This window comes from Tyto alba, unplaced genomic scaffold (assembly GCF_018691265.1).
Source record: "Tyto alba isolate M040663 unplaced genomic scaffold, T.alba_DEE_v4.0 Super-Scaffold_9, whole genome shotgun sequence".
Taxonomy (NCBI): domain Eukaryota; kingdom Metazoa; phylum Chordata; class Aves; order Strigiformes; family Tytonidae; genus Tyto; species Tyto alba.
This window is the reverse complement of record NW_024881330.1, coordinates 37,010,662-37,264,222: the sequence shown is the minus strand read 5'-3', so window position 1 is coordinate 37,264,222 and position 253,561 is coordinate 37,010,662. Positions and strand designations below refer to the sequence as shown.

Here is a 253,561-nt window from a genome sequence, read left to right as displayed (position 1 = left end):
TGTATTTGAACAGTAATTTTCCAAGACAAATCTTAGCTTTAAAAACATAAAAAACTGCTCTACTTTATTTCAGAATGTTCACTATACCTTTCAATTTGATTTTATTACCTGATTTACAAAACGTCAGTCATTTGTTTTTCAAGCTGATTTATTAAGAAGGTTCCTCTTACCCACTGGAAATAATTTACTTCAATCTCCTGCCATCTAGTGTCAGAAATAACACATCTGCAACTCCCACAGCAGACACATGCTCTGGCAACTTTTAACTGTGCATGACGAAAACTATAAAATATCATGGACTTATTTTTTTGTCAGTGCTTAGCACCCCAGCATGATAAAAATAGGTGTATATATATAAATATTTGTATATATGACAAAATATCTTTTCCACATTTAACGATTCTGATGTGTGCACTAAAACCTTGCTTTCAGTCTTTCGCCTCTGTTTGACATTGAAACAAGGTGCAGGTTCATACCCGAGCATAGCACAGTTTAACAAAACCCTGCATGATCAATCAAGTAAGCATGCATATTTTCGTGTACATTTTTGGGGGTAATGTGAAATATATTAACCATTGGTCAGTAAATACTTTGCTAACTCCTTCACTGACTCTGGTGTCTTAAGGCAGCCTGTTGCAGCAGCCTGGGTGAAGGTTTTGGAAGGCTTCTGCATCAGCTCCTAGTAGACTGGCTTTCCCACTGAAAGATTGGGCTGCCATGAAGAAAGGGAGGCAGGTGGAACCTTCCTGAGGCACTTTGGAACAGCCAATGCTCCTTTCAGAGTGAAGTGAATCGTTTAGAATTTCCTATCTCTCAGTTTATTGACTCTATCTGCCCATTAGTCTCCAGATCTTCTAGTTATCTATGACTACATCTTCCTCTTTTTCTCCTTCCTCACTCTTTGCAGTGGTTTCTCTGCACATTCCTTTCAAGTTCCTCTTTCTTATATCCTAGGTGCCTTTTCCAATTGTCTCCTGAACTCTCACTGTCAGGTGATAACATTCCCTCAACACAGCAGTTTCTCCCTTTCTTTTCTCTCCCCTCCCATTTAATTCCCTCATATTCATAGAATCATAGAGTCATTTAGGTTGGAGAAGATCCTTAGGATCATTGAGTCCAACTGTTAACACTGACAAGTCCACCACTGAACCATGTGCTTAAGTGCTGCATCTACACATCTTTTAAATACCTCTAGGGATGGTGACTCAGCCACTTTTCTGGGCAGCCTGTTCCAACACTTGACAACCCTTTTTGTGAAGAGATTTTTCCTAATAGCCAATCTAACCCAACCTGCTGCTCAAAAGAGGTACGTATATGAGATCAGACTAGGGCTTTATCTAGTCAGATCTTGAAAACCTCTAAGAACAGAGGCTGTGCTTCCTCTCTGGGTATCCTCCTTCACTGTCACTGTAGTCATAGTAAAAAAATTCTTTTTCATATGTCATCTGAACTTCTGTTGCTTCAATGTGCCTGTTGTTGTGCTCCCGCCATGGACTGCTGTATTAGCCTGGCTCTGTCTTTTCAATGATCTCCTCATAGGTACTGGCAGGGGATTGCTCAGTTTCCCCCAAACCTGTCTCTTCTCCAGGCTGAAGGTCCAGATTTCTTAGCTTCTTCTCATAGGAGTGTTCTAGACCCTAAGCATCTTGGTGGCCCTTCGCTGGATGTGCGTTGGTTTAACTGATGTCTCTCCTGTATCAGGGCCCCCAAACTGATCACAGTATTCTAGATGACGTCTAACAAGTGCCAAGCAGAGGGGAGTAATCACTCCCCTCAATCTACTGGCTACATGGCTATTAACATAGCCCAGAATCCTCCTTCCTTTTGTACTTGCTAGTCTTTGGGTTGACAATCCTTCCAAGTTTGCTGCTATTGTTTCACTCTTATTTGATCTCAGAGGGTCCAAGGTCAAAACATGATATAATGTTGACCTGAAGAATATATTTTAATTTTGGTGCAAGGTGGCCTGGCGAACTGGTGAGACAGACTCCCAGAAACACAGTATTACTGCACTGGTGATCTCTTTTAACCCTGGATATTTGGCAAATTCTGTGTAATTTACTTCAGTTAAAAATTTATCTCCCCTTGATCGTTGCAGGTTTATACATACAAACTGATATGTATCTACATTGAAGACTACATTTTAACACTTATGCCAGTCAGTAAGACTCTTGTGATGAGTAGGCAGATGCCAGTGTGCTTTTGTGTCAAGGAAGCTGTGTGGGAAGGAAATTAGAGAATTAATACAGCCACAGATCTTCCCAACACTTGCGGTGGAAAGGATATATAGTAAGCAAAGATCACCCACAAATTATTTCTTCTGCTTTAGCAAGGGGAAGTTGGAAGAGGTTTGTGTCTATACTAAGCCACAGAGTCTTTTCCAGGCTGCTGTTGGAAAATTTATTTCCTGTTCATCTCCTTTCTCAAGACTGTCTAAAGACAGACTAGGAGAAGCACTATAAGAAAAACAAGATCACCACTTACTGATATTTCTAACCTGGGACTCTTTTAAGTGCTCTTTATTCTCTGTTTGCCACATAGCTATACTTTGAACTGAGTTGCAAATGGATAAACCCATGGACATTCAAATTCAACTTAAAAATCACAAATTCCATTGAAAATGGAAGTCAGATGAGCTCTTCCTTGGTACGTTTCCTCGGTCTAGCAGCAGGCAGACTGAACTCTGGTACCTTTTGCATGTTCTGCCCAACTTCTTTACTTAAACTAAAATTCACAGTGACCTACTAGTGATAGAGATAGTGTTTGGCATTCAGAAACAGGGTATGTCTCTTGGATAAATTCCATGGAAAATGCGTAGTGAGCTTTTGACAAGGCAACACTAAATCTTTTGGTTAATTTCCAAGCACCTGCAGATAAATCTATTTCTCTTAAATTAGGATGATGTCAAATGATAGTACTTAGCACCTAATTTAGCCTATGTATAATTAAGTTCCTGGTTAATTTTAAACAGAAGACTGGTTTCAGTTCTATATATGTATACATGCAATTTATTTGCTACATTCAGATTTTAGCATGTGATAAATGAGTTGGTAAAAAAAAAAAGTCTTCCTGGAATTGCAGTAATCCCTTCTAGATCTGGCAACCATTTTTTCTTGAACAGTGTTTAGTAGTCTTGTGAGACTGGAAAGAAAATCCTCAAAACCAAAGGAAACAAAATGCCAGAATTGCATTGGAGACCACATTGCCAGGTGCTGTAGGAACCTAAGATGATGTGCCGAGGAGGGAGCAGCAGCATGCTGCTTTTATACAACATGGATATCTGTCAAATTATTTTTTGCTAGTTTCTTAAAAGCTTTGCCAGAGAGTGGTGGTTTTAATCTTGGTGCCTTTGGTTTATCTTTTTGTGGGAAGCATCATTTAATATAACTATATAGGTTCTAAGCAGGGTATTTCAGTTACTTGAGTAGGACTTTTACAGGAACTGTGGACCTTGAAATTCTAACTTAAGAAATATCAGAGATGTTGGAACAGGACCTACCAGTTATTCGAAACAGCTGTTTTGCCACAGTGAAACACCACTGTGTTTCTTAGCACCAGTATACTCTGTGTAATTGGTTGCATACAATTCTTTTTCAGAAGAAATGTTACTACCACTGAAGTTAAGGGATTTGCAGAGATGTGAAATGCAATAGCAGAGAAAGGTAGGAATGAAAGAGATTTTTCAGAGGTCACTAATGTGTTGGCACCTTTGTAATCTTACCACCTTTGATGGAAAGTGATGGAGCAGGTTTCAGCTTTGAACACGATGAAAAATCAGTTTGCTAAGGTGTTTAATCAGTTCAGAGGATCTGAGAAAAAGAACAAGCTAACAAACAGCTAGATGTGATCACGTTCTGAATGCTTGTCAGAAAGAAAAAATTAAGCAATCAGTGTATAAGAGATTTTAGGAATCCACTTATTGCATGAGTAGGATAAGCAGGAACCCAGAAGAGGTGAATTTGTCAAAGGTATGCCATTTGCTTTAAATTTGGGTAGGGCTGTGGAGAACACTCCAATGGCATTACAAATTTCCATTCCACACTGCAATGGCATTACAAATTTCCATTCCCCTGTAGCTAGCTGGTTGTCTAGAAAGTTTAGATTAAATGCATGGAATATTATCAGATAGGATTATTAATTTGATCTGAAAGAAAGCTGTGTCTGAATGAACTTGTGGTGATTAAAATAACAGAAAAATCCTCTTTAGGCTGCTTCCAGTGAATTATAACCCAAATTATATTTGAAGGCCAAGATTACCTTTTTATAAGGAACCAATTAAACTTGTTTCTCACTCTGTAATGTATAATAAGCTATCATTCTATCTGCTCAGTGACTGCAGTATATCTTAACTCTGATATATTTGGGAAGAATTCTAAGCATCATGGAAATATTTTAAGACAATTCTCTGAATGTAACCATTCCTGTAAATACCTCTGCCATTATCACAAAATTGCTCAGAACAAATCTAAAAATTCTTACATTCCATGGAGGACTAATATATGATACACATCTTGTACTGCTTGCTTAGGTGCCTTAGGATGCGTGTGCATGGTTTGGTGCATCAGGATGTGCTAGCATACCATCCAGGCTTGTATGGGTCAGCTCCTGTGGATAATATGTGTGGGATCAGGATCCGGTCTACTGTCTTTTAACCAGTATTTAACCACATTATTATAAATATTTCCATCCAGTTTTGTCACTTATGTATCTGAAGTACTTGTGTTTCAAAATTGGTATATCCATTTTGTTTTCCATAAGCTGCTTAATTTCTTTACCTAAGCACTTGCACTAGAAAACTACAGTTTTCTAATATTAAAAAAAAAATATTGTAAGGCTTGGGAAATGCATCTCAGGTATTTACCATAACCACAACACTATGAATAATATATGTGTCTAATTATGAAATGGCCACTGACAGGTTTAATTAGCACATTTCACTTTAGTAGTGTAAAGCATTTTATTAATAAGCTGTTTATAGATCATGCAGTGTATTTACATGCATCTCAAACTGATAATTTCTAAATCTTTTTTTCCCCTAATATATATGGGAAATTCCATAATATAATAATGAATAAGTCTAAGAATATTAGTTCTATTGGTAGTATTTTGTTATACTATTTGAGTAAAAATACTTTAATGACTAAGCTATTGCAGCTTGGTAGGAGGTTTATTGCGAATAAGTGACAGAGTGGAATAGTGTAAACCAGTAAGCTGCTACAAAACAAAGATAGTTGGGTGTGAGTCTCTGCAATAGGGGATCCCAACAGTGCCTGCAGTATAACTGTGGAATTAGTGAATGCAGGCAGGTGGTCCTTTTCCCTTTGTTCCCCACCCAAGCCTTAAGTTTACCTAATTATGTACCTCATATGCCCATAACGAAACATCAGTTCTTTTTAATTTTTTAGTACAGTAATCGTGTCAATATAGGTGGTGTTCTCTAACTCTTGTTGCATTTCCCTGCAGATGTGTTGGGCTGTCAGACTGAAATGGCAGTAGTCAGGTGGGGTTGGAGAAATAACAAAATCACAGAAGAGGTCACAGGGACACCATACCCCAGGGTGCATCCAATAAAAAGTAATGTATTTCCCAACAAATTTCTCCTATAAGAAATTTGACAGTGTTCTTCACTGAGAATTAAAATTTCGTGGATCTGCAGAATTACGGAATGGTTTTGAGCAGTCAAAAATAATGTAAAAACCCCCCAAAATCCCACAAACCGCCTGTTGTTCTTACTGCAAAAAGTGCCTCTTAAAGGGTCTTTTATATCCTGTTAATTTAAGCCTCATAAAACTAATAATGCTAGGCTTCCACTGGGACTCTTCTAGGGGGAGGTTCAGGGTGACTGAAGTTGGTGTTGTGTTGAATTGTGCCCAAGAAAACTTCTCTTTCACTGCTGAACAACGTGGGAGCTTGGAGAAAATAGTCTTCGCAGGATAATTTTAGGTTTTAGGCAATCCCTTTGGATTTCTTCCTGCTGTTTGCAGAGTTTTAATGGCTTTATGGAATAATTTATCTACTAATATCAAAGCCTGAACATCTTGCTAGGAATAGCTCCCTGAGCTGTCTTTAAAAAGATACTAACATAGATGCAAATAATAGTCATTATGGACATAAAAACCAGTTAATAACACATTCCAGGTTGGATAGATAATGACCAACAATTAACATCTACTCTTTGGAGAACTATGTGAAATGTGCCGGTGATCTTGATTCAGTTGGCCATATCAACAGAGCTGTCAGCATTGTAAGCCTTGGTCACCACAGAAACTGCTGCCTAAATTGGGTTTAAATGAAGCTCACTGCTGGAAGAGGTCACTGGAGGCCAGGGCTGATGGATGTTGATAAGACAGTGTTGGGAGGTTGGTGCAGTTCTGCTCAAGCTGAACCTTTTTGTGAATTCACGAAGGAATATAGTCACCAGGGCTGTCATTCACACACTTTTCTGTTGCTCTGACTAAACATTAAGAGAAAGAAAAAACTCCAACTTTTCTGACAGAGCATCAATGCTCTTGTTTCATAACTATCTGGGAACAAGGTGACTTGTCACAAGGGAGTCCTCTGACAGTGTAGCTGAATCACTGACCTTGTAGATTTAAGTGCCTGGAGTATACAATATAAGCTGGGGTATGTACTAAACTGCCATGGTCCTTGTAAGAAAATCTTATTTATATGTTTTGGGCAAAGTTCTCTTTTTAATTCACACAGAGTGCTGAATCACTGATATATCTGGTTGCATAGGATCTGAATCCCCACCGAATATGTGCAAATGTACATCGTGCTGTTTTTTAATTTGAATTTATTTATCTCACTGGGTTCTGCTTGAGCACCCTGCTCCAAATGTTAAAAGAACATAAATATTAGATATTGAATTTTTTTCTCTCTCTCAAGTGAAGCCAAACTACAAAGTTACACTTTTATGTTGTTCCTTTGCTGTTTTTTTCCCCAATATTGCCAAGATTTATAGATGAAATATCAACACTAAGAAAAAATACACAATATTAGTTGTCTTGTACTCAGCAACTTCAACCATTCTGTGATTCTGTGATACGCATATGGGGTAGCTGCCATTTCCCCTAGTCCTTGTGGGGTGCAGACCAGCATGGCTGAGTTAGGTTTGGAGGGGTAACATGTAACATGGCTGGGCAGAGCTGGAGAGGAATGCTGCTCCACAGCAAAGCTGCAGCAGCAGTCAGGGAGATATGGGGCTGTCTTGGGCCAAGAGATCATGGAGGCGTGGGCCTGGGACTGGCATTGGGTCTCACTGCCCCCATACTCTGCTCTTGTGCTGGGACCTGGGGATGGGAGACAGAAAGGCAGCAGGGCCAGCGAGGCAGCAGCACTTCTCTGCCCGGGCATCAGTGAGGGGGAGTGAGCCAGGACCCTGTGCTACTGCTTTTGTGCTTTCTCCTCCCTTGGGAACCTCTGCCTAAAGCTAAACCTCTGATTTTGACATGGTACTTTTGAGTAGGATTCATGTCAGATGCACAAAAAAAAAGAACAGAGGAGCATGCAAAATTTGAGTGTGCATGGTTACACAACAGCCTTTAAATAATCTAGCATCTGTTTTTGCCTCCATGATCACTACTAAACATCCCAATTCAAATCACTCACATCTTTAGCTGATGAACTATGACTTAGGTCATGTTTAAATTTCTCCTATTGTATTTTAATGTATAAAACTTCACCTTCAGGTTAACCAAACTCATCTAAATATTCTATTCTTTAAAAACACAGCTGTTGAAAAATGGTGCCTCCTCAGACAACCTATGGTTATTTTCCTGCCTTCTGTCTGAAGACCTTGTGGAAATCCCAGAAGCCTCTCAGTTAATGGAAAGGAAAGGAAGAAAGAGGAGTAGCAGTTGGTGGAAGACAGGGAGCGTAGCAAAGGTATTCCTGGGAGAAACTGAAGATAAGCTGCAGAAAAGGCCCTTGAGGTTCTGGTGGACACCAAGTTGACCATGAGCCAGCAATGTGCCCCTGTGGCAGAGAAGGCTAATGGTGTCCTGGGCTGCATTAGGAGAGGTGTTGCCAGCAGGTGAAGGAGGTGATCCTGCTCCTCTCCTCAGAACTGGTGAGGCCACACCTGGAGTGCTGGTTCCAGTTCCGGGCTCAAGAGAAATAGAGAGACATGGGCATACTGCAGAGTCCAGCAAAGGGCCACAAAGATGATTAAGGGACTGGAGCACCTCTCCCCTGAGGAAAGGCTGAGAGAGCTGGGACTGTCCAGCCTGGAGAAGAGAAGGCTCAGGGGGATCTTGTCAATGTATATAAATACCTGAAGGGAGGGTGCAAAGAAGACAGAACCAGACTGGACTCTTTCCAGTGGCACCCAGTGCCAGGACCAGAGGCAATGGGCACTCACTGAAACACAGGAGGTTCCCTCTGATACTTTTTCACCGTGAGGGTGACTGAGCACTGGCACAGGTTGCCCAGCAAGGTTTTGGGTCTCTGTTCTTGGAGATACTCAAAAGCTGTATGGAAAAGGGCCTGGACAGCCAGCTCTAGGTAGCCCTGCTTGAGCAGGGGCAGGTTGGACCCGATGACCTCCAGAGGTCACCTCCAACCTCGACCATTCTGTGATTCTGTGAACCTGTCAGCAGTTTTCTTAGATGGTTTATCTGACTTTCAGAAGCCATCAGTATGAACCCTTTTTTTTACTGATTTGACAGTGCTGCTAAAGAACGTTCCAGGTAGCTCCTCAGAGCAGAGCAGAGCTGTCTATGACATGAAATAGAGGATCAGCAATGCAGAGAACCTCAGTAAATCTGTAGACCTCATTTCTCTGATGCTCTTGTTTGTTTCTCTTCGCAGAAAATAGCTTAGTCACTGGTTTCCATGTTTTGGTTGTCACTTTCCAAATTGCTTGGAGCTCTAATCTGTGCAAAGCACTGAAGATTTTTGTCACAGCCTGCTTTTCTCAAAACTCTTGGGATCATCACACGCTATTCTGATCACTATTCCATCACTTTCATGAAATATCTCCTTTGAATACACTTCACTTCTCAGATTATCATTTATAGATGCTGATTTACTGGCACTGGTGCAGTTGGTTTTGCCCTGCCATATTTTCACCTCAGCGGGACTTAGTATTTCCTTGCAAGGCTGCAGATCTGATTGCTCTGAGTAGTAGTACTGCCAGGCAAATATGTAGGGCTTGCTTACATTTACAACAGAGTATTGACAACTCTTTGAAAAGGGGAGCCCCATTAATTTTTATATGTCAGTAGGACATAATATGATATAATTCTTTTAATGAAATGAAGAATGTGTTAGATTGACATGATTACTGTGACTAATATAACCTCCCCTGAAGATGTTCCTGGATTTTCTTGTCAAAAAAAAAATATTAGTTCACTAGTACTAGTGACTATAGTGATTGAAAAGCAGCTTTCAAGCAGGAGAATTTTCTTAAAATTGGTGTGAGTGGTATTGATAAGTAGCATGTATTTGGAAAGAGGGATTGAAACTTTTCAGCTGTGTGACTGAAATGAAAAGATCTACTGTTTTCAACCATGGCACCTCACCTTGATGCCATGTTAAACTTAATAGAAGTTACTAAGTTGTCCTATGTAGCTCTCACACATCTCAAATAGTATGGCAGATGCTGGTTTTCTACTTGATAGCACTGTGTTCTGATGTTTACCTACAGTCTAAAGGTGGGTGCACCTTGCCAGTCCTACCTTTCCTTCAGAGGAAGAGCTTCCTGACTGTGAAGAAGGTGTTAGCTAGTCATTAACAGAATACTACTGGAGAAAGGATGAAGATGACATTGTCCATGTAGCAAAACAGAGTTAAAAGGCTCTTATTTGTTCAGTGCTCTACTAAAGCCGCAAACATTTTGGTGATTAAATGGTCTTTTCTATCTCTCTAATGCTGAGTGGCAGCTGTCTGAATTTCCTGAGATTTGTGTATGTACCGCTGTATTTAGCACCTGTGCTTGTTTAAATCCCACTTTCAGACCCCTCTGAGTCTCAGGATTCAAGTTTCTTCTTTTGCCCACAGTTAGGTCACCTCATAATCTCATACTCCTTTTGCACTTCCCTTTGCCTCTGGGTTTCCCCCCATTCTCAGATAGCTCCTTCAGAGTCCTCTCTGAGAGCATGTCTGGATGCTGTTATTGCTCTGTCTGTGTGTGTGTACACATGTGCGTTCCTTGTCTGCAGAAAATGATTCCAGGATGGGTGCTCCTGAAACCACACAGGCAATAGGCATCTCTGCCCTTGTGCACATACCTGAACTTAGATCAAACACAGCCCTCAGCAGCCAACCACTGCCTTTCTAAAAATGTTTTTGCTCAGATGGGGTTAAAACATGCTTGGGTACAGATGGGCTGGATGGGAAAATACACTGCTAGGAACTCAGCCTCTGCTCAGGATCTTCATACTCTAGTTCTTTGTCAACTTAAAACCTACACCAATTTGTGTGGATTCTTAAAAAACATGAAAAAGCCACATTCTTGATACAGTGGCTAGCAGTGACCCCTTCCCATCCTTGCTCACCTGAAATTCATGTCCCTGCTTCAAAGAAGAAATTGCTAGAACTTTTAACAGAACGAGATTACTATTTTTTTTTTTCCTAGCTTTTAACACAGGCAAACCCAGCCTCAGGCCTCAGCCAATTCTGATTACCCAGGTGAGCTACTTTTATTGAAATCTGTTCCTTTCCTTCTCTTGCCCCTTCTCCCCAGATTTCAAGCTGACATCATACCTGGCCCAGAAACAAAATCTAAGGGCAAACTACTGATACTTGGAAAAGCTATAAACAGCTAAACCGAAGATTTTAGGTGGAAAGTGGTGAACTCGATAACAGGTGCTGCTAGTGCCATCTACCATAGGAAGGAAGCAATGCACCATAGAAAGAAATTGAGTAAGTCTGATCTTTTCTGCTACTGCCATGGAAATCAGTGGAATCCACAAGTCTCTCAAGCTCTTTATGGACCCTTTCTTCTGCTGAATCATGATTTTGCTCTGATTTTACTACTGCAAGAGAGATCAAACAAAAACACCAGTATTTCTGAGCCTGGGACCTCTTGTGTAACAGAAGAGTAGAGAATAGGTGCAAACCAGAATATCACATCAAAGCCCGAGTCTGAGTCTCAAAGGGAAACAGAAAAACACTTTCTTTTCTAAAGCTGACCTACTCAGTCTGATTGGATGACTGGGGAGGGAAAATTTTCCTGTGCTCATTCTGTAGTGTTCTTAGTTGGCTCTAAAAGATGCCTGGATAAAAGAACCACAAGCTTAAAAAGACTTCTATTGAATTTGAAATTCCCTGAAGTGCATTCCTCTTCTGCCCATTCTAAAATCTATAGCTATTTACTTCTAGCTACTTCTGAAAGTTAGTTTCAGTGTCTGATGCTGATAAAAGATATAAAAGTATTCTTGTAAATTAGAAATACTAAAATCTGGCAGCTTGCTCCATAAAGAATTATATTGCACAGACATGCAAAATTGTCACCCTATCCATCTGTTCTCCAATGTGTTTTTAAAAATGGGCAATGCTACAAAAGCTAAATCCTGAATGAAGCAATCAAAAAGCACTGCAAATTCTGGTGCCTGGGAGTCAGAAGAAATGAGCACAGACTCAGCTGGGTAGCAGAAGGGCTCCGGTGGAGCCTCTTCCAACACTGTAGGAAGGATATGCTGCTGGAATGGGGCAATCTATATCCTAAATGTTGTCAGTGCACTCAGATTGTGGGCTGAATCTTCGGTTTCACTGTGGCATTGAACTCCGAACTGTGTTGTTATCCCTCATCATGTCTGGACAGTCATGAAACGTAACTGTTCATCTCCAATACAGGCTTGATTTTATTTCCTGTCAAAGTTGTTGGCTGAGATCCCTTGATATAAGTGTTAACAGAGTTGACTACATGGATTAAAATCCTAGACTATCAGGATTTGATTTTCCTGTCAAATGTCTATGTGCTTGTTGTGAGAGCATTGTGGGATGCAGGCTTTTTTGATAGGGGAGAAATAAAGAATAATTTATCCTGTTCTGAAGTCTTAATTTAAAACATGGTGGAAACAATATCTGCATTATGTTCCTTGATCAGTGGCAGGGCTTGTTTTGTTATACTACAGTAAACCATGCTAATTAGGAGCTTCTGATATTTTTTCTTATGACTTTCAGAATTAGTTGCAAATCAATTAATTGGGTAAGGAGGTAGAAGGGAATGTGTTTTTTTTGGACTGGGCTAAATGCAGTTATTGACACAGTTTCAGCCATACACTTCACAGACTGAAGCACCCTTCCTGTGGCATGCTTTTGAGTACATCTGATTTTGCCTTTAAAAAAAAAAAAATGCAGCCAACTACTAAACCTAGAATTCAGAGATAAATTAGTTACCTAGCTTCAATGATTAAAAAAAAACACCACAGGAATTTGTGAATTTCAGGAGCAGACTGAATTGTAGAGAAACTTGTATTTTCACATGGATTGAACAACAGTGTTGATGCTCAAAGGATTTTTTTTTTTGAGATTATTTGCAGATCTGTCTTGCTTAATGTGTCGGCTGTATTGAAGTGACTCTCTTTTCTGCAGCTGATATAAAATGTTCCTTCTGGTAGTCAACATTTGGATGTTTTATCAGTCTTGGCCTAGAAACATGTATATCATAAATTTGCATGAGTTCTAAATTATTTACATTACTTATAAATGTCTATTAAAAACCTCTGTAGACTTTGGTTTAATTTTAAAATACTTGGCTTGATTATGAAGTAGCTTAAGGCCTTCATTAATTAAAGTGTTTTTCAATTATAATAGATACAAAGAGAACAGTTTGTAGCTGAAATTATCAAGTTCCAATCTATGAGATATGCTGATGTAAAAAAAATGAATAGGTATTACCTGAAGACAGGAAGAGCTATGATTTGAATTTGGAGATTACACAATGCAAAGTGCTGTTAATATATTTATCCCGGCTTAATTAGAGCTCAATTCTGTAAATGCTTATGTACATGCCTAAGTGTGAATTCCTGTGGACCCACTCCTGCGACCGAATTCAAGCATGGATGGAGTTTTTACGTGGCTTGGAAAAACAATCTACTGCATGTAGATTCTTACTCTGTATTTCTTTTTGGGTTTGTTTTCTGACACGAATCCACGAGAGGGCAGTACACGGCAACAATAATTGCAGATGCATTTTACTGCAGGTTTCTTCAAACAGCACCCAGACAACCAGAAAGAATAAGGAGGTTGGTCCCCAGTATTGCTCACGGTATTAAAAAAAGCCTGTAAAAATTATGATATTTAGTGTAATTTTAGGTGAACTTTGTCTTCTGACATTGGAATCTGTTGCTATACTTGGTCCCTGTTTTCACAACTACAAGTTCTGTATATTTATTGAAAAGAGGAAGCAAGCTGGATTTAGAAAATAATCATGATACTAAAGGTGCTGTGGCCATGATGGAAAATACCCCATATATAGTGAAACAAAGCCGGTGAAAATTAGTGATAATGAATTATCACAACAAAACCAACAGCTGTTTCAGGGCTTGAAATAGAATTAGGCAATTGAAAGGTGCCTACAGTACATACAGTTTTGTACTTGGGCAATGGCATTTTTGACAGTCAGATTGTCTCAGCATATTAAAAAAACTATGAATTCAAAGATTGTTGCAGTAACTGGAACAACCGAACTATTTAAATCTGATTAGAATTTCTTATTTAGACCCAAAGGCTTGGTATGCTATGTTTCTAATTGCAGTGTTTCATTATTTATTCATTAAATCACCTGTGCTTGTGACAGTAGTACATTGGCTTTACCATGTGGTGGTGATGAAGAGGATGCACATGATGTATGATAAAAATGCAACATATCTTTGTGATTGAATTATTTTAGTTCTGAGTATTAATGGAGTGAAATTTGTCTTTCCTAACAGAAGTTGACTTTCTGAATATTACTTAGGTAATGAGCCAGTGAAACTAAACAAAGATTTAAGCTAACTTTAAGCATTTCGCAAACATAAGAGATATTTTTGTGTGCCCCTCTCACTTTTCTTTCCCTTGGTAGAAGATGCCATACCTTATTTGCCACACATCAGGCTTGAAGTTTACATTCAGAGAGAACAGGTACGGAAACGTTTCTATAGATACCTACCTGGGGTTCCTAACCTTAGCCTTTCTGACAGCTTCTTGTCCATGCACTGACCAAGACACGGCTGCCTCGTGCAGCGGCCAGTTTAACCAGGGTGCTGGTCTCCTGCCTGCAAATGCCACAATAGGCACCGCCACTGCTTTAAATGTTCAGTGTAGAGCAAGCTCCAACGGAGCCCCTGTTGTTTGTACGTGCTCTGCTTAGAGGTAAGCAGTGTTTATTCTCTACGGCTACTTCTGGTGCACCAGAATTTGGGTATTAGTACAGAAAACAGTGACTTGAACAGGGAGGACATCAGATTAATCCTCGCTGGGGGGCAGGGAATTCTGGATGCAGAATTTAGCTTTCCTTATTTTCAGACTTCGATTATGCTGTTAGAAGGTTTAATTTATCCTTGGATTTGAGCTTTGCTCAGCCATGAGAGCAGCAGTGATAAAGATCCTACATGTTGCTGTTTGCAGGTGGAGAAACAACTCTGTTTCTTTCGCTCCCTGTGGGTATGTGGTTTTGTGTCCCCCTGAGCTTGCTTGCATCCTCTGCTACTCCAGGAGTCAGCCGAATGCATGTGTGTATGGGTGTGTGCTTGTGGATAAATGCACACTAAAGCACACACGGACACATACACACACACACACATTCATACAATATCATATTCCCTCTCTGTATTTTGTCTTGCATATAGAAATGAAGAAGGGTGGGTGTTCAGACAGAGGGGCTGTGAGCACGTGAAGTGTGTGTGCATGCAAACCCCTGTTTCTGCACAGCTGGGATCAACAGAGGTAAATACAAGTAGAACTGGCTGATAGAAATAAGGAGCATGTTCTGTTTGAGAAAGGAGTGAATGGAAAGGCTAAAAATGAGTAAAAAGCCACAGGAAGTGTAAGTGCCAAGTGCATCTGAACAAGTAGGTGGGGAAAAAATTAGCTGTGTGTTTGTGCAATTAAACTGACTTAATGCTGATTTATGCATGATGTATTCAATGGTACAGTTACGCGAAAGGAGAAGGGAAATTGGAATCAGAATTTTTGGTTGTATGTGAGCTCCGTGAGGAGACCTGTGCTCTCGCTGCTGTAGGACAGCAGCTGTGAGAGAGGGAGACTTCAGGATGGGTAAGTTAAACTTTTGGGGAGAAATGTAAATGCCTCTCAGAATTATACTGTCTCTCTGTAAAAAATATAGCATCAGCCACGCAAGTGTTCTAGGGGAAAGAGAGTGAAGAGTGTGCGTAGTGATCCTGACCAGAAGACCACTGTACATGGAGGAGTTAGTGATCCACAAACCAGTCACCCTGAGCAGGCGCAGGGCTGGTTTGTGCTGTGCTGCACATGCAGCTTTGCCTTCAGGCCAGTGCTGTGCTGCCAAAGTCCCTTGGCTTTGAGATAGACTCAGCCAGCTCACCGTAAAAGGAGAGCCTGCAGGCAGCTCCCACCGCGTACCGGCAATTACACCACCAGTGTGGCCTTGCCTTTATCTAAAAGAGCAGCAAGAAGCTCTCATGCAAACATCCTTCCTGTTTGACAGTAGAAATGGTGAATAGAGGTTTCTTCTTGCAATAAAATCCTGATAGCTCAAATGGCCAAAATTCTACAGATGGGGTCTGCATGATATGCTACACGTGGATCAGAGGTTTATTTGATGCTATACCATTTGGACTTCCCAGCATCTAAAGAGATGTAAGATTACCTTTACTTTTCTCTCTTTATAGTGTTATCTCTAATAAATAGAATTTAAATGATACCTGATGGAGTTTGAGTGACTTTCTTGCTGGGGTTGAAACAGGCCAGCAACTCTTCGTGCAAAACAAGGTGTCAGGTGAGAAACTGGCTGTACATTATCCGGATTTTCTGAATGATAGCCTCAGCCTTACCAAAATGAGTGCCCAAACTTACTGAGAAAGGCATGATTGGACTCTTTGACAACTCTTTGGAGCTCTTATTACAGAATGATGTTGTTCCACAATACTAGACTATTTTTTTTCTTTTTTTCCCAGATGGTGGCAGAACTGAAGACATAAATATTACACCTCCTAGACATCATGAGCATAGAAGGAAACATTTAGACCCAGGTTGCCTTTTTTCATCATGAGAGGACTGCATAGGGCTTGAGGTCAGCATAAAACTGAATCAATCCTGTGAACTACTTCTGAATTTTTTCTCTTGAAATGATCTCCTTTAATAAGAACAAGATTCTCTGAAATCTTTGGCAGAATTTGGCTTTGAGTAACCTGCTGTAGTGGAAGGTGTCCTTGCCCATGGCAGGAGGGTTGGAACTAGATGATCTTTAAGGTCCCCTCCAACCCAAACCATTCCATGATTCTATATTAATTGAAATTGTGAAAAAATGAATGATGATATAAAAAAAGAAAATAAGTTTTCCTTTGATTTTTGGACCAAAAAGATAACAGTAGGCTTGTAGCTGAGAATTTGACTTCTATAACTTTGAAGGGGTTTATATTAATAATTCTTGGTAATTTTATATTTTCTTGATGTTCCAGTAATAGAATACAGTTTTAATTAATCTGTGTATGAATAATTGATCAGTAGCTTTTATATGGTGTCAGTCCAGTAGAACTACCCAATGTACCCAAGCCTTTTACATGAAAGATGAGCAGTTCTACCAACAGAAGATAATTAATCAAAAGAAATTGTAAATTATGTAAGACACACTTCTTTTTCCTTTTCCTCAATAACTATGCAAGTGACATTAAAAAAGTGTCATTTTTTTATCTTTAAAGGAGAAATAAGTTAATATGAGAAGTCCTGGTGAAAATCAGATAAAAAAAAGAAGTGAATGTAGATATTATATTGTTTGATGCATGTAGTTTAAGCTACAGACTGTTGATAGAAATCATTCTCCTAATCATTACTGGCAGCACAAGTATAACGGATGGAATATGTTCCAGAAGAAAAACACTTTTTTCTGAGTCATTCCTATTTGAAGTGAGTAAAGAAATTAGTATCTGAGGGTGAATGTGTTGATGTGGGAGTGTTGGTTTTATAATGGCTTCTGTATGTGGAAGAGATACATTGAGCAAGACAAAAGGACAGAAACATAATCAGAAGAAACCAAGGCAGATCCTGTGTTTGCAGAGTTGAGATCAAGGACAGGAGAGGAGCGAGAACGTAGCCTCATGATGCCATAGATGCCATACTCTTAATAATTGTTGCATCCATGACTATCAAGGCTGTCATGAAGCAATGATTGAAGAGAAAGAGAATATATTTGGTTAGACTAGCTGATACAGTTGGAAGAAGTAAATAATCTTTTTTTATTTAGGCGCACTAAGCTTTTTTTCAGCTGTCTTGTTCTGTGGTGAAAGGAAGGGCTTCTCTAGCTTAAAATGTAAAACCTTAATTACATCAGTGAACTATTAATTCACTTCTAGGTACAGAGTAATGTAGGTGAGGAATTCTACTTAGGGGCCCTTATACTAAATGGTCCACAGAAATTTTGTTTTGTTTTGTTTTGTTCTGAAGAAGGAAGATCCTTCCTTTCATATTTATAAGACACATCATTCCTACAGCAGTTATATATGAAAGGGTGATTTTTATCTCCTGGATGGAGCTGTCTTTCCAGCTATACAGCTATCTGTGTGTGCCTTTCTGGGCATCAGGAGTAGAGGTTTCGATTGCTAGCTCTGGAAGTGAATAGTGTTTTACAACTGCATGACAAACCAAAATCTGCCTGTTGTTTTTGTGGTTTGTGATGGAAATTTGAACCCTTTTCACTCGAGGTAAGAGATGTTGGATTGAAAGAAATACTGAAATCATAAATCTATGTAAAGACCTCAGGTGACACAGTTTAATATGGTTACAGATGCATGTAATGGCTATAAAGTAACTGAGTCTGCTAGTGTTTGTAGTCTGGAGCTTTATGTCATATTGGATTAGCTCAAATTATTTTGTTGGTGTAGCAGGCGAATGATATTATGGGATAAATGAGTCCTTGCCTCATAATAAAGATGTGAAGGTAAAAAAAGTTCTTAATGTCATTAGCAAAGAACTTGGTGAATAACTTTTGTTCCCTGTGTTTATAGATAGGCACAATACTTTGTTAGGTGAGTAGTATCCTTTCCCAAAAGCACAAAACCCCCTGAATTCTCCTTTTACTGTTAGTGGTTAGCAGTTTAGCACATGGAAAAATAGCCTACTTGGTCAGATGTGAATCTGCATTGTTTTATAATTTTCCAGGACTTAATTATTTCAGAATACTAAGAACAGTAGTTCAAGGGAAAAAATTGATAAAAACTTAGGATCAAACAGACAGTAGACTGTCATCCTTTGCCAGGAAATGTTAATTTTATTATTCTTTTAAACAATCTTAAGAGCGAGGAGACTAACTTAAAAGTATACAAAAAATGAACTAATCGGCCATGTTCTTTCTCTTTCCCTGGTGTATTTGAAATAATTAAAGGGTACATCTTGAAAAGGATGATTAAAATATTAAATATATCAAACACTTACAATTATTAAAGCTGAGTTTTGTTATAGGTTGTTTGGCCTTCCCTGTTTTCATTGGTTTCTCTTTCTTCTTTGGAGTTTTCTCTTTCTTTTTCTTGATGAGTTACTTTACCAAAAGTTTACTTTTAGAAAGCATAAATTTATAAAACTTACACTGCTATTTTCTCTTATTTTAAGTGAAAAATTAAAAAAAAACCCTAAAATTTTAAGTGGGAAAACCCAAACCTAACTAATCAAATGCTTATAAGATATAGCGTAATCAAAAATACTGGAGAATGATAGAATTTCCTCCTTTATTATTATGGAGAGTCCCATACTTGCCAGCCCTCCACCCCCAATCTTTTTAGACTTTCCACAAGAGAAATATTACCTTGATTTTTTTCATTGAGATGCTGTACTGGAAAGCTTATATTGAAATGTTTTTAAATGCTTTCAGAATTAGCAGTGTGACTTTGCTTTGCGTAAGAGCACAATTAGCTGGCTGAGCTACATTGTCAGGGAAATATCTTACTGTAAATTAATTGTTTTCAACATATCTCTTATTCTGTTACTAATTATTTATCTACTTAACTTTATTGATGTGAACAGTATTTTTAAAATCAGTGGTACTACTGTTTGAGGTAGAGAAAAAATTGTATGGATGCCCAAAGTGAGAGCATGAATCTCCAGGTGCTTTCTGAACCCAAAGCAGCACAGGGCAGTTTAAAACCATAGAAACAGAAGATAATTCTTCCAGCTCAGACTGAAAGCACATTTCAGAAGACAATGTCAATAGTCAAGAACTAGCAAGATGGCCTCTGCAAATTGAAGTGTTGGGAAAAACTTAATATTTAATTAAATCTCTGTGGTTTTTGAAACTTAAGAATGCCCTTGAACTGTATAAGTACAGTTTGGAATTTTTCCATCAGTGGATACACTGGACAATAAAAAATAAGTAAAATCAGATATTGTGAAGCTTGTGGTGGATTGACCCCAGTGGGCATGCAAGCCCTTCCCCCCCCCCCCCCAGTTCCTCACTGATGTTCCCCTCCAGCGGGCTGGGAGAGAAAGTCAGAATGGCAAAGACAAGAAGACGACTCATGTGTTGAGATAAAGACAGTTTAATAAGTGAAGGGGGGGAAAAAGAAGAAAAGAAAACAAGTGATGCAAAAGCAGTCACTTATCACACAGACTGATGCCCAGCCAGTCCCTAAGCAACAGCTACTTTGGAAAAACTTGCCCTCAGTTTTATTGCTGAGCATGATATTATCTGATAAGGAATATCTCTTTGCTCAGTTCTGGTCAGCTGTCCCCTCTGTGTCCCCTCCCAGCCTCTTGCCCACCCCCACCCTGCTTGCTGAGGGGCAGAGAGAGAAACTGAGAAAACCCTGATGCTGTTCAAGCACTGCTCAGCAATAGCTGAAACATCAGTTTGTTATCAACACCAGTTGAAAACACAGCACCATACAGGCTGCTATGTTCAAAATTAACTCCATCCCAGCCAGTACACCTGTAAAATCTGACAGAGCTGTCAACACTGCAGCTCCCATGCATTTCCATGATTAATAAAGACTCTATGGCCTAGCTATTTAAAAAGAAAATAAATGAGAAGATGTGAGCTCATGCTCTTATTTTGCATCTATGTTGAAAATACAGCTGTTATCTGTAGTGAGGAGTGTGGACTTGAGACTTATTTCAAGATCACAGATAAAAATCCATGCTCATTAGTGAATATGGAAGAATATGGCAAATGATATTTGGGCAGTTTTAATTTCTTATCTGCGTGTCTATTCTTACTTGCTCTTCAGCTGTTGGTGCTATCACTTCGTGTTCATACACAATTTGGAGAGGTTGATTTTTGTGAGAAAATGTCAAAAAATGCTTATTTGTTATTTAGGTATTTAAAATGTTTTACTCATCAGTTTGGAAATACAACCAAAACAAATACATTTTAAAAATAGATGGTTCATTTTCCAGACTAGACAGCGCTGGAAGATCTATAAATACACTGCATGTGTCTGCTCCTCTACTGGGAAATCAAATAATGTTAAAATATATTTTGAAGAGCTGTGATGACTGATATCTAAAATGTTGTGGGTTAAGTTCCTACACAGTGTAAATCAGTCTGGAAGCTATGAAAAATGTGATCAAACAGCATCTGATACATAGCTAATGACCAGAGAGAGGCACCATCACCACTTCACTGGTTCTTAGTACTTAAGATGCTCTTCAATGTTATTCTGTCCTAATTACAGTTGCTACGACAATATTACAATATTGGCAGTGGATTGACTACATTGAAGACATATTTTCCAGTGGCATATCAATGAGCTCTTGTTCCTTCAGTTGTGTTCCACAAAATGACTCAACTTGTTCTGTGATTTACTCAAATGTTCCTTATGAACATTTTTCATAGTTCTCATATATTTTTAGTTTTGTGAACTGTGCTGGTGATCATGACAACTGTTTCTGTTTCAGAGCTACTCTTCTGTCACTGTCTGGTGCCACTATAGAGCTTCCACTTTTTTCCAGACTTTTTTGTACACAAGGGAGTCATATTTAAATCTTTCAATAAGCATAAAAATAATTCCACTATCAGAAGTGCCATTTGCCAGTTAGCTGATAAATGACCAGTAAAAAAAAAAAAAAAAAAAAAAAAAAAAAAAAAGGCTGCATAGTAATGGAACAGTACTCAGAGAGAATAATTCTTCTGCTATCTACCATATGAAAACTTCCTTTATTGTGAGGGTAACTGAGCACTGGCACAGGTTGACCACAGAGGTTGTGGAATCTCCATCCTTGGAGATATTCAAAAGCCATCTGGACATGGTCCTCGGCAACCAGCTCTGGGTGGTCCTACTTGAGCAGGGGCAGGTGGACCAGATGAGGTCCCTTCCCACCTCAGCCATTCTGTGATTCTGTGAAATAAAATATTCCCCTTCACACACATCCCAAATCCAAACCAAACAAAAAGCTCCATCAAAATGAAAATGAGTGTATTCAGCATAACTCTGTGGTAATATAGACCACACTTTTTATAGCATTACAATATAGAACTATTTATGTAGTTTTAAATTATATAACACTGTTTAATATTGGAGTTGAATTTTGCTTCTCCCCTAGAAATATCCTCAGGATATGTAAATGTGAGTTACATATGTAAAATCTATGGCCAAATTTCTGAACCCTAAGACAACTGCAAAAAATTATCTTGATAATGCCTTAAAAAAACCCCAATTATTCATTCTAATAAATACTCTGTGGTTATGCTTGTACAAGGTATATATTGTGATTTGTTTGTCCTGAAGGCAGTGACTCTAAACACTTAGAGAAATGCTTAAAATTTAACTCCGGTGATGCTAACTATGCATTCACAGATATACTTAGTAATGTATTTAGGAAAGTAATTACACATATGGTGATGGTTGGATGAATGATACATATGTAACTGAAAGAACTCTTGTTGAGTTCACTGTGCTTGTTAATGTACATTAAAAACAAAAGGAGGGCTAAGGAGAATCTCTATCCTGTACTGGACATGGGGGGGAACATAGTGACAAAGGATGAGGTAAAAGGGCTGAGGTACTAAATGCCTTCTTTGCCTCAGTCTTTAATAGTAAGACCAGTTGTTCTTCAGGTACCCAGCCCCCTGAGCTGGAAGACAGAGATGGGGAGCAGAATGAAGCCCCCATAATCCAAGGGGAATTGGTTAGTGACTTGCTATACCATTGAGACACACACAGGTCTATGTGGCCAGATGGGATCCACACAAGGGTACTGAGGGAGCTGGCAGAAGTGCTCACCAAGCTACTTACAATCATTTGTCAGCAGTCCCAGCTAACTGGGGAGGTCCCAGTTGGCTGGAGGTTAGCAAATGTGACGCCCATCTACAAGGAGGGCCAGAAGGAGGATCTGAGGAACTAAAGGCCTGTCAGTCTGACCTTGGTGCCAGGGAAGGTCATGGAGCAGCTCATCCTGAGTGCCAGCACACGGCACGTACAGGACAACCAGGCGACCAGGCCCAGTCAGCATGGGTTTGTGAAAGACAGATCCTGCTTAACTAACATGATCTCCTTCTATGACAAGGTGACCCACTTCGTGGATGAGAGAAAGGCTGTGGATGTTGTCAACCTAGATTTTAGTAAAGCCTTTGACACCATTTCCCACAGCATTCTCCGAGAGAGACTGGCTACTCATGGCTTTGACAGGTGTACTCTTCACTGTGTAAAAAACTGGCCGGATGGCCGGGCCCAAACAGTTGTGGTGAATGGAGTTAAATCCAGTTGGCAACCGGTCACACGTGGTGTTCCCCAGGGCTCAGTATTGGCACCAATTATGTTTAATATCTTTATCAATCATCTGGAGGAGGGGATCAAGTGCACCCTCAGTAAGTTTGTAGATGACAACAAGTTGGGCAGGAGCGTTGATCTGCATCCGGACAGGCTGGATTGATGGGCTGAAGCCAATTGCATGAGATTCAACAAGACTAAGTACTGGGTCCTGCACTGGGGCCACAACAACCCCATGCAATGCTACAGCCCTGGGCAAGAGAGCCTGGAAAGCTGCCTGGTGGGAAAGGACCTGGGGGTGTTGGCTGACAGTCGGCTGAATGTGAGCCAGCAGTGTGCCCAGGTGGCCAAGAAGGCCAACAGCACCCTGGCTTGTGTCAGAAATAGTGTGGCCAGCAGGACCAGGGAAGTGATCGTCCCCCTGTACTCGGCACTGGTGAGGCTGCACCTCGAATGCCGTGTTCAGTTTTGGGCTCCTCAGCACAAGAAAGACACTGAGGTGCTGGAGGGTGTCCAGAGAAGGGCAACGAATCTGGTGAAGGGTCCAGAGCACAAGTCCTGTGAGGAGCAGCTGAGGGAACTGGGGTTGTTTAGCCTGGAGAGAAGGAGGCTGGGGGGAGACCTTGTCGCTCTCCAGAGCTACCTGAAAGGAGGTTGTGGCAAGATGGTTGTCAGTCTCTTCTCCCATATAACAAGTGATAGAACAAGAAAAAACAGCCTCCAGTTGTACCAGGGGAGGTTTAGATTGGATATTAGGAAAGATTTCTCCACCGAAAGGGTTGTCAAGCACTGGAACAGGCTGCCCAGGGAAGTGGTTGAGTCACCATTCCTGATGGTATTTAAAAGACATGTAGACGTGGTGCTTAAGGGCATGGTTCAGTGGTGGAATTGGCAGAGTTATGTTAACAGTTGGACTCGATTATTTTAAGGGTCTTTTCCAACCTAAATGATTTTACGATTCTATGATTCTAATGGTTGTGTGAATGGCTCCCTACTGACTTCAAAGAATCGTGGTTGGGTAGATTACACAAGTGTTGGTTTAGTTGTTTTACGTTTCTTTCTTTAGTATGATATGAGTTATTTATATCTTTTTTTGATTAACTATTTTAAATAAAAATTGATATCTGGAGGATGAGCTGCATCTGTATGAACTGATACACTAATTTCTTCCATTTTCTGTGCATGAGAACAACAGTAGTATGCAGTATGGCTGTAGTGCAGTGCTTAAGCAAAAAATCTTAATTTGACAACACATTTGTCTTTGTTTATAAATACAAGGTACAATTATATTTTTAGAGTGGGAAATTGTTGCCATTTTATAAGATATATGAGTAGCAGGGGAAGTAACAATTATGAAAAAAAAAAAAGTATTTTCTAGAAGATGAAACATGGTTAAGAGCAAAGTAGAGTCTTCACATAAAATTAGGCTGGGAGAAAGGTGATAAAGAAATTCTCACTCCAAAGCAAAAAAGCTCTGGGATATGAGCAGTCATATAATAAACCTTCCAGCTCAAGCAGTCTTTCCCATCTTGTTCATTACTTTAAGCTTCTAAATGGTTTCTACATTAATTGCTGTGATCTGGACTAGTGCTGTTAAGCACGCACAGATTACTTAGGGCAGAATGAAAAGAAATGATTGCTTTTTGAAGAGCATGGACCTGCACATGAAAAGCACACTGCAGTGGCAGCATCACTGATGTTTTGGTAACACAGGAAAAAAAATACAGAAGATGACAGAGGGAGAGAGAGGAGCCCAGTGGCTGCCGGGCAGGGCCACGGTGACGGGGCCAGGCCCGGACACTGGCTTGCAGCATGGAGTCAGGATCAGACCTGGTGAGGAGAAGAAGGGTCAGACATGGCTGGGCAGGGCCACGGCGATGGGGCCGGGCAGAGGCCAGGCTGGGACATCAGTGCACGGGTGGGCCCGGCTCAGCGGGGCCCATGGCTGGGCAGAGCAGGGCTGCGGGGAGCTGGAGACCGGCCCGGCTGCTGCATTGCTGGGGCAGGGGCTGGTGGCCCCAGGGGGCTGACATGGCGCCCTGGGGTGTGGGCAGGGTCAGGGGAGCCCTGGGGAACTGAAATGGCCTCCTGGGCTGTGGGCAGGGTTGGGGGAACCCCAGGGAAGCAGGGCAAGGCTGCTAAATCTGGTGAGTGACCTCAGAGTTCTGACAAAATGTGAATGTCTCTGTACTCATACTTGACAGAAGATGCATCTGTTTTAATACTCAACCTGAAGTTGCTGTCTGTTAATTTGTGAAGATTTAAATGGCAAAGTAGGGTCATCATTATGAGTTTATACAAAGGCAATCACACAGAATCACAGAACGGCTGAGGTGGGAATGGAGGTCCTTGGGTCCAGCCCTCATGCCTGGACAGGGCCACCCAGAGCCAGCTGCTCAGGACTGTGTCCGGATGTATAATCCCTGTCAGAGAATTCTATACGTCTTTTCTTACCTCCAACTAAGAAAGAAAGTTGGATGAGTTTTATCTTGCCTCAGGTATCCTGAACACACTAAAGTAACTAACTGGACTGTTTTCAAGCAACAAGACAGACCTTTTAAGACATTTCTTATTTCAGTCACTGTCTCCTATGTAGTCTCTAATTGATATAGATCAGATTATTGATTTCTTGCTGCATACATAATGATTATTTCTCTGTGGAATAGGTTATATCCCACATATATTTTTGTTCTTTAAATCCTCAACACAGCTGTTCTTATTGTGCACATGCAATTTTAGGGGAAGATACCAGACATTATACTTTATTTTAAAGGCCGATGATTGCTTTCATAGTAAAGTTGCTTCAGAAAATGTTTTTTTCCTCTGGTTTCTTTAGATTGGGGAATTGTTCAGTTAGGTAACATGCTGGTAAATCACACAGCAGCTGTGTTGTATTTAGTTTTAGAGACACTGTGCCAAAACCTGAGCAGAAGCTATAGCGTTTAGGTTGCAGAAGTGCTGCAGTTAACATGGTTAAATTCTAGGTGAAAATCAGAGCAAGTATAGTTAGGCTTTGGTGCATTGCTGATGTTGTCTTATTGATTCTGCTTTCTCTGGTGGATGATTGAGAAAACAGGAAGGATCAGGACAGTGAAGCAGATACAGTCTGGAGCAACAGCCCTGCTCCAGTTCTGCAGAGGTAAATGCAGGGTAGTCCACACCAGCTGACATGGCATCATGGGTGTGAAGCAAGACTGAGATATGAAAGCAACTTTTACACACTTGAATAACAACCTGAAGCTAAATTATGAAGTCACACACAATGACTTAACATGCAGAAAATATTTTCTGACTAGAGAGACTGGTGTACTTGGTTAGTGTTTGGTATCAGGGGCTCTGATGGTGGCATAGACTTGTGGTGGGTTTGTTAGTTGTTGGGACAGTGGTGCACTCTGGGTGCAGGTCAAGGGAAGACTTGAGGGTTTGTAGGAAACAGTGGGGTGAGATTCCTAAGACTCTGAGGGTAGGTGCTGCATGTGTATGTGGGGAGAAATGTCAAGGTGGGGCTTGAGGGGTAGTAAGGTATGACTGTGCAGGAGTCTAAGGGCTGTTATGGGCAAGAGAGACTCCAGTCGGAGAATTTATTGCCAATTGACATAAACATTTAATTACTGATTTGGGTATTGAGAGAGAAGACAAACATTGAAAGACTAGGGGAAAATGCCTTTCCTTCCCTTTTCTGAGGCTTCACTTCACTCCAGTCACCTCTCCTTCCATTTTCCTTGTCTTCACTCCCCCCTTGTTATTGCCACAGGTTACTCCCAGTCCCTTTTGTGAAGTGATGGGTGGCATAGGCAGCTGAGATCAGTGAGTAGCATTTTCCTTCTGCTGCCCCTTATTTATTTTCTTTTGATGCTTTTTACATTTTTCCTCTGCTCCGTGCTGGTCTTATCCACAGGGCTGCAGCACATTGTTGGCTCATTTCATCAGAACCAGAAGTTCTTCTCTGCAAAGCTGCTTTCTAGCTGGTCAGTTGCCAGTACATGCTGATGCATGGAGTTATTCTTCCCTGGTGCAGGACTTCACATTCCCTTTTGTTGAACTTCATGTGTCCCTCTCTGCCTTTTAGTCCAGACTGTTGAAGTCCCTCTGAATGTCAACACAATGACCTTGCATATCAATCACTCCTCCTGCTTTTATGTCATATGTGAACTTGCTGAGGGTGCACTCTGTCCCATTACCCAGATCATTAATGGAGTGGTTGAACAGTATTAGACCCAGTGTCAGCCCCTGGATATATCCCTATAACTTGACCAAAACTCTCTGAGCCTGGCAGTTCACTTAATCACAGAATGGCTGAGGTGGGAAGGGTCCTCTGGAGGGCACCCGGTCCAACTCCCTTGCTCAAGCAGGGCCATCTAGAGCTGGAAGCCCAGGACTGTGTCGAGGTGGCTTTTGAATATCTCCAAGGATGGAGACTCCAGAACCTCCTTGGGCAACCTGTGCCAGTGCTTGGTCACCCTCACAGTGAAAAAGTGTTTCCTGATGTTCAGAGGGAACCTCCTGTGGTTCAGTGTATGCCCATTGCCACTGGCTCTGGCACTGGGCACCACTAAAAAGAGTTTGGGCCCCTCTTCTTTACAGCCTCCCTTCAGGTATGTATATACACTGATGAGATCTGCCCCACCCTCTAATCTGAGCCTTCTCCAGCTACAGAGTCACAGTCTAGGCTAAACAGTCCCAGATACAGATACAGAATACTGCCCTTCACTGATACTTCCAGTTTACAACAGCAGTAGATTTGTGTTTCTTTTTGGTGGGAGATACTTTGTGGAAATATCACCAGGTATTTTTGACATGATGTGAGCAAGGCAGTGTAAGTTATGAAGGCCTGTGAAAACATAACAACTGCCAAAAAAAAAAAAAAGCCTATTATGATTTGAGGGCTGGTGGTAGTCAAGTGTGTAAATGGAGCTAATAGCTGGTAAAAACGCAGAGGTGCATGTAGTAGAATGACTTAATGGTGTTTACACAACAAATTACTGATAAACTCTAGATTCAATTCTTAGTTTACTGCTTCCTGGCCAGTGAACCATGTGTCTTCATCAGTATATTGAAACATTTTCTCAATTGTGATTTCATGTTGTTGACAGAACGTGTTTGTGTGCTGTTTACCAGCACAAACATTTCTGCAGTTCCTTCCAGCATTCGTGGAGCACCTGTACAGGAAACTTTCGAGATTCCAAACAATGTCATGGTGGCTGAGTGGGAATTCTTACTGTGGAAAATAAAAATGCTACTTCCACAGGAAATTCCCAATCATCCATTCCCATGGTTGCCTTACTGCACTTATTGCTACACAGCCTTTATAGATGGCCATAAATGGTTGCTGTTCCAACTCTAACTTTTATTCAAATTACTGATTTTTCATCACTCATAAATCAGTGTGCTGTGGCTGGCAGGCTCATTTATATCCTGTATCTAGTAAGCTTTTGTTTCAGAGTGGCATTATTCTGCTGCTGACCTTTAACACTTCTGTTAGCCATAGAATGATGCTAAACTTAGCTAATAACCAAGAAGAGATTAATATTGAGACACCACTTGGCTCTGTTTCAGGTTGCATTGCTTCTTGGCAGAACAAAAGTGTTTTAAAATCAGCATAGTCAGCAAGTCCTGCATTCTCTTTGTAAGGAGACGGATGTCGTACTGGGCTGAGTATATGAACAAGAGTGTAGCCAGCAGGTTGAGGGAAGTGATTCTTCCCCTGTGTCTGGCACTTCAGAGACTGCTGCTGGAGTACTGTACCCAGTTTTGGGCTCCCAAGCACCAGAGAGACATTGACATATTGGAACGAGTCCAGCAGAGAGCCAACAGGAAGCTTATAGGGCTGGACAACATGATGTGTGAGGACAGGCTGAGAGAACCGGCCCATTTTGTTCAACCATTAGAAAAGTAGACTAAGGGGGGAACCAACTGGGTCTGTTCAACCTTTGGAAGAGCAAGTGGTGGTGGTGCTGCTCTCTGTAACTCCCTAAACGGCAAAGTGTAAAGAGATGGATCAAGAATCTTCTCAGAGTTGTAGAATGGAAGGATATGTGGCAACAGGTACAAGTGAGAACATGGAAAATGCTGACTCTACAAGGGGAAAAACCCCCATAGGAGCAGTGAAACATTGGAGCAGGTTGCCCAGAGTAGTAGATATTAAAAACTCAGCTGTGTAGCCTGCTCTAAGTGTATGTACTTTGAGCAGGATATTTGATCTAGAAGTGCTCCAGAGGTCCCTTCCACCTATATAATTTTTTGATTATATGTTACTGTAACAGTTCTTGTACTTCCTTCCAAACCCCTGGTATAGGGACCAGGTAAAAAGGATTTAAGAGCTACAGATAAAATCACGCAGATTAGAGGAATCTTGTCTGATTTACTTGGCTGGATGCAGAACTGGTTATTATCTGGTCCGATGGTGCAGGGAAAAGAGACATAGCCTCAAAGTCTAGATTTACCTAGCCGAAGTATTTCCTAAACACTTGTGTTATTAGAAGTACATGTGAAAAAAATAAACTTTCTCATAGTTTCAAAGGGCTACAACTAACTTGCCCTAAAATTGGGAACTGTTGTTGTTTTACCCAGTTTCTACCCGAAGTGCAAGGAGTGTTGCTTTGACTGTCCTTCCTCCATTATGACTGATAAAGTCATATATGTTATTGTGATAGGTAGAAGCAAAAGGCAAGGTTAAAAAGAAAGCGATTCAGCAAATTATCATGTTTCATTTAAAGTATTCTACAAACATTCAATATTAATGTGTAACCCTTCTATGTTTTAAGAATTAAGTGTGTTTATGATGGAATCTGCATGTTGTTGTTTAGTTCATAGATTTTTTTGGTAGTGCTTTTCTATTTTGTTTTTAATGTTTCTGTCCTTCTCCTACCTTTCCAGAGAAGAAAAGTGTATTAGGAACATGCTGTAAAATAGTGACATTTTTGCCTCCAAATAACTACTGCAACTCCATGGGAGTGTTTGTTCTATTTCATGTATATAGCTAAAATAAATGGGTGATAGTTCAAGTAGTGTTAGACTGCTAGTCCAGATTTCATTTGAGTCTTTAATGGTCAGTGAAATTAATGTAATTATGGTGATTTATGTCAGCTGATGATCTAACCTTGTGTCATGTTGTTTCATGGTTAAAGCACATGGCTTGGACTGTGGAGCTTTGGCTTGTTCCCTCTTTGGACAGATGATCAGAGAACATCAAAACATACAAATCATAGTTTGCCTGTGAAATATCTTGCTATAAAATAGTAAGTTGTCACTGTGGTAAACTTATCATTCAGATTTTTTTTAAATCTTACTTTTACAAATGGAATGGTTTCAGTTCTTCATATAAAATTCATTCTAGCAAATGAATACTGTAATACTGTGCTGTACTTGTTCATGCTTTCTGGGCATGTCCAGCTTTATTCTGCTTTTCTTGTAATAACCTCTAATAGAAAAAGATTTTTAAAGGACTTATTTTGGCAGAAGCTTCATCTTCTGACAGTAACAATCCTACCCAGGGAAGAACACATTTAGATTTCTCTGTAGTAGTTATCATTCTTTCAGCTCCTTAATAAAGAAAATGTGTCAACCATAATAAAACTTAAATTAATTTTCCAGTTTAAAGTTTATCTTTTATTGATTGATAGGTCTTGCTAGAACCCCTAATTTGGAACAGTTTCAAAATATTATTGTCTTCAATCTTGTACTCTCTGAAGGGTTGGAAATACAAAATATCTGCTTTGGTTATCATCAGCATTAAATCTCTGGAGTATAATGCCAGTTTGTTCTGTACATTCAACTTCAACCAGTGAACTCAGTATCTCAGCTGTTTTTTATTATCTGTGCAAGTTGTTGTATGGCAAAAGAGAATAGTTAAAAAAAAAAAAAGCTTAGCTGCTATGTACCTTATAGCACATCATAACTTGAACAGTCTATTTACTCTTGCTTTGGCAGAGACAAAGAGATACAGTACAAGTATCTGTTACTGAAAACAAAATGGAAATCTTGAGACCAGTCTAATGCTGTTTGTTTTGTGCTGGTATTACCAGTGTGAGTTGTGTTCTGCTTACATGTATGTATAGCTTGCTTCTGGACATCTGCTTTATGTTACCTCTCCTTGCCTGCTCCCCAACCCTCTCTCAAACACACATTTGCGAGCATAAAAAGTAATTTCTGACAAAGTAGGGATTGAGGTGGTGTGGGATTTTTTGTGTTTTTTTTTTTTTTTTTTTTTTTTGCTTGGACTCTTGGACTTTCAATTGATTGATATTTGAGGTTTCTTTATCACTTCAGCAATTAAAGCAAGACAGAATTTTTTTTAACCTAATTAGTAGCCTTGCTTAAGTTAAGATTTTCAGCAAATCTTAACAGTACCTTACACTGCACATGCAATAGCTAGAGAGATTACTGATCAATTTTACACTTCAAAAAATGATGAAAAAAAATCGAAGTCATTGTACAGGAGTCAGAATATTAAAATACTTGAGAAAAATTCAGCTTTTTGAACAGCAAAACAAAGATTTCATTAAATAAAATATTTAATGTATTAGCCTCTGAATAACAGTACTGAGTATTTGCACTTCGAGGGACAGAAGTTCCTTACTTAGATGTGGTAAAATTGCCTCTTGTGTCAAAGGTCTTTCAAGCTGAATGAAAGAGTGCCTTCAAGTGGATCTACATATCATGTACTTGCCAAAGGATGCCTCTAAAAGTCAGATACAGATGTGTCTGTCTTATAGCTTGTACCACCTCATGAATCTAATGTTCTTTCCACCTTTGAAATACCATAGAATTGTTGGACATGTTTATTATATAATAGTACAACCACTAGTGCTGGAAGTTTATTGATGAATTACTGTCCCCTGATTAACCATAAACAAACAAGCATGCTATTGTCTTTGGAGAACTCACTGTACATCAGCTAACATTTCTCCTGAAAGCTCATAATTAGATTCTTATTATGAAAAGATATATTTTTCTTTATACCCTAAAATAAAAGAAATGGATATTCATTGAACTTTCCTTCATATTGAGCTTTGTTTTACTGTCTGTTATCCAAAAGTCAAAGAAGCAGTTGAGTTATTTTTCTGTCACTGTTTCCACATAAAGCCCTGCTCCTCAATCTCTGCTTGGTTGTTCTGCAGAGCTCCCATGAGCAGATCAGAAAAGGTATTTTAATTGATCAGTTATGGTTTCTTTCCCATGGAGAATCCAGAGTGATATAAATCTGGCTAGAAACATGAAAGAGATCGTATACTCTGAAGTCAAATTGTTTTATTTCTCACTAAGATGTGGGAGTATTTTTGAGATTACTTGTATAGATTGTATTCAATTTATTTCAGCTTGCATGGTTTATAATGAATTTTGTTTCAGTTTCCTATCACCTTTTAAAAACATTTCTAAATGTCTAGTATGAAGAAGCTGTAATCAGATGCCCTTTTGAAATTGAGGTGGGGTAACTGTCTCCTTAGATACTACATAGTGTCCGCTTAGATACTACATAAGGTGAGGTTATAGTTTACATAGCTTTCATACAGGTATTCTAAGCTGGTGTTGAACCTCGTGGAGACCATTTTTATTTTATCATGCTGGCTCCATGTAAGGTCAGTTTCCTTCTGAGCTAATTAGAGTTTCCTGAGGAGATCTTGCCATGCATTTGTGTTAGTTCATGCTCTTTTAATACCAATTTAAATTCAAAAGGTATGTGAACTAACTGTGCTCCTATCTTGAGGTTCTGGGGACGTGCTGGCTCATGTTAAATAGTCTTCTGAAGAAAAAACATCTGTACTGATCACTTGCCATTGTAAGACTGAGGTGGCTTCTTGCAGCAGGATTTCTTAAAGGTACCATTGATTCTTACAGAGAAAGTTAAATATACTCCTTTAAGTGAATTATAAAGCTCCTTTTTTTCCTAAGAATTATAACCTATACATATTCTTTTAGCTTTATTTTTGATAAATCATATTTGGATCATGCAGTAGTTCTTTACATGTTAAGTGAATCTGAATGTTAAGATTTTGTTTGCTACAGATATTTGCTGTGTCCCTTGTGCGGGTGGGAATAAAACGGCTGAAAGCTTTGCGGGTAGATATGCACCATTATTAGAGGCTTGTGGAAAAACTGTATGGCAAAGTCCAGTGCATTCGTACTTGGAAAGTAATATTGTAGCAATTTGGGGTAATAAAATCTGTTTATTTGTGGGGGACCAGCTGGTATTCAGAATACCTGCAGAAATATTTTGATTATATGAGCTCACTGTAAGCATTCTGTTGATGATTATGTTACACTGCCTCCACAAACTGGTGTTGCTTGAGGCCATTTAAATGTCTTTGTGGTTAAAGTACCTCCATGCAAAAATGCCATGAAGGAAAATTACAGAACTGATTATTTTTGTCCATTCTGTACAAATAATGACTTCTCTTTAAAACTGGTGGCTGCAAAGCTGGCTTGGTGTAAACTCAGTGGTGAATGAGCAGACAGCAATGTGTCAAAAGCAAGCCCCTCGATTTACGCACCCTCCAACACTTACTTCATAACAGTTTACAGCTACTCCTGTACATATTAACCTTTTCATTGCTCAGTACGGCATTAGAGCCACCTGTAAACAAACTGTTTTTACAGGTGAACTTTTTTAGTGTTGTTTGTTAATCACGTTTCTTGGATGGGTTTCTTAAGCATTCTTATGTATTTGTTGGGTTTTTTTGTTTGTTTGTTTTTTTGTTTATTTTTTAAAGTTCCGGTAAATTCTAGTAGTGAAGATTGCTATAGGAAAATGGCTAGTTTTAGCTTTGATAGCCATTTCTGTCTTGCATCGACCATTTAGGCAGGTTAGAGTGGGAGAAATTGCTGCATTATCAATATTACCAGGAGAAAAGGGGGACACACACACACCCCCACACACTTCCTGTTTTATACAAGGGGAGTAGAAAGGGTTTGTGTTAGTCTGTCCCTGTTTTTCATACTTCAGAAAAACTAACCAAGAAAGAAAAGTTTTCAGTGTTGGTGAGCAGCCTGCAAAGTAAGCTATCCCATCTATTGATACAGCTTCAGAAACTTATTTCAGCTTTCTCTGAAAATAAGAAAATTTTAAAATCACAGCTGGACTGGAGAGTCCTTTACTGTGCTGTGATACAAGATAATATGCCATGCAGAATGTTTGATTTCATTCACATGTGATACTGGAGCTGTCTTGCACTGATAGCCATCGTTCAGTAGCAACACAGAAATGAATCCATGTGGTTTTCCCATACACAAGTGTCATGGCAGACCGTTGAAGTTTAATTACTACCACCTGTCATGCATCAGGGTTTTAATATCTGGAAACTTGTTTCAGGTCATTAGAAAGGATCATGAAGATGATTAAGTGAATGGAGTATCTTACATATGAGGAGAGGCCAAGTGAGCTGGGATTGTTTAGCCTGGAGAGGAGAAGGTTCATGGGCAATCTTATCAATGTTCCTAAATGCTTGATGGGAGGGAAAGAAGAAGAGGGAGCCAGACTTTTCTCAGTAGTGCCTGCTGACAGGACAAGAGGCAATGGGCACACATTAAAAAACGTGAAATTCTGTCTGAACGCAAGAAAAGACTTTTTTTTTTTTTTTTTTACTGTAGAACACTGGTCAAACACTGGCACAGATTTCCTAGAGAGGCTGTGGCGTTGCCATCTGTGGAGTTACTCAAAACCTGGTTGGACAACCTGTCCTGTTGCCCTGGGCAGCCTGCCGTAGTTGACTCTGCTTGAACAGGGCGGGTAGACTAGATGATCTTGGGAGGTCCCATCCATCCTCAATTATGTGGTTTTGTGAATAGGCCAAAAGTTGTGTGGTACCATATTTTTTCAACAGGAGTCTAAATAGAGTTCCAGCTTGGGCCTCAAGTACCCTTGGACTGAAACAGTTCTTGCTGCATTCCAACATTATACTGTCCCATGGGAGTAATCTGATTTTTGCAGTTTCTCCAAATCCCTTTCCCCAAAGGGAGCAAGAATTAATGTCTTTCATATGCTAGCATAATCAATATGCTGTTTTAAATAATTTGTTTCTGTATTTAAGATAGATAGTGCTATCTACTAGTCAGGTTCCCTGATACATCACAGTGCAAAATCTGCTCTTTAGTTGCTTAAAAACATTTTGTTCAGGCTGAAGTTTTTCATCTTGTGTGTATGCTCTAGCCTTCTTTCATTTTACTCTTTTTTTTCCCCCCAATTTTGTTGTAGTGAAAACTACAGTTGGATCACTTCAGCTTTTTCCTGAAACTAGGGGAAAATAGTAATTTGCCATTGTCTTTAGTACTTCAAGCAGGTTGTCAGGAAAATTGGCTAAGCTTGTATGCACGTATGTTTCCATAGATTGTGTCTAATACTTAGAACTGCTTTTCCTATCATTGCACATCTGCTGTGGGTTTTGCTGGGTTCAGTGGCCTTAAGTGAGTCATAAAAATCTTTTCTGTATTGTCAGTAATGCTTTTGCTGGCTCAAATAGCTGGAGCTGCCTGCCTGAATGAAGGAGCAAGAACCAGTTGTATGGGGATGGCCAGAGTGTACACCGGGACAAGGATCACTTTGTCTTATGTCTCCTGGCAATGAGATGACAAACATGTGAAGGGAAGGGATTCTTACTGCTCCAGATGCTGGGGAAGAAAAAGACAGTAAGCTGCTGCTCCTGCCTCTTTTAGCCTTCACCTAGGTCTGTGACTGTGCATGTGGGTTGTGACAATGAACAGTCCATGGCTGAAGCCAACAGCAAAGGGGAATGTCTGAAATCAGAAACTGCAGTGGTCCCTTATTTCTGCTCTCCTGAAAGAGAGGGTGCTTGCCGACAGGAAATTTAACTAGTTTGAGGCACCTGGCTCTGACTGCCTGAGTAAGGGCACCCACAGGCGTTTAGGAGTGAGAAAGAAAGCGTGATGTTCTACTCCAGTGGTTTTGGATCCTTTTGCTGGTTATCATTTGAGAAAACTTTATAAGAGAGTTCAGTGTATCACTCTTTTTTTTTTTTTTTTTTTTTTTTTGTCTTTCCACCATAGCATCAGCCTTCTTGGTGCTAGTGCAAAGTGTGAAGCACTTAATCTTTTTCATAGGATCAGGGCAGATGCCACAGGGCTTTGGGACTTTCAGACACGTTGTCTATTTTAGACAGGTTTCCTAAGGAAATAAGCTTCGATGGTTGAACTGGTTTGGCTTTTCAGACAACTTTTGTCCCAGTCTGTTTTCAACTCATCAGTCCATTTGAACCAGATTTGGCAGGGGAGTGAGGTCCTTAAAAACATGAAGTTCTGATTTTCAGGAAACTCAGTGTCTGTTTTTGGAATGGACGACTGTCCCATTGAGGACTAATGTCCCACTGAGGAAAGAGCCACACTGAGGTCAGTAGGCAAGTTTGCAGGCTGGTATGCACGCACATAAATGACTGAGCAGGGTACACGTAGCAGGACCAATCCTGGCGACTGCTGCTACTTGCCTAGGTTTTACGTGTTTGGGAAGGGGAGGATGCAGAGAAGTAGGACACATTCAGAGAAACAGGCTTTTTAATTTCCGCTCTTTGAGAAACATTTTGTGGGAACTATATCTCCTATTCCCCAGTAAAAGTCTGAGGCAGACAGCTAGATGATGTCTAGTTATCAGAACACGAATGTCTTTGCTTATTCTCTCCCAGTAAAGACTCTCCTTGCTGCCTCAGCTTGTACGGTGGCTGTAGAAGAGTTTTACGCCCTGATTTTCATTTCATTCCTACCTTTTAGAATGCTGCAAGTTTTGAAAAACACTTTGGTACGGAATCTTGAAGTTGAATACCTGGATTTTCTTTCCAGTCACAGATCTAAGAGCTAGCCAGAGAAACCTTCAGCTTTCCACAGTGGTCTCAAAATTCACGTGGTGGTGCCCTGACATACTTCAGTTTTCAAGAAACCAGTTCCTCTTGTATAAAGTAGCTATATACTTTTTTCTAACTGTTTGAAAAGATTACTGCATTCTTTTTTTTTTTTTTTTTTTTTTTTTTTTTACTGTTTTAATGCATCGTGCAAATATGAACTTTCAGTGCAGATGGGAAAACTGATAGCCTGGGGATTTTATAGCACCACGTTTCAATAAACAAACAAAACCCCCTAAAACCCCCATCTTGGAAGAACTTTATCGTACCTGCTGTAGAATGTACTGTTTGTACCTGTGAATCCTGTGCATATGGTTAGCTGTGTTTGTTCAGGAGAACATCAAAGCACGTATTTGTAATATACATCAGTTGCGATACATATTGTAACGTATATCTCGTGGGAAGGTGTGGAAGGGAAGTTGGAATGGCTCTTTTGCTGACGATTAAACCAAAACAAAAACAACTGCTGATTCCCTGGCCAGCCAGCTTGCTGGGACATTTTTATAATTCTTGCGCTCTGTTGTTGGAGATCTCCAATTAGCCTCAAACTGGAGCTCGCAGCTTGTGTGTGAAACAGGCAGCTGCTGGCACGCAATCTTCCCTGAAGTTGTTTCCTTTCCTTTTTCCTGAGATTTAGCGAAGGGGGGGGGGGGGGGGGGGGGGGGGGGAAGGGGTTGGAGTCACATGGATACAAAGCTTTTGATTAATGTCCAAGTCTGCGCTGCTGCGGCGGCTTTCCAACCTCTCAGCGAACAGGGCGAGCTGGGAACCAGCGACCGCTCGTTTCCTCCGGGCTGTGTCCCCTTCCTGACGGGAAGGCAGGACGCACCGGGGGGGCTCCTGGCCCCCGCACCTCGGCCGGCCGCTGGAGCGGGGTGAGGAGGGGCTGAGGCTGCTCCTCGGCTGGGGGGCCCCGGCCCCGCTATGTAACTTGGCGGGGTCTTTTGTTGTTGTTCCTCGTCCGCAGCGCAGCGCTGCCTGGCCGCCGGGCAAGCCGCCGGGCTTGGGAGCGCCCGTTCCTCCGCGCTGCACCATGACAGAGGAAAGCAAAGGGGAAGGCAAGGGGGAGAGCGGCAAGGACCTGGAGAAGCAGCTTCGCTTGCGCGTCTGCGTCCTCAACGAGCTGCTCAAGACCGAGCGGGACTACGTGGGCACGCTGGAGTTCCTGGTGTCGGTGAGCGCGGAGGGGCGCGGAGGGGCGCGGAGCGGGGCTCGCAGCTCGGAGAAGGGTTTTCCGCCCCGGGCGGCCGATTTTGCTTCAAAAGGAGGGAGAGTAACAGGTTTGGAATTGGCTGGGGAGGGGTCTTGTGTTCCCCCCCCGGCCGCCCTCCTCGGGGAGCCTGAACTGGTGATCTCACTTTAGCACGGGTGATCTCCCTTCACCCGGCGTGGAAGCGAAGGGGGGTGATGTGTTTGGGTTCAGGTCTGCCTTGGGCGTGGGGGCTTGTGTTCGCTACAGGGCGCCGCAGTTCCATTACTCGCCGTAGTCCTTGAAACAGATCGGTGCAGGGGGGTAAGGGGGAGCGCGGGGGGGGGTGCGGGTGTGCAGCAGCTGCTTGGCGTTAAAGCCACATGTGGCGTTCACGCCTGTCTTGTGCAACAGGGTCGGCTGGGAAGGTAGCACGTTCTGGGGGGGGCTGCGTTGCGGCAGTTGTAGCCTCCTCCCTACATCGGACTGTCGCCGTTGATAAGATTATTTGTGCCAGGTAATGCCCTCGTCAGAAAGGCAGGAGTTTTCGCTCTCTCGAAAAGCCAAAGTGACAAATTACTACAGAACAGATGCGGGCAGTATTTCATGTGTCTCGTGGTAGCATCACTTTAGAACCCTGTTGAGATAGGTATGTCCAAATCAGCTGCTGAAGTTTGCAAAAGATTTCACAGTAGCCCCCCGATACTCTTCTGTCTTCCCCTGTCCCACTGAAGAGGGGAAATCCTTCAAACTGCAAACTTCCTGCTTTGTTGCCGTGAGATCGGTGAACTTTCTGCTTATTATCATGAAAGAGGAAATTCTCAACTTGGCTGTGACAGGGAGAATAAAAGCACAGACACTGGAGTGAAATAAGATCTACAGAGTAGCTTATTTTCTCCATATGTTTATCCTCAGCAGAACCATGAAAAATGGTAAATGGTCCAATATGTTTTCTATTTTTTAAAAAAAAGTTTAACATGTATGTTTGAGAAACTGGCTGTACATTTGTGTTTCACTGGCTTCCATTTAACAATCAGATTTTACCTGTTGTAAGAAGATATCTCTCCTAAGGGAATGTTCTTCAATATTTTATCTTAGTTCCCAAATTTGGTGTGTGTCAGAGTCTTAGATCATTTGTACTCTACAGTTTAAGACATAACAGATACTGGTGTACAAGGAGTAAGTACTCAGCTTCTTCTAAAGAGCAGACTCTGTACATATTTCAAGTTGTATCCAAATACTGAATTCAATAATAAGGTTTTTTTGCAGTTTGGATCAAGGTGATCTAAATAAATCATATGGAGAAAGGGAGGAGGACCAGAGTTAAATTCCTGGTTCTTCTATGTCAAGTTTTTCATATTCATTAATGGTTGTGAACAGGGTTCAAGTGACAGTTCAGAGATGTAAATCCTTCACAAGGAAATGTAATGCGTTTTAACTGTAACTTAACCTTGGTTTGAGGAAACAACTTCTGAGCTTTTCTTTGGCCTACCTGCTAGGACTGCTGTTCAGAGCAGCTGTGGTGGTAGGTTTATGAGGGCCACTGGACTAGGGCTAATATGGAGACCATCACACTTATTTTACATAAGCCATCAAAACCATCATTGGACTTGTTCCTATGGTTACTTTTTGATCTGGAGGCTAAATCCTGTCATTTAGGTGTCCTAGGCTTATGGTTTCTTTTTTTTTTTTTTTTTTTTTTTTTTTTTTTTTTTTCCCCCTTGCAACCATTATCAGTCTTAGAACTAGCTCTTCTGAGATACAAACACAATCCCAGTTTACTTTGTTTCACATCATGAGGTGGTCTTGGGGCACACAGCCTGGGTTCTTTTTGGAAGGAAGCGAACCGGCAGGTTTTCTGTAGGAGCACATCCGGCTGCTAATAATTGTGCAGCTCCCGGGACTAGACTAGAGCTAGTCTGAAGTGACCCCGCTGCCAATAGTGTGGGGTCCCAGCACTGACTATTTCTCTGCCCAAACCCTATCCTATTTTCTAGGATGTCTCGATAAAGTACAGGCAGCCAGAGCGGTTGGAGTTCCAAGAAAATGTAAGAGTTAGGCTTCCAGGTCGCCACAACACCATGGAGCTCATTGTGGTAGAAACCACGTTTCCTTTATGATTGAGAAGCTGAAGCCATTTATAGTCTTCCTAACAGTTTTCATCGAGTACCTGCGGTTTTTACTATAGTTAATAGGAACAGACTATTCACTTAGATAAATGAAAAAACCCTTGTGGTTTCAGGGTTAGAACCTATTTCTTCTGCCGGGTTACAGAATGTAATCTTTTATGATGTGCATGGTTCACATGGAAAAGTGCATTAGCACTTGTGTCATAGTGGTGGGCAAGAGAGGTAACTTTTCACCCGTTCGGACTGCAATTTCCATTTTGTATATGTGCCCTGTTAAATTAATGCACAGAAAAATTCAGTTTTCTTCAATTGATTGTTCGTGTAGGAAAAGGGCAGTATATAAGTGGGATCTGTGTGGAAGTGTAACATAAATCATACCACACCTGAGTACTTCATGAGATCTTGTGGAGTGAATTGATAACTTGCGCGACCCCTTTGGCTGAGACAAAATTACATTGTCGCAGTGGGCAGTATATCATAGTTCAGGAGTGGAAGTGAAGCTTGTAAGCCTGATTCATCTGAGTGGTGGGAGGAGGAGACCCCTGGTACTGGTGCAGTGTTGTTGGGGAAATGGGGCTTTGCCTGGTACAGCTTGTGGCTGGCTGCAGAATGGAGAGATTATAATGAGGAAGTGACTTCCTGGTGTGTGTCAATGTGGGAAATGCTCTGCTGGTTTCCCCACACTGGAAACATGTCTATTATATGTTAGATTTGTTTAGGTTCTTCCATTTATATTGCAATTAAAGAGTGTCTAACTGAGGACAAATTTCTGGTTGGTTATTTAAAGCATTTTTGTTCCCCTACTCCTCTGTGATTCTTCATCCACCAGTTATAATCAGTGTAGGGAGAAGCAGCTTGGTGTGTGTATTCTGTCAAAAGTCTACAGGATTATTAAGTGCAAAGCAGAAGATTTAACATATTCATTATTTTATTAGATAGATGTAGCTGAGTAGTCATTCCCATGTGAGTTTGTTCACCTCTTCTTTTTGGCTTTACACTATGTAAATACAGTACATTGTATTTAATTTGCACTCATCACAGATCAAATCTGAGTGGAAAGGTCTGGTTGTATTAATATTATTCTTTCGGATCTCCTGAATCTTCCAGTAATAAACTACAGTAGCACAGTATGTTGAGACATCAGTAATACTGAGCAATAACAATTTTGGGCCCTTTTGAGTGAGGTATGTAAACATACAGGAGGTGGATAAACTTCAGTCCATCAGCAGTTGCAGCAACGTCACAGGGAGGAGGCACACGCAGGAATTTTTGAGGAAAGGCTTACATTATGAAGAAGGGTTTACAGGACATTTAATTATAACATTTGGGGTATCATTGCAATATCAGAGGTTTTGTTCTTGTAAGCATTTAGCATTTCTTAAAAGAAATACATCTAGTGATGGAAGAATTTACCTAAGGTGCTAAGACGTCTTTGAAAACTGTATCTGCAGATGGAGTTTTTTATGATGGACAATATGAGGTTTCTGCTACAAACTATTGATACTTTACTGGCTAAATTAGCAATTGGGATTTTTCTCCTGCTGGGTGATCTCTCTGTGGTCATGTCATCTTTCTTTGGCAAAATCTTTGTTTTCTAACAAAAGAGAAGGTGCACTTGTAAAGATAGAGGAGAATATTTTTTTTACAAAAATGCACTTTCTGAAGGGGAGAGAAATCAACAGTTGGTGACTATTTACTTTGCCTAAAATAATTATGTGTCATCCAACTGTGTAACTGAATAATTAATATTACCTTGAGTGTTCATAGTAAAGATGCTTTTTGAAAAAATTTTGTGACTTTATCAACATGTACCTTATCTATTGAATTCTTTACAGCAAATGACGAAGTGTGTATATTTACTGTGCTCTGTGTAAACATAATGAAAATTTCCTATTTTGCACTATAAGTGTAGTTAGCTAACTAGAGTAAAACTACATAAACTTTTCCAAGATTCTCACTGGTCCATGATTTTATGGTGGGGGATATATTTGACTTTTTAACTAAAGCTTTAAAAAAATAGTTTTTTTTAAAAATTTTGCTTAATGTTTGAATATAAGGTTTCATTTACTGTATAAATCAGAGTGCTCACCTGAACCCTCAATGTAGCAGTAGTAAAGAGACCAGTAAAACTGTAAGAAATTAAAAAGTAGTAGTAAAGAGTTGCAAAAAATGTCTGCCTTGATTTGTCACTTTGTACCTTGGTGTAAGGCTTAGTTTCTATGATTATGCTTTACACTGACTGTTTGGACAGTAAAGGCAAACCAGGCCATGAAGAACTTTAGAATGCGGGTACATTACAGGAAATAGGTTAGATACAATAGTAGGTAAATACATATATATAGAAATATATAAATGTGTATATATATTTTTGGGAAAGAAATTTTATTTTGGAATAGAAATTGGAAATGTAATAGATCTGCTACACTTGGTACTTCAGGGGATATCCATGGAAGTAGAGTTTATTTTTCTATGACAGGGATTGTTTTTCTGGTGCAGTTTCGTGTTCTGACAAATTTGACATTGATGGGAATAGAAGCAGATGTTGGCACTTGTGTAAGCCTTCCAAAATCCCATGGCCTCAGCTGGGGTGACTAGTTAGATCTTGAAGCAGCTGGGGGAAAAACCAAGCTACTTTATTATGTAGACTATAGTATGGTTTACAGAGTTTCTTCTGTGAATGTATATATACATTTCTGCACTTAAATCTCAGTTTAATACCATTAGATTCTACTGTACTGTCTTCTCCCCTCTCTTTTTCTTGCACTAAAGTGAAAAAAGGTTTTGTTTTCTTTAAATGTGTGTCCTGTTATGGGAAGCCGAATCCTTGCGTTTCAGTGGCCATAAAGAGATTTTGTTTATTGCCCAGCCTTCACAGTGGCCCTGTGACTTCTCAGGATCTGTATTTCCCTGCCACATTGAGTCTTTCCTTTCTCTTGGCTCACTAGGTATTTCTCTGATTGTTGAGCAGACTAATCAGTTGGACAAAAGATTAATAGCAATTGGGACTCTAGGTAAACTTTAGTCAAATTCAGTGTCACTAACCCTGACCAGCAATAGAGGATTCGTGACCTGGATTGAAACTCCTCAAATGATTATGGTAGATGATGAAGTTAGCTGTTGGGCTTTTCACAAAAGAACCATTTTTAAATGATTTTTTATGGCTATGGTTTGATACAATAACAACGTGTATGTGTTGGTTTTATGTGCATGTGTATATATCATAGAAAATCTCAGGTTGGAAGTGACCCATAAGGTTCATTGAGTGCAACTCTCTAAATATGTTATATGTATATCTCAGTTACGGTAACGATTAGTGACTTCATAATGGTTTGCATGATTGCATTTATATTTTATAAAAGGGGTTTAAATGAATGGAAGGGAAGGGTTTTAGCTGGCTGCATTTTTTGATAAGGTTATGTGATTTCCTTTCTCTTCAGGAAAAGAAAAACAACATTCTATGGCTACTTCATCATAAAAAGCCAAAAGGAAGTGCAAACACAATTACCATAGAAAGTCAGTATCTTTTCCATTCACTTCCAATTTCTGCTGTTTTTAACTTGCTTAAGTGTTACAAAAAATGTGAATGTGGTATTCTATTCTTATTTGACTCTGCTTGGTTATATCAATAGCACCACCTGTGGTCTTTATCAGAGTAAGGATAATTGCTTAAAAGCTGTTTGTAACCCCCATCCCCAAGCTGAACACTTGCTTTATGGAGTGGATTATCAAGAAAGATTATTCGCATCTCTACTAGCTGAGCACAGAGTTCATGCAAGGTATGACAATGGCAAAAGGCAGAGGATTTTTGGAAGAATTTTCAAGCACATATCTTGTTTGGAATCGTAGGGGATTATACTGCACTACACTGCAGACAGATGTTTCATCCTTTTCAATGGAGTTCCCTTTACTGCTCTCAGATGTACTTAGTCCATATTGCAATAACGAGCAGTGAAAAGCAGCTCTTTAAGAAGAAAGGTCGTTTGTTTAGCTGAGAAATCTTTGTTTCATTGCATTTAAAAAACTTTTCTCTTCCTAAGACTTACTGTAGAGTAAGACGTATTGTGATGAAGACCATGATATGCTTAGGGGTGTTGTACGACTTCTTGATTTATCTGTATTTATAAATATCATATTTTCAGTGTTCCAGTTATTCCTTTCCTCTGCCTTATAGCTCAGTCCTAACTCTCCTGCCACATGCATTTCACAAGTTTGTAATGTGAGATGCTAATTTAGAAGAGTCTACTTGGAGGGGACCATCAATCAATGTGTCCAGACTTAAGTTACTCCATGCAGCCTACCACTGTTGAATAGTATGCTGTTTGCAGTGATTTCAAATATTTATGGAGACATATTTTTCAACCCTGTTCAGTAGTAATTTTTGTCACCATTTTAAAACAGCAAGTGCTTTGAAACTATGCATTCCAAGGTTGGTTTGTATTTTTTTGGTAGGGTTAGCATGAAGAACAATTTTGTCAAAGAAGATGAAGTCAAAGTTAGTAACAGTACTACACTATAGGAGGAACTGAGAAGTTCTTCACATTGGAAACCAAAAGGAACTGTCTTTTGGCCAAAATAAACAAATCCAAACTGGCTATAGTTGACCTAAGATACTGGTGGGGGCAACCTGCCAGTCTGTAGAAGGCTACAACCTTGTGTCTGTATGTTAAGTATATGTTGCTGTTTGGAAAGGAATTGGGCTACCCATGAATGAAATGTAGGCTTGAATAGGGTAATAATTTGGGTTGATAATTAGAATAATTTAGGCTCTATCTTTTTATACAAGTGTCTTGAATAACTTTCTATGCTTATATACCCTTGCACATTCTTCTTCAAGAATTTTGTTTAACTGTTTTTGCTTTAATTCTAAACTACATGCATTTTGGGTCAATTTTCTGTTTTGGACTTATTAGGATTATTACTGTCTTTGGTGAATTGGTGGTGTACATTTCTTGGGACTTGGGAGAGCGTAGGGATGTGCTACTCAGGAGGAATATAAAGACATGCAAGAATGGACATAGCAAAGTCAAACCTCAGCTGGCACTGAAGTTAGGGATGTGAAGGGCAACAGAAAGAACTTCCATAAATACACTGGTAGTAAAAGGAAGGCTAAGGAAAATGTGTGCCTATTGCTCAGTGGGACAGGGAGCCCTGTGGAAAGGGGACATAATAAAAACTGGGATATTCCATGCTTTTTCTTCTGGAGTTTTCACTGATAAGGGTTTCCCTTTGGCCTCTTGAAGATTACTTGCAGATTTTGTGAGAATGTGTCATTCTCTACAGTGGAAGAAAGCACAGTTACAGAGTACTGAAGGCAATTGGATATACACAAATCCGAGATCAGATGGGATGCATCTTGAGGAAGCTGGCTGATGTCAGTGTGAGGTCTGTCTATCATCTTTGAACAGTCATGGTGATTGTGGGAAGTTCCCGATGACTGGGAAAATGCAGATGTCAAACTGAGCTTCAGGAAGGTCAAGGAAGAGGATCTGGGGAAGTGCAAGTTCGTTAGCCTCACCTCAGTCCATGGAGAGATGATGCAGTGAATCATCTTCAAAACTTTTCTGTGCAGCTGATGGAAAAGAAAGTGATTTTAGGCAGCCTCTGGGAATTTATCAAGGGTGAATCATGCCTGATCAACCTGATTACCTTCTATGCAATGACTGGCTCAGTGAACTTGGTGAGAGCTATGGATATTATTTACCTTGATTTAACCAAAGTCTTTGGCATGGTCTCACATATTATCCTTATGTCCAGATCACATCAGTGTGGATTGGATAAATAGACAGTAAGGTGAGTGGGAAGCTGCTGGATCTGTTAGACTGAAGGGGCAGTTGTCAAGAGCACAAAGTACAAGTGGTGGCCAGTTATGAACAGTGTCCCTCAAGAACCAATACTCTATCATGTCTTCAGTAATGTTTTGGATGCTGCACTTTGAGCAGTCAGAGGGATCTCAGCAGGTTGGGGTACTGACAGTACTGATGGGAGCCTCGTGGAGTTCAGTGAAGGCAAATGCCGAGTCCTGCACCTGGGATGGAATAACCCTGTGCACCAGTACAAGCTGGGGGCTAGGAAGCAGCTTTACAGAGAGGGCTCTGGGATTGCTTGTGGACAAGAACCGGAACATGAGTTAGCACTGCACTCTTGAAGTGCAGAAAACAGACAACATGCTGGGCTGTTTTAGCAAAGGTGTTGCCAGTAGGTCAAGGGAAGTGATTCTTTATGCTCTACTCTACAGCTGTGAGACTGTTGTGACTCAAATTTTGGGCTCCCTAGTTCAAGAAATAAATTTACCTACTGGAGCAAGTCTAGTAAAGGGTGAGAAAGGTGAGGAGATACCTGGAGTATATTACTGCAAAGAGAGGCTGAGAGAGCAAGGTTTCTTCGACCTTAAGACGAGAAGGCTCAGTGGAATTTTTATTACTGTTTACCCTGATGGGTAGATGTTGAGAAGATGGAGCCACACTTCTCCCAGAGGTGCACAGTGGAAGAAGGAGAAACAATGGAAAGTGGGAAATTCCAACTCAGTGTGAGGGGAAGAATTATTGTTTATCATGAAGATGGTAAAAAACTGGATTAGGTTACTCAGAGGCCGTGAAATATCTTTATTTTGTTCAAAGCTCAAGTGGGCAAGACTGGGCAACATGTTTTAGTTGACACTGCTTTGCTCAAGCAGTTGGTCTAGATGACCCCTGGAGGTCCCTTCCAACCTACATGACTCAAAAATTTTGCAGTTTATTGGTATGATGGGGAAAAGGAAAGACTGTCTTGAAATTTCAACGCTTCTGGAGAGTAAATTTTTCAGGGTTGCATCTCTACTTTGTTTCTATTATCCTCTGCAACTGCAGTGCAAATGGCCAGGCTGTACTGTTCAGGAAACAAATGCTCAGAATCCAAGAGGAAACTCAGATGCGCAGATTTTTTTCCAACTGTATTATATTTTCTCAGGAAACAGATAACCTGGCACTTCTGTAATATTTTCTATTCAGAAGTCTCTCAGTGCATTGCTGTCATTAATAAATCAAATCTGAGTAGTTCTACAAATGGGAAACTTAGAGACAAATCTTGATTTTTGCGTCCCAGTGGAAGCTTGTGGCAGAGCCAGAAATACAATCTCATGTCTTGATTCCCAGTTGAGTACTCTGACAGCAAAGCAGCCCTTTCACTTTATATATAATTGATGCTAGAAGAATGGTTGTCTGTTTAAAATGTCTGAGAAACTGCAAGGGTAATTCTTCAAAGCCAGCTTCATTCTGTGCAAGATTTATTGCTCTTGTGATTCTCTCATAGACTCTTTACAGCTGAATTTATCCTGTTGTAGGGACAGAACTGAGATATAAGGAGTTGACACTTATTTTAGGTCCCATAAGACCTCCTGATTCTCCTTAGTGCTTTTGGCAGCCTGGCTGCCAAGTCATCTGCCATACCTCACGATCTTTCAAGTTCAAGGCTGAAGAACATGAATTTAGTGTAGGGGAATGAGTAGGAGAAGCAGCTAGAACTGAAGAATAATGAAAAGAACAGTAATATGATGTGGTAGGGTGGTTTTCTTTATTTCAGTGTCATTTATGTGATGCAGACCCCTGACAAATTGATAGTATTTTGCTGAATGGAGAAGAATAAATAATGTACTCCTTCAGCTTGCTAGGGAAGTTTTATATGCATTCTCACTTCTAAATGGAATTTGGCTGTAGCTGCTGATATTTGCTGATATTGATATGTTTGCTTTCTAAACACACCCTCACCTAAGTATAATCTGCAGGGCAACTGACCGGTATCACTTGACAGGTGAATTCACATTAAAGTTTTTTATAGTTTGCCCTGTGAAATGTCAATTTCTCATGCTGTTTAAATGGAGTCATCCCTAAAGTGAGGGAAGAATGTGTTCATACATGTTGATTTAACAATCCCAGCCTCCTTATGCCTAAATGAAACATGGTGTGACAGAGAAGCACCAGTGGAGACAGAACACTCTTAGACAAGTCTCAGAAAATATCTTGTTGCTCTACTGGGTATCCATGTTACTAATGTGTTACAGATGATGTCAACAGGAATGTGGTAATACATTGGAGAGCCGAATTGCTTGATGTGTGTAGATGGTGTCTTCTGTGATATTTAAAGATGAGGTGTTAAAAGCTCCATCAGGAATATAAATCAATTTGAATAACTTGTATTAGGCAAAAGCAATCAGCTGGTGCACTGAATAGAAAAGGAGAAATAGGCTGCAAACATGGAGAATATCTAGGCTAGGAGAAGTTATCCATGAGATTTATGCAGTTAATCCTCATTGTAGCTTGTTAAGTATGAGCTGTGAGATGGAAAATTGTCTGTAGTTGGGACTTTAGCCTCTTGATAGATAACAAGGATGTTTTTATTTGCATCACAAAAAGTAGTTGAGAAGACACAATTGGGTAGTGACTGGCCAGAGCTTAAAGGCTGGACAGGTCTGTCTGGCTGAGGGACAATAACTAGTGTCATGTACTCAGCACTCTGAGAAACAAATCTGGAGGTGACACTTGGGATATATGTGTGGCTGTGATCTCTGAGTCCCCAGGTGAGATGGCTGGGGCATATTTCAGGAACTGTAAGCCAGAAAGGCTAAACTACAAGAAAGTTTTCTCACGTGGGCTAGAACTGTGTTTGTACTTGTTGTAAATGCGAGTTTTTTGAAAAACCTAATTTCTTTGCCTTACTAAATTCATGACGTTCTGCTTACAGAAAGCCTTCAGTGACCTGTATTTTGGGGCTTATTTAGGAAGGGTTTGCTGGCAAGCAGTGAAGGGCGAGTTTGGTAGCCAAGTGTCTGTATTGGAAAGACTACCTTGTAATTGGAACAAACTAGTGAAGTAGATGAGACACTTTGAGACACGTCTAGTGGCAAACACTGAACCATCTATATTTGTGTCCTCACTGGCCCTTTTGCCCCCAAAAACACGACAGTTCAAAACATGGTGAATGTATATCTAAACCAAACCTAGTTTTATGTTAATACCCAGCTAAAAATTAGAGATTGAGGATTAAGTTAAATACCCATTACTAGGTAACAGCATGAAAGCAGAACAACCCCTGAAATAATTAATTAGTTTGTATTTCTTTAACAAAAGATACCATAAGAATCATCTACTTCCCATTTTATGTTCTTGAAATAAGCTAGAAAGTACCAGATGCAAAATGGAAGAATGGTAAGCAAGACTTCTCTTCCCTGGCCCTTAATACACTTTCAGGATGTTCTCAGGTTCTCCTGTAAACTTAATTGGCTGTGTTTTTTCTTCTTAATCCCTACTGTGACATTTTGAAAAAAATTGGGCACTAAAAACACAAAGCTATAAAATTGAAATGATGTACTGTATAACAAAGTGATTGATGCCAGGGATGCTGTGAATTTGTGTAACAAGACTGGAAAATCACTTCATTTTATTGCTTAGTATGTGCTAAGTTATCTTACCCAAGGAATTTAAGCATATGGTGTATCCAGATGCCTAGAAGAAACAGCATACGACAGGATGCTTTGTGACAACATCCTCAGATTCTGTAGTGTGAGTGTGGTAAAGGGATTTTGCTTTCTTTAAGAGTCACAGAGGCATTTGAGACTTAAACAGATGTGGAAGCAACTGAAACTCTGCACTGTATAATCACTGTTTTCATGAAAAAGATACCAAAGCCTTACAAGGTAGAGGGAAGGAAAAGCAGCACATACCTGTAGAGTTAGCGTTTTGTCACTTGTAATATGTTCATCACTGAATAGTTCCTATTTATCCTTTTATTGTCTTTGGGGGAGAATTATTTTGCAGAAGACATATAGAGCAGGAAGACAGTAAATATGTCCCAATTCATAGAATGCCTTTGTAAAAATGGCTGCCCTAGCTTTATGATGATAGCTGCTTCCTTCCTTCCAGTGTTTGCTGATTTTTGTTTCTGAAAACTTGTAAAATACCACTTAAAAATGAACTTGCAGTATCAGATAAAGACCTAAAATGAGAGGTGTTGGAAGGAACCTGTGAACTGCTGTAGTAGATTTAATAATAGGTCTATCACAGTAAATTTTTATAATGGTGGTTAGTGGCATTACTTAAGGAGGGTGTTCTTCAGACACTCGTGGTTTGGGGGCTGTCTGCCCTGGAGATTGTGGATGAATGGCCTGGATGCAAACTACATAATCCCCGAGTTTGCCTACTTTTTTGTACAGTTTGTATTTTTTTGGCATCAGTAACTCCTGAATGTGTTTCCCACAAAATAACTCCTTTTGCTCATTTTAAAATGTCCTGCCTGAAAAATTCACTATGTACTTGTGTCACTATTTTTCCTGTTAGAAGTCCAAGTCTAATTATTTCTATTATGAAATCCCTTTCATACTTCTAATCACCTTTCAAACTACTTTGGGATGAGTTCTTCTGGTGTCAGCATCATTGATCTTCACCCTGGTTTTGTTCTTAATCTTTTGCACAGCAGTTTTCAGAGGGTAAAAATTAAACTCCCCAAATATGTGTAATAGATATTTGAGGTACCGAATTAGGATTTTTCTTGTACTGAAAGATGTTTAAGAATTCTGCTCGTCCTTCTTTTGCAAAGTGTAGTTAGCACTTTACTTAGGCCCTGCTTTCCTCTCTTCATTTACCTTTGAATATCGGAAGTGCTGTTTTTAGAGATTGGGGAAGATGCTTGAAGTATGAGTTGCAGCTGCCATTTGCTCCATCTCACCATTCTGTTTTGCAGTGACACAGTGTATGAGGAAAAGGTGTGGAAAGAGGTCTCAGTGGAGAACAAAAGTAGCCAAACACAGGAATAAATATGAAGAATGAGACGTGTGAGACTACAGGAAAAACTCTGTGCTCTGGAAATAGGAGGGAGAGAACACTGGAAATGAAGGAAAAATGCATGAACAAGGTAGAAAAGGAAGAGAGAATCGTTACTGGTTCTTTTAAAAACCAAAAAGCACACCAGAACCCTTTTGAAACATGTCAAGTATGTGATGAAATTTCCTCGTATTGTAGTGTTTGTGTTAATAGGACAAGCATCATTGACTTTCGCAGTGTTAAATTAGGTGCCACTCATGGTCCCGGAAGTTAACTATGTTGTTGGATGCTTGAAGTGAGTGTGGCTAACAAAAAGGTAGAAATGCAGCTTATTAGACATCTTCAAATATTGTCAGTTTGAGGTATGACAATGTTATTATCTTTGCATTTAGTTCTTGTGGGCTTATTTTAATTTATTTTATGATAAAATATGAAGTTACAATAATTATAAAGAGATAACTGAGAATGTTGTAATTAAATAGAGCAAAACGTGAGCTGTCTTCAGCGGATCTCAAGCGTACCAGTAAAAGAGACCTCCAGGTTTTCAAGTTGATGTGACCAATCTAGCATTTTGAAAGTGACAAGCTGTAGATTGCTTCATAGTTTTGGAAATATTTTTGGCAGAGTTGAGATCTTGCTGTGGGTTAGAATTGCAGAGAGCTCCTAAATAGAAGGATCGTTTCTGCTATTTTCTCAAAGTAGAAATGTTTGCTTTCTAAAAAGATGTTGATTCTGTAGTTCAGTAACACAAAACAACATACAAATAGCATTAACATTAATATTGTAATTAATGAATGGAAATTACAAAATTAATTGTGTATGATTATCACATTTAAATATATTTTAATATACCTGGAAGCATTTTTTATGTGGGCAGGGGCAGGAGAGTGAAGCAATAACTTTTATTTTCATTAAGTTTACTCCACATTCATTTATCTCTTTGACACTGCATGAGATCCTGTTTATTAAGAATAATGCCTGGAAGTTGGCAGTTATATTCTGTATGAGTGTGTTAATTTCTTCCCATATGCTAAGAAGTTGTCCTCACAGGAAATAAAGGGACTTTTTCCCATGTTTAGTTATACTGAACTGTTACAATAATCAGACCAGACAGAAACAATGGGAAGGAAAGTTTCCTGTTTTCTGCAGATACCGGAGAGGTCTTTGGCCCCAAGGAAGGTAAAGCTTTCTTCAGTCTGAGTGTGAGTGCACAAGAACTGGTTTTCATTAGTGTATGAAGTTGCTGTGATCTCTCCTGAAAAGCAGTGGTTCACTCTCTTAAATGTTTTACAGGCAATTTATTGTCCGTCCTACCCATCTTGATTACATTTCAGTATTTGCATTTAGAGACAGTAGATTACAGCAGGGAAGGCTTAAAGTTCCCTCTTTATAAATGCTTAGATATGTTGTGCTGTGGCTAGAATGCTTTTGGATAGGTGATGAAACAAAATTGTATTAAATAATCCTCACGTCTATGTCCCTACTATGGGCCTGACTCTGACATCCTTAAAAGGGAAGCAGAGGAGCATATGAATATAGTAGCCTTGGAAGCTTTTCAGAATAATAAGGATTTGAACTGCAAAAAAGAATCGTGCTTTGCTTTTGTGTTTTTAGTCTACTGTGACAGGACAAAACTAAGGAAGGCTGGTAAATCAGTGTCTCAGAAAATACAGTGATAAAATTTTCACGTGAAGCTGGGGATAAATTAGACTGATACTGCTACAGTATAAGTTGTGGTTTTCAATAGGTAGGGAAAGACAAAGGTTCCGACCCTCCCAAAAATCCCACTGCAAAAACCTTTTAAGTCAAGATTCAGCCAGATGAGTTAATAAGAGATTACTCGTCTTTAAATTTCATACGCATATATTACAGAACACTCCTGTGAGTTGGTGGAGGTGATCTTCAGCCATGATTAAAGGTTATTCTAGTTGAACTACGCGAAGATAAAAGTTTAACAGGAGCTGTAGTACTGGTACAATTAATTCATCATTTCATTCAATAGACCAAGTGAAGAAACTTTTGCTAAGTTAAAAACTTTTTTAAAAAAGTAGAATTCTTTTTTTTTTTTTTTTTTCTATTTGCAGTAGTTCATCATCTGTTAGGCTACCAATCTGTAAGTAATTGACTAGTTACTACTCAGACTTGGTAAGTTCTTAACTTTGATTTTGTAATGCAGTTTTCAACATGTACAATCCAGTACAAAATAGGTTTTCCAAATTTGTTTGCAGGACACTTCTTCACTAAGAAATGTTTTTGGTAATGGGATCCTTTCAGACACTTTCTTGGGTGTGAGTCAAAATTTTCAGGTGAACTGGTAAACAGGAATTGCCTTTTATTTTCTGAAGCTTCTCCTATTTCTCTGACAAACCTATTTTGTATACCAATGCCTCTTTGCAACAGTTACGAATGACAGTGTTATATAAAATACTCAGTTCTGACATTTAAACTGGTTTTATGTAGGTTACCGTATGGTATGCATGAGCAAGTGTTGCTTTCTGCTGACCATTGCTGTATCATGAAATATGAAGTTAATTTGGCATCCTGTGAGAAACGTATGCTGGAAATACACTGGGTTAATTAGTTTTCATCTGTATTACATCAGCTTCCAGCACAGAAAGTAACAATTAATTTTTGCACTTGTAGCTTTTACTAATAAAAAAAATTAATAGCTAGATTTGGACCAAATGATATTAAAAAAAAATAATTACCACCACAGCTACTATTATGCATTTTCATATTATGCATCTTTGTACTGAAAAATTCCCCATACTTACTTGCCAAGTATAATTTGGCTTTTGACTGCAAGAACTGTTAGATGTAAAACAGCATTTTGGCAAAATGTTATTCTGTGTGTACACTGTTCGTTCTTTGTATGCTGTTGTCTGTCTTAATGTGCCATGGCAATAAAGGCTATAATGGCTATTCCATTCCTTTTCCTGTTATTTTTCAGCCACTGAACAGCTCTGGGACAATACAGTGCTCTGACTTTCTCATTTATTTCTAAATCTTTTAATTTCACATGGTAAATATTTCTCATATGCTAGCTAGTGGTAATGGAGCGAAGCATTCACTGTAGTTATCCCACAGACTTCCAAAAGGAATTTACCAGTATATCACAGCAATTCTGGTTACTGACCTTTTATTCTTCCATTTATTCCAATTTTTTTTATTTATTTTTGTCCTGCAGGAGATGATGGTGTTCTTGATAGATAATTGGACCTAAGACGTAAGTGCAGTATTCAGTGGCAGTAGGGCAGCTGTAGCTTTACTGAGCACTATGGATGGGAAGCAAATATTTGCATATTGAATATTCTTGTGATATGAAGTCTTGTACAGTGAAAGATTTGAGGATTTTTTCTGGTTAATGAAAAATGTAAATGAACTGCCGCCTTACCACATGCAACCAAATTTCTAACTCAGTTCACTTCTACTGTTTTGAGAGAAAATGAAGCATAACTGGTGCAGAAAGGATCTTAGAATAATATTTTTGGCTTTTAAAAAACTTCTGCTAATACAATAAACTCCAGGATTTTAGGAGACAACTGTTGTCCTGAATTTTCACAGTTAGGAAAAGTGGCTACCACAAGTGCTATCAAATTGTGAACTTCTATGTAAAGACTTTTGCTATCAGTTTATAAATTGGTTTCTACTTCAGTGGACTGCTGTATACAGATATATCTAGCCCACCATTCCTAGTATGGCTCCAATTCTAATTTACAGACATCCCAAAATATGATGTGGATTGTAAAGCCATGATGAGTCATGACCAGGCCTCACATATGAGTATAGTTTATCACACTGTAATTGTTATAGAAACATATTGCTAAAACAAATGTTAAACCTTTCACTTAACCTTTCATTTTCTCCCTTTATGTCTGTTAAATATTATATGCATATATTCTTCTATGTCTGTCTTTTTTCTTCCATTTTTTTTCTGGGTTTGTGTTGGCTTTTGTTTGTGTGTGTTTTTGTTGTGTTTAAAGTTTGGTCTGTGGAATTTAATAACATCTCACTGATACTTGAATTCAGGTCCTATATTTTGTATCCATGGGAAAAGTGTGCTATATTAATTTTTCTCTTTTTGATTAACAACGTGCAACAAAATTGTTCAAAAAAGCGCTATAGACCAATGGTGACTAATCTATTTGAGTGTGAGAGCTAAAGATAGCGCTTCAAACTACCTGAGGGCTATAGGCAATCCTGGAAGAGTATTATCTGATAAATAGTGTAAAGATATTTCAGAATCCTTGTGAAATCCCCAAGCGGTGGCTCCCTGCGAACGGGTGCGTCCACAGCAGGCACCGGCCTGTCCCTGCTGCCCCCCTGAGTTTCTGTAGCTGCACGTGCTCAGCCTGTGCGTGGGGTACAGAGAAGGGAAACTCAGCTGCCCACGGGAATCTGTGATGTCTAGGGGGTGATTAATATCCTGGTAAAAGTGGATAATTAACACGGATTATGATGTCGCCTGAGGCTGTGCCCAGGCTAAGACAAAGACCCGAGGAACCAGACTGCTGACTGCTGGTTAAATTTCAGAGTCTCCTCAGATCTCCAGCGTTTCGGGTGCGGACCAAAAGCAGTTTGTCTGCCAGCGGTTGTGCTACTCCCACCCATTCACACGGCGACAGGACTTGGGCAAGGCGCTTCAACTCAACCTCTGTGTGTACTTACGCTTGATAATTTTCTCTTTTTTTAGATGTTCTTCTAATGACTGCTGTTCAGGACTTTGCCACCTGGCCTTGAGGAATTAGATAGCACTGCTCTTGCCCCACAGAGGCTCTGATTTTTAATTAAGAGGTCTATGTCCAGTTTTTCCCTTAATGAGAAAGAATGACTTCAGTGCTAAATAATTTGATAACTCAAGAATGAAAATACATTTTGATTGCCTCTAATTTTCTGTAAACAAACTTTCGCACAATAAACTTCTTAATTTGTATGTTCATACTTAATGAATGTTCTGTTCATTGGAAACTACAGGAAAACAAACTTACCTTAGATTCTGGGGTGAGGTAGGGAATGGGCTGCTGGTACAGATCTGTCTAATACCAGTTTTATTTCCAGGTTCTTTTTAGATGGAGGCAGACAAAGCAATGCTAAATCAGAATAATAAATGAATTATGGTTGTGTAGTAAGTGTATATGCAGATATGGACGGGGGTCTGTCCTAACCTGAGACATCTACTAGAGATGCCTATTTTAGGAGTTGTTTATGTAGATAGTTAATGGGGGAAGAGAAGTTGCCTCAAGGGCTAATTCAGGGCACCTTGGTTTGGAGGCTTTCTGTCTCTCTTTTTTCACTCAGCTATCATATTAAGTTAAATACCCTTCCTAAATGTTGACTAATAGATTTTTCCTTTGTATGATCCATTTTTCTGTACTAGTGTTAATTCAGCAGCTGAGATTTCAATCAGATCTGTCTATAACTTTTCAGCTTTAGATTTCCCTTCAAAACTGTTCTTATGCTATAAAGAATTCCTTTATTCATATTCCATATTTTTACTTTCAGTCTTTTCTGTCTGTCTCTAGTCTGGATAAAAGATGACAGTTTTTGTCACCTCTCTTCGGTAACCACAAAAATGAATTAATAAGTGACTATGAATAAAATATTTTAAGTTTCCAGAAGTGTACGTAGTGTCTGTGTTTCTAAAGGCTTTTCCAGGAGCTACTGTACGTATTTGTAGCTCAAAAGAGCACTAAGAAGTTAACATTATCCTGGAACTCTAGAATCATAATGGAAGTGCTTTGTCTTCATTTAAATAAATATTTACTATGAAAGCCCAAATTTATATTAGCCAGAAAGACTGTTAATGTGTATTGTAGATTGTGTATTCTGATGATAGTGCTGGATAACACATAATGGATGTGTTCTCAAAATGCCACAGTTATTCTGAGATTTGCATGTTATTTATGGTACATTCAGGTTTTCATTATTTGGAACAACTGGAACTCAAACCATGCTGTTTCTGTCAGCGGTGCCACTTCTTGCTGTGGGTGGGTATTCCGATGACTGGCATCTGGAATTGTTGCTGAATGAAATACGGAGGAGGAGTAGGGGTAGGGACAAATGCTACAGCAACTGCTAGTCCTGCCAATAACAAATTGCAAAAGAGACTTGAGTGTCTGCAGTTTTATTTTCTTATCTCAAGCATTTTAATAATTATGGGTAACTTTAAGTTTGAACGTGTACCTGTGGATGCTGGAAGCTTTCTGTGAGTATCTTGGATTTGCGTAGGGAAATAGCATGAAGGGTAAATTTTGCTGACTCCTTGGGATGTGTCTGCAATACTGAACCTCTGGCCAATTCTGTCTAAGGTAGTTTGGCCTGCCATAGTGCAAGAAAACAGGATGTGAAAAGGTGATCTGTCATCTTGTTGAACAGGATCAGTGGTATGAGAGAGTAGATAGTGATACTGGGGGCAAGAGCAGCAGGCTTTGGGAACCTGGCTGAGATAGCTGTTTTGGAAACAGATGAAGGCAGGGCTGGTTAATTGGAAGGTATTGCAGGGAAAACAGCAATGGCATAAGAGAAAATATGGTGCTTCAGGTGTTAACAATAGTTTAAATACAAATTGGTGCCTTTTAGTGATACGTATGTGCTGTATGTTAGAAAGATAGCTAGATAGTGCTTTATTCATTTTAATTTCAAAATCTGCACTCATTAATTTTATAATATAAATAATAATTTTAAAGTATAGAGAAAATATGATGATGCTGACTTCGTACAGCACACTGAGTAGTAACTTAATTCTGCATGTATTTAAGCACTCAGCACAAATGAAAAGCTTATCTTTATTGTTTTATGGCCAAGTCAGTAAAGCACATACATTTGCTTTTAATAAACAGATAAGATGCAAGAATAGAGTTCTCTGTGTGTTTGGTCAGGAACCTGCCACCTTCATATTTCATAGAACTTTATTAAACATGAGGAAGATGGAGACAAAATGGAGGATGTGGTGGGTTATTTTTCTAATGTTGGAGAATTGGCTTTTACTCTTGTGTGTGAATCCAGTCAGTTCAACCAAGTGAAAGGCTCGGAAGCGCTCGGTGGCGGCTAATTAGAAGCCTCCACCACTGCTGCCCATAGAATCTCTTTGCACTCAGTGTTCTTGGCACCCTGCACACCGCTGCACTGATTTTGCTCTTCATCTGCCATCTCTCTGTAGCAGTTTAGCCTATTCCAATCCAGAGCCACTGGCCTGAGTGGGATTTTCTGAGCAGTAACTTCTCTGGTTGCCTGGACCCTTTTGGGACCAAACCTTAAAGCTGGGTTGGGAAAGGCTTTGTGCCTCTTATCCCACTAGATGAATGTGCTGATAAATACAGGATCAGGGAAAAGGAGCATAAAAGCAGAAATCAACAGAATTATGAGATGGGAGTGGATGATGGAAGTGGAAATGGTGAGCAAGGGAGGACAGGCAGGAAAAAACAGTGAATTGTAAGCAGAGATCAATACATAAGAACAGTTGGGGGAACTCTGCATAAAAAACTTGGACTGAAATCGTGGGTTCCTAGGTCTTCCTGTTTTTTCCTTGGCTATTCAGAAATAGTTGTGAAACACTAGGAAAGTGTGGCTTCTTGCTCTGATAAATTCTGAGGATTACTCAATCTATCATTATTACCAATTAGTCTACTGAAGTAGTAGAGATTTCTGCTCTGAATGTAAAGGCTCATGATTTATGCAGAGGTATCATTTTTCATATCAGAATGTATGTTTCTCATCTTAAAAAAAGAAAAATACTGAAATGATTATTAGAGTAGAATGTCAATGCTCATGTTAAGTGAGTTGGACAGAAAGAGGCAGGGCAAGATCAGTCTTTGTTGAAGTGCCAGTGGCTGGTGTCTGCTGAAGTTCTACTAACCCTGTTACTCCTCCTCTTGGTTGTTTTCACTGTCATCATATGAACAACTTTTTTTCCATATAGGGTCTACTTGGTGTTGTAGATAAGGACATAATTTGTGCAGCAGTGTTATGACACTGGAGACAACTAGGTCAGTCCTTGCTTTTTCAGTGAGCCAAAATATTAATCCTGACTCTGCTTCCTGACACGATCCTGTCTTTGCTTGACCAACCCTATGTTTTTGCAACAGCCAGGGAGAATGTTTAATTGAGGATCTGTCACATAACATGGAATGGGCATGATCACAGTAGAAGTCCATTGCTACCCCCTCGTGTGAAATCTTCCTCTGAAGATAGCTTTGAGTCCTGTCTCTCAACTTTTGACAGAGCACCTCACACTTCACCTGCAGTTTTGCTGTCTGATATATCTTTGATGGTGGAACAAAGAGATGCCATGTGTGTTGGATGAGGAGAGGGGATGAGGGAAGCCACCTCTGGAGTCATACTGGTTCTGTGCTTGGGAAAGCTTTCTTGCATGTGCTGGAGATCAGTAACCTTCCTTGCACTGGAAGCCAGAAGCTTCCTTGGCAGTTTGGAATTGATCTGTTGTGGTGTTTGTATATTACTGTAGGTTACTTGAGAGGAGCTAGAGGCACCCATTTTTAGTAAAATGGGATGCTTTTTTAAGTAGTTTAGCAAAGTGAAAGTGTTCATTAATGAAAAATGCAAAACCCCAATGGTTTAGTAATTTACTATTTGTATGGAAACATACCTGCATAAATTCTTTGAGTAGATATATAAGAAGAACTTTTCTCTTAGAACTGGAAAATATTTTATCAAGTAGTTTTTAAAAACTTAAGTGATAAACTTGAATTATGTGCCAGGAAGGTTAGTAAATTCATGTTTGAAATGAGAGAAAACTATTAATATAGCATTCTGTGGAAAACGGCAGTATTTTATAGTTCTACTGTTTTAAGTATATATTTTAAATTATTTTGAAAAGTGCATCAATGTAGTTATTCTTAGTATTTGAACACAGTTAAAGACTTCAGAAGAGCGCTAAACAAATACACATCTGAAACAGACACTGTGTTTGTTCTTTGAAATTTTTAATAGCTTTTTCTCCAAGTCTGACTCAGCTCTTAAGTTAATTAAATTAATTACTCGACAGCAGCTGGTCCTTTAACCAGATTCAGCAATATTTTATATTTAAAATTTAGCTTTTTATGAACTTCTTTGGTTAAGTAGGACATCTATCTCTAATTTTGAAACAAATGTGAAATTTCATTAGCTTAAATAGATTTTGTATTGTTTTGTATCTCCTGCAAACTCACTGGCTGTAGTGCTTTAATCAAAAACATGTGGTAGTACTTACGAGTGAATAGAAGAATAGTGACTTTGCTGTTAGAGTAATTGTATGGTAATAAAGTTTTTTTTTTGTTTGTTTGGTTTTTCTTTCTGATCAGTATGTCCTGATACAAAAACAAAGGCAAACCTGTACAGGCAGTGGAGTGCAGACTCTCTGGGGTCAGCAGTAACTTAGGAAAAGTATGCAGAGAGGTCAGAGATCAGTGTAGGGGCCAATTTATCAAGGGAATGAGTCAGGAGGGCTGCCTCGCCATTGGTTCACAAGTTGATTTAGAAACCAGGAGTGAAAGCTACAGGATGGAGAGCGCAGCTGAGATCTCTCAAGTGAGTGCATTGATGGCACTGAATGCCTTTCTGGGTCGTGGTCGTTTCACCAGCGAAAGATTGGTTCCCTGATCCCCCCAGCAAAGGGAAGGGCGAAGGCCCCAGTTTGTGGGGGGGAGGAGGAGGAGGAGGAGGAGGAGGAGGAGGAGGGCATGTGGCTCACGCCGTTTCATTCACAAGCACAGGGATGGCAGAGGGCCCAGACTCTTCATAGAAGTCCTTCACAGCAGCTTTCAGTCTAAATTCATGCCACTGATTAGATGCAAAGTTTCTTTTCATTTATAGCAGCCAATTCGTTCCAGCGAGTAGAGAAACATAACATAAAGTATAGAAAACACAGGGAGCGGTTGCCAGTTTCTAGGCAGATTAAAACCTTTTTTTCTGTAGCTGAAGTATGCTTATCATGTAGATTTCCCTCATCATGACTTGTTTTCAAAGTTAAACACAATAGCAGAGTGAGCTCTAGTAAGCGTTTGGTATGCTTTGAAACTCTGCTGCCTAGCTAATTAATGTGATTTCAGTTTGGAGGATGGGCGGTGATGCTGTTGTTTTTTTAAAGAAAAAAACTCTGTGGAGAATTTAGAATAAAGCTCTGACAATGGGTATGACTATCATCAGCTTTTTGTCAAGGCTCTTTTAATCTTGAAAACTATCCATACCTGTTTTCACATGTAGCGTTTTCATGTACGTCTCTAATTAGAACTGTGTAATTTTTAATTTGTGGGCTGGTTGCTCCCCCCCCACCCCTGAAGTTATGTTAATGAATGAAAACTGTTAATTGGAAGACAAAACTGTTTCCAGTAAGGACAAAGAATTCTGTGGGTAGCGGAAAAATTGCAAAAGGCATTCCCCCTTGCCAGATATTAATGTTCTAAAGATGAAAATAGTCTGTATGACTTAGAAAATGAATTTTCTTACCAGCTCTTGAGATATGTGGAGCAAATCATCTTCTCCTGTACTGTCTTAGCTTTGCTGGGTTTGAATAGGTCTGTAGAACTGGATATATAAGCAGATTTTTTCCCTGTTGCTACTTGCATGCCAGAGTAACAGTTGCTTTCAAAATGCTGTCTCTTTCTAGTTTTGTGTCGTTTTGCATGATCAGTGTGATGTATACAGTCAGGTTTTGGGTTAGTTTAGGTCTCAGATTTGTAAGATAAAATTAAAGACACAGATTAGGTTCATTTTTGTGTATGGAATGAGCCTAGACCATCCTACTGGCTGGTATGTAAAAGGTCCTAAAACTTTCAAACCCCACAGTCAGAGATATTCAAGTAGCGATACACTTACGGGTTCAGTGTGTGAGAAAAAAAAGATACTTAAAGGAATTAAAGATGATGAATAATCAGAATAAAATAATTTAGTGATCTAAATTCCTAGGATGAGCTAAGTACCGTCGTGCCCAATCATTACGAGGTTTGACCAGAATAAAAGGCTGTTTGTTTATTATTGCCATCTGAGGACATTCTTCCCCTCTGTTGCACTAAGCTGTCTGCAGATTCTTATGATGGTTAAAAATGGAAATAAGTCTTTGTAATTGAAATATTTGTTTTGTTTAGTCCTTAAACATACTCAACTATATTAAAGCACAGTTGAAAGATGGTATTTAAGTTATTTGCACCCAGTAGAAAAGATATTCAGGAAAAAGGACACCAAAAAGTGTATGAAAACAAAACAGTGGTTACGACAGTGCCCTGGATATGATGATGATTAGACTAGTATTTCTGCCTTATATTTTGAGTAGCAAGATGTGTTCTCATTGTTAGTGGGACCCAATCAAAAAGAATTATGTTCTGGCATTTTCTTTTCTATTACAATTTGGGCTGCAGTGGTTTTCAATTCTGTCCCTCGAAGTTTAGGATATAATTTGAATAGGAGTTTTGTTTGTTTGTTTGTTTTTGTTTTTTTTTTTTTTTTTTTTTTCAGGTACGATGCATTAAAGATGTCTTCAAGAATTTAATATATTTGAAATGCAGTGTGTTATACCTCACATTCCATGAGTCTTGACTTGAAAGTCAGGTATTTTAGCAACCATATACATTGACTTATGAAGCTCAGTGTGTTAGTAAGATTACTTGAATTCTTTATCCCTATGAAATCCAACAGACAGTTGCAGGATTTCATAATTTTTTGAATTTTCAAAAAATAAGGCTCCATAAACACAGAATTGTTTGAGGATTTTTTTTCCATTGTTTCATTACACTTGGAGAATTATTTTCTTTGCTTCATTTCTGTATAGTTTGACAGGTGTAAATGTGAAGTAAAAGAAAATGGATTCTGATGCAACTTTTTTTTTTTCCTAGTGATGCTTCAAAAAGATATAACTCGTTCTTCCAGCACTGCACAGATCATCTGCCTTCTTACCCATAGATTGGGGAACAAAATTGTCTATTTTCAATATTTGTAAAATTTTCAACCCTTGAAGTATTTATTCAGTGGAGCACACGAGAATTTGTGAAAGAAAATAATATATTGATTATTCTTGATGATGATAGTATATTTCTTGTTTTATACAAGGAATACTGTAATTCCCTATACTTAGTTTCATTGCTTCTGAATGAAGCCTGGGGTTTTTTGAAGATGGTCAAGAGAGTCCAAAGACTGTATCCCATTGAAATTCAATGTGAATTAGAGATAAGATCCATAAGGTGTCTGACGTTTTTAACAGGAAGACTTTCAGGCATACTTGTCTTATCTAAACAAAGTTGTTAACAAATGACTTGAGCTCAGAGGTCCTGTGCTCTGCAGTTGGTGTAATTAGGGGTGCAGTCTGTTCCTGATCTGCCTGCTCTTTGCAAGCACCAACCCTCAGTGGTCTAAGATACAGGGTTCATCGTAACGATATTTCCAGACAAGCCAAAACATCAAAACCCTCAGCTGCTTCTCTTTCATCTTGCTCCACAACACTGTAAACACCTTTGAGAATGGAGGAAAGGCTAAGAATACTATAATGCTTCAAAATGCTGAAATTTTACTTTGCTCCTACAAAGATTTATTAAAAAAGAATCAAATGGGAAGTTATATACTTCAAAAATTATACTTTAGACTAAAAAGTAATTAAATTATAGAAATCTTGGTTAAGATGTGATGATTATATGAAAATGCGCTTAAGTTTATCCTGTACTGTCCAGTACAAGGAGAGCTTGATCTCAAATAAGTATTGCATTCTCTGTGCTTTGAGATGATTTTAAACAACAAAAGTCTCTGATGTTTGTCTTAATATTATTACCAAAGTTTTGCAGTAATAGAGATGTGTTCATTGGGTTTATGTTGTTGTTGCACATGACTGTTTTTTGCATCAGATGACAGACCAGTCAGAGAGATAAAAACTGGGAAAAGCTTTGGATCTTCAGACTCTGAGGATTTAAAGTAGTGCACGCAGGCAAAAGTATTTCTGTAATGAAATACTCTAATCAGATCAGTTAACTGAAAAAGAACTCAAAGAAAGGAATTTATGTTTCTATTTCAAGGATCAGTTCATGCTACGGTAAATGAAGGAAGTCCAAATTTATGGTTAAACTTAATAATCTTTGGAATTTGGTCTGTAGGCAGAATATTAACATTCGTAAGTATTTATTTCCTGTCCTAATCTTTCTGTAACTTCTCTTACAGTTTTTTTGACTAAAAGTGCTCTTAAATATGTTGCTTAGTGGATAAATTCCTCCACGCAGTTCCTTAAATTGAGTGATTTGCCTACTGTTGTAGCCTGTTGCAGGCATGTGCGGCACATTTCTAACTCTGAAATTTCTGGCTTATATGTGCTTACTAATTAACAGTTAACTGTAGATACTACAAATGATGGTGATTTTAAACATTTCTGCATTATGCTCTTTAAAACATTTTAAATGTTTCTGCAAATGCTCTTTAAACAAATCTGCTGTTATAAATTCCTTCAGTTGTGAGGTGCTAATAATTTATAATGTTTAGTCTTCAGCTTGAAAAGCAATATGAAAATGATAGTTTAATAAGAAAAGAAGTAATTAAAACATCTCCTACTGTATTTATAAGAAAGTAACTAATATACCTTCAGCTCCTTCTTTTATTATACCAACACCCCCACTTGCTACCAAAAGATGTGGCAGGCAGTGGTTGTAGCCGCTTCACAAAGATGTCTTGGCAGCACTGTCTTCCCCTGTCAGCCAGTGGTCTCTCCTATGGAGCAGTATATGTGAGATGGTAATACCATATAGCAAAAGATCACGTTATTATCAAAAGGAAATGGGAACCATTAGTACTTGAGAATATGTTAATAAATGGTATAAAAAGTCAAAGATGGGTGCTGGCTGTCCTGTTCTTGAGAAAACCCAAGGCAGCTGATGTTAGCTTCAAATCTTAAATATCATTAGTGGTCAAGTAACCACCATTTTAGTAAATTCTTTAATCCCTGTTGAAGGGATTGGTTTATTTGGGTCAGAAATCTTACTTTTGCGAAGCAGATTGACAGAATTCTCAAATACTGACCCTTTATTATAGGTCAGATGATACTAGTAATCATTTGACATTGCTTTTAGAAGTACAACTTTGTGCAGGTTAAGAAGGCCATTGAAAGTAAGTCCTTACTTTTGAAGAAATGTTATTTGATTCATACTGATGTTTTGGGAGTGAAAGAAAAAAACATAAGAATCCACTGTAGAGTTCCACTGATTTTTATATAAAGGGTGATATTGACTTGATGCCTGCCTCCCTGGCTCCAATTGTAAGGTTGTTGTGAGTAGTTGGTGTTAGAGTTCAAGCCTAAACTATCTGCACTTTTATCTCAGGGCACTGAAGTTCTACACTGTGCAGAGAAGGCAAATGGTGAATCTTCCTGCTGCAAAGGCAGCTATTTCCCACACATTCTTACCTGGGGTGTTGTCTGTAGGGTGAACAGATGTACTTCATTTTTCTTTAGATTTTAACGTCACTAAAAGGAAGGAAGCCTCTTCACATCTCAGTTTCATTTGTTATTGCAATAGATTATATTTTTCTGGAGACTGAGTGAATTGTTCATAGGCAGAGGATAGGCTTCAGCAATAGTCTCAGAAATGCTTCTCACAGGTAGTGTCTCCAAAAAGGTGTATTTCACAGCTTTATGGTCTCCGGATTAGGAATTGATAGAGAAAAATGAAAGGAGGGAAGTTAATATATCTTGTTACATCAAATACATTATACATGGGAAAAAATTGTTACCATGGCTATTTTCTTTTTAGATTTACAGAGTATCTCTCTCTGTTATATCCATGCATTAAATGTACTCCACAGTGGTCTGGGGTCTATAAGACTGTGACCTGTAAATTCGGGAAGGGCCCACCATTCTGCCCAATGCTCCCACAGTTCCATGGAACCAGCTGACTGGTAGTGTGGTTAAGGTTCATGATTCTGTGACCTGCTTGTTTTAACTGTGGCTTTTAATTTCAGCTTGTTAGAAATTATTTAAAAAAAACCCCAAAACAAAACCCCCCAAACAAGTAAGACAGTGGTTTCTCCAAGCTAATGACATAAGAATTACTATAGATCAAAACCTCACTTAAAAATCTCTTTATCTCTAAAGCACAAAACTTCATATAAAAATTCACTTTAAAACTTCACAGAAATATCTGTTTGAAGTCTGGGATATTTCATTTTTGTGTCTTTTACACAGTTTAAAGGAAAAAGTTACCAATTGGTAAGAAGTGAACTAGCAAGTTTTGCATTTCAGACCTGCTGCAAGTTTTGTAAACACATACATAGAAAACAGATATAAACGGCTTAATTCTGATGCAAGAACTAAGGGTTTTCCAAAGTGGGCTTCTTCCAACTCTTAATGTGTGCACACTTAAACACAAATTTTAAAACAAAGTTTCAAATCTGTATGCTGCTGAAAAACTTGGACACCAATGGGAATTCAAGGTGTGCATCGGTTGTAAAACTATTTGCTAAAAAATATTGATCTAAGATGTAAGAGTGCTCTCAAGCTTTTAGCCTTACGTAAATTTTTGTATCGTGGACGTTATGATGAGTGTCTTCTATTTATATACTTAGTGATGTGACTAACATTTGTCACATGGTCTGCTTTTTCATCTTTTCTGCAAGGGAGGGAAGAGAATGTGTACTTGAGTGTTTTGTTTCAGGAGGGTTATGGGTTGTTTTTTTTTGTTTTTTTTTTTTCTTTTGTTTAAATGCTCTTGTTGCTATGTTTATGTTAAAGGAAGACAAAATCAAAGGAATGTGTTCCGCACTTGAAACGGAAGGTGACCGAGACAGCGATATGCCTTATTTCCTGTAAGAACATCAGGAAATGTTTCTTGTACAACCACTGACTATGCTCTAAGTTTCTTCTTTTTATCTGAATTAATTAGACCATTACTTGCAGAGAGCTGCATGGAGCCTCAGGAGCAGAAATGTCCATCATAACCATTATGCTGAAGTTTGACAATCTGTTACATCATCAACGCCCTGTCTGTGTGTTTCCTTGAAGCCATATTAAAATTCTGTAGAGAAAGTAAATAGGTGTGATGTTTCCAGTTTATTTTGCTGCAGAGCTGTGTCTGTGTTCTGCACTAATTGGAGTTACTAGGCAGTGAAGGCTTCCTACCAGGATTCATTCACAGTTACGTAGATCTGTCAGGGGAATATGGGCCTTAATAAGTATTCCAGCTGTATGTAAGTGGATTTAATGAATTACGTCGCTTTACTTCTCTCAGTTTTGATTGTCCTTCATGTAAATTAAGCTTTTTAATTGCATCTTTTCAGGACTCACTTTTCTCAGTATCCCTTTTTCACTTTTAGCTTCTACAGCTATGATGTGCAGAAAAGTTATTTCATGTTGCAAGTATGTTGTGGAAGCTCAGTATGTTGTTTGTGAAGTGCTTCTATACCCCTGGATGACTGTGCCTCAGCACAGAGGCATAGCTATTGTTCTGCAGATACTGATTATTTTGCACTTCACTTGTGTTGCCAACAATCTTAAAAAAAATCCCAAACACACACACAAAAAAAAAAAAAAAAAAAAAAAAGTGGGAGGAGGAAAAAGCCTGCAGTAAACACAGGGTAAGTATAGTGTGTGGAGATACATACACACACATACATGTCTTACTGACTGAACACTTACTGAGGCCCATTCAGAATAGACAACACAGACCTATTTTCTTTCTTTGTGGACACCTTAGAAGAGGTCCCCAAGACAGCCGTGCCCGTTGGCACTGCCTGGACAGCAGTGCTGGGCTGGCTGGTGTGGCAGAACCCAGGAAAAGCACAGCCTCACGTTCAGCCCTCTGGGGCTGTGGGCATGCTTCTGAAAGCGTGGTTTGTAAGCCTTGAATGATTGGAGGGTTCTTTTTCTCACATGAGTTGGTATTTTCCTTTTAGGACGTAACCTGGATATTTTATAAGACTTAATCTAAAACTATGCATTTCTGTAAATTGCAAACATGATTGAGTAATGCATGAGAGGAGATAGAAGTACTAATTCTCTGATGTTGCATTACTAGCATTGGGTGTGCTCTGGTGTGGCACAGTAAGGAGACTGTCCTTGACATTTTTTCAGCCTGGAGTTAGCTACCAGCATCTTACTTCTGAGTAAAGGTAAGACGTCTCTGACCTAATGCCTCATCCTTGAGATGGGTGTTCCTCTAACATGAAAAAAAAGGGTCGAGTTCCTGCTTGCATCAGCACATCCTTATTGTTCTGGCTGTTTTCTCCAGCATTTTTTTTTTTTTTTTCTTTGAGTGAGGTTGAGTGAAATGATCTTCAGGGCTTTGTTTTCACGGAGCTTAGAAGAAGATGTTGGACCTAGAAAGTTCCTACAATCTGACTGTGTTGTGGTGGGGAAAAAAAGAGGCAAGAATATTCCAGTGGCTGCAGGATAGATTAGTGCATTCTATCAAGGATTACTCTTTTTCCAAAATACTACATTAAATTATGGGGAAAAGCAGTTCTTTTTGCATCTTAAATATCTAATTATCCAGCACTTTTATGAGCTTTTAAGAATTGAATCTGATATGTTTAGCCTACAGTCCAATGGATAAGGAAAAAGAGAGTAAAATGTTGGTGCTGGATTTTGCCTTGTATACGCTTTGACTGAAAGTTCATTTTTGAAGAATATATTTCAGTAAGAAAGTGTATCCTTTCTAAAATGAATGACAGTATACCCAGTTAGCAAAATAGCTTGGTCCTGAAGTTCTAACCCACTATAAACCCATCCAGATACTTGGAATAATGTAAGAGGACTTTAAAACGTGTTATAAAGTTACTGTAGCCATCTAAACGAAATTCTAATAAAGCGTTATCATTCTGTCCATGCGTGATGGAATGTTGCAAGTGACAGTAACCTGACAAAATCCAGCAGACTTTTTACTTTATATTTAGCTTAGAATAGCCTAGTTTAACATCACAGAGACAGCATACTTTAAATGGGTAACATGATGTATTTATCAAAAAAATGTGGCTGAATTAAGTTATTTTCCCCTGAGGTTCATCTCCTGGCATGAGAACTACAGGAGCAGGATTAGACCATATCGGTACAATGTCATTCATCAGGAAGGCCAAACAAGGGAACGAACCTGCTATCTACAATGGCAACAGTAACACAAACCCAAAACCCAAGAACCCAGAACAGAATATCCTCTCAATTATGCATCATTTTAATCGTATCCTGACGTGTTTCACCTGTGGGGGCCTCCTCATGTGAGACAGTGCATTTGTAAATCTCTATAATCTGACAGTCCAGCCTCCATGTAGGGCAGATTTAGCCAGTGAGAAGCTATTCTACTTTGTAATAAATTTGGTGTTTCAGGCTATGTAACAGAGGCTATTCTACAAATATCCTAACGTCCCATCTATCAGCCCTTGCTCTGCACCCTCTGTGCTATTTACTTCTTTGGAAAGATCATTCAAGCTGATTCATGAGGAAGTCTTTATATGTTCTATAGAGATAAAGTAATTCTAAAGAAAGTGCTTAAGGATTATTATTTCTTGGCTTGAAATAACTGACTAAGCAGGAAATCTGCCATGGGCTTCTGAACCCTTCGTAATTGTTACCCAGATATTTATCTTTCTGACATGTTCTAGGTCACTTTTAAATTGCTAGAAAACCCGCTGTTGTTTTGTATTTAGAATGTGTTGATTTTATTTATCATGGTAGTAGATCTGATAACAGTTGATACATTTGACTTTGTATCAGCTTCTGTGAGTGTGAAGACTGCTAGCAGAGCACTTCGGAGTGATAGTCCTGTATGCACACTCTAAGGCGCACTGAAAAGTCAGCTTTTAGCAAAATCTGATCAAAGTTGTTCCTAAAGTGGACAATAAACAAAATTTGTAGACTCTGGATAAACATTGCAAACTGAGGACAAAATGTTAATCTTTTCAAAGTAATTTCTTCACTGAAAACAGTGACTAGGCATGTAGTACTTTTCTGACAAGGCGACTTGGTTCATGGAAGTAAGGCAAAAGCAGATGAGTGTAGGTCCTCCTTGCTACTGTGAGACTTGCAGTCACTCTAACCAGAGCCAAACAGTAAAGCTGGGGATGTTTTCCCGTGGTCAAAAATTAATCCATTGGCATTCATGGGGCTTGCAAAGCACATACGTAGTCTAAACATAGGAGCTGGGAGGATTGTGTCTGCTTGGCTTGTCTCTGGTGGCTAGGAATTTCAGAAACTAGGTCTTTGTGCAGATTTTCACAGCATTGGAAATTGTGAAACTGAATAGCCTGAAGGAACTGCTGATGGTTTTCTTCTGGTGATCATGGGAGCTTTCACATGAACATTGTACCCACTGGTCCGGTACTGTGAGCCAAGCTCATTCTGACTCTGTTACTTTATCTAAATTGTACAAATTATATTACCTCATCTAAAAAAGTTTTAAATAGCCCATAGCTCAGCAACCTGGCTATCTACGAATTACCAGGAGCACCTCTATCAAAAACTGCATTATGCACTGACTTCCCACTGGATACAGAGGAGGTTTTGGACTTTAAGAAGCTTCCATCTGCCTGTCCTACACTATCTTGTGTGATCCAGTGGGAAACCAATGTTCTGGTTGGTTGCTAAGAAGGAGGCTTCAGGACACAAGAGAACTTTAAGAGTTTGATCTAGATCATGGAATTCATGGAGAAAACTGGAAAAAGTGGTCTTTCAGAAGTAAGATCAGGACTTCACCTCAGTTACTCCATTATCTAGGACATGAATAAAACAGGGCAAATACAGTAAGCAAGCTTTTTTCTGCCTTGTGATGAGGGGAGAGGAAACACGTATTCAGTTTCCAATAAATGCTGCACACTTCCAGAAGAGAGGTTTGTTTTGTTTTGTTGTGTTTTCTCAGAGGATTCCCTGATACAGTAGTCTGGGAGGACCATATATGAATCTGACTATGTAGGAGTGGGAGGGTTATGTCTATTGACAACTTTGCTTGTTCTTTGGTTTGGGAAATTTCCAGGCCTTTGCATGCTGCTCAAATTAAGGATGTCGAGTAGCTATTGGGATGGATGCCAGACTGACAGCAAGGTGCATTCGGAAGCCCTTCTGCTTTCACAGTGTGCTGTAATCCAGAATTTTGCTGCTGGAATTTTTCATGTGCAGAAGAAATTTGACAAAAATGGATACTGTGGGAGAGGTTGGCAGTACCAATTATAATATTCTTGTCCATTTGCTGGATGGGAGCATGTTATGAAATCTTTTCAAATCAAGGTCCGGTTTTGGAAGAGAAAATAAAGATACAGAGTATTGTGGGGTATTTACAGAATGACTTAGTCCTGCTTTCTTGAACATAGTCATGTAGGTTGATGTTTGTGTAAAGCCATACTAGTCACTGTTACCTGTTTACATACCAGCTGTGTGACAGACAGGGTATGTACTTCTGGTTGTCTTCGCAGTCCAATCAAGCTGCTAATCTGATCCTTTTCCTGCCTTGGCCCCTGAAAAAAGGCCTATTGCCAAGGCTCCTTTCTGTCTGAAAATGCACAGTACAGTGCTAGATAATATCACACGACCAGGAAAACTACATTGGCCATTACATCCTCTGTGCATTTGCCTTGCAAAGCATGCTGATGTACTGAGCTGCTCGGCAGTAGCTTAGCTGAGAGCAGCTCTATCGTCACTGAGGATTTGGGTTCAGTTTGGCCCACCTTTTCTGCACATCGAGACTTCTTTTTTTTTTTTTTTCTTTTTTAAAATTTATTTGTCTTTCAGGCTTATTTATTTGAACATGGTTTGGTTGCTCTAAGTCGGTGTGCTATGAGTGTCGCCTGTTTCCGAGCACTTTGGTGCAGAAGGACTTACAGTGTTGGGGCCTCCACCCTCCTTTGTTCCTTAGGTGAACTCTGATTTTTCAAAATAGGCAGGAAATTGTGCTCTTTTCCTTTGGTCCACTTCTTTGGATGACAATGAAAAAGAAGTGTCCCTGCTGTCTAAAAGGACAGTTGAAAAACAATATCTGGATGTTACCCGTCCCTTCAGAAAATGAGGCAAGTCTTCGGGTGCTTCCAGAAGGGATCCTGTGTCTGTGAGCTCCTTGCAGCTCTTCGGATCTGCAGATTTCCACCCTCATGTATGACAGCTCTGTGCACTAAAACCTTGCCATATTGTCCTTAACACTAGGTGGAGGCATCTCTAGTAGGCTTTTCTGTTACAATGGATGTTGTATTTCTTTATTTCTTTATTATATATGACCAGATGCCTGTTCACTCAGGGTTTGGAAGGAAAGTGTGCAGTATTTACCATGTTATCACATTTCCTTGAAATTTTATTTCTGTTCAGTTGCCTTAGTCTTAGATGCTGAGTTTCTTTACACAGAGAGTAAAATGTGATTTGTGCTTATTGTGCTTTGTAGATAATGGCAGAGACTACAAAGGAGAGAAGGAAATGTTCCCTAATACCAGATTAGTTTTCCTCTCATGCTAATGTTTGAACTCACGTTGTTCAGCTGATTTATCTTACCATAAAGGAAGCTCAGTTTTCTCTGATGAATATTGTATTTCAAAAGTTGCTGCTTTTGAGTTGGTCATCAAGAGAGGGTTTATAGAATCACTGATAAGGTTTTAAATTTTTCCTTAGCTCTTGTGTGGTAGAGTTAATCCCATTATCCCAGGAGGCTTAGAACAGAATTTGCAGAAAACCATTTAAATGATAAGAAAATATCAGTTATGTAGTGAGCAGTATTCCATGTTAGTCATCAAAGAGTTATCCTTGTAGTAGAAATTATAGTGGCAATATTAGTGCTGAGACTGTGTTGTGGATTTGTGCTTTTCTTCTGCACATTTGTTTCTGGTAATTCTGGTGAAGTAGTGTGTTAATGGAAAGGAAATTCCATAAAAATAATGTTAAAAATAGGATTAAAATGTAACATAACATCCAACAAATAGAGTCCTAATTGTAAACTTCAAATTTATTTGTTTGTTGAACCTGCAGTGGTTTTCTCTTTAAATGACAACATACCAAATTAACATCCTGTTACGTAAATATTTGCACTGTGTTTGGTCAGTAAATGGCAGTATATTTAGGATGCTTTTCACATAGTTGCATTTTTGTTACCCTTCTCTAGCCAAATGAGCTACAGTTCTGCTCTTTCCCTCAGATTTGAGGGAAGATGTGAAACTGCTTCTGCCCTGCAACATTCTTTACAGCATCTTTGGGATGAGAAAGTACATGGACTGGGTAAGTGTTTGGAGTACAGGCAGTGAGACTCCAATACTTGTCCAGTTTGGAGGACGTGAGTTGAAGGAACAGGAACGTGCAAACAGGATGATCAACTTCCTGGAAGCTTCTCGTTTACTGTTCAAGTTGATGTAATGATAAGTCAGTTTGTGCATTTTTTGAGCTCTTCTTTTTAACAAGAAACAAGTAAATGCTATTGCATCACCATTTGGTTGCTGGAATTTATTTTCTGACAAACCTAACTGTTTGTTTTAGTTGTATACTTTATTCTTCTAGATAGTTGCATTCTGTAGCAATCTTGAGAAGTCAAGACTAGCACTTAGTTCTATAATTCAGTCAAACATATTTTAAGGATGTGAGCTGCTGCTGCTATGTAATTTGCCGTGCTATTATTAGGATGGAAGGTGAAGGTCAAATCTCTTGGGAATGATGGTTTTGTTTATCTATAGAGATAGCATCCATTCTGTAAATCATTGCACTGCAGTCTTCACAGTAGAAAAGGCTAGAAAAATATTTAGAAATGAAACTCTGTCTCTTCAAAAAAAAAAAAAAATCCTGCGGAAAGTTTCTAACTGTGGATTTGGCAACTTTCCTGTGTACTTATCCCAGTGTCTTTCACATGCCACTGGAAAAAAATCAAAGTCTAGCAATTAGTAACTTTTTAACCAGCAGTTTGGGGAAAGTAAGATAGAGCCTGAAAGACCAAGCAATCTGCTTTTCTTTTTGCTTCCTTCTGAGAGGATTTCAGCCTGTTAGTGTCGTGTCCACTTCAGTTGTGTGTGTGAAGTATTAATACTTCTTCCGGGCTTGTGCTTCCTAATTTAAAGTGAACCTGTCTTCTCACAAGTTTTGCTTCTTTTTCCGTCCATTTTTATTGTAACTGTGAGTACTGCACATCTGGGATGTTGTTAGTGGAGAACATCTTGCCCCAGCTTTGCTGCCTCACTTGCCTCCCTGCTGCTGGTCCTTTCTTCCTGGGCAGGATCTAAGGGAAGAAGAAAGATGATGAAGAGGTTTCTACCAGGATCATGGATAGACCTGAAGACTGTCAGACGTGGTCTTGGCCATCAGCTCTCCTCCTAAATCTGCTCCCTAGTATTGCTCCAAAGCTATTTTTCTTGCATTTTTGAGCTATCTCTTCCAGTACATTCATGCAGTGCCATGGCTCAGATGGATTGGTCATCTCTAAGACAGCCGTACCCTGTTCCTTAAATGGGGGAAATCAGGCTTTGTAGTGGAAGAGCAGCACCTTTGTAGTCAAGAAATGAATCTGTGGTCACAGTGGCTTTAATTGCCCAGCAGATGGGCCTGTGCATGGCTCACTGACTGCAAGTTCAATGCCTTCGGTTTGCCTAGGTATGGCAAACGATAGTGGTCTCTTATGGACATGAGGAAAACTTGTGGAGGCGTCATTTCCTTGCTCAGAGGAAAGACTGCAGGATCCAAAACTATTGAAAATGCTGGAAAACAATACTTGATATTTATTCATGGATTCTTGATTTCCTGGTCCCACTAACACCATTGTTCCTTTGTGTTGTTCTTAGAAGTCTGGTATCTGGGGTGTTGAATGCTTTAGACAATTATTTTTTTCTTTGGAGAATAGGAATTCAAAGTACTTTCCTCACAGCAAATTCATGAATGAAATAAAAATAATAAGAAGAAAATGTTCCATATCCTTGTGTAACCTTATGTGGAAAAACTCGGTGAGACTTCAGTTTTTGTAATCAATGTGGGTGTCTTGGTAAGCAGCAGTATGTCCTGGTATGAGCAGTATTTAGTGCTGTCAAACTCCAGTTGAGTATTAGCAGATGGCAGTTGCCACCAACATGCTTTACTTGTACTTGTCTGCAGTTACGGTGCAGGTAGTTTGGTGAGGAGAGTGATTCATGTGATGCTGTGACAGCTGAACATTCTCCTTTTTTAATTTAAGTAGTGGTCTTACAAACTGTCCCTGTGGACTAATTGGGAGTGGCAGTTTTTCTTGGTTTATTTTTTTTCTATTTTTTTTTTTTTTTTCAGATTTAATATCTAAAAAAATCCCCAATCCTCTCTGCTTCAACAGGAGCATGGTTTAAAGCTTTTGATTATAAACTAAATGAATGAGGCTCTTATTTCAGGAAAAGCTAATATTGAGCTCTCCTGTCTTAAGGTCTCAGCATTCAAACAAAAAATTTCATTAAGGCGGCAATGAAAATTGTACCATAATCAGGTTTTGTCTTCTGTTCCCTTCTGAAAATTAATGAAAGGAGCAAGAACAGTCATGCAGTCTTTGTGTTCCTGAAGAACATATGTTTCACAGACGGTTCAGTGAAATTGTGCAATTATGCTGGGAACTCATCAAAGCCAAAGACAGGCCATAGACCTATATAAGACCTACAAAAAAAGAGTCTGTGCTTGAATAAGGAAAGGAGAAAAGAAAGGACCAGTGAGAGAAGGAAAGCCTGTGAGTGTGTCTGTGTGGTTATTTCTTCCCAGCATGCCTGTACAGTCCAGGTCCATGTTTCTTGAAATTATTAATTTATTTGACAGTAAGGCAGTCCAGCTAATGTGGATAAATTCAAAGGGCATGGCTTTATTCCTGCAGCTCTATTCTGGATGTGAATATACTCCATTTATTTTTCTAAAATCCCATTCTTGGTGATCATTGTATCCTTTAAGAAATTAAACCTTTTGATGGATGTAAACTGAGATTAGCATGTAAATATCCTGTGATATAATTAATGTTCAGCAGATGTTTAGATGGTAGCCTAAAGAAGAAAAACTCAGAGAGCTAAAGTGTTGGTTTTTTTTTTTTTTTTTATCATATACTCTTTCTGATAGTTATCAAGCCAAGAAAGAAATAAAAGATGAACTATTCTTTGCATTTGCACAGTTGAAGCATCTCATGAATCAAATATAAGCCAGGAAAAATATTATGAATGATTGCATTTCCATGGAAATTGGCTCAAAACCATATAGGCAGATGAAAATTTACATGACCAGTTCATGGCTGGCAAGAGAGGCATGTAACAATCTTTTATTTGTATGCAGCTGTATGTAAAATAAAATAATTTAAATTTTGGTATAGTTGTATTCTTGTTGGAGTGGAGCTAAAACAACTAACATTGACATGTAATCTTCAAGAGCCAGTAGTTTACTCATGTACTGATTTTATTCTTCATATTTAAGTTCTGGTTTGAAGTAAAAAATTAGTTTTTCAAGCAAGGTTGGAAGACTTGCTTAGCTAAAATCATACTTTTTGTCCATGGATGGTACAAGAAATTGTTGAATTATACTTGAAAATATTTGTTCACAAATGGGAGTCTAAAGCCACAAATTGTGTAAGTATGCATATGCCACCATGGTGTTGATTAAATACTTAAAAAATATAGGAAATATTTTAATTAAAATACTTTTTGTTTCTAAAGGTGAATTTTAAGCCCATTTCTTGTCATCAGAATATCTTCGATAGAGAATCAATCCCAGCTGTAGTCTAATCCTTTAAAACTGAAGTGAGATCCAGCTGAACAGGGGCCTGTTCTTTCATTGAATGTCACTGATTCCTGTGGGATCCTGAATCAGGAGTGCTGGGGTCTGGCCCTGCAAATCTGAGAGCTGGGTCTGTGCCAGTATGCAGAAATTGTAAAGCTCAGTTTACTGCTGTAGCCAGTTTGGTTTCTCAGAGTAGGCTAATTGTTTAGTTCAACCTATCTACTCTTGATCGTTTCCCAAGAAAAAGATGTTAAAATTTATGCAAAATATTCCAAGAAGAGAAGCGGCGTTTGTCAGCTTTTTATAATAAAGTTGTGCATTTCTCCTTTGAAATGATTTTTTTCTTTTTCCAGACCTTCATGCCTTCACTAATTACCATGGCTTTGGTCAGCCTTGCTGGAAAGAATTGCTTTGATCAGCCTTGCTTACCAGTTATGAGTGAATTTAGTGTTGTCTGCTGCCCTGGGAAGAGTTCATTGACTTGCTGTTGAGAAATCCTTTAAGTTAGTTTCATTTCCAAGATCTGACAAACATAGTGTAAACTGCAGGTGCTACATAAGGTGCTGTTGGTAGCAGTTAATGCAGCTTGGGTTTGTAGACTGGATATTTCCAGACTTGGAATGGTGGGGGGCATTCGTATCACAGTGTTACATTTCATTTAAAATTTTGAAGTGTGAAAAGTAGGGGTGATAGTAGAAGTGTTGAGTTTAAACAAGTATTAAAGGTTTAAAGTTGTTTTATAGAAGTGTAAAAGGACTGTATTTGCCTGATGATGACATTTTGTACTACATGATGGTACAGCAAGGATAGGTATAATTCTCTCCGTAAACTGTTCTTCTACATATAAGTAAGCATGTGAGTTTCTATGTTTTCTTAAATAACCACCACTATCATCGATACTGTCTTCAAAAGTAGTCTGTCACTAAATATATTGCTGGATAGAGAAATATATTACAGCTGAAACCGCTTTCTGACCCGTTTACAAAGAGATCTCTGTGTTTGAATTGTCTTGTGAAGAAGATCCAGTTTACCAATGATACTTTGAGAATTTCAGTTTTACGAAAGGGTGGGGGGGGAAGAAGAAGAAGAACTGCAAGTCCATGTTATTTTACCAGGGTAGGGATATAGGACTTCTGCTTGGTTTATCTACCTAAATTCAAATATGCCCTTGAACATTTGCATCAGATATTAACTACTCTACATGTCAGCATAGAAGGAGAATTGCTTTTAGAACATTCTGCTGTCAGAATGGTTCTCCTGATCCAAAGTGTGGAGTATTTTGCATTTCAAATTAAGGATCAAATTCACAGAGATGCTTCAGCCACTTTGTTCATGGGTACTATTGTTAAAGCCCACTTTAGTGACCATTTTAGTTGCTTTGGCTGTTCTGGTACGTCATTTCTTCGAAGTTGTGATTGAATTGATTTATAGTTAATGCTACACATCCAAGGCAAGTGGAATGGTTGTAGGTTAGTATTCTCTTAGAGTTCGAATAAACTCTGGTTTATTGTCCATGAAATCATAGTGGTTTTTGTTGTTGTTGTTGTTGTTTTTTCCCCCCATGATTTGCAGAATAATGAGCGCACGTGAGTACAGCCAAGATACTTGAACATATGAAAACTGCTCTAGTGAAATTATTTCAAATTAATCTGGAAATGCAAATATCAGTATACATAAATAGTGGCATTGTTATATGCATATGTTGTCATTACTGGGCAGAGGTAAGCGTGCTTGGGATAACAGTGAAAGCGTGGATTCACTTAAATTTTTGTTGTATTTCTTGGGAGCTTGCTCTCCATGATGCCTTTTTTGTTTACCCTAGATTTTGTTGACAATTGTAATGCTTTGTTCTTGGTCTGGGATTACTTGCTATGTTTTCAGGGCCTTTCTATGGCTTACAGTTTATATTTATATTACAATTCTGCAGTACCATCTGTGTTGCTAAACTAGTGGCTGAAATGAGTTCAGATGCCAAGATCATCTTAATTCTCTGTGGAATAAGTGATTTAAAGTAATGCGGTCTTCTTAAAACCTAATTTTGCCTTAAAGGTAAAAGTTGTTTCACAATGCATTTAAATAGCAACATCATAATATATAGACCTGGATGTCTTTTGATTATGCAGATTCTCAGTTTGGTATATTTGTAGGAGAAGCCAGAGTGTCTATATCATGATCTAGAATTTTTTTCCGAAAGACTACTATTGCCTTATCAAGACTCAGAAACGTGTCACATGATTGTTGCATAAATTGAGGTGTCATTGCATACAAGCCTGTTAACTTTGTACCACTTAATAAACCCAGGACCTATCTAAATGACAAGTGATAGGAATTAGGGATATGTACCCCAGACATAAGAGAAGTTTCCTTATGTAGGGAAGCATTATTTGTACCGATTTGAAAAGAACTTAAACGGGATGCTTCTGCTTTTCTCTGTGATCGGGAGGTACTTTTAGAAGTACTATACTCACTGCAGCTTCCCTGTGGGCTTTGTGAAGAATTGAAATAGGGATGGAAAACTGCTGTTTCATACTCTTCCCTGCTTCATGTTTTTCTTGGCATAAGTGTGCAAATACAAATGGCAGCCATAATTGGCACTGAGTATTATTTGAGCAGTACATGTTATTTATACAACTCAGACAATAAAAATTGTAGAACTCTCAAACACTCTAATTCCTAATTAACATCTAGCCATATTAAACATTAAATAAACTCAAAGTAAACCTCACAAAGGACTGTGCAATGCAATATTAGGAAAAAAATGTGTTATGTGTTGAAAGCAGCATGTAAAAAAGGGTTTGGTGGGATTCCATTATGATCTGTCAGTAGTTTCAGGTTTTCTCAGCTTATAGATAAAACAGTTGTTTTTTTTTTTAATTAGCTGTCTTAATCATTAAGGACTTAATAATTCATTTTCATTGGTGCTGACTCAGCTTCCTCCCTTATTCAGATGCAATAGGAATTAAGCTTTAAATTTTAATACTGAAAGTAGAGATGTGATGTGTTATTTCAGGTTTCTTTCTCATAATTGGTGTTAAAAGATTATGGCTCTCAATTCTGGTGGATATTTTTGAGTCAGAAGGGACTCAGATGTATTTTCAAATATGCTAATGAATTTTGGAAATATAAAGAAGGGAGATTAGCAGGGAATTACTTTGTTGTAATATTTTTGAGATTTCTAACTATTATTTCTCAAGTTGAATCAGAAAAATTAAATGATTCCTTCAAAGGTATCATTTGTGATGAATGTATTTCTCATTTTGACTATTTTACACTTTCTGAAATTCATGAATTGCTAAAAGAAATAAAATTTGATGTGTAGAATTAAAAAGTTGTCTCAAAAATATTTTGGAAATGTTGGAATCTTCCAAATCAGTGTTCTACTAGAAAAAAAGTTTAGAAAAATAATTTTGGGAGTAAAAATTAAATGCAAATTCATTTTTTTTTCATTACTGATTAGATTAAATAGGTGTGTCTGCATAAAAGAAGCAGAAACTATAGCATGAAGTATAAAGCCTTCAAACATACGATTTATTTTCTAATTATGATTGCAATTTAATGGGAACATACTGTTACTTCCAGATGTACGATTGCCCTGAGCTTTCCTAGTTTCTTGTTTTGACTTGCTGGTAGTGGACACAGCTGAATTCACTGAGATTTTCCAATAAGAACCTAGTGTTCTGTAAATTCAGGAAACTATTGACTTTTATGGGAGGTAAACTTTGTTTGTAGACATCATTTCTTTTCCATTCCCACTTGAGTGATACAGGATCAGCTGTGTGATTAGCAGTGTATTATTCACTTTGTAACATCCAGCAATAGTACCGTATGATATATTTACCAGAGGGAATTCCACATACATGCGAACATTTTCAGTCCAGAGTATATTTTTCTTCATCAGGAACTCTTTAAAATAGAATAAAGATTAGTCTTGCACTTCTTCACAATCATGCTGGAAACATTGTATTTCTTGATTTGGATGTCTCATATTTGGTTATTTTACCTGTTGCAATTCCAGCAGTCTGCTCAGAAATTCACAGGGCACAGGCAAATCCCTCTTTTCCCCCTACCCTTCCAAAAACTCTCCATAGGTGATGCTGAGACCAGAATCTAACTTGTTTGCATTTTTAATGGAGTAAAGGCCAGGTTAGCAGTGACCCATGTTGCATAAAATACTGGCCCAAAATGTTAGACAGACTCTGCCCTCTGCTCAGATTCCAGATGGGTGTTCATCCCTTACAGCAGTGTATGGCCTTTCTCTAAAACTCTACTTAAGCTATATTTTAATAAAGAAAAACTTTAGGTGATCTTGTAGCACCTTTCTGCATGTGGCTTCAGATTGCAGCATGTATGAGCCAGCCTGACATCCAGCTTCTGGTTTGGTAATTCACTTAGGCATGGTCTTAACTGCAAGTGTATGACTAACTCCATCGTTATTCATCAACCAAACTTTTAGTGACCAGCAACAGCATAACGAGTCCTCAGAAAACCAGTCTCCCAAAATGAAGATATTAGATATGGTGACAGGATTCTTGACATCTGGAAAGGAAAGGGAACATATATCTTCTGATTTGGGCCCGGAAGAAGTTTTACTAAAGCTTTTTGAGAATGGCTTCAGTACAAAGAAGTAGGTGGAGACATCTGACTTCCCGTCTGAACTGGACTGTGACTATAAATCTCCTTCTTTCATATGCTATGGAGCTGAAAGGAAGGAGGGGATCAAAAGTGAAAGCACAGTCACAGCTCAGGTGATTTTAGAGGTGAGGGAGATCAGTTTAGGGGGCACTTCCTCGTCAAAGGAGGAAACTGAGTTAGGAGTCTCAGTGGGCATGAAAGGATGAACAAGATGTGCAGTGAAATGTTGAAAAATGTTGTCAGTGACTAGGAAAATGCAGAGAAGGTGATTGGGGTATAGGACAAGGTGAGGAAAGGTTTTCTTGCTCTTCCTTTGGAATAAGTTTTCTGATATGATAAGAGAAAAACTAGCAGAAAATAAAAAATTATACATGGTGGAGAAAGGTTTAAGATTATCCCAAAATTTGGCAGCATGTTCATGAGAAGGTTATGAAGATCCATGTTTCTTCAGTGCAATCTTATTTGTGTACGTGTGTTTACTTCTGAGTTCATATTTACTTTAAGGAAAGAAGCCAGGGATGCTCCTTCAGTCACACTGATGCCCCTTTGGGTCAGATGAATGGAGAAGGGAATAGTTCGGTGAGTTGTGAAAGGAAATTAGTGCTAGAATGGAAAGCGTTGCAGATGTGGGCCATCTATTCCCCTGTCCTTATTTAGAGGCAGCAGAATCTGAAGCCAGATTTGAAAGTGGCTCTAGGTACAGTAGGGAGAAAGAATATATCTACCCTTGGCCGATGCTCTTTCTGCTGTTTGTGATTCATCCAGTCCTGCAGGCAAGATGGGAGAAACAGGTGGTGCCTCAGCTGGTGAGTTACTGGGGAGAGAAGAAGAGTCTTTTGTTCAGTAGCAGAAGCCAGCCTGAGCAGCGACTGCCACTGCTTTGGCACAGGTTAATGGGAAGAGGAGGATGGGCACACAGTGCTTGCCACAGCTGCTATTGCTGCTGGAGTCTTCGCTGTTGAAACTGTTTGTTTGTTGTGTTTGGTTTTTTTGTGTTTTTTTTTTTTTTTTTTTTATTAAATTTTTTTTTTGGTAGCAAAATCAAGCAAAAGTGCTTCAATAAAGCCGGCATGGTGTTCTTCTGGGACCTGGAATTTGATATGCGTTAATTATGGTGTGCAAAACCTCAGGCTGCTGTGAAAAAACTACCTTGATGTCTGTGAGCTGAATTAGCCATGATAAGAAAATACATTTGGCTTGTCACCTGTAATCTGGAGCAGTTTTCTTCCCCAATATAGGTCTTCATGAACTCTAGGATCACTTGGAGTGTTGGGAAAAGAGCAAAATATTTTCTACCATCCAGATGCCTATAGATACACTGAGAATGGAAAGAGGAAACAAATAACCCACAAGTATTTCTGCTTTGTGTATCTACATTTGTGAAGATAAGCCTATTATCATAGACACATAAAAACTGTAGTATATGAACATTTTCCTTGTTGTGGGTTTCTTTTAGGATTTTGTCTTTTCAGAGTGTGCAAAATAAAATTTTATTCAGTTTTAATGTACAAAACATCTTGCTAGCCATAATCAGCAGGCTTCAATATAATAGATTGGGCACCTCACTTGAACTGGTTTTCCTAAAGTGAAAATATATAGGAAATTACCTTACTAAAAATACATATGTTGTTGCAGTCCACCTTGGTTCTGTTTATGACAGTATAGACTTAAGGGTAGAAAGAATGTTAAAAGAAGTCTGAGGGGAAAAAGTAAGTAACTTTTTCTTTAATTATTTTTTCAAACAAAAAAGAATATTTCTTTCTGGGCTCACAAAAGTAGGATGACTGCTTTTTAGAAAAATAGCTACCTATATTTTGTGGTCCCAGTGCTCTGACATAATTTCAGGACTTAACTTCTTATCTGTTGAGAAGGTAAAAACTTTGTGCCCTGGGAATTTTCTGCAGGCAGACTTCTTTGTCTTCCCTGATTTAATTCCAGATGTCAGAGAAGTCATTTATGCTGTTGGCAGCTCCTTGCGCTATCTGTAGCAGTGGTGGGGTTTGTGTTGTGGTGTTTTTTTTTGTGTTTTTTTTTTTTTTTTTTTTTTGTTGTTGTTTTTTTCCCAACAGCACAGACAGCAACTATGGAGGAAAAAAACCCTCACCAATCAACCTAACAACGCTACTCTTATTTTGATAAGACCAGAAGTAAAATCTCCATAACAGGAACTCAGTGTGTGTTCTCTGTGAAACATGCTGCCTTGCAAAATGGCAGCAGATCAACAGACAGGCAAACACATTACTGTTTATTTGGCATAATGAACAGATTCTTTTATAATTCTTTGAATTTGGATTTTTAGTCTTTATGTTTGAATTTTCAGTCGCTGTGTTTCCTATAGTGTGTTATAGCAGTGTCAGGCAAAGGGTAGAAGAGTTAGAACAGGGAATAGTACAAAAAGTATGGAAAATACTTTGCAGGTAATAAATACACAGTCATGAAAAAAGGATGTAGTTGTCTTCTTTGATACTGTTAGTATGGAATCTTCTCCAAATATTCTGTGTAATTCTTTTCAGCATTTCTCAAAGGTAGAGGTGAATTACCCTCCTCCTTAACAGCATGGTACAAAGACCTTGAGTCATAGCCTGAAATAGTTTTTCTGTGCCCAAGTAGAACCCAAGGGAAGTTAGGGAACTTTAGTCTTAAACTGTTATCTTATATATTTTATGTGTAGCTGCCCCCTTATTCCAAAAGGCTCAGTTGGTATCCCACATTTTGCTCAAACTTCTAAAGATGTGCCTCTTCATATTTAGAATTTTCTCAGCATTTTGGGGCAATTCTTCTTCTCTAAAGCAGCTATACACTGATCAGTTAGATGCCATTTTGTGTTAATAAAGTTAAGATTTGTAATTTTAATTTCAAACTTTGTGGTGGCAGGGGCTGTAGCAATCTGAGTGACTCAAAGATATTCCTAGAATGACAGTTTTACATAGTTCTAAAAGCTGGCAAACAAACCTGGATTATTTATTTTTTAAAATGCAAATATCAATCATCCTTTCTTTTATCTTTCTTATTCATCTGATCTTTTAAATTTAGACTGCTCTTTATGGTACCCAGCCAGCTCTCTCCTCTGAAATATTTCACAGAGATATCTTTTAACTCTGAATTCAGGAAATCGGCAAGAGTCTGGCTGTCTGAGAGCGCCAGGAGCCGTGGTTCTCCATTTGCAGTGCTCCAAGGGTGAATCCCTGTACTACAGCAATGTAGCAACAATGCTGGTAGCACAAGGTGAAAATTTGGAAAATTATGTTATGTTTAAACCATATGGCTTGGCTGTTACTTGAGGAAACTAAGAATTGAAGTTAAGAGAAAGTCTGGAATCCACTTGAAAAGCTTTGAGAAAGTTGATGATCACTGTTTAGGTGACAAAGGTCCGGAATCCTGGAGTGCACTAAGATACGTGTTATTCTCTGTGCTTGATGTTGTGCTAAGAAACACCTATGCTAATGTAGATGAACCCTGAAGTAACCTCAGCAAGATGTGCAGTATACTTCAGGAAACAAAGATGAGTCATGATTTACTGACATGTGTGCGTGATAAATGAAATTGCATTAAGTTTGAGCTGATTTTTTGCTTTGGTGGCTTAGGTTTTTTTGATGAGCATGGGAATCATGTATACCAATTAATTGCTACAGTTGTTTGCTCAGTCCAGGAGCAGGGGCTATTTAGCTGTCCTTGCAACTTGTGATGGTTTGCTCCTTCATGTAACGTGGTGCTCAGTAATGAGTCTGGATTTTGAGCAACAGACCTGAAGTTGTGGAAGAATTTTTGAAAACCACTCAGTGCTATTTCAGAGGAGCTTCTGACTTCTGTGTGTCCAGTTTTTTAGTGAATTATGAGTTGGATAAGATATCCATTTTATTTTTCTTTTTTTACAGGTGTGTTTGTTTTATGGTTAGTAATAGCTTATGTAGTGTTATCTTCAAAGTTTCTATAAACTTTTTTCTGTTAGATCAGCAGCTGTCATATCCTGAGTAGTTTCAGGGCATCCTTACACATTTTCCTTTTAAGGTCTGTTATTTATGTGTTAGGGTCCCCCTTAAAGCTGTGTCTACAAATGACCTGCTTTTTCTTTATTTACTAATTTTTCAAGAACTGTTCTTGCTTGTCCTCAGCTGATGTTCAAATAATTATGGAGTCTTTTGAATAGTAATCTCTCTCTCAGACTTACCGTGTGTTCATGTAAGTTCAGAGACATTTCTTTTTCCATTGTCACAGTGCTAGATTAAGGTTATTTTACACTGTAACAGAAGGAATTACTTTTCCATCCTCCTGCCTGATGACATCTGTCTGTTCTCTGTAGCAAAGTCTCAGAGCAGAGGTGTTGTGTGTATGGAGTCCGTGGTGTCTCTGTGTTCTAGGGAGTCAGTAAGGGCATCTGCATCATGGAAACCTGGGTTTCATCACTACTTTGCATCACTACTCAATCTGCAGTGGGTGAAGTCCACCAAAGATAGGGTCTTGGTGGCAGGTGGATGGAGGTAGGCACCTCCATCCCTATCTGCATTCCTCTGAATTCTCTTATACCACTCTTATAGAAAACATGCGATTATTCCAATTATTTTGAGGTATGTGTGGCTTTGTAGTGGTCTCATGTAAGTGCCTTGAAAGATTCAAATGGTCACATCCATTGATGTGTGAGACATAGGGACACTATTTTTTTTTTCAGGAAACAAATCTTCATTGATAGGGACAGCAGTTGGCAAATCTTTAGGAAAAACTGGCATTGTGACTACACTAACCCTGCAGTGTGAGTACGGCAACACAACATATGGGCTTGCACTAAGTTTCTGGAAAGGATTGAAGTCATCCCAGGCCTCTCTAACTTAATTAGTGACTTGTGCCTGGGTTCTGACAGAGAGTTTGGATTTTCCTGGATTCAGTTTCTGATAACCTCTGCAGATGTGGGGTCTGGGACAGTGCTGCTCGGAAAACTCTGTTTATTGCAGCTGATGTGTACTCGACCTCATGACTCTCGATGAGTGTCTTGAATCACTCGAGAATAACTAATGCCCCAGCTTCCAGATCATCCTCAGTTTCGCCTTCAGCCAACTGAGTGTTCACCTTCCTTCACAGTTACAGGAAATGAAGATCTTCTGGGATAACTTGAGTGCAGCTGAGTGGTGTGTTTGGTCTATGGGGAAATACTGTGAACAGAAAGAGATTACAGTAGTAAAAATAGACATGGGGTTCAGAGGTATTTCTTGGGATTTTTTTTTTTTCTCCTCTCAATTCTAAAGTATATTTAATACCGTTGGCTGGTTTTACTTTCGAACATTAATTTAGAGTCATACAGTTTAAACAGGCTTTCATGCTGTGTGGGATTGGTTGTACACTGTACAGGCGATGTGCACAGCAAATTTGCCATAACCCCTGTGGATATTTGTAGCAAGGAGGGATATAAAGGGCTGTCATCCACTGACAGTTAACTGCTGCAAATGAATTAATGGCATTTTTTACCATCAATTAAACATTAAAAAGAATGGACCAATGGTTAGGAAAAAGAGGGGTTTAAAGAAATAGAAAATCTACATCGCTGTAGAGAACGATATGAAACATACAATACGCTAGCAATATTCCAAACTTAATTCTGTTTAAGTCCTGCATAACTAGATTTGTCTCTTTAGTAATAAAAACGTGTAATGCCAGTTACATAGTTCTCTTCAGCAGAGAAAGGATCACTGCTTGGGAATGAAAATTTTTGAATCCCAGCAGAGGGAAAAAAGGGATGCTGTGACTGCTATCCTTCCACACAGGGGTTATTTATTGCCTCTTTTATGGAATTTGCACCACGCCAGAATTTAGATGAGTTTGTGTACAGTGTACAATGCACAGTGACTTGGAGCTAAATGGTTATGAAAGACATGACATTTGGGCACTTGTGGTGCCAGTTTTTAATGACTAAAGAATATGCGTGTCTGTGTGAAGAATTATCAATGTAAGATTTTATTTTACAGTGTAGATATTTTCCGAACATACCCAAGTCTTTGTAATGGAATGAATTAATGAAAATTAATTATATCCTTTGTACCTGAAATGTGATTTCTTTTGTTTGGAATGATTTACTGTACATCTCTTCTTCTTGTTGTTTCCACTTCTTGAATGTGAAACATGAGAAAACTTACTCTTTCGGTATTTCATTAGTGGTATTACTAAATTCTCATTTGATCCCCAAGGATGAGGTTCTTGGTGGGGGAAGAGTGAATATTTTCATTAAAACAAAACCAGGTGCAGCTAACTGTTGTTTAAGCCAATTTACTTTTACGGTAGGTTTGATTATTAATACATCAGAAATCTTACTTGTGGTTACTATGGTAAAAGTTACATTTCATAATGCTGTCTCACAACTAGTTTTAATTTAGAAATTAGTGGCTTATTTCGGCTTGCTTTATAGTCAATTTGTAAAGTGCTAGAGCGAGATTTTCAAATGACTCATTTTGGTCTTGATTGTAGTATGAGTGCAGGGTGGAAGTGATACTTCAGAGAATGTTCAGTTTCTCGGCTTCATGAATATTTCACCGTTTAACTCTTTTTAACACTATGTAGATAGGGTTTTATATCATGTTAGGATAACAGAGCTAATAAATGCTTTATAAATAAAATACTTCCTTTAGATTCTGAATAATATTCTGATGTGAGTCTATATCCAAAGCATAAGAAATTTGGGAAAAAAAAATATAAGCATAAAATGCCAAAAGTTGTTCAAGTCTTCCTAAAATAACTTTTTCCTTATTTTTCTTATTTCATGCAGGCTTTCCTCCATCGAATGATCCAATGTGCTACAGCCAAAGTGGATAAAAATGTCACAGAAGAAACAGTTAAGGTTAGTCTCCTAATTGCGTATTTCTTCTGGTTTGTATCTGATGTTTTATTTATGTATGTTTTATTCTTTTGCAGATGTTGTTTTCAAATATTGAAGATATTCTTGCAGTTCACAAAAACTTCCTGTCCCTGGTGGAGGAGTGCTTGCAGCCAGAACCTAATGCGCAGCATGAAGTTGGAACCTGCTTCCTTCATTATGTATGCTATCTTTTATTACAGCCTTATTTAACTTTTTTCCTTTATCAGCTGTCTTTATTAATTACATGGTCATGAGGACAAAATATGATGATTGCATAATGTAGAGTACTTTGAGGTCATCTCTTGGTTGTTGTCATTTCCAAAAAAAAAAAAAAAGAGAGGGGAGGAGAATGAAGAAAGAACATATGAAACGGACAAACTTTTGTTGTCTCATCATTTTTATATTCACCAAATTAGCCCAGGCTGACAAACTGAGTCATGCAGTGTGGGCGAGGCTGGTGCCAATACGTGAGATCGAGGTACAAGGATCAGGGTTGCATGAAACATCAAAATTAATAATGTGCTTCATTTTTATTCGACTTTGATGCTAGGCAAAAATGTGAATATTTAACAAACAATTGCATATGCTGGGTAAAATATCTCCATGGTTCTGGACTGTGAAGATATTTTACTTTTCACAACAGCAGTACCTCCACAAATATATTTGTATGTCTTGTAGTAATTGTTTTCCAATAGTATTACTTTTCCTGTTGGAGCAAAACAAGGACGTCCATGTTACAGAGCTCTGCAAAATCAGGACAAGTTAGTTTGCTTTCAATTGTAGACCTAACAAAAAATCCAGGTTTCGCTGTTGTCTCTGGTTAGAGTCCCATTTGTTTGTTAAATCTTTGTTTATTCATTGTGGGAGGAGAAAATTGCTAATGGTATGTGGAAACATTTTACAGAACTTGAGTAACATCAGTTTTTGACTGCAGAAGTATGGATCATATTCACAAACCCGTGTTTGCAGACATAATAGTTAATGATGTCAGCAAACAAGTAACTCATTGTGCATTTTCTTCCTGTTTTTTTTTAATCCTGTGATTTTGTGATAGTCCAGCTTCTGAAATTTTTCAGCAAAACCTTATGAAGTTCAACAAAGACAAATGTAAGGTCTTGCACTTGGGGAAAACATAATCCAGGAGTGCAGCACAGGCTGGGGAGCGGCTCTGGGGAAAGGGACCTGGGGGTCCTGGTGGACAACGAGCTCAATACGCGTGAGCAGTGTGCTGCGGCGGCAAGGAGAGCCAACAGGGTGCTGGGCTGCATCAGCAAGGGCGTCACCAGCAGAGACAAAGACGTCATTATCCCTCTCTACTCAGAGCTTGGCAGGCCACACCTGGAATCCTGTGTCCAGTTTTGGTCCCCGCTATACAAAAATGATGTGGAGAGGGTACAGAGGGGGGCCACAAAATGATCACAGGGCTGGGAAGCCTGCCACATGGGGAAAGGCTGAGAGAACTGGGTTTGTTCAGCCTCCAGAAAAGAAAGCTTAAGGGAGACTTTATCACCATTTAAAGGGTGGAGAAGATGGAGACTGCCTTTTTACAAGGAGTCACATGGAAAAGCTGAGGGGTAATGGGTACAAGTTAATCCTAGGGAGATTCTGGTTGGACTCGAGTGGAAAATTTTTTACCATGGGAACAATCAACCATTGGAATAATCTCTCCAGGGATGTGGTGGATTACCCAGTATTAGACACTTTTAGGATTCAGCTGTATAGGGTGCTGTGCCACCTTGTCTAGACTGTGCTTTTGCCAAGAAAGGTTGGATCAGATGATCCTTGAAGTCCCTCCCAACCTGGCATTCTATGATTCTGTGATCGAAATTCCCAAGTGATGCTTCCAGACTGTTCATAATTCTCATTTGAAGCTGGACCTCAAATAAGAAAAGGAAGAGAGAGCTGACCTTCCACAACGAAGATTATATTAACTATTCAGCTTTGAAAAGTGTTCATTTCATGTTTTATTAATTTTTTAAAATAAATCAAAATGGCAAGTGAGGAACAATGTATTTCTTTGTTTCTGCAGAAAGAGAAATTCCGTATCTATGACGAATACTGCAGTAACCACGAGAAGGCACAGAAAGTTCTGCTTGACCTTAACAAAATAAGAACAGTGCGGACGTTTCTTTTGGTAAATAAACTTTGAACTGGTGTTCTAACTTAATATTTTTTGACCGGGCAGTGAATTGTTAGCACTGTCACTTCCACCACGTAACAACTACAAGCACACTTGCAAGCAGTTAGCAGGCAGTTCCAGATGGGGTGGTGTTTCTAGAGGAAGGGGTTGTGTACATCATATTTTCACTGCTGCACTTGGATCTGTGTGTAATACAGCATTAGACAGTGTGCCTTGAGATTGCTGGCCAAAAGACAAGGATTTAAATCCAGCCGTGTCTGTAGAAAGTAACAAGAATCGGGTAAGATATGTAAGGAAGGACAGGGAAAGAAGTTATAGAAAGGAAGCTGAAGGACTCATCAGAACTTCTGAAGAGAAGGTCCATGTTCTGGTACTGTAGCAACAGCTGTGCCAGGCAGAAAAATGTGTTGTTATGGATCATAGAGTAACCGTCCTGATTTTAAATGCTGACTTTAATCTGAGGTCAAAATAAACAGCTACACTTATAAAGTCTTTCACTTTATAAGACAAATAGGGAGGGTTTTTAAAACGTTAAGTATGACAATCCTCATGATTTTCCTGCAGCAAAACCAGTTTCCATCTAAATACTGAGTTTCCTAATAGCTAACATTAGTTGTTAAAAGAAGGATTCAGTGTGGAATGATTTTTGTGTTGTCTTTCATGGTGTCCTGTGATAACAAGGTCAGCTTTGAAATGTGGGGCCCATTATATTGGAACTTAAATACCTGAGAAGGTGTTCATGGATTTTATATCAAATTTCAGAGTGATCAGATCTGATTATTGCATTTTGGGACTGGAGCTAAAATGACACTACCAGCAAAGCATCACAAATATGGTTTAAAAAAAAAAAAAAAGATGATGCCAATGCTGGCAGTATCACAAATTTTATTTAATCTTATTGATTATTTTTAACATGCAGTAGGCTTTCACTACTGATGTTGACAGAGTTCTTGGTAAAGTTGTTCTATCTCAGCTCACAAAATTTTTGAAAGTTACTGGATCAGACTTTCTTCCTAGCTGCATTTACTTACAGCCAAGTTAATGAGCAGTGTGGGAATTTCCTTATTGTAGGGGGGTACTGGGTGACATGAAGTGCCATCCGCCTTTTTGCTAAGAGTCTCTTATTCAGCAGTGTTCCATTCATGGTTGAAAACAGCTTCAAAGTTGTTCTGTTTTTCCTCAGTGGTTGGCACAGTATCCTTCACCTTGCCCCAGATTGAGGAGCTTCACACACATGGTTCTTGTATTTGGAGCAGCATGGCCAGACTCAAGAATAAGGGATGAATGCTGACTACAGAGACAAAAACCAAAATACTCTGGAGCAGGATTGCAAAGAGCTTGTTTTGTGAGAAAGGAAGCCAAGTGTGCAGTGTCATGTAGTCCTGGGTGCATGCATAGGGCTTTCACGTCTTCTGTGGGTTACTCATAAATTCAGGACATGTCTGTGGAAGAAGTGGCAGCAGTCTAACCTAGAGAACAGGAGATCTGACTGTACGATTTGAAAGTACAATTGAAGCCTTGTAGCCAGACAGAAGAGTTCATGTCATTAGAGATGTGATTATCTATAAATAATCAGGAGCTGAAACCAGACTTCTGAGCTTTTAAGTATAGGGACAGTCATGCTTGGTCTTTATCAGTGAGGTTTTTTTGTTGTCAAGTTAAGCGAAGTCCTTTAGGATAAGACAGAAACCGGTTAACCATGAGTACAAAAAGCAGAGACTTCAGGGTGGGCTTAGAGATCCCCATAGAAGCACTGGTTATGGGGTAGGTATGTTTTGAGTTACATGCTGAGTGGAGCAGCCACCCAGTTGTGTAGCCTCTGTTCCATCAACAGTGTGCCTGCATCCAGATTTGTGGCCTGAGTCAACATACCATCTGGCTGTGTTAAACTACTTCTGTTTAGTGTCCTCGGTTTAGACATCTTGCTCTTTGAAGCTGTAGATTATCTCTTACCATTGCATCATGATTCCTTTGGATCTCTCCATAAAATAATTTTCATCATTACTTTAGGTCTTTATGTACTTACACTTTAATTCCAGCAATTCCAAATATTTGCTGTAATGTCCCTTGCATACTTTGTTATCCCAAATAACCCTTATTCTTTCCTCTCTTTCTCTCTCAGCTGCTTTTTCATGGATGTTTCCACTCAATATTTCATGTATTCTCTGCATCCATAGTTGAATGTCTTGTCAAAATTTACATGTTCTTCAGCCCATGACTAAGGATATTTTTATTAATTGCACATCACATTTAAATATAGAAATATGTAAACAGAAGACCTTTTTTTTGGGATGTGTATTAGGGTGACCACGTTCAAACCTTTCAAACCATCTTTGATATTACTTAATATTGTAAACACACCTTTTGGTAGCAACAGCACCTATAGGGGTCACTCTGAAGTACTTTTATTTTTGTTTCTTGAAGTATGAGAGTATATTTTCAGCTTTTTATTTACTGTCTTTTATGTTTAAACCTTAAAAAAATCCCTCTCTTAATCAGACTGAATGAAAAAGGTACCTGGGGGAGATACCTGCATAATGCCATTGTGCCTTCTTTGTCATGTATGATAGTCAATGTACCTGCCTGTGCATGTGTTCAAACCTGTTCTTTTGACAGTTCTCCCACATTAAATATATATATATATATAATTTATACATAACTTAGCCAGTATTGCTGTGTACATATGCCCGATTCTTTATTTCTGATCATTTTCTCCAGATTTTTTTAATTTGTTAAATTGTTCATACTCTAGAATTGCATGCTCCTTGGAGGACGCAAGAACACAGACGTACCATTGGAGGGATATCTAGTAACGCCGATACAGAGAATATGCAAGTATCCCCTTCTTTTGAAGGTACTTACAAGTTTTTTATTTAGGAGTTTATACTTTCTATATAAAACTGGTTGCTAAGCATATTTCCGAACTGCAGGAACAATCTCTCTACACAGTGAATAATCTCTTTATTAGATATTGGACTCAGACTGGTTCTCATTAAAGCTAGTGACAAGTCTTGTGACATCAGTATTAAAAGAACTGAGGAGTTTGGCTGGGTCAAGATGATTAGCTTCCTTCTACATCTAGTTGTAATGTTGCCTCTCCATTGTTGAATGGAAGTGAGCCATTTAAGGGACTTCAATGAGACTGATTTCAGATGGGTTTGACCATGCCCTTGCTTAAAATGCTTGGGATAGCAGAGTTCATTAGTTACATGTTTGATGATTCTAATTTGCCATCAGCAAACTGTAAATAAAAAGTATGTATGAAAATGATTTGTAAGAAAAACGGTAGAGTTAACAGTAAGATGCTGTAGATGGTTCTATGCACATGTGTATGTTTATTCTTACCTTACTGGTGCAACTTAAAACTTAATGAAAAATGTTAAATGTGCTATATAACCATTAGGTATTCAAACCTCTGAGTTACTGAAATTTTTCCATGTTAGGAAATAAAATAATACAATCATCAGGAAAATAAATATTTAAAACAAATTTTTGCTCAACAAATTAACGTCTAATACTGTCTGTTGTTCCAAACCATGAGGGAGAATCCAGAGCAGATTCCGATCTGGAAGCTACTTGAAACTTGATTATTGAACAGTATTTTTCACAATGTGTGTGTGAGTTTAGATCTGAAATGTTGCCAATTACGAGGAATATGCATTTCATTACACTGACATAAAACCCTAAAAGTAAACATGTTTACTTCTAAGTAAACAAGTAAAAACTAAATGTTTTTAAAACAAGTTAAAGAAAATAATAATTGCAATGAGGTTTGAGTCATCCCAGATATCTGCTGCTTTACAGTTCCTTTGGCCTATTTAAAAATTATTTTTATATTATGTTTAATGACGGATCTACAGAGAAAATAGGGGGAAATGACGAATGAATTACTCTAGGGGAAATTAAATGAATATTTCTGTTAAATTTAAATACAGGGTGTGGTTGCAGAAGGGTTAGGGCTCCAGAGGAATGTACCCATGCTTCAGTCAGGGTATGCACTTAAGGCGGTCCATAGTCAGTCCAGATGTAAATCATTGAATGGTTTGGGTTGGAAGGGGCTCTAAAGATGATCTAGTTCCAACCCCCCTGCCCCATGCAGGGCCCCCTTCCCCCAGCCCAGGGTGCTCCCAGCCCCGTCCAACCTGGTCTTGAACCCTTCCAGGGAGGGGGCAGCCACAGCTGCTCTGGGCACCCTGGGCCAGCGCCTCAGCACTCACAAAGGGAAGAATTTCTTCCTTACATCTAATCTAAATCTACCCTCTTTCAGGTTAAAACTGTTACCCCTGTCCTGTTACTACATGCCCTTGTAAAAAGTCCTTCCCCATCTTTCCTGTAGGTCCACTTTAAGTACTGGAACACTGCTATAACGTCTCCCTGGAGTCTTCTGTTCTCCAGGCTGAAAAACCCCAACTCTCTCAGCCTGTCCTCATAGGAGAGGTGCTCCAGAGCTCTGATCATCTTTGTGGCCTCCTCTGGACCTGCTCGAGCAGATCCATGTCCTTCTTATGTTGGGGTCCCCAGAGCTTGGCACAGTACTCCAAGTGGTCTCTCATGAGAGCGGAGTAGAGGGAGAGAATCAACTCCCTTGACCTGCTGGCCACACTTCTCTTGATGCAGCCCAGGATACAGTTGGCTTTGTGGCCTGCAAATGCACATTGTCAAGTCATGTTGGGCTTCTACTAAACTAGCACTCCCAAATCCTTCTCTGTAGGGCTGCTCTCAATCCATTTTCCACCCAGCCTGTATTTGTGCACGGGATTGCCCCAACCCATTTGCAGGACCTTGCACTTGGCCTTGTTGCATTTCATGAGGTTTGAGCAGGCCCACCTCTCAAGCCTGTCCAGGTCCCTCTGGGTGGCATCCCTTCCCTCCAGTGTGTTGACTGCGCCACACAGCTCGGTGTTGTCGGCAAACTTGCTGAGGGTGCACTCAGTCCCGCTGTCCGTGTCACCAACAAAGATGTTAAACAGCGCTGGTCCCAATACTGACCCCTGAGGAGCGCCACTCGTCACTGCTCTCCACTTGGACATCGAGCAGTTGAGCACAACTCTCTGAGTGTGACCATCCAGCCAATTCCTTATCCACCAAATGGTCCATCTGTAAAATCCATATCTCTCTGATTTAGAGACAAGGATGTCATGTGGGACAGCGTCACATGCTTTGCACAAGTCCAGGTAGATGACATCAGTTGCTCTTCCCTTATCCACCAACACTTCCCTGTCATAGAAGGCCGCCAAATTCATCAGATGTGATTTGCCCTCAGTGAAGCCATGTTGGCTGTCACCAGTCACCTCCTTATTTCCCTTGTGACCTATTGTATTTTCCAGGAAGATCTGCTCCCTGATCTTGCTGGACACAGAGGCGAGACTGACTGGCCTGTATATCCCTGGGTCTTCTTTTTTCCCCTTTTTAAAAATGAGGGTTATGTTTCCTCTTTTTCCAGTCAGTGGGAACTTCACTGGACTGCCACAACTTCTCAAATATGACGGCTAATGGCTTAGCTGCTTTATCCGCCTGTTCCCTGAGGACCCACAGATGCATCTCCTCAGGTCCCATGGACTTGTGCACCTTTAGGTTCCTTAGATGGTCTTAAACCTGATCTCCTACAGTGGGCAGTTCTTCACTCTCCCAGTTCTTGTCTTTGTCTTCTGTGACTTGAGCGGTGTGGCTGGAGTACTTGCTGGTGAAGAATGAGGCAAAAAAGTTGAGTACTTCAGCCTTTTCCATGTCCCGGGTAACCAGATCTCCCATATCCTTCTGGAGAGGGCCCACATTTTCCCTAGTCTTCCTTTTATCACTGACGTACCTAAAGAAGCTTTTCTTGTTGCCCTTGATGTCCCTGGACAGATTTATTTCTATCAAGGCTTTGGCCTTACTAACCTGATCCCTGGCTGCTCAGACAGTTTCTCTGTATTCCTTCTAGGTTACCTGTCCTTGCTTCCACCCTCTGTAGGCTTCCTTTTTGTGCTGGAGCATGTCCATGAGCAAATTGTTCATGCATGCAGGCCTCCTGGCATTTTTGCCTGACTTCTTTGTTGGGATGCTTCACTCCTGAGCTTGGAAGAGGTGAACCTTGAATATTAACCAGCTTTCTTGGGCTCCTCCTCCCTCCAGAGATTTATCCTGTGGTACTCTGCCAAGCAGATCCCCAAAGAGGCCTAAGTCTGCTCTCCTGAAGTCGAGGGCAGCAAGCTTGCTGTGCACCCTCCTCACTGCCTTAAGGATCTTGAACTCCACCATTTCATGGTCAGTGCAGCCACTGCTGCCCTTGAGCTTCACACTCCCCACCAGCCCCTCCTTGCTGGTGAGAACAAGGTCCATCACAGCATCTCTCCTCAGTGGCTCCTCTATCACTTGGAGAAGGAAGTTATCATCAATGCATCCCAGGAACCTCTTGGATTGCTTATGCCCTGCTGTGTTGTCCCTCCAACAGATACTGGGGTGGTTGAAGTCCCCCATGAGGACCAGGGCTTGTGAACATGAGACCGCTCCTATCTGTCTATAGAGGGCCTCATCCACTCAGTCTTCCTGATTAGGTGGCCTGTAGCAGAATCCCACTATAATGTTACTTGTCCCTCGCTTTAATCCTGACCCATAAGCTCTCAGTCAGCTCCTCATCCATCCCCAGGCAGAGCTCCAGGCACTCCAGCTGGTCACTGACATAGAGGGCGGCAGCCCCTCCTCATCTCCCCTGCCTGTCCCTCCTGAAGAGCCTGTATCCTTCCATTCCATCTCTGATGGGTAGTTGGTAGTTCGAGATGGGAAATCTCAAATGAATACCGGGAACTCCACTTTTGTTTTTTGGTATGGCTGCCTTACCAGTAGCCATATGAAAACAGTGAGTCACTGAAGCTATTGTTCAATGCTCTGGTGTATTGCATGAGATTAAACAATAGTATGGAGCTAAAGGAACATGGGTTTTGCCCTGAGTTGCAGTCAAGGCAGGTGTTCATTTTGCCCTGAGTAAACTAACACTTTTAAGCAGACTTAGTATCCTTGCTGTTGAACAGTTCCATCCTGTGGAATATAAATCCCTACCTGCTCCCCCAACACCTCCAGCCCCCCCCCCCCCCAAAAAAAAAACAAACAAAAAAACAAACCCAAACCTCAGTAAACCAAAGCTCAACATGAAGAAATTTTGTTGGGGGGAGAAAGTAGCCGAAATGTAAACTCTTGCTGAAGTAGTGATTATTTTTACTGTTAGTAGTTTATTTCTCTGAGTTCTAGCATCTTACTAGGACACAATGATGGAGGGTTTATTACTTTTCTACCTAGTAAAAGAGAAGTCTGGCAACTTTTTTTATTTTGTATCCTAGTTGATTTAAGCCTCCTGTAATATACATTTAGGGATCAAAGACAGGTTTCTTTTTTTCTTCTTTTTAAATGTTTAAATAGGAGTTACTGAAGCGGACTCCGAGGAAGCACAGTGACTATGCAGCACTAATGGAAGCCCTCCAGGCCATGAAAGCTGTCTGTTCCAACATAAATGAGGCCAAGAGACAAATGGAAAAATTAGAGTTTTTGGAAGAATGGCAGTCTCATGTTGAAGGATGGGAGGTACTGTAATATTATTTGTCGCTTTGTGTATTGAGGAGGGAGTAACAGTTTTCAACAAGCAAGTATTTCACTGTTGTTGTGATCCTGAGGTACTGTCAACTGCTCAATTCTGTGAAATTGCAGCTTTTATTTGGGATCAACTCTGTACATTAAGTGTTGTCCATGACTGAGCACCGCTGTATAAAATAGCAGACTTCCAGGAAAGAGGGCAAATGTTTAGTATTTGACTTAGAATATGGATCATTTACATCAACATGTATGTGTTCACCATACACATCTCTAAATCCTAATTTTACTTCTTTATTATTGATTAATCACTGAGTCCACAAGTTTTTGTCAGCTTCTATGTAGTCCTGAGCTATTGGCTCAGCTAAACTAACATAGAAGTGTTCAATAGAATCTGTATAAGACCTTTTATTTTATTTTATTTTATTTTTTTTTTAATAGTTTGTAAATGGAATGGTTTCAGTGCTTTAGTTTTGTGAAGAAACCATAGGTCAATTTCCAAGTTAGTGTTTTCGATAGAAACCTGAAGAGCCATCCTTTCCCCTACATAAAAACTAGGTCAAGTACTTGTAGCACCAAAATCTTCCTTTCATATTATTTTGAGCACTATAATTAGTTTATACAGAAAGATAGATGTAGATATGAGGGTATCTCTAAATTGCCTTAGGTGTTTTATATTGAAATGTCTGAGCTGTCCTCATGAAGGTGGGAGGGAAACACAAGCCAAGTCCCAGTAAAAGAAATGTAAAGTCAGAAATGTAAACTTTTTGTTCTTTAAAGTCCATTTTGATTATAATATACAGGTTTTTTTCAGACACAAATTTCAACATGGAAGTAGTTATTTGCTTTCTGAATACTTTGCTCAAATGTGCTAATTCTCTTCATAAGAGAGCTGCTTAAGAACTAAAGGAAGAGATTTTATCCCTTTAAGCTTTGTGGATGGTATGTTGTCTGGAAAAGGTAGCCAGAAACGCCTATTTTTTGCACGATAGCTGAAAGATCATGTCTCGGTCTATCAGACTATGGAGTGGAAAACAGCCTTTGTACAGTGCAGAGAAAAGAAAGGATTAGGGACCCTGATGGGACACCGAGAAAGCTTTAAGATAGACCTGTCTGAACTTTAACTGAGAGAGTTCCCCAAGAAGTCTGATAACTAAAAATTAGAATGTTAACCAGAAGAGTCAGCTTTTAAGTAAGTATTCATAGTAATAGATAAAACAGCAGAAACAAAGAAGAGTTTCTACACAGCTCTCTTCCCTCCCTACATCTCCTGCTTACCACACCTGTTGCTTCTTGAGCTTGCTGTGCCTAAGGATGTGTTCTGCTTCTGCAGCAGTGGATTCAGTCTCCCCCTGCCTTCCAGCAGGGTTCAGCAGAACAAGCTGCTATCTGAAAGGAGCAAAAAAAATGACACTGAACAAACAACCCCCTAAATATTACCTGTGACACTGCAAAATTATTTCCTGTCTGCTCCACGTGAAATCTCCTGATCAGTGGATTTACGCAAACCTTTGGTTTGTTGTTAACTGAGTAGTGTTGGAAGATCTGATTAATTCTAAACATGGATTAAGCAAGTAATTTTACTTTAATAAAAATTCTTTGTGTTTCTTCAGTGCACTGTGGGATTTGAAATGTATCACTTAAGGTGTTTTTCCTTTTCCTGTGTAGCAGCATTTTCAAGAACTGCTCTTCCATTTCTGTAATTGGGATAGATATAATTTAGAGCAGAAAAATCCTCTTATGCTGGAGTTCAGGGCACTGTAGTATTTTGGTACAGGACTGTCACTAAAACACATTCCATGAAAATTCACTGTGCCTCAAGAGAAGGAATTTTAGCAGGTACAAAAACTGTGTAATTGCTGGTCTTTATTCAGACAAACCTTTCTGCATTTAGCCGTAATCCTCAATCTCAAAAACAAAAAACAAAAAAACATTAAAGACAAATGACAGAGAGTATGTACTTATGTACTCATGCCATGATACTGTTTGTGGGATTTTGAAAAAGAAAGAACTACTTAGATAAAGTAAACCTCTAAATGTAATTGAGAGGCGGTCTAGTTGACCTAACACTTTCCAAAAGAAGCAAATATCTTAACAGCTGCTTCTTTAGACTAGGTGAAAATAAGGTTCTTTTTGTAATTAGTCTTAACTTGCTGTCATCAGCAATAACTAGGAAAGATTAGTGTATATGAACATTAAAATGCATTAGATATGCTTGTGCAATAACTTCATGACAGAAGAAATAGCAGGTTAAGTGCTTATGTTGCTGAATATTTTATGGCAAAGAAATTTGTTAAATAATCCTTATTGCCTCTCACTGACTTTAGTCGTTCTATCATTTTCAACTTTTCAATTAAGTTTTCTATTGCACTGTAGTGATTAAAATTCTTCTACTTGCTTTCTGTGCCTGGGTCTTATAAATATTTGTCAAATCCATCTTAATGAGCATACTGAAGTATAAAGTTACAGTATTATTAACTCAGTGCATTATTAGTCGCATAAGTTGGTTAAGAACCGACTGCTCTGAAACCTCTGACCTTGAAAAGGGAATCCACTTTTCTACATGACATTTCTTCTACAGTAGTAAATGTGTTTGTTGCTGGAAATATACTAATGAGCAAAGGTAGCAATAAGGAAAGGTAACAATATGGGCAGAAGCATGTGAAACATAGACTTATTCTTGCTGTGCTCAGAATACACTCTGTGAAGTTTAACATAGTAATTTCCTTCCAACCTTGTTTGGTTTTTTTTGGTGCTCCACCCTCTCCCCCTCTCCCCCTCCCCCCTGATTTAATTTTAGGATTTCACTTGTGCTTGAACTCTGAAATAGTTCCATTCTATTAAAATAGTATGTTTGCAGTAGAGTTATATGGTATTTATTGTAGTTTAGCTGATCAGGTTTGACGTTATCATATGGCAACTACAGGGTGCCCAATCTGGCAAGATTGCCCTGATCTTAATATACGCATCCTTTTCAAATACAAAATACAGTTATTCCTTGAAATGGTAAGAATTCTAGAGTAAGTATAAGAGCTAACAGTATTCTGAATGATTCCCAACAACAACTACAAAAAAATCTCTGAATGCAATGCATGAGAGTGGATTTAATTAAATAAACATCTGGTTTTCTGCATCACCTAAAAATAAAGAGGCAAACTTGTTGGAGATTTCCTTCCAGAAGGAAATGCTTAGCACATTGCTTGGCCCCAGCTAGAAGGAAAGGGAAAAAAATAAAGACTATTTTTAGAATCTGATCAAAGCATGACTTGAATTCCTATACATAAGTGTCATAAAATCAAGCTTGTGTTTATTATGATAAAAATACAGATTCATGGAAAAATGGAACATCTGTCTCCAGAAAGAAAATTTTGAGTATAATGACTTTTGCACTTAATTTCCTAAGTGGTTAAATTTATTGGCCTGGATTCAGAACTTGTGTAGGTGGCTGTCTCAGCTGGAGAATGGCTCAGCAGCTGAAGAAGTCTGTCAGTAAAATTTGCATGGATGTTTCAGTGAGAGAAGAAAAAATAAAATTGTTGCATTTATTATAAGCTGGAAACCAAACAACTCAGTCTGATTCACAAGCCAATTTAGTGACAATAGCATGGGGTATTCTGTTCCTTTCCTTTATGCCATATTGTCAAGTAGTATTTTAATAGAGATTTCTAGTTTAAACCGCAGAATTTTTATCCCTTTCCTCTATTTTATTTCTGTCTCCTATGCCCATGTGCAAATACTGAAGAGTAAGTTAGTATCTGCAATTTCTGACCTTTATCACTGTTACCATGCTGGCTACTGAATCAGTATGGTCAGACCTCTGTTTTGACTGAAATTTGCTCAGAATATGTAGATAAGTAGCTTTTGTAACAAATAAAACCAACAAATGCTGCTTTTCATCTCAAGGTAATAAAGATCATTTTTTAATGTCAAAGATGGGTATTTAATGACTTAAGGATGAGGGGGATATTGTTACAAATTTCTTGCATGTAGTCTCTCTCCTTCCAGTGCATTTAAATGCATTCATTTTGGGATATGATCATGGTATCCCACATTTCAGACCTCTTACCTGAGTTGTTGCCTTAATGGAATGATAGGTCACTGGCAGCCAAAGGTTGTTAGAAGCCAGTTTTACCTAAATAGCCTGCAGGCTCCAAGTTCTTAATGGGCTTTTAATTTCCACACCAGGCTATTCCTAAAACCCACAGAGTTCTTGGCCCCAGTGCTACCCACAGGAGAGGACTGCTCTACAGTTAGATGTTTGGAGCCTTCAGTGACTCAGTAGGATAGATGAAGGAAAAACTAGTCCGGATTTACAGTATAATCCTGCTTTGCAGGTCAGTTTTTTCCAACTGAATCCTTTATATATTTTGTTGGAAGATGATTAAAACAAGTTTATTTCTTACAATATGTGGCATTTTCAAATTGACATATTAGAAAAATGCTGGTTTCACTGAAAATATCCCATCAACTCTAATTGAAGGCACTTTAAGTGTATAGAAACATGAATTGTAGCATAGTAGTAGTGATTTTACATTTAGATTGAGCAACTATATGATCTTCCCTTGCAAGCACTGAGTATAAATGTACGTATTCATGAACATTTTGAAGTAGCAAATTACTTTTTGGGTTTAAATTGCTCATATTTGAGATTCCCATGGTAGTTTCAATTCAAACATTTAATGAAAACGTGTTTGTGTTAAAAGATTTTGGTAATATTTGTTCCAAATAACTTGCTTGTAGGTAGTGTAGTTCAGTTTTAGCTGTGCAGTAGATAGCCTCACCTATTTCTGGGACAAGGGTGACCTCTCATGTTATTTCAGCCTTGAACCTTGCCCCATGAGAAGGATAGCTTGGAGTTGCATAAATTAATTCTCTTTCTGGGCTGGGTATCAACTGTAGCTTGGTGTTCCTGCTGTAAACCCACATGGTGGTTCAAGGTGTAGCTACATCCTTCATGAAAACGTGACAGTTATCAGTCCTCTGAATTGCATGGTGGATATGGCAGAGCTTGTGTGCTCTCTGCTTTATCCTTCTTTGGGCATGTTTTCCATCTCCAAAAGATACAGTGAAGAGGAATGCTCACTGCAGGTGTAGAGACAGCAGGGCTTGCACATAATATGCCCTTCCTCTTTTCTCCCTTTCAGCTCCATGCCCACCCAGATTCTGTGAACAGGCTGACTCTAACAGTGTTACACAGGCAAGGGGGTGACATGGGATTTTTCTGCACTAGCAGTGTTGTGTAGGACAGTCAGAAGTGACTTCTGATTCTGTTCTCTTATTGCCTTGGACTTCAGCAAATAAAACAGCAATAACAAAATTCACTGACCTGCGGCCACACCAGCATGGGTTGTGATCTTGTCAAAAGATATCTGATAAGTGAAGTTAACAGTGTTCAGTATTCGGATGGGAGGTCTCCATGGGAAAAAAGTATCTCTAGAATGTTTTTTTTCATCATCTAGCAGCTCATATTAGAAAAGGATGAAAATAAAGAGGAAAACAGTAAGCAAAAGGTAGTAATGTGATACAGATAATACACACTGCCCTATTGTAATGTTGAACTTGAATCATTGAGGTGAATGTTGATAATGTGGTGAATGTTGAGGTGAATCTTGGTAATTCAGGTAACTTGAATTATATATATTTAAAATACCTATAAAATAAAATATTTAATGACATGATACTGGCATAGTAGCAGATCTTGATAAGCTGTTGGGAAAAGGCTGTCTTTTTCTACAGTGAAAATGAAATTTTTCAATAAAAAGAGACAAAACATTTTCATAAAAAACTTTCTAAGAAAAAAATACATCCTTCTGTCAAAAGCTGAAACAATCTTGAAGCCATAAACTGAAACTTTTTGGCTTCCCTACAAAAATTAGTTTTCCAGCAAAGCTGAAGTTTTCTGTAAAAACAAACCAAAAACCTTTACAAAATATCCAGCCGTTCAAAATGTAAACTATTAGGAAGTACTATTTCGGCATAGTCTAAAGGCAGCATAAGATATTGTTTCCTCTTTTTAATACACCAAAACATTGAAATAGAATGGAAAGAAATTGCCTGCTTTTATACAGTTGTGGTCAGCAAGCACTAAGTTTAGCCCTAATTTATGCTTAATTTATACTACCTAGTGGGCTTTTAAGGTGTTTCAGTCTTTGTTTTCAAAGAAAACTGTAAAATTAGTATGCCAGCTTCCGGTGCTGATGCTGTCTTAGGAAGGGAAATATGGTGTAGTGACTAGAGATGACATTCAGTTTTGACTCATTTGATCCTAAGTGGAAACAAGAATGGTTAGTTAATACTGATACTGAAGCTTCTTTATTTAGAGACCTGAATAGTGTTCCAGTGTGATGGTTGTGCAATTTCGCTTATCAAGTCTGTAAACAGACTGCATTCTCCTTAAAACAGTCTGAGCTATTGCTCAATATTCAGGGCTGTGACGTACAAAGGATAAATGGTAAGATGAAGAACTGAGAGCAGAACCCATGATTACTTCTTGGCTCTTAATTGAATGCATTTTTCTTTGGGCTACTGTGGTTAGATCAAGAGGAGGAAGTAGTTACAGCTATTGCAGACATAACTCATTCAGAACACGTGTAGATGAAAGGAAAGTCCTGGCTTTTGCAGGGTTTCCAAGCTGACTGTTGACTGCCTCACGTTAAGAAATTCCTTGAGCCATGGGTCTATGCTAGATGTAGCCAGCACACATAATTATCAGTAGGGATTGCATGGCTGGATGCATATAGCATATGGACAGAAGCAGTGTCCCACAGGAGCATGGATTTTCAGAATAGCAAAATACACCTCTTAATTCTTACTGGGTTAGATTATGTCTTGTAAAGCCCCATTTTCAGACATTTCTGACTAAATAGTTAAGTTACTGAGGACAAGAGTTATTGTGTAAAGTCAGCCTGATTTTTCAGGAGAGATATCATGCACAGATGTAATATAATTTGGAAACTTTAGTGATTAAACTTTATCCATTCAGAAAAGCCACAAACCCTCCCCGCAGTTAATGGCAATACTAAATGAATACAAAGCTGTTGTTAAACATCATTAGAAATTATTCTTTCATTACAATGTAATAAATTGCCATGAGTTTTATTCTCGGTGTTTCCTGAGATTCGTCGTGGTTGTGAATTTGCATAAGAAACTTTTCCTTAATTTCTGCAGAGTCCTTCAATTCTCACAGAATAAAAAATAATCTCTTTCCAATTGATTTTAGGGGTCCAACATCACAGACACGTGTACAGAAATGCTGCGAAGTGGGCTACTACTGAAAATTTCAGCAGGAAATATCCAAGAGAGGATATTTTTTCTTTTTGATAATCTCTTGGTCTACTGCAAAAAAAAGCACAGGTAAATGATGAATTTATGCTTTCAAAAATAATGTGTTTTTCTCACGGTAGAGCTAATCCTCTGTATACTGTTTCATAAGAATTTTTGAACAACACCAAAGTGTTTACTGCAGTTAATTGGTCTGTAGAAGTAAGCATTTTTAGAGGAGACCTATCATCCAAATTGAAGTGTATTTAATGCAAACATTGGAAAAATTTATTATGAATGCAGAATCCAAATGGTGAGGTATGGGGAGAAAGAATCTTCCACAACAGGTTATATGTGATGGCCTGACTGTCTTCTAGGAAGGGTAAACAGACTGAATTTTTAATTCAAACAAATTAGTATTGTAGCTTATGCTATAAAATAAGTCTCTACAGATGCAAGAGTTTCAAGCCTTGTATTTCTAATCAGGGAAAACAGCCAGAAAGATGCTGCTTGCTGCATTGCAAGAAGCAATTCCTTAGTTCAGCAACAAGCTTCTGCAGTTAACCTTAGGTGCTCTGACGCTTCTGAGAAATAAGGGTTCTCCTACCTACAGGCATCTCTTTGCTTAAGTTAACTTAAGTTTAAACGTCACTGCTTAAGTTTGTTTCTTTGATCCAGAAACTGTTTTCGAGGAGCCACTGAATAAATATTACTGGATAGATTCTTGATAGATTCCTAGATGCATGCTAGACCTTGAGTACGCTCTCGAACAGCACGGCTGAGCTTTGCCTCTGCACACTCGTGTATGGTGTCAGAGGAAACTCCATCATGGATCTTAGTGTCCAGTTGAAGAAACTGTCTGCAGCTGCTGAAACTTGTTGCTTTGTAAATCCAGGTTCTACTGTCATCACCACAGCCATGTCCATCAGATGAGTGTGACTGCTAAAAGATTTTCAAGGATAGTTCCATATTTGATAGCCAACTTTCATCCTGTTTTTCCAACAGTTTTACCAGTGCCCTGGATTGTTGGTAGCATCCAGGTGAAAGACGTGTTTCTCTGTACCTGTAATAGCCATTTGTTTTGATCAGTGCTCTGGCTTGGCAGTGGTCACGTGCCTGTTAAATGATGAATCCTGGCCCAGATGCTTCTGAAGGCTGTACATGAGTGGTTGGTCAAGCCCAATGTGCTGTTAAGCAAATTGTAAGCTTGGTGTTTCTGGGTGACAGTAGCTGTCCATGCAGTCCAGCATGTGGGAGTACCCAGCACCATCAAGTTTAGGATGGTAAGGCTCATGGGGCAGCCTGATGCCATAATGATTTCCTCCTCCCCCATTACTTTAGCTGTGTCTGGGGAATAGTGAGTGCACTTCATCTTCTTGCTACCTGTTCTTGGTGGCGCGAATGAGAAGGAAGGAGGTCAGTTGGTTGGATAATAGCAACAAGAACTCCTATGTATGTGTACCACAATATCCATGTGGTACGTAGTCTAGTTATAACCTCAGATGTATATATACAACTGCAACCAGCAAAGTAAATGGAAATTTATGCATGAAATGCCTGAATCTGAGACCAATTTCTAAATGAGGCTTTAAAGTCTTATTAGCAACCCTTGTTGTCTGCTATTGTATATAGTTTATATACAGTATTTTTCACATGAGATTTTGCATAGGACTTATTATTCAAAAATACTACGTTAAATATTTTTAACATTATTTTTCCAAATAAGTTGATACTTATATTCATTTTGTCATAAATAAAAGCAGGTGGCTAGGGGATGGATACCCATTTTCTCTCCTCCTGTGCTAATTATAGCGAAGTGATCACACCCCTGAACTCAGCACTGGTGAGGCCACACCTGGAATACTGTGTTTTATTTTGAAAAAAAGGACATTGAGATGCTGGAGCGCGTCCAAAGAAGAGCAACAAAGCTGGTGAAGGCTCTAGAACACAAGTGATATGAGAAGCAGCTGAGGGAGCTGAGGCTGTTTAGCCGGGAGAGAAGGAGGCTGAGGGGAGACCTTTTTGCTCTCTACAGCTGCCTGAAAGGAGGTTGTAGGGAGGTGGGTGTTGGTCTCTTCTCCCAAGTAACAAGTGATAGGACAAGAGGAAATGGCCTCCAGTTGTGTCAGGGGAGGTTTAGATTGGATATTAGTAAAAATTTCTCCACAGAAAGAATTGTCAAGCACTGGAACAGGCTGTCCAGGGCAGTGAATGAGTCACCATTCCTGGAGGTGTTTAAAAGATGTGTAGGTGTGGTGCTTAGGGATATGGTTTAGTGATGAACTTGTCAGTGTCAGGTTAATGGTTGGACTTGATGACCTTAGAGGTCTTTTCCAACCTGAATAGTTCTATGATTCTATCATAGACTTGTGGTTAGATTCGCTGTAGCACCTGTAGAGCTTCTTGCTGAAGCAATGTGTGGGGAAGATCACACTCGTCAGTGTGTGGTATAGAAAGGAGAAAGTGGTAATACTGGAAAGTAGCCATGGACCCTATTGATCAATAATGTCTTATAAGAACCTCTCTATATGTAAAGCTGATGAGCTTGTTCTGCAGGAACCTTATTCAGACTGGACTGGAAATGCTGTTTGTTTTTTTTTTTTTTCCCGTGGGTTACTACTAAAGAAGCTGCTGGCCAACCCTGAGGGAGGTTTAAAAATCTTCCTCCCCAGTGGATATTGTTTCCTCCTATAGATTACTCTGTTAACAGGGAAGCATTTACAGGTGAGAAGATAGATAATTTATACTTCACTAGCTATAGTGAATCAGTCTTTATTTTTTGTGTGTTTCAACTCTTGTGTAGATTGCAGAACTTTTGGAACAGTTGAGTATGAACCATTTAAGAACATTGTGATTATATCTAGTGTTGAATACTGAATTTATTTCAAGGATATCCTTCTGTAACTGCTCAGTTTAATTTTTGTGTAGACTAAGTATAAATTCATGCTCTTTTCAGAACTTCTAATATTTGCTGTATTTTGTTGTCGGGCAATTAGAATTAAATTACTGATTACTTTTCACTTGTCCATCACTAAATTACCTATTTTTGTAGCCATATTCTAGCCAAAATGCAGGATTAGATGAAAATCTTAAAACACGTGGAAGTGCTGTGATTTTTTTAGTTTTGAGCAATCATATTTTATGTGTCATTGGCTGGTACCATGGTGACATCTCTTCAGACATGACAATAACACAATTTAGAACATAGTTTCAGTGTTTATGTTGGAAAATTAACTGATTATATGTTAGCAAGATACTTTGGGTATTGATTAGCAAGCAGATAAAGGGAGTGTTGCTCACAGGAGGTTTGTATTTTGGAAATTTTACAAAAATTGCCCTGTTTTTATTGTATGAGATATTTTATGTACTTCTTAAGCATCCCATTTCTGCAGATTTATATAAATGTGGGTTGCTAAATTTGGAGTCATAGGTACAAAGGTCACTAGAGTTACTGGATTTACCTTGCTTTGGAGAGAAAAAAATTGAGAGAGTGAATCTTTATGGTTGCTGTTGGTTTTGTTTTGTTTTTAAATATATTATTCAGTTTTTGAATAAGTTTTGAATATTTTGAATATTCAGTTTTGAATAACTTAGAGTTATTCATTAGACAGTAATGATTGAGAGGTAGGTAATTTTCTGAAGATTAGTACCTCTGTGGAGTAAGTCAAGCTCAGAATTCAGATAATTGTTAATTCTCAGGAACTGACCTTTGATATACAGTATTAATTATCATTATAGGCAAGCATAGATGGAAAATAATCCTTGTCTTATCTGAGGTGGGAAAAACTGCCTAGAACTGGGATTCTCAGAAGGCCTTATAGAGTTATAACATTGCAAAGTGCTGTGGCATACATTACTGTGAAGCTGTCACAAAATTTCAGTACTTCTTAATTATAATTCTTGGTTAACCCTTATGTGAGGAAGGAAAAATGTTGTCTTTGTTATTCCATGCATAAATCCCATGTATGAGGCTAATGTGTGTAGGTCAAAGTATATCCAAAGGTGTTCTTACTTCATTTTTCAGTCATGATACCCATATGTTGAATTTCTTGACTAGCATAAGAAGGCTAATAGTTATGAGGAAAGATCCTCCAGATGCAGTGTTTTATTTTTGATGGCAGACAGTGGCATTATAGGTACTAAAGTGTTGGAACAGAGCTTTTACAGAGTGAAACTTTCCTGACAAACTCTCATGGCAGCTAGCAATTTGCAGTTTACTCTTACCAGAGGTAGCATCTTTGTATTAGCATCAGCAGTGTCCCATTCAGCAATGGTTTCCACAGTTCAGTTGCACATGTATAAACGTATTGTGATTCTTACATTAGTCTTTAAATGCTCCATGAACATGTGCAGAAACATGGGAAAAGGTGTTGGATGACATGATCATCTGCTCTTTCCCTTCTCAGGCGATTGAAGAACAGCAAAGCATCTGCAGATGGGCACCGGTACCTTTTTCGGGGCAGAATAAACACAGAAGTGATGGAAGTAGAGAATGTAGATGATGGAACAGGTGAGTGTATTTGTGTTGCTCATTTACAGAGAAGTCTTTCAAGGTGCTAAAATCAAATGCAGCTGCATGATTTCTTTGATAATGGAGGGGTGCTCCTTGTATTTAGAAAGAAAGAGTGAGATGCCACTCTAAGAGCTCTATCTGCTTATATCAGAACTCTGCTTCTGTAACACATCATTGCTTTCATACATTATTAGCTGGGTGGTCATACATGTCTGTTTTACGCTAACAGGAGCAGAGTAATAAAATAAGGTGACATTTATTACTCATCTGAAATTGCATATTCAACTTACTTTTACAGCATTCCAGTACTCTTAAAGAGGTTATCACTAGGTATGTGATATATTTGTAAAAGCAAGTGGAAAAGTTACCTCTGTTGGAATGAAACCTCAAACACTATAAATGCTGAAATTCTAATGTAAGTGTTTAAGAAAAACGAAGGGGATTTTTAATACCTTTAGGGATATAATCCGTATGATTGCTTGAAATTTCCCTGACATACATTAGAAAAGTGAAAACCTTAATTATTCCTACAAATGTCCATTTTTGTTTTAGAAATGCAAGTTTAACCTTTGAGCTTAGCAATTATTATTTCCTTGCAATTAATAAAGAAAACTGAAGCATTTTGGGCTTTTGAATGTAAAACATTAAAAAAAAAAAAAAAAAAAAAAGGAAACTTAGATTTGCAGTGGCATTGCAAATATGTAGGTCTGGAGGAAATTTCTGTGAGTTAAACGTTACTTGTTCTGATTTTAAAACAGCATTACATTTGCCCTGCATCTGCAATGTATTCCAAATATTTATTAATTTAATTACTTGTAAAATTGAGCATTAATTACAAGGATTATACAGTTTATGTAAGCTTCATAGAAGTCCTTCATAGAAGTTAAATATTGCTTAAAAAATAAGTTTGTTTTTTTTTTTTTCTAATAATCTTCAGTTCCTTTTTTTCAGAATAGCTCACTCCTTGCACTACTGGGTAGACCTGGAGAACAGTTTGGCTACTGTTCTTATTGCAGCTAACTAATTTATTAGAAGACTGTTCTGTCTCTCTTCCATCGTTGCTTCTTAAGTCTTTCATCCTGTTGTCATGGGTCATGTTTTTAAGTTTTTATTACTTTTTTTTCTCTTCTTAGTTTCAGGGGTTTTGTCAGTTTGTTTGCATCTTTTGTATTGTGAGATGTCCAGAGCTGAAACTTAACTGGTGCCAAGTAGAATAGAACAATTACTGTAGTACTGCATGTGGGATGTCTATTACTAATCCCAAGATTGTTTGGGTTTTCTGACAGCATTATTTTTCAACTTTCTAATTTGTATTCCAAAATACCACACCAGATCTTTCTGTGCAGTACTGGTGCTTATCCCATTGTATTTTATACTGTGTTAATGTCTGAGATGAGGTTCTAATAATTACTTTATTTTCTGTACTGATTTTTTTCTTACTATTTCAACAATTTTTTAATACCTTGTTCCCCAAAGCTGTTGCAATGCTTCTTTCCTTGATTCCATGAACAAACAATGTTATAACTGAATCATTTAAGCTCCTGATAAAACCAGTGGAAAAAGCTGAACGTAAGTTAGAGCATTGTAGCATCACACTTGATTCATTCTCTTTGTTTACTAGACATTTTTTGTAAGAACTGCTTGATATCTCTTTCGGGTTATGTCCTTCATCAGGCCAACTGATTTTGTTAGTCGTTTACAGACATGTTATAGGTACACTACATTGAATTTCATCAAGGCTTGTTGTCTTAAATGTAATTTATCCAGTATTCTACATCATGTTACTTCCCTTTTCTCGCCTGTATTCCTGCCCAATTGTTACCTTTATTTGTATGAAATCTCACCGCTTTGTTTATACAAAAAGAGAGTTGACTCTTTCAGTCTTTTATGTCACATATTATTTGACTACCTTTCATTTATTTTCCTACATCTTCCTTTATGGATGCTTTAGGAATAAGAGACAGTTTTCCTGTTTCCATGATGTCACTTTCTAAGATGGCATCTCTTTGCTTATAACTCCTGAAGTTACTGTGGCCACTGAGTCTTATATATAACATCTTCTTTCAGATGAATATTCCAAGAATTCTGTAACTTTATTCTTTCACTGGTTCCAATCTCATATATTGCCATGCTTTTAGTGTTGGCTTTAGCAAATATTTCTTTTTTCCTTCTTCCATGACTATCGTGTATTTCTCAAAGCTGGCCTACCTCTCTCCATTTGCTTGTTCTAGCTACCCAGTCTTTGATCTCTTACACACTGTCCATTCGTTTTCCTTCCTGCTCATTTATTTTCCTCCTTGGTGACTCTTCAAATCATCTAAGCACAAATGGTCTTCCTCTCCACTCTAGACACAAGTAGTCTTATTTCCTCCAGCCACAGGAAATTTTGCTACCGTCTCCATTTCCTATAGCTTTGCACACAGTACTGGAGGCTGTCATGCTTCCTTCCCACTTACTCTCCTGAGCCATATCTAATCTTGTCACTTTTATATATGCAGCATTTTCAAAATCTGTCCTCCTTTCCACACTTCTGAGACATCAATTAATGGTTTGGTTATTTTGATTTCTGGATTGTTAAAGGTGGTAGATGCCCCATCCCTGGAAGCATTCAAGGTCATGTTGGATGGGGCTCTGAGCAACCTGATCTAGTTGAAAATGTCCCTGCTCATTGTTCGGGGGTTGGACTAGATGATCTTTAAAGGCCCATTCCAACCCAAAATATTCTGTGATTATTTTTACCCCCTTTTTTATCATAACCCCACATTTTCTGCCTTCTCCATTTCAGTTTGTTCAATAACCTAAAATAATTTTTTCTTGTAAGTACTGCTATGTCATCCCTCCTTTCTGTGGTTCTTTTTGAAATATGGAAACGTCAGTGTTATTTCCCTGGACTGTGGAACCTTTCTGCCCCTTTCTTGCCACTACCCTCCCCATCCCCTTTCTAAGAAAAAAAAAAAAAAAAAAAAGTTTTCCTTCCTTTTAGTCAGAAGTGTATTTCCTCTCCTCACACTGATACTTTTTATTTTGCTCAGATTGATGCCCTTCTTTAACCTCCTTCTGTCTTGGTTTCTGTACTGTTCTCATTTGTTGCACCCAAATGTCTTTGTTGCTCATTGCCTCATCTCTCGTCATCTGCGTTTGAACTGTAACCCGATACTATTCTGCTGCATTCTTGTTGTCTCACCTCATTCCCAAGTGTAGTAATCTGGTCATCTGAGCCTCATTCACATTAGCTTTGCATATGCTTTTTTTTTGATATTCTATTATTTTATCATCCTTAATCATCTATTACCTATCACTTTCTATAATCCTTAATTTAGTGTGGAAGCCCTGGGTGCAGAGTGCTTATTTTCACATGTACGCATGACTCTTTCTCATGTACTCTTCATGGGTCTCTTTATAGACATTGAAGACTTTTGAGTCTAGATGATACTTCCACAGTTCATTCTTGTAGATTTTGGGATCCTCTGCTCACTTGGTATAAGGAATCATACGGCTCCAGGGAACAGGGTGACTGAGAGTGTTTGCTCTCAGCGATGATAGAGGTAGGAACGTAGTCTTTGTTGTTTGTAGGAAGAAGCATAGAAATAGGAAAACAGATTCCCAGTGTGATTTATTGTCATGCTAATGACATGCCTACAGAAATTAACAAAGCTTTTTCTGAAAAGCAATTTTTCTTTGATGAAATTAGGCCTTGGCTGAGCAGTACAGTTGGTGTAAGCTTTCTTTTTTGTTTCAGCATTATGAAGCACTCTGCCTTTTTTTGATTGCACTGATTAAAGTGGAATGCATATTACTTAACAGGGCAGACTATTTATGTTCTTAAAACAATGTGGCTACACAACCACTTGTAAGTATTACAAAGTTGGATATATGGTGATGCTATTGTTTTTTTTTTTCTGTATTCAGTTTTTAAAATTCAATTTTGAGACAGAAGTGTATTCCTAAAGGCATTCACCAGCCATTAAATGGAAGTTTATGAAGACAAGCATTTGAGGCTTAGGAAATACCAGTTTTATGGTTGCTTACACTATCTTGGTTCTATCCCCCGTTGTCTTGAAATGAGGCATGAAATAGAAGAAACACTGTATGATAACAGTAACCAGAGACTGAATCAAAAAGTATGTAGAGGAGGAAGGGAATTGATATTTTGCAGCAATTATATCCTTGGTATTTCTGAGCATCAGTGCTCCTAAGAACCTAAAGTCTGAGAAATTTAGAAGTACTTCAATACAGAGATATCATAGAATCATGGTTTGGGTTGGAAGGGATGTTAAAGATCATCTAGTTCCAACCCCCCTGCCATGGGCAGGGACACCTTCCACTAGACCAGGTTGCTCCCAGCCCCGTCCAACCTGGCCTTGAACCCTTCCAGGGAGGGGGCAGCCACAGCTGCTCTGGGCAACCTGTGCCAGTGCCTCACCACCCTCACATTGAAAAATGTCTTATATCCAATCTAAATCTACCCTCTTTCAGGTTAAAACCATTACCCCTTGTCCTACCACTACACCCCCTGATAAAGAGTCCCTCCCCATCTTTCTGGCAGGCCTCCTTTAACTACTGAATGGACGCTATAAGGTCTCCCCAGAGCCTTCTTTTGTCTAGGCTGAACAACCCCAGCTCTCTGTCTGTCCTCATGGGAGAGCTGTTTGAGTGCTCTGATCATCTTCATGGCCCTCTTCTGGACTTGCTCCAACAAGTCCATATCCTTCTTACGCTGGGGGCCCCAGAGCTGAACAGAGGACTGCAGGTGGGGTCTCATGAGAGTGGAATAAAGGGGGAGAATCACCTCCCTCAACCTGCTGGCCACACTTCTCTTGATGTGGCTCCGGGTAGTTGGCTTTCTGGGCTGCGAGTGCATGTTGCTGAGTCACAGTCAGTTTTCCATCCATTAGTGCTCCCAAATCCTTCTCTGTAGGGCTGCTTTCAATCCACTTGTTGCCTAGTCTGTATTTGTGCTTGGGCTTACCTTGACAATCTCTGTTTGCACAATCGACAATTTCTTGACAATTTCTGTTTGTTTTTTTAAGGGAATTAAAAAATTCTGTCATATATGGCTGTAACAATTAGCTTCTTATGCATCTTTCAAAGGTTTGACTTGAATTTTGAACAATATATTACAGTTCAAGTTATATGCTCTAATGTATTACCAAGTATCTTTAGAAGATGATGTCATCTTTCATCACCTTTTCTTGGGAAGTTGGAGGCTTAATGATTTGTTAAGCATGCTTGTTCAGACTTTGCATGGAGCAACTTGAAGTCTCATGTTCTTCCTTCTATAACCATTATGTCAGGTTTTCAAATCATTTGTTTAGCCTGACTGGCAGCTGTGATTGCCTTGATGTGAAGAGGGTGCATTATATACCCTGTGCAGCTGGCCAGTCAGAACATGCATATTTCCTGGCTGGCTGGCCAGCACACCTGCAGCTCTTGACCAGGTTTTGTCCAACAGCCAGTACCCCAAAAGGTATGAATTTATATGCAGTGATAGTGTAATGCTGAAATGCTCTTCAGCAGACTACAGGCGTGGGTGTATTGAGGAGAACGAATTGCTCGTGGGAGCCTTGGAGGATTAGAGTCCTGGGGAACACACGGAGCAAAAGAGAAAACAGGGGTGTTGCAGTTAAAGGCAGAGATTGGAGTCAAGCTGGGCATCACAGGGGTGGGTTACTATTGCAAAATTGAGCAGTAGCTACCCGTTTTCCTCCAGCTGAACTCATTGCCATCTGTATACATTAGGCAGTCTTAATATCTAGCTAGGTGATTGGGCTTTTCACAGAATTCAGTGAGTTTGCAGTGGCGTAAGATAAATGTGGTCAAACTGCCAGCACTCTTGGCCCTGCAGTTACAGACCTTCAGGTGCCAAGGAAGTTGCATGTTTAAAATGTCATCTCTACATTGAGAGATTTGAGTGGCTGGATGAGCTGCTTTTTCTGAACTAAACTAGCTGGCGCCAAACTTCTGTCCAGAGTGAAATGGGAGGATCTAAATCAATTTGTGAGTCTGAGCCATCTTTTTTTTTTTTTTTTTTTTTTTTTGCCACAACTTTAACTGCTACTGTTCACTGCATTAGAGATAATATTTCCCTTCATAACATGGGTGTTGTGATGATAGATATACGGTAAGAAAGACCACAGGAAAAACTTAACCCCGTAGCTTCATATGTATTAACCTCTGATTTAATAAATAAACAAAACGGCGCAGCTAGTGTCATACTGCAAGATTTATAAGTATATGCTTAAATAATACAAAGGGACCTCAACCTTCCTTCCTCCAGTAGTGCTCCTGCCTCTGATCTCCAAAGGACTGCAGTCTGTCAGCTGAGAACTTCTGTCTGAGGCTTCTTTCTTTTCCTTGAATTTTAACTCTGATTTTCTGACAGTGCATGGATGATATGATGGCTGGTTTTCAAGAAGATGGCTAGTTTTCAAGAAACTGTTTTTACCGGGACAAAGGTTATTATCCATAGGTTATGTGAATAAAAATATGATAGCTAGGAAAGTGATATAAATGTGATGTTGCAATAATAACTAGGTTCATTTTTCTTTCCTTGGCATAGATGTGCATGCACTTTCTTAAACACTTTGGGTACTAGAAAGTTTTGCTGGTTTAGAAATTAGCCATCAGTCTCACGATTTTCTAGTAGTTCCTGACATTTCCCAGCCCAGTATACAAAGCTTGGCTGCTTTCCATCTAATTAAAATGCAGAGTTATTGAAAGGATACTAGCATGTCTGCTGAGATTTATGATAAATCTTAGCAAGCATTTCAGCTAGGGTTTCAGTCTCTGAAAATCCAATCTCATTATACAAAACAGGGTTGAATTATGAAAAAGTATTTACAAAGCAAAAAACTCTGTAGTTATTACAGCAGTTCAGGGCTGGCCTTAGGACTTCCTTGCCTCTTAATGAAAGTTTGTGGTGAGAAAATGTTGACCTTTGATTTTCTTAATATTTTGTAAATAGTTGCTAGTTCTAGTTCTAATCTGTATTTTATGCAAAAAAATATATTTGTTATTATGAGGCATTCATGCCTCACAAGTTTTCCCCCAGGAAATGCATGTAATCCTAGTGAACGATATTCAAGGGTGTTAGTTTTGGAGAGGAAGTCTATTTAGATACTTTCTGAATAAGATTTATGTACTAGCATGTTAAAATCAAATGTTATAGAAGTAAAGAAAGAATAATAAGTAGTAAATTGTCTGATTTTTATAGCATAGTGGTTTACATGTTAAGAGTTACAAGTTCAAGAAATCTAAGAACATCTACAATTGTTACCTCTCTCCTATAATGTACACACTGAACATAGGGTTGTTAAGAACATATTTCAAAAATTATGTATTTGGTTAATGCATTTTTTTAAAAAAATCAGAGTAAATCTTGTATTATATTTCAGTTTCTTTAAACAAGTGTAGATAATTCTTTATTCAGGTAACCAGTAAAGATACATGAAATATATATGATTTGCTTGCTTGTCAAATGGAAATTGTATTTCCCCCCCTGTATATTTAGTCCTTTTTAAAATTTTGTAGTAAACCATTCAATTAGCATAACAGCTCTGAGTAATTTAAGGGGCAAACCCACAATGCTGCTTTTTAAAGGAGTTATATGTTACGGTATAACACGGACAAAAGTATTCCAAGTACCATGATCTGTTGTTTTAATAGGATTCTGCCTGTTTTAGTGTCGAGTTTATACCTTCTTCCATATGCTAGGCAATTCTCTGTTACATTTTAAAAGGACATTATTTACTAAAACTTAAAAGTACAACTTATCACGTTATAACATAGTCCACAATCAGCACAGATAACTTTAAATTAACTTTTATTCTTCTGTACTTCCTGAGCTTTATGTGTAATGATAGGAGTTCTTAATAATTGTAACAACTATTGCTTTTTTAAGAATTGGTGCTCTTCAAGCCATTTTATCTATTCCCAGCTGACTATCACAGCAGTGGCCACACTGTTATTAATGGCTGGAAGATCCACAACACAGCAAAGAACAAATGGTTTGTATGCATGGCAAAAACCCCTGAAGAGAAGCAAGAATGGCTGGAAGCTATTTTGAAAGAGCGAGAGAGAAGAAAAGGTAGGTTAATAAACTTCCTTGTGTTGCTTTGCCAGAAAGCCACGCTGTATTTTTATGTTGAGATATAAAGCAAAACCAGCTGTTAGGCAAACTTCTAGTGTCAAGTTCACCTGAAGGTTTATGAATACCAGCTTGGACAACATAAATCAAACTTATACTGGGAAGGGCATAATGCCTTGAATCATGTATGCTGGTAGTGAATGCTGGTTTGGAAATGGGGACATGATTTAATCTGTGATTTTACAGTTTATCCTCAATCAATATTAATCGTCATAATTTCATTGAGGCCAGTGTACTGTTATGGCTTGTGGTATATGAGGGTCTATCCTACATGCCTTGTGGGATTTGTATGCACTGATTCCCTTTTGTGACTGGTCATTTGAATCACTGAAATGAGCAGGTTTTCTGTGTTGGATCTTCGTACAGATGATCTAACCTGAAATGGCACATAATATACTCACAAACCCATCTTTGATGTATCCTCCCTTACCCAAGAATGTAAGAAATAACCATTGGGAAACAGCTGTCTTTTTGAATAACAAAATGAAGGTGGGATAATACTTGGATGAGACATAATCCTGATCTCGTATGTGACCACGAATAACCTCGTATTCAAGGTGAATCCAGCACAAAGTATAACCAGGGAAGGATGACGCATCATCATCCTCTGGAGCTAATTTAATTTGCAATCTAAAACATCCGAATCTGTAATGATGTTTGCAGCCTTGGTATTGAAAGAAAATATGACCTTGTAGTTAGGTCTGGGATTCTTTTCCTGGTCTGTGTAGATTTTCAGCTGCATGTTGCAATAGCTCCTGTTTTGTGCCTCCATTGTAAATGGTGACTAACAACACTTTCTTTGGTCTTTTAAATTTGAATACTGGGTGTTTGTAGAACACCTGTTGTAGGACCACTGTTTCAACTAGGTTGTCTGAGCACTGGCTAATTCATAGTGTCATCAGGAATTAATAGTAGGAAAATCTAAAAAGATGCCTTAGAAGCCTGAAAACTCAACATTTTAAAAATACAAATGAGGAAACAATGTAGGAGACATGGTGTCAAATACGACAAAACCCAGGCTTGTCTGCTTCTGTATAGGGCCTTGTCTGGAACTGGCTAAAGAGGTTTTTAACACATCCTACTCACTGTTAAGTTTCTTGGGTCCCTTAGACTCTTAATAGCTTTAGGTAAGAAATAGAGGGAGCAAGTAGGAGTATTTTATGTTGGTGTACTCTAACTATTTCACACTATACTATTGAGCAGCTGCTAGTAAAGGTCACTGAGCTAAACCTTGCCAAGTGTGAGGTCTGAGGTAGCCATCCCAAAGTCAAGCCATGTCATAGGATTTTACAATCCTTTGATTCGGGAATATTTTCAGCTCGTGGTGTTCTCAGTGGGTGTGCCACCAAGGACACAATCATGAAGGAAATTCAGGCGAGGATTTGGTACACACTTAGACTCAGTTTGCAACACAGAATCTTCTACAATATTTCTTGAATATCTCTGTTAACCTACCAATTCATAAATTTATCAATCTCCCCTAGCAAGTGATTTTTCTTTTTTTTTTTTTTTTTTTTGTTTGTTTTTTTTTTTTTTTTTTTTTTGTTTTGTTTTTTTTTTTTTTTTTTTTTTTTTTCCCAAAATATCTGTATAAACAGCTCTTGCAAAGCAGGATGCATCAACTTAATTGCAGTCAAGTTGCCAAATGACTCCGGAAGCAAACAGCTATTTTTTAAGAACTCAAATACTGTACCTAAATGTAGCTGCAACACTTTCCCATTCACTGTGAACATAGAAATGCTTTAATTATATGTTCACTTAATAAGACGTGGAGCCTGTTCATGTGTGTGTATCTACAGGCAATTATGCTGAAGTCTAAGTGAATGCACATGCGAGAACACTGTTTCTTCTCCTTTGCCAGTCTGAAATGAACTAAATAAAATGAACACACTTCTGAGATGTCTTGCGCTAGGAGTGAGGCTGACGTGAGTGACTCTCTCCTGGTTGTGCTGTGTGTACCCATGCATTTCTTCATAGTGGTGCTGCAGACCCCACATCTCACAAAGAACAGGAGATTGGGGTGATCTCCACAGTAGATAAATAGATCATGTGGGGCAGGAGTGAGGTATGGAAATACAGCTTGAGTGTGCCATGAAGCTGGAGCCTGCTGGGCTATTCATGTTGGGAGACTCAGAGATCCAGTGTACTTAGAGAAACTCAACCTATACTTTTATTTGGAATCCATATAGCAGAAACTAAGCAAAAGGGAGAGAATGCCCTCAATGAAGTACTTTAGCAGAGATTTCAGCAGTTGTAATTTAATTATCAACTAGGACCACTTTACAGATTGTATTTTCTTGCTATAAGAAATCAAGCTGAATTGGAAAGTTTTTGCTAGGAAGCCTTTCTGTCAGTTTTGGGACTTTCCTGTAACTACCTGAGGCATTCAGCAAGTTAGAAATTTATTTAAAAGGTGATCATCTTTAAGGCTGCTGATGCTGTGATCACCTGATTCAAACAATCAAAACAAATAAAAGCATCACCATTCTATAAGCTCCAAAAGTAGTATATTGGTTAAGTTTTCATTTCCCGGGAATATATCAGCTTTTATCTGTGTGGCATCACCACTATCTGATTCATGAATAATGAGAGACACTCCTATGTCTGTGTCCTATAACTTTGTTAGATTTTTCTTGTGACAGGTACATTTTCTAGCTGTGTCTTCAGAATTAAAGAAGTAGCAGACTATTACTCAGGTTGAATATGTACAGTTACAGTTTTAAAAATGTGAAAATCTGAACAAAAACTGAAAACATGTACACAAGACATTCCAGAAATGTGTGGGTTTGTCCATAATTAATAATAATTGTTTACTGAGAAAGCACATTGGATATGAAGGTCTGTAGTATTCCATGGAAGCACAAGCTTCTGTGAGTGTCCAGTAGGATGTATAACTCAACACAAACTGGTTTTGGTCATCTGATACTCAGAAACATAATGATTTTCTCAAGAAGAGAAACAGGAAAAAATAAACTGGTAAGAAATACTGAAATAAAGTGCTTGATAGTTTTGTGTGGTTGAGAAAATTCTGAAGCAAATAAAAATGAGGTTGTGTATATGCTTTTGTGGAAAAAGGGTAAATTAATCTTATGTGAAACTAACCAGTGTATAACAGATAACTAGTTACTATTAATTGGAAATTTGTAAAAGTTTCCTTCAAGTGAAAACATTTTTATTGTTACATGGTAAGAGCAAAACCCAAACTCTTTTCTTTTAAACTTCTGAAGACGTGACTACTCACTTGCAATTGTTCTTATACTGAAGTCTGAAAATCACAGCATTAGTGTTTATTCCTACAATATCAGTGGTGATGTTGATATAGTAACAGTTTAACTGCACTATGAAGAACTTAGATATAATTTGATTATGCTTTATGAAGATCAGATGTTCGTGGCTCAACCTGATTGTGAGAAAAATAACATAAAATACTGGTATTGCTTCTCCATTTTGGGGAAGATATTGAAATATAATGGCAATATCACTTCATAAAGTTTTAATGCATTTTTGGCAGGTTTAAAATTGGGCATGGAACAGGACACTTGGGTGATGATCTCTGAGCAAGGAGAAAGACTGTACAAAATGATGTGCAAACAAGGAAATCTCATCAAAGACAGGAAGAGGAAGTTAACCACTTTCCCCAAATGCTTTCTTGGAAGGTATTATATGTATTTTATAGCATGAGTTTTAACCAGCTAGAAAACACATTTTAAATCTTCTTTGGGATTCTGCAGAAACCACACTTTATTTCTAATGTCTGTTAGGCCTATTTGCCTCCTAGAATTTAGCCGAAATGTAAATTGGTCTGCCTGAAATTTATGGATATGTACTTGTATCCTAAAGTAGTTATATTAAAGGGACAACGCTGCAAAGGCATATTGAAAATGTGAAAATGTATCAAATAAGACAGTTTTTTTTTTTTAAAGAAGTAATTCCCAACTTTTTAAATGCATTCTGTCTCTGAAACACCTAGTTTAGAGTATCAAATTTGCTTTATTCCACTTTAAAAAAATCTCTGTCTCTAAAACTGTTTCTGTCCTCCTCTTGCCTGAATGTCAGGGACAGAGTTACTAAATAAAATTTACAAATTTAAAAAATCACCCCTGTTATTAGGACAATGTTTATAATGCTATATTTTACCTATGGCTTAAGAAGACTGAATGCAAGAGACAGAGAAAGCAATAGGTACCCTAAAAATGTGTATGTGACAAAAAAGTTAGTTTGGAGATGGAAGAGTTATCACTTATTTCATTTAACTGTAAGACAATTAAGTATGGAAAATATTTTTATAAAGTACAGTGACTGTTTTACAAAAATGCATAGTAAAGACACTCACCACTGGGTTCAAAACTAGAAATGAAACACAGATTTTCATGTGCTGTCAGAACGCACATAGCTGATGAGAATTGAAACCAGGATTAAGACTGATAATTGATTTGTGACTGAATCATGTTTCCTCAGTGAAATTGTTGGAAGCAGGTAAAGAATATACTCCTGGTGAGGAACCATGTGTGAAACATCTAAACCTACCATCAAATGTCTGCGTTGCTATGTTATCTTTGAAATGGAGCATTTTGAAGTACACTTTTTCTGGTCCCTGGGTCACCAGTTAAAACCCATGAATATGAATGTTGCACTACCTCACTACACTGTTCTTTTGATTTGTAACACACGTGCAAATATCTTACGTGCTATAAATTCGATGTCTCTGAAATGCATCAGGTTTATTGTGACGCAAACAAGGCAATTCTTGCACATGGAGTATATGCTTTGTCTATATGCTTAGGATGTCAATGTGTCTGACATACCTCAGAAGTAACAACCCTTCTGTTCTATCATACTGCGATTATGTTCTGCCTTCTGGGCAGGTGCTGTAGGTATGCCTTATATTGCCTTATATTTGACTGTCTGGTCAAATGTGGCAATGCTAGTTTAGGAAACCCCGGAAAACATGGAAGGTCTTCAACATGTGCAAGGTAAATTTCATGCAAGCAATACTTCTGAGCAGAAAAGAAAAGACATCTCAAGGGAAATCATATGTATTTATGTCGAAATAATAAAATAGTTGAAACGACTGGGGTTTTTTAAAGGTGGTATGACATTCTGAAGATCATTGGGTTTAAAAATCACTTACTAGGGTAGTAAGGAACACTAGTAACTGAGAGGGAAATGTGGTAGATCTGGTGGTATGACATATAAAGTTTGTTTTTTGTATCTATTTTTATTTCAGTGAATTTGTGTCCTGGTTGTTGGAAATAGGAGAGATACACAAATCTGAAGAAGGTGTTCATCTTGGCCAAGCTTTATTAGAAAATGGCATTATCCATCATGGTAAATATAATTAGTTTTAACTTACTTGTTTTCAAGGTAATTGTTGTAATTAGAGTGGACTTAATTTTGTTTGATAAAAAGATGGTCTTGTTAATGCAAGACAGCTTATTGAATCTGCATTATATCCTTGCAGGGACCACATGGGGCAGATTTACTGGGAGAGGCACCATTGATTTAATCAGATTACATCTGTGCTGTTGGGATCACAACACTGCTAACTGGGACCTAGAGAAACATTACTATTTTCTTGTAAGCAAAAATAAATTCTGGGGCAAGAGAAAACTGTAGACTGCTTTTAGGGATTTAAATCTTTTATTAAGGCTTTTTAGGGATGCATGTTCAGCTAAGAATTGTAGGAGAGAGTGAATCACAGTTGGCTGTTGATAAACATGCCTGCTCATCTGTTAGGTATTACAAGTGGAGCTGGTGGAATCCAACCCAGAACCCAACAGTTTAATATTTTGAATTTTAAGGCCTTATTTTTACTACATTGTATAGTTACTAAACCTGATACTTTTATGCTGAAACTTTCAGTCAACTATCTGTGTTCAGCTCATTCTGGAGAGAAGTATCACTGAAATGGTTCAGTTTTTGAGCTAATAAAGTTTGATTTCTGGAGGTAATTTGCACTGGCAACATTTTTCTCTTACCAGAGCAGGTTGTCATCTCTGTCCCTTCCACAAGATACAGTCCAACAGGACCATATAAGTGAACTGGAGAAACTTCTGGTTTTGAAGGCATGTTTGGCTTACAATAGGTATAGTCACTTAAGGGAAAAAAAAGGAAACAGTTGTGAAGTTAGCTACTGTTCCAGCACAGATCCAGGGTGTAAAGTTAGATGGAATCATTGGTAATACACATTTTAATACTTGCTCTTCAAGTTCTTTGCCACGATGTTTTCAGTGTCCTTAACTAGAAAGAAGGCAGGAGTGAGTGCCACTTAGCTGTGTGCATTTTAAACATAGAGTAGGAGGAAAAACATTAAAGTTACTCATTAGTAGTCATGTAGTTTTTAATTCTTTAATGTCAGTCTACGTGATTTTCCTCCACCATCATTGAAATGTCGGATGCTATTATGTTTACTACACACACAGAATTGTTTTCAATGGAATGATTCTGTTGCCAAAGATTCTTCTCCTGATCTTGTAATTTATATCCCAAATACACTCATAGACTTTCTCAATACAGAGCTAAATGAATATTGTGTAATTTCATGAGATAAAAGGGTAATTATATTAGAGCATAGAAATGTGAGCCAGACATGCTACTTTGAATAGTGGATCCAGCTGTGGTTCAGTGAAAATAGAATTCTTAAAATAAAGTTGAATGAACCATCTGTTTTCACAGAGGGAGCAAGGGAGAAAGAAAGTTTGGCTGTTATTCACATTGCAAATGTTGTAGAGGGCTTTGTTAGACTTTGCATATTCACTATGCTGGCCATTATTTTAACTGTGCTGGGCTTCATTCTATCAATGCCAGATCCATGTTGTGATGGGTATTGTTTTACTTCCTGGTGTGTGAACTCTTGCAAGTAGAAAAGTTAAGTTTTTTCCTTTTTGGTTTTTCTTTTTTTTCCCCCTTCGTTTTTGCAAAAGGAAAAAATCTGTTTGTGTGTTGCTATTTTAAATCTACCTGGTGACATTCTCGAATATCTGAAATTACTTATATCAGCCAATGGACTTGAGATACTTTGTCCAGTCATTTGCTACTGCTGATTAGAGATGGATGTTTCCTCCAAAGGCAGTAAGGAGATCTGTAGTTAAAAAATATTCTGAATATTGGATAGTTTTAAAATTAATAGGTATTTATGTGGCTGTGCAGTTTCTTGGCTGGTGTACTGATCTGAGTCAAAATTACCCTGGCCAAAGAATGTAAAAGAAAAGACCAGTTTAAACCTGGGTCAGTTCCCTTTTCTTAGCATGTGCCATATAAGTATCTATCCCAACACAAAATACAGGGACATTGTTGGGAGTGACACACAAAACAACTTGAGGCTGGGTGGAAAATGGATTGGGAGCAGCCCCACAGAGAAGTACTTGGAAGTGTTGGTTGACAAGAATCCCAACATGACCTGGCAATGTGCATTTGCAAGTCAGAAAGCCAACCGTATCCTGGGCTACATCAAGAGAAGCGTGGCCAGCAGGGCGAGGGAGGGGATTACTCTCCTCCTGTCGGACCTTATCTGCAGTGCTGGGTCCAGCTCTGGGGCCCCCGATATAAGGACACAGACCTGTTGGAGTGGGTCCAGAGGAGGCTGCAAAGATGCTCAGGGGGCTGGAGCAGCTCTCCTATGAGAACAGGCTGAAAGTTGGGGTTGTTCAGCCTGGAGAAGAGAAGGTTCCGGGGAGACCTTATAGCGGCCTGCCGGTGCTTAGAGGGGGTACAGGAAAGAGGGGGAGGGACTCTTTATCAGGGGGTGTGGGGATGGGACTAGGGGTAATGGTTTTAACCAGAAAGAGCGTAGATTGAGATTGGATATAAGACATTCTTCCCTGTGGGGGGGGTGAGGCGCTGGCCCAGGGTGCCCAGAGCAGCTGTGGCTGCCCCCTCCCTGGAAGGGTTCAAGGCCAGGTTGGACGGGGCTGGGAGCCCCCTGGGCTGGGGGAAGGGGGCCCTGCCCGGGGCAGGGGGGTTGGAACTAGATGGTCTTTAAGGTCACTGCCAACCCAAACCATTATTCTGTGATTCTATGGGTTTAGTGGTAATGCAGCTTTTTATCAGCTTTGTTTGAAACTCAGAATGTGCCAGCTGTGTGGACCTGCTGCCTTAGTTTCTGGTGCACTGTGTGCGTGTAGAGGCTGCAAAGCCACAGTGGTGCTTGTGTTCCTTTGGGGGGCATAGTCTGCCCTGTTTGTCATGGGCATGCAAGAAAGGAAAAGTGCTCTGTAGTCCTGGTTCCCTCCCAGTGCATGTCTGTAACAGTGAGCAACGATTTGACAGAGAACAGACAATACTGTTCTGTTTGTGGTTTTTCTATTTTCTGTAGTTGCTGCTTTAGAAACTCCTCATGTATGTTAATCTAGTGGATTTTTTTTTTTCTTCAACAGTAGGAATTTTATTTTATTTACAGAGCTAGAAGATACCTTTTTTTCCTAAGTTAAATGGTCATAATCCATTAAAATTCATTTAGATACCTATAGTAGGCATTATATGTGAAAATTTTGTGGTCTCTATCTGATTTATTGAGAAGCAATGATACATGAAAGAGTTTAGGGATTATTTTGGATAATCACCTTAGCATAAACCATCAGTTCAAGGCAATTGGAATAGTGTCCTGAACTTTACTATTAGTAGATATGGCACTGGTGAAACCACTTAATATATGAAGTCCAGTTTTTATATCTATGTATTAGATGATGTGTTGAGATACTGAAGAGCTTCAAGGGACATGAGAAATGATGCAGGCAGAAAGCATCTTACTATACAGATTTTATGATGTCTAACTAAGTGTTTGAAGAGAATAATGTATGATGGTTTAGTCACTTGGAAGGCAGGCAGAGAGGAATTACCTAACACTGTCAGGCCCGTTACTCTGATTTATGAAGACGTTGCAGTACCCTCCTTTATCGGTTGATGACATGCAAATTTAGTTTCAAAATTAAAGCTTACATCTACAAAAAACAATAGTTATTAAGAGACAGTTATCCTAAGATGGCGCTAGTGTCTAGTGCTGTCCTCAGCCATCAAATGCATCAGCTTTTTTTCAGAAAGACTTGCTGTAGTACTGTTTCCAGGACAAGTTTTGTATCATACTATGTGACTGTTTTGGCAAAACACTTGAAGTTATGATGTTTGTTGCTGGAATCTTGTGAAAAATCTGGAAATCTACCCATTAAGATCCTTTTTCATGTGTCTTTGGGGAAATGGATTATCAACATCTTCATAATGACTGACCGTCTCTCACACTTCAGACCTTCAGGTGGCTATGAGGAAGATGTTCCCTCTCCCTTTTCCTCCCCAGGCAAGGCTGGTCAAATGTGTTGTAGAGGGTTTGTGTCTTTACTGACTCATCTGAGATTAGCCTCAGCAAGAATTAGAACAGAGAATAATGTGGAACAATAATGTGAATAGCTGCAAAAAAAAGTTTTGTTTGGCTATTTAGTTAATAAGCTTTGCAAAAACGCTGAATACTAGAAAGATTTAAGTGCCGAATTTTTCAGGCTGTTCCCTGCCTGTTCGCCTCTCTTATTCTTTGCACTGTGACTTGAAATTATTTGGTTTCTTCCGGAGTACTTAAACATTGTGAAAAGTATTGTCATCAGTGACATAAAAGAACTTAGGGCAGATGATCTAATTGGGCTTCCTGCCCTCCCTGTCTGAAATCTACCTATTGCTGTATAATGGGCTGTTATTAGAAGAAATGATGCTGACCCTCTTCTCTCGTGTTGATTTCTTCAGAAAGTCACATAACAATGCATGATTTTATTTTTTTTTTTAATTTAGTTACAGATAAGCACCAATTCAAACCTGAACACATGCTGTACAGATTCCGATATGATGATGGAACATACTACCCCAGAAGTGAGATGCAGGATGTGATCTCTAAGGTACAGAATAAAATAGTGGATATTATTAGGAAGAACACATCAGAATCGCAGGTTCTGCTTGAAAAATAATGTAAAATATTATGCTAGGATCAACAACATCCCCTCACAGTTGCTTGTCTCTCTATTTATGTGAATCGAACTCAGTTTTCCATTTGTAAGAGAAGATTTTAGCTTCTTGTTGCACATTTTAAATATAAAATTAAAATTTGTTATTTTTTAATTACGTAGTGGTTTCATATGTAGTTTGTATTGTCTGTGTTTCTGGGTGATTCTGAAGCTGGTGTTTCAGTCTATTGTATTTTTCAGTCCATTTTAATAGATATGAAGCTATACATAGAAAACTGGTTTTATTTTTCTCTTAAATCTGAGTGTTTTTTATTAGTGCCTTAACAAGGCAGTAAATCTGCAGCCATGTAGATGTTTAAGTGCAGATGTGTAGTGCTATCCATCTACAGTACTGAGCATAAAAAAATGATTGAACAAAGTTGCCTTTAAACTCATATTCAAACTTCTAATGATTTTGAGGTGGTAGAAAAAGTCAGCATTTAGGTATTACATTACAGTGTCATTCACTTTTTCTGGTGGCATTTGTTAATGTAAGGTATATCTAGGAGAATCTTCAGTATTGGACTACCAAGCACAGGAAAGCAGGATGGAATCTAATTTAACACAACTTTTAATTGTTATACATGGTTCATGCATGTTATAAACATAATTGGTTTTTGATAGTCTGCTAAGGAATACTAATGTGCTTTCTCTTTTTAAATAAAATTTTCTGATGGTAGTTTCTTAAACTCTTCCAAATGTTTTTATTTTTTGCTTTAATTAAAAATGTTTCCAGTATTTGAATATTTTTCCTTTTTTTTTTTTTTTTTTTTTTTTTAAAGTTTATTGGTTAGGTATAATTTCAATTTGTAAGTAAAGTATTGGTATGTATAGTCAAATGCAATGCTTTTTACCTTAATTAGTCACTTTGTGTGTAACCAGTGATTGGGAAAACCTTGATGCATGGAAGCATTGCTTTCTCTTTCAGGTTTTGTATACTTTTCTTTCAAAGTACTAAACCTTCAGATTTTTTTAATGCTACCTTCAGATTTTTTTAATGCTACCTTAGAGTTAATCCTTTTTACATGGGTCTCAGTGAAGTTTAGATTGGACTGGAAATGTTTTCTTTGTCATGATTTATTCTTCAATATTGTTATCTGCAAATAATAAATTTTGGCACATGAAAATATATAGAAATTTGAACAGACTTGTTTTACTATCTAAATGAAGTGTGTTTAGACCATATAGGCTTCCTTACTGCGTCTGTTCCTCTTATGTTCTCTGTGGTGTGAACATGTGGTTAACTAACCTCATCTTTCTCCTTAATAGGGTGTACGACTGTACTGTCGCCTTCACAGTCTGTTTACCCCAGTAATTAGGTGAGTCCACTTGGGAAATCCTTAGAGAGTCATTTAGAAGACATATGTAATCTGAAGATACTGTGTTTGAATGTAGGATCCTAAGCCATCTTGGGAGTAATCAAACAAGATTTAAGGGCTATCAAGACTAAAAGCATAACTGAATCATTAAATGGCTACAAACTTCATTCAATATGATCTTTTTTTACAGACTTTTAGAGCCTTCTAGATTCTGATGGATATGCTTATATGCTTACTGTATATATTAATACACTCCTTTACTAACACTCCATTACCTCATTTGGAGAGTCCCAGCTGTAAAAGAACAGCTATATTTATACTCCAGTGATATTACTGCCCAAGTAAGATATGGTCAGCCTCCTCTTTTCTGTCTACACTGAAATGTTTGACTTGCCTTTTTACTCCAGAATCAACCTCTGAACCATTACAAAATGCTTGATTCACGCTTGCACTAGCTTGCTTATAAAATATAAGCTTTTTTCTGTTGGGCTCTATTGAGTTTTTGTTTGATTTTTTAAAATTGTTTTGTTTTGAACAGGGATAAGGATTATCACTTGAGAACCTACAAATCTGTGGTCATGGCTAACAAACTCATAGACTGGTTGATTGCCCAGGCAAGTATACACCTTTGGATTTATGTATGTTTTGCATTTAAATTCTATTTTGAAAGGTAGTCATGTATTAAGCAGAATAGCATGCAAACACTTTGTGTAAGGGTTATTACAACGGCGTGTGTAAGTGTAATCCTCTTAAACTGGTAAAGTAACAGAAATCAGCCGTCAGCTGCCATGCTGTTCATCGCTGTGTGCTTTTCTTCCTTATTTGCAATTGAACTTTAAATGTTTTAATGAGAGTTAGCTTTGTGATTCATCATGTAACATCGTTCATGGCTTAAAGTAAAATGGATAGGCTCTGAAAAACTCTAAATTACTAAGTGGATAAAAGTCAGTACCAACTTGCTGTCATCAGTCCTGTTTTATTTTAAGAGAACTAGGAACAAGAACAGGGTATACTGTTCACTCAGTCAACATGCACCAGTTTTATGAAATAAAAGTTAAGAACTTTGACATTTTTAGATTCTATTATGTTCAGTTTTTATGGAGAATGCAGTGTTACTAAAATGTGTACATGTTTATTTGTAACTATAAAGAGGTACACCATACAAAGTCCCTTCCAACCCAAACTGTTCTATGATAAACATGTATATAGTGTTTTATATGTATGCTATAAATGTATATATAAAGGTGGTGATGGTAAATATAATCTACAGCCATTGCCATCCTGGTGAGGTTATGCCATTGTGCATAGAATCCATTTTGCTGCTATATTAGAATATGTTAAAAAAATATGCTATGGTTTAACAGGGGGATTGCCGGACAAGGGAGGAAGCTATGATATTCGGTGTAGCTCTTTGTGATAATGGGTTTATGCACCATGGTAAGTAAATACATTCTGTACAAGCTATGCCTACCTCTTGTTTAATGCTGTCTGCATAGTTGGAAGGAAACGCAGGATCTGGTAAAAATATTACAGAAGAGATAGGAAGTTGTTTAATCGCTGAAGAGATGTATGCTACAATCTTCAAGAAAAAAATAGCTATTGTATGCTCTGAAAATTATTTTCAGTCCATTTTATAGCATGTACTGAGGAGTTCATCCTCTAAAGATTTATAGGGGGCACTTTTATTAGCCACTCTGAAATAAATTTCTTAAGCAGGTAATACTGTTTGAACAGATGTGACAATAAAAATTTAGGAAATATGTAGGAAAGAAAGGAGGCATTTTTTGGGGAATGAATAAAGTATGGAGCAGCATGATTTTTTTTAAAGTGAAGTGATGACAGTGGGAGAAAGTGGACTATAGAAAAATGAGAAAATCATCAGGGCAGCAGTGAACAGAGAAGGGACAAGAGAACAGAGGTGTATGCAGTACCAAAAATGAGGGGAATAAGGTTACATTTAATACCATCAGAGGGAATATTTCAGTGAACAGATTGAAGCAGTAGGTCATTTACTGAAATAAAAAGAGGAATAAATTATTTTGTCATCAGCTTGTTTAGAGAAGGAGGGAGAATTAACTTCCATTCTGGCATTCTTCATTCTCTTTCCTTTGACTTTTAAACATACAAACTGCATCTGTCTGTTGTTCTAGTTGCTTCCACATCTCCACCACGCCCATTTCCAGTATGGATCTGGCATGCTGCACCACCTAGGGAGTGCCAGAAATTGGTGGTGAGCATCTCCAGCCGCTGTCCAGCAGAACTTTTCAAAATCACATTTTAAAATCCCTTTTATGAAAAAACCCTGTGCTTGTCATTTTCACTAATGCCATTTCAGGCCAGTGTATCTTCCTCAGGTCCTTGGAGTCCAGATGTTGTAGTTGAAAATGAACTTATTCATACCTGTGTGTAACGGATCCAAATAAGAATCATTGTTTTCATTAAAAATTAAGATTTCCCTAGATTCACACACAAAAATAGTTTGCTAGCATTTAGAATGTGTATGCACATTGAGTATCTTATGGTTCATGAAAGACATGATATTCAAAAGTTCAAAAGAAAAAAAGGATTAATATGTGTGATTTTGTACCATATAGTGTTAGAGAAAAGTGAATTTAAAGATGAACCACTGCTGTTCCGTTTTTATGCGGATGAAGAAGTGGAAGGGTCAAATATGAAGCACAGACTCATGAAACATGATCTGAAAGTAGTGGAAAATGTCATAGCCAAGTCATTACTGGTGAGTCAAACGCAACGACTGCATGCTTTGACAAATAAAAAAATTGGTTATAATGACAATAAATTAGCACTGTTGTTTAATGGAGATATACTTTAGCTCTTCTTAACGCCTTTCTGAACAATATTTTGAACAATTTTATTTTTCAGATTAAATCTAATGAAGGCACCTATGGTTTTGGTTTAGAAGATAAAAATAAAGTGCCAATTATTAAAGTGGTGGAGAAAGGATCAAATGCTGAGGTACCAAGTAGTATAAATTATATTCCCTGTTTTATTCACTTGACCACATGTGTATGTTTTGTACATCAGTTAGAAAAATCTATAGAAGTAGAAGGTAACAATGACAACTTTCCAAGGAAGTTGTTGTTATGAATCTTTTTTCCTTTTTAATTTGGTTTTGTGGTTTTGTTTAAAATGTTGCTCTAACCGTTATCAACACTCATTTTCTGGTCACGTAAATCATTGTATGGAGTGGTGGTATAAAAGTTATAATTTTATTTTTTATACATTTTATAATATTCCAGTGATGACATTAATCATGAGTGGAATAAGCATTTTTGGTAAAATATGAGTATAAAGCTAGTCTGTGAGTTGTACTTGATATATTTCATAATAAAGGATGTATCAAGCAGTGGATAAAGTTTAGAATTTGAGAATCTAAATTAATAAATGACAGCCTTTTTGTTGTTAGTGTTGCTTTAGATGCTTTTGGGGTAAATTCATACTCTACTGAATGGCATGGGAGTCTCTACATGTAAAGATAAAGGAAGAGTCTCTTCCATGAGTGACAAAAATTAGACCTAGATTTCAACCCTTTCTAAATCTCATGGTGGAATCGAAATTTAAGATATTATAAATTAAGAAATAATTAAGAAATTATCAAACCAATAGTATAATACAGCCACAGAGCTATATCTAGGGTGATTTCTAGCAGTCAGGTTCTGCCATGATCTCAGATGGCACTAAGGCTTGGCCTGTGCTCTGAGCCTCTCTGTGTACTCCTGCCATCCAACTGGTTGCAGTTTCTTTCTTCTTAAACCGGAGTTTGAAAATGGTATGCAACTTGGCTTGCTATACCTTTGGCTCAAATTCCATGAAACATTTAAGGATATTTTTTTGTTTTGGAGCTTAAATATGCACTTACTAAAATATTAATGAGGTCTTTCCTTTTGAAAAGAAGCTTTAGTCCATGATGGATGGACAAATTAGGTAATGTCATAAAAATAATAAACTGGCTCAATGAAAGCTGTTGTGTTAATTATTACAAATATAAAATGATTTTGTAATATTGTCATAAAATCTTGATTAAGACTTAGTCTTATGCTTAGGTCTCTTCAGAATGAGTGTTTATTGTACCCTTCATGTAAATTTAACCACTTCTAGAAGCGTCTTGTGATGTAAGTCTTTTGTGTGTGATATGTGAAGGAGGCATAAAGAATGTAAAGGAAATGTGCATGTTATTATTCCGGTAGGGGTTGCATGCCAGCAGAGCAAAACGGTGTTAGTGTTATAAAACGCAAACATATAAACAACTGTTACTGTTTTCTAGATGGCAGGCCTGGAAGTTGGGAAAAAAATCTTTGCCATTAACGGTGACCTGGTTTTTCTGCGACCCTTCAGTGAAGTGGATTGCTTCCTGAAAGCATGTTTAAACAGCAGAAAGCCCCTGCGGGTTCTTGTGAGCACTAAACCACGGGAGTAAGTTGTCATTCCTTTGGGGGTATTTTTACAAAGTGCAATTGAAGTGAATTGTAAAAGACCAGTGGAAACTCAGACACATTACTGTAAGGTTATTTTAAATGCTGTATCTAATCTGACTTTGTAAAGTCAAGCAATTTGATCTGCTTTGATTTTGTTTTACTACATTTGTCAATCAGCAGAAGTGAAACACAAGTGCTTTGGATCATCAGCCCTGCCACTTTAAATGCATGCAGGAACCAAAAGTGTATATGGAGTTTCCTTGACTATATGGACAGTTTTGATCACTTATCTCTCATGGTGTTTATTAAACAAGTTCCTCTGTCTGGGGGATTAGTTGCTAGTTTGGCAGAAGTTGGACTCTGTGATCTAATGGGCCCCCTCAGTATGTGTGCTGGTTGTGTAAACAGCAGGAGCAAGTAAACAGCTCCCCATCTTTATGTAACACATACATTTCTGTACACAGTTTTGACCATTCCTTTCCAAACACAGTTTTTATTACATAAAATAAATACAAAGTGAGGCCTAATGGCTGAGTTCAGTAAGTATGTAAATGAGCATAGGCCTATTAATAAAGTGAATGCAGTTGCTACTAGCTTATACATACCAAAGAAAGAGGAGAGTAAGAAGCAGTGGCCAGGAGTAATTCTGATCATAGTTTGAAGGGTAAGAAGGAACCATCCTCGTTTACCAGAGAGCACACACAGAGTGCCTTGAAAATGGCTCTGTTTCAGTGGTAGAATGGAGACGTATTTCTCCTGTTAATAAGCAAAGGAGTCATGAGAAATACAGTGGTATCCAGAAAAGGGAAAAGAGCAAAGAAAGAAATATGGCATAAAGATGATCATCTGGACCAATACTTCAAAAAAAAACCCAAAGAAACAAACAAAAGCAACAACCAAAAAAATGCCCCAAACCAGTTGGTGATAGTATTGTAGCAAGCATAAAAGGTGTATCTTGGCCTTTCTTTAATCTAGATCTTGGTTTAATTTCTGACATAACTTGCCAGTGAAAATGTAGGTGAATTTCAAGGTTGACAGATCTAGTGAATGAGGAGTTCATGAATTTGTTTCTCAGGGCTGTCTGCTTTTTGTCAGGAGCTGCTGCTAGCACAACTGTGTTGGCAGAGGAGAGAGTTCTCCTAAATTGTTAGCCTAAACTGCCAGTGATGGTCTTTCATAGCTCATTAGCATGCTTACAAAGCATTTTCAGAATGAAACTATATAGATTGTATCAACATTAGTTGATATATAAATGTACTAAATGACGCAATACTTATGAAAATATTTCAAATGAAAATGTATTAATCTGAAGAATATTCTAATACTTTTTAAAAATGTATAGACATCAGTGGGTTTTGGATCTCACCTCTGTTGATAATTATCTCCAAATGCTAAACATTATGTGTACCAGAAAAAAACGAAAGTACAAGAAATGATGCAATGATATTTTAAACTACCTGTAAATCAAATTTATTACAGTCCAAATGTATTTTAAAATCACTTTTCAGCATCAATTTGAATTTCTGCTTTTGCAAATGGAGCTTGGGGCAAAGATCCCTTAAATAATGATGGAGCTGGCTCTGGAGGTAAAGGCTGTAGAGTTAAATCAGTGCACCGTTATGCATGACCTAACTAGCTCTGATAAGAGCTAATGCAGCTGTGTTGCTTTTTCTGGAACCTGAGCTGGTATCATGTGGACACGCTAGCTTACTTTGGGTGAGCTCAGGGCTTCATTTTAAGAAGTAGATGTGAATTTTGATTCTCAGAACTGTATTTTTGTTGGTTATGTTTATCAGTAGGTTTATTACTGTTGCACTTAAACCAAGTTGGAGAGTAGCATAATGTGCTTACAAGTTACATGAGGAGTAGTAGGCAATTCTTGTTTTACAAAACTCAGTATTTTCCATATCTGCTCAGAAAAACTGCAACAAAATGTTTTTTTTCAATAAAACTTGGTAAATAGACACTTAGATGTCAACAAATTGTGATACAGATCTCGTCTCCAGTCTTCCACAGCTCATCTGACAAGGCTTGCCATCATCTGTGGTCCCCGAGCTCTCTCCTCTTGGCTGAGAGTCTGCCTGCCTCCCCAGGGCTTTCAGTGTTGCTGTGCTGTGGCAGCTTGCCCAAATCATGGTCCATTTGGGAGGAATTTTAAAGCTATGGTGGTGTTTTGGTCGTAATCAGCATATTGAATTTCCCTGCAAAATAGTATTGCCTTTCTCTGATTGGTTTTGGTATCTCAGCTTTTGGTATCTAAAGCATCTGGAATATGAATGGTACTGAATCTGAGACTGTGAAATGAAGGCAAGTGTGGAGTCTCATACCCTTCTAATCTACCTATTGCTGTCCACTTTTATCTTGAATAACAAAATGCTACCTTCTGCTCCGTTCATATTGAATCTTTGCTTAATTAGGACAGTGAAGATTCCTGACTCTGCAGATGGGCTTGGTTTCCAAATCCGGGGCTTTGGCCCATCAGTTGTCCATGCTGTTGGGAGAGGTAAGCTGTAAATGCTGTCAATGGTAGTGATAAGTATACATTTAATATATAAATGGTATAGCTGAGATAAATCAAAATTAGGTCCAGTGATTCCACTTCGATTCCCCCTCCCCAAAGTAACAAACAATACAAAACAAAACCAAATAAGATTATTTTGTGATCTTTTACTTCGTATGTTTTGGATAGCTTGTATGGATTATTTCTTTTTTTGCGTGTGTATGTGTTTATATGAATGTAGGAAAATTAAGTTAAGGTTGGGCGTTCTTTACAGACTAAAGAATAGCTGATGGGTGCAAAATCACCTTCTCCAGTGAATGGGTGTTGGGGAGCACTCACTTTGTGAGTGTTAATTTGTTAGGTGGACATGTGGTTCTGTACTCTTCTGAAAACATTTTACAGAAAATACACTTTTCACAAATCTTTTCAAGGGTTCTAGTGACCTAGTCTGCCTTAGTAATTGCAGATGTTTCCTCTAGATACTGTTTTATCCATTTTGTGATGTAATTGTCAAATGCTTGCCATCCCCAACTCTTGACTGGTACTCTGGCAATAAAAAAAGTGAAAGCATTCTTTCTTGCTGTCTCATGTTGCTAATGGTAGAGCCAACTAACACTGTATTTTCAGCTATAGTGGGGCAGTTGTGTCCTTTTTTCCCGCTGCCCCCATTTGTAATTAAGGAATTTAAAGTGAACCAATCTGCTAAGTTGACAGAATTGAACAGAGCTTGACAACCTTTTTGTCTTGGCTGTGGTGTCAGAAATTATATTTTCAAGAGAAATTCTAATAAACTACAGACTGTTGAGCTGATGTGATAATTATTTCTGCACCTGGATCTCAATTCAATTACCTATCCTTATTCATTAAGCACATACTTTATTCCAATTAGCCTCAACAGTATGTAAGTGCTTGCTTGTGTGGTTTGCTAAACCTAGAAGATTTTAAGCATATGCTTAACTGCTTTGCAGATTTGGGACTTTGGGTTTTTTGGAGAGATACGTGTTTTTTTTTTTTTGTTTTTTTTTTTTTTTGTTTTTTTTTTTTTTTTTTTGAGAGAGAGATATTTAATAAGGCCTATATAACTGTTTATTTTTAAGTCCTTTTTAGGAGAGGGGTGTGTTGCAATAGCTGGTAATGGTGTCATTTCCAAAGACTTTCTTTTACATTAGATTTAAAATGCAGCTATTGCCTAATCTGATAGTACTTAAAATGAGACAAATCCAGGTATATTTAAGCTCTTTCCTTGTCAGATATGCTTAGGTGACAAGCCATGACATAGCTTTTCTGTTGTCAGCCCAGCAAATTCAGTCTAGCCTTTTCTTGCACAGCAGCTAGCTTCTGCACCTCAGCCTTGCAGTCTCTAGGCAATAGATTTTGACTTCCCTGGCATCCCTGGTATCAAGAGAGACATAAAGAGGCAAATGTTCAGGTAGCTGAAACTAAGGTCATACTCCAGTGGGCTGTCTTTCAGGAGTGGACTTGAGTCACACTGAAAAGACCTGAAGAGAGCTGCTGTTTTTGTAGTTCCTATTCAGTGGATAGAAGAATTTTCCCAAGGTGGTTAATCTGTTATGAAGACAAATCACCGAACCATATCTTATGTTGCTCAAAGATAATTTTTTGTTTTGTTTTTGTTTGTTTTTTCCTCAAAAAATAAGTAGATTTGAGATCTCCTACATGATTATGTTTGGGTATTTTGATTCAAGCTGTAAGGTACCCTGTTATAATTGCATTGGTAAAAAGATTAAAATAATGTCAAGATCCTTGGAAATGTCTTTGGATTTGGATATTTCACTTCACGTTTATCAAGAAACTCTAGTATGCTCTGATACTTCTTTATGAACTCTCAGAAAGCTTCTGTTTTGTATGTAAAATAGAGACACCTGAAGTAGTCAAGAAGCTTGTAAGCTTGAGGAATTTAAAAGAATTCAGAAGCAAAGTGGTCTAAGTTATAATTTGTGAGTTTCAAGCTAGAGCCTTTTTATCCTTTTAAAATCCTTCTCTTTAAGACAAATTTTCCACATTTTTATATTACAAATCAACATTTGTTTCATTAAACAGCCTTTAGAAAATAGTCTGGTCTCTCTTTATGGAATCATCTGCTGGAGAACTCCATTTTCTTGGAGTCCAGCTGACTGCAGAAGCATCCTGTGGTCAGGGGAAATATGTAGGAATCAGTGAGAGCAGATTCTGATTAAAAAATTAGGCTTTAAAGGAGATGTGTAGGAAAAGAAGTCTGTTGACTATGTGGGTTTTTTCAATAGGAACGGTGGCAGCTGCGGCAGGTCTCCACCCTGGCCAATGCATAATCAAAGTGAATGGAATTAATGTCAGCAAAGAGACTCATGCAAGTGTTATTGCTCATGTCACAGCATGCAGGAAGTACAGGCGGCCAATGCAGGTATGTCTCACTCAGTTCCCTTCCAGATTTTCTTCTAAATTACTTTTGGTCAAAATGAACAGTGTGATGTATATCTCTGTCCATATATCTGTTGTGTTTGAGTGGGGTGAGGCAAAAGGAGTGGTGAATAAAAGTGAAGAGAAACCAGTTGAATTATAAAAGCTGAAGATTGCTCAATATATTGTTGATGTTCAAGGTCTATTTAATTTCTGCACTGAAATAAATCAAAGCTTATAACTATTTTTTTTTTTTACTATTGTATTTTTAAAGGATTATTTCAAATGTTTCTGCAGTTCTATGCAGAAAGCATTATGAGATATATTCTCATCATGATGGGGAGGGATTTACACAGCTCACTGCCTGCTCAGCAGCAGGAGAATGCAATGTAGAAAGCTGATCTTCTTCCAGAATTTTGTAACACTCCAGCACGTAGAGAGCAAAGTGCACATATTCCATCTATAAAAGTGTCAGTTTTCCTATTGCATTCCAATCTTGGGAATAAACACACATTCAAGGACTCAAAATTTCCCTTTTTTAATATAAGCATTAATTTTTTTTGTTGTTATTTCTGTTAGTTTAGGAGAAAATCTCAGGCTTCCAAGACACAAATTTAAGGAAGAAAACCAAAATCAGCTGGATTCTATAATGTGATTTTCCCTGCAAATTTTTCATAAACTGTGAATCAGTATCATTAATTAACTTCACAAACTCTTCCAGTGCATGGTAATTGAGAAGAAAAATCCAATTAAAATCAAGAGTGAAATCCTTCTCCCACACCTACTGCATAGATATGAGATAAGAATTATAAGTAAGAGTTAGTTGTGTCATACAAATACAGTCTTTATGAAAATGTTCATCTGGATTCTCTGGGTGCAGAATTGAAGTTGTTACATAGCATATCAAGATCGTACCTGTTCTTTAAAGGCAAATGTGCTCTAGGAAAGAGAAGGTGCTTTGTGCACTAGTAGCAAAACTGGCTAGAATAAAAGAGAAATAAAATTCTTTATAGCAGGTGTGTTCTCTCTGTATATAACTGCAGAGTGACTTCCTATAGAGATGAGTGGCATTCCAAAAAAGATTGACTGATGCTGGCTAGCATGAATGCCTTGACATGCAAAATTACTCTTTTTAATCCACTTGTGTACTATGTTAGAGTACATAACTGTTTTTCCTATACAGAGTATTTATTTAAATCTTAAAGTAGCTGATAATAATTCAACAAATCACAAATAACTAAGATCCTCCAGACTGACAATAAAACCTTCATTTAGGGTGTAGTGCTATCAGATGCTATGGGAGAACTGTCTAGACTGAAATAAATGGCAGTATTCCCACTGGTGTCAAGACAGCTAAAATTTAATTTCCTATTCAGAAATTTTGGTTTTTAATTATTTGGAAAATTACTATGGATTTCTCCTGTTTTGTAAGTACAGTGCATTAGCCTATCATTTAATTAACATGAATATTGCAGTCTCCTGTGGTTGGCAATTGCATAATTGAAATGGGATCTCTTCCTGTTTTCTGTATATTCCAGTTCTCAGGGTGAGGAGTCTTCCTGCTTGCCTGGAGCGTGAAGTTTCATTCCAGTTTCTTTCAGTGTGAATAACTGTGTAACTTGTGTTGGACAATGTTTACGTTCTTTCTGTCTTGTCAGGATAAAGAAAATTGAAAGCAGATTGTACTTCTTGGAATTAAAATTTCTTTGCAGTGATACTAATCATGATGTGACAGATCTATGCTTAGTTTGTGCCTCTGTAATGCTTTTGGAGAATGTTTCTCCAAATCATATTGCATTACATCTTGTGTTAACTTTTGAAAGAGGGATGTCTAGTTTAAGTAGTTAGTCCTTTCATTAGGCCATGTTAAGTTCAAACAATGAAGGAACCCTGTGACATAATGTAAATCTATTCGAGATTGGCATGGCAGTTTTGAGGCTGCCAAGCAAACCTGTATGACTCCATAAATAAGCAGCAAATTTTCAGGTGTACCTGCAAAGAGAGGTGGGTTTCAGAAGTGCTTCTGTTGATCCGCTTGTGCACAGGTGTCTTCCAACAATCAACAGAGAGCTCAGTGCCAATATTTCAGTGCCATTGAGTGAAAAGTAAGGCATGGATAAATCTAGGAAACCTAGAGAGAAATAGTATCTTAATCATACAAAAATTAAGTTGTCTATGATTAATAGGATAAGATAGCAGCTGAATATTGCATATTAACAAAGCATAATCTGAGGTACTTGGTATTTTGCATGAAAATTTTAACATTAATCTTAAACTTTTCCTGTCCTTGCTTAACTCTGAATTCTTCCACAAACTTCTTTTTAAAGTCTGTGAATTCAGATTAGTCACAACAGTGTCATTTATTCCGCCGTAGCTGTTGGAGAGGGAGTGACTAACTGACTGTCAAGCTTCTTTTGAAGTGTAAGGGAAAGAGTAGTCTGGAGCTGCTATACTTGATAGGCCCTTCCACAAGGGTGTGATGGGTGTGTGGCTGAGTAAGTTGGGGGAGAACAAGATGTAAGGCGTACACGTGGCTTCTTCATAGGTTGTATGACCAAGCCACCATTTCTGTGCTCATGTGTCACTCACTCACATAAGATGCTGGAGTTCTGGAGCCCACGATTCTGTCCTTTTTGAAGGTTTTGCTAATCTGGGGGGAAAAGAACATCTAGTAAAATAACTGTAGTAAAGGCAAATGTAGTGTATATTCTTGCCAGTGACACATCGGTGATAGAGTAACCGGACATAACTATAATTTTGATTGGTATTCCATAATATTTACTAGCAGATTTGTGGATGCACAGCAGATTTAGTAAGGCAAAAATAGTTTCTCTTTATTTTTACATGATTTCTGGTCTCAAATATTTTTCAATCTGCAGTTTGACTTGAAATGTCTTAGATTATTTTTGTCAGAGACATGAAACTGAGAGATGTCATGCTGTCACAGATTTCATACCGTCTTGTGACAGTATATTCTGAAATAAAAAATAAGTTGACAAAATGCTTCAGATGGTTTTAGACAAAGCCAAAATTCTTTGTAGTTTTCAAAATATTATTCTTAACTTGGAGCTCAGAAGGCAATAAAGCTGATGATAATCAGGGAATTAAAGCAACCATTTCATATGTGAGAGCAGTGAAATACGCTGCTGTCAATTGCACTTCCAAAGCTTTTCCTAGTTGTCTTATTTTTGTTGTTTTTTAGCAAGATTCTATACAGTGGGTTTACAACAGCATTGAAAGTGCACAGGAAGATCTTCAGAAATCAAACACCAAGCCCTCTGGAGATGATGGAGGAGATGCCTTTGACTGCAAAGTGGAAGGTGTGTGATGCTTGTTTTGATTTTGTTGTTGCTCAGAACGTTGGTGTAGCAGCAAGGAAAATATAGGCAGGGGTTTTGTTTTCAGAGAGGAAATTGTAAGCAGACCGTAAGACATATTTTATGTAAGGATTTGCTTTTTTATGTATTCTAAAGACCTAAATTTAACATGCTGTTCTCTGACAATTATTGTATTTCTCAATTTGAGAAAAAGCTTCTGTGAATACTTTAGGGAAAATCTGCTCAGTTTTCATTCATAGGATACAGAATCCTAGGAATTACCTGATTTATTTTCACCACTAGTAATCATTTAAGGCTAAATTAGATGTGTTAGTCACTGCTGCATGAGAAATAACAAATCAGATATCCTTCAGATTATTTTCAGGCAACCTTAGATAAAGCTGCATTCATATACATTATGGTAACTAAAGAGACAGTTAACATTTGAACTGTATTTGTGTTCTCTGGGTAAATGCTGATATTGTGGTTTCATTTCTGAATGTTGACACTTTTCATGATAATTTTCTTCTATTTTATTTAGAAGTTCTTAGTTTCCCCCTTTTTTTCTTTTTTTTTGTTGCTTTAGGTCTCTGGATTATAAATGAAATTGAATTAGTCCTCTCCAATAACTGTTTGTAAAGAGAGACTACTGTGACTTTTCTGTTCATGCCTCTTGAGCAATCTAGTATTTTAGCATCCATAAATCTACTGGTGTTCTGACTTTTAAATCATCCAGATGGTAGCTGGGTTTTTTGATGAACATTTTAAAATAGAATGATTGGAGCATACCCGTTTCTAGAATGTTTGCTTATGCCCTTCTTAGTTTGTTTAATGGCCAACCCTCCTAAACTGATTTGTGTTCTTTTCTTTATTCTAGAGGTAATTGACAAATTTAACACTATGGCAATAATTGATGGGAAGAAAGATCATGTGAGTCTGACTGTTGACAATGTTCATTTGGAGTATGGAGTGGTTTATGAGTATGACAGCACAGCTGGAATAAAGTGCCATGTGTTAGAGAAAATGATTGAACCAAAGGGATTTTTCAGCTTGACTGCCAAGGTATGAAGCAATTTTTGTATGTATTAATTCTTCCTATGCTTAATACCAGTGGGGTAACATCTGTCTTTTGCTTATCCTTAGGATTATATGTATTTCATTTAATATCTTATAATTGGTCACCTTTCTCCCTCTGATATTTTGGAGGATGATTGTTTACTCAGGAAGTAAACCAGGTTATGGTGTAGTTATAGATTGAGCCTCTAAACTGAAAAAATGTTGAAGAACTTTAAAGTCTTCCATTCCTCCTGCCTCTCTCCCCTTTTTCTTAATTATCAAATAAAACTTGAAAGAAAGTCAAAGGCTCACTGAAATGTCAAAACTTGGTGAAGGTAGGCTGTAGTTTCCAAAAGTTACTTAATTTCATCAGAATTGCATGTGCAACTTTTAAAATTTGTTTCAGTAAAAGGAATAGCACACCACCTGTCTTTTCTGTGTGTGAAAATAAAATAAAGCTGTGCATATACAGGTACACACATTGCCAAAATCACAGAGGAAAGAAAAAAACAAGTGCAATTTCAGAGTTTACTTTGAAGTTTTTATTTTGTGAATATTTCTGAATGGTAAAATTTGTGATTGCTGTGAATGGGATGTGAAATTTTTTACATATATCTGGTACTGCCTCGGTCAGATTGACAAATAATGTAGTAATACAACTCTTTTACCATTTGTTTTTATATTTTCATGCATGTATGCATGCTAATAAATTACACTTAATAAAAGTATGAAAGCCCAGATTTGGGGGGACTGTACTGATATCTGAAAATTTCTTTTTCTGTTGATCTTTCCATCAGAAGTGTAAAGTAAAGTACTGATCTTTACTGAAATGACTGAGGCATGGGAACATGTTTCTTTTCCCTGACTTCACTTTGGAGTGGATCAGGTTGACAGACAGGAGTAACTTCTTGCACCAACATCATGAGATTTCCTAGAGCTGGTCTAGTTAATGCTTCAAGTCATTGACCTGAAAGATGTTAATTCTTGCTGTAATTATAATTTCATATAAAATGTTGAAGGTATTATTTCCTAAATGTTTAAGAAATATTTTCCCATTGTTGTATATGGAGTAGTTAAGAGGTACTTCCAGCACACTGATTCTGGCCTTAAATAATGCAGTGTCATCACCCTTAGTGTTTAGGTTAGCTAATTAAATATTTAGGAATTATTAAAAAGCAATAAGAAGATATAATGTGACTATGTTAGAATTATGCAAAGTTTATATCAAGTGATAGTTGTCTAAATGACTGTAGAAGGTCCACTGGTAGAGAAATCAGGTCCCTCAACTCAAAGGCAATAATAAAAATTGTAGTGGCACTTCATCAATTATAACTGTCTGCAAGTGGTTTTAAATACACTAAACATAAACTTCTTTGCATTCACTGGGGTCTTATGCTTCTCTCCAAATTATTTTTCTCTTTGCTGTTTATTGTTGCTTTGCATTTTTAAACATCTCTATTCTGCATCATATCTAGTAAGAGAGTGAAGTAATCCTGGACTGCTTTCCTATGTTGTGCAAACTTTTGTGTTAATTATTATGATGAGAAAGTGTCCAAAGCTGTGCTGCAAAAGTTACTGGGTTTGAATGCACTTATTTTAACATACAGCTGCAGAAACCCACACTTTAGTTATTAAAATTTGTATTCTTAATTAAACCTGACATAAAGGAAGCTTAAAAGTGTGACCAAAGTGACTGGGGTATTTTAATATGGTAATTAAACACTGTAGCAGGAGAGTTAAAGGCTTTCTTGAATTCACCCTGCTGGGGACATGAGAAAAAGATTCTCTTGAGACTTAGTAATTTATAATCTTTGACTTCTTAAAACTTCAGATTTTGTACTCCAGAATTTCAGTATGTTGTAATTTTTTTCTAAACTCCTTGTCAATATTATAAATCGTATATTGCATCTGTGAAAGTAGATAGTATAATAATGAACTGTAGCAGAAGTGAATTACAGATGTAAGTCCCATGGCAGATTAATACTGTATGTGTTGTTAGTCCAGACTTCTTTGAGCATCTCTAAAATGCGAGACTTTTGTTATTTAGGTGCCTTAATCTGGATTTTGGGTGCCTTTGTTATTTTGCATGTGTTTTTCAAATACATCTTCAGAGTCAGACCCAACCAGCAATTGGCATCTCCTAAGTTCCATAACACAGTGAATTTCAATTCCTGTAGTGTAATTCTAACTTCATAAAAAGAGTTATATACAACACTCGTCTCTTCAACATGCCTTTTTTTCAGTTTTCTGTCACCATCGTTTGCTGGTGCTATTTCCATCATAGCAAGACTTCAGGCTTTGCTGGGCAGTTTAGCTCATTTTCTTCCCTATTTCCTGTTTATTTATGCAGAATATACAAGAGGATAGCACTCAGTGTTCCTGTATGCTCTTTCAGTGTGTTAGTATTGCTTATACTGCCAGACCAAAGTTTTGCTACAAGTAATGAATTCATCAGCTTTGCATAATACGTGCTGTTCAAGTAAATACAGCAGATAATGTATTTCAGAGGAGCAATAGTGGTTGCATTAGTAGGAAATTAGTAGTAAATCCATTATCAGACAATGTCATGAGAAGCCAAATAAAAATATTTATTAGGGGTATAACTTATTCAGGGAACAGATTTAAAGAAAACTCTTTGCTTCCCAAGTTGCATTCATTGTTGTGGAGCATTGCCTGTAATGTTAAAGGACAACTGATTATCAGCTTTTTCACCTTTAATTATAAGGGCTGTTTAGTAAAGGGTTAAGTAAGGGGTTATCTTAGTTATTTCATAACGTACTACTCTTTTTTTTTTTTTCATTATCTTAGATTCTTGAAGCACTGGCAAAAAGCGATGAACATTTTGTGCAGAATTGCAACAGCCTCAATTCCTTAAATGAAGTGATCCCCACCGAGCTTCAAAGTAAATTCAGTGTCATTTGCAGTGAGAAAATTGAGCATATCTACCGAAGAATCTCTAGTTATAAAAAGGTATGACTGGCATGTCCTAGGCTTGGTGATACTTGTTTTTTAAGGGAAAAACAGGGGAATGTGGTACAGTTTGAGTGACTTTTCAAAATGTATATTGCAGTGACAAAAATATGGCTGAAGGTTTAGAGATATTGAGTTGTGAATGCATAAACTGAGAAATTGCATAAATTGTTTTCAAACCATGATCTTTATTATCCCTTTTTTAGTCACTGGGTAGATCATGTCCTTCTTTTCTGTGTTCAGCTGTAGATACAATCAATTGCATATTTTCCACAAAAGGCCCAGCAGTCTTGTAAATGCCTTAAACTAATACTCTAGTGAATTTGCAGATGTTAACCAAAAATGAAGCAATAACAGCAGAATTGTTTTTTCCTTCTAATGCATCTTAATTTTAAATACTAAATTGTTACCTTTTTATTCATCTTTTATGCCCTTCAAATTGGTATGACTTTTTCTAGCATGACAATTAATAGTAATAGCTTTGTAAATTGTTAGATTATCTTGGGTTAATAAAACATTGTAGCATGGAAAAAAAGGAGAAGTTGCTGACTTTCATACACTTGAGATGTAAATTAATGAGATGTGAATGAATAAATGACCTCTAGTTGCTGCTGTCAGTGTATTTCTCTATAGTTGTTTAGCTAAGGAGGGCATAAATGAATCAACCATTTGCCAATTTGTTACTGCAAACTTATTTTCTCTTCCTGGCTTCTGGTTCCTCTCCCATATAACCTAACTCTTTGGAGCTTGGAACTAGTTTGAAGTAGGCCCGGAATGGCTACACAAGAACTGTCTGTGCCCTGTCTTATCTCAGGTGGGGGTCTGAGTTGTGACATTTACAAATTGGTCTGTTCTGAGAGTTAACATGCAAATAATTGAACCAAAAAAAAAAAAAAAAAAAAAGTAGTTCAATGTAGAAGCTTTACACAGTTCTAAAAGTTGCATGGAAAAGAACAGATAATGTGTTTTTGTTTTTCAAAGGAACTGTAAGAAAAACCTGTAGCTTCAGTAAGATGAAGGCCAAAAAGCAGCTTTCTAAAGACTTTCCAGGGTCCTTTCCGAAAACAAATGGAATAAACTGAGCAGTTGAGTCATAGGAGGAGGCATCAAAATGATTCTGATACTGCATTACCAAACATCTGATCTCTCCATTGTCTGCCTGAATTGTAGACCTCTCCGTCTTCAAATTTATTGAAAATGAAAATATCTTTTTATAAAACAAATTCAATAGTTTTGTAATTAATAATAGTGTATTTAGAGTTTGAGTAACATGAAGGTTGTTTATACCTTTCCTGTAGCCAAAAAATTTGAGCACAATACACAGTCTCTTTACAGGAGGCCTAGACAATAAATGAAACTTTATTGTTATGCTGGGTATGAAACAAACAGCCTCAGGGAAGTTTTCATAGTGCTTATACTGTCTAGAAGCAGATATTGCTGATACAATCTGCGTTTTCAAGCTCATCTGCTCAAAAATCAGTAGTTGCACAGTTATAGTTTTTAATGACAATTAGTAATGCAATGAATTTCAGGAAGAGATATGTCGTTTTCTTGGCAAGGTAAAGGTAACCATAGTTACAGGAGACTTTCGGAGTGCCTGAGCTGGGCTTGGCTCCTAGTTTCACTGTGAAAGTTCGAATTCTATAAATAGAAACCCTGTAGATTTCTGCAGTTCCTACTATTATTATTATCAGAACATTTTGCTCATAATAGACCTTGAGTCCAGTGCCATGAGTCCCAGATGTTTCTCAACACATATATGAAAAGAATTTTGGGCCTGACTTATGACCTGATTAAATCGTAGCCAGGCATTTGGTCTCTCTGGAGCAGGATGTGTGGGAGATTGAGATGTGAAATATGTGCTGCTTGCAGGAACATTTTCATCGTTGAATGTCCTTAGTGCCCTTCTTAACTATTTGTACATTCTTCAGCCTTTGAATAATTCCATAATTGGATTTCTTGTAACCTTCCAGATCTTGCTCTGATATAAAGATTTAAATGTAATTAATCAGTCAAATGTTCATCAGGCTGAAGTAATAAGACAACAAAATAAACAGAAATTTAAATCCCAGCACAAGAACCTGCTATTACTCAAAATGGACATACCTTTGTTCAACTGAAGTGTTAGTCAAAACTTGACTGATTGAATTTTTACTGACATTTATTAGGACAGGAACTTTGCAAGTTAACTTTGAAAATATTCTTATGCATGAGCTATGCCTCAGCTATAGCTGAGGTAGGTCTGTGCAATATTTTGACTGGAGGGACACTGTGATTAAAATACCAGGGACATGGAACTGACTGTGTCTTTTCCAGAAATAATTGTCCCCTAACAACAAACTGCACTGGAAAGGATGTGTTATGACAAAAATCTTAGTTTTCACTGACAAGTCTCTTTTCCAATGGGAGAGCTTGACCTCATGACTTTTATGATTCTAAAGTAGGTCTATTTTCTAAATGTCCAAATTCAGTACAGTTCAGTCTTAGCCATTTTGGGTTGACAACATCTCATCTTAAAAAACAAATAACTCTAAGACTGTTCAAGAGTACGCACAAAATTTCAGGTGTTACAGTGAGGGAGGTGTGGCTAAGCACTGTATTAGAATTAGACCATAAAACAGAGGGAAAAAAAAATAATGTTCATCATTGCTGAGTTGATATATGGGGGAGAGAAGAGGTGATGGACTATCAAAGTCTGTAAAATATGGTGTTTGCAATTTTTATGCTCGGATGTTTATCAGCTTCACAGAATCACTCAAAATCACACAGTGGTTGAGGTTGGAAGGGGCCTCTGGAGGTTTTGTTCAACCCCCTTGCTCAAGCAAGGTCATCTAGAGATGGTTGCCCAGGACTCTGTCCAGATGGCTTTTGAGTATCTCCAAGGAGAGAGATCCTACAACCTCCCTGGGCGGCCTGTGCCAGCGTTCAGTTGCCCTCACAGTGAAAAAGTGTTTGCTGATGTTCAAGAGGGAATCTCTTGTTTTGGTTTATACCCATTGCCTCTGGTCCTGTCACTGGGCACCACAGAAAAGAGCCTGGCTCCGTCTCCTTTGCACCCACCATTCAGGTATTTGAATACATTGACTGATACATCAGGCTGAACAGTTGCAGCTTTCTTAGCCTTTCCCCAAAAGAGAGATGCTCCAGTCCCTTAACCGTCTTCGTGGCCCTTCACTGGACTCTCTCCAGTATGTCCATGTCTGTTTCTCTTGAGCCCAGAACTGGACCCAGCACTCCCAGTGTGGCCACACCAGTGCTGAGGAGAGGAGCAGGATCATCTCCCTCACCTGCTGGCAGTGTGTCTTCTAATGCAGCCCAGAAATCCATTAGGGAGGTCATCATTCCTCATGAATAAGAAATTTATATTTCATAGCTTCTGATTTTGTCTTCATTATAGCTTCAGGCAAAATTTCAGAAATTTTTGCAGGACATTGACTTGAAAACATCTATGTCAGCAGGTGTTTATAAATGTCGTGTGCAGCACAGCATTGGATCATAGAGCATTTCCAGACTTTCTCGCCAGGAAGGCACTTAATATTTTATTACATTGCAAGGAAAATGAATTCTGTCTCCTTGTTACAATGATATTTACATTTGTAAATATGATTTACTTCAAAACCAACTCCTCAGAGATATAAAATGAAAAATATTTTTTCTTTTCCTTGTAGAGAAAAATGGAAATTATGAGTCAAAGCATCTGGAGTCAAGGATGTCTGAAATACTTTAAACGTTATTTTCTAGACAGGTACACAGGTTTTCTCAGCCAAGTGCTGACACATCAAAAGCTGTTAACCAAAATATTTTCTTTTCTTTCTCACTTCTAGTTTTCAAGAGTATTAAAAAACAGAGCGTGGCCTACCTTCAAACAAGCTAAGTCAAAGATTTCACCTCTTCACAGCAGTGATTTCTGTCCGACCAATTGCCATATCAATGTGATGGAAGTGTCTTACCCTAAAACCTCAACTTCCCTTGGTAGTGCCTTTGGTGTACAGTTAGACAGCAGGAAACATTCTTCCCATGAAAAAGAAAATAAAAACACTGATCAAGGTAAGTCAGTTGAACTTGAAAGAAGTACTTCCGGTGCTTGTATTGTAGAGTCTTAAAAGATTTAGGTTTTTGTCCCAAGTGTTAAAATTAAGAACAAGCCTGTATGAAATCCCCCTATTTTCAATACTTAGGTTTAAAGCATAGTAAAGGCTACTCATAATTTCACAATAAATTTTCCTTGAATAGCTTGACTGATATGCAAAATAAAATGCAAAATTAAATAATTACATGAAGTTTTAAGCAGGAAAATATTTCAATGTCTGTTAGGTACTTTACTAACTGCAAAATGTATGTTGTAAAAAAGATAATGATGCAACTTCTTTGAATTATTCCCAGGTAAACTGAATCCTATGATTTATGTCCAGCATACCATTACTACTATGGCTGCCCCTTCAGGACAGTCTCTTGGCCAGCAAGAAGGCCATGGTCTGAGGTACCTCTTAAAAGAAGAAGATTTAGAAACACAAGATGTCTATCAGAAACTACTGTTCAAATTACAAGCTGCATTGAAAGAGGTGGAAACATGTGTCTGTCAAATAGACGAGTAAGTAAATGTTACCATCTGGACTTGCCTTTAATTTTTCCATTGAAGTTACCGATAAATCTGGGTATCCTTTTTGTGTACTGTAGGTTCAATGCTGACTTCAGATAGAATTGAAATAATGCAAAGAATTTAAGTGTAGGTAACACATTTTGTTCTTTTTCCCAGCATACCTGATTTTTTCCCATTTTAGTTTGTAGTTTTTCTCTACAATGTGAAATGCTAATTATTTTGAGGTGAGAGAAATATGAGACCCACATGTCATCTAAAATTTCTCTAGGAATGGAAACAAAGGGCAGAGGTATAAAAATAGCTTTTATTGAACTCTTGAGGTATTGCTGAATAGTCCCAAAGATGAATTTGTAAGTAAAGCATTTTTCAGCTATGAGAAGATTATTAATTTGTTAGACATTTTTCAAAAACAAATTATCCTTAATGAAGAACTGTGGATCTAGGGAGAACCACACTCTTGAGTGATTAGGACACTTGTCTTGAATGTGGGAGACCCAGAGTCTCATCACAGTTTGTCCTAATTCAGAACAAGGATTTAAAACTTGTTTTTCCATTTGTGAGGTAAATGGATTGACTGCTAGGCTATTTGCTCTCTTGGGATGAGGAGGAAGAAGAATGATAGGCCTTTCAGTTCTGAAAGATCCCATATGTAATGCAAATACCAGAAATTATTAATTTTGAAAATATAAATAACATAATTTTTTGAGTTTAAAAGCCAATCCTTCATAGTCCCTGAAAAGGAATATTAACTCTATTTCAGCCCAAACCAAGACAACCATTTTGAAAAAGTGTATCATTGCTTCTCCTGTTATACTGAAGACTGTACAATTATTTGTCCTTTCATAGTTATTTCAGCATGGGAATTTTCTTCTACTGTTCTAATAGTAATATAATGTAATAGTTATACAGTAATAAGTAATTGTAATGTATCACATACTGCATTAAGAATGAAAGTAAGAGAGGCCTCAGATTTTTTAAAGCAAATATATTCTGTGCCTCTATGTAGTTCTGCTAATTATCATGCTGAAGATGAAATCAGTTAATTAAATTCAAAACAATTTCAGTGCTTGAGTGAACTTAAAAATGACTGTCTATAAAGCCTATATTGTCACTCTTCCTCAAGGGAGTCAGAAAATTATGTATGGAAATTCAGTCGATATTTCAGGAATTTCTAGTTACCAGTCTGCCACGCCTTTCCCTCCCACTCCCTTGAGCACATGATGCAAACACACAGGAACTTCTGAACCTTTCTTTCAGACACATGTATATATAAATGCACACACATACACATATATAATGTGTGTACAGGTATATACATATGTATATACATATATTAATTTTGAAAGTCACACAGTTGTGACAGTAAACATGAGGGTTCACTTTTTTTCCTTTCATAAATTTCCTGTAAACTGACCTTGTAGCAGATACTGTTTAAGATGTACAGATTTATCTTGCAAATTTTACTCTTTACTGTTTTTAAGACTGAGACTTTTCATGCTTTATTCCTCATGGACTTTGAGTGGACTGCCAGTGTATAATTACTGTGGAGGAAAGCTGTTCTCTACAGGAAACTGGATAGCCAAGGGACCTACTTAAAAGTGCTGAATAGGGAAGAGGGAAGACAGGACTATCTGGGTGTGAGCAGTTCAGCAGTACGCGGAGTATTATATTAGAACATAGTTACAGCTACTAATTAACTCTTGCAAGAAAAGTGAGGACTACTAAGAAGCAAAAGATAGGGTACTAAGATAGGATAATCAATCCGCTGTTCTTTTATTAGAAATATTCATACTTCAGCAGCCTTGAGGAAATGCTTGAACATACCAATCTTTGAACTTTATAAAGACTGTAGAACTTCTGTTTTCTGTTATGGCATAGCAACAATAAAATTGCTGTCTTTATGGGATTGCTTATTATAAGCACTATTTGCTTATTATTATAAGTAAACCACATTATTAGAATTTTCTCAAGACAGAAAACATGGACATGAAATCACAATTATAAATACGTATGATATTGAATGATTGAAAATTTGGGCTGCCAAATGACTCTCTGGTACCCTGTATAACAGTACTATTGAAAAATTGTTGCTCTTTCATGTTACTAGATGTCTCTGCTCTATGTTAAGGTCAATAACGATCTCTCTCTCAAATTCCAAAATCTTGGGGCAGTGTTATCTGTCCAACCTCTTCTGTCTGTCACTGAACCAAAGTGAACTGAAAAGCAAGTGTTTTACCTGAAGAGAAGGTCTGTGAGATCTTTTGTGTTATGGGAAGGGAATGTCTAAGGGAAGGTTATGGACTCCTAGCATTATCTTCATAATAACTTTTGTCATGTTTTGTTGATGTGATTGGGTTATTTAAGAAATACAGTACTGATGTAGAGAGAGATACACACAAAAAAGGCATATATCCTATTTCCACAGCCTCTCAAAGTTCCACTGACTCCTTGTTCAAATAGTTTAATAGTATCTCAGTATTTCTTTAGTACCATTGCCAAATACCCACAACTGATGCTAGGTGTTATACAGAAGTAAGTCCTTCAAGTTGTTTTCTGTATGGTGATTCTGCTGTTTTCTTGGTTCAAATGCACTCAGTGTGGTCCCACAATCCCAGATGTTTTTTGGAAGAATGTCTGCTGGAAGTGTATGAGAGGCTTGAACATTTTCTGAGTCTCTGTGGAGTGAGGAAAAGGCAAATCAGTTCACAGGTTGCATACTTTTTTTTGTTACTGCCTGTGGCTATCCATTTTTAATGCTTCGACTGACGATAGCAGGTTTTGTTTGTTTCTGACATGCTGTTACAATTGTGTTGATTTGGGTTGCATATAGGATTAATTCCACATGTGAGGATTTTTTTGGTGGAGATTTAAATTTCCATGTTTCATGGAAATTTTCTTCATATTTATAGAGACTTTCTAGCTGTTAGTTACTATCCATTCACATATTTCTCCTATGAGAGATAGATGTCTAAGATAATTTTGTTTGGGGTAGACTGATCTCCAAAGAAAATATAATGTGTATGTGCTGTGGCTAAAAATTAAAAAAAAAAAAAACCAAAAAACAAAACCTTACAAAAAAAGTCTATTTAAGCATGATTATTGCTTTTTTTTACTTTTTTTTTTTTTTTTTTTTTTTTTTGCATCCAATTTTGGATTTGTGTGGTTTAGACTCCCTGACTTGGGTTTCTAAAAGAACTTCAGTGACCTCAAGAGCTACCAGCTCCAGAATTCTGTTATCCAAAATTCCAGCTTTCGTTCAAGGTAGTGCAGCAAAAAAAATTTCCTTAAAAAAAGAGCCTGCCTGCTGAGAGATAGTGAAAAGCTCCCTTAGGAAAAGCTCCAGCTACCTTAATCAGTCTTTTACTGAGATCTTGGCAGCAGTGACTAAACAGTCACATAAAAGAGGAGGATATAATAGTCTGTCTGTGTCTTGACAAATAATTACTCAGGGGAAGATATTTTCAGGAGCTGAAATTGCAGTTCATTATGCTTGTTTCTTACACTTGATTATTTCTTGCAACAACAAAATCCACAAGAAGTTACCAGAATTGATCTGCCCAAAGCCCATTTTTGTTTTCCTAGAAATGGATGATAATGGGAACACAAGAAAAAGCAGAAGTGTAAATTAATCTTTGTCTATATCTTATCTCATCTTCCAGTAGACAGTACTACAAGGTCTTCTTGGAATGGACCTTTTGTTTTAAGAGCACTGTTAGAATGATCTGCTATGAGTTTGTTTACTCTCTTTTTGAATCCCTTTTTTATTTTTGTATGCAGAAAATAAGTTTTACAAGTGTGAAGAACAGATTTTCTAAGGTCTACCTTTTCATAACTCATTTATTTTAGGACATGTTTAAGAACACATGTACTCTAGCAGGTAGATCAAAACTGAACACTGCTATAAAATATGGGCCCAGTTTTTTTTCCCATCCTCATGAAATCCTGCTAGCCAGTCACTTAAGTGATAAGGAAGAACTGAGTTGTGATTTCATGCTGACATGAAGTGTTAAGGTATCATGTAGCCTAGAAGATATCTGTCCAGTGGATGGGTGGGTTTAAAGTCGAGTAAAATGCATAGTTTTTCTATATTTCAGTTACAGTTGAGATCGGTAACTTTTCCCATATGTAGGACAAATATCTGTCTGTCTCTGGTTAGCTCTTAGCCAGAGAAACTTAGGCAGAAATGATGAAAGGATTTCCTACAGAGCTTTAGTTATCATCCTTGTTTCCCTAAAGCTAACGTCAAACCCTGTGTTAACATCTATCAGGTCATGATTTCAAGCTTCATATACCACTTGAGGTATGTATTCATTGCTGTACAGCTAACAGACAGCATTATAGGTATCATCAACCCTATTGCATTTCCAAAGTATATGGTTTCTTAATTTCTTTCTTAAAACTCGCGAGAGTCAGGAAATTATTTGTGTATACTCAAAAATGTGATAGCTGAACAGAAATAGGAGTAAAGGAAGGAATTCTGAATGTTACCCTTTAATAACAGTTAGGGCAGTGTTTTTGTTTACAAAAGATATGCGTCTCCCATAATTTCCCTTCAGAAGTAAGAATTGTGTAGCAAAGTTCTAACGTATGTTTGAATCCTGCAGTATATTTGGTAGAAGGTTTGCCAGTTGACCATTCTGACAGTTCCTACAATGAAACCCTGCTACCGTGTCTAAGTACAGGAAAAAAGAAGCTCAATTTGGTGTCTTCTGACTTCAGGTAGTTAGAAGGTAGTTTTTGCAAGTAAAATGCTGCTTTTCAAATCCAAATATTAGTTTGAAAATGTCATTCTAATGGAAAGTTTGAGTAATAGGAATTAAAGGACAGTTGCCCATTATAGGTGTTCTGATATTGAAAGTAAATTAGAACGTTTAAATATGAGTTAAACACCAAGATATGAATCTTTTGCTTCCAGTATTTGTGCGTGTTCTAAATGTAGCAGTCTGCGCTGTTCTCTCTTCTTGACTGAATGTCACTTTTGTGCTTGTCACAGAAGCTTATAGATTAATCATCAGTTTTATTAGTGATAGTGGCTTAGACACTTTGAATGTCAGGAAGTACACAGATATGTTAATAAAGATTCTTAAAATGCCTTAGTGAAATAGGTTATGATGCATGTTGGCATGTCTGGTACAGTAGTAATTGAGAAAATATATGTTTTTCACAGAGAAACATTTTCTTTGGTTTTCTTCCTTGATTTGTGCTGAGAAGTACATGGTTTGTGTTTAAAAATAGTTATGTTAATATAAAATTTGACCCCAAGTGTTCAAGAATGTGCTGTATTTTTTCCCCAGCTGGAATCATTGCCTTCATACAAGATTGAGTATTTAGTAATGTTAAGGGGTTTCACTGTTGACTCTTTCTAACAGCAGATTGTGTCGCTTTATTCCCTTGTTTTAAATAGATATGGACTGAATTAAATTACAGAATAGTAGTTGGAGGACATCGATGAGAAATATTATCCTGTTGTTAACTCACTTTTGAAAAACATGAATTTATCTTTTTTTGTTTTGTCTTACAGCCTTCTTTCTTCAATAACATATTCTCCCAAATCAGAACGTAAAACGCCCGAGCCTTTAATACCAGCAGACAGTGATAATGAAAAGGGGGAAAGGAATGGGAAAAAAGTCTGTTTCAGCGTGACAGGTGATGAACAAGAAGATTCTGGTCATGATACCATCAGCAACAGGGATTCTTACAGGTAACTTCACTAATAATATTTTTATTTGTCATCTGAATCAAACCTGTGGGTTTGTAGACTGTCAAGTGGCTATGAAGACTATCAAAATATAATGATTCTGACATTTCTAACAAAGGAGTAACTAACATCAAGATGTGGCACAAGATGTGTAAAATAAACTTGTTTATGAGTACAAATTAGTTATTAGATCTTGGTATCCCTAACCTTTATGGGATATGACAGCCAGAGCTTTAAAGCTTTACTTTAGATTACGTGTTTTATAAAAAAACAGAAATAATTTCTGTTATGTGCCCCAACAACAAGCCAAATATCTGTCGTGGAAAGCAAGATGTCAGAGCCACAACTCTTGCTGATCTAAAGAAAAAAAAATAATATGTTTCTCAACATATATTTCTCACCACCTTCCACTCTAAATATTGTAGCATCACCTCATCTCTAAAATTCATAATGTGTCATGTTTACTGTGAATGAAAATACAAAGAATTTTGAAAAGGAAGGAGAAATTATAGCAAGTATAGGTCTTATAAAGATTAGCTTCTTTTGCTTAGAGAGAATTGGTTAACTACATGATACAAAATCTAAATTAAAATTGTAGCTGCAAGTAAAATAAGGGTTCATTATTTGTTCATTATCATGGTTCATTATTATGCTCAGAAAGTAGAATCTCAGTAGGGTCATCATTTTTCTACAGAACCCTGTGTTGCGGAATCTCTTTCATAAACTGGTATTTGATTACTGCAGCATGGTAGATAGGAACTCTTTGTCAGAGTAGAAGCAGAAATACATGTATAAATGTGAACAGAAATAAATGTAGGGATAATTTGCACAGATTAAGTCCATTTTATTCTAACCATGGTAAACACACAAGCAAAGCGCTGTTCCAGCTGAAGTGCGCTTAGGGGTTCCTGCATGTCCATGATGTGTCAAACTGACTGTGCAGGAGCTGCTCTAGTGCCCTGCACTTGCTCCAATTGGGAAATTCCCCAGTCGGCACAAGATTTGTATCTGGAGAAAGAAGGTGTGATTTAGGACATGAATGTCTCTTTGTTTAAAATATTTTCTTTATTCTGATTCCAGACATTTATAGTCCATTCTGACTGTTTAGCAATGATAAAATCTAGGGTTCCATATACAGTGTAATCACAAAATTTGTGAGTTTAGAACAGTTGTTGGAGTGAGATTGGAATTTTTTTTTCTTTGCTTAAATTACATTAAGCAATACTTAAAATCTCCAGATCACATAATGCCACTGTGGTTATTATTACAACTAGTAGGCTCGTTTCAGCCATTAGAATGCTCTCATTTTATGTTGTAGGGTCTCATTCTAAATCTTACAATACAACACGATAAAAATGCAGAATGATATACCTAATACGTCTAATCTGTTGTTCATTTTCTTGTATTTTATTTTCTCATGCTTTGCACAATCCAGTTTTAAATAACCTTCATCTTCCCTTTGGAGACCTCAATAAGCGAATAGAGTTACTTAGAAAACATTTCTTAATATCCAGCCAGAAATTCTTAATGCTCCGTGGGACTGTTCACCCTCTATTAGGAACATGTTGTTACTGATGTTTTTTCATCTACTTAATGGATATGATTGTAATTATATCATATTACTTCATTTAAAAGTTTTCCCCACTCACTTATGTGGTTGGCTACAGGTCCAAAACATATACCTCAACCAGGAAATGTCAGTCAGTATGCCAAAACTATTAAAAGATCACTTCTATATTTACAAAAATAAAGAAAACAAGTAGGGAGCACAGGGTATGTGTATAACTGCAGCATTATATATAAAATATAGATATGTATATCTTGGTGAATGGATACATCCAATTTATAAAACCAGAACTAGATCATTATATATAAATATCTTTTCGGTACACTTCTACATTATCTTATATTCACTTGGGTTTTTAAGACTCCCTCTGCTGGATAATTAATTTGCATTTCCTTCATTGAAACTAAATGATCTTCATATGGCTAAATATCTCTGAAGACTTTGAATGAAAATTTATCTTCATGGGGTTTTTAGTACAAAAGGCTATGTTTTACTCTGTTTATGCCACAGAAGTAGGTATGTTCTCCATCCATTTTCTGTACAGAACAATTTATTTTTGAGAGAGCAGGAAAAAAACCCCAAAACATCGTAATCCCCAAATCTCTTTACTACTAAATCAATGTGGGTGACATTTTGTATGCATAGAAGTTTTCACTGGCATCACAGATGTAAATGTATATCTCTTACAAAATGAACAGCTAAAAAAGATGGATCCTAAACTATATTTTGGCTGTCAGGGAAAGATAGTTTGTAATTTGAGTTTTGGTGGTACTCAGGTGGACCACATCTCTTCTAAATGCATTATGGACTCTAGTTTGCAAGACATATACCAAAGTATTTCGTCATTTGTATTAGCTATGGACTAGGAGCACTAAATTTAAATGTGGAGTTACTGAAACATGTGAAGTCACAGTTTCAAAAACTGTCACTCGTGTGAGAAAAGTTGGTTGTTTTGCACTGAAAGTGTATATTATCATTCTGCAAGTACTTGTTCACATGCAAGGTGAAGGGGGACAATTGAATCATCTATTTTTGGAATCTGGTCCTCTGAGTACTACCAGCACTGCAGATTAAATGATAGCCTAAGTATAGGGATTTTTATTTTTAATACAGAATTGTACAGACCATCTCATCATTAAATTTAAAAGGGGAAAAAGGAAACAATTTCCATAACTTTGATACAGAGCCTGTGTTAAAGCACATAACTTTACTTCTTTTTTTTTTTTTTTCATTTTTTTCAAGCGACTGCAACAGCAATAGGAACTCCATTGCCTCATTCACCAGCATTTGTAGCAGTCAGTGCAGTTCTTATTTTCACAGTGATGAAATGGATTCAGGTATGGTTTAGAAAAGTCTGGTATGAATCTGTCATCTCTTCCTTTTGTTCAGTTTTATTCTTTTCATTTGCCTGGCAGTTTTGTTGCTTTTGTTTTAAAAATTGCATTCTCCTCAGTAATAGAAGTGTATCATTTTGCTTCTGCCTAGCTGGTGCTGCAGTAAAGAGTGTCCTGTGAGAGGGCCAACATTCCAGCATCTCTGTGATTAGGCTGAATTAGTTAGAGCTCTTAGAGACACAGCTTTTCACCACTTTCATGCCTTGACCTTGACAGTGCGTTATGTTGCACAGAGTAAGGGGCGTTTTAGGTGAGTGTGGAATGCTGTCCCAGCGTGTGTCAGCACCCGGGCAGCAGGATATGGCTGTGTATGTTTGTAGGAAAGAATGTGAGACCACAGAGAAGCACATTCTTGTTTATGCCATGACAAATTGAATTTAAATAAATGCAGCTGCTAATAGGAATGAGATGGGATTTAACTGCATGGAGTACAAGGTCATATACTCATGGACTAATAAAAACATCTTTGCTCTAAGCTGGGAGTTTATGATTTGAGAATGATTCTGGAAAAGAAAGAACTGGGCATATTAGTTGAATATGAGCCACCAGTGAGGCTTGGCTATAGAGAAGGCAAATTTTATTGCTGGTTGTACCAAGAGAGGTATTTTCAGTTGGGACAGGAAAGTATTAATGACATTATGCAAGGTATCTGAGATAGCTTGCGAATAATGCAATTCTAGGCAGACTCTTTCCAGAAACGATACATACTTAACAGAGCTGAGCAGATACAGAAGAAAGGATGGACGTAAAGAACTGTTAATAAAAGAGGAGACACAGGGTCTGTTTATTCCAGTTAAGACTTAAATGAGCTGATATGCACTTGTGCAGCATCAAGCTGAACTACCAACTGAGGTGCCTAGAGATACAGTGCTCGAGTTGATAAATACTGCTGCTCAGGTAAACTCCCACTCTTCTGATGACTTAATTTTCTCCTAGTTCTAAAGCTAACCTAGTTAACTTCAGATCAGTGCTCTCTGGCACTGTGCTCCATCTGTTGCAATTAAAATCCTGTGAAGGTTTGTAACTACTGGCTGTAAGGACATCTAAAGGAGCTAAAAAAAAAATCAAGGAGAGGAAAGTGCTATTTAAGTGTTTCGCTGACATAAGAAAAATGAGTCTAGATTGACCGCGAATAAATTTGGATTATAAATTATCAAGTGGCTACTTCTTATCTGTCACTGCAACAGCAAGGAGGAAAACCTGTTTTAAGCTCAATTTTTTACAGCTTTTCAAAGAATTCAGGTTGCATCATTGACTGAGAGAGCAAGTGACTGAGGGCAGTGACCTAGGAGAGTCCTTTTCCTTTGTACTCTTAGAAAATTCTGTGGTATGTATTACTAAAACCTTCATATCAAATACAGAATTTGGATGCTGTATCTTTTGAATTACTGAAATCCTAGGACCATTTAATTAGTAGAGAACATTAAGATTGCAAATTGTCTGTAGAGTCCCTATAAAAATTTTATGGTGAATGCATTGAAGCGGCTTTGTGGATTGCTATATATAGGTTCGTGCTACTTAGCCATTTAGTCTGGTTTAGGATGTTCTCCAGCATAGAAGAATCGTGTGTTCTGGTCACAGAATGGTTGAGGTTTGAAGGGACCTCTTGAGGTCATCCAGTCCAATACCCTGCTTGAGCAGGGCCATCTAGAGCAGGTTGTCCAGGACTGTCTCCAGTTGGGTTTTGAATATGGTCCTTTCTCTAAAACCTAGTTCTGCATTATCCAAGTAACTACTAAATGAAGAATATGTGGGAGAACAGTTACTATAATCCTGAAAGCCTAAATGTCAGTCTGGGTGTAAAGCAGATTTTCTAAACTACAAAGATTTTGGAAAATGTGCTGAAACTTCTAAACAATTTTTCATTTAAAAATATTTTTCAGGAGATGAACTTCCCGTAAGTGTTCGAATCTCCCATGATAAACAAGACAAGCTGCATAGCTGTTTGGAGCATCTTTTTGGTCAAGTATGAGATTATTTTTCTTGGCTTTGATACTAATGTCCATGTTTGAGCTAAGATGTCTTTAGCAAATACTTCTTTTTCTTTTTACTTTTGCTTTCCACTGTTTACTGGGATGGTATGTATTTACTCATTCTCCTTCAGTTTTCTGTAAATATTTCAAAACTGACAACTAAACAGACCTGTAGATTTAGTCTAATATTCCCTCGTTTGTTACTTCAACTAGAGCCATTAGATAAGAGAGATTCCAAAGCTGCTACCGAAAGGTAGCCCATATTTCTTAAAGAAAGACTTTCTAATTGTTGCTGTGAAAAACATCTTTCTCACAGAACCTTGATCTCAACAGGTTGATTCAATTGTCAATCTTCTGAAAGGACCAGCTGTGATGAGGGCTTTTGAGCAGACAAAATACTTTACACCAGGTCGAGGCCTCCAAGGTAACGTTTAATTCTGTCTATGAGAATCAGAAGGCAGCTTGAAGGGTACATGGGTATGGCTACCTACTCCTTGAGCTGGGTGTTAAAGAACTGATTTTGCTTAATCTTGGCATATTCTGCAATAGTTGATTGTTGAAATTCTTGTTAAGTAGACCATATTCTTAGTTGAAAACTGGTTTCTTACACTTTTCTTGCGCAAAGTATGAAAGAATTTCAGGTTTTTGGAAAGTCAGCTGTAAATTGTAGTCTCTGAGTTGCCTATAGAATTGCTGACGTTTTTGAAGTAAGAAACAGGTTTTGTATATTGCAGGTGTTTTTATTACATTTTTTCCCCAACTACTGAAGCCATTTCTGATCTATTGCTAATGCCAGATTTTTATTATTTTTGTAGATGTATCACTTGTGAAGTTGACTTATAAATAATTTGCAGATGTAAATTTATAGTCACAGTAATATTTATGCCAAATATATGCTTACATAAGTATTATTGATTATTTTTAAAAAATCCTGTATGTAATTTCAGATACTCTGCTAACACTCACATAGTTGCTTAAGTCTAAGTGCATAAATAGGTATCTGGTGGTAGCCATAAGATTGTGATGAAAAATGCAAAGGACTTCTCTCATTGAAGAGAGGGTTTTTTTTTTTTAAAAAAAAAAAAGTAAAAAATCTCAATGGGAGACTGAATGTCATATTAATATGTATAATAAGTATGATTATGATTTTATGGACCCTGCATATGTCTTCTGGTAAAGAAAACTAATTTTAGATGGCCAGAGTGTGGATCTTTGGCTTTTGTAAATCACCAAAATCCCGCTGAAGTCAACAGAGCATAATTATTGTACCCCTACTGTACTGTTTTTACAAATCCTGAAGTACTTGCCCCTCAGTGAATTTGCATGGAAGACCACACAACCTCCTCTTTTCCTGTGTTGTTTTTTTTTTGTTTTGTGTTTTCTGCTCTCTTATGTTTCTCAGTGTTTCAAATTGAGTACCTTGCAGGCTCACACAACAAAATGTTATCTTTTCAGTGGTATAATAAATGCTCAGTTACACACGAGATGGACATGTCAGATATTTTATTCTTGATCTGCATCATCTTCATGAACTGTACAAGGAACACTTCAGTTATTTGAAAGATAGACTAGGTTAAGCAATAATTAATTTAGTTTTAATTTTCTGATTGAATTAATTTTACCTCTAAAAGTTCGAGGGTCCTGCCTACTCCACAGAGACAGGCAACTTCTATCTTATGTAGCCAATTCAGAAAGAATCATGTTTGGGAATGCTGCTCACTCTCTCCTTTGCCGAAGCATGAAGCTTAGAGTTTGGCCTATCACCTTGGTTTTAACTAGAGTTAAATAAGTTGACAACTCCTGGAACTGCGAAAACATTTAGGAAGAAATAATGTCTTACTGTGGTTTTCTCAGGAGATCTAAGCAGAAAAATATTATTTTTGTCCTTGCTTAGAGTTTCAGCAGGAAATGGAACCGAAGCTTAACTGTCCAAAGAGGCTACGACTCCACATCAAGCAAGACCCTTGGAACCTCCCCAGCAGTGTCCGGAGCCTTGCCCAGAATATCAGAAAATTTGTTGAAGGTTAGTAAGAACAACATGACCATAAATAAACACTTCATTAAGGATAGAGAGCCTGGTGAAGGGAGTGGGAAAGATACAACTGCTTCATGTTGCTGCTAGGCAAGGTTTGCTGAACAAGGTGTAGTCTGTGGGGAATGCTTGAATTTCAGGACTTTTTTGTGCTCTTAGAAACAAGGTTAATGGAGTACATCTCACCTGTCTCAGTCTCACTCTATTGGCTTCAGATACTGAAGAGAAAATAGTCTGAGAAGTGTAAACAAATGAACCATATGTTGCATGTGCTACATTATTTCAGTTGCTGCTGAAATCCAGTGGCTTGACTGATTTGTCACAGAGCTTCATGGGGCTGACCCACCAAAATGGGACTTTCTTTGAAATTGCACTCACTTTTTTCTATGATCTTAAATGGAAAGTTGAAGGCTCTGCAGGACAGATTTTGTCCTTTATCTTGCTCTTATCAGTCATTGATCTGGAATTATCCCTCTAAAATCACGCTCCATTTCCTGCCATGAAGACAAATATCTTCCACTGGTTTTCACTTACTCCATCACAACTGATCCTATCACTCCTGCTCCGCCTTCTTCCCACCACTGTCTAAAAGTTACCTAGTACTATGCTCCTCTTTGCCACCAAGTGACAATGTGAGTTGGGGTTTTCTGCTCTCTCCCCTGGCTTCATAAGAAGGTAACTGGGATTTCCTCTCCAGAAAATCTTGCCTGTAGCTTCTGCTTTATTTCTGCTGCTGTTTCATAGAGAAACAGAAATAATGAACAAAATTATTTTATAAAACTACTTGCACTGGGAGTCTGTGTGGGAACAAAAACTTGTGTCAGGTCTAGCTTTAAATGATTTGTGTGTATGTGTGTGTTTAGCTTCTTTTGTTTGCTTGGCTAATTTCCATGGTGTCCCATAAAGAAACTGCTAAATTTCAGATCACTGGGAAAGAACATTGTGATAAGTTTTATTAAGATAAACCTCTAAAAACCAACTGGCCAAACCAAACAAACTCCTCCTGCTCTGACTTTTGATATTTCTCATTTCAGATACAATCATATTTTCAGACCCTGGGTTAGAAAATTATAAAAACAACCACAAAAATATCTCCTATTTTTGGAGTCACACACTAGGTTCACTCTCCAATAATGAGAATACTTATTTTAGTTTAATGGTGGCTGTCACTGAGTGAAAAATGAGTAAATATTTTTGGGTCCTTTTTGCTACAGGTCTATCTTCAGCCTAAACCAAATTATATTCAAGTATTAATCATGGTTTCTTTCACAGTTCAGGAGAAATGGAAATGTGTCTTTAACAATCCTTCAGTGCACCCCTTCTGAAGCCAAGCCTAACAGACCATTTTCACATAACTTGTTTGCCCATAAATAGAATTAATAGACTCAATCCGTTTCAACACTGGTCATATATCCTCAATATTGAGATGAAGTTATTCAGATAAACTTGGTTTTAAATCTACCAGAAAATTTTGTGGGAGAATTCTGCAAGGTCCAAATGATTTGCTGCCTCTCTATGATACAAAACTTTTTACAATACTACTATAATGTAATGGTGATGTTTCTCAGAAGGAATCTTGATGTTTACAGAACAATAAAACTGTTGGTCTTCTCTAGTGTTTTAGAAATCAGGATTAAAAAAGATTTTCTATGTTAATAAATCATAGTAACTAACCTTATTGCAACTGTCATACTTGTGAATAGTGCATGGTTCAGAGAGCTAAACAGTAAAAGGCATTACTCTTGCGCTGTTTGAGGAGAGCACAGACTCTGCCTTACCTTCTCCCATTACTGTGTCTCAGAAGTTGTCTGCCAATTTTAAATATTCTTGGCTTTCCCTTTCCATCCACAGAAACAACTGGCTTCTGTGCTATCTTCTTAACCAAATACATTGGTTTAAATGTAAAATTATCATCTTAGGTTTTTTATTCACCATCAGTCTTTATCTTTCTATTCTCTTGTAGTTTTTTTTTCTTTAATTTGATTCCTATTCCACCACCTCCAAACTGGTATCATTCATACTTGTTCCTGAGTAGTACTCTGGAGAATCATGATCCACCACACCCTTGTCACAGTTCTGATTTGCTTGTGGGACCAGGGAGCTGGTGTGATGTAATGGATACCAGAAAGCCTAGGTTCTTGTGGCTTCCCTGGCACAAGTAGCATAAAGGAGAAATAGGAGAATGGAGTTGAATAATTGCTTCTCAAACCTTAGTTTCCAAGGCATGTCTGGACAGGTGTATGTAATCCAGTGTTGAAAAGATTCGGGGCAGAAATGTGCCCCTCAGGCGTTTTGGGAGACTGTGGTGATTTAGACAGGCTTAGGCCTGTATAAATTAAACTTGAGACACATCCAGCAGCTGGATCTAACTGAAATCAGATGAGAATGAAGCAGGGCTAAAAATGTTTGAGTGGCTAAATTTTCCCTTCATATCTTAATTTCTTGATTTCTCCATTCCAATCTTGCCATCATGCACTGTGTTCACGAAAGGTCAGGATACCTAGAAGAACCTCTAGTACTGCCCTGTGCTACTTCTGGCTGAAGACCTAACATATGATACAGAAAATTCAGATTTTCAAAAATATTTTCAGATGTGAGAAACAAAATAAAACTAAAATCTAGCCTCTACTGGCAAAAATCAAAATAGCACGACTTAAAAAACAAAAGTACAAAAGAATGTTTAAAAATAAAAGAAGTTGAAGTCACCTTGCTTTACAATTCATATAATTTAAAACAAAATTGCTAGGGAGTTACTCCTTTCCATATGCCATGTAGCAAGGAGGGGTGAAAACTTCTATAGCATTTGTAATTTGTTGAAGAACAAATGGTTGACATCCAACGTTCACTTCTAACTCCAGATAAGTCTCTACTTATACAAATAACCTAAAAATGCTCCCTTGCCCCTGGGTATATTTTGAAACAGAGAAGACTTGCAGCAATAAAGGAGAATTGCAGTGTCCTGTAATTTTCCTCTAAGAAGGAAATCATTATAGATACCTCAAATACTTTTGAATTCAGAGATACAACAAAGCTGCAAGTAATATCCTCAATGTACCTAAATTCTTCAGATAAAAGCTATATTTTCCTATACTGTTTTTTCAGTTACCAAGCTATATTCAGACTCCAAGATGCCAAGTTATTAATCTCTGTAAGTTGGTGTTTTTTAGTTTTGGTTTGTTTTTGTTTTTGTTTTTTTTTTTTTTTTTTTTAAGACAGAAGGCTAAGGCAAAGACCTATCACCAGCAATTTTCAAGAATGGTCAGTAATTTTGAGTGTTTTGATGCTTGTATTTGAGATACCATGTACATGCATTTCCTAAGTGTAGACACTACCAGTTCTCTTCACAATGTGCATACAGCATGGATGAAGATCAGGCTTGAGAGATTTTCTTCTTGTTTAAGCATAGTCGCCTTTGGGGAAAATTCTGGCTTTTCATAGATGTTTTCAAGTACACACAGAATCCAAAGTGTGCTGTTGATACATTCAACTCCAGTGTCAGCTTCATCATCCAAGTTGGTTTAGAATTTCAAATGATTCTAACTTCAAACCTGCTAGGTTAGGTGTAGTAGGGGACAACATATTCCCAAATTGTCCTATTGTCCATATACCCCATAGAAGCTCTGCTGGTCCACTGAGCCAGGCTTATAATAGAAAATTGAGTGTGTGAAGGACAGTTTGGAAAGATGCGAAAGCACATGAAGTGGTGATGTGTTCCTGTGGGCAGTTACTGATGGACAACTGATGTGATGGGAGTTTGACGCTGTCTAAGGTTATGTCAGCTTTTTAATGTGCTTGTTCCTTGCAGTTGTGGTTAACACATTTGAATTTGTGCTCTGGTGCATGGTAGAGGGGAAGAATCACTTCCTTCAGCCTGCAAACTTTGAGAAGGCCCTCTCTCCAAAAACAAGCAGAAAAAACCCAACAGTGTAAAGAGATATAAGACCAAATTTTTGTCAGTGTAAATGAAGACGTTTTTAAATCTGTGCTTTGTTACCTCATAGATTGTTAAATGAAAAGAAATGTTTGAAGCAAAATAAAATCCTGAAGGCTGAGAATAAAGTGAAAATGCTGTCATATTTTTCCTGGATGCTTTAATATAAATTATAATGAGGATAACTTGAGATTTTAAAGTATGGAACGCAAGATGGAAAATTAAAAAGAAAGAATGGGGGTAGTGTGGGAATCATTGGAAACTGGTCTTGTTTTCCAAAGTTTTAAGAATGAAATTCTTAATTTTTGGACTTGCATGGGCCAGCTGGTACACATGCACTCTGAGTTAGCAGCTGCCTCTTCAATTGTCTTTTCCCTGTTGGTACTTTTGATTATCTATTTTATCAAGTCATATGTAAGATTATATGAAGTTGAGACTCATTACTGTTTTGTAGGTATAAATCTGGGTTGCCTATGCAAGAAGTTGGAGTTAAATTGATTTAAAATGAGAATGTGAAAATGTACTAGTATGTTGGTGAAAACACTTTTAACCATAACCTCAATATATCTTTTTTTTTCTTTAAGAGGTGAAGGCACGAATACTCTTGGCACTTCTTGAGTATACAGGTAATTTTACTTCTTTTGGGAGTGGGGGAATTGACTGTGGATGGTTTGAGATTTTTTTTCTTGCTTTTGGACAGATAGAGAAAGGGGAAAAAATCTCAGATACGATAACTTGATAATCAACAACTTTACCCTTGTGTTTACAGTGAGGATTCTTGAAGAATACAAGAATTCCAAAGACATTTCTATCTAGTCTTTTTTTTTTTTTTTTTTTTTTTTTAATGCAAAATACCTTCTCTGGTCATTTACTTTGGATCTTGGCAGATGAAGTAACTACTAAATCACTGAGCTCGTACTTCTATTGTATGTCTTCTTTTGGACTTTTTCCTTTTTGCTACTATTTTTCATTTCATTCTCATCTATTTCCAGACTTACCTTACTATTCTAACCCATACCTTTCCTTTTATCTTTTTTTAGAGAATATATTTTTTTGAGTCCCCCCTCTTTGGAAGGGGTCTGATTATTCTGTATATCATTCTACCATCTCCCTGTACAGCATACAGCTTCAAATACACAAAATAGGCATGTGTATCTGCAAAATAAATGCCAGTAAATCAGTATTTAGAAAATAATACTTATGGCAGAAGATTCTCTACAGTTTGTAGGTGCATAAGTGTTCAAATAAGCAGTCACATTTGACTGTAAAAGCTGATGATTTTAACAATCTTGCAGCACTATATGAATGCATTGCTATTTCATGATTTTGTTATGATACATAACAGCATTTTTTTAAAGGGGAATATAACATTCCTTTGTTGTCAGATTTCTTCCAAATATTGTAAATATTTTTAGTAATTCATTGGGTGTTTTAAAATAAAAAGTGAGCTGAGAAAATACCCCAAACTTGATTTTTTGTAAAGCAGTTTTCCCTATTTACATGGTTTCATAAATTCTTAAGTTCTATGGTTTATTTTGTATAACTATCTTTTTGAAAAAGACCTCAAACTGCTCTTGAATGCAGTATCTGATAATCAAGTAGTATTAAATGAGATTTGGAAATGAGGTATTGGAGACAGAAGAGTACTGCTTGAGAAGCAGGCAATACAGAGGAAGGTACTGAAAGTCAACTGCTGTTAGACAAACAGAGTTTAAATTGAGCAAAGTGAGGAGACAGAATATGTATTGGGCTCAAATCCCCAAGCGCTGCTGTGACATTGGAAGGTTTTTTGACCATGGAGAAACCCTTGTGATTTTTGAAGCTGGAGATGTATGGAATTTTTAAAGATGAAAATTCTGTCTGTACTGGATTCTGCACGATTTGAGAGATTGGAGAGAGAGAGGTTAATTTTAATAATCAAACTAAAAAGCAATGAGTCACAATGCAGAAGCAGTAGTGATTAGACCATTTAAGGGAAACGTGCCTGAGGTCCTGAGAAGCTGGCAAATGGAATCAATATGATAGTAAAATAGTGGTCACTATTATCAATAGCCAAGAAAAAGATTGAAGAAGATCTCTGAAGGAAAACAGACAGAATGGAGCAACTTTGAGAAATATTTGGAGTCCAAGAAAAGAATATTTTTAAAGTATTAATTTTGTGAGTACAGAATTATTTCTGCTGACTTATCCAGTCATCTATAGTCTTGGGTGCTCTGTAGAGAAGGTAGAAAAGGAGCTAAGGCTCCTAGAGGCAGTGGAATCTAAAAGTGGGGATGAAGATTTTAGGCTTTGGAAAGACCTCAATATCTCCTAATCTTCTCTTGCTCTGAGAAAGATTAAGTCTACCTGTACCATTTGTGATTGATGTTTGCCTAACAGCTCATAATGGTAAAAATACTTGAAGACCTTCAGAAAAGAGCAGAAGAAGGAAGCACTGAATATTTATCACCACAATTTTGTGCTTTATTGAGAACATGTTTCCCTTTCTAACTCTTTTGACCTTTAGCTAATCTAATGTCTGTGTCCTCCAGAATAAATTGGTAGGTTAGGTAGTCCCTAATTTAAATCACCTGCTAATGGTTCCACAGACTTCTACCTAGGGATCTGTCGTAGACTTTCCTGACACCATAAATCTCTGCTGCTTCCTGGTTATGTGATGCTGCTCTGTGCTTTTTTTACATATTTCATATTCATATATATATATTGTATTTGCATAGTTCTGGTTGCAACAATCCTATACACCCTGTCTGCACTTCACAGCAGGCAGTCTTCATCTGCCTTACCCCCCTACCCAGATGGTAGCTGTGGAGTTGACCAGATGATGCAGTCATATTAAGAGCTTCTGACTATCCTTACTTTCCTGTGGAAAGTAAATGTTTTTGTGCCGGGCTGGTTCTCACATTACAGCAAAGAGAACTGACTCACATCTGTTACCTTGTAACATCAAAAGTACATAGAATTGATGGCATGTGCATTAAAATCTACAAAATAAGCATACATTGTTTATGAAGAAATACTTTAAATTCCAGATTTGGAATATGTTTCTATGTAACTTTATAAAATAAACTTTTAATGTGAAAAATGGCAGTTTTGGTCATGGAGTGCTGTTTACTGGGAATAACATACGGCTGGAAACTTTTAATTTACTTTACATTGAAATGACTTCGGTTTTAGGCAAAGGAAAAACATTCCAGCCCGGTACCTTTGCTGTTAATTAATCTCCTGCTCTGTTTTTGCTTTTCTTCCTTTGGTTTTTACTCATCACAGATAGCGAGATACAGCTGAGGCGAGACATGGTTTTCTGTCAGAGCCTAGTGGCCACAGTCTGCGCTTTTTCAGAGCAACTAATGGTGGCCTTGAATCAGATGTTTGATAACAACAAAGAATATGAGATGGAGACACTGGAGGCCAGCAGAAGGTGGTTGGAACAGATAGCCAGTGCCGGCCTTCTCCTCCATTTCCAGTCCCTGCTCTCGCCTAATCTGGTAAGAGTCCTCACGTGGGATGCTTGGTCACAGCTCCTGTTTGTTCCCTGAACCAGGGGCACAGTTAAACAATCTTAGTTATAAATGCGATTTTCTGTGTCCTTTGTGTTTAGCTTGTTACTTAATTAGATGTTGTTTGGAAAATTTGTGATTTAGATAACTACATATATGGGAAATGTTTGTTTGTAATATGGGAAATGTTTTCCACAAAAACAGTATTATGCTTGTTTAGAGTTAGCAGATAGTGAGTTTATCCTTGAATCCTCACTGCTATTGTAGCTGTTCCCAAGTGAATGCAATGTTAGGTGATAACCAGAATTTCAGTTTGCAATAAGCAGCAATGCAAGATAGATAAAATACCTGGTTTGGATAACTTTATCAATAGGTTGAAGAACTAGAAATGCTAGTCTGTTTTGCTCCTTGTCATAGGACAAATCGTTGTAGCTTGTCAGGGTAACCGGAAATCTGCTATTTCTTCACAAGGCTTGGCAAAGAGCCATGGTTTAAGTAACAATTAAAAAGGGGACAGGGCTTTGTAGTCCTCTAATCCCCAGTTACCCAAAGTGCTTCTTCAGCTATTTAAGCTGCTTCTCACACTGGACTGTTTCCTGCTAACCTGAAGAACTGTGAAGCAGTCTGCGTGGTCTGCTTTGTGGCAGTCTTCTCAACCTCTGGAGCTGCTCACTGAAAATAACTGATTTGGTACATCCTGCTGTATAAAAGTCCACACAAATAACACAGTGTTCCTAGTATCAAAGGTCTTCTTTCCTTGCCTTGTCTGTGTCGGCAGCAAATTGCTGTCAAGCTGACCTGATAAACTTTAGAAGCAGAAGAGATCAATAAAAATAAAGGTATTTCTAAATCACGATCATAAAGTATTAGTCTATGGTATTGTTGGAGAGCATTGACTTGAGCTGGTGTGAGCAACTACCTCACAGGTAGTTGAGGTACCCACGTGGACTTGGGTGGAACAGGGTATGTCAGGATGAGGTGTGCGGCTTAGAAACGGATAAAGTCGGTGCCTGAGAGAAACAGGAGTGCTGTTTATCCACGTGAGGAGTATGTGAAGAAAGCATGGTCTGGAGAGCTCGGGTCTTGAGTTTTGGATGTTTTTTAGCACCATGCAGCATCAACATAGCCTAGTGCTGGAGTTCTCAGAGTTCGAGAGTAAATTCAATTGGTGCCTGTTTTGTTTTTCTATATGCTTAGCTGTCATCGCAAAATAACTGTTGTCTTTACAGCACTGAATATTTCTGTTTTTTTTCTTTCAAGATTGTAGAGATTTCCTTTATAGTGAAAATGCATGGTGCTTGGCTGTTTTCACATAATCAGATACCAGCATTATGCATTGTCAAATTGAAAATAAAATTAAATTTAGTCTCTTCTGTCTAACTGTTCTTAACCAAGGGAAAAGTGTTTAAAGGCAACTTTTCAATACCTTCTCAGCACTATTTGGCTTATAAATGATCCGTGTTATTTTAAACAAGGGTATTTGAAGGAAATTACACTCATTATAGTCAGAGTTCAGTAAAGAATGAGCAGTTGTGCAAAGATTTCCCATGTCACTGAACGGTTTTCAGACTATTCTGCTGATAAAACTTCTCTGTCCATAGAGACTTCATAAATTGAACCAGGAGACAATATTTCTAGCACCTTTGCTTTTTCATAAATACAAGAGGGAATGCTATTTCACTATATAGATCGGGGAAAAACATGCTTTTCTTTTTTTCCTCTTTCTACAATTCATCAAGCTATAGTTTATTCTCATTTTATAGGCAGCTAGTTTATTAATCTTTGACTTCTTGCTGTTTCAATTCTTAGAGGAGGAAAAATGCATGCCTCAGATTTCCAGTTGGCTCTTGCTAACTTAAGGTACTAGGGGAGGATTGCATAAAGAATAGAATTACTTTAAGTGATTATCGATTTCTGCTATAATTGCTTTGCATATTTAATTTAAGATAACCACACTGTAGATGACTATTTTCCTTTTTAAAGGTTCAGTAAAGTGTGAGAAGTCAGTAATTTACTTCCTGAATCTTTTTTGGTAAATAAGCCTGGATGTCTTTAGCTATCTCTTTAGCTCAGGAGTACACAGAGTGAGCCATAGGTGCAAATCAGAATATTGGCATATCTGCATACTTGATTTGCATCTAGAGTTTTGTAGGTGAAGGTGCAGATCATCCTGAGCTGTACTCATTCTGAGCTACTGGTTCAATTATTGGTGCTTAGAGTGGACACGATGAACACTCATCCGTTCTTTATAAATGAAATGCTAAAGTTAAGGCATTTTTTAAAAGAAAATTGCTAAAAAGAAGAATTTGTTTTGCACATTTCCCCTCTGTTAATTTGCAAGCTAGACCTGGTGTCAAGACAAACTGTTGAAGGCTGATATCCTACATAAAGAATAATTACAACATTGTTTGATTAAAAGCCATGAGAAGTAATGGTAGCTATAAATTACCTATTAATTTATGTGAAATGATAACATTCATTTTAATAATCTTGGACTAGTAATAAAAGGGAAAGTGCCAATAGAAACAAAGACCTTTATGTTATCTAGGAGTTAATTAGGTTATAAACTGCATAAATGAAATGTTGTGCAACATTCTGTAGTTACTTTTATGTCCTGCTCTCATATTGTTTGTGGTAGGGAAAACATCTGGCTGAAATGACCATTCATTTTTTCTTTTGCCTTTTTTAGGCTGATGAGCAAGCCATGCTAGAAGATACACTGGTTGCACTATTTGACTTGGAAAAAGTTACTTTTTACTTCAAACAGTCAGAGCCAGAACCATTAGTTGCGAGTGAGTACTTATAATTAATATCTGGGCTTTACTATTCAGAAATGTTTTCTATATTTGTAACATTTTTCTCTCCTAGAAAATTGCCTCCAACAGGGAATGTTATACAACTAGGGATTGTGGAAAATTAATAGGTCTGTAGCTCTCCTAATATTCCTAGATTTCCTGAAATACAGCTAACATCAGTGACAATGCAGAATCATTATCTGGCAATGTCAGTAACCTTGGGGGCAAAACTGTTTGCTTAACCAAATTTTCCATTGGGAGTATGTGACTGCATCGGGAAAGTCCCTGGAAGATCTAGTTGTTATTGAAGAGTCATGTGTAAAGTAAGCTTGAAAGTCTTAATAGAGAAATGTAGCTGAGCTGAGATGAGATGGAAAAGCATAAAAATTATTTCACTTTATTGTCTGAAAGACAGAGTAGACCTTGGAAGAGTTCCTTAAAAGGAGATGGCAAACACTATTAAGATAGCTTTAAACTGTGCAAGAAACTTCCTCTGAGAAATACTGGTGCAGACAGTCAGGGTCCTGAACCCTCCCAGTACTCACCCAGCTCGCAGGAGGGGACTGTCTTCGCAGTCTGCTCTTTATACCCTTCACTCATTTTCAGCCGCTCCTTTACTAATATGTTTTCAGCCAGTAGAGATTTTCCTGCAGTGAACTTTGTTTAGTGAGCAAAAAGCCCTCATTTTTTCCTAAGTCTCATAACTCCCCTGGGAAGGGAGGAAAGCATGTCTGCTTCACATCAAGCTTTTCTAAAACAATTCCCTTGCCGGATTGAGACCACACGTGAGAGAACTTCTGCAAAAAACAAAACCAGAAGACACAAAGCTCCTCCACAAAGCTGCCCATAGGCCAAAGAATTCAGTAGTGCAGGACTGGTAGTCAAGTAGGAAATAGCCTATATAAGACCATATTTATTTCTGTATAATTCAACTAAGGACCCTTTTCAAAGTATTTTAAACAGAATTCTGCCAAACCAGGTGATCATATAGACTGGAGTTACAAGAGGGCCTCCTGATGGGGGGGTTAGCCCTGTGCCTATGTCATGAACTGTTCATATTGCTGTATCTTCCGAGGTGTCTGTGCTAAAACAGAGATAAATGGAAAGTCTGTGTCTTCTAGGATTGTAGTAGACTCTTTATTTCCTTCTGATTTAAGTGCTTTCACCACAGTCATCCTGACTGTGGTTACAGAGGACAAGGAACTGGCAAATTTGGTTTTTACATTTATGATTCTGCATAATCAATAAAAGAAAAAAGGTCTTTTTCTTATTATCAAACATAGTGAAAAATGTTCCTTTGGAATCTTTTCCATTTAGGTACAAAACACACTGTGTAAAAACTACACAATAAAATTATTAATGCAAATCACTAAATTTTATTATTACTGCTTTCAACTTGGAGACATGTATAGAAGCGATACTTAAGCAGGAAATACATACAAAGCTTAAATTGAATTAAACTCACTTCCTCTGAGAGATTTAGTTATATGGAGAATTTTCATCAACTCTTTTTAATGTTCATTACATGTTAATCATCTGGCATAATACACACAAATGTATGTTGGGGAATCACTGTAACTGCAAAATGATACTGCTAGTTGCCCTGAACTCTACACCAATTGATGTATTATGACACTTAGCCTGTCAAAGTGTAATGAAGTGTGCTCTTACAGTTTCATATGATCTACTAGAATACATTTGTTTTCTCAGTTGAGTCCTGATTTTTAATAATAATTTAACAAATATGCCAGTAGCTATTGTATATTTACTTGTGTTCTATCCCGCACAAATCTGAGGAGAATCTGACTCTATATATGATACTGACCTTATACATCGTGCACCTGAGGAAGGCATGTGCAATATGGCTAAACGTATCATTTCAGTGATTTAAACTATAACCTGTAAGTAGATGTTTCTTCAGATTTACAGGGAATACAAGCGGGATGTTGCCAACCACATTATTTGCTTAGTATTTTTGCTGTCATTGACAGGTTAACAAAGGTGACAGTCACTGCTTTTCTGTTTATCTACTTCCTGATAATAGATAGGCCAAAAGTGACCACAGCAACACTGAGTAAAATATAAAATATTACATGTATTGGATTTGTGTCTGCAGTGATTTTTAACTGTGTAAATTTTGGGTGCAACAGTTTCTGGAAAAAGGACATGTCATTGCTTTTAATGAAACAATAACACTGACTGTATTCTTAGATGTACCAATCACATACCAAGCAGAAGGAAGCCGGCAAACCCTGAAGGTTTACTTCTACCTTGATAGTTGCCATTTTGAACAGCTGCCTCAAAGGCTGAAGAATGGAGGGGGATTTAAAATCCACCCAGTACTTTTTACACAAGGTAACTTCAGTTTTAGTTTCCCCTCCCCCCCGTTCTTCCACATAACATGTAACTGTCTTTAAAACCATACTTACTCACTCTGATTTAAATCCTCTGTAACAATAAGAGCACAGTTTTTATATTTAAGTATGTTGTTTAATGTGGGCATTTACTGAGAACTTTGAATTAGAATGTGAATTTAAGAAATGCTGAGATTTGTGATAAAAAAAGAGGCATGGGTATACATTTCTAAGTTTATATCTGTTATATGATTCTAACACCAAAGAACGAATCCTCTTTCATCAATATCGTTTTGTTCTTTGTAGACGTTAGTGGACAACAGTCAGACCATGAAACTTGCTTTTAAGTGTTTTACTTTCCAGATGCTAACCTTTTATTTCAAATTTAAGGTCTAAATTGCTGTCCCTGGAGAATTCTATCTCTTTAAAATGTTACAAAGACTTAAATAACATTTTCAGGATTTTCTAGTTATGACACTGCAAATGTTACTGGAGTGATGGATGGCGGTGTTGATGATGCTCAGAGTGTTCATAAATTGCAGGCAGCCTGCATTAGCTGCACTGGCATTAGAGTCATCAGGAGCGTGGAGTTTGATTCAGTGAAATGGTGAATGTGTGGTGCTGATTGTCTTGAGCTGCCTTTGATTTCAGAGGGAGCTGAAAGTACTCTGTACCTTGCGAAAGGCTTCCAGAGCCTACGTGGAATAGGCAGAAGTCAGGCATATGAATTAAGGTTTCAAGGAGGGCTTGGTCTCTGATAGATAAGGAGGATGTGAAAGGGAATAGCTAACAGTAAGATACATGAAAAAATAGCCAAACTTACTGTAAATTTAAAACACACAATTTTTTAAAATTAAGGTCCTTGAAGTCTGATTTTTAAACAAACTAATAAGGACAGACTTCAGAGGATTTCTTTTGAACAGATTGATTTCAGTTGTAGGGGAAAATGAGAACACTGAGCAGGATACACATTTCAGTAGAGTAGACAAAAAGGCACATAAAAGAGAACAGAAAATACCTTGGTTTAGGTGAAATCCTGGAAACACTACTTTTTTTTTTTTTTTTAGATTCAGGAGGGGATTCAGTGTGCTACAGAATTTATTTTGCAGAATTTTTTCCCTTTTTGTTTCCAGAAGCCCAAAATATTTGTCTTAGGTTCAGCATCTTTGTAGTCAGCTAAAGGAAAAGGGCAAAGTTTCATTCAATTATTACACCTGCTTTATGATTTTCAGTAGTATAGAAGATTTTTTTCTTTCTTTATCATACCAAATTTCTTTTAATTTTTAAGGATTACCCTCCAACATTGTCCATTAGACTCCAAGAATAAGAAGTCCTTCATAAGAAGTTAAATCCTTGTGTTTATTCCCCCCCCCCGCCCCCCCCCCCCCCCCAATAATGAGTGAATTGAGATTCTGTTTTTTACTTCTTTCCTGTGAGGTTTGGCTGAGCTGCCACCAAACTCAGTAGATCCCCATCTTTAACTGAAATTTATTAGCTACAATTGTAGAAATCTTCTGTAAGTTCCTCTGTGAAGTGAATTCTTTCTTCCCAAGCTTAACAGAACTCAGCTGTTTCCTGATTAAAGTACAATGGTTTATGATGTTGTTAAATGAAGCATTTACAAAATCATGGGTTTGGAATACTTTATCAAAGGCACAAGTCAGTGCATATCAGTCTGTTTATCTCTGTGTTGCTCTATTCTGTGTTTCATAGCTCCATGCTGAAAATTACAAGTCTATATATTTGCAAGATTTGGACTGTGCAGACATTTTTAGAGGTTGTAAATGTTTACCCAGGCTATATTATGTATCCCTTCATTTGTGAAAACAGTTTTGTGCAGCCTTATACCTAAGTGTGTACATTCAAAATGTTCCTGATTTGCAAGACTAGGGTCTGAAAATGTTGTGATGCTGTTCTTGGCATTCAGATTTTTCTATTTCCTGTGTTAGAATTAAGATCTCAGCAATAAATAAACTTAATTAAAATACACTTTATTTAAAATGAAAATAGAATTTATTTAAAATTGCTACTTAGTCTCCTAATTATGTAGGGTTTTAAAATTTCTGTAGAATCCTAAAATAATTCAGATTGGAAGGGACCTCAAGTGATCTCTAGTCCCATCTCCTGCTCGTGGCAGCATCAACTGTGACATCAGACCAGGTTGCTCAGGTGTTTTATCAATTCGGATCTTGAAAACACACAAGGACAGAAATTGCACAACTTCTTGGGTAACCGATTTCTCTACTTGACAGCTCTAATGGTGAAAAATTGTTTTCTTTCTATTTAGTTGAAGCATCTTGTCTTTCAATTTATGTCCATTGCTTCTTGTCCTGACAGTATGCACCATTGTGAGAGCCTGGCTCTGTCTTCTTGTTGACATCCTGGTAGCTAATGGCACCTGGCTAGTAGGTCCCCCCCAAAGCCATCACTTGTAGAGGCTGAACAAGCTCAGATCCCTCAGCCTCTCCTCACAGGGCTTGTGCTCCTCCCCACGACCATCTTGCTGTCTCTCTACTTGATTCTTTCCAGTTGATCAACAGCTTTCATGTGCTGTGGGGCCCAAAACTAGACAAAGTATTCAAGATGTTATCTAATGAGTCTTGAGTAAAGTGGGGACAAGCACTTCTTTCAGTCTACCGGCCATGCTTATGTTAATGCAGTTTAGGATGCTCTTGGCCTTCTTGGTTGCCAGTGAACCCTGAAGGCTCATGTTCAGCTTGCCGTCTAACGTGACCCCTAGGTCCTTCTCAGCAGAGCTCCTCTTTAGGCTCTACTTTCCCAGGTGCAGGACTTGTCCTTGTTCAGTTTCACAAGGTTCCTGCTGGCCCATTCCTCCAGCCTGTCTAGGTCCCTCTCTGAGTGGCCCTGCACTTGAATACATCCAAAGCTTCTCCCAATTTGGCATTGACTGCAAACTTGACATACCTCCTCCAGGTCAGTGATAAAGATATTGAACAGTATAGATCCCTGTGGTATTCTGCTTGTAATGGACCCCTAGGTAGACCATGTCCCATTAGCTACTACTACCCTTTGAGCCTACCCATCCTTCCAGCTTTTTTTCCCATTCAGTTACCTATGCATTCAGGATCATAATATCCTAACTTGGATTCAAGAATACCATCAAAGACATGCTTGTAAGGAAATCTTCCTTACAAAAGAGCTTTCTAACATATTAGATAGAACAATGTTAAACTCTTCAAAAAGGGGAGAGCCAAAGCACACTCTGTGGGATTCCCTGCCAGCACCTGTGAACATGGTCCCCGCAGTGCGTGTCGAGGCAGAACTGTGCACTCCAGCCAGTCCCGACAGAGGACTGGCTTTCCTGGTTGGGTAATCTATTTGGATAAAACCAACTTTATGCCAGTAAAATAAGCAGTACGGATTATCAACTCAGTTTGCACTACCATGCTATTATAAATGGAGTTCAGCAGATATTTTTGTGGGGGCTTTCTGTTGTGTCTTAGCACCAGGGAAGTTAAGAAGCAAGTCTGACTGTTGAATATTTTTCACACAGAAGTAGAACTAAAAACTCTGAAAGCACAGAAGGGGAGTGCAATTTGCATGTTCTTTCACAATGAATGAATTATTTATTAACTGGTCATATTAAGCAGTACAAGCAGAATTAATATTCTGTGTGCAGCTGAAGCTGTAAGACGGCAGCATGTTTCCATCAAAACTCAGCTTATTGCTTGCATTTTCTGATGGGGTGATGAATTCTTAGAATGTGTATGGATTATTAAAGTGGCAATATTCCTAATTGTAAAATCTTCAATGCTTCTCCCCCAAAAAACTACTTCACCAAGAGCCTGTGTTTTATGTTATAATAAGGTTAACCCTTTAATGTGAAGTTCTTGATTTTTCCAGTCAAAAATTTCTTGAGAACCTTTCAAACACTTGATTTGACTTGGCTAAAGAAAAGGTTAAACTTTCCAGAGTATCTAAATTAAAGGGGTTGAGGGAATGTTCTTTTTTTTTCTTTCTTTTTTTGAAAATGATTGTTAGGGAGAACATCCCAAAGTGGAATGGTAGTGCATTCATTTTTTCCGCCTTTTAATTTCTGTGCAATGATCATATAAGAAGGACATAAGATCCTTCCTTTAATGGAAGTCTTTGTTTAGTTCCTGAGTTCTTGTAGCAATATTCATCCTTGCTTTGGTGAAGTGAATACAACAAAGGTGGACATAGTCAAGTATGTGACTTTAGAAACTTACCTGATCCCTGAAAAGGAGTTTATAGGTCATTTTCAGAGATCTGGAGAATTTGTTTTGCTTGATCCAGAAGAAGACATTATCAGTGGGAATAACTAGAGGTTCAGGTGTTCCACATCTCCCAAAATCAGGCTTTGTAAGAAGTTCTTAGGTCTCCCTCTGTGAAAGTAGCTGGTACATTAATCCTTTATTTCCTCTACCCCAGCTCATTCTACTGTTTTCTTCCAGGATATATCAGAACTAAAACCCAGAATTACATTCATGGGGCAGGAGTATTTTAATCAGAGCAAGAGAACTCAAGCTAGCACTTTCCTTTATATTTTCCACAGGGCAAGAAATACCATTTTTCTTGTAAATGGAATCTTAGAGAGATCTGTGTGAATTTGATAACATATGGAAAAACCTTAGAAATCCACAGTGGGGTCACAACTTCAAGGTTGAAAAGTAATTCACTACTGTGTGAACAAAGCTACAAAGGAAGGTGAACACTAAATACTTAATACTGATTTTTCTCTTCTCCATTCTCCTTTCTCTTTTCACAGCATTGGAGAGCATGGAAGGATATTATTACAGAGACAGTGTCTCAGTAGAAGAATTTCAAGCTCAGATTAATGCAGCCTCACTCGAAAAAGTCAAACAGTATAACCAGAAACTACGGTGGGTAATAAACTAACATTCTTGAGATTAGTTTACCAAGTTCTGCTTTTCACCTCAGTTTCTGTGACCCATCTTTAAATTGGAGTGTGTTGTATGGTGGTTATTTTTGGTGCATGATTGAATATCCAAGAGTCCTGGTTCTGACTTGTTCAATTTTTGCACTAAGTTACTATTTAAAAAAATGTTTTCCCATAAAAGCTATAGCTGTAATTGCCTCCAGGTTGTTGTATTAATGTATATAGAAAAGGAAGTGTCTACTTGATCACAAATAGAGTATCAGAATTGCTAAATATGATCTGATTTTGCAGACCATATTTATCTAATTTCTACAGAATAGGACTTAAAAAATAGTGTTTTTTTCCTCAAAACTGAGCATCTTCCTCCCTATCCCCACTGTACTAATGGGAATCTAAATGTATTTGGGTACTTGTTTCAGCTTCAGGTATGGGTTACAGAGTGCATACTTGCCAGAATTTGTAAAGATTATGCATCTGTGTATTTCAGTAAATATTTTATTAAGGAGTTGCACATAAAACATAATTTCTGGTATACAAAATAATCTATTAGTTATGAAATAAAATAATTAAGATGCATACATAGGACATTCTTGCATCTCTCTGTAGCTGTGTAAAACACCTGTTCAAGTACACTGACTTGTGCAAGTTGAAGAAAGACTGAAAAGGACTGCAGTAAAATCACATCTATTCACTTTTAAAATTCTTGAATCAGATGGAAACACTGTCACTTTACTATAACTGTTAGGCAGCTTTTAAAAGCAGCGGAGTATGGGAGTTTTTAAAGAAAGAGAGGTTAAGGCCAGTGGAGAAGGTGAAAGAGGGTAAACGAGGGTCTCTTTTTCCAATTCCTTCACCTGTTGACCTGCTCCTGTCTTTGTAAGGTTTTCTTCATGGATCTTGCAAAAGTATTTCTCTAATGTGTTATCAAAGGAGAGGACTTTCTGGGTTCTGCTCTAATCTAAGCAGTACTATAGCAAAAGTGATTTCAAAGCCAGTTGTATTCAGTGAGTACAGTATATTTATTTTTTTTTGTGACAGTCTGCTTTTATGTTAATGACAAATGTAGTATTTATTTAGTCTGTTTTCCACTGTCTTGTTTTAGTACTTCCTATCTGGGAAAAAAAAAAGTTCCTTCTGAATATTATTTGACGAGGCTTATGTTATAAATCAGTTTTACAGAAAGCTTTGGTCATCCCAGTATTTGGCCTAGATGAACTCAGCTAGTGTTGGAAAGAGATTTCTATCAGTTGGACAATGCAAGACTTTTTGTGCTGTTTTTTCTATGAATAGGCACAATTTAGACCCCATGAAAATCCTTAAAAGAAATTCTTCCTGACTTTATGTTATAGTGTTCCCTGACCTTGCTTATCTTGTGTGTTAGGACCTCCATTCATGCTGTGGCTCTAGTGAGGTACATTCCTCTTATGGTGTTGTGACTCACAGCTCTGCTCAGTTGCTAAACTCCAAGGCCTGGTTTTGCAAGAAGTTACTATGAAGAAGTTAGCATTCAACAAAAATTACCGTGGGTAGCTCTGTCCAGTCACAAGAATAGGAAAATTTTGGATTTTTTTTTTCAGCCATCTAATATCTGATGAGAACATTCAGTAAATGATTTTTTTTTTTTGTTTGCTTCCTGGTGAACTCAATCCATTTCTTAAATGAGGCACAAACAGCTTGAGGAATTCACTGACATAATGTGAAGAGGAAAAACAGAAAAGCAGATGCTTTGTTCTTGTTCTGCCATTTGCTGGCCTGTGTAGGTGTTTGGCCAGGAGAATCTAATAAAGTAACTACAGCAGCAAAAGATATTAACATTTGGATAATTGCTCTAAAGAAGAACAAAAAAGTGAAATTGAATATTCCCTGGAAACATGCTCAAGTACAATAATACTATCTTAAACTCTTCATGTGGAAGAAAGTCTCTGTGCAGAACCACCTAATCAGTAATAAAATAGGTCATTCTAGACACAATTCATAAGCCATTCTTTCTCCATAGAAAAGGAATGTATTGCTTGCTTGTGGAATGACCATCTGATCACCATTTTACAATCTATCTCCACAGCAGTGGAAAGCAAATGAGAACAACAGCAAAAGTAGTGGGAGAAGAGGATGGGGACTAGTGGGACTGAAACCACTGGTTGACAGTGGCACTGCAGCTGAGCCAGCTGTGGATGAGAACTCTTGATACAATTTCAGCTTGGTCCCACTTACCAACTGAGATGTTGGCCTAACTTGGGATGTAGCCAAGCAGGACAGTAAAATTAAAAATGAGTACTGCCCTTTCTCAGTTACCTCTTAATTTCTTGAGGTAAAATCTTGTAAAGTTTGAGTACATAGACCATTTTTGAAGAATGTGTTATCTTCTGGGTGGCAAATCTAATACCGATGTGTGCCTTAAAAGAATTCATCATACAAATTATTTATTTGAATGGATAAAAAGATACATTAGTAAATTTTCAGTGTATTGCAGGAAGGATAAGCTTTATCCATCATATAATGTAAAGGAGCTGAATCTTTGCTTTTATTGAAAAATTAATTCATAACTATGGAACTGTGACCAGCTTTTCCATAGTATCAGAAGTGATACAATAAATCCAGGTGCAAAATTGTCCTTGATGCTGATTTGAGCATCATAAGAGCTCCTGTCTTTCATGGTTGTTGCTTTGGGGCTTTTGCAAATACTACCTCAACTATGAAATAGTAATGATGAGATTATCATTTTTATGAGAATGGATGAAAGACAGTTGAGAATCATGCTTATGTGGAATGAAGAGAATATCCCTCCATCTTCATTAGTAGACTTAACCCTAGCTATTTGAATCTAATAATAATATAAGACAACTTTTATTCTAAGGCCAGTTAGAATTTTTCTACAATTCGTGAGGCAACTTGCCCTACCGCAGCAATATGTAGGAAGTCCTGTATCGGAATAAAGATGTTATTTTTTTAAAAAAAAACAAGCAATACCTAGTTTATGAAACTTCTGAAACTGCTGGGAAGTCTTCAATATCTGGGCCACAATTATTATTAATTGTGTAGGATTTCTTTTTCACAGTCAGGCAGATTGCACTTATTTTAATAGATCACCAATTCTGTTTCTCTGATACTGACAAGGAAAAGAAAACTATGCTCCAATTCTGTTTGCAAGTTGAGCTGGTGCTAGCAGTTGCCAGAAATGTAAATTTAACCTCATCATATTGTTTGCTAATGAGAAACATGCAGTACTAGCAAGGGAGAGTAAATGGGTCAGCAAAGATTTTAAAGATCTTTATTAGTATGTGTTTGATAGCTCCAGCAGTTGTCTTCCAAGTTAAAAGAGGACCAGAAAGAACCTGTGTATCTGTCCTGTACAGAGGTTGATGTCAAGTAAGCCCATTCTGTATTCTCCTGCCTCCTCCCACTTTTCCCCATCTTCCCCCTTTGTTACTCCTTGCTGTTCAAACAGGCTTTTTCCATTCTGCATCAGCCCTTTTGCTTCTACAGATACCAGGGACCATTTTGCAGGGCACAGTGGTGTTTGAATCCATAACTACTACAAATGCTAGCAGGAATAACGAAAACTCATAAATGTACTATATTTACCTGGAATGCTTGGTTGGTTTAAGTATTCTCTTGCAAATCTTGAGTCATGTAATTGTAAAGCATGAGGGTAAACTCACTGTAATTTTTGAAGCATTACTGCTTTAAGAACTATTTAGTTAAAATACATTCTGTCCTTTGCATATGACTTTTATATCTGGTAAAGGTCTCTTTCCTGCAGAGTGAGATTCGGCATGGTAGTTTTTATTATGTACCACAAAAATAAATCTTACAGTCATTACTGCTACCAAAAGGTGGGTTGTAATGCAGGCCTGTTGGAAGGAACAGGGACAGACCCTGACAGACAGGTTTAGCTGGAGGGCCATACTCAGACAATCCTTGGACTGAGTAGTGACTTCAAAGTAAAACACTTAATTGGATATGAGAACAGTTTTTGTCCTCAGAGAAATCTGGTTTTGGATTAGCTTCCTGCAAAAAGTAAGCCATTATTTTGTTTTTAAATGGACTTTGATGAGTGCAGGAATGACAACTTCTGTCTGTAATGTTTGTCCAAGTTATCAGAGGTTTGGACTTGATGGCCCAGGATGGGACTTTCAGTCTACAGTAGTAAGGAAGCTTGCTCTTCCAGTCCTCCTTTCTCTGTGAGTATTTGACATTTTATCGGATTAGGCTTTTTTTTTTTTGGTTGGTTGGTTGTTTCTTTTTGTCTGTGAATTCTATTTCTGGGAAAAGAAAATGGGTCCCTGTTATGACATTCTATTAAAATGCAATTTGCTCATGGTTGGCTTCTTAATCAGAAAAATCCAGGCACATCTGCTCTTTAAGAGTTTTTTCCTGGACATGTCTGTACACACGAAGGATGTATCTCAAAGGCAGAGAGGATGTTCAGGGCACAGGTCATTCAGCAGGGTGCAGGGCTGTGGCTGTACCAGGTATGCTTCCAGTTTCTGGGTCTTTGCAATATGCTTCACTGCACATTGTTGACTGCAAGAGCAAACTATGGTGTAATATGAGTGCCTAAAACTGCACATCAGTATTCTTGTTTGGATTCCAAAACTGTCTATGCAGATGATTTTTAGCTGATGAGAAATGAGTGAAATCACTGGCTTTTAGATTCGTAAGCATTTTTAATGTCTCTTCAGCACCAATCCTTGCATTTAGACATCTAAACACCTTTAAAATTTGGTTCCTGGTATTATGGTGGCTTGGATTGAGAATAATCAGAGGGAAGTAAGCAAAATAATAGATGAAGGTGAGGTTAGGAGAGATCTACGTTTTTATAGCTTTTCTTTTATTCCCAGCATGGCACTTGTATGTGACACCCTTGACTATATGATAACCCAGTTCCTCACTCCAAAGATAGGATCATGCTGTGGGAAAGACAGCTGAGGATTGCCATCCATCCCCACCAGTGGTACGGGTGCTAATTACCACTGTAATTAACTTGCCTGTGCATCAACAGACAAAGAAGGTCTGGAAAAAATGTTTCTTCCTTCCTGCCTACCATTCTCTGTGATTTGGAACTATTCTTTGAAGTCAGCTGTGTCCAGGGTTATTGGCAGCTACTTTTGTAGCCTGTTGTACAGCCATAATAGAAGAAAAATTAAAGCAAACAGTAAAGGGAAAAGGCCATTTTTTGTGTTTTGGTTTTTTTTTTTTTTTTTTTTTTCACCCTATGTTGCTGCTGTGGATATTGTTTTAGGAGGTAAATGCAAGTCTGTTACACTAAGGAAGCAATTATAATCAGTGAATCTAATGACAAATGATTTAGCTAACTACCCTCATTACACTGAACATCTGATTACGCTGAATGTAATATTTGTCATTTTAAAGTGTTTCATTTACAATTTAACTTCAAACTATTTCTCTGTCTGAAGCCTCCTGTATTTATTTTATGACATATGTAGCCCTCCACAAAATGATGGGAAATTTAATTTAATTCTTTATTTGGGGATGTTATAATCAATGGAGTTTTCATGTTGTTGGGTTTTCATTTTTCTTTTAATTTTTAAGAAGACAAGAAAAGGCAACTATTTCTGCCCTAGAATTTATGCAAACATGGAACAAAGTCTGTCGGAGGGATATAACATGTTTTTTATTTATACACACACATATACACGCACAGCATCCTCTCAAGCTGCAGGCTTCTTGGCAGGCTGATGTTTTCAGTATCCTGTATAATTTAGTCAAGGCAGAAAATAGATGTGATGGCACTTATGGCTTCGGGCTGAACTAAAATTCTCTAATAGTTGCTTTGGTATGAATGAGAAACAATGACATAAAGGACGTATCCACTTAGAGATAGTTAATTACTATGAAAGAAAGAGCTTGTATGTCTCTGGAACAAACTGATAGGTCCTCCAAACAATACCTGCATTATCACAAAGACCAGATCATATATCTATTCCTGTAATAAATGCATTAAAATCCACCTTAAAACTGGCAGATTCCTTCCTGCGCTGCTTCCACTAGAAAGCTTTTCCAAACCAAATTGCTCATGTGGTTAAGAAGCTTATGCTGTTTGTCTTTGTGCTACTGTTGTCCTGTGATTTTAGCCTTACTCTCCTTTCCCTCAAGTCTATCCATTTCAGTGAGCAGCATGTTAATGAGCAACAGTAACAGTTTTTGTCATTGCCATAAAATTCAGAAAAGAGTTACCTGAGGGGAGTTACAGGTTTCAGAGAGTGATTTTGTAGAAATATTTTCTTTTCACTGTAGTGGGATATTTATAAAACTGGTGAAAAACTGTTTTCCTATTTTCAATGCTAGGTGTTTGATACATTACTTTGTGTTTAAAAAAGCAACAGTAAAACTGGACTTCAATGCTACATACACAAATTTATCATGTGGTTTATATGACTATAAAAATTGGAAACCTAGTGCCTTTTAGATGTTTAAGATACGGTTCCAAATGAACTAGATATTTGTGGCTGAACTCTCTCTAAAGGCAAAATATTTATGAAGGAGAGATTGAAAATTAAGCATTCGCTCTGAAGGACATAACAAGGAAGTAATAGCTAAATTTGTCTCCTGATGAACTTAATGAGAAGCATTTTAGGTAGAACAGAAATTAAGATTCATTGCATCGAAGTGAAGCAAGACCAGAGAGAGAATAGAGAGATCCTGGACATGGTAAATTAAATTTGTCTAGCTGGTCTAAAAGATACTGCCAGCTGGCTTGAATTTAGCTTTGCTTTTTTTCTCTTCTAGTGCTATGCTTTTTCTGTGAGTGTAAATTCATTGTTTCTTTAAACTTTTGATAAAGTATGAATAGTACTTATTAACAGGTAGTGCTCTGAAATTGAAAATTGTGTGTCTTGATAGATTGTATTTACCAAGCCTTTGCTCGCTGAGGTGGACATCTGGTTCATTCTGCTTTCTTTGTCCTCTGCAAACACAGAGAACATATATCTGCAGTGATCAGAGGGTGGAGCCTTGTCTTTCACTCCTGGTTACAGATAGGAAACCAGCCCAAGCCTGCTGCTTGTACAGCTCGTAGCTGTAGTAGAAACCCTGACCACCCAATAACTGTTTGACATGTTGTCTTTTTTAACAGTGCATTCCAAAAAGGAGACATCTACTGTCTGAAAGGCAAATATGGAAGCAATTAGCTAGTACGCATGGGTTCAGTGTGGATTTGGCTGTTTGGGTAATGATGGGAGAAGCAGGAAGGCAGCTGTAAGTGACAGTGGCCCAAGAACTTCCCTTTCACATCATGAATAGGATGGTTTCAAGTGATCTTAGAAGCAGGTAGAGATGCTGGAGACTGGATTCCTACAAAAGTAAGGGTTAAAATGTAGCATGAGAAAAGCGGGCAGTGTTACATAGAGCAAATGGTATTTTTTTCCAATTTTTGGTCACCTGTGACCTTCTGTCTTCACATTACTGTACTCACATTTCTGTGATCCCCTGCTGTGTGTTTATAAAGGTTTGAGAGGAGGGCTGTGATGTGCCTGCTGGGATAGTAGGGCTGTTTCTTTGCAAGCATCCTCCTCAGTTTGCACCTCAGATACTTCTACTCATCCTAATACCAATTCATCAACATGCCTTCTTCACAGACCGGAGATAGTTCAAACTGGTGTGAGACCAGTAGTTGAGCTAGGTGTTGCAGGCTTTCAAGAACATGAGCACTATGAAGAATCATCCCATCTGTTTAAAAGTCGAGTTTCTTAGGAATTCAGTTTCCCAGGGTGGAAGGTCTATGGCCCAGCTATACTTCCAGTCTACTTTGCTAAAGCAGACAGTTGCCAAGAAACCCCTTAAATTTAATTTCTTGAAATTTTCTTAACACCCCTCCCCAATCCTAGGTATTTCTGTGTGTAATTAAATTTAATTATTCTCTTGTTTTCTCTGTGTATTTTGCTTGTCTCGCCTTACAGTGACATCCTCCTCCCCATAGACTGCACTCTTTCCCACAGTTTTGTTTGCTTACACTTATAGTAGAGACTGACAAAAGCTGGTTTGTCACTTTGCGCCTGGAGTAAGCCACGAATCGTAGAATCAATTAGGTTGGAAAAGACCCTTAAAATCATTTGAGTCCAACTGTTAACCTAACACTGACAAGTCCACCACTAAGCCATGTCCCTAAGCACCACGTCTACACATCTTTTAAATACATCCAGGGATGGTGACTCAACCACTGCCCTGGACAGCCTGTTCCAGTTCTTGACAACACTTTTGGTGAAGAAAATGTTCCTAATACCCAATGTAAACCTTCCCTGGTGCAACTTGAGGCCATTTCCTCTCATCCTATCACTTGTTACTTGGGAGAAGAGACCAACACCCACTTCCCTACAACCTCCTTTTGGGTAGCTGTGTAGAGCAGTAAGTTCTCCTCTCAGCCTCCTTCTCTCCCGGCTAAACAACCCCAGTTCCCTCAGCTGCTCCTCACAGGACTTGTGCTCTGGACCCTTCACCAGCTTCGTTGCCCTTCTCTGGACACGCTCCAGCACCTCAGTGTCTTTCTTGTGCTGAGGAGCCCAAAACTGAACACGGCATTCGAGGTGCGGCCTCACCAGTGCCGAGTACAAAGGAAGGGCTTAATGAGTGAGTTACACATGAAATATAAATTACCCATGGTAAGTTCAGAGCCACATGGTGTTACAATTTTCTGTTCTGCACTTCAGTTTGCACAATAGTTGTGAAAGGTCAGAATATTACTGCGTGTGCTCTCTGAGAATTTAAAATTGTGATACTGTCATGACGGTTTTCTCTTGTTATAATTAAACCTTTCGCTAACTCCTAATGACACTGTACATAGGATTGTGTCACTGACACAGATGTCAGGACACATCATTTAAAATCACTAGGTCTTAGTATGGACTGAGAGGGTAATTATACTTGGTAATTTTTCATTTATTGAGACTTACCATAGAGTGGAAGGAACATGTAAAACAAACACTTTTAGATTTCTTTGCCGTGACAGCAAATGGTTTTCTGCAATGGATACTTTGTACTACAGAAACAATTGAATTTATATATGTATATATAGTGTTGATATTTAAAAATGTATTTCCAAATGTGTGTATACCTATGCTCACCTACATAGTCAACAACCAGATGGCGGAACACAGAATTCTTATTAAAGAAATACAAAAGTGTGTGTGCAAATATATGCAAATACACAGATATATTATTTATTTATGTCATAAATACATGCTTTGTAGTTTGAGCTGAAGAAAAGAATTAGGGACGCTAGTTCTAACACTTCCTGACTTCGCACCTCTATACTGATGTATCCTTTGCCATGTTGCTGACCATGCCTATCTACATGATCTTGAATATCTTGTGACCAAGAGATTGAAAATCAAGTAGAATTAAGGTATATTATCATCCTTCTGTTGAAGACAGTATGAATTTGTTTATATGTATGCCACAGTGATGAAGAAAATACAAAAGACTAAATTCTTCTCTGCTATAACAGCAAAGCAAAACTTTTCTAGAACAGAATCCCCCACTTGCCTTTATTTAATGCCATAACCCAATTACCTGCCTACCCCTCTCTCCCCCACTCTAATCACTTCTTTGAAATACAAGGATAGTAAAGAAAAGATGATCAACATCTAGGATAACCTTACGGGCTTTTGGGAACAATAAAGTGAGAGTAAGACTAGAATCTTGGCTTTCCTTGAATTATTTGCATGTACAGAGTTACTCAGGAATGTCTGCATCTACAGATTTGGAGCCTCCTTAGGGTTCAGTTTTCAATATTTCAGATTTTCAGGATTTTACATGTCTGGGTTAATTTTGGAGGGTACTCTGTAAAATGGTTCACAAAGAAAACATCAGTATTTCTGCATCTCCTTTGTACTCAAGTTCTGGGAAAACATCTTTGGAAAGCATTCAACTTGTGATAAATTTTTGGTTTTGAACCCTGTTTGTTACCTCATTCCAGTGTGAGTTTTCCCTGAGATACTTGTCCCATTATTTGACATTGTTACCTAGGGGATATCTTAGAAAAGTGAAACAGAGCAATAATCCCCTGCAGTTTCAATGCCTATTGGATTTTCTACCTTTTTTTAAAGAAAGAGTTTTCTGTTGTAGCTTAGAGAAATTGCAAGGCTTTTAGAAGCAAAACTAGCATCACATTTGCAGACAAAGAACTATGATTTCATTCTTGTTCTTTCCAAATGGATTAGAAAATATTGTCCAAATTGGGCACCATGCCAAGATTGCCATTAACTTTTCCCATAAAATATGATTAAGGACCTTAACAAGCATTTAGTAATTAAGTGAAGTGCTTTGGAAATTTATATGCTGTCCACAGTTTGTCATGTTCTGTAAAATACTGAAGACAATTTTTATGAAAAGCAATAAAAGTAAAGCACTTGAGAAACATCTGGGAGTGTTATCTGATTGTGAGGGGGAATAGTTTCATTTGTAACAGAATATTTTGATATTTAAAATTAATGTTGTGTATAGTTGATTTTTGTTTGTTCTTTAGGTTAATGAATAATTGACTGAATTAATGGAGTAATTCCTATAATTGTATATCCCATTCTAGTGTCCACGTTGCTTCATTTTGTACCCTGAGTTGATTATTTTCCATGTACTCCATTAATGTGTGTACTGTTCTATATTTGGTTTCTGGTTTCATTTAATGCAGCTGAATTTGCTGAAATAACAGTGCAAAGAGAAACGGTAGTGCTGAACAGACACTGAATGTAGCTGATTTTTTCTGTGGCATGGCAGGAAAAAACAGTATAGGCTTTCAGTCTGATAATGCTCAGTGGATGGTAGGGTGCTGCTTTGTTTTTTAGCTTTGCTAACAAATAAAAAGGTTGGTCTGTTGCTGCTGAAGTAGCTTTTATGTTCTATGGCCACTCAGTGTGATTTATGAGTAATTTTCTCTGCAAGCCTCTTTTCCTTCCAGTAGTCCCCAGGCTTCCTTTGACACAGAGTACATTCTGGATCATGCAACAGGCTTAATGGAATAACAGAACTAGATTAGCTTTGTTGTGCTTTCTGAGGGCACTAATTCAAACCTTAAATTTGGGAGAAGATGCTTTTCAAAACTGCAAAGCTATGGAAAGCAAAATCTACTAGAATTTAAGGTGGCTAGATTTTTTAATCAGCTCAATTATTCCAGATTATTGAAGAATAAAAAGGCTATTCCAATCTGTAGTCTGCACCCCTGCCTTTCAGGGGTGAGCACATTACGATGTGAATAACTTCTCTCATGGATAAAATAATAAAAAGGGGAGAGAGCTTTTATTCATGTATATTATACGAATCAATGTTTTAATGACTGGAGGATCCACGTGATCCTGTCCTATGAGAGTTAGCTTGCAAGGATGCATTATTTTCAGTGTTTATTTTCATACTTTATTGCAACTAAAATTTGGTTACTGCACTCTGTATTTCCAGCCCATGTCGCAGCTCGGCTACCACCTTTAGTCACATCTGTTCCTTGTGCACAGGCAATGGATCTGGATGGTAGGGATACCTTGAGGTTTCCAGTGGAGTATCTTTTTTTTTTTTTTTTTTTTTTTAATTTTTTCCTATATGTTCCATAGTTCAGTTTGTTTTTTTCTTGTCCTGTTTTGTTTTAACCTTGGCCAGAATTGCTGCAGTGGTAGCTGTTGCCTGGCTCTCACTGGATGCCTCATCCAGGCAGCAAAGCCTACCAGGTGTTTCTATTTTCAGCTGCCCCAGCAGGTTTTAGGAGCTTTTCAACCAGCAGAATGAGTTTTGTGATCAGAGAATCACAGAATGGTTTTGATTGGAAGGCACCTTTAAACATTATTTTTTTTTTCTTAAGTGGTGCTGCAGAGGCAGAGAAACTGATCTTATCACAGAGATATGCAAGATATTTCCTCTGCCTATGAGATGCTCAATGATAGCTCATCGGTGGTGAAGAGCTAATTTGCTTATAGGGTAGAAAGAAGAAAAATTCCTTTAGCGTTCCTGAGCTGAAGGAGATGGGAGAATAACTCAGTGCTTCCCGTGTGTTCTTCACTAAAGTTCTTCTTTTCTGGTGTTGAGTAACAGAAGTTTTCCTGTTTTAGGAGAGGAGGATAACATGGATGCTGTCTGTACAAAACATTAGCTTCCTTTGTACAGCACAGAGATTAACAAACTTTTGTCTTTTAAAACAGTGCATGTTGCATTTGTCCGTTTTAGAGAAACTTTTTCTGGTATTATTCATGGATAAGTGAAATGTCATAGAAGGAACTGGGAGAATGTGGGTTGATGAGCTTTAGTATGCACAATAGATAAACCTGGTACAGTAAGTATGCATTCTCTATCACAGTCATGTTCTGCTGGTAAATAACGGTTTTCTTTGGCTTTTCCATTTGTGCACTAATTTTCATAGAAGGGTGCAGAAATTGTGAAGAAAAGCAGTTTGTTTTTTATTTGCATACGCATGCATGAGTGCACACAATGCAAATGCCATTTTGCTTGTATGATGCATATTTGCCCCTTGTAGCGTTTTTTGCTTTTTTATTTCTTTTTATATTGTGAGCTTGTGTATGTTTCCTCTGTCAGTACTGTGTTTCATGTTTGAGGTTCTGGTGCTATATTGTTGCAAGTAATATAAAAAAGCTTGTAGTGCATGAGGCTCAGGCACTGTTTATATGCCAAGTTTCCCAAAGTCGGTATTAAAATCTAGTCCATTGCCACAAACCACTTCATGGATAGCTTTGGTGAAAATCACTTTCAGATCCAGTTTTTGTACTAACTAGACATTAACATTTTGCACTGTACTGTCAAAGGGCAGAAGGACAGCTTTTGTCTCCAGAACAAAGAATGTTCCTTATGACTGCATAAGAAAGAGCAATAGTGCCTATTTATCACGTGTTATTCCTTGATGCTCTCTTAGCATGAAATTAAAAAAAAAAATAAAAAAATCCAACATTAGGATGGTGTCTAAAAATAGTCACATACATTTTGTTCAGGAGTTTAAATGTTTACAGGTTTTTCCTTATTCTGTTTGTTCTTTCAGTGCATTCTACCTGGACAAGTCAAACTTGCCTCCAAATTCAACATCTAAAGCGGCTTATATAGATAAGGTAAATAAAAATGTTAAATGCATAATTAAACTCTGCATGTTACACACTATGTTATTGTAATCCTTTCCAGAGGCTCTCTTAATTTCACTGAAAAATCGAATTATTTAAAGCTGAGGTGGGAGGCAGTGCCAGGGAAAGAAGGAGATCTGCTGCAGCATTTTGTCCCACCTGTGTTTTAGGGGTATGTGGTGCCATGTGGTTTGTAGCTGGAGGGCATCAGTGTATTTGAGAAGGAGAACCCTAGCTTTCCTTTTTCACTGTGCTTTCCAAGCAACGCAGTCGCTCCAGGAGCATGTGGAGGGTGGAAGGGCAGAGTTGGGGGAGAGCAGGTGCACTCAGAAATTCTTTGTTCTGAAAACTGGAAGTGCTATTCCAAATTAAATACTCCTTCAGCATCCTGCTCAGAAGGCTTTCTTCTGAACTTCCTAGTTTAGGCTTTCTTCAAATGACTTCATCTGTCTTTAAACCTCTGTGACTGAGAGATCCCAGGGGCTATGAAAATTCATTTAATGCTCTCTCTTACTATTGGAGAGTTAATGCCCATATTGTAGCCCAATAGCAGGGAAAAAAGATGTTCATAGGGTCTTGCCTACACTGGCTTCAAAAGCGTTTGAGCTACTGTGGCTTGAGAAATACAAGTGATCATCAGCTGAGCCCTATGACAGACTAAAATTTTATGTTAGTCTTATCTGGTGTGAGTGTTAACAGACTAATAGTTCCCGTTTCTTGGGTTTATGCTGGACTGCATGGGAGGGGAGGACAATGTGCCCCTCTCCTTCCTTGGTGTGTCTGCATCTTAACTTTCTAAGCAGTCACAGGTACAGCAGGAGACACTTAGCTATATGTGGAGTGCTGGTTACCCCCAAACTTGTTCCCTATCTATTTCAGTGAAAACTTCATGGACAAGATAAAAGCATCTCAGAATCCAGATCTGACCAAGGGATGCTAGGTTAAGCTAATGCATTTATTTTGCAATTGGAGCAAGCTGAGTGAGTGTATGATCTGTTCGTGGCTGTGCCTTTTGCTCTATTCTCCATAGCTCTTCATTAGTAAACGGCACTAGCGAAAATCAATTTAAATGGATGCAAGTTAAACCAATAGGGCCTAACTAAACCAAGTTAAATCTATTTGTGCCCAGGTTTAATTATGCTGGTTGTTATAATTGATTTACTTGACCTCTATGCCTTCCAATGAAGTAACCTTCATACAGGAGCAAATGAGGCTGCCATTTCCCTAATTAGTGAAAACTGTCTTTAGGGAATGTATCTGTCTTTCAAAAGAGGAATTCTTTGAGTAGCAGTGGGGTTTGTTGGAATCTTTAAGAGATTCTAGAATAAAGAGAATAGGGAATTTGGGATTATGAAGCCTGCAAAACCATCTTGTGAACATCTCCTTTACACAAAGCACCATGAAGTGATGTTTTTCATTGCTAGCCCACTCTTGAAGGTTCCTCTCCTGAGAGCAGCCGTTCGCTTAAAGCTGCCTTCTTCACGAGGTGGTTCATTTACTTTCCGTACGGTAATGCTGAGGTTATTTTAAGTTAACTGTTACTGTTTTGTAGTATGTTTTTGTCACTTCTGTTAATTTTTATTTTCCCATGTGGTTAGTTAGGATTAGGAGCTAGACATTTGCATAAATAGAGGACAGTGTTGTCTTAATTATAAGCTGACTTTCTCAGTGAGATAATTAACCAGTCTTGGCATCCTTCCTGTATACGCGTACGGTTGTAGGTTGCCTCTTCATGGCTTCCCTTCTTTGCCAGTACCATTAATGGAAATGGCATTGATGTGTCTATTCAGTCTATTGAAGCGAAAACCACTTCTGTAGGCAGGTCTGGGAATAAAACAGTCAGTGATGGTAAGAATTCAAAAGTTTGAAGAAGTTGTCATAGGTCATGTAACAGAAGACTGTGTGTTCTGTATTTATGTTATGGAATTTGGCTTCAGCTTTCTGAGGCAGCACTGCCATTTCATCTGTATCTATGATGACCTATTCTACAAGAGCATTTTCATGTGCTTTCAGCAGCAAATACTTAAATATATCTCTCTCTCTTCCTCTCTTGCAGCTGATGAGGCCTCTCAATTGCTTGGATGAACTTTACCGGCTCATAGGGTCCTTTATCCGGTCCAAGCGCACGGCTGCCTGCGCATACACTGCGTGCAGTGCTTCTGGAGTTGGGTTGCTTTCAGTGTCTTCCGAACTCTGTAGCAGGCTTGGAGCTTGTCACATTATTATGTGCAACAGTGGAGTTCACCGGTATGACAATTTCTTCTCCTCTCTTTGTTTCACTCAGTCATTGCAGGTTGGATACCGCTGCTTTTTATTTATAGAGAGGTCTTAGGCTAAATATCTAACACAATTGAAATATTTGTGGTGAAATTCTAGAATAGTATTTGCACTGATTGACAGAAATGAACAGTATTATTTTGTTTTGTGCAGTTATAATGGATTGTTCCTCATTCAAATCAGAAAAAGGCAGAAATCTTAATTGCTAAAGCAGAAAAAGGAAGGTTTCCTAGGAGAATAACTCATGCTATATTAAACTCTTAATACAGGCAAGAAATGCTGAAATTTGTATTTGCTTTGTAAGCTAGGGGGAATTGTGGTAGAGCTTGTTTCAAGGAAAAAAAATGAAACAGAAGAGATACACGTTTTTGCAGGTGTGCTTTATGAGAACTGGAAATTCAGCCTTTAGAGCGTTGGTATCATTAATACAATATCAATAAATGAACTGAGCTATAATCAACCGATCTTTGTCATCAATGCTAAGATTTGAATACACACACACACATATATATGTATATGACAATAGTGTCATTACAGAACTCTCTAGTACTTAATGATATTCATCAAAGGCAGCAATATGTTTCTGTTCCAACTGAGCAGATTACAATTTTTTTGTACATTATACCGAAAAAAAGAAGACTACAATTGCAGAGGGAAAAACCCCAACAAACAAGAAAACAAAACATAAACAAGATATCTGCTCTTTTTGTAAGAATTGCAAACTGTAGATTACTGGTAGCAATATGTTAAAAATATGCTACTTAGTTTCTGATCTATGCAAATCCTTACTTTAGCAAGCTTGGTTACCAGTACATTGTGTTAGAATGAGCATTACTTTCTCCTCGTTTTAAGCAGTGTCCTTTCTTTGAAAGAGCTTTGAGGAGGAAAGAAAAAAATAACATAGCTGCAATGCAGATTGTCAAGCATGAAAACCTGGAAAAGCTCCACATATAGCCGACACAATTAAGTTGTATAAAAACAGTGCTTGCCTTTTCTTTTAACAGAGTTTGTAACAGACTATATTACTCTCCATCAATGATGCAGGTGTATATAGGATGCAGTATACTGTACTTGATTTTAAGCAATACCAGAAAAAGGCTGTACTAGTCACTATATCAGATGAAGATGGAAATACTATATAGCATGGACTGCCATGAAGTTGTCATTTCAGAAGACTATGAAGCTATACAGTTTTTTTCTGTCTCTTGATCTTGGTTTTGGTTTCATTTCTTGTGTGATCAGAAAAGACTTTGGGCTTAATTCTGCTATTTTTTTATAAAGCTGAAAAAGACTACCTCTGGATTTCATTGTTATTTGATGGATTGTATTCTGAATTTGCCACTATATTTGTGCCAAAAATTCTTACAGTTTAAGATTAAAGTCAGAGCAACTTTAGTAGCCCAAATAAACTATTGCCCCACAGTGTGTGGGTCACAAATTATTCAGAATAATTTGGTGACTGAATAAGAGATGGTATGCTTGATTCTGAACATGAGATGTTCTTAGTTGGAAATAAATTCAATTTCTTTTCAAAACTAGGGCTCATTCAAAGTTATAAACTATTAAATATTTATTTAAGTATATTCAAGAAACACAAAATATTAAGAAAAACAACATAATTGATTTCAAGATTATATTTTGTAAACAGGAATGGGATTTAAATGTGTTATGTGTGGGTTTCCATCTAGATCTTAAAGGATTCAATATCACCTCTTTACGTAAAGTAAAGGTGCAAAACACTTTTCTCTAAAGCACGACCAGTTTTGCTTTACTGGAAGCCCATTTGAGTTTTTGTGCAAGATACTGTTACTCCACTTGTGCATTCATACTGCCTTTGTGGCTACCATCTGCTCAGAGAAAGAAACGTCAACTCTTGGCATTATCAGAGACGTTTTATGATAGACCCTCCAGGAAAAAGGAATGCATTATTTGAGATTTTATAGGTACTCAAGGAGTTTTGGCCCCGAATTTCCAAAAGTTCAGAAGAAAACTCAAATATTTAGAGATGAAGGGATTCTGGTGCTATTAGTTTTTTAACTGGTAAAAGTTGAGGAAGTTTTTTAACAACAGTTTCCTGAAGTTACTGTTGTGCATATAAACTGGATGGATGAAGAAGTTTCTCCTTAGAATCTGAAGTCATATAAAGTCACTTCATATGCTGCTTTCTCTTTCTGGCATCCCTAGGCCATATCTCTACAGTCCAGCACTAAGTAGGTTCTGCTTTTTGGCATTCTGAAATTGCCTTTGCCCAGATAGAAAACTTGTTTACAGCTAGTAGACTTGCTGGGTGAAATATTTTTCTGACATTTCTACTGCTAAATTCTGTTGGTTTTGTTTTTTTGGGTTTTTTTTTGTTTTTTTTTTTTTTTCTGAGCTTACTCTGCTTGCTGCTCTGCAGAGTGAAACTGTCTTGCAGCACCATGAAGTCCTGTGAGGAGGACAGAAGAGGGAAGATTAAGACACTGGATTTGATCAAGCTCCCATAGACATAAATGGTTTTGCTGCCTGCAATCTTGGAGGCTTAATTCTTCTATTTGTTAGAATGTTATTTAGTCAGGGCAGATAATCTTGCAAAATAGGGCTCTTTAATTTGTAAGCTAGTTCTTCAGAGTTCAAGCTACTGATTTTCAGTAAGAGAGGATATTTATCTCTGGTTGTATTCAGCAGTGTCTGGCCTTCTGTGTTCTTAGAAAATAAATGCTGTGAAGTGCTTGATTGTGATCAGTTGCAGAAATCCACATTTTGTAGGCCCAGACAAAGGACTTGCAACCATTTTTTAATACTATGCTATGAATATTAAATGAGTTGAGAACTGGTATTATCTACAGATGCTACTAGGCAAGGAGATGGGGGAAAGCTGTGAATTGTCCTTGCAGGTTAAACTTTTAAAGTATATTCTTCCCTTATCAGTCTTGTCAGTTTAAAAATGAAGAATAATCATCTTGGAGCAATGTTCCTGCATGCTTTCCTTTTTTAAAAAAACCCTCATTTTAGCCTAATTTCTATGATTGGTCTCTAACGGGAGAGAATGTCTGACAGTCTGTGGAAGAGTCCCGGGTGTTCTGCTGGTCAGCGTTTTTTTTTTGTTCATGGGGAGTGGGAACTGAGCGAACCATTAATCTGTCAGAATTTAGATATGTTTAATAGACTTTAAGCAAAATATATATGAACCTTCCCTCACTCAATTTATCTGTTTCTTACTAAACTGACTGGAGAGGCCTTTCTGTGTTTTCTCAACTTAGGTGTCAAGGATTGACAGGGGGCGGGGGAAAGAGGGGGGAGAAGAGAGGGGTGCCTGCCACCCCCTCCTTCTGAACAGAAGCGAATCCCAGATAGCTTGGGAGGGAGGTGCTGGGGGGCAGTCCAATGCAGAAGAGGCCAACAAGTATGAAACAGCAGCTTTGTCTGCTTTGACAGTGATTGCTGATCTCTGGATCAGCAGTGTCTTGGTTTCTGACTTCTCTGTGATCCATATTAAATTGCTTTTTACACTGTACTAGGCTAAACCAGCTTGACAGAGTTCATATTTTCATCCCTATATCCAAGATAATGCTGGGGATTTGGAACTGCTGGTGATTGCTTTGCTTTGATTTTTATTATGACAATATGTTTACCAATTTACATTAGAGCCTGAAATCCTGTATCTATTTCAGACAGCAGTTCTTTTCAAATATATTTCTATCAGCAGGAAAAACAAGGATGGGGAAAAATAAGTCCCTTTAACCTTCGCTGTCCTAAGTGACATGTGAATACTACAAACTCTCCATGGATTATCGTAAGCGAACATGCCTTGTTGATCAACATCAGGAACAGAGCTCTAAATTAGTTCAAGAAATCAATAGTTTGCATTTGTATTTTCCCTTTTTCATCATCCATAATTATATTTCTGCCTGCCAATCAGCTGGCACCCTGTAAACAATGCTTTGCTTTCTTTACTTGTATTCGTTCTGTTTGAAGTTGCAGTCTCTCTGTACAAATGTAGGTGATGAAAGGCACTTTTAAATTTTATTGAATCATGATGCCAGCTCTCTCTGGAGGGAGAAGAGTGAGACTGCATTGCACAGACATGTCCTAGCCTCTTTCCATGCCAAAATGAAATTAGGTGCAGCAGCTGCAGAAGTTTGTTCAGGGACCGTTGGCCTTACAGGCTCAAAGGAATCATTTAAAGTATCCAAATGAAACAAATCCCAAGTTTATTTAAAATTTTGCATTTCCTGGAGGGTCAATAGAAGAGAAGTCTTTTATAATTTTGATGAACCCCGTAAAAATCGCTGTTTTATTGCCTTTTCTGAATTTTAATTTCCCCTCCAGAAAGTCTCTCCTTAGTGTTACCATTCTTCAAGCAGTGGGCTTCTGGCTGGCAGACGCTCGGCTGAATGATGAGGCAGGTTTTGCCAAGGGTTGATTATGCTGTCTCCTGTGGCTGGCACAGCTCCTGCAAGCTAGCTAAACCTGCTCCATCTTCCACATAGCAAAGCAGAGTAGCACCATAAGCTGTCCGTCATGGCTAGCTGCCTTTCTGTGAACCAAATGAAGCAAGATGAAAAATAGGTACTCTGAATTTATATTTTTTAGACATTACTTTGTCAGAGTTATTCCTTTTAGAGTATTTTAGACGCCTTTCTGTAGGAATTTAGTTCTGAGCTCAATGACTTTGTGCTACAAAAAAAAAAAAAAGTCTCCTTGAAGTTTTGCAGCTGCATTTAGGTTGGTTATCATCTCCGCAGTAAGAAGGCATTCTGGGATCGATGGGACTACTTTCAGGAGGCAGGTCAGCACAGGCTGAGAAACTAATCCTAGCTCCTCTCCAGCCTTCTGGTCTAAACTGTGCTTTTAGTCCTGCTAACTTCCCCTTTAGTCAAGGTTGCCTTCTATTTTTTAAATGGCAGTTTTATTATGTGTGTCCACAATTCACGTATTTTTGTGACACGTACTGAGGTATAAGCAAACTTTTTGTAAAATAATTTAGGATAGTAGAGTAGTTCATTTTGTGCTGACTATCATTTGAAAACAGTCACTTAATTGTTAAATATGTGAGAATTTGCCTTAAGACAGAATAAACGACATTTAGCACAAACAGGTTGTTTCTACAGTGATGATCACTTTATTTTGATCGATATTTGCCTTTCATAGGCAATCTGCTACATTTTTCTTTATTATCTCTAATGTGTTTGTGAAGGACTATAATCTAGAGCTCTCTTGCATGTTTTAAATTCTGAGACACTATTTCATTTTAAATGCAATTTGAAAATGCAGAGAAGTGCATAAAATACACTGAGGCAGATAAGATGGATCTAAGTTGTTACCAGTATGGATTTCAAGGTGGTTTTTCTATTTGGATTCCTTTTAACATTATGGACATTTAGTAGTAGGGTTGACACAAAACTCAATCACCATGTTCTGTGGAATCATCCTCTCATGCTTCAGTTCCTGAAGTATTGCCTTATCTGCACTCCAGGTCTTCGGGAGAATCTGATTCTTCCTTACAAAAACTGCCACGCTACAACAAAAACAGAATAGATCCTCTTGGACAATCTAAAATTTAAAACTTAGCTAAATCGTCTTTAATTTTTGAAGTAGAAGAGAGTTAAGTGAATAACCTGAACTATTACAAGACAGGAAGTAAATTGCAATTTCCCAGCAGATTTATTTGCCTGCTTACATGGGAAGAAGCCTTTAATGTGAAAGACTCTGCACAGGACAAGATAATGGCTGAAGCTGAGTTTTCAGTTGACTTCAGATTTTTATGTTTGTTTATGCAAGTATGACTGAACAAACAAAAGGCATGGGATACTGTGACTCTTTTGGAAATGCCATTCTCTCATCAAACAAAGAATATTTAATGGTGAAAGTGTCTCCTTGCAACATTTCCAGCCGATCAAAGGTGGCAGGATCTTATAGGAAGAATGCTTGTGAAGAGGTGCTCTGTGCAGTTTTTTAACACTGAGAAGTGTTAAAAGATGTATGGTAAAAAAAAGTGCCTTTCCCCCTCCCTCCCCCCCCCCCCCCCCCCATTGAAACTTCTTTGTTTTGCAAAAGGTAGAATAGCCACATTTTATTTTTTTGGCAGTAGATTGGATTATAGTAATCCCCCAAATAAACTACAGAAAAAAATCATCATTACCTGCTGCATGTTTACTGCTTCAGGATTAAAAAAATTACTAATATTGAATCTAATAAACCTGATTGTAACACTATTTGTAAACTACAAAAGAAGTCATTAACCAGGGTTAGGTCTGAAATATGGCTAATGTATATTTATCTCCCAGGACTGATCTTTAGCTAGATGAGTTTATGCCATCTACTTCAGCAAGTCTGTTGACAGTTTGTGTTTGAAAATACCTGGTAGAGCTGGGTTTGATTATCCTGTCGTGGGATGGTGGGTGTGTGCCAGATAAGGGAGTCGGGATGTATTTACTTTGAGGTTTGCACAACTATATAATCACAGTGGTGTCTCTTGTGAAGAAAACCTGTGTGTGCTGATGCTTAATGGATAAAAGGCAGAAGTACCTTTAACCATGGAGTATCCATTTGTGTGGTGTTGTAATACCTTCCACAGATAGTTACTTTTCAAGCCATTGTTTATAATTACTGAACCACGATAATGGAATAAATATATTTCACATGCAGAGTAATGGCTTTCTATATGTTGGAAAAAATAACACAAGTTTTGGGCTAACCTTCAGTGGATAGGTGCAATCCAAGGCCGATTTGAAAGTAGTGGTCTTTCCATGCTGGGGACATCTCAGTTTCACAGAGGTTCATAAAGGGACTAAACCTAAGTCCTGAACTCCAGTAGAGTTTTATTGTAATTGTAAAATACAATACTGTAGTTTAATGTATAAATTTCTTGCTCATTTTCTCTCTCATACTTGTTGACTGGCCCAACCTCCCTTTCCCTGCAAGATGAAGTTCTGTTCAGAAAAGTTACAGTATACGGGCACAGAGAATGCAAACTTCAATTTTACTTGCATGGAGACATATTCCCACAATAAGAACAGCTTAGAAATTGTGGGACAGTCTTGAGTTAGGCCTGTCTATACTTTTTATGCTTCTTCCTTATAGTCCTGAATGTTTTCCCTCCTTTTTAGGTTTATCATGGCCTATTTTCTTCTTTGGGTTACTTATCAGAATCAGTACATACTACCCAGCCATCACTAGTAATTATAGAGAAATCCCCCAAAAATGTTTACCCCAAAGTGACTGAATTTAGTTCTAAGTTTTTAATTGCTGCATACACTGACATGAATAATAGCTGCTCTATAGGCATTAATTTAAATGACAGCAGAAACAAATGAATACTTAATAGTGTAATTGATTTAAAAGGTGCTCAAATGTAGGTATGATTAGCTTATGATGTATGGAAAGAAAATTATTTTAAATAACATTGGCATTAAATTACATGTTGAGAAAAAGCTTTAGATTTTAATTAGACTAAGCATACATGCATCCTTTTCATTTTTTTCCTATTCACATAGCCAGAACATAATTCATTTTGATGTCTCTGACTGTGGTAACTACTAAACTAATTTGTTTCACCTCATCTTTTCTATTCAGGGCATTTTTCTAAGGGATATTTTGACTCATCTTTGGGTGTAGGATGGCTGGAATCCTAATTGAAAACTGAAAATGAATTCAATGATTTAGATTCTTTTTACTCTGGTAACATAGATACACAGTTTGCCGAGTGGCAGCTCTGTAGGTAGTGTACATGAACTCAAATTATTTTTCCTTTCAGGTGACATTAAACAAGCTGTCATGAAATAATCCATTTCTTAGAAAATTTCAATCTGTTTTCCTCTTTTACGACTCCATTTTTCAGTGTAGATGTGTGTCTATCCAGCCGATTTGCAGCCTTTCAGTAAAAATCACATCTAGTCAGAAACAAATGGACTATTGGTGATAGAAAATGATTTAACCTCTTTTGTTCAGGATGGTCTGATCCAGAAGATATTTAAAAGTTTGTATTTAATCTTCACATCAATATTGTCATGACTGATGGGAGACAGGGGATAGCAAGCAGGGGCTGGGAGCAGCTGTAGCCCCGTCTGTTTCTTGGAAACCAAATGGGTGAAACGAGGAATTCTCAGCCCAGTTGTGCTGGGAAAGCCAAATGTCTGTGCTGCCTTTCTGCTGTAATCTGTCAAGGCAGGGAATTTGTGATTCTAACTGACATAAATTTTGAGATGACGAATTTGGGTCTTTTGTTGTTCTGGCATAAAAGGGATGATAGGAAAAGAGAGGGAGTAGGAACAGATTTTGATCAGTTTACACTGTAGAATATATGGATTTGGGATTTATACTTCCCATAACAGAATGTTACGAGAGCACTGAAGGACTTTTTCCCCTAATATTTTCCTTGTTTGATTTGTCTAGGCTGATTGCATCCAAACGGCCAGACACTTTCAGTGGTCAGAACTGCTTCCAAATTGTAAACTTTAATACCATCTGCTTGTCAGCTCTAAGTATGAGGAAGAAGGGTGGATTATTACATATTGAACATACATGCTGACAATCCTTGATACCGAAACCTTATTCAGACCACCAGGACTGTCTTACTATATGAGAAATTCCCACCTTTCACATTGTTTCATCAAATTGTACAAGTTGGTTTGGTTTAAATTTGCATTTGCTTGATTTCTCTGTGCTTGGCAGCCCCATTGCTGAGGTATTTCCAGCTATGACTTTTCCATGTTACCATCTGATGTTTTGTGTGTGCATTTGTTTCTTTCGCAGCTGGTTTCCAGGACAGTTTAATTTGGTATAATGGATACGTAGTAATTCAAAAACTATATTTGAAGAGCTGGGAGAGAGCACCAGCTTGTAAATGCATGTTCACTAGTGAGTCAATTCAGCATAGCACTGTGGATGTTTTATATGATCAGTTTTGTTAGAGGATGTCATTTCCTCAATTCAGTATTTGACCAAAATGGAGATATTTGAGTGTTGTTGGTTTTTGTGTTTAGGACGTAGTAACCTTATTTCATAATCCCATGACAATAGCCATAACCAGTAATTTTTATTTAATTCTACCATTCATCAGACCTTTTACATCCCTTAAGAGAAACACAAAATCTAGTGATATCAAATTGCATATTTAATGAAATAATATACTGAAATGCAATCATGTCACTGATGCTTTTTTAACATTTTTAACATGCATTAATGAGTAAGAACGTATTTTTAAAAGAAACAGTGGATGTATCTAACCCACATTACTTCAGTACCTTACCTCGAATGTAAAATCTTTTATTAAAGAGGTGTGTGATTATAGTTAATGTCATTGCTGCTGTCATCTTGGGTGTCTTCACTACTAATTTTCCAAGATACGTTAAAAATATTACCCTTAGAATTACTATTCTTTTTTTGCCTTGAGGTGAGATCTTCAATTTTAGCCTATATGTTTCAGGATTGTACTGTAGTTGTTGTCTACCTCCATAGTAGCCTATTAAAGAAATCTTCATTGTGGTATTTTACTCTTTGTCTCTGCTTTTCCCACTCTGGCTATGTCTTTATCTACACACTTGGCAACCTTATTTCTGAATCACAGTTGGCATTGTCAAAATGTCAATGGCTCATAATGTCCACAATCAGCCATTTCATCAGTTTTTGGATAGGGAGCAGTTTGGCAGTCTTTTCCAATCACAAGATTAGTGTTTGCCCCTAATTTTTCAAGCTGACTTTCACTTAGGAGGTTCTTTTGTTAGTTTTGATTCACACATGCAGAATATGAATCTTCTGTTTTTTCAGTCGTCTGGGTTCCAAGGTAGATGGGATTTATGGGAAAGTTGGCTCAGTAACTGGTTGGTTGAAAGCTGTACTTTAAGCCCATTAACCTCTATTATACCTACAGAGAGACTTTTTACCCTTTTTCTCTGGCTTAGATTACACCTGTCAAATTAGATTTCAGATACTTTTGCTTTTTGCCATTATCAATGGGACAAAGCTTCCTTTGCAGTCTGGTCTTGAAAGTTAGATGTTTAGATTTTGGTGCTGACAAATATTATGAGCACGTACTTTATTTATTCAGTATTTCACCTTTCAAAGACAAGATAAAACCAAAGTGTTTATAATTTCTAGTCTAATACTTAACTATTATGCACCTTAATCAAACATGTAACACAAAAGATCGATAGATTTTTGCTTCAAGTTAACTCCGAGGTCAGTGTATACAAAAAACTGGGGAATAAAAATTATTTCATTACCATGGAAAATCACTTAGCTTATAAATTTTTAATGAAAGGCCATTAATAAAGCTACAGATCAAATTTAGTATCTTCTACACTCAATACTGAGAAACTTTTTACAGTCCATAAATTTACTTAAGTGGTATTTAAAACGTGTCAGGGTTGTTTTTTTTTCTTTTTCAGTAAGAAAGTAAGTGCAGACACATTTTTCCTCCTACAGATCTTCTGCTCAGCAAGATGAGTGTTTGATTGAAACATATTGTCTGTTCTGTGTGCATAATATAAACTATACAGAATCTTTTGGTCAGGATTTTGCCAAAAGGCTACTCAAAAGTATATTCTAAGTATGTGTCTTAGTTTTATTATTTTAACCTGAAATATGCAGTTTTTGTCAGGTTCTGCTGAGGTAGGATCATTTTCTGTACAGCTCATCTTTCTGATTAAAGAGCTTTGATTATTGCAGTGCTTTCATTGTGAACAGAAAAATCATCAAGCAGCGTACTGGTGCAGAATGGAGCCACTCTCACCTCTTGGATGATAGCAGCCCTCAGACATGTTGTGCTTTCCAAAAAGCACCTATTTCTACTCAGTTTTGTTGGCTTCATCTGTGAGTCTCCTATAGCTTTGGTCTTGACTGCACGAGAAACCAACTATCTGTCCTTGTCCTCACCATGACAACTGAAATCGGACGGCATGTCCAAAGTGACTTTCCCTGCTGCTTGTCTGGTGTGATGACAGGTTGTCCTACAGCAAGATCTTTAGCTCTGAAACTTTCCTGGTTGCTCTGACAAAGCAATTGCAGCCTTTTCATTAGGTTGTGGTACCATGATCAGTTTTTTGTCCTCGAGTGTTTACTTGAAAAAGATTGGCAAAGTAGGAGAGGACAGTTTATTTGGCAGAATGGCCTATTTATTTATTTTCTTTTTCTGAAAATGTCTCTTAATTTTGGAGTGAACTGCACTAATGTGCCATGAGAATAACCAAGCTAAATTAATGGCAAGAGGTCAAGATCCTGATACCAAAACTAGGGTCTGCATTAGCAGTGGAGAGTGAGAGATAACATGTGCAGAAAGCACCTGGAAAGGGATTTATACAATTACAAAAAATTATTCTTGGGTTGTCACTCTCTCATGTACTTGCCACACCATAGTTGGGTTGTGAGTTTTGTTGTTTTTTTAAGCAACAGCCAAACAAGGCAAATGCATTTGGTTGTAAGTCAGCAGGAACACTTGTTACTTTCAAAATCTTTCTACTTAAGAAACATTTTAGTGTTCAGACTAATGCCCGCATGGCTGGGGGAGGGATAGGGGGCAGGTCTGCTATGGAAACTTTTCACATATAACTTCATATAAAAAGATGATTGCTCTAAAAGCAATTACTTTAAGGAAATCACTGCTATCAGACAGCTGACTTCTGTCTCCCATTGCAGCTGCACTCTGAGCGTTACCCTGGAGCAGGCGATCATTCTGGCTCGGAGCCATGGGCTACCTCCTCGCTATATCATGCAAGCTACAGATGTCATGCGCAAACAGGTAAGATCTTGGTGTTTCCTAACAACGGGTGTTATCATTGTTACCATCAAACAAGAATGACTTGACCAAGCATTTTTTAAGCTTCATCTTAATGTTATGTAATGTCTGTGTGAGTTTTCTTAGTTCGGGTATTTTTATTGTTGACCGGAAGGTGGTTCTTCTGTCGCTTGCCTTTTTTTTTTTTTAAAAAAAAAAAAAAAATAACAGAACAGGCTGTTTTTAACCAGATACTTGCTTACTCTGTATGTGTAAATGTATCATCATTTTTACAAGGTTATAATTTTGCGTAATGATTCTTGTATAATAAGTGCTGTGGCATCACCTTACATCAGAATAGTCTGTTGAGTAAGACAATCTTTATTTTAATATATATTATCCGTAAAAATAACTTAAGATTATTAACTATTGTTAATAAGAAGTTATTAATGTACTGAATGAAGGTGAAGTGTGAGAGGGAAGGGGAGAAATAAATACTGTGGTTCTTAACTTTCCAGACAAGATTCCTGAGGACAATATGCTTATTTCAAAATAGTGTTTTTCACTCTTTGATCATAACAGAATGTTAGGAATTAAAGGCTGTTGTGGATAGATAACCACCTCAATATGAACTCTCAGTGCTAAGGTATGACAAAAAATACCAGATTAAAAGGCAGCATCAACTGAAAATGGGGGATACACTCTACTGTTTTGGCAGAGCTTTTCCTTGAATATCTTGTTATCAGATAAATACTTTCAAAAAGATGTTTGGAATCTTGGAAGGAGTTCAAAGGAGGAGCACAAATGATCTAGAGGTTGTTAGACAAGTCTTATGAAGTGAAGATTAAAGAGCTCAACCTATTCGGTTGATCAAAGAGAGGTTGAGTGGGGGCTTAATCACTCTGTGGGCATATGGAACATATGTCCCAGCCTGTGGTAGCTTTCAACCTTACAACAAAAGCATAAACAAGATACGGGATGCATTCAATCTTGAAGTGAAAAAAGATAATTAGAGCAATTAATCACAGATAAGACAAGATTCATAATTTCTGTTTTTTTAGTTTGCATCTAATTTTATTATTTTCATTAATTTTGCTGCATATTCTGTGCAGCAATCACAGTTTAGTTATGAAAATGATTAAACAGCTGTACTTTACTTCTAACTTGCTATAGACAAAAATACACATACGCAATTGTGTAGATAGCCTAAAGTCATAGATTCTGATCAATTATATGTAAGTGCTGCTACCTAACAGGGATATATCAGAGTAATTAGTCTCATTCCTTTTCATATTGGCCTTTTGTTTTATTTGGTGCATAAATTAAGTTTCTGTGGTGAATAAACACCCTCAAGGTTCTTGAATTAGACCATGTAGGTCTGCTCAGGAATTACAGCTTTAACTTGACTTGAAAAGGAAGCTACTGCTGTATAAGTGTAAACTTGCGTGTATAGGTTGATATGTGTGCTCCTGAAGTTCTAGGCGAAAGGCAAATCTGGGTATTTTGCAATCAAAAAACATGGACATATAGTTTTACATGTGTCTACTTGTAGGATATATTCTGTCAAAGGGTACATTTTCAGTGTACCATTTTAGACTGTTTTAAAAAATGCTGATTCATTTGTGGATCTTCTGTAGTTTATTAAATGAAAATGAAAGACAAAATGAAAGTAACCTGCATGGTTTTGAGCAGCTGTAACTGTACGTGCTCAAACAGAGATGTAGAAAGAAGCTTCTGGTGAGGCTGCATTCTCTGAAGTAAAACAGCAGGTGATCAATAGCTGTTAAAGATACCAATATCTCAATGCCACACACAGACACTGCAAAAAAGTCTGCTAGTATATCAAACCAGACTTTTTTCCCACATTCTTCCTCTTGCAGGAAACCACTATGGCTTTTAATAGAGTAAGAATCTTTTGTTGTAATTTTAAATCAGTCCTGGAGTTCTGTAGTAGAAATATAACCCTCCATTAAATTCTAAATGTTTTGGAGAAATTTCAACAACACACTGTGGTATTTTCTAGAAACCTGTTCTGAATTTAATTTTTAAATTATCTGTAGGATTTAACTGTCAGGAGCATAATGCAGGCCATAAAACTTGGAGGGGGAAAAAAAAAAAAGGCTTCTTGGGGGTTGATACAGAACATTTAGTTAAGGGCAATACATGTGTTTTTTACCTATCTTAATATAAGAAAAACAACCAAATGAATACTTTGTTAGCCCATTTACACCCTGAATCTTTTGTGGAATAAAGAGATTAGCCACAGGGAGGTGCAAATGAAAGGACATCTATTCCATCTGTTATTCTGGAGAAGCCAGCAAAGTTAGCTCCTAGCAATATTAGCTTTCCACAAGGGGAAATTGCCCCTCCTTGAAGCTGATACCTCTTCCAGCTTGGGGCACCAGTACTGCCTGACTGGAGAAACCGGAATGAAGGGATGACCTCAGGAAGTGTTTTTTTTCTTTCAAATTGAATGAGGTCGTGATCATGTTTAACAGGACTCATAATAGCCCTGACTGTACTGTTGAAACAATTTTCAATGTAATTGCCCTGTCAGTTATAATTAGGTATTGACAAGCACCTCTTCTGCAAGAACTAAAGAATAGACCAACCTGTGAGAGTTGGTATGAACTTGGGTCTGTGATATGGTTTTAGTTATGGTTTTCATCAGCTAATCCAGTCTAGATCAAATTTTAAAATAAAAACTTTGACAAAACGTCCCAACTATCTTTTAGTAGTTTTATTTACTCATGTATGTTTATTCATGTAAACATCCGTACCCACAAAAAGCTATGTAAAGCATCCTGACAGGAGTGTGTCTTCAGGATGCAGCAAAGTGTGGAGAGGACAGAGGCCTAGGAAAGGAGCTGCAGGAGGGCACAGGGCTCTGAGGAAGAAAGGTAACTAAAAAGCTGCTAAACAGAAAAGGCTAGGAGAGAATTTGTGTTGTCTTTTAAGTGAGTAATCATTTTTCCATGCCTTTTCATGAGTATAATACTGGCACTACATTTTGAATAATTCTCATAAAAATTGTACTGATTTAGAGCTCTTTGAGCAAGGCATAAAAAGTATCTGTTTTCTTTATGTGACTGGTTCTTGCTATCCTTAAATTAGTGTGTAGCTTGAAAATAAACCTATCATTTTTTCTCATGGCAACGAGAATACTAGTTCATATATAAGAGTCCAGATTGATGGCGGTGTCGTCTCAGAGCTGCTGGCATCTTTCACCAGTGCTCTGGCAGTACTGGTACACAAAGAGAATCATGCTGGAGCTGTGTAGCACAACTGTCCCTTATGTGTCTATGTGAGATGAACAATGTCAATATTTACATTGCGGTATCCTTAAGAATAATATTGGAGAAGTATAAATTAACAGTATATCAAAACCGAAATGGTATAATGGTGCACAGTGGAGACAAAGATATGCCATGTAGCAACTTACTAGTAATTCTTGGGGGCTTTTCCTCAAAAGAAATAAGAATCTGCTGGTTGTAAGGAAGGTCTAATTTGTCCTCCTGCTGAACAGTAAATTACATGGTTGTATAAAGCTAGACTCCTTTTTAAATCAAAGCATTTGATTTATTATGTGAGCAAGATACTAAAAATTAATTTGTCTAGTGAGTGATGCAAGTAAAAATAGGCTGGTTTTGCTCTCAGAGGTAGTCACAGCACTGACGTTCAGGATCTACATGTGATTAATTTAGTTAGTTTTCCCATGTATATGTATATTCTGGCTCTCAGTTTTCTTAATCATATGCCATTCTCAGCAGTCTGTCATGCTGGGGTTTCTTTATAATGATAAAATCTTAGAAAACAGCACTGAGGAAAGGACACTAAAAGTGATGAAGGTCTGGACTCAACATGTCTAACTTTGTAACCAACACTGGGTCAGCTATTCTTATGTAATTCATGACAGATACTTGTTGTACCTGGTTTTAAACCTCCAGTAGTGGAGACTCCTGCACAGCGCTTCCCAAGTGGACTGTTTCAGAGCTTTCTCAACCTTTTCCTTAGGATGTTGTACTTAGTGCCTCATTTGAGTATTTTTTTTCTTTCTTTTTTTTTTTTTTTCCTTTTTGTGTGTGTGTGGGTTTTTTTTTTTTTTTTTCCCCCTCTTCAATTTAGGTCCCCTGTTTTCTGTTCAGTATACTGTAGACCTAGAGACCAGTTTTTACCCCATAAAGAGATCTTCCCAAACAGATTTTACTACTTTTTAGCAGCAGACTTCTAGTATTTTGAATGTTTCCAGAGATGGGTCTTCCACAACCTGTCTGGGCAACCTGTTCCAGTGTTTCACCACCCTCGTCGTAAAGAATTTCTTTCTTATATCGAGTCTGAATCTACCTTCTTTTAGTTTAAAACCATTACCCATTGTCTTATTGCTAGAGGCCCTACTAAAAAGTCTGTCCTGAATTTGATTATCATCTCCCCGGTAAGCCATGATTTGTATAGATAGAAGAACATCAGTTCATCTGATCTTTCTTTCTTTTTTTTTTTTTTTAGTTGTGTTTTCTTACCTAATTCTCCCTATTCTCCTCTGCAATCTTTTCAAGTTTTTGTTAAAGATGAGCAGTAACTGTGAAGAATTACAAAAGGATCTTACAGTACTTCATGATTGAGCAATAAAATGGCGGATGAAAATCAGTGTCGGTAACTCTTCTGTGATACACACAGAGGGAAGAAACAAACCCTAAGTTCACATTCAAAATTATTTACTGTGAGCTTGCCATTACATCTCATGTTCAAGACCTCAGGATATGATAGAAAACATCAGTTCAATTCTCAGTAGCTGTTAATAAAGTAAATCTGAAGTTATAATGGTTTAGGCATGCTATCATGACCCTTCATTTTGAACTATCTGTTGTTCTGACCCCTTCCATAAGGGTATACGTAATGGAAAAGGTTCAGAGAGGGTCAGAAAAAAATGATCAATAATTGGGAAAGGTTTTATAGACAGGACAGACAGACAAAATCATCTAGGATTATTCAGTTTCATGAGTGAAGGAGGATATGACAGAGGTCTGAGGAACATCTGGCATGGATAGGGGCTCACCATTGTCCTCACCAGTGCAGAGCTAAAGGCATCAAATGAAAGTGGCAGATTCAAGCCAAGAGAAAATAGTGGTTCTTGACACAACAAGCTAAGATTATACCCAAGATGTGGATCTCCTTCCACAGGGAGAGGTTAGTGATGTGAAATTATTTGCAGGTTCAAGATGAGATGGGAAAGAAGAGAATCACTGAAATTGATTGTATACATACTTGCTGCTGAACAGAGGCATTATTGTGTGACTAATAATTGAATTCTGGAGGAGTTTCTGGGGAAAGATGTATGTTTATCATGGTCTGTAGTCATGTGTCTTTTGCAACTATCAGAGACAAGCTTACTGATCTAGATGTAAAGCTAGTAAAATCACTTTTATATTCTGCCGTCAGTTTTGTAGGTATTCCAATTATTTTCTCTATCTTTACCGCTTTTTTTTTTTTTTTCTCCTAAAAGAAATGTAAGGACACAGTGTTCTTTGTGGCACATGTTGATTTATATAAACTCTGAGAACCTCTGTTATTTTGTCCTGAATTTAGGTAGTAAAGCAGGAGAAATAAAGGGAGAGTCAGTGTATGTATTATAGACAGAAAAAGTAGCTTCCGTCTCCTTAAAAATGTTAGAAAACATAGAAAGTGTAAGTCTAACAGATATGTTTCTTTATGATGGCTACTTTACATTAATAAAACTGCACTTTAAAAGACCTCATATTTTAAAGCTAAGTTCTACTAGTTTATTTGCAGAAGGGTCTGCGTTTTTCACTATCATGGTACATGAACATTGTGCATGTTTTATCAACCTCCTCCTTACTGGATGAGTCAGTAAGATGAGTACTTTCATTACTGTTTTTCAAAAGATCAACTGAGGTACAGAGAGCAGGTTTTCTAGTTGACCCTGCTTTAAGCAGGGGTGTTGGACTAAACAATCCCGGGAGGTACCTTTCAACCTCACTGTTTTTTTGTGATTCTGTGATTAAGAAGGAAGATCAGGACTTGCATTTTTGTAATCCTAGTTTAGTGCCTCAATTTATGCCATTTTTTCTAGATTTAACTAGAGACCTATTTATAGGAAATAATCTGTAATATTTGTTTGTTCAGAAGGAAGTGACATTTCAGAAAACACCTTTGTTATCCACGCCTTCTACAAAGAATGGTGACAAAAAACCCCAAAATTGAAACGGGGTGTGTTCAGATTGTTTTAAACCTTAGCTGTTAATTTTTTATAAAGTCTTTTTATGCTAGTAAGGTATACATGTACACATTTATTTAATGACAAGTGGAAAGATCTCGTCTTTTTTCTGCCTATTTCTCTAAGTTGAGAATTAATGTACTGCTTTGACTTGTTCCCCACCTTACAAGAGGAGAGTTGTTTCAGGACATGGAGCACGTGTATGTATTAATTATAATCAATAGTTATGTTTATCTAGAAAGCTTAGAAAACCTTTTAACTTGTGTTGGAATAAATGAAGCAAAATTCTTGTTTTTCTTTCACAGGGTGCAAGAGTACAAAACACAGCCAAGAATTTAGGAGTGAGGGATCGAACGCCACAGTCTGTGCCAAGGTAACTGATTGTTTCTGTCCTAGACCATGATTTTGTCTAGTTTGTGCCAAGTTCTGTCCTAGCTGCTCAAAAGCTAACAGTAAACATTGACTATATTGTGCACTAACTGGTAAGATTTGGCCTTTAATATACATAAAATCAATTATGTTCTTAGCCATACAATTTTACTTAAAGTAATTAGTTGCAGAAGTTCAGGCTATGTAGCACTTCAAAATGCGCCTGGTTTGGAAAAATGAAACCTAGTTTATGTTAATTATGAAAACACTGGAGTAAGTCCTTCATCACTTTCGATGTTTAGTGGTTTTAGGGAAATACTCATAACTAAATCCATAACCCTGTTTTAATGAGATACTGTACTGCAGTATCTCAACAAAAGCTTTTTAATGCTGTGAGGGATTGCAGGTACCTGAAATGTTTCTTAGCAAGCACAATACTTATAAATGGAAATAACCGAAAAACAGTGTTCTTAATTTTATTTTACAGTGGTTTTATTAACCCAGCTCTAATTTAAACTTTTTTTTTTATTTTTTTTTTTTTACCAATTTAAACATAATGGTTTTTGTTGACTAACGATCACACATTGAATGAGATAAACAGATATGTGGACTACATAGCAGACCCATTGTGGTTAAATTGCAGTAAGGAAACAGGGAATTAGTAATACCCAATAGAGGTAACTGTGTGAGTGAGCACATGTGCTATCCATAGCTTCACAGAAAGACTGTCCTCTGGGTTCTAACCACTAATACTCAGGAACTTTTTCTTACACAATTTGCTCCCCTTTTCTCAGCAGTTCCAGTTTCTCCCAGTAGGGAATCGGGCTACTGTTCATAATTTGTTTATACCAAATCACTGCACATTGTTCCACGCCTGTGCTCGATCTGATTCTAGAAAAAGGCTGTACCTTAAGTGTACAAGGTATGAGTAAATCTGAGTAGCAGCTGCTGTTCTGTTGCTGACTAGCAGTATTTTTGGAGCTTATATGCATCTTGCATGCCCCGTAAAGGAGATTAAATAAGATCCAACAAAAGTACTCATTCTAGAGTAAACCCATCACCAATAAAATCATTGCCTTTACCATCTGATTAGGGTGCCCATTCTCACAGTAATGATTAGCTTAGAGGCAACCCAGGACCAAAATTGCCTGGCCAACTGTCTTGCGCTGTGGGAACCTAAGGCAGTAAAATAACACTTTGTTACAGTAAAAGCTGTGAGAAGCTTTTTCATATTTTGTACAGTATGATTTTGGCCTTACATGGACCCCTTCATGACAAAATTCTGGAGACAGTGAAAGAATTGTTGCGAACCACACTTTTCCCACCTCTAAATGACAGAACATGTATCTAGATTCAGAGCTTTTGTGATAAAGTAAAAACCTGAGTTCTTAAAAAGAAAAACTGAGTCATGAGACATTCTTTGGCTTTGAATCAGTTGAGAAAAGACCACCTCTTTCCAGTTGACACTCCCACAACATAGCAATGAAAAGCTGAAAAAAATTCTGGTATAGCTCCTAGAACATAGAACAGACAGATGTATCCACCATGCTTGCCAGTCAACAGCAACAACAATGTCACAAGAATATCTCACTGACCTCAGTGTTTGGGGCATTTGGTGTACCATTAGAGAGATAAGTCATGTAAGTCAGAATAGTCATCAGCAGGAGTGATATATTTGATGTATAGGTTTTGATATATGTGGGATCTCAGTTCTTTGCCTTGAAAATAATTTTACCATTACATTTGGTTCCATTTAACATCCCTTGACAGCGTTGTCAGTTCTCTGCAGTTGCCACTGTTCTCTGCCTTTTCCCAGCTGATCTGTTTGTACCATCTCAAATAGTTGTTCCATATATATTGACCCAGAACAGGCTGTTTCTGCTCTATGCTGTCTTCAGCACTATAGCTCCCTACGGATTTATGCAGCCTTGTTAGTTTGCTTCAGAATTTTCCCCTACATTACTTGCTCTGAAGACAAGTAATCTTAATGATTACCATTTTAACCTGAAGAACACACAGACCTTGGTACTTGGGGCTGAGCTTTTCTGCACATTGTTCCATGTAAATTAGATTTGCTAAAACATCATCAAGAACTAACCCCACTGCAAATACTTAGATGAGATTCTGACAGTACTTTTATCTGTCTTTTCCCAGCTTTGAATATTGCTGCTTTATCACACCAGCAGAATCAAATAACACAAATAACCTCTGTTTATTTTTCTCTGCACATTTGTCTGAATAAAGATCAGGCTATCCTATTCTCTCATTGGTATACAAATATGAGATATCTGTGTATTGCCTTATATATGGCTCCTAATAAATACATCGGTGTCTGCACAATGTGACCTTAAATGATCACGTTTCTGAATCTGCCAGATGACAGTGTGGAAGAGCCCAGTGATCTTCAGAACCCATTATGGTGGAGGCTTGAAAGCAGGTTTGCAATTTCTGTTTGGCTGACAGAACTGATGATCCCCTGTTCTTATCATCCAGAAACAATGCTGCTTGATAAACCCTTCTAGTGAGATTCAGAGAAAAGTTAGTTAGCCCACAGTCATTGTGCATGGTCAGTGTCCCATGGGTTTTAACTTCTAAGGGAACTGAAATCGGAGAACGGCAGCAGCTATCCTGCCCTGCTTGCATAGCCATAGAACACTTTTTCTGACAAGATGTGTCTAGATGTTCAAGAGGCTTTCAGTACTCATGGGGGGCAACCATACATACCGTGCATCACATAATTTCAGCAGCAGAGTATCATGCCAAGAAGGCACTGGCCCATTGACCTTGAATTGTTTGTGGAGCCCAGCCACATGTGCAGATTTTTTTCTGTGTTGGTTTGTAGTATGATTTTGAAATTTATCATTAGTTAAAATGGAGTTATAAATTAATGTCATGTTCAGCAGGCAAATTTGCAAAGTATACTTGGAAAACTCTGATACCCTGAGTATCTTAAATATCCCTAGCCCCTAAGCCACTGGACGATTCACCACCCTGACTGTGCCAGACCTACCAAACCTGCTATTTCTATTGCTTTGGTATTTCAACACCAGAGATTCTTCATGTTAAGTATTAATGCACGTGCTGTGTTAATGTATCTTCATATTTGGCTTCTGATGCTTTTTCTCCTTTCCATGCCATACTTGGTCTCTTCTCATTGCTGTTCCTTCAATGATACACTTTCCCTGAGGAAAATATATAATCTCCAAATGAGATCATGTCTATTGCTCATTTTAATTGCTGTGGTTGCAGGGGAGGTACTGTATGCTGGATACTTACAAAACAGAGCCTGAGGTCAGAATGATTGCCATTTATTTTCTGTATTCCTGACATTAGGGTGAAATTTCAAACACTTGCTAATAACCAAGTCCCTGCAAAAGGTTTTAAAAGAAGTTAAAAACCCTTTATAAATGGAGTGGCTATTTCAGTCTGTACTGAGGTAGTAATTTGAACCAAGTCTTAGTGGTCTTCACTTCATACGTGTAGAAATGGCTGGGGGAGAGAGTTTAAAATCTTCATGCTGGTGTGTCACATGTTTGACATCTGTCCTGGGTTCCTCAAACAACATCAGTTTTATAGGGAAGTGTGTTAGAGTGAAGTCTGGCTGTGCCAAAACAAACCAAAAATGGAGGCAGTTGTATTCACCAAGCAGCAACAACTGGTAATCGGATTAGTGGAGACTTAGCCTTCTCCAGAACGGGGTCTTCAGTGCAGAAATATGAAAACTTGACTAAACTGGAATGTCTATAAGATTGCTTATAAATGTGTGTTTTTATGATACCACTTTCATTGTAAACATTCATGCTTGTAAATAAGATTTTACTGGTTTTATATCAGTGTCAGACTGAATTCAGTACCTTTTGTTTTGCAATGCAGGAAGACTTAGATTTAGTTTGCGTTCCTTAAATTTACCCATTTTAATAATGACCAAGCTCTCAGAATAATAATTGCTTTGTTTTTTGTCATTGTCAGATTATACAGGCTATGCCAGCCACCACCACCTGTTGGAGAAGAATGAGGAGAACTGCTCCAGAAAATAATCCAATAATGGCCTTTAGGATACTGGGACTATATGACAAAATCTAACGCACTATAGCAATATATGCCTGGGGCCTTGATAAATATAAAACCCCCACACCTTTACTCAGGATAAAGAAAGAAATACCCTAAATATTCTCTGTTGGCATTGAAAAAATGACTTCCCAAAAGCATTTCTGGAATCTGTGCACTCCAGCTTTACACTAGTAGAACAGAAGTCTTCCTTGGGAATTTTACACTGGAATCAGATTCATGTGATGTGTCTTGTTCAGCCACATGACAGGTATATCCAGCAGCTTGAAAACAAGTATCTTCTTCAGAGAGAATGACTTATACGCCATACAGAATGCATTCTTGTGGAAGGAATAAAAGCATGGATAAACTAAGCTTGATTATGAGCATGCACATCATATGGGGCCCTTTGCACTGATAATACCTTTTTTCCTGTCACTGTCATAATTTCTCAAAAGGATGACATTACTGTTTCAAGGATATAATGTAAGTGAGGTTTAAAGATGGAAAACTCGTCTCAGAATTGTGTTTAATGGCTGCAGGCAGACTGCTGCTGTGAACGTGTGCTTGTAATCAGTAAACTCAGCCAGGTCTTAAGCAGTTTGTTGTCATACTCCTTTAGAAGAAGTACCTATATGGCGTATGAAGTGAAGTTTTGTCCTTTTTCAATTGCCATTATAATGAAGGAGAAGGGTAAGTCTGATCTTCATCCATAGTTAGAGTGAACTTCTGACTCTGTCTGATGGATGTTTCCTGTTTTCATGCCTTTGCATTTCAGAGTTTTCCAGTCTTGTGTATATTCTTGTATAGTACTATACTAGCAAGTCTACATAAGGCGAGGATGAGGCAGTGTTGTTATATTTAACTGGAAATGTCTGTGGTTTAAGTTGAAGCAGTTTGGGGCTTTGATGTTTTATGCTACCATTTCCCATATCTTGTCGGAATTGTTTTGTATAGCATTTCCATTCTTTGGAGTGGTAATTGTTAAGATTTATTTTGAAATTGTACTGAGTATTTAGAGGGCCCAGGGAAAATATGTTTGTGTTTGACTGTTTTTGGCCAAAGTATTTTCAGATGAAATGCCCCTAAATGAGGTTTCATGTGTGAACATACTAAAACGAAAACTATATTCTGAAATAGTTCTACCTATAGCAGTAGCTACACATTCTATTAGAGCAGGACATATACTGTCTGAGTAAAATTTATTTTTTTGTACAACAGTGGTCCATAGTTATGCTGTAGCTATCAAACCTCACAACATAATTGTTGTCATATTATGTAGTTATTTATGAAATCTTCAACAAATATATTAATCTGCAATGAAATAAGTGAGAATTCAAAATGAGCTGTACTCTTGCAGAGAGTGTTTCTATACAGGATGTCTAGGGGACTTGTTACTTTTCTCCAAAGGAGGAATTAGAGCTCCTACCTTTTCCAGTATTCTTAATGTTTTTACACAGACTTTAACTTTGCTAAGAAAATAAATATTTTTACATATCCACAGATATATATGTCTGCACATGTATGTGAGTTTCAATATGTAAATATTTATATAGTTATATCAATTACTGGTCCAATCTTAAATATAGAATGTTTGCCTTAAAATGTGACCAAGACATGCAATAATGAACACTTCAGTAACAATTTCGCCTTTCTGCTTTGAATTTTACACTCTTTCATAGTTACTGGAAGCTGTGGGACTATAATCTTTGATTAAAACAAAACAAAAAACAAAAAACACATAACAAAGTTTTATGCTTTAGAAACTTACTCTTTTTGTCTAGGATGACCTAAGGCTTGTATATAAGAGTCACGATTTCTATAGTTGCTATTCTAGTCAGGATCTCATACTTTTGTATGTGTTTTATTCAGAGAGGCAGTATTGGCTAGGGTAATTCCCGCTCCAGGCAAAAGCTCCAAAAATGTTTCAGCTTCTGCTTTTTTAGACATCAGGAGTACAGAGAAGCTGTAACCTCCTCATGCCAAGGATGGTGCCGGTGTCAGCCCTGGCTGTAAGCTCGCGTTTTCCTGTGAGATTTGCCCACATGAGTTTTGGTTTTTTACTACGAGGCAAGGCAGCTGTCAGGTGCATGAAGCTGCTAATCCTGTATAATATAAAATAACCTGGAGGACAAAATCTGTTGCATGCACGCACATTATTATAACTAGGCATCACTTTTTTTTATTGCATTGAAAATGGTAGGAGTGCAAATATGCCAAAATAGTCTTCTTGTGTAATATGGGAATTATCTCATTTGTTTTGTTGTTGAAAGCATGGAGTAATAGACATTTCTAAACACGATGCGACAAATAGTTCTGAGCCAGTCACTAGACCAGATTCTTTAGGTATTGTTTCATGAATGTGCAACAGAAATCTTGACCTGTTTTTTTGTGGGTTTTTTTTTTTTTTTTTTTTTTTGTTTTTTTTTTTTTTTATCTAATTTTTGGTTCTTTATTATTCCACACACACACACACTCCAGAGGCAGTTTTCAAAAACTTATTTAGTGCTGTTAGCTCCACTGATAACCCATACTGCAAAATAAAGCCTGATATCATAGGGGCTGAGAAACTTAAACCCTGGTTTTCTGGGGTTACAGGTAGCATGTAAAGATAGGATTTCCAGAGGAAACTGGGCATAAATGTCCCACTGACTGTCTGTGGAAAGTGAGTGTCTAATTTCTCAAAATTTCTTCTAAAAGCCCGAGTTCACTTAAAACATTGTGCAGCTTTTCAAACTGCTTTTCTTCTTCCTCTGTTTTTGGAGCACACTGCACATTCTAACATGTCTGACTTCTAATAATGTTAAATGGACCTTTAGGAAACCCATTCTTAAATTATAAATTTACTTATGTTCATTATTAAAGCTATTTATCTTGTTTAGTATATGTAGAGGTTGTATTTGTTCCTTATGCAAGGTGCACTTGCAGAGTAAAAAAAAAAAAAAAAAATCCATTCTTATCACAGTCTGTTTATCCTCTCATAAATTTTTAGACTTACAGATGACAAGAAGAGATGACCAAGAGTGATGATTTACAAGAACTGTAATACCCATAGCTTGTTAAATCTTTGCTTCTACAGCAACAGATTATGCAGCCTATTTTTACAATGTCTTGTACTGGTTTAGGGAAAGCATTCTGTATGCAATTTTTACTTTTTCATCCAAGACAAGTGTAATTCTTCTGGGAATAAATTCAAGGATCTGGAGACATACAATACCAAATACTGACTACCATGATTCAGTGGTAGTCTAGAGGGGATGTATTAGGAGATTTAACAGCTGGGAAGGGATGGTTAAGGGCAAGGAACAGCTAAGTTGCTATGGGGTTCGTGCTTGGAGAAAATTTACCATTTTTATTTTAAGATAGAGCTGATGATGTCTGGCCTATCTTTGTAACCATCATCTATGAATAATAGTCTTTAATCTGTGAAATTAGCATTGATGCAGTCTAGTTACCCAAATTAAGTATTTCATAACACTTCTTCTTCTTCTAGATTGTAAATGTAAATGAATACCAAAATGCATATATTACTGTTTCTAAATGTCAAACATTTTCGTGTTTAGGGATCCATTTTAAAGTAAACATTCCTGCTATCAGCTGAACCAACCAGCCAATTTTATGTCCACTGAGAGAGTTGCAATCTTCAGTGGCTTTTTAGATAGCTTTCACGCAGTTTTAACAAATGCATCAGGTTTTGGGATTGTTTTTTGTTTGTTTTGATGCAGTCAATAAGTGGTCAAAACAGCTCTTCTGCTGTTTTAGAGCCAACACAATTAAACTTAAGTTGATGAGGATTTATAGTAATCATACTTCACTTCATTTGTTAGAATCCCCTAATGGAAAAAAAATGAACCAGTTTTATCGATCCGGTTTTACCCAGAGAAATTCACAAGCAAACATCAATGATTTTTTGTTTTATTAATTCATTGTCAGATGTAGTATATATATATATATTTAAGACAATTGCCTGAATGTGAGTATACACATTGTGGTTAAGCATGATGCTCAAGAAAATAAAGTACCTTTCATTTATTTTCATTTAAATTGTGAAATCAGTAACGGTAATAGATAGACATATTGTTCCATACTTTTTACTTCAGAGCTACTTCATGGATATGTCTGCCAGCATTTTATGCATATTTTGCACCATTTTCGTTTAACATTATGAAAAGAGGAGAGTTTCTCAAGCTAATGCATTGCCTTCTGTATTCTATCTCTGTACTTGTTGATAAATGCAGGTAGTACTTTTCTGATTGTACTCCAGCAGTACACTGGCATTGGTAAATTAGATGCAGAGTACATACCTGTCTCAGGATACCTAGATTTTTCATCATTAGGTTTTGAAGTATAAAAAGAAGTATCTTTTTAGTAGAACTCATATTTTTGTATGCTGACAACTGTGTAGGGTTTATATATATATATATATATATATATATACACACTCACTGTATATATCAATCAAGTTTTCCTAAAGAAAATGTATTATTAAGAATGTTTCCCTTTTCCTACTAGCAGATGTGGGATAAGTTTTCCTGTTATGTATGTATAAATGAATATACAGCATGCACAGTCATGCAGATGTTAACACCAGTGAGAAATTTCAGACTGCCCAGAAGCCAATCAAGTATTCATTTCTTATGTTCTTCTCCAGAAATAACATCTGCATGCTAGAAATACTGTATGGCTAGAGTGGAACTACTTTAGAAATAACTTCTGCTTCAGTTTGAAAGTCCAATATAGTGTTCAAAGAAGCTGGGACATTTCTGCAAGTACTTAGATTTGGACTTTCATGGGAATATCCACAACTTTTGTGGGGGTGTGTGTTCTATCTGTACCATGTGCCAGATTTAATAAGGCTGCTTAGTCTTTTAACTTTTTAACATGCTGTATATAGTGTACGTATCTGGTTATACTTGTGTTACACTTTAAAAATGAGCTTAATTTCTGCATTGAGTATTGCACACATTTTTCCAATGAAGAATATATTGTTTGTAACGTCTCATTAAGCACAAGAGAGCATTACTGCTTTGAAATATTATGTGTAAGTACAGCCATACACAGAATCTGTCAGTGAGCTTTTGTTTGAAAACAGTCAAACTAGGAGCTCTGTGGGTAGTTGAGTTTGTTAGAAGCAACCTCTGGAATTTAATGTTAAATATCCTTGAAACATGGATTTTAATTACCTTTTCCTTTTTTTGTAAAGTGCCTGTGTAGCATACTTTGGATCAGTTGCTATATTGATTAAGGATTAAACTAATACTGTGTACTTTTAGATCTATGGTTTATTTTTTTAGTCTCTGTATTAAAGACTGGAATGGTAACAATGTATTACAGAATGTCAGCCAGCAATAAAACCATTCATAATATGGCGACTGCAAACCTCTTTATTTGTAAGCAAGAAATAAATTGAGGGGGGAGGGGGCTGGGGATCTTCAACCCTTTCAGTATGGCTGTCCTATCAATTCTGCTTCAGGAGAACAGAAATTAAACTTCTCAAAATAAACATTTATAGTAAGAATCTCTTCTGAGAACCCAGGCCCAATTTAGGTTCATTGCTGAAGATTAAAGTGTACCTTTATAACCAGTGGAAAACTGAAGCCTATGTGAGCAGTAGTCCCTAGCTCTGGGCAGCTGTATTTTGTGAACTCTGGAAGAAACATGGGCATGAAAATCCCTTTCTGGCCCCATGGTGTCATTACTGCCCCACGAAGGTCCAAACCATCCACCGTTTCTGGCACACCCTTGTCTGAAGACTGAAGTGCGAAGTGCTCATCTGCTTGCTGCTGTGCACAAGGATAATCTGACGAGCACGACGTGGAGTGTTGCACTCCCTGTGCTAAAAAAACACCTGTAAGTGACTGATCCTTTAGAGGGGTTGGGAGCTAGCTCCTAGCTAGCGTTGGGATGCCAGAGGTTTGAGGAGTTGAGCTGAATGTTTCTTTCATAGGACTGAAAGCTGATGAAATATTAGACCTCGCTGAACAGTTGCCTCTATAGGGAAGAAGCTCTGATTTCTACATGGCTGTTGTGGTCAAGACCAGGAGGAACAGTGGAGGCAGGGACAAAAGCAGCTACAGTGGTTTTGTAAAATCCATCTTCTGCTAGCAGGGAAGAGGGTGAGGATGGAAGTATTTCTGGATAACTAGACTTCAAAAGATAGATTACCTTTTTTTTTTTTTTTTTCCCTGTTTCTTCTCTCCCAAGTATTCCTCTCTCCATAATTTTGTCAAGGAAGGCAGCATGGAATTTTGCAGAAGTACTGAGAAGCAGAAGTGACCAGCTGATTTCAAATATGGCCTGCTTTTCAACCATTGTAAGTGAAGTTTGTTTTTTTCAGTCTCTTCATTTCTGTGGTCTTGACTTGCTGCCATGAATACATCAGAAATAAAGTCCAAGGAATTATTTTCTTGATCACTGTACACAATGGGAACAAATAATGCTTTGAAACAAATTCTGAGAAATATATCAATTACACCATAGTAGCACTTGGGTGTTCAGTAATTTCTCATCTTTCTTGAGAAAGTATTGCTGCCATCATGATATGAAAGTCAAAAAGTCTGCAAAAGGAGCATGATACACTTCAGAGGTCATATAAGGCACTGTTTGAGTCCATGGTTCAAAAAAGATAATGTATCTTTGCCTCACATCAAAGTATGTGTCAGATAATCTTTGAAAGTTAAGACACTTCCTTTGAAATATTACTCATAAACTTACTTATACTACGTATTTGATTGCAGTATTTTATAGCTCATTATGTCATGCAGAAACAGGATAGATGATGCTTATACTAATGATGTGGAATTACTAATAATTACTTTATTCTGGCTTATGGAAATCTTAATTCTCTGAAACTGCCTTCCCAGAGAGTATTTGATTTCCCCCCCCTGCCCCATCCTGGGTTTGAGTGAGTGGTGAAATTTTTTGCCAGCAGGGGAGGGGGCTATCGGGGCGGCCCCCTCTGAGAAGCTTCTTGAAGCTCCCCCAGCTCCAAATCAACCCCACCTCTGCACCAAGGCAGAGCAAATCAGCTGCGCCTCTGCGATAATGTATTTCAGAAGGGACATGGTGACGTGCAGTCAGACTTGTGAGGAGGAGTTGCTGCAGCTGCATAAACACCAAGGTCAGTGGAGGAACGGAGGAAGAAAGGAGGGGGGAGGTGTGCCGGAGCAGAGACCCCCCTGTATCCTGTGGTGAGATGGCAGGGCGGCCCCCTCAGCCACCCATGGAGAGCTACGGTGGAGCAGACACTGATTTATGGCCTGTGAGGCGTTTAGCGTGGTTGATCAAGGTGACTGCACCCAAAGAACGCCGGGATCTTGTGGGAAAAAGTAGACCCCACTGCTGTAATTCAGCGCTGGGAGGATTGCAGCATGGGGGGGAGTCCCACGCCGGAGCAGCTCGGGAAGGGCTGCAGCCATGGGAGGGAATCCAGGTTGAAGAATGTTGGTGACCCACACCGGAGCAGTGTAAGGAAATGCTGCAGCCCATGGGAGGGACTCATGTTGGAGAGGGTTTGTGGAGAAGTCTCTCCTGTGAGACGGGGACCATGATGGAGCAGGGGGAGAACTTCCAGAAGCTCCCCCCACCGAAGATAGAAGAAGCAGCAGCACTGACTGCACCCCCCCATTCCCTGCCCCTTCCCCGCCGGGGGGAGGAGGTAGAGATACCAGGAGCAGAGCTGAGCCCGGGAAGAAGGGAGGGGTGGGGGGAAGGTGTTCTCAAGATGTGGCAATGCTTCTCACTGTCCTACTCTGTTACATGTTGTTAGTGTCTGTAATAAATGTATGTTCTTTTTTTTCTTCCCTTAACAAGTCTGCCTTTTGCCTGTGACCATAATGGGTGATCTGCCCCTCCCAGTCCTATCTCGAATCCCAAGCCTGGCTCATTTGTCCCTTCTCATTGCTGGGAGGGAAGGGAGGAGTGAGCAGCTGTGTGGTGCTCAGTTACCCTCTGAGCTCAAACCATGACACCCACCTCTGTATGTATTTTCCTCTGTAGAGCTGCCAGGGTTCTGAGGGCACTAAAAGGCCCTAATTGCCCCAGCCAGCCTAACCCCCACACCCGCTGGCCATGCGTCTGGGGCAGCATTTTAGCTCAGGCCTGGGTAGCTCCTGTCTCCAGCCTCAGCTCCTGGGTGGACCTTGAAACCTGTGTTACGGGTAGCTTTGTCTCTAGTTCCATCTTCTGCTGTTTCTGGCTGGACTCTTTGGATGGGCTCTGTGCCTGATTCAACTTTTTGCCTTGTCTTGATCATCCCTGGACTGGCAGCAGAGCCTGTTGTTGTCCTGGACCTGCCAGGGCAAGGCCACTGGGCTGTGTTCAGCCACAGGTCCCAGCTTGTCTTCCTTCAGGGAGTGGACCTGCTCTTGCTGCTCCCTGAGAGGAAAATTAAGTGTTGCTACAGGTTCTGCCATGTCTAACATACTAATGGTTTGGGTTGCATTAAAGCAGATTAATGGACTAAAATGCTGCTGGTGGGGAAATGCCTATTTCCAGTCATGAGACAGATGGGAGGCCTCTTCCATTTATTTTAATCGGGAGAATAAAGGTAGCATTCAAAAATTCTCTATAGCCCTATTTTGGTGAAAATATTTGAAAATGCATTTCTAGAACAAGACAGGACAGAGGGGAAAAAAAATAGATACTGATTACTGAGAAGGAGTCCAAGATAAGACAAGTACTGATCAGTATCAACACAGCAGTGAAATGTCCTGAAAATGCGATTTCAGTTTTTCTGAGTATTTAGCAAATTGATATGTTATTAAACAACTGCATCCTTTTAGAAGATTCAGTGTAACTTTTCACTGTTTTGACATACATCCAGAGCTTTTTTTAAAGCTCTAGGCTTTAGCTAGTCATGTTTTGGCTTTGTTATTTAGATTTCTTTATCAGGGCAGGAGGGATTTTTAACATCTGGAATAAATAATTGGTGTCTTTCCTTGTGAAGCATAACAGCCTCTAAAAGCAGGAGGAAATTGTACTGGATATATTCTGGGAGCATAATCAAATAAAATGAACACCAATAGGTTTTGATTCTGCTTTCATTTAAATGAATAACCAAATTTTCATTGACTACAGAGACTGAATCCATAATACTGGGACTATTATGCCAGAACTGGACTAGCTTGAATGCTTGTCAACGTGTTTAGTTCACCTAATTAATGAAACTATTCATGTCTCAAGACAGAAAGCTTGGCTGGAAATGAGAAGCAGACCACATGTAATCAATGGGGGTTTGTCATCAACCAGCTATACAGTAGGACTAATCAAACCAATACAGGGCATGATTGCAAGCAAATTAACATCAGTACTGCATTAACTAAAGTCAGTGCATCATCACAAAAGTTAATGACAAAGTACCACCCAGATTAAGACAAAAATAATGTCTGATCCTGATCAGTGCTACTTGCTCATATTGTAATACATTTCAAAACACATTGAGTGACAGTTTAATTCAAATTCAAGACAAAGTGAAGCTTGATTGTTTAGTAATATATTAGATGCTGTTCTGAATTAGGAAAATACATAAAGCTTTTATATATTAAGAAGTTGGGTAGGTGTTTGGAATTTTGACAGCACACCCTGGAAAATTGGTAGCTTGGGAAACATAGGGAAATAATTATAATCATGCCAGTTTTAAAGGACATTTGTGGGCCTGATACAGACAGAACAGACAGTAGGCTTTAATTTCTGGACTAGTTCCCATGACTTCGAGAGAAAGCATTAGTATTTGAAACTGTAGCGTGGGACTAAACTACATTATCTGTATATTAATCATACAACAGTCATGAGAAGAAAGAGAATCTCTTTTAGTCTTAATCCTTATCATTAAAGAAATACAAATTCCCTACCTAATCATAGCTCCTATTTCTAATGTCAGAAATAATCAGTGTCTCTCTGTTCTGTTCAGTTAAAAAAAAAAAAAAAAAGAAAGGTGTAAAACGGTATTTTAAAACTTTTTTCTCTCCTCTCTCTTTTTTTTTTTTTTTTTTTCCTTTCCTCTTTCATTTAATAAACTCATAACTCATTTATTCAGGCCAGGTGAGATGCCTTTCAGAGGAACAGTAAATATTAAGATTCCGGTCACATTGATGTTATGGACCTGTTGTGTCTTCAACACCTCTCTTGAAGGCCACAGTTCTTGGAGCTTCCTGTGGGAGCACTTCTCCCCGTCCTGAGCAGTCAGCCGAAGAGGACTCTGAAGATGGAGGGGTAATCGAAGTGCTTCCTTGTTGAGACTGTGGTAAAAATACATCCCATTTCCATTGGAGTTTAGATATGATCTAAATGAGTTTATAACAAAAAATACAGTTCAGTATATTAAAGTAGAATTAGGAGCTTTACTGATGGTCTTTCTCCTTGCTAGAAAAACAGGAAACAGATATTCTGTACCAGTTAGAATAAAAGTGGGACATGTGCTTATATCATTTTTTAGAATGGTAATTAAGTTTGAATGAGAAGGGCAGAAAAAACAGTGGAAATCCCTACTTTGTTCCTAGGTATCCTTAATATTTAAATTTGCTTTAGGCCACATTAGATCAAAAGAATGAGGATATATTCCTCATTATAATCAGGATTTCAATAAAATTCAAAGCAGTTCAAAATTTTCTCCAAAGAAAATTTTATATAAACTGAGAAACTCATTCTACTGTTCTTCCACTCTCCAAGTCCTATTTCCCTGTTTCCAAACACTAATATTCCCTGTGAACCCTCCTTAAAGCAGACTCAATGGGGAATCCAAATAATAAACCAGCATGGAAAATGGACTCTGCTCTTGTTCAAAGGAAAGAAAATCACAGTTGCTGAAGGCTTTTCAAATATGCTGAGCCACAACCATTTTCTGTTTTATTCAGCACTGGTCATGTATGTCACTGAGCAGAGCTGTTGGTGCAGTGCAGAAATACAAGCTCCACCAGATAATTTCAAAGTTATACATGGAAGTAGGTCTGCTTTGAATAAGGTGGGGTGAAATGGAAGAAATGTGATTCACTTTCTTGTGAAATTGGCTGTTTGGATCATATACAGGACTGTTCAAATATGCTGCTATGGGAAATAAGATGTTTTGTCAACATGGATGTTAGTCAAACTACTGAAAAATAATCTGCTATATGCGTACTGAAGTTATAGCTGTGTAGTGTTTCAGCTGCTGGATAATAGCATGAAGATGTAGGAGGACAGACCAGAGATGGTGTTGAAGTTCCTCTGGCTTGCAGTCAGGCTAGTCCAGTGCATCTTGTGTAGCTTCAGCAGGAGAGTTAAAGAATTGCTCCTCATCTAGAGCACAGCCAGGCCACTGGTCTGCAGTGCTGGGATAAGCACCTTCAACTGTTTTCAGGCAGAGGAGATACGATGTTTAGTTTGGACTAAAAACTTTCAATTGCCAGGCCAAAAACTCTGAGATTTTTATACCCCTTCAGCATGTGGCCCAGTCTTGTGTGTGTTAGAAGTTATAAACGTATGTGCTTTGGATCAGGCCTGCTTTGTTTCCAGATCCTGGAGGCACTTAGACAAGAGTGAGGCTCCAGCATATCTGCCTATCAGCCCTAGGTGTATCCAGAGCAGGACTGCAGTAGCTCAATGGATTTTTCAGCCAGAAGGGAGGCATCTGGAAAGTTTAGGGAGACTTATAAGCCATTCTGAGTAACAGCTTTGGACTTAGTGATTGATATCCTGGTGTAGGTACTGAAGTTGTAGTTACCTAAAGGAAAATCAGAAATTATGTAATATTTTTCAAAAGTGATTCAGGGCTGGGTTATCAGTGTGTATATATATATGTGTGTGTGTGTGTATATTTATATATTTATACATTTATTTATATATTTATATATTATTTTTATATATATATAAAACTGCTATTAAGATAACAATCAACAAAATTAATCCAGCTTTGGACTTGGATTCTGACATTCAACATGGCTTCTATTCATTTAGTCACTGGTGTCAACAAATGTTGATTGTCCAGGTATATCAGCCACTTCTGAGAACAGAACTAATGCTTCTGTACTGTTAGCCAGCCATGATATACTCTGATTATAGTGAACACCTAAGTTCTTCTGATTTATGGAAAGAAAGTTCTTAAATCCCTTTTATGACACATTTGTATTTGGATACCTAATCATGAAGACAACCACTTCTTAAGATTTCTAAAGCCTAGTCCAAATTATTTGCATGCCAGATAGGTATCAAAACACTTCTGAAAATCCCACCAGGGTATCTGCACCTTTTGTAAAGACATAGCTTTAAGTTTCTCATCTAGATGTATATAAAATGTAAGATGAAGGAGGTAATATTCATGGTGTCATAAACTTCCTTCAGAACAGAAGTGAAATTCCAATTCTTAAAAACAAACCTGATTTTTCATTTATGATTTTCCAGTCATAAGAGCAGTGCACATTTTTTCATACTCACATGAAGTTCCAGTATTTAATACTGTCAAAGCAACAGCCTTTCATTTGTTCAATTCACCATGTATTTGTCTAATCTGGCTTGAGTTATTGCTGTAGAGACCTTTCTCTGTAACTGTCAATCCCAGTGTATAGCAAGTTATATTTAAATCTTACTGACAAAATGATCAGTTATTCAGAGATTCTGGCTTATATTCAGAGCTTCCTCTTCTCTAACCTCCTTTCCAAACGTCCTTGAATATATAAATGTCTCGGCTAACCACCTAATGACAGGCTCTCTGGCTGGCTCCCACTCACTGTGAACCTTATTGCTCATGTTGTGTTTGTACCACCATAGCTCCTCAGATATCTCAACTATCCAAATATTTTTTTTTTTTAAATTGTGTATAATCTGGAAGAATTGGAGTAAATCAGTGTTTCTGTTGAAACAGCAGCAATAGAACTAATCCCTAACAAGTTTTACCTGAGGATAATAAAAAGCACCATAATAATCTTAAAGGATTGTTTTACAGTCATTATAGTCATGCTGTTGTTCAGGCCTCTAGATACCACATCATTCTGAGATCCGTGTGGAAATTTTAGTTATAGTCTCCCTGTCCTATTACAGGATTCTAAGTTAGGAAAGGAGGATAGTTCATGACCATGGCAAGGAATTATGAAGTCTTGGATCAGTTTCCAATCACTAACATGCATTTAAGTATTTACTTTAAGCATGGAGTCTTTCCTGCTTCAGCATCTGAAAAATGTGATTAATACCATTCCTTCAACCTTTAAGGACTTTCTGTTTCTCTTCTCTCTTTCACTACATAAAAGTATGTAAGTGCTGCTTACAAACATCTGTAGTTTTTGATGCTCTCAATGCCAAGCAACCTGCATGATATTTGCAACAGTAAAATTCCATAGTCAACTGCCTGCCTGCCTGCCTGCTTTGGGGCATCCCCAAAACTATGCAAGTCTTTATCATTATCTAATAAGTGATTTATCCTCCTTGGAAACACAAAGTAGATATTCTCCTGCATATTTCACCAGCAGGAGTTTTCTTAGAACACATATGTCCAATCAGGGTTCACACACAACCTTGAGAGTGAGGTGCTATAGCCAGGTCATCCTCCAGCAGATGGGGAGTCCAGCCCACCTGTGTTTACCGATTTTACTAGCAGTAAAGCACTATATAGTTACATGCAATTGGGAGAGGAAGATCCTCATCCTCTGAACTTTCTGAACTTTTCAGAAGCACCGACTGGGAGAGCGGGTGCGCTGCTGAATCATTCAGTTCTTCTGGCAGAAACTTCCAGAAACAGCTGAACCCTAATTATTTTACCACATAACTATAGATTATTCCTATAATAAGGGCTTACATGGGCCAGACATGCCAAGTCAGGCCCTTGTCAATACTCTTCAGGCTAACTATTAGGATGATATTTATTCCAAAGCTATCAAAAGAGAAGCTGTGCAATTCGCTGAGTCTGTAATTCTTCTGGTGATAATTAGCTCTGCTTTGACCTAAATGTTCTAAAAAATGGGTCATTTGCAACAAAATACGTTCAGCAACATTTCTGTATTATGGCTACATAGTGAGCAAGACAAGTAAAGTTTTACATCAGTGTATTAATTACTTAGCGTGTTCTCATTCTCTAAGCATAAAGAATCTTTTTTTCTCATATGCCTCCAAATTACTTAACTCTGTGAGGAAGAAGAGAGTAGCTGAGGAGGAGGGGGAGATAAGCTGGGAGATAAGATGAGTAAACTCTTTAGATAGAGGTCGTGCTCAAATCCCAGTAACGCTAGCAGCAAGACCTCTTTTGGCCTCATGTGGTTTTGAAGGAGCCTTCATTTGAATGAGAAGATGAGAGAAAGCTCACTACTGTTGATGAAACTAAAAGAATGAAGAGAATGGCAGTATAAAACATTTCAAAGTTGAAGTCTCACATTACGTGGGGGTTGGAAGCTAGGCAAGTACACAGAACATTGTATATTCATGAAAAATACGGACTCTATGATGTACATTACTGCTACATGGAGGAAAAACAACTATGGAAGAATTAGCACAACAAATTAATCTTCCTTATATCTGTAGATTTGAATAGGTTTTGGAGTGCATTGAGGGTGGGTTTTTTTCTTCATAAAATTTGCTCAGATAATGACATAACTTTGAGGTCTTATTATGGCTTGGGCTAAGTTGTATAAATTGTAATTTTGTAATTCTGCAAAGAAGGATATGGAGGCTTTAGCCATTGATATTACTCAGAACCTATATATATAGCTGATTTCCATAATGTTGTTAATGCTGAAGTGGTTTCTGGGAGCAGGATCACACCCACAATCATAACAGAAAAGAAAATATGTTTCAGGATTTCTGCCATTTTTTGTTGGTGACAAGTATTTTGAAGAGCCCTTGAGGATGCTTGCTGTGCAGAAGTGTCTTCCAGGCTCAGGTGGTCAAGCTGACAGTGGTTTAAATTAAGATTTGGCTGAGCCTTAAAGTGCATGATTGCTTTAATTTGTTTGGAAAAAAGTGTCTCTAAGACATGTACCTGGAACAAACCATTCCTTCTACTTTTTACTAATTTAGGGTTCTTTAGATGCATGTATATAAAAGTTGTGAAAGAGGAAAAAAAAAGTTTTATATTGCATCCCAAAGAAACTTTATTCAAGGTAAGAATCAGTAAAAGGACTATATTGCCAATATGCATTTGCTTTTATGTCACTGCAGAATACTTACTGTGAAAGTAATGCATTAGTTACTTCTTATTTCCAAAATTAATTAAAAAAAAAAAAAAACAACCAAACAAAAAAACCCCAGAAACTGTAAATGTGTGGTTCTTAGGACTGTTTAACTTAATTCTTCCTGAAATTTCCTTGACATGGCTGTTTGGTATCCAAAGAAAGGACAATTTGGCAATTCATTTTCAACAGTTCTTCAGAATTTGTAATGAGAAAAGTGAGGTAGAAGGACATGTGCTTGAGGAAACAATGTATTTATAAAATATAAACAAAAATCACCCCAAGTCCTCCCCCCAACACTTCTGTATGATTGGATTACAGTAAGCAAAAGCAAATGAAGCACCAAAGAAATGTGAATAATAGAGAGCTTCTGGGTACTGAATGAAACTTTAATTCCAGGAAGTGGGGGAGTCTGCTTTGCTGATACTTTTCTTTTTTCCCACTGGAATTTATGCAACACCAAATAGCTTTATCTTATGTGGGAAAACTGTTGTGTTTTTTTTGTTTTGTTTTTGTTTGTTTGTTTGTTTGTTTGTTTGTTTTTTCTGTGATAAAGAAGATATTAAGAATTTCCTTAGAAGAGAAGGACTGTTGACTACTGAAAACCATGAATTACTAAGTACCTGGGACTGAAATCACAAAAATTGTATGTAGGACTGGTATTTGGAGTGAATGCCTGTATTTTTAGTGAAGCATTTAAAATATCAGTGGTCACCCATCCTAGGAAAAAAGAATAATGTTTTTTCATTGTTGCACAGTATTTTCAAAAATCTCAGACATGTCTGCTCCTTCAGATTCTACTCTCTGAAGAATGTTTCAAGGTTCAAACCTTAAGCTTAAATTAAAAAAAAAACCAACACAGGGATAAAATTCTGTTTCTTACTGTTTTTAATTTCAGTGGTTGTAAAAGGAAGTCATTCAAATGGAAGTAGCTGAACTGTCATGTTGCCTTGTCCCTAGAGGAGTTTGGAGGGAACTATGTTTAAGTAAGTGGCACTAGCTTAAGTTTCTTGTTACCTATCTCAGAAACAGCTCAGGGATGGCATTTTATAAACTCTGAAAAGGTTGAAAAACCATTGTGACTTGTCAGTTGAGAAGACCTGATAAGCAATTACATAAAGCTGCAAAATCGAAACTGCATCAAGTGTTCCAGTTTTTCAGACTCCTTTGGGGAGCGTCTTCTAGAGCTGACTATGGTTAATGAAAGCTAGAGCTTTGTTCTTTGCAGTAGAGACAGCTATGTACATCTGGATTAGATTGGTGTTATTGCCTTTGGCAAGGAAAAAGAAAAGAGTGCATTTGGAGCCTCAGTAGACTAGAAATCTGCTGGTCCAGTGGTTCCAGAGGCATAAACACTATCCTTATATGGCTCTGCCTCTTGTGCTGTTTGCAGTGTAAGTGTTAGCAAAGATATTTCTACTTGTCTGTATTGAAACAGTGGAGAAAGGGGTAGTTAGTTTAAGACTAGGTGTGTTTGGCTCTAACTGATTTGCTGCTGTTTCTGGTAACTCCAATTTTATTCCACCTTTTTGAAATGCCAGTAATGGTACTTATCCAGCATGTCAAGATGTTTATTTTGGATGGAAGTTATGATACAGAACTGAATCTGGATTTCAGCATGGTCCGTAGCCTCTTACTGGACGTGGAATTATTACGCATGGTTTTGCATGTCTAAATCAAGCACTGGATCAAAAGTTACTTAAGCCTTGAGTGAAGAATAATAAGATTTAGGCCCCTGAATGCTTAAGTAATTTTTGAAAACCAGACTTATCAGCTGAGTTGGTGAGTCCCTGCAGGGCTGTGTTTTAAGGAGTCTAGAGTATTTTACTATAAGCCTTTATGTTTAGGCATGTAGCAAAAAAGCTTCTGAGGTAAGGTTTTATGTAGCATAATGGCTACAAATATAAAACCAGCTACAACAATTTCTACAAGATTTTTCTGGTAAAATGCGGCACTGTCAATATCACATCTTGCATCTGTGTTCTGCCATGTATAATACAAAAAGGATTTTGAACGGTCTTACTGTAAAGGCTTTATTGCCAGACAGGAGGTAGAATTTTCTCTGATAAGATCTGTGACATTGAGAAGACACAGATGATTTGTATTTTGTACTCAAGCAAGACCTGCTGTCATTTGGAAGTTTCCTTTTCTTAAAAGTATATGTAGTAGTAGAAAAAAATAATGTTTATGCAGTTTTATTATGGGTCATACTCTTTTCTGGAGCAACTCCATAGACTCCAGAGGCCTTACATGACAGCTGTACATGCTCACTATGACCAGGTTTTCAAGCAGTACTGAAAACCAGAATTTCCACTGATCTCACCAAGATCTCAGTGTGTTCACTGAGGTAGACAGTTCCATCTTGGTGAAATACTGAACATGAAAAAAATAAGGATTATCGTCTTACTGAGAGACTTCAAAATTCAATTGGTACAGGAAGAATTTTTTTTAAAAGTAATGTGATTAAACCATTTAAAAAATAAAGAAGTGCAATAGAAGAATAAATCCAAATAAGCAATCACGGAAACTCATCCTCCCATCCATGGGAATGATCCCATGTCAACCTCATAGTGTTCAATGATGGCAATGCCAAGTCCGTTATGTGGAGCAGCAGAGCAGGCTGGGGTAACAGGTTGTCTCGGTGACAGTCCTGGAGCCAAGGGCCTGGGGAGTGTAGTGATGAAGCTGGTCCTGAGTCAGCAGTTGCAGTGAAAGCTAACCACATACCGGGCTCTCGTAGAGTGTAAACAACAGATCAAGGGAGTAATGCCACCTACTTAGCACTCAGGAGACCACAGCTGGAGTACTCTGTCCAGTTTCAAACCCTCCCACCATCCCAGTACAAGAGACGTCTAAACTACAGAGAGTGCAGCAGGGGGAAGGCAGGACTGGGGCACATGGCACACAAGGTGAGGTTGAAGGATTTGAGCTTGCTCAGCCAGGAGAGAAGGGGATTGCAGAAACAAAGCCAAATTATTCCGAGAAGTGCAGAGCTGAAGCACAAGATAAAATAGCATGACCAGTGTTTAGGGCAAGAACATTTGTCACCTTAAGCACTGGCACAGTTTGCCCCAGACAGGATGTGAAAGCCATCCTCATCCTTGGAGATTTTCAACACTCTGCTGGAAAACACCCTAAACAATCCGATCTAACTTTGCAGTTAGCATGGCTTTCATGTCCCCTCTGACCTAAATTACTCTGGTTGCTGAATCAATTGCCCCTGGATGAAGGCCTCAGGCAACAACATGTAGCTTCCACACACGCTGACCCCAGACTGGTTACCAGCTGATCAGTACGAGCTAAGGCCTATAGGCACCATAGGCTTCCTGAAGGTGTTGGACGTGTTGAGTCATTCTCAAATATGGCTGTCTGCCTCTGAAAATTCTGGATGGGCTTTCTGGTCATGCCAGGTGTGTTGAACCATGTGTCTCTAACAAGTGGCTATTGATCTTCTGGACTTAAACTCCCTCTTTCTGATGGGGATACCTCCGGCTGCGTTCTACTGCATGATTTTCACCAGGAAGGATTTCACGAGAAGGACTCTGTGCAGGCGTGAAGGGATGCAAGGTAAGTGGTACACCAAGGTGCACTGCAGCTACTTAGCAGTGTGGATGAAGCCAGTGTGCTCAAGAAAGCACTAGTCTTGAACTTGACCTTACCATAAGTAGTTGGCCTCTTTGCTCTTCTATGGATATCAGAGATAATGGAGACACATAGTTATTTACATGCCAACAACATGATTACCTACCACTTACCCAATTATTACGATTGACTTCAAATGTGTGGTCGATGTGTCAGCAAATTCATTAGACTGTCAAATGAAAAGCAACGATAGAATAAAGATTGAATGCCTCATCACTTCTAGATAAAACAATTCAACAACAAGATACAGTAGAAAGATGAATGCCATTTTGAAACTAGTAACACACTTTCAGTCCTCAAATAGCCCTGGAGAACTGCATGGGAGTTAAGAGATTTCATTTTCTGTAGTAAAGGGACTTAGAAAAAGCGTAACAATGAGCAAAAGTGGGAGGAACAGGATGTCCCAGACTGCTAGCCACAGTCAAGTGCCATCGAGTAGTTGCCTACAGTAGTTACTTGAACCATGAATATAACATGACTTCTTAACTAAGAAGTCAGAACTTCTAAAGTTTCAATCCAAGAACATATCAAGAAAAGGGTTGTAACTCATCTTCTAAGTTTTAGGGCCTGGATGTGAGATGGAGAACAGAATCCTAAAATAGAGCTTTAAAAGAAGATAAGGCATGCATATAAATATAAAAGGAGAAATATTGAATACTTAGTTTTCTTTGCTGCTAATAAAAATAGTTGAATGGGATTCCTCAGGGAAATGCAGAGATGGAAATCTGGCTAAAATATAGCCTCCCCATGAGGACTGGAAGACTCTGCTTCCTCCCTTTTTGGAATGGTCTTGGATACCTATTGAAAAAATAACAGAATACAGAGATAATGGTGATAAAGAATACATGCTTTCATCCCTACAGTGTAGCAAATGGTGACAGCATAATGACTCAATGAGATTTAGAGAGCCAAGAATCATTAAAGGAAGAAAAAGCAAAGAATAAACATGCTTTCTTAGAATGAAACAGCATTGTTAGCTGTCTGAATATTCTATAGAAAACTGTACTTGTTCAAAAAATGTTTACTCTAAGGACACTTTTGCTGTTAAACCTTTTTAACAGCTTTTCTTTTTTCTTTTTTATTGATGAGAAAACAAACATATATTTTTTATACTAGAAATGAGTTTCATGTATATTGAGTGTCGCTGCAAAGAGGATGGGGATTTTTTTCCCTCCATGTCTTTTGTGTGAGAGATCTCAAATAGCAGTGAAAAACAAGTGAAATTTAGGAAATGTTTTCTATCATAACGTGAAGAGCTGGAAGAAGAAAAGTGTGTAGTCTCTCACACTGCAAGTCTTAAGGAATATATTTTACAAACATGTTACAAGTGATACAGACGTAGTTGATTCTGCCTTTGGATCAAAGAATAACATGAAGGACATCTCAAAAACTTTTCTAGCCCTAATTTTCAATGTTTTTATGACATAGTAGTATGAACCTGAGCTTGGCCTGACCCACAATCTAATGAAACACAGTCAATATTCATTTTGTATCATTTGTGGTTTTGCACATCCGCTGGCATCAACAGAAAAAAGCTCTTTCTTTACTTCAAATGTTCAAAATCCCATTTTGGAACTGATAGTATCTGGTCATTTAGAACTAACATAGAACTACTTCAAAAGCAACCATTACCATAAAATTTCTACTTTAGACTTGAGTGAAGTTTTTTTTTTTTTTGTGTGTTAAAGTTATGCAAAATAGAAGTTCAGCATGAAGATACCCACTTTGAGCCGCTGTGAATAAGAATGGCATTGTTGAAAACAATTAAACAATTTCTGCCTGCTCCAAAAAAGTTATCTGATCATAAGCATTTTGCTACACAACTGTGTGTTCATTATAGAAGTAAAACTTATTGTCTGTCACTGCTTTTGGGAATATTCTTTCTATCTTACCTTCCAGGATTTTGAATAATTTGGGCAGTATATAAGAACTAAATCCAGCAAAATGTATATTAGAACAAAAGTATGGGAGGACTACCTGTGCAAAACCTGGAATTGGAACCAAAAGGACCCGAAAAGGGTATTCTGTGCTCTACAGCAAACTATAATAGTTGGCCTAGCCTGTGGAATATGGACACTTGCCAAATGAACTATGCTTTGGTGTTATTTTTTCAAGGCATTTATAACCAGACATGTAATCTTGTGCTTCTTTATTTCTTCATTCCTTGGGCATTATATATACATGCATCTATATATACAGATGTATATACATATGGGTACATATGTATGTATATATAAATAAATGTATGTATATATACATGTACCTATGCACATATTTAAATCAATTATTTTCTTTTGCTTTTGCCCTGTTTTTTTTCTTTTCTGTTTGTCCTGTCTCCCTCTGTGGACTGGTCTCATGTTTCCCAAGATGCCGACTGCTCAGCTCCTGTTGACTCTCTGCTCATGAGTTATTAAGATCTGTAAAGTTAAGCATATGTGTAAATACTTTCAGGAACAAGGTCTCAGCTCTCTCTAGACACCTGATTTTAAACATCTGAATATTGCTTCTATTTGATCTTATAGTTTCTATGACTTCTTTTACAAGAAGGCTAACCTAACCGCCTATGTGCTCCTACTGGCCCTGGCTCCCTCATTAGATACTGGGAATACTAACGCAGTACATCTTCCAGTCTTTGTGGATTTTCAGTGAATTGTGTTAAGCAATTTCTATCTGTATGACTTACTGTTTTGACTCGTCCCTCTTTGTCCAGGAGTTTGTAACAATGCTGAATTTTGTAGTGAATCTTTTTCTGACCAAGATAATTTGTTCCATTTGTCATCTCATGTTTTAATTCCTGAGTTTTCCCTCTCATTTGCATATATGTTTAGGATTTTACTATGTTCCATGATGTTGGGTATTTTTTGCTAAGTATTACTTGCTCTCTGGATGCAACACTTGTTTAGCTTTGCGATATAACAGACCCAACAAGCCAAAATCTAACTGCCACTAAAAATAGTTGTGCCGCTAAAAGTAGTTCTGTTGAAATGTCATATATGTACATTTATATTTCTTTTAATATTGTGTTTCTTTGCATAGAGAGCACTTATCTCAAAAGATTTAAAAGTTTTTAAAATTAACCTATATACACATTAAAAGAAATGCATAAATGCCCAATGAAGAACATAAGTAGTTACATTTTTTTCCATATTACCTGTTGAAATAATTTTACAAACAAGACTCTGAAACTATTTAGTAGATATTGTGCTAGTAGTTTTGATCCCACTTGATTGAAAAATCCTTTTTGTTAATTTGCCTTATGATTCACCTTTCCTGTTCTGATAATTTATGAATAACCTTCCACCAGATTTCATAAGCTAGTCATTGTTTTGCTGATAGTTTTATACTGTATTCTCTGCCATACTCCTCAAATTCCTACCATAATAACAAGCACATTTTTTTAAGCATTCCTCAACAATGTTTACCCAATCTGTAGAACTGTGTGTCTTATATATGGACTGCAATTCAGTTATACATGTACCTGTTCCTTGTTGTTATGTTATGTTCATTCGATATATCTATTACAGTTTTGCAGCACTCCTGCAGTTGGGTAGCAGATTTTACATTTGTGGACCTGCTTCCTAAAGAAATTATAATATTTTCTTTAGAAAACAAACAATACCCCAACTCTTGCCCACAGAAAAATCTTCTGGTTTTTAAGACCAGTTTTGAACAGTTGCTAAGAATTGCAGGGTGACACAACAGCAGGAAAACAGCAAATGTAAAAGGTCCAGTTTAGAAAACTTTCTGAAGTGAACGGAACATTTGGGTCATTATAGGAATAGGTAGGGGAATTGAGGATTTGGGGACAAGGTGGGTTTTCTACTTCCTCGTCCTCCCTTAGTTTTTAATTTCTGGAATTGATTTTCACATGCAGAGAGCAGACTCGAGTGGTTCTTTGTCAGTGCTTGGTTCTGCAATAGAGGGTGAGTTGTAGCCTTTTGGAGAGTTCTATGTACCCCATAGCCACTATTCATTTACATGAGTAAAAGGGAAATTGCAATAAATCTTTGGAACAAAATCTGCTACTTTTAGTCATCTCAGGTAGCATCTTTGTCCTCAAGGATTCTTCATATACTTGTGAGTGGAAAGTTTTATTATATATGTTAATGGTAATGATATAACTTGGATAAAACCCTTCTGAAGAAGGAAGTCAAATTTGGTCAGGAGCTAGAATCCACTCTTTACCTTCACAAATAATTTCTGGAGCAATCCAGTGCCTTCCGGCTCATTTAGCATTAAATCACACTGGATTAATTCTCCAGTTGCAAATTAGTAATTCAATCTACTGAAGTCCTTTTTTGTAATTTGGAAGAGCACCCAAACCTAGTGCAGCCTGACCTAAATTAGTTTGTATGAGCTGATGAGATCACAAAACAATGAGAACTACTGTTCATGTCTGCCATCATTAAAAGGAAAAAAAAAAGAGGGTTGAATATAATGACCATATTATACAAAGGAGACCCATAAGTACTTCCTAATTACATTGAATAATTAAATATTAACATATGCATAATAGCATCTAAATAGCTAAAGGTTGCAAATGCTCATCTGGAGTAGAAAACTATGACAAACTGTTGGTCTGGCTGTTCACTGTCAAGCTGAAAGTTCATGCTGATTGCCAGCTGGAGGAAAGAGAAGAGGGAAATGTAGGGCAGAGAGTATGTTTTCTTCCCCAGTGATAATTACACCTGTGAAAGCCAAACACTTTCCTACCTACTGGCTAGTTTCTGTCACACTCAGTGGAATGAGCATATAAATATCCTCATGTATAGACAAAAAGGGTTATCATTAAAGGTACTGACTGAAAACTCTTTCATTTTTAGGCTTTCTTTAATTGAAACTCTAAGGTTTTTTTGCATATTTATATTTCAAGTAATAACACATGTCTCCATTGCAGAACTGGGTAAGACAAGGCTGATCCAAGCAATCTGAACATCTGTATTTTTGCTAAATCTACATAGTTGTACCCACATTCACTCTATATTAACTTATAAGAAGGGCTAAAACTTTGGAGTGTGTGGAAGGATCAGAAACCTCTCTGTAATATATTAAGCTGTGCCATTCTACATTTTTTTTTTTATATATAAGGAGAAATGTGTAAACCAAAGATCCTTACTACCCCCTAGCACATTATAGTTGATTGGAAGATTTCTATTTTGCCCACCTGTTAGAAATTCTGAACTGGAAAAGGGAACGCCTTTTTTCAACTGCTTATAGAAGGTAACATTTATATGAAAAAGCTCTTCTTTCACCTGATAACTTAAAGACTTGATGCCTGGCAGTCTTGTGGCTGAATCTAATACAGAACAGGAAAACTGTTCTTTCTAGAATCCTGACCTAAGAAATTTTAAATTTCTTAGAACTGAAAAGCTTCCCTACCTTATCCAGTAGACTAAAGTTCAGCTAAACATAAGAAAAGTGCTGATAGAAAATACAGGACCTCGGAAATGTCTTTGTAACAAGTAACAATTGTCTTTTTTTCACCTGGATCTCACTTTTGAAAGGTTTTGCAAATGTTTTAAATGTGATTCTACTGTGGCTGTCACCTTGCCAAAGTGTTGGGTACCATTTTAGAGAATCTTTTAGGTATTATATTAATATCAGACTGTAAATTATAATCACAGTCCGGTTGCTTTAGGAAAACTTAATTGAATGCATATGAAACCTATTTGGTTTTGTCTGCCACTAGAGAACCTTGTATCTATATGTTCCCATTCTTATTTTATTCAGGGACATCACTTTTGTCATTAGGATAGATCAACCCCTGCGATTTATCTTTCCAAACCCCAGTTTCAGTCCACTTAAAAGCATACTACTTCTTCTTGCAGCATGCATTTTGCACACGTCTTGTATCTGATTTTGCTGTAATCACCCCTCTCCTAACATTCCTTCAGCTTGCATCTTTTTTGCTCTGCTTGGCATGCTCCTTGGACTATATCTAAAATGTTCTCTGATCTTACTGTTCAGTAGGCCATATGAGAAAACACATCTGCTCTTATCCCACAGCTCATCACCACCATTGTCTTCCACATAAATTTTCTTAGTCACGTTAGAATTTTTATTTCACTTACTCTACAAATCTAATGGAAATTCTGTAGGAGTTATGAACTAACCCTTTTACAGGTCACTTTAATGTTCAAGCAAATCTGCAAGCATTGCTTTTCTTGCTCTCAGGGATCAGGAGTAGTTTTCTGTTAATACAGAGTGGCAAATCTTATGCTCTGCAAGTGTTGAGCACTAAGAAAACAGCCTTATTTTTGCATCTCCAAATCAGTTGGGAGATCATCTTGCCTATCGCTAACTTAATCCTCCAGTCCAGGCTGGACACTGAAGGCCATGTGTGTCCTCATACTCTTCACCTTCATTCAGTGTGGGCATGGGGGCAGGCTGATCTGAAACCTTTAAAAAGAGAAGGTGTGTTTTGGGGCCTGAGGTGTTCCTTCATCCCAGGTTCTTGTGTTGCTTCATTTTGAAATGATACTCCGATTCTTTCCTTGCACCCCTTGTGAACTTTGCTGGCAGTACAGCTTTCTCTAGTGCTCCATAGGGCTCAACTCTATTAACACACTGTCACTTTATCCTTTGCCTCAGAGTCTGAGGTCAGAATTTCATACGAAGAACGTAATGTCTTAATCCAGTAATTTTGATGTATATAAGCTTCTCTTTCAACAGCCTTGTAATTATATTATATTCTCATAAAATAAACTACAATTACAGTCAATTTCCTGATTTAGCTACTACCCAGATCAGTTGCATTATCTTTGTCTTTAAACATATTGTATACATTTGCATTTCTGATACGTTGTTTTTCAAGCTTCTTGAATGGGAACTGAAACTGAATTACACTCTGTTCTGTACTTGTAAGGAAAATGTCTTCTTGTAGTATTTCCATTCCCTTCTTTTGTCCATGAAATGCTTGCTGTGAACATTTAAAACTACTTTACAAACACTTTACAGTACATTTAAAATGTTTTAAACATAATTCTCAGGTGGCAGTTTCTCTCCTGCTCTCCTCAGATAATATCCACACGGGAGGTAGGAGTGATTTCAACCTCATTCAGAAATCAGAACCAGATAATTTTGAAATAGTATGCATTTTTTCAATGTAGTGAATGAAAATTTGAAGAGGATGTCCATATGCTATCCAGTTTTTGTCTGGAATGTACTGGTTTAAGGTGCAGGTTATAGCGTTACAGGGATTTGTATTTGAAACATCAGTTTATTCAGATAGCAAGAAATACTAACTAAAAGGTTTATGTTTCTTATTGCTAATCTACTTTTAAATTAAGAAGAAAATTTTGTTTACATGAGAGTTCATTTTGTCACGTAACTGCTAACTCACACCAGTGTATATCCTACTTGAATTTCTGTTAAACTGCAATGCAGTAGAAAACAGTTCATCAGTCTGGACCAGTCAATCATCACTCTATAAAGGAAATATATTTGTACATAGCATCGTTACTGTCATGCATAATGAAACAACTGGGCACCTACTTGTAAACTAAAAAGATGTAAAAATTTTGTTGTGATGTTAGCAAATAGATGATTTTGAGAAATATTCCAAATATTAATATTTCAATAAATGAGACAGAATATAAACTTTTGATCATTGCAGACTAGGGATCAGGTAAGAGAGGACACAAACAGGGCATAAGGGCAGTGACTGAGATTGAAAAATTCTTGTCAAGAATGGTGGGGGGAAAGGAGAATGAAGAATCCTGAAAATCAGTGCAACTTCAATCAGTGCAGAGGTGAATGGAGCTTCATGGTGGAAGAAGACATCTGCAATAACATAATTATTTCTATAGAGCTGGTGTTGGATAACTACAATTATTTTTCTGTCCTAAAGACCTTGAGTAGAAAGGCTAGGATGGTGATTTCTTGAACCAAGAGTTTGCCATTGGTGGAGACAAAAGACTAAATCCTGAGGTACTATCTCTTAACATCATTAAAACAAAGTTGTACTGAAGCTGGTTACCTTCTTTATAATTGAACTGAAACATCAGATTTGCAGCCTTAAACACAAGTATCTTGACTACAGATGTTTCAGCACAGGCAGATCAGAAGGGCAAACAAAGCCTAAAGTAACAAAAACTGAGATTCCTATCCTTGGAACCCACGTTAGCATCTGAGATGAGAGTAGCTAGGGTAAATCCTGAGATAAAGAAATTTTGCAGTGGCAGGAATGCTTTATCTATGCCAAAGGGGTAGAAGGGAAAGAGAGGTGTGTAAGAGGCCTTTACAGACTAGACAGAGAAAACTCAGCACAAAGTAGGAAAAGAGAGAGATGATGATTTTACGGTAGGAAAATGCATTGTCAGTGAACATCTGGATTGTTCTATGCGATGTGCTTAGGTACCAGAGACCAAAATCCAGTCATCTTTGTTTCTTTTCCCCCCTCATTCCTACTGAATTTGCAGAGCATCCTTACTAATAAGCAATAAAGAAGTAGATACTGTATTTATCTACTTTGATAGATAATGCACTCATCTACCTTTCCACAGCGATCATAAATGATAAATAGGAAGTGGATAGGGGGAAAAGAAATGGGAAAAACATTTAAGAGGGGTACTGCATCCCTGAATGGGTTTGTGGATTAACTGTTCAGAAGAACGTTCACTACCAACTTAATCTCCAATAACTATCTGAGCTGATTCTCAAAACCTTTAAAAATGTTACAAATACCAGTGTGCTTTGTCTAAAGCTCAGTAATAGCAATCTGTGCACATGCTCACAATCTGTTGGCAATACCGACAATGCTGTTATCTTTCTTGCATTTCCTCTGTTTTGAACAGACTGTTCATTCATGCATTTTTTTCTGAAGTGCAGCATGTTGCTACTTAAGGAAAAGGCTGCACCAACAAATCTGGCAGATCACTGTATTTCTGTTTTCTGAAGTACAAGTTTTCAAAATTCCTTTCAAAAGCTTCAGGCTTTCTGTTGCTTTTACCTTTATCCTTACTGTGAACCCGATACTGATCCTACTAAATTTAGAGGCGTAGGCTCCACCTTGCAGGTGTGATTCCAAACCTCTTGGAACTTTTTCCTCTCTTCTTAGGTACAAGTAGACAAATGTGTTGTTTATGTTGTCATTTTGACAAAACTGCCAGCATAGCATAGTATAGTGAGCTTGATAGATATAATTTTCTAATGAACCATCATACCTGGTTTACAATTGTTTCCACAGTCTCCAGAGAATTAATGTTGTACACTGCATGATTCTAGTGCTTTGCTCACTCCCACTGCTTATCTTAGTTACGTAGGTACTTGCAGTTTCTTCCCTTCATGGTTTTCCAATTGCTTAATCTTTGTGCTTCTCTCCATGCTTTTTCAGCTTCCGTGCCATCATTTAGACATCATCAAAAAGTCCTTATGTAAACTCACAATTGTGAATATCCCCACTTTTCTTTAAAAATCCATCCTCTACAGCATTTGCCAAAAAGCCTCAAAAGACAGACAAATGTAAAAAAAATTCTTATGTTTATCTTTGATAACATACTGAAATCCATAAATTACAGTCTTTTAAGTAATGTATTAATGTTTACCTAACAATTAGAAAATAGTTCTTGTAAAGAAAGCCAGTGCATTATGAAAAATACACTATAATTCTACAAGGGTCAGTTGGCACAAATATTTCACACAGAACAAAACATTCAAGACTCAGTGCACAAATTTGATGTGAATAGAACTGTGGTCCAATTCATGTAAACACACTAGTAAGATTTAAAGCAGATCAGCTAATGATTACAAAAACATTAAGGTCTTGACTTCTAGAACACTTAAAAATACAATTAATAGTCAACTGAAGTGTTGTTTTTAAGCACTGAATTAGTACCTCTATAGTATATGTGGCCTATATTTGCATGCTTTATTCTTTTGAGGGTAAGTTGGTACCAACCTGCATATTATTTTTCATATCTAGAGTTTGGAATTTAGATTTCCTGATAAGAACATACCTGAACCTAAAATATTTCTGTAAAATAGGCAATACATTCCTCTATTTACATGAAAAAGGTTTTCAACAAAATAACTGTCTACGTCTTTTCATAAAAAAGCTCAGGCACATGGGTAACCTAGTCTTCAAATGAGCCTTTCAATTTTGCTACAGAAGATAATCCTTTATTTCAAAATTGTTTAGGACAATGAAGCTTATGAAATGTAAATTACTTTATCAAGTGCTTGAAAATTAATCCTAGATTAAAAATACTTTTTAAAATGTTATTAGGGATGTCATGTTACTAATAACAAGCCAAGATTTTCCCTCTATTTTGGGACAGGAGACAAATTCAATTACCTTTTTGCTAATTGCCTGATGTATGTTCTTATTGTAATGCATATTCTTTTAAATGCTTCAAGTTCATAATTGCTAGTGGGAGACAGCTGTATGGCTAAAATTTGGTGTATCAGGTGGAAAATGCAACTCATTATCAAGGCAGTGGCTTATGAAGACCCGCACACATGTCCCTTTAGGAAAGTCACTTGAAACTTTATGAAAGCAGATAGACGCAGAAATGTAAAACACCAGTTACTTTCATAGCAGAAATACCAATCTCTCTTTCCAATTAAGCAAATCAGCCATGGTGAAGTAACCTTGTGTCCAGCATTTTCCACAAGAAACAAACCCAAGGGGATGGATCCCAAGCCAAGAATTTTTTCCCTTTAGAAAGAATCAGATGTGTGTGTGATGGCTGAAACACTGCCAAGGGCAAGCATTCAATGGCACATTCAGTCCAAGGTCCTTGTCTTCCTCTTCAAGGACTGTAATGGGCATTGGCATTAATATTTCAAGGACTTGTTCTAATTTCACATCCCTCCATGTATAAGCAGTAATCACCCAAGAAGATATTATTACCAAATAGTTGCTAAGCTTCATGCTGCAGGAAATTAAATGGGATCATTGCTATCCTCCCTCTCAGTAAAAAGCAACACATACCTCTTTGCCTGGATTTTTGTGTGAAGATAGCAATCTTTAGGTTGATAAATTTTTAGTTTTTAAGCTCTTGTCCCTGGGTATTGTCTTCAAATCCAGCCGCATTATGTCTGGAAAAGAAGATACAGCAGTGTTGCTGACCCATATATTTTTTACCATTACTCCTTTTATGTTCAGTGTTGACTTTTTTTCTGTCTCTAGTTCCTGCAATCAAATGGCTACAACAGAATCTTTGCTTTCACTATAAAAAAAGAGTTACAATAGATCACAGCTTTGTGTCAGGGGAGGGGGCAGGGGAGGAGGGGGGCCCAGAGGCCTTGAAACTGTGAAATTTAAAGGTTTAAAATCTATTTTAAGGTCTGTTCTGATGATTTTGACTTAGACTTTTTTTTTTTTTTTTTTTTTTTTTTAAATGCTGCAAGTTGGCATTACTGGTATACCCATTGAGCATAATTCTATTTATTCTTAGGTATGTTCTGGTAATAAAAAGCAACCTGGAAAACAGCCTCCTGTGCATTTTGGGGATACCTGATGAGTAAGGAGAATCCTTGACTAGTGCTAACTTGTGCTGTTAAGAGCAGAGCAGTCAAAGGTGTATATACAAAAGCTAACTTGAGCATTTGAAAACCAGTTGTCCTAAGTTTCCTCTGTCTAGACTGGCTCCTGCAACGTTACGTGCTTTCAATAACTTCATGGAGGAGCATCTTATAGGCAGCTAAGGCTTATCAGCCCTCCTAGGCTAGCATTAGCTGTGACTGATCTTTTCTGCTGGCTGCTCTGTCGTCGTGTCGTCCCCCCCCCCCGAAAATGTTATCATCTGGCAATACAATTTAAATATGTTTACCTTCAAGCACCTAACAAGCTAACTAAAATGTATGTTTTTACCTAAAAAAACCCATGCTGAAATGCTTGGTGGTTCAGAGCCTCCATGACTTTACCCCCGCAAGTAATTTGGATAGTTAGCCGTACAAGCACTCACAGTAACTATGCAGTGAGTATGCAAGCATATTCCAGGTGTATCGGCCCGTAAGAAAACCTTGCTGTCTGCATGCAGCACGTCTGCACAAACGCAATCGGACTGCAGCCTGGCCCAGAGGTGCCAGCTGAGCCAGCTGCAGCCCCTGCTGATGGCCATGCCCAAGACCCTCCTGCCAAGCAGTTTACAAAGCGGTAACTCACAGTAGAGTGTGACTCTTTATTCCCCTCTAGCGGCTGGTCTGCAGAATATTAGAGTTCCTAGGCACGGGCTGGAAGAACTAGACCAGACTTTTGGGACGGCAGCACATGCTAAAAAGGTCTTGGGTCAGTCCCCGCTGCCACCCACGCTACCAGGGTGCCAGCAGTGCCCAGACAAGTGCTCTGTGGTCTGGCAGTGCCAGGGAGGGGAAAGGAACTGTTTTTGAAGGCTTGCATCTTTATGGTCCTAGCTGCTCCCAAAGAATTAAATTAATACTTGTATCCCTCAGAAAGGAAGAAGAATGTAACTGTCAGCTGGTGTTGTAAGCTGCTCTTTTATTTAATTATTTGAGCCCCTGAGTGTTAGTGTAGCTCAAGACAAATCTGGCCTATCCATCTTCAGGAGCGTACTAAGAGCTCAGCTTAGCAGGCCACGTTGTAGTCTTAGCTGGCTTCCTAATTATGCGTGTCTGTAATCTTCTGTACTGCACTTAAACTGTGACATCTCAGGGCAGATTTGTCCTTGAAACATATTTAATATATACAGTCAGGTCCTGCTCTATTGTAAGTGTGCTAAGTACTGTTACTTTTCCTTTTACTTGGGTATTATGTCTATGTGTAGCTGAACAGACAGAAAACAACTGTAGAAGTGCTAAAATTGGATATAAGATGCAATTAAGTCTTGGAAGAGTAGTGATTTCTGTTAATGGTTGGATTGGTAATATGATATTAGCTAAATTTTTCCAAGTTCAGATGGATTTTCCTCTAAATAGGATGAGAGGAAAGCGTTCCTAGACAAACTATTGGAAGCAGGAAAGTGAACATGATGAATGAAAACAAATTATGCAATACATCTGAGAATAAGAGGAGTCAAAGAGGTAGTCACTCATCCTCCTTAAGCCCAGTATGGGTTTATGAATCTTGGATTTTCTAGTGATTTGTTCTTGTCCTTACTGAGAGCCTGAGGATAATGCAAGCTTTTAGTTCCCAAGGGCTCCTGCCCTGCAGCGAGTAGGACATGTTTTACCACAGAGACTGAGGGTGGTCAAGGTCACAATGTATAAAGGCCAAAATAGCCAAAATTTAGGTTGAATTCTCTATGAGAACGGTGATGCAAAGGAATCCTTGCTCTTTAGGATAACTCTGAGTCTAGCCCAGATTTTGAAGTTGTATGGCTCTTATCTTGGTACAAATAGAAAACCATAGAAAAGCTATTCAAGGTTGTCTTAACTCAAGCTGATGCTTGTGGGGACATTACCCTTTACTGAATAGGTTTTAAAAAGCCCACCAAACAAAATTAAGTATACCAAATGATTAGCATGAGCCCTTCAGTGATGTTATTCTCAGTTCTGTCTGCTAACTTGAGGTGGGATGAAAGGTAAATTGGGTACTTCAGTACAACGTACTAAGATGCTTCAATTTCTTTTGACAACATGCTATCTGAGCAGATCCATTTTTAGGGGAATACTAAATAAAAAACTAGATGGCAGCTTTCTAGGTCAGGAACTGCTAGACCTCTATTATTTTAAACAGCTTGAAGCACTGCAATATTCAGCCAGTGTGTGTGTGTGTGTGTGCTGTTTTAGGATATTTTACGACAGGGGTTTGTAAAGTTCCAAGGCTATGCTTTAGCAATAAAAAATAGTGCCTCATGTATAAAGTGCAGGAACTCAGGGATTTTATTTTCCTGAAGGTAACTTCAGTTGCATTTTTTTTAAAGTACAAGCATACTTTAAGAACTGCATTTAGTCAGCTGCCGACTAATGGCTCTCTTACCTTTTCATGAAGTAGATAATGACTTTGCATAGAATATCAAACGCAATAGTAACAGACCACAGTAATGGAAGAAGAATTCTTCATTATAAAGTTATTACATTACAGGAAACATTGACAAAATTGAAAGCTTTATAAAGAAAATATCACTAGGTTTTGATGAATACTACCTCTTTTACTGTGTTTGCTAGTTGTTTTTTTTTTCCCTAATTGTTTTTTGAAAGGTTCATTTAATGCATTTCAGATGATTTTTGAAAACTGAAACATAAAGCACTTAATGGGAGCTAGAACACCATGTAAGGGTCTGTAATAAATTCATATATTGACACTATAGATTTCTCTTATATCTTAATATCTCTTTTGCACTCTAGATGCCATCTCAAAAAATAAACTTCCTACAGAGCATATGGATCAAATTTTAGCCAGCAGTGAGAAAATTGTTGATTTGGCACCAGGTGTTTGTGACCCACAGAGTACCTTTACAGACAGCCAAGTCATCAGTTTCCTTTTCTGCTAGGCAGTGGCAGCTCTGACTTCTGAGGAACACCTTCCTTGCATGTAAAGCCTGGGTAACTTAACTCCAGCAATGATGAATAGGTACTGCAAGTGCCCATAACTGTGAAAATTCAGTGCTCAGCATTGGAGCTGCAGCAATCTTATTCCTGAAAAATGGATGACAGGACCAAAATTATGTAGAATACTGTGGAATTATTTAACGGGCCCCTACTGTGGTGAAGTCCTCGAACTAAGTCAGTCAAACCAGAAACAACCTATCAAAACATGCACACTCTTCTCTTGGTGAGAAGAGCAGATGGGAAAACCCACCAACATATGATAGATGGGAAGATGGTAAAGAAGCATGGAGCTCAGATATCGCAGGTGCGGACAAAGGATAAGAGCTGAATAGAGTGTGGTCATAAGCATCTTAAAATTATCTCTGTTCTTTTGTCCCTCTCCCTGTTTTTCTGGAATCTTATGGTTTTTAGTTTGCATGGTGCATATAATTTGAAATTGGGGCATCTTTCATTTTTTGATGCCTGTGTGCAAATTCTTGCAGTCGTTTCTGTTCTTGCAGTTCAGTCCTGAGTGCTATGTAGATGTGCATCCTGTATACTGTTCCTTAAAGAAAAATACCTAGAAAATGGAACAAGGATCAAGCAGAGCACAATACAGAGACTATGAGCAATTCAGTTGCTCACACAAAAAAGACTGTTGAGAGTAATATGAATTTATGCATGTCCCAAATGGTAATTGAATCCAGACTTTTTAAAAATTCTGTGATGCTTTGGTATTAAAGTGAAAGTTCATTTTAAAAGACCTGTTTTAATACAAATTTTAAAAACTATCTTTAAATATCTTAAATTAAAAAAAAAAAAAAAATCCCCTAACAAGCGAGAGGAGGGATATATTCATCTCTCCGTGCTTACTTGCAAATCACAGGTATTTATTGATACCCACCTTAGTGTGGCTTAAATCTAGCAATAGTTTTTATGCTTTCTTGGAAAGAAGAGGAAAAAAGGCTAACAGTGAAGTTCCTTTCCCTACTCTATCATGTCACTGAGCTGATGCTCTCTGCAGGAGACGCCTGCACTCCCCTACTTCAGCACGCAGAGAGCTTTCTGTCAGAGAGCTGCTGGAGACCTTCAGCTAGGAAACAGTAACATGAAGCTCTTGGTAAGGAACTGTCTGTGTTCATGTCTCCCTAAAGTGCCTAATCCATATCAAAGGATAACCTGTCAGTTAAGCGTTATGGGAACTGTGGGATTACGAGATGTGCCTGTTTAGAAAGCTAATTCTCCATTTGGCCTTGGAAACTTTCCCAGCCACAGTAGGATTGCTAGTGTGTCTCCCAAGCCAACCGGAAAATCTAGATTATATGTCTGGGTAAGAATTAAGAGAGGGAAAAGAAGGCCTAGGGAAATAGGAAGCAAAAATGACAACAGATACTAGGAAGATCCAGCATCCTTAGAGATATTCAAAAGCCCTCCAGGAAGAGTGCTGGGCAATCAGCTCTTGGTGACCCCGGTCACCCAGGTCCCTTCCAACCTCAACCATTCTGTGATTATGTGGGAGAAAAATAAGAAACACAACCAAAACCTTGAGGTTTTAACACTGAGAACTTAGGATCTAGCTAACTGCACAATAGGCAATCATAGACAGTTACACTATATTTAAAAAACCCTTCAATAAGTTCCCTTTTGTATCTGTATTGCTGATAGTCTTGTCTGTTTTCTTCGGTCCTCTTACTGGTCTACACAGAGCAGTGGCAGTTTGCAGGTCCTGGTGCAGTCAGGTCCCAGCAGGTCTGGAAGTACTGCTGCTTTGAAAAGTCAGGCTGTGTAGGGCTACAGAAACATATGTTCTCATTTTTGGCTCATGGGAGGGAGGCAACATTTTGCAAAGTGAGAGACTTGTCTATTGGAGCAGTCTGGGTACTGGTGAGATTTGTGAAATTTTACAAACATCCTCATCTGATGGGAATCATTAGAGCTACTATAGAGAACCTGCATCACTGGCAATTACCCTTATGATTGTGTGATCCTCATTAGGCTGATTAAACTAGCTTAGCACCATATTATTTAAGTGGCACCAGGCAAAGCAGCTGTACTTTGCTGGAGATGAATGCTAAAACTCTGAGCTGATATGAATTTTAGAAGACTTCCAACACGCTAAAAATCCAAATTTAAAGAGGCTATTTTTTAGATGGCTACTATGGAAAATAAACACTGCCTCACTGAGACTGGGATGAGCAGTGAAACTGAGCATGTTCCAGCAAAACTAGTAAAGGATTCTACAAGCTATTGTTTGTGTTACAGGGTGCATTGCAAACTCTCTTTTTAATACACTTACACCTGGCCTCCTCCTGGATGGAGGCATGAGCTTGAGGTCAGTAAGGAAGACTTTGAAGTCAAACTACAGTCAATGGCTGTAGGAGCAGAACTCATGATCTTTTGATTCCTGAGAAAACTCATCCTTTTCTTTAACAGATTCTGACTCTTGCATTTGCAGAACACTGCTTGACTGGGAGCAGGTAGTCTGATTCAGCAGATGTGCTGAATGTCCCCA

General features: G+C 37.9%; 1 protein-coding gene and 1 long non-coding RNA gene across 2 annotated transcripts; one reads left to right on the top strand and one right to left on the bottom strand.

The window, feature by feature from the left end:
• Positions 1–37,481: 37,481 nt before the first annotated feature.
• On the top strand, positions 37,482–223,206 carry PREX2 (phosphatidylinositol-3,4,5-trisphosphate dependent Rac exchange factor 2). The gene is made up of 41 exons (XM_032995111.2): positions 37,482–37,539; positions 37,632–37,838; positions 87,756–87,827; positions 87,902–88,024; positions 89,875–89,979; positions 92,738–92,839; positions 97,381–97,542; positions 104,768–104,901; positions 109,215–109,318; positions 117,258–117,407; positions 120,979–121,123; positions 122,695–122,795; positions 127,239–127,342; positions 128,717–128,766; positions 129,305–129,380; positions 130,131–130,203; positions 131,361–131,503; positions 131,650–131,742; positions 133,052–133,200; positions 135,620–135,705; positions 137,967–138,103; positions 141,302–141,419; positions 142,294–142,478; positions 145,281–145,442; positions 149,267–149,489; positions 149,826–150,033; positions 155,564–155,743; positions 158,550–158,644; positions 160,585–160,667; positions 161,008–161,098; positions 162,569–162,697; positions 167,222–167,263; positions 169,905–170,122; positions 172,824–172,926; positions 175,141–175,284; positions 180,034–180,148; positions 193,151–193,217; positions 195,283–195,473; positions 207,120–207,222; positions 213,736–213,803; positions 217,769–223,206. The coding sequence occupies exons 2-41, from the start codon at positions 37,698–37,700 to the stop codon at positions 217,812–217,814; spliced, it is 4,821 nt and encodes a 1,606-aa protein (XP_032851002.1). The 5' UTR covers positions 37,482–37,539; positions 37,632–37,697; the 3' UTR covers positions 217,815–223,206.
• A 2,866-nt stretch (positions 223,207–226,072) lies between these two features.
• Positions 226,073–248,122, bottom strand: LOC122152697. Its single transcript, XR_006164725.1, has 3 exons — positions 248,110–248,122; positions 240,863–240,872; positions 226,073–226,091 (listed from the first exon to the last, which is right to left on the bottom strand). It is a non-coding gene; the product is annotated as an uncharacterized LOC122152697 (long non-coding RNA).
• Between the last annotated feature and the right edge of the window lie 5,439 nt (positions 248,123–253,561).

Excerpts from the sequence above, each read along its gene's own strand:
- PREX2 (XM_032995111.2), top strand. The coding sequence starts at position 37,698 with ATGACAGAGGAAAGCAAAGGGGAAGGCAAGGGGGAGAGCGGCAAGGAC. Across the intron at positions 122,796-127,238 it reads AAATGGCATTATCCATCATG|TTACAGATAAGCACCAATTC; the intron begins GTAAATATAATT and ends TTTTTAATTTAG. Across the intron at positions 161,099-162,568 it reads ACCAGGTCGAGGCCTCCAAG|AGTTTCAGCAGGAAATGGAA; the intron begins GTAACGTTTAAT and ends GTCCTTGCTTAG.